The sequence below is a fragment of the Chanodichthys erythropterus genome, chromosome 6 (genome assembly GCF_024489055.1).
Source record: "Chanodichthys erythropterus isolate Z2021 chromosome 6, ASM2448905v1, whole genome shotgun sequence".
Taxonomy (NCBI): Eukaryota; Metazoa; Chordata; class Actinopteri; order Cypriniformes; family Xenocyprididae; genus Chanodichthys; species Chanodichthys erythropterus.
Window position 1 is genome coordinate 17219797 of NC_090226.1, and position 260204 is coordinate 17480000.

Below are 260204 nucleotides of genomic sequence, written 5' to 3' on the forward strand. Positions count from 1 at the left end.
CCTGCTAATATAAAGGGGATTATAATAACTAACTCACTTGAATTTCACCTCTTCAAGGCAACTAATTATTTTTTTTGCTGAATGTAATGATAGAGATTGCCAAATGAGCCCCTCTTAAAATACATTTTGAAATCAAAAATATGCTAAGACTAAATACTATAGAAAAGTCTAATAATTGATTCTAAATTATCTGATATCATATTTGCTAGAAGAATTGCAAAATTCTATTTTTGTTTGAATTGTTACTTTTTTTTATATATATATATATATATATATATATATATGTATATGTTTTTTGTGCTGGATCAGTCTGTTAGTGAAGCAAATCTTTAAAAATCCATTCAAAGTATTATTATTTTCTGCAGACTAGAATTTTGTGGAGTCAAGAGTCTTGACTTTGTTTGGATTAGCATTTTAGCATGCTACCATTTTGCTGCAGTATAGTTTCTGTAGAATAGTTAAATCAGAGCTTGTTGCGCTTGGATACTGTATTCTACAATGCAGTGACTTGGCCTTTTATTTCTAATGCCATGGATGACCTTGGAGCCAAAATCATCTTTTGACTCATTTGATAAGGACACAATGTTAAGACATTTTTACACAAAATTGAGTTTAAAATTATCAGTAAGCAATGACATTTTTAACTGGAGGGCACTTGATGTGGTCATGTCACCACAATATATTACTATTTTTAAAACTGATAGTGGAAAAATGCCACTGTTTAGCTTGCTATAAAAAAAAAAAAATGGTAAACTACATACGGTGTAGATCTGCTGCCGTAATGTAGTGGCCACAAAGGTTTGACATCCCTGAGTTTTCAGCAGGTGACTGCAGTTGAGGGATCTTCCCTCCCAAAGTGCATCGGCCCTGGCTGTGAGAGAGATGCTCTTCCTGACTCTGTCTACTGTGGGAACGACTGCATACTCAGACATGCTGCTGCTGCCATGAAGACCATCACCACGGATGGAAAAGACTCCAAACAGAAAGAGAGGGGCAAGCCCAAAGCGCAGAAAAAGACCACAAATAAATCACCACAGAAGGTATTAATAATAGGCACCTAATAAAATAAATATTGCATGATTATTATTATTAAGGCGTTAATGGTAGGCAATTGTTTAACATGGGTTATGGCTGAATAACTGTTAGATGAAGATACACTTGCATGAATGTTTAGGTGTAATTGCTAAAGTTGTTAATCCAGTAGTTAATTCAGGTGCACAATAAATCAGGAAAACAGGTACTGTATCTGCTCTCTTTTGATAATGCCAGGACATTTAAATCCAGGTTTTAGAAGAAAAAAAAAAATCAGCTTTACCCTGAAGTGTCTAGATGTTGTTTTAAATGTAGTAGTCTCAAACAGATGAAGTTTTTCCTCAGTGTCTTAATTGAGTGATCTTTATTTAGTTATCATATATATATATATATATATATATATATATAGAGAAACAATTGCTAACAAAGCTTTCTGTTCTTGTCTATAGAGGAGTTCTGGACCGGAAAGGAGGTTGTCTAACCAAGCTGAGGAGGAGTCGTCAGAATCTGGGACTGAGGAAGATGATGATGATGAAGACAAGCATGCAGAGGAGCATCCGCCACCTCCGGCCATGTCATCCTGGTCCAGTGACCATAATTACATTGCAGTAACGCCAGAAAAGACTACACCCATATCAGCATCTGTGTTAAACAAAGCGTGTATGTATCTCTCTGAGGGTTTTCCACATTTTATTGACCTGTCTCTACCAATGATGGGGGTGTTGAACTGTCAAGAACAACTGATTGAAATGGTTGCAGCCTAGGGGATTCAAAGATCTAATAATAGCAGCTCTTTTGGTGTAAATTGGACTGGAATTGAAATTACATGCCTTTTAAAGGATATTAGCGCCAGAAAATGTTAGCACAGCTATAATTATGGATTTAAGCTGGACACTCTGTGCTACATCTTAAAAAAATTTGCCAGTGTTTTTATGTAACACTGCAAGATGATAATATTTGGAAAATACCTGTATCAGGTCATTCAGAGATCCAGAACAGGTAAGTTTAAAATAAGATAAAAATGGTAAGTATTTATGATGTAAAAAGCATAAAGACTGTATATTACAGTCTATATATAAGTATTTAGTTGTTTACTCGTGCACTAAATAAGTGATCTAAAAATGTAGATCCTAGGGATCTGAGCCCAAAGTGCCTTGTAGTGCCTTGTCATGATATGCTTTTGTAAAGCTTTCTGACCCACGTCGACAATGTATGTGTATGTGATTTTGAGTTTCTCAATGTGTGGAATACCATTGCCATTTATCTCCAATCTCTGCCGTCATCGGGGCAATAACTTCATCCGAAAAGATGTACTGACCGCACACCTGATCAGGTAGGTTTTGGTGTCTTTTTCTCCTGCCCTCCTCCCCGACTAAGAATAGAACATCTCTGATCACATGGACATTTGACTACAGTTCTGTTACATATTAATGAAAACATGTAACTTTTTAACTAACAGCTTTTAATTTGATATTCATTTGACTGGCATGCACTGCATTTATAAATCTTGAGTGGACAAAGTGGCATTCAAAATAAAGTGAAATTGCGGATAATACTCTGCTGCCCCTGTGCTTCAATTGTGAGAGAAGTCTGTTTATTGGATGACAACATGGGATGGCATGGCCTCTGCCTGCTTTTGGCCTTTGTCAGCCATCGGCTAAATGTCACAGCATGATTTGCAATAAGAAGCCTACAGTCCTTGGAGCCGACCTGAGAGAAGAACTGTGGCGTTTCAGAAAAGTCCAAGAGCCCAGAGAGTAAGCTGAAGTAATGAGGAACCATAATGAAGAACAGCTGAGGACACCATATCACCCCACAGCAGACGACAGAATTCACATGCCTCATAATTGCAGCACACGGAAATGTCAAGCTTTGTTTATACATATACATAGAATGTGGAATTATGCTGATACTCTTGTCTTATTGCGTATTTAAAAATGAACAAATACATATTGAGAAGTTAGTATACTTGTTGAAAGCTGAATGCAGTTGATTTGATGCAGGGATTGAATTTGGTAGGAATGATTGATTACTGGAAAGGGCAAGTTTTCAGTTTACCATATGCAAAAACAAAGAAGGATACCTTAAGCTTAATGTGGGGCATTTGTTTGATACCAGCAAATTATGAAATAGAAAATCAATATCAATATTTTTTGTCTTGGTCCCAGCAGTTTTTTGAAGAATGGGGTTAGTCTTTTGAATGTGACAGTGTACATAAGGTTGCCTTGGATTGTTTTGTCTTCTGCTTTTATTGTTGATCAAGATATGGAGACATGTGTCTGATCAGAATAACACATGAATGGGATTACTTTGCTTTGTGGTACATTGTGTACCTTCAATTGAAAATGAAGGATGCATATCTACAATACAAGTGAGCTGAGGTCCACTATGGTTTAGTTATTGTGTACTGGTTATATACTCAGATCTCTAAATATATTTACATGCTTTTTTCCTGTGTAGCTGGAAAAATATTAATCCTTTGTAAAGTCCTTATGAAATATTACCTGTTTATTACATCAGGATTATATGCTTTATATTCTCAGTGTGCTATCTTGTTGCACATTTAATAGTACTTTCAACATTTTAATTCATATAATTGATTTTTTTCCTTCGATATTTAATTGGGTTAGGGATGTATATAATGGCAAAATATTGAAAGCCAAAACAGCAGTGAATCTAAATTTAGCTCATGTAGTATGAACCCTTCATATTTTGCTTTAAATCTGGCATATTAATAAATGAATAAATAAAATGTTAAATTACTTAACAACTAATAGCTCCTTTGTGCTCCAGTAAGTTGGTACATTATATATGCTACCTATTCACTTACTGATTATGGTTAATATATTGTTTACAGAATATAATTAAATGTATACAAATACATCTTACAGGTATGTGAGCCAGGTAGTCCTTAAACTGGCTTAAAAATGATTGTATAATAATTTCTAAAATAAAGCTAACATGTTCAACATTTGCTTCTTTGTGTCTTTATAACAATTTCTTGAACTGGTAATGGTAGTCTTCATATTCAGTAACTTAAAGTTATTACAGTTTCAAGGCAAGGCACTACAATTGAGCAGTATTATTATCATTATTGACCAAATTAAGAGCTATTTGGAGCAATTTGCCATTTCTGTTTATGAATTCTTTTATTCCTTTTGTTGTCCAGCAGCTCCCCAAAAAGACAAAGAAAAGGAGGGCCACGAAGAAGTCAAACCAGAGAAGGAGACTGCATCCACAGACAAGAAACCCCCTGCTTCAAATGTTGCTCCCAAAGGTGGAAAGAAGTCCCCTGGCTCCAAGGGGACAAAGACAGTTGCTACCACCTCTTCTCTTCCCAAAGGCAAAACAAACGCACCACCTTTGGGCAGTGGCAGAGAGTTAAGAAAACAGCCCGTACCACAGGGCAAAGTGAAGAAGCCTGGACCTCCCCCACCACCAATTCCGGTTTTATCTCCTTCAGGCCCCCCAGGATCTCGCCACCATGCCTCTGGAGCTCTTCGCGTTGGCAAAAGCACCTTTACTATCCCCAAAAAACAGCCACAGACAGGGCAAAAGGAGTCTACAGAGCCTGGTCCCTCTCCCACCACTAGAACCCCACCTTCACCAGTGTCATCCACCCAACACCCATTGCCTAAACCAACCCAGCCCGCTGCACCTGTTGCTCCTCCACAGCCACCACCCAACAACCAGATGAGATCCAACATCAGACGATCATTGACTGATATCCTGTATAAAAGGTGAGAGATGATTCAGAGGTATAACATTTATAACATAAATGTCACATAATATCAAACTTAAAGGAAGAAAATAAATGAGAAATAAATGCACATTAAAATGTAAATTCATTTAGATTAACTAAATATTTTGGTTCTGATTTAAATAATATTAAAGGTACACTATGTAACTTTTATGTGATCTAGTGGTAAATAAACAGAACTGCATGCGTCTTGGGGAAGAACCTTATAGTCAGAGCTACTGAACGTATACGACGGGTCACGCCGGTACTGGGTTACTCCAACAGCAATTGGCATCCTGCTTGGTCTAAAATAGTCAGAATATAAACACTTAGTATAAGCATACTATAGTGATCCATGATAAAACAAAAACATGGTTTGGAAGATGGATGTACTCGCTTATTATATAAGTTTTGTACATTTTTAACCAAAGTTAAAATATTGAATAGCTTTATTTTTATATATATATATTTTTTTTATTTTATTGCCTTTTTAAATGATTTTTAATGTCACTCCAATAATTCGCATATTTAAATTTGTTATTGTGCCACAGAGTCAGTGACAGTGATGATCTCTCCATGTCTGAGAGTGAAGTGGGAAAGTTGTCCGTCAGCATTGAGAAGGAGATGTTTAACCTTTATTTGAACACTGATAACAAGTATAAGAACAAGTACAGATCCCTTATGTTTAACCTGAAGGACCCCAAAAACAAGGTTTGTCACTTTTTTGTAGTTTGCTAGAGACAATCATGATTATTTTTTGTAATGTACATATGCATTTTAGTAGATGCAGCAATGCTGAGTTTTGTATTATTTTACTTATTTGTGTGGCAGGGCCTGTTCTATCGCGTGGTTGGTGGCGAGATCAGTCCTTTCAGGCTGGTGAGACTTAGTCCAGAAGAACTTCTTTCCAAGGAGATGTCAGACTGGAGAAAATCTGAGGTCTCTGAGGTAAACCAAGTTTGTTTGGATGAACTCGGATAAAAATTATGCTATTTTCATACTCTCTGCTTAAACTTGTGTGCTTATTCCAAAAGAGTCTGGATTTAAGTGGAAGATCCCAGCCTAAAAGTGGATCCAGACAGGAGGGTGCTCCCCCAGATGTAGACATGGAGGAAGCTCCTCCTCCTATGTCTGATGGAGATGTATGTATGCCTGCCACTTCCCAATCTCCCCACTTGGCTTCTGCTGCTGTAAGTGCTGGCTTTCTTGCTTTCCTTTTCTGTCTATTCTTTCACACACCTCTCTATATTCCGTTCTCATTTCATTTTCCTAAAGTGACTTGCTGAATGCATAAATTTTTCTCATAACTTCCAACTTTACCTTACTTTGTCCTTTCTATCACATGGCTGCATATACATGTATGAATAAATGTATGAGAATAGCATCCTAAAGTATAATGTTGTTCTTGTATAATAAAGTCCCTTTCATTCTATGTTTGTCCTTGTTTTATGCAGGACTCCCAAGAGGACACGCGGCCTACTTCTGCACAACAACCACCAGTCTCTTCTGGTAAAGGCAGCTCAATGCCAGATATCTTCAGTAGTATGCTGAAAGACACTACAGCAGAGCACAGGGCTCATCTCTTTGACCTGAACTGCAAGATCTGTACAGGTGGGAGTATATCACCACAATAAAAAAGTCACATACCCTCAAGACTTCTTGGAAATTGGCTACTAGTGGTTGTAAATACACCTATGATCTTTCTAACAGCTAATCATTAAATTACATGTTGCAAATTTTTCAGGCCAGAAGTCTGCAGATGATGAACCACCATCTAAAAAAACCAAAATGTCTGCACCTAAAAAGCCAGAGCCATCTTTTAAGTCTAAACCAGAGCCACGACCTTCCAAATCCCCTGCTGATCTCCCTCAAGGTTCCTCTCTTTCTGGTGTTGAAATGCCTTTGCCTGATTCTACGTCGCAGATGGAGGATTCAAGCTGTGTATTTCCTGTGGTTCAGCCCCCAGTCACTGCTGCTGTACCAGCAGTCTCTTCCGTTACAATAACTCGAAGGGATCCTCGTACTGCAGGCCACCGGTCATCTGTGCCTCACATAGTTCCTGATATTCCTGCTATTCCTGCTATGCCAGCAAATATTCCTGTCTCTGTTGAACCTGTGGTTGTAGAAGCAAAAGGTCCTTTGCCCATGCCCCCTCCTGCCCCAGCATCTCTAGCCCGACCTGTGATACCAAAACCAGCTTCTTCACAAGATCTGCGCAATTATGGGTCCAGTACAACCAGGTGCAACATTGAATTGTATTGAATTATATTGAATATATGGCATGTAGTGTAAAATACTTTTCTTTCCACATTGTTATCATTTTAGTAAGGAGTAATATTTGTAAATCTGTATTTTTATTAGTGTGTCAGAGCCCAGTCCTGAGGGTGAAACCGCTTTGTTTTTGTCTGGACAAGAAATGATGTGGAAAGGATTCATAAACATGCACTCTGTTGCCAAGTTTGTCACAAAAGCCTATATGGTTTCAGGATCATTTGAGCATATTAAGGAGGTTTGTTTTCCAAAGACTTTCTTAAAGGTCTTCATATTAATTTGTGGGGTTTAAGTTGAGTTATTGATTGATTTTTATTTTATTTGCAGGACTTGCCTGACACCATTCATATTGGCGGTAGAATATCACCACACACTGTTTGGGATTATGTGGGAAAGTTGAAGACTTCGCTGTCAAAAGTATGAAAATAAAAAACAAATTTCAGATGCATTAGAATCAAATTCAGAACTTGGAAAGTCAACCTAATTTAAATTGTACTTAACTTTATTCATGTGCATTTTACCGATTTTCAGTTTTTTGATGCTGAGTTTGCTTTTTTTCAGGAACTCAGTCTCATTCGTTTCCATCCAGCAACTGAAGAGGAGGAGGTGGCGTATGTGTCTCTGTTTTCTTATTTCAGTAGCCGTAAGCGGTTTGGAGTAGTGGCAAACAGCAACAAGCGCATTAAAGACCTTTACCTCATCCCTTTGAGCTCAAAAGACCCACTTCCTGCAAAGCTTCTGCCATTTGATGGACCAGGTAAGCATGTACAAGGATATTATAAAAACTCTTTAAAGAATCATCTTAGTGTCTTCCCCAGACTTTTAATAAATAGCAGTTTATGTTAATATAAGGTAAGCAGTCTGTCTGTATTCTGTAAATAGAAAGCTTGTTCCACAATTTACAAAATGGAAAACAAATCTTGGCCATATCCAACGTGCTACAATATGTAACTCATACACTGAGTTGTTTGTGTGTTTAATTTTGTGTGTTCTTAATTTTGTCTGCAAGTTGTCATGTATTTTATGACTTTCTAATAAAATATATCATGAATTCAAGTTTGATGTCCTAGATATTTGTGTCTTAGCCTTTTTTCAGGTTCATATTTTATTGTAAGAACAAGTGTTTAATAATCGGGTTGCTCAAAGTGACTAACTATAAATGTAATCTACAACTGCCACCTCACTGAAAATTACACTTCAAAATGAAGGTGTTGCCATTTATGCTGTCTGCTGTTGGACTGGCTGTAATATCATGGCAACCATGGTAAGTTATATTCGGGGCAACATCCTGTCTTGTAAGGAAAACAAGGAAGTCGTCTGACCTGCCCAAGGAGTTATTATTACTTAGTGATGTTCGCCAGCAAGTTTCTTATCCTGAGACAAATTGCAAAAAAATTACATGATTAGAATTGTCATTATTGCCATAAATTTGCCAGAGGAAGAAACTGAGTAGTGTTATTGATAATTCTGTTATATCTATACATGTCATATAATTCATGGTGTGTAAGGAAATATTTATGCTAAATTAACACAGCTTCTAATTTACCATTAGTAAATTTTAATGGTTACTAATTTAATGTATCACAAGGATAATTTGGTTGGCACATTTAAAAAAAAAAAAAAAAAAAAACTAACATAAAAATAAGTTTTGTATAGGTAAGTTTTAACAGTTCATGTTACCAGTTTGTAGTATTTTGTATTATGTGGAACAAGCTCTCTTTATGTGTATTTCTTGCCTAATAAGATCTATGTAAAAATGTGTTATATATGTGTTATGTCCTAAAGATCCTAATCATATATCTATAGAGAACTTAATTGTAATATAATGTTTTTGCATAATTTTTTGCAGGTCTGGAACCAGCTCGTCCCAATCTCCTCCTGGGGTTGTTGATTTGCCAGAAGGACAAGAAGCGTTCTGGAGCCCCTCTAGAGAATGAGGAGAAACGTTCTAAAACTCTAAGAGATGAAGAGACAGGCCTTCCAAAACCATCCACTGTTGGTAAATCTGAAATAAAACAGGACAAAGTTCTTCGATCTAGTCTGGATGCCATAAGCACAACTCCCCCAGGCACCCCTCCACCCCTCAGTGCCGCTGAGACTTCAAGTTCTGTCTCTTCTGTGTTTTCTATACTCTCCTCTGTGAAAGCACCTGGTATCAGCACTAGCACAGGCAGTAATTCTCCATCCTCCAATGTCTCGGCACCATCAACAGCCACTCCACTTCAGACTATCCTGAAAACACTTTTTGGTAAGAAGAAGCAAGATTCTGACGTCTCGTTATCACCTTCAGATCAAAGTGCTGTAGATGTCTCTGTGCCCATGCTAGATCCAATTGTACAGCAGTTTGCAGTTACCAAGGGTAGAGAGGTAGAAGTACAGGACGATAGACCATATGATCCTGAAGAAGAATATGACCCAGCTGTTGGCTATGGTGCAGATACCCATAATACAACAAAAGTATCGGCTGCCATTAAGCAAACAGAGGTCACCACTATGATGGATGATGTTGCTTATGACCCTGAGGATGACTCTCTTTTTAATGACACTGGGGTTGATCCAGGTGCTAAAAAATTAACTGAGCATCAAAAAGTTCTTGAAGACAAACATATTGAGGAACAGAAGCACGAGGAAGCAGTTCATCAGCAAATGCCAGAGACTTTGGTCTCTCAGCCTGTTACAACTCTCTTAGCTAACAGTCAATTGCTGCAGCTTGGTAAAAAGGTTGAAGAGTTGGTGGCGAAGAGTACAGCTGCTCCAGTTATTAACCAGAGAAGAGACCCAAGGCAGAGTAGAGACCCTAGACAGGCATCTGCAAGTAGAAGGCAGACTTCTGATTCCACAGAGACAGAGGATGAATCTCCTGTTACTACAGATAAACCATCTCCACAAGAAGCTACAGTGATAGAGACATCACTAACACAAGCTTGCATGGCCGCAGACACACAAACTGCACAGCTGGACTCTACCGAAGATACATCAGTAGAGGAACCTTCTGCAACTGCAGACATTCCCATATTGCAAGTTACTGCCACCTTGGATTCTGTGCAGCCTGCCATCCTGCACCCAGAAGTATCTAAGTCTGAGGAGAAAGATGAGAGGGAGGAATCAAGCAAGAGTGAAGTGGTGCCTTTTCTTGATATAGAGAGCACAGAAGTTTCTATTCCATTACTAGGGGAAAAGATTGACCCAGAGTTAGTGGAAAGCTACATGGAAAAAGAACCCGAAGAGGAACTCAAAACGAAGGATGATCCCATTGAATCTGAGATTAAAAGTTTTGAGGAGGTTTGGCCTAATTCTGCCAGCATTTTAAAAGCTGATTCATCCATTGGACAGTCCGTTTTAAAAGCTGACCAAGTTTCATCCATTGGGCAGCCTATTGAGACTACTGCAACCACATATTATAACATTTCAACTATCAGTACTTTATCTACATCTGTACACTCAGGGGTGCCACAAGATGTCATCCAAGACAACTCATCTTATATGGATTCTCACAGTTCCCATATACAGCACATACCAACAACAAATCCTGCTAACATTCCACCTCCAATGTCTTTTCCTCCTCATATTGGGCCTCCACCTATTCTTGGTCCACCTCCCATGCAAGGCCCACCACCAATGACTGTTCCACCACCCATGCATCTCCCTCCACCAATGTCAGGACCACCGCCAATGCAGATTCCCCCAATGCAAGGTCCACCTCCTCCCCTTGGGGATAGTGATCATTCTCAGTATCCACCACATGGTTCATATCCACCTTTCCAGAATCAGTGGGGTAGCAGTTCTCAGTTTGATGCTGCTCCAAGAGGTCCACCACCTCCAAATTTTACACCAAGAGGACCACCTCCATTCCAACCAATTGGTCAGAGAGTTCCTCCTCCTCAGATATTTGATAATTCTATTAATTCAATGCCCCCTCAGCATATTGGGCAAAGAGGCCCACATCCAGGGCCTCCTCTACCTGGGCCACCCCCTCCCAGCTTTGATGTACAAAGGTTTAATGGGCCTCCACCCCCTTTTAGCTTCTCTGCACCTAGGGGCCCACCTCCACCATTTGCTGCCCCCCCTCCAAATCACTTTGATAATAGAACTCCACCACCATCCCACTTCCCAGGGCCAAGAGGCCCACCTCCACTTCATAACATTGGGGATCATGGACCTCCATCTAACATGTCAAGAGGACCTGGTGATCAGTTTGAAGATGGTGGAAACTCCTATCATCAGGGAATGGAGAAGCCCCAGATACCCTCACAAAGGCCTTCTTTTAGGGGACCACCACCAAACCACTTTGATGGACGAAGAGGTCCTCCTGGTCCTACAGGTGAAATGTCAGGACAGCGATTTCCACCTCCAAACCAATTCCGTGGTTCACCTCAACACAGGGGATCATTTGACGAACCACGGGGAAATTCATCTCAAGACTTTGAAAGGCACCGGGGACCATCGGTTCAGCAGTTTGGTGGCCCGAGAGGTCCACCACCAGGGCATTATGATAAGGAAGCTGGCCAACCAACACGATTTAACTACAATGATGATAACCCAAGTGATGTTAGAGATGTTAGACCTGTTCGCGGACCTCTGCTTCCAACACCACCTGAAGGTCCAATCCCAATACAGAATCGTGTAGGTGGACACAGCCCAGACACCCACCGTGATGACCACTGGAGACGTCACTCCCCTGAAATGAGGAGGCGAAGCAGTTCCAACAGGGATAGTGCAGAGCCACATAACCGTCCAAGTAGATTTGATGGTGGTTCGCGTGACAGAGATGCACCCTCAAGATTGTCTGAAGAGAGGCAGCGTGACTTGTCCGAGGATAGAAGGAGAGAGCGAGACAGAGACAGAGAAGGTGGTCATGGTGGACGATCATGGGGCTGGAACAGGGAACATGAGCATGACCGAGGCAGAGAAAGGGATCGCGAAAGAGACCGGAGCAGGGAAAGAGAAAGGGAGCGGGGTCGCAGCAGGGAAAGGGAAAGAGAACACAGTAGAGAGAGGGATCGCAGAGATTCTGACCGATACAGAGATGGAGATGGAGACAAGAGGAGAGACAGGGAACGAGACCGAGACCGTGGCAGGGAGAGAGATCAAGACCGAAAAGACCATGACCGTGACAGAGCAAAGAACAGAGACAGAGACCGTGACAGAGATCGAGACAGCAGGGACAGGAGAAGAGAACGCTCAAGGAGTCGTGATCGAGAGCGTGGAAAAGACCGTGACAGAAGAGATCGGGACAGAGAACGGGACAAAGACAGAGGCAAGGAGAAAGACAGAGACAGACGGGACAGAAGCAGGAGCAAAGAAAAGAAAGATGAAAGGAAAGAAAGATCTGACAATTCAAGGGCAAAGTCTACAGAATCTGAAAACCCATCATGAAGGTCACTCATGTTGACTGTTTACTGACACAATTTTTTTTCTTTCTAAATTTGCATGGGTTTGAATGTTGTGTTTGAAAGTCTCTTTTGTACTTTCCTTGCTGAATATTTTATGCTTTTTACTTAAAAGTCCTTGTTGATAACTTCTTCAGATGTACTTCTTATGTGATGATCATTTTGTCAGCACAACATACACTCTCCCTGTACTGCTATTTTAAAGAAAACTATGGAAAACTTCACAGATAAGAAAAAAAGACGTGTAAATATGTATGTTTGTGTATATACAGGTATGTTTTTAACTACTTTTTTTTTTCTAAATAGAGAAGTCATAAGCCATATAGCTTTAAAACTGTTTAAAGGAAAAAATGTCTTCAAAAGGTCTTTATATGGTAAAAGCTTAACCAGCATTTCATGAATGTCTGAAGGCTATTGTTAATGATTGACCTGAAGGCACTCCAGATGTTCATTGCATTTGTTCAATAAATTCTCTGTGATTATAATAAATATTTGTGTGTTTTAAGTTTTTGAGAAGTTTAAATAGTTTTGAACATTTTATACATGTGTGAGATGGTTTATTCTTGTTAACTTTTATAGGTTAAATAGTATGGATTAAATTAACTTGCTCTTTAAATGGTTCTACAATTTGAGTGTCAAGCAGGGCACATTTATATTCTTTGCAAATTTGTTAGAATGTAGTTGATTCAAGACTGTCAGGATTTTCAGAAATTGAAAAGATTAAGTGCATAATGTAAAGATGATGATAGTAATATCAGTACTTCTTGCAAGCCACTGAATTAGACTGCTCCCATTCCTTCAACCATATGGCCTCACTATAATATAATCCTATTTGAATAAATCACTCTTTTTTTTTTTTTTTTTTTTAATAGGAAGATTATTTCAATATATGGTCAATTTATGTATTATATTTAAAATTTATTTGCAGTATTTAACTAGTTTAAATTTACTTGATATCTAAAATTTTGTCATTTACTCGCCTCGTGTCGTAAGACTTTCGTTTCATCAAAACACAAATGAAGACTTTTTTTAATAAATATGGAGAGATTTCTTTCCCTTCATCGACAGTCTGCCGCTTTGACGCTAATGTTAATCTAATATTATTCAGACTACACCTACCTCTATACTTTTTGGTTATTATATTTCTTAATTGTATTACTGTTTCTTCTTATTGTATTTGTATGTGTGTAGGCCTACTTGAAGCTTCAGAAAAATGACTTGTGTGTGAAAGCACATTTGGCACTGATTCAGTCGCGGGTCTTTCATAAGATCAAGTGTTTGCATAATGATGCATTTAAAACTTAATGACAAAACATAGGCCTATATTTATAAAATTTTACAATACTGTTTCAGATTAAATGTGTGGATAAAATTGAATAAATATATTTTCGTCAGGTTAGATACTGATTATTCACTCAAACCCCTCTCAACTCAAAACCTCTCTACATAAACGCATAGACCCGTCGGTCTCGCATATCCGCCATGTTTGTAGTTTTTTTTTTTTTAAAAAACACTTATTCGTGTTTGTAGTTCTAACCGAGTCCTCGTCCAATGCGCAATGGGTTGTGGGCAATAATAGTCGTAAAACGTGCATGGATCTGCGTTTTGGATCATAATGGAAAGTAGACCATCCGTATATCATCCGATCATTCAATTCTACATTCAATCTGGAAAACGAAAAACGGGAAAACGGTCAATTTAGCTCTGTTAGCCTATGCAAGAACGGCTCGTATGTTCTGTTTTGTTTAACAGATGGAAAACGAGATTTCGGCGCGATTATCTCAACATATTTGAATGACAGTAGGCCTATATTTATTGAACAAAAATACATTATTTTATTTATTCAAATCAATATAATTCTGTTGAAATCTTTTTCAGTGACCAAAAAATCCAGTAGCATATATAGGGCCTTGTTTCCAGGGTCATGCAACATATAAAATAACATTTATTTATTTATTTATTTATTGTGTGTTTGTTTGTTTGTTTGTGTGTTTTAACCATTTGTTTATATGTGTGTTTGTTTGAAATTTATTTCATTAGATTGAGATTCACCACCTTGTGTTCATACAATGATAGACCCATCCATGTCATTGCAGTAGCTCATCAGTAGGAGGCGGTAAATGCTCACAGAGGAAAGAGTGGGAAAGAATGAAATCGCTCCAACCATCCCAGTAGGCCTAATGAATTTAAGTTACCATCACCCAACGAATTTAATTTGCAGGTGTAATGTCCTGATGTAGCTATGTTTCCATAATTGTTACTCAATTTGATGAAAAGATATGGATTAATTATCACTTTGAAAAAGATGAATCTGCAATCTCTGATTAAATCTATAGAAGAATTGTAGAATTGCCTTGCAATGTGTGTCTTTTTATAAATGTCAACTTATGTATTTTGATATGTAACTGTATTTCCTTGTAACATGATTTTTTTTTTTTATTATTTTTGGTCCTGGTAGCAGCACAATATGGTTTGTGATATCTATCAATCCTGCCCTTTTTAAGGTCACTCCGAATGATACCCTCAATGTCATTTCAGTGCGGTCCAGGTGTCTTATCATTTATCACAGCCAGACTGTGTAAAGAGCAGCAAGAGGGCTCACAGAATCCAGAATAAAATATTCCTTTTACAGAACCTCTCCATCATTCTGTTGAGGTGAGTTTCTCGTCGTGACCTTTATCTGTGCCTGCGATGTGAATTGTTCTACCCAGCAAAATAAATCAAACAAAATTGAAGTGTGGCATGACAGAAATAGACAGTGACATCCTTTACTTTGTATTACTATTCAGTATCTTAAAGTTATGTGTATAATATATTATGCTGGTTCTTGGGGGACACAACAGAACGCAGGATATTCCCAAACATGATGACTTGATTTAGACTTGCTGCTACACCTGTGTTGAGAATAAAGGTCGATGATATTCGACTGCCCACCTCTACCACCCAAAATAAATAAATAAAATAAAATAAATAAAAAATAGCTTTAACCAGTCTAAACTGGTTTTCAGGTCTTAAAGGTGCCCTAGAATTAAAAATTTTATTTATCTTGGCATAGTTGAATAACAAGAGTTCAGTACATGGAAATGACATACAGTGAGTCTCAAACTCCATTGTTTCCTCCTTCTTATATAAATCTCATTTGTTTAAAAGACCTCCGGAGAACAGGCGAATCTCAACATAACAGCGACTGTTAAGTAACAGTCGGGATCATTAATAGGTATGGCCCCAATATTTGCATATGCCAGCTCATGTTCAAGCATTAGACAAGCCAGTATAAACGTCTGGATTTGTGCACAGCTGAATCATCAGACTAGGTAAGCAAGCAAGGAAAATAGCGAAAAATGGCAGATGGAGCAATAATAACTGACATGATATCATGATATTTTTAGTGATATTTGTAAATTGTCTTTCTAAATGTTTTGTTAGCATGTTGCTAATGTACTGCTAAATGTGGTTAAAGTTACCATCGTTTCTTACTGTATTCACGGAGACGAGCCATCGCTATTTTCATTATTAAACACTTGCAGTCTGTATAATTCATAAACACAACTTCATTCTTTATAAATCTCTCCAACAGTGTGTAATGTTAGCTTTAGCCACGGAGCACCATCAAACTCATTCAGAATCAAATGTAAACATCCAAATAAATACCATACTTACGCGATTAGACATGCTGCATGACAAACACCTTGTAAAGATCCATTTTGAGGGTTATATTAGCTGTGTGAACTTTGTTTATGCACTGTTTAAGGCAAGCGGAGCTCCGTGGGCGGGGAGCGTGAGCAATTAAAGGGGTCGCAGCCTAAATCGGCTCATATTTAATGATGCCCCAAAATAGGCAGTTAAAAAAATTAATACAAAAAATCTAGGGGGTATTTTGAGCTGAAACTTCACAGACACATTCAGGGGACACCTAAGACTTATATTACATCTTTTAAAAAGACATTCTACGGCATCTTTAAAGGTGCTGTAAGCGATTTTCTGAGAAATGTTGGATATTTGAAATCAACCCAGACAAACACACCTCTCCCTTCATTGCTTCGCCCCCAAATTTAGCAAACATTCAACGCAATAGTGGATGTCTCTTTATCACAGCTGAAGCGAAGCAAAATAATGCTTTGCGAAAATTTAGCTAAGATGATGAACAAACAAGGAACATGAAAACATGAAAACAAGGAAAATGAACATACAGTATACAAAAGTATATACAAGAGTTTGTTGTTAGTCAGTGATACTCAAAACAGTCCTGGTTCTGTGAAACAGCAAAACCAATGTTACTCAAATATAGCACAGAAACAACGCAACATCTGTGTGCATTTTCAGGCCTTCCAGCTTAGGTCTTTCCATCTCTGGAAAGCTTTTCTAATATTAGCATGTGTTTTAAAGCTCTTGCCTGATCATAACCAGACTATATAAAAAGACTGTTCACTCCTATTACTTGTGAATGGGATAAACTGCCACGCGCAATATGGCAGAATGCATACCGCCTTCTAAGTATAAAAGAGCCAATCACTGATTGGTAAAGTCATCGCGTCACTGCAGCTGCCTTTAGAAGCTTCGGTTCCCATAGAAACCTGAAACTCGCGCTTAGGACTGCGCATGCGCATTGGCTGGTCTAGCCTGAAAAATAAGCTTTTTAACGCTATTCGAGCATAAGAAAGAACATTTATGAGACAGTTCGTGTCAGATTTTGTTGCTAATATGAAATATGTTATTTAATTGTGAGTTCAGCAAGCAGTTTTTGAGATGTCAGGATTCCCCCAGTGAAATAGAGAGGACAATGCTCAGAGGCATTGTAAATATGGCGGCCCAGTGAACAGACTTTCCTTGAAAGGGACTTTGTCATAACCCTTGCTTTTCCAGTGATATTCCCCTGACCTTTTCTTTTTTGTAAAGTCTCTCAGCCATCTCACTTTCAACAGTCTTTCTTCAAATCTCCCTCTTGCTCGATCTCTCTCCATCACCATCATGAGTGGACACGCCCCCTACTGCTCATTGGCTTCAAATGTGTGGTGCTCGGTTCGATCAACTTTCAACGGTGTACCTCAGAAATCTCTTACTGCACCTTTAACTGGTCTCCCAGGTAAAAACTAGCTTGGTCAGGCTGGGAAACCATAAAACTAGCTTAGTGTAGTTATTTTTTGTTTAGTACTGTCCTGAGTAAGATATTTTACATAAAAGATGTTTGCATTTAGTTCACAAGACAAAATAGCTGAATTTATTAAAATAACCCCATTCATAAGTATGTGAACCATTGATTCTCAATACTGTGTGTGGTTACCTGATGATCTACGACTGTTTTTATGTTTTGTGATGGTTGTTCATGAGTCTCTTGTTTGTCCTGAGCAGTTAAACTGAACTCTGTTCTTCAGAAAAATCCTCCAGCTCCTGCAGATTCATCAGTTTTCAAGCATTTTTGCATATTTGAACCCTTTCCAGCAGTGACTGTATGATTTTGAGATTTATCTTTTCACACTGAGGACAATTGAGGGACTCAAACTCAATTATTAAAAAAGGTTCAAACATTCACTGATGCTCCAGAAGGAAACACGATGCATTAAGAGCCGAGGGGTTCACATACTTTTTCATGCCACTGTACCTTGATTATTTTATTGAGTGCAGAAATGTTGTGATTCACTTCTGTTTGTGTTGTGACGGTTAAATTGTTGTTTTGTGCCCTCCAAGCCCCCAATGAATAGGCACACTGCAGTATCTGCAATACAAATAATAATAATAGCAAGTTTGAAATGATCTGACACCTTTATTACCCATGGACACTGCAGGCATGCTGCTTAGGCCAGAGAGATGGGAAAGAGAGAGAGAGAGGAAGAGGGGCAGAGCACTGAATGATTGATTATTCTCTTATGCCTTTGTGGTTTGATTAAAGCGTCCATGATTTATCTGCACCACTCACAACATCATTACACCATGTACAGTACCTGTGTGTATGTGAGTGTGTGTAATCTAAAGGTATATTGAATCGCATACTAAAAATATCACAAACAAAGGCCTGCCAAGAGTGTTCGCATAAATGGCTGTTCTCTCGATAAATATCCTCTCCTCTACTGACACCTCATATTAAAATGGGAATCATCCCCTGTTGCGCGTACTGCACATATTAGGTTATTTAATACTTGATGGATGTGTTTACTTTAAGCAGATGTTGCCTAGAGTGTAATCATTTAGCACCCATCAGTTGTGCATCTGGTCCACTTGTATAGGCCTTTACTTCAGCTCAGTTTCATAATTTCAGGGAAGATAGGTGTAGTCTGCATGGGACCATGGGCATCAATGGTCCTAACACTGTTATCTAGATTAGGGCTTTTCAAACTGAGGGTCCATGGAAAATTAAATGAAAATTAGATCCATGAAATCCATTTAAATGGTAATAACAGCTGTCAACTGCAACCCTGTATAACAAGGGTATCCAGTCCTGCTCCTGGAGGGCCACCGTCCTGCAAAATTCAGCTCCAACCCTAATTAAACACAGCTAATTAACCAGCTAATCAAGGTCTTACTAGGCCTACTATACTTTTAGACAGGCGTGTTGAGGCAAGTTGGAGCTAAACTCTCTCATTCCATGAAAATACAGCTGGTGCCATCTTGCGCTTTAGTTATTGGCAATATAACTGCCATCCAGTTTCACCCAAGGCTTGTATACTTTGAAAACTGCAGGTATGTGTGTTGGAGCATAGTTGCAACTAAATTCTGGAGGGCTGTATAGCAGACAGTTCACAGACAGTACGATTCGTACATTCAGCTTTGTTAATGCTGTCTCCTACTTTGTCTTTTCCTTATAGCATGGTCATATTTGACTGTAAGCATATTTTGTAATCTTTGTATTGTCTCTCACCCAACACAAATGGTTTTTAAAACATTCTACAATTGTAATTTGTGATAATATCTTAAGAGGTTAAGTTCGTTACAATAATGGTTTATAGATTTCAGTGTATGTAGCCATTGACTATTACTGTCACATAGTGGCTATTGATATTTTTGCTATTTTGCTATACCGTCATGTCAGCAGATGTCATCAAAGTCACCATATTTTTAGGTTTTGGCTGTCTGAACTTATTGGATTTTTTTTTACTGAAGTAAAAGAAATATTAAATATAACATATAGCATATTTTACATAAAAATATGGTACTTTTAGAGGTAAATAAATTAATAAATACCCCAAAAATCGATTGATAGATTTTATCGAAGGTAGTGATATGACATTTATTTATTTTAAAAAATTGGATCACATCTGAGGGCTGCTATACGAAGGATGCTTGAGGTTTAATTAAACTGCTCAGGTAATTATTGAATTTTTTTTATTGAAAACGCTTTAAAATCAATGAGAGCTAAAGAAATTACTAGTAATATGAAGATACATGTTCATGAAGATACATTTTAATTAATATGTCCCCATAATTCATACTTTTTTAAACATTTCTGGCATTGCCTTTATTGCTCATTTGATTGTTAGACTCTACTTTTCCGCAACAGACTGAAGCCGCTTTGTGTAAAATACAGCAATTTTCTGGTGTTCTGATTGGTTGGGGCAGTCTTCAGCCCCTCCTCAAACTTTCCAACACACAGCCCACTTCAAACTGATTTTAATCAGTGCACAACTCATAAAAGAACAACGTTATCTTTGCCTAAAGTCTGATTGGTTGGGCAAGACAGATGTTTGGGTGGGCTCGGCCTACCACTGCCCATGCCTAGATCCAGCCCTGGTTCTTGCCATGAAAAACATCTGAACTAGATTGCAAAATGCCTTTTAAAAGATCACATAATTCCTAGTATCTCATTGCAAAGGTAAAAGATTGATGAAGACATACAGTATGTAATCATCTTACAAAACAATGAACACATTTGTAGAGCTGTTTCGGCAAATCGCCCAAGTAGGCCTATATAAGATGTAAAAAGGACTGTTACTGGCATGCGGGCAAGGTTAAGATTTCTGTGTACTTCCCGGTTGGAGGGGTGGGTTGTGGATGCTGGTTTGCACTTTGTGCTTCCTGTCTCTGATGGGCCAGGCACTTCGGCACTTCCTGCTTAGAGGGGTGGAGGGTGTACTGTGACCTTGCCTCATGTTTTTCCCGCTGGGTTGTCCCATCGAGCCACTCTAAGATGGGGACACTGCAGAACTCTCGCTGGTGGGGCAAGGAATAAGTAATAGAGGAACAGGAGACATTAGGTGAGGCCTATACTCCATACGAGTGATCAACAAAAAATACAGGCAGGCAAAGTCATTTCAGTCAACCTATACCATGATCAGCCACTGACAACAAAAAACTTTTTAATCATTTTAATAAAAATTAACATAAATTGTCATTTTTTGCAGGTATGTTAGTATATAGCTAGAATGAAATTTGAAAGTACACTAAACAAGCTAAATTACTAATGATATATGTCATGTGTGATATGAGTTTTTGATATGGCATAATTATTATTATTATTATTTTTTATATAGAGGCCTCTTTCCATCACAGAGAGAAAATGTAGAAGGACTGCATGATTTACGGGAAAAATTTAATTGTTTTCTTTCTTTTTTTCAGAAACAAATTGCGATTAAAAAAAGCTTTATTTTGCTGTGCTTTTTTGTATGTCTGCACAATTTGACCAATGATTTTGTGATTATATATCAATTTTGACTGTAAAATAATAGTAATAATAATAATAATAATAACTAATATTAAATATATCATAATTATATTTTTTCATTATTTGTTAATATTTATTATTACTAAATAAAAAATATTAAAGTCCCCCTGTAGTCAATAATTTTATCTCTTAAAACTCATCTTTGATCACCAAAATTACATATTTAAACGTTTTTTCCTGTGAAATAAAATTCTTAATCCCTTAAAATATCTTTAATGTAACTCCACACCCTTGCCTCATTTAATATACATGGTTCTATGAATATGCTAATTAGCTCCGCCTTCAAACACTCGCACGAGCTCAGAGATCAACGGTCAACTTACTGAGGAAAACGCTGCACAATATCGCTTTTTACAACGTCGGACACATAACGGTAATTAATATGATTGGCGTTTTGCTTGACTATGTTATCAAACAGCTAATAATGTGTTGCTAATGTTACACAAACCATGTTCACATTCATGAGTCAGACAGCCTTCAATCAGTGTCCTTAGAAATTTGAACAACTCAGAATATCAGTGGAGAAAGGCATATAGTTCATCAAAACATTGCAATATGCATCATACACCCGGCATATTGCTAAATCTACTCGATTTTTCATATTAACAGAAAAAAAAAAAATACCGGGATAACCTTCTTTTGAGAGTGACTCCCTTGTGTCGTCAATTAATGATATGCTAAAGCTCGCCAGCACGTGATAAGGTAGTCTGTGACATCAAAAACACCCGCGATTTCAAACCGCGGGTTTGAGAAGAGTTTTAAAGAGAAGTTTTAAAGAGAAAATACTCAGCAATGGTGTTGACTTATGAATTTGCTGCACATGGTTTGTCTTAAAGCATGTTAAAAACACCAGATAGACATATGAACAACATAAAAAAATTCTCAACATTAAAACTGATTCTCATATAAGAAATACAGGGCTAGGTCTACTATTGTAATATTTCATTGTAAAATTGTAAAAAATATTATAATATCAAGCTTTTATTTTGGTGGAAAACTGCAGGGAGCCCTTAAAGGTGCTACAGAGGATCTTTTCGTCAACTGAGAAACCAAAGACTGTTAGTGAGTTTTTTGAGGGAACGCCTCCCAAAACTCGTGCTCGAGTATTGGAACACGAGTGTTTACCACCGGCATTCGTTGTGTCGTGTTCGTGGATTCATTATGACGGACTCACCGCAGGTAACTCATAATCTGCAGTTGTTACTCCTGTCTCCTGACAAAAACATTGCATGCGGCGCCTGTGGAAAGTTACTGGAGCGTGCACGTCTTTCACAAGGAACGTAATAGCAGTGATTGACAAGCCAGAGGGCCAATCGTTTATGCGGTGATCGTAAACGATTGGTTGATGTTTTTAAGGCCCTACCACGTGCACAGATGATGTATATTAATATCATTCCTTTCAGTGCACCTAATAAATAGTCTTTTATCAGTTAGTAAAGACAGTTTCAAGTAATATTGCAAAAATGTATAAAACAAAACATCCTCTATAACACCTTTAAAGCTTCCCTTTTGTTGACAACAGCCAGGTTATCTATATCATAATTTTGGGTTTATTTCGATTAATCAATGCAGCCCTAAAAAGTAGCAACTTTTTTTATTGTCACTCGTATTGTTTTGAATGGGAGAAAGTGTAACGCGCAATATGGCGGAATAAGTCCCGCCTTCTAAATAAGAGCCAATCGCAGACTGGTAAAGTCATCGCCTCACTTCAGCGGCCGTTAGAATCACCGGTTTCTATAGAAACAGTCAGACGCGCGCCTCCGAAGAGACGTGCATTTAGGTCTGCACATGCGCATTAGCTTGATCCAGCCTGAAAATAGTTTATTTTTGTCATGATTCGAGCGTTTAGAAACTAAATTTATGAGCCGGTTGTAGTTAGATTTCATTGGTGATTTTAAATATGAAATTTAATCATAAGGTTGGCGAACAGTTTTGGAGAATTTTATGTTTCCCCATTCAAAAAGATTGCATGATGTCCAGGATGCCCGAGAGGCGTTTCAAAGATGGCCACCGAGTGAAATGACTTATCTTAAAGGTACTTTGTTCTTATTTTAAACTTAATCTTATTACCTTTTATTTTAAGGCGATGTATAGTGACATATTTACACGTTACTACACATATACATATATAGTAATAACAGTAAGTTATGCATAATTACAAGTAACTAACCCCAAACCCTAACTCTATAAGTACATATAGTTAATTAATATTACTCCTTTTATTGCCACCTTAAAATAAAGTGTATTTTTTTTACTCTGAGCCAGAATGCTACATGAAATACATTAGCTCTCTAAGATCCCAGTGCAATGAAACTTCAAGAGTTCTATAGGCCCTGAAGGAGGGAAATTACCCCCTTCGCTATTTCAGCTCTCATTTATTCCTGCCTCTACTTCCTGTTTCCTGTCTCCCTCAGTCAGCTTCCTCTCCCACCTTACCTATGCAAGCCAAAAGATGTTTGGGATGAGCTGCTGAGGAATCAGAGAGGAAAAAATGAAGTAACATGTCTTCTAAGAGTTAATATTTTCAGTTGTGCCAAAGTATTTATTTTTGGCTTCAAACTTTAATTGTGTTTTCTTAAAGTGACTAAATCAAAGTGTTTTAAATGAACCAAATGAATGCATAAATGAGCACATTGATCACATTTGGACAAATACAGCTCAGTGCCAGGAGTTGTGCTCTAACACAGATAACAAAGGAATGCAGTGTACTTCCACAGATCCAGCACACTGCCTGTTGTGAGGGATCCCACCCACAGGTTCAATCCTCCGGGAGTCTTTAAGCCCAAATTTAATTCTCTCCTCTTCTTTCCCTGTGCGCGATGCACATGCTAGGGTGTGGAGCTCAGGGAAGTAGGGTATATCCTTCCTCCCATATGAGGACATTTGGGGGGTGGTTGGGTTCTGAGCCCTTTCTATTTTTCAGGCCAGTATATTTTATTTAGACACAAGCATTTGGTTAGATTTAATATTGATATATTAAAAGGTTTATAAGAACTTATTACCACTGGCAAACCAATATCATCAAGTTGACACTATAAAACTAATGTACTCTAAATAACAGCTTATTATCCAAATGTCTCATAAACATGCCTTTATGAGGCATCTGTGAATGACTGTTGCTAAGTTACATTTCATTATTTTTATATTTATAGTTTCATTTTTAATTAAATTATAACAGCATAAGAAACGAGGTGTTTCTCGTTGTATTTTTTATCAGTAGCAATGACTCTGTTTAATATTTAATGTGTTATTGCTTACAGTTAATAGAGAAGTAATGGATTGTAAAAATATGTTCTAGTCCACTATAAGCATTTGAACATTAACATAAAGTCGTAAGTATTCTTGTCTCATTTTAAACACTTGAACAGAACAGAAAACAAAACGATCAGTGAAGGGGATGGAGAATAACTAGCTAAACACTGCTAACATAACTTTTTTAGTAGCAGCTACATATTGTTCATTTATTTTCAAAGTATGTTTTCCAGTAACAAGCAACTTTTTTTCAGCAAAACACCCTCACAAATGCTTCTGTCTCTCTCATCATTCTGTTGAATCTTTTTTTTTCTCACATATTTAATGGTAGAAAGTCTGATTCATTCTAGTTATTTGATTTGTTTGGACAGTTCCGGTAAATTAATAGATTAAAAAAAACTGATTTATTGATTCGTATTCTTATACTACCATGCTTTCGACTTGTAAATTAAGGCGTTTTGTTGAATGTAGTATTTAAAAAAAAAAAAGTTTATTATTAATATTATGAATATTTTTTAATATAAATTTACTTGTTTAATACTGTCATCCTAATTTACATCATTCATTAAAAACCATTCCCTTTTTATTGTAAACTATAAATTATATTAACACTTACTCAACATTTGAAAATTTGGGGTCAGTAAGATTTTTTGGAAGTAAATTAATTATTTTATTGAGCAAGGATGCATTAAATTGATCAGAAGTGAAAAAAAAAAAAAAAAAAATTATCCCATACTTTTATCACCCTCAAGCCATATAGGTGTATATGACTATCTTCTTTCAGACGAACACAACTGAAGTTATATTTAAAAATATCTTGGCTCTTCCAAGCTTTATAATTGTAGTGAATGAGGGGTGAGATTTTGAAGCCCAAAAAATGCATCCATCCATCATAAAAATAATCCATAAGGGTTAATAAAGTCCTTCTAAAGCGAAGCGATGGGTTTTTGTAAGAAAAATATCCATATTTAAAACTTTATAATCTAAAATAATCGGCTTACACTGAAGTTAAAGGGTTAGTTCACCCCAAATCTTCTGTCATTTATTACTCACCCTCATGTCGTTCCACACCTGTAAGACCTTTGTTCATCTTCAGGACACAAATTTTGAATCTGATCCACACATAAGCAGCAATGTCATTGCACCTTTTCATGTCCAGAAAGGTAATAAAAACATGGTTAAAATAGTCAACGTGACTTGTGGTTCAACCTTAATGTTATGAAGCGATGAGAATACTTTTTGTGTGCAAAAAAAAAAAAAAAAAATAATGACTTTATTCAACAATTTGAACCATTGTCATACCTAGTGAACTCAGTGCAGGCTTCCTTGTTTACGTCCGAATGCAGGCATGTTAAATAATTACATAAATTTTATTTTTGGGTGAACTAACCCTTTAAGGAACGTCAGTCTAAGTTACCTGCTTTCTATTTCTAGTTAGTAATGTAGCTACTTTTTCAAAACAGCCTGACTGCAGTTTAACCTCTTCAAATTATAATATATTACAAAAGTGTTGGAGTTGTTGCTCATAAACATGCTGGTCTAGATATGCATCTCAGAAACAAGCGTTCTTTTCGAAATGCTGTGCTACGTTCTCTAATATAGGCAGCTTGTGTTTATTCATCTGCTGAGGCGGACTGACACGAGGACAAGCCCATGTGTTTGATTTGCAGTGGTCAGAAGACATACGTTTACGTAGGGAACCTAGCTATGATTAGCACAGTAAGGAGAGATCATCAACCTGGCCCCTAGAGAACTCAGAGCAAATCTAGTGCCAGCGTGCCGGATTTCCTCAGTGGCTCATGACATATTCATTATAGCACAATTGTGAGGACCTTTGATTAAAATCAATCCTGTCCATGGCACACACTTCATTTGGACCATTATTCCCAAGCATAGGTGTTTCTCAACACCAATCAATGAAGTGATGGATGGTAGCTGGTGTACTTAGGGAAAATAAGCAGCTGGGTTAATGCACACGCACACATACACACGCGCGAGAGGGAGAGTTCCCATGACTGAATGATGTCGCCGTGTGTCACTGTCACGCTGAATTGCTGAGAGTGATTGCCGACTCTGACTGGCCTATGCTTATAGCAATAACAGCCCTAAATGCCCAGGAAATTAAATGCTCCACAGAAGTAATGAGGAGAGTAAATCCAAGGGCTCGTCGCTACTGGGTGGGTGGGTTGAGGAAAATGATATTTTATATTACCTCAGGCAAAAGAGAAAGCATTTATGCAGACGTGTATTATTGAGTCAGTTTTATTTTGTGCATTATTTAACAATGTGCACCTGCGTAATGTGCATTTTAAATTCAAACATGGAATTGACTAATAGGTGTCTTCAGAAGTGACTGTGATTTTAGTCAACAGGAAATCAAAATTGACACTATTTACCTTCGTAATGCATGTTCCAGAGGGCTGTTTCATAAAACAAGATTAGAAAACAAGCCAGGCTTATTTTACTTAGTCAGACTTGTTGTCAGTGAATTCTGTTTCATAAAACAAACTTAAATTAGTTCAAACTCAGTTACTCTGGCAACTTATGCTGGGAAACTAGCCTGGTCTGGAGCAGGCTAACTGTCAGGCTAAGCAGAGCTCCTCTAACACTGACCAATAGGAACGCAATGATATTACAGCTGACTCTCTCACATACAATTATTTGACTTTATTAACACACACACACACACACACATATATATATATATATTATATAGGTTTTCCTTTCTTACTGGCTAAATGTTTTGTGCCCAGTATTTAATTAGATTGTTTTAAAATATATGAATGCATTTCTCTCTGGTTTTGTTTGGCAGTAGTACTCTTCATGGTTATTAGAAGAGCAGAAATTAAAATCACAAAATTAAAAATTTAAATTAATATGCACAGACTAAATTTTAATTGGTAAGATGAATCAGTAATTGTCCCAAAGTATATTGATTTACCCCATTACAATAGTCCATTTACAGTTACTATCATAAAAATACACTTACTTGTAGGTTTGAAACTGTACATAAGGCACATTTAATGTCCAACATCAAATATTTTAGCGAAATGTATATTTTAGAATTACTGCGCTTCTATTGCGTCCCGTCTGTTTAGCGCGCATGCGCGCAGCAGCGCTCGTTCAATGTGAAGTTTAGCTTCAAAATGGAAATATTTGCATTTCTTTCTAATATTTACAGATGGAGAATAAACTTGTGAAAAGTAAGTTATGCACTAAGGAAAACACCATGTCTCAAACGCATAAAATAGCACAAAATGTATGCCGTTTCCTATGGTGGATCGATTTGATCCATGATCGACCTCTAGGGCTGCTTAAGAAAAGCGTGCTGGCTTAATTATTTAGACTAGGTGAACCTGGATCGAATTAGCGGGACTGCGTGAACTTCAATTACCTTTTATGAAACCGTTTTAGCCCAAACTCATTTGTTAGGTTAATTCAAGTCAGGTTTTGGAGTTTAATCCTAGCTTTTCTTAGCATCTTTTATGAAACAGCCCTCTGGTCTTATTGTGAATGATTTATCGGTTAATGGTAATTTTTATTTTTTTTTACATCCAGCTCCATTTAGATATTTTTCACCCATTGTATGAAATTCATTCATTTCCTTACTGATGAAATCAAGTCCTTCTTTATTTTATTTTTTGATAAATTAATTCAGTTTCACTCAAAAATCAAAAATGTAACATTACAGAATTAAAATAGGTTAGTAAACTGCAATTTGTTATGAAGGGATACTCAGGCAGGGGATCCAAATGCAGCGTTTTATTAAAGGTAAGCGTGGTCGTACAAGCAGGGTCAAACAGGAGCAAACAGGTACAGTAGAGGGTAGACAAAATCGTAATCCAGGTACAGGCAGAGGTCAGGACTGGCAGATATCACTCACAGGTTGGTATACAAAGCAAGGGTCAGGACAGGCAGCAACGGGTCAATAAACAGGGAACGGGCAGGAACGGTAACAACAAACAGGCAGACGGTAAACACGGGAACGCTCGGAATTGCAACAACAGTTAACAATACTTCGCCGTGAGGTGGTGTGTGTGGAAGTCCTTTATAGTCCTGGTAATGAGCTGCAGCTGGGTATGGTGATTGGTGTGGCGTGAACATGTGACTGACAGGGAGGATTGTGGGAAGTGTAGTCCGGGAACTGACAGGAGCAGACGGTGATCGTGACACAATTAACATTGACTTTTACAGTGTTCCATGATTATATCTTTATTGATATTTTCTAATGAAAACACTCTTGGGTCAGTCACTATATATATATATATATATATATATACAGTGGGTACGGAAAGTATTCAGACCCCCTTCAATTTTTCACTCTTTGTTATATTGCAGCCATTTGCTAAAATCATTTAAGTTATTTTTTTTCCTCATTAATGTACACACAGCACCCCATATTGACAGAAAAACACAGAATTGTTGACATTTTTGCAGATTTATTAAAAAAGAAAAACTGAAATATCACATGGTCCTAAGTATTCAGACCCTTTGCTCAGTATTTAATAGAAGCACCCTTTTGATCTAATACAGCCATGAGTCTTTTTGGGGAAGATGCAACAAGTTTTTCGCACCTGGATTCTGGGATCCTCTGCCATTCCTCCTTGCAGATCCTCTCCAGTTCTGTCAGGTTGGATGGTAAACGTTGGTGGACAGCCATTTTTAGGTCTCTCCAGAGATGCTCAATTGGGTTTAAGTCAGGGCTCTGGCTGGGCCATTCAAGAACAGTCACGGAGTTGTTGCCAAGCCACTCCTTCATTATTTTAGCTGTGTGCTTAGGGTCATTGTCTTTTTGGAAGGTAAACCTTCGGCCCAGTCTGAGGTCCTGAGCACTCTGAGCCACTCTGCCATAAAGCCCCGACTGGTGGAGGGCTGCAGAGATGGTTGACTTTCTACAACTTTCTCCCATCTCCCGACTGCATCTCTGGAGCTCAGCCACAGTGATCTTTGGGTTCTTCTTTACCTCTCTCACCAAGGCTCTTCCCCCCCGATAGCTCAGTTTGGCCGGACGGCCAGCTCTAGGAAGGGTTCTGGTCGTCCCAAACGTCTTCCATTTAAGGATTATGGAGGCCACTGTGCTCTTAGGAACCTTAAGTGCAGCAGAAATTTTTTTGTAACCATGGCCAGATCTGTGCCTTGCCACAATTCTGTCTCTGAGCTCTTCAGGCAGTTCCTTTGATCTCATGATTCTCATTTGCTCTGACATGCATTGTGAGCTGTAAGGTCTTATATAGACAGGTGTGTGGCTTTCCTAATCAAGTCCAATCAGTATAGTCAAACAGCTGGACTCAAATGAAAGTGTAGAACCATCTCAAGGATGATCAGAAGAAATGGACAGCACCTGAGTTAAATAAATGAGTGTCACAGCAAAGGGTCTGAATACTTAGGACCATGTGATAGTTCAGTTCCCTTTCGTGGGAACTATCGACGCTACGTCGGATGACGTGATGGGAACCCTCTGTATTTTGTGTTCGTGAAGCACCTCTGTATCCAACCAATGAAAAGACGTGATGTCAGAGACGGGTGACGTCACGGATCAGGAAGCTATAAAGCACACCTGAACACAAAGCACACCAGCTTCTGTTGTCTTCAGCAAGCGCTCTCTGTATCTTGTGTGTCTTATTTGGTGTTGTTTGTCTTATTACATATAAACAAGTCAAGATCTCTTCGTCTGAGGACAAGAGTATCTCACACCAATCCATATATTTATATATAAAAAAGACACGTATTATGGCGAAAAACAGCAGTGAAGTGGGAGTGAGTATGCCCAGGCAGCTCTCGAGGGAGCCGTCTGTGTGCACTGTAAAAACTCACTCTCAGGACACTGCTCCAGTGTTCCCCGCGGATCGGGTCCCGCTTCTGCTGAGGCAGGGCGGAGGCTCCGTTCGTGGGGTTCACAAATGGATCTGACAGAGGGATTAGAGACGGGCGCGCCTTTTCTCTGCCCTCACCAGCCAGGTTCAGCGCCGTCTCCCAGGTGGAAGCACGCTCTGCGGTTTCTTCCCCCGGGTTGAGGCACCGATACTCACATGTCCAGCTATGAGGAGGTGGATATTGTGATATCGATCTGAGGATCGCCACCTCACAGTCACACACACATATCGTGTTTCAAAATCACACGTTTATAACAAATCAATCGTGAACAGCAGTTTGATTTTCCCCCTGTGCTACACTACAAAGCGAGTTGGGATACACACGATCTATGTGTTGTTTGCTGGGAGTGGAGCGCACACGTCAGCTCACAACTGACAGTGACAGTGTTCATTCATAAAAATGTCCCGAAGAAAAGTATGCACTAGTGGGAGTTTTGTAGCTCCACTCCTGTTGGCTTTATTCTCGAGGGAATAAAAGTCTATTGCAAAGCTTGAATCTCGCGCTTGCCGAGGCAGCGCGTGGATTGAGTTTTCATTAAAGAATATATGGCTCGGATCTTGCGTTGCCGAGGCAGCGCGTAGATTAAGTCTGCAAGAATGAAAATAAGGCTCGGGTCTTGCGTTTGCCAAGGCTGCGCATATATCACGTGTCCATAATTATGCATGTGCGTGTATGTGTATGTATATTAAGAGATCTGAGTAGACGGGAGTTCCCTTTCTCTCTTTCCCTAAAATACCTTGCGAATTATTACGAGCTATAATTCTTTTTTTGTATTCTAAATATATTCAGTCTGTTCAAAAAATATATATTTATATAAGAACTGGCTGCATTTAATTTGAGGATTAAATTAAATATTGAATACATTAAATTCTGAGGAATTTAAAAGTCCGGAGGTAGGACGGATCTGAGGACCGTCATTATCTCTCGGAAGGCTTCAAAGAAGAGGTCCTGACCTTTATAGTGCAGGATCTCTCGAGGGCAGCCCCCTCTGGGGGGATTCGGATATCGGGTCCTCCTCGGTGCCCTCAGGGGACCGTTCTGTCAACCCTGCCACCAAGCGTGAGTCAGGGCACAGCAGTTTCCACCGATCGTCCGAGGAGGGTCGGCCAGCACGTGATTCGTCTGTCTGCCGGTGCGCCGCGTCAGATAGATTTACATAGTCCAATCATAGATTTACGTGTGCTAAATCGATCCGTAAAGAAGCTGAAGTTCAAAATGCTTACACTCAGACAGATCATCCCTCAGATCAGGTCCGAGGACTGGTTTGTAGCGATAGATCTGAAAGACGCATACTTTCATGTATCCATCCATCCTTCACACAGGAAGGTTCTCAGGTTTGCTTTCGGGGGCGAAGCTTACCAATACAGGGTTCTTCCGTTCGGCCTATCCCTCTCACCCCGCACGTTCACGAAGTGCGTGGATGCAGCGCTGGCTCCGCTGAGACTCCAGGGCATCTGCGTGCTGAACTATATCGACGATTGGTTGATATTAGCTCAAACAGAACAATTGGCAGTTCAACATCGAGATGTTGTTCTGTCGCACATGAAGAGGCTTGGGCTGAGGCTCAACGCCAAAAAGAGTGTGCTGGTCCCGAGTCAGGTTGCAAACTACTTAGGTGTAATCTGGGATTCCACCACGATGCAGACGCAGTTGTCCCCTGCTTGTGTGAGTTCCATTCTCGGGGCCGTGAAAGGGGTGAAGTTAGGCCTGTCACTCACTGTATAACAGTTTCAGAGACTGGTGGGTCTGATGGCAGCTGCGTCCAACGTTATTACTTTTGGCCTTCTGCACATGAGACCCCTACAGTGGTGGCTCAGGACCAAGGGGTTTTCCCCGAGGGGAAATCCTTTTTGCATGATCAAAGTCACACGCTGATGCCTTCGTGCTCTGGTCATGTGGAAGAAGCCTTGGTTCCTATCCCAAGGACCCGTGCTGGGGACTTCTGGTCGTCGTGTAATGCTTACGACAGATGCTTCCCTCACGGGCTGGGGGGCGATCATGAGTGGTCGCTCGGCTCAGGGTTTCTGGGAGGACCATCAGTGGCACATACATCGGCTGGAGATGATGGCGGTGTTTCTTGCATTAAAACACTTCCTCCCAGACCTGAGAGATCACCATGTGTTGGTCCGCATGGACAACACTGCGGTGGTCTCATACATCAACCATCAGGGGGGCTTGCGGTCTCGCCTGTTATTCAAGCTGGCCAGTCGCATCCTCCTCTGGTCCCGGGGAAAGCTCCTCTCACTGAGAGCAGCTTACATCCCCGGGCGTTTGAATGTGGGAGCGGACGCCCTGTCGAGGCAGGGGAATGGAAACTCCACACCGAGGTGGTGGAGTTGATATGGAAAACTTTCGGTCGAGCTCAAGTCGATCTATTTGCCACAGTGGAGTCAGCTCAGAGCCCTCTGTGGTACTCACTTCAGCACCCAGCACCTCTAGGGCTGGATGCCATGCTACAGACGTGGCTGAGGCTACGTCTGTATGCGTTCCCCCCAGTCTCAATGCTCCCGGGAGTTCTGGAGAAGGTTCGCCAGGAGAAGGTCGACCTAATATTGGTGGCCCCTTACTCGCCGACCACAATATGGTTTTCGGACATAATGTCTCTCAGGCAGGATCTCCTGTCTCAAGCGGGCGGCATGATTCTCCATCCCCGCCCAGAAATGTGGAAACTGTGGGCCTGGCCCCTGAAGGGGCAAGGCTCATAGGAACTGGTCTCTCAACCGAGGTTGTGGAGACCATCCTTCACTCCAGAGCTCCCTCCACGAGGAAGTTGTACTTATATAAATGGAAATTGTTCTCTGTGTGGTGTGAACAGCATAATTTGGACCCGGTCCATTCTTCTGTCTTTGACGTGCTTCAGTTCCTTCAGCAAAAGTTCTCGTAAGGTTTAACCCCTTCCACGCTGAAAGTATATGTGGCCGCTATTTCGGCTTATTATATCCCTGTAAGGGGCTCCTCGCTGGGTCGAGACCCCCTAGTAGTACGCTTCCTCCGTGGTGCACTCAGGTTGAGACCTGTGGTGTGCACAAAGACCCCGACCTGGGACCTCACTATTGTGCTCCAAGGGCTGGCTGAGGCTCCCTTCGAGCCAATAGAGGAGGTGTCAGACAAGTTCTTGACACTTAAAACTATCTTTCTCTTGGTCGTCTCTTCTTTGAAGAGAATTGGTGATTTACAAGCGCTGTCAGTCGCTCCATCTTGTCTTGAGTTTGCACCTGGTATGGTGAAAGCCTTTCTGCATACCAGGCCGGGCTATGTTTCAAAGGTCCGACAAGGGTCCGAGGCCCCATTGTACTTGAGGCTTTCTACCTGCCTCCTTTCGCAAACTTGGATCAGGAAAGGAAGAATCTGCTTTGCCCTATAAGAGCATTAGATGCGTATGTTCACAGAGCCGCCCTGTGGAGAAAAACAGAACAATTGTTTGTATGTTATGGGTCCCCTAAGAAGGGGGGCCCAGCATCTAAACAGCGGATGAGCAAGTGGGTGGTCGAGGCCATCTCACTTGCATATGAGACGGTGGGACGCCCGTGTCCTTTGATGGTGCGGGCTCACTCCACGAGAGGTATGGCCGCGTCCAGAGCTCTCCTATCTGGTGTCTCTATGGGCGACATTTGTGGTGCGGCTGGATGGTCATCCCAGCACACCTTTATCAGATTTTACAATCTTCACCTTAACATCACTCCGGGGGCCAGGATGCTACAAGATAGCAGCCAGGCACTCGGAGAGACGGCGTAGTTTGGATTGCGTTCCCATCACGTCATCCGACGTAGCGTCGATAGTTCCCACGAAAGGGAACGTCTCGGGTTACGAGTGTAACCCTTGTTCCCTGAGTAAGGGAACGAGACGCTACGTCACGTGGCCGTATCTCCTGCATACCTGGTGCGCTTGCTTCAGACATTTTACAGAAGCTGGCGTGCTTTGTGTTCAGGTGTGCTTTATAGCTTCCTGATCCGTGACGTCACCCATCTCTGACGTCACGTCTTTTCATTGGTTGGATACAGAGGTGCTTCATGAACACAAAATACAGAGGGTTCCCATCACGTCATCCGACGTAGCGTCTCGTTACCTTACTCAGGGAACAAGGGTTACACTCGTAACCCGAGACGTTTTTCTTTTTTAATAAATCTGCAAAAATCTCAACAACTCTGTGTTTTTCTGTCAATATGGGGTGCTGTGTGTACATTCATGAGGAAAAAAATGAACTTATTATTTTAGCAAATGGCTGCAATATAACAAAGAGTGAAGAATTTAAGGGGGTCTGAATACTTTCCGTACCCACTGTATATATATATATATATATATATATATATATATATATATATATATATACACTATAAACTCCTGTGATATTGATCTGGTTAGTTAAGTAGCAGAGGGGGTTGTTAATCAGTTTCAGCTGCTTTGGTGTTAATGAAATTAACAACAGGTACACTAGATGGGCAACAATGAGACAACCCCCAAAACAGGAATTGTTTTACAGGTGGAGGCCACTGACATTTTTTCCCTACTCATCTTTTCTGATTGTTTTTCAGTAGTTTTGCATTTGGCTAGGGTTATTGTCACTACTGGTAGCATGAGCCAATACCTGGACCCTACAGAGGTTGCACAGTCCAACACCTCCAGGATGGCACATCATCACGTGCCATTGCCAGAAGGTTTGCTGTGTCTCCCAGCACATTCTCAAGAGCATGGAGGAGATTCCAGGAGACAGGCAGTTACTCTAGGAGAGCTGGACAGGGCCATAGAAGGTTCTTAACCCATCAGCAGGACCGGTATCTGCTCCTTTTTGCAAGGAGGAACAGGAAGAGCACTGCCAGAGTCCTACAAAATGACCTCCAGCAGGCCACTGGTGTGAAGGTCTCTGACCAAACAATCAGAAACAGACTTCATGAGGTTGGCCTCAGGGCCCAATGTCCTCTAGTGGGCCCTGTGCTCACTGCCTGGCACCGTGGAGCTCGATTGGCACCCTGACTATCGGGAAAAAATCCTTGGACCCATTGTCAGAACCTACACTGGTGCAGTGGGTCCTGGGTTCCTCCTGGTGCACTACAATGCCCAGCTTTATGTGGCGAGAGTATGCAGGCAGTTCAGAATGAAGGAATTGATATCATTGAATGGCCCCCACACTCGCCTGACTTAAATCCAATAGAACACCTCTGGGACATTATGTTTTGGTCCATCCGTTGCCGCCAGGTTGTACCTCAGGCTGTCCAGGAGCTCAGTGATGCCCTGGTCCAGATCTGGGAGAAAATTCCCCAGAACATCATCCGTCGTCTCATTGGGAGCATGCCCCGACATTTGCATTTGTTCGACTCCATTCCGGGATTTTTCAGATCCAATCAATTCTCAAAGAATAAAATAAAGTCCTGACCTATTTTTTTCTTAATAAATGTATTATTCCAGTTTCAATTGGAAATGTCTCAGAAGTAAAATGGGTTTGCAAACTGCAACTACCATTGATTTTAACATTAATTGTGAGAGAAACATCTTCATGTTTCATAATTATAGGTTTATATAGATTATAGGTCATCATGAAATTAAAGTTGATGGGACAACCTGTAATTCACATGAGAGCACAGCAATAGCAAGCCACAATTCAACTGGATGGACAAAATCAAGTCCAACTCTAAATGTTTCTTGTTCGAGAAGCCGTTTTACTTGGATATACATCACAATGGACCAGGGGTGTTAAACTCTGCTCCTGGAAGTCCACTGTCCTGCAGAGTTTTGCTCCAACCCTAATTAAACACACCTGAACCAGCTAATCGAGGTCTTTAGGATTACTAGATACTTCCAGGCAGGTGTTTTGGACCTAATTGAAGCTACAATCTGCAGGACAGTGGCCTTCCAGGAGCAGAGTTTGACCCATGTGCAATAGACCATCCCAACTGTCATTTGAGGAAAATCAATCTTGGCTCAATCACAAATGATCAATGCCAAACCTTTTTCCAAGATGCAAGTTTCATCCTCGTATTTATTTTATTTCTTTTTTTTTAAAACAGGAACAAACATCTCTTCAGGTTGATTGTTAGCAAGGGCTGGCATGATTAAAACACACACAGGCTCTGGAAGAAACGGTGTGAAACATGGTTAATCCTCCCAGTGTTTTGATGCATTTGACAGAAATGCTTTGGAGAGCATCAAGTGTCTTATCACTGAACAGTTTCCTGCCATGAAATGATGCAGCCAAAAAGGAGCCTTCACACTCCATTTGCAGGCATCATAACAGAGGACCACAGTTATCTTTCGTCTGTCTCTCCTATCTGTTCGGTGTCATGACTGATGACGTTCAACACAGATGGAGACAAAGGGCTTTTGGCTTTCTCTGTGAACACCACGACCCACTAAATCATCACAGCCGTGAATGTGAAGGATCATATGAGTCTGGGTTAGTGAGGCTATTGAGTGCAGAGTTGTGAATACTACAGTGGCTGCCGTCAATTTTATGATCACTCTATGAAACTATAAAAACGGCAATGGTCAGTGTTAGTAGCTATTGTAAAAGAATGCTGTAAAGTAGGGGTTATCTCTGTAATATTTGGAAGTATTACTCACTGGATTGTAATCATAGATCACTGTCAGAGGTGTAAATCCATAACTGCTTGCTAGATTGTTTCTCTGTTATGCTTATGTTTGCTCTGACATTTAAACAGATACAGATTATGTTTTTATACTAAAAGTGATACTAAATGTCAAACATATTTACCCTTTATTAAACTGCTGGTGTTGTCTTTTCAAATACAAATGAATAAATTATGAAAACGGAGTTCGAAATTCCAGATTTAGTTTTTGCAACAGAAGAAAATTGGCCATCTAGTTATGAGCAGATGCACATAAAAGCATTCAAAATGCAGCATTTTCAGAAAACTACTCAAAGATTCATATTATATGGATTTTGATGGCTGCAATGGTAATGCAATATTCAGCAAATATAAAAGATACTTTATCCTATATGGGTATCATCATAAGCTGGATGGCCAGATATGGTCATTAATCACTTTAATCATTATATCATTATCCCCACCAGCCAGAAAAATGTTGAGTTTTGTGCGGCCATGTGGTGATGGCTTAAAACATAGTCATAACATTTTAATCTTTTTTTATTTCGAGGTGAAATACAGGTCAGTGTTAAATCAGAGCAAATCCGTCTGTGCCAATTTTGTTTAATCTTTCCTTAAAAAAACACAAATATTTTACTTTTCCTCAAATGTGTGTCACTGTGGAAACATTATTTCAGTCATGCAACCATAATCCTATAATATCCTGTAATTCTCCTCTGTACTTTTCAAAAATGTACCACAAACAACATCCACAGATCTGCTAAACATACAACTTTAAGGTTCTGGTGATAATGCTACATATGTGTAAATCAGTGTCATTGTAGTAGTACATGTCCACTGTCATGCATTTTCATTACTGACTTCTTGTTTGTAATAATAGTTTGAGGGTCTATTTGGTATATCTGTGGCAGTTATAATGGGGAATATATTTAAACATGCTGCTATTAGCTTAGTGTCACATAAACCTCTTAATGTCTTCCAAACTTTGCAGGCCCAGACAGCCCCCATAATATTTGATAAAATATTATAACCCCTAATAAGTGTTACATTTTTAGGCTGGTCTGCCTTAGAGGTCGAACAGCACTCGTCAATGTCCAATCAAATCACTGACTGAGATGGCCAATCAAATCAAAGTAGGTGGGACTTACTGTTCACAGAAGATGAGTGCGAATTCCATCGCAAGTGTTTAAGACGCAAGTTGCAAAACATTTAAAGGATTAGTTCACTCAAAAATGAAAATAATGTAATTTATTACTCACCCTCATGTTGTTCCACACCCGTAAGACCTTCGTTAATCTTCAGAACGCAATCCAATGGCCTGCATAGCCAGCAATGACATTTCCTCTCCTTCCATTAATGTACTAAAACATTTAAATCAGTTGATGTGAGTACAGTGGTTCAATATTAATATTATAAAGTGACGAGAATATTTGTGGTGCGCCAAAAATATAGTGATGGCCGATTTCAAAACACTGCTTCATGAAGTTTTGGAATGTTATGAATCTTTTGTGTCGAATCAGCGGTTTGGAGCGCTAAAGTCACCTGATTCCAGCAGTTTGGCGGTTTGACACGCGATCCGAATCATGATTCGACACAAAAGATTCATCACACTCCGAAGCTTAATGAAGCAGTGTTTTGAAATCGGCCATCACTATATAAGTCGTTATTTTGTGTTTTTGGCACACCAAAAATATTCTCGTTGCTTTATAATGTTAATATTGAACCACTGTACTCACATGAACTGATTTAAATATGTTTTTAGCACATTAATGGATCTTGAGAGAGGAAATGTCATTGTTGTCTATCCAGGCCTCACTGAGCCATCGGATTTCAACAAAAATATATTAATTTGTGTTCTGAAGATGAACGAAGGTCTTACGGGTGTGGAACGAAATGAGGGTGAGTAATTAATGACATTATTTTAATTTTTGGGTGAATTAACCCTTTAATATTTGACAACTGTTTTATGATAGAAAAGATCGGTGACTGACAGTAATATAATGCAAACTTCTCCAAATGTTTCACCGTTTTGAATCAAAAATATGCTATGAATTACATGATTCATGTAATTTATAACTGAATGTGACGAGACAAGAAAGGTTTTGCATTTTTTACATATTATCAAACATATGACTAAGGGAGAGTGCAAAAAATATATTATTTGCAAATAGTAAACAGTCATTATTCAGTAGAAAACCATTCAGTTCATTTCAATAACTGTGAATAGTTCATTAATTACGGAATGATTTTAATTAATCTATAAAGCAGCTCTGGAGAAATCACTGATGTCATCATCCAGCTCAGTTCAGAGCATTCAAGTCAATATTATCCCGCGATTTCCCAGACAACGCTTAAGCTTAGTCCTTAAATAAAATGCATGTTTGAGCTGTCTTAAAGGGTTAGTTTACCCAAAAATGAAATTTCTGTCATTAAGTACTCCACACCCTTAAGACCTTTGTTTGTCTTCGGAACAGAAATTAAGATATTTTTTGATGAAATCCGTGGGCATCTGATTCACATAGGCAGCAACGTCGTGCGGAACACGGAACACGGAAGCTCTTCAACCAAAATAGTATAGCAGTATGACAGGGAACAGACAAATTTGTTGAATAAAGTCATTATTTTTGTTTTGTTTTTGCACACAAAAATTATTCTCATCACTTCATAACATTAAGGTTGAACTACTGTTGTCACATTGACTATTTTAACTATGTCTTTAATACCTTTCTGGACCTTAAAAGGTGCGATGAAGTTGTTATTTCCTCATAAATATTGTAATGTGTTCCAAAGACAAACAAAGGTCTTACGGGTTTGGAACGACATGAGGGTGAGTAATAAATGACACAATTTTCATTTTTGGGTGAACTAACCCTTAAACTGAAAGCAGCTTGCCAGTGTCAGTGTCATTGTTTTGTCTCAAGATGCAAACCAGTAATGTTTTCTTTTTTTTTAAGGCACATTTATAAAAACTACTTAAATGCCCTAATTGGACTAAGGGCTAGTTCTAGTTTAATCTAAGCCCTGTCTGCGAAACCAGGCTCAAGTTTCCCCAACTAAGCAAGCCAAAAGGCGACTGTGGCAAGGAACCCAAACTCCATCGTTGAAATCAAAATATAAAAACTTTGGGAGAAACCAGGCTCATTCGGGGGACCAGTACTCCTCTGGCCAAACAAACGAACATAGTGTGGTTTAATTCCAGGCTGCATCAAAAGTGAGATTGTGGATTGATATCATTCAGAAATATCATCCAGTTGCTTCTGCTTGAAGATCGGGATGCTTTACACCAGCATTTAGTGGGAGGGGAGTTGAAGCTGGCCATAGGGTCTGTGCAGAGGTCTTGTTCTCGTGGCTTTCGCTGAGGTTGTAAAAGATTCACAGTGTGCTTAGAATCAGGATGAAGTTAGTTTACTGCAGATCGATCTGTAGGAGCCATATATTAGTTCCACTCATCATCTTTACGTTTGTTTTCTTGTTAGCTTTCATGAGGATGAATTCTATAGGTCACAGTCATCAATACTTGCTTGCAATGATAAGTTTGATTTTGTTTTTGCTCTTAGTGCTATGATACATTTTATAAAATAAAATTATATATAACATTATTATGTTACTATATTATGCAGTTAAAAATATTTCCATCTGTTTTTTTAAGATTTACACATAAATATATATATATATGGAAAAGTCCTTTAAATTGAACCAAGTGATGTTCAAATGCTGTACATATTAAAGGTGCCCAAGAATGCTTTTTCACAAGATGTAATATAAGTCTAAGGTGTCTCCTGAATGTGTCTGTGAAGTTTCAGCTCAAAATACCCCATAGATTTTTTTAAAATTAATTTTTTTAACTGCCTATTTTGGGGCATCATTAACTATACACTGATTTTGGCAGCGCCGCCCCTTTAAATGGTGTGCTCCCTGCCACACAAGCTCTCGACTATATTACAGTGCATTTACAAAGTTCACACAGCTAATATATAACCCTCAAATGGATCTTTACAAGATGTTCGTCATGCATGCTGTATGCATGCTTTGAATTATGTGAGTAATTATTATGAATTATTAAAGTATTTATTATGATGTTTATGTTTGATTCTGAATGAGTTTGAGAGTTCTCTGTGGCTAACGGCTAATTCTACACTGTTGGAGAGATTTATAAAGAATGAAGTTGTGTTTATGAATTATACAGACTGCAAGTGTTTAAAAATGAAAATAGCGACGGCTCTTGTCTCCGTGAATACAGAAAGAAATGATGGTAACTTTAACCACATTTAACAGTACATTAGCAACATGCTAACGAAACATTTAGAAAGACAATTTACAAATATCACTAAAAATATCATGCTATCATGGATCATGTCAGTTATTATCACTCCATCTGCCATTTTTCACTGTTTCACTCTTGCTGGCTTACCTTGTCTGTGCACAGATCCAGACGTGAATACTGCCTTTCCTTGTCTAATGCCTTGAACATGGGCTGGCATATATGCAAATATTGGGGTCATACATATTAATGATCCCGGCTGTTACGTAACAGTTGGTGTTATGTTGAGATTTGCCTGTTCTTCTGAGGTCTTTTAAACAAATGAGATTTATATAAGAAGGAGGAAGCAATGGGGTTTGAAACTCAATGTATGTCTTTTCCATGTACTGAACTCTTGTTATTTAACTATGCCAAGATAAATTCAATTTCTGATTCTAGGGCACCTTTAAATTAAAGTATGAAATTATTAAAAATTATAAAATTAAGAAAAGTTTATATTATATTATATTATAAACTGTACTGCTCTGATTGTAAGTCTATTCTGCTTAATATTGTACCTCACAGCATCCTAACAAACACTGGCTCATGGATGATTGATGTGAGCAGAGAGGGAAGCTGAGACATACGCTATCATAACCCCACAGTAAAGACATTCTCAGCTCCAGCTCACTGCGGATGCTTCATTCAGCAGGTAATTAAAACCATGGTATCTGTCTGAGACATCTTCACATACTGCGACACAGCTAGAAAGCTATTCATTTCCCCTTTGTGCACTCCACGATGTTATGAGGAGACATTGTTGATACATTAAAAGGGAAAAACAATCCCTTTTCCATATGCACTAATGATTCTGGAGTGCATGTTCTGAAGATCTGTCTTCATTTACACAGTTTTGACCCCAAGCCTAACCCTGAGATCATGAAGCGGCATAATGAAAGATGTGTTTGGGGGCTAATGTACTGCTGTGGTCCTCCTTCTCGCCATTGAAGGGGAGGATGTTGCCAAAAAAAAAAAAACACCTTAGAAATGCAATGCTTTATGTGGCAGCATAAACACAAACTGGACGTGAGTGAGAATGGAGGTTCAATATCAGCTCAATGGACAGCATGCCCTGAGAATGGTTTGTGTGCTTTTATGGGTTCTTCTCCCCTTAAGCATTAGAAGCAAAACATTATGAGACTCATAAAATCATGCTGTTGTTATATATTGTGAGAGCCCCTACAGTGTTTTAACCAGCCTGGACAGGCTCGCAAGCTGTTCTAAGAATTGGAAATAAAACAAGATGAGTTTGTCAAGAAAAGGCTCTTAGAATATGAGCAGTGCATTTAAGTTATGTTATAAGCATTCTCCCCTCTATATGAATGCATTCACTCAGCAGCAGTTCTGTTTGCAGTATCATATATTTGGGTTAGTTTTAGGACTTGTTTTTGCACTTACAATGTTGTATATTTGTACTTTTTAGAGCTTTACTTTCATGTATTTATTGACTATTTAGGGCTCGAGCACCGATGGTGTGAGGACCCTATTGTAATTGCTCGGTCAATTCTTCTTCTCTGAAATGAATCACATTTTTGAGGGCCTAAATATGCTCGAAAACTCATGAAACTTTGCACACACGTCAGAAGTGGTGAAAATTTACGTCTGATATGGGTTTCAGAATTAGGTGTGGCAAAATGGCTCGATAGCACCACCTACAAAATTTCAATTAAGCAGCCTTCACGCTACGTTTCTTGTACAAGTATGAAATTCGATAGACACATGTAACAGCCCAATACCTACAAAAAGTCCTGGGTGCAAAATCTGAAAACCCAACAGGAAGTTATTTTGAATTTTCTCTGCAAGATTTTTGCCATTTCCATACGTTGTACTTTAACAAACTCCTCCTAAGTCCCTTTAAGACAAGTCATCTCACTTTGCGGCCATCTTTGAAACGCCTCTCGGGCATCCTGGGCATCATGCAGCTCCTATCTCTTTGAATGGGGAAACATCAAATTCTCCAAAACTGTTCACCAACCTTACGATTAAATTTCATATTTGAAATCACCAATGAAATCTAACAACAACCAGCTCATAAATTTAGTTTCTAAATGCTTGAATCATGACAAAATAAACTGTATTTTTCAGGCTGGATCAAGCTAATGCGCAGACCTAAATACGTGTCTCTTCGGAGTCTGACTGTTTCTATTGAAACCGGTGATTCTAACGGCTGCTGAAGTGACGCGATGACTTTACCAGTCAGCGATTGGCTCTTATTTAGAAGGCGGGGTTTATTCCGCCATATTGCGCGTTACACTTTCTCCCATTCAAAACAATACAGAGTGACACGTCTTGTGTTATTCTATAGTCTTTGGCTTTAATTAGATCACCATCATATTTGGTCAGTCTAATTTAAAGGCCTTTGCAATGTTAAATTGCGAAGATCTTGAGTTTTCGCTGAAGGGTGTGTCCGTGGAGACCTGACAAATTTTGATGTTTCGCCATGAAACAGGAAGTTGTTGTAACTCCTAACCTGCCTCAAACTTCACATGTGTGATAAGAGTCCCTGGCCTGAAGACATCTACATGCCAATATAGTTATAGTTAGTCATAGCGCCACCTGCTGGCAACAGGAAATGGCATGTTTTGCACTGTAATTCACACCCAGAATATTTCAATATGCCACAAAGTACCAAACATACTAGAAACATGTTAAATCATGCAACACTTGGCTTAGTGCTAAAGTATGTGATCAATGCCACGAAACAGGAAGTTGTTGTAACTGAGGCATACAACGTCCGATCTGCTCCAAACTTCATGTTTGATAATAGTCCTGGCCTGAAGCTGACCATGACAATATTCAGTTATAGTCAAAGCGCCACCTGTTGGCAGCAGGAAGTGTGGCAAATGATTTTGCCATATTTCTTCTGTATTTACTCGCTTACATGCATGTCACCCACTATTCACTGTTTTCCTAAGGCCACCAGGTGGTGGTGGCCCCGGGTGCAAGGGCCCTTTCATTGCTGCTTGCAGCTTTAATTGTATTATTATCATTTTTATTAATATCTTGAATTAGTTTTTATTTTCAGTTTATTTATTTATTGTTATTTATTTATTTATTTTGTAATTTTGTAATGTGCATTTCTCATTTTTATTAGTTTTATTTATTTTAATATTTTGATTTGATTCATTTTTATTTCAGTTTTAGTTCAGTTTTTGTTTGTTTAGTTGTTTTTGTTAGTAAACGCAGTTGTCAGTCCGAACAGTGAATGTGTGCACAGAGCCCATGTGATTTGCCAAAATATGCATGTACTGATATAGGTATAACATTACTGTCTAATAAAATTATTCCATAATTCCCAATCAGGATAAGCTGTATAATCTGTCTAGAAAAGGTCCATAGTACATGCATACACACACACACACACACACACACACACACACACACACACACACACACACACACAAGATTAGTCCGTGTGAGGTTACTCTGAGAGTAAGCTGTGTAAAAGCTGCCACATAAATCAAATCAGACATGTTTTAGGTTGGTAAAAAATGGGGTTCAGGCCATTTCAGTAGCCCCGTATAATGTGTGAAATGAGCCCCAGTGCTGGCTCAGCATTTCCCCTGTGCATTGTGCAAAAATCAGGAGGTAAATAATAGTCTTTCATGTATAAAAACTATTAACACCTGATGTGATTCCAGCTATGAGGGACCTTAGTGGTGATAAGATGGTGGTTATTAATATACAGTCTGTGATTGCTCTCATGAGCATATATTTATGCTTGACTGAATCATATGTGTTATGTATCTTTGGTGTTGTAGCTTCCATTTTTCACAGATTTTAAGTGATCCACAATAAACCATTATTGTGGTACAGAATGTTCAAAGATGTTTCTGTGCATACTCATTAGCATCATCCAAACTTTACAGAGGGATATTTACAGCTCATTATCAAGTTCACAGAGCATCTTTTCACTCTAATGGAACATATTTAGTGGCTGCCATGATGTTAATGTATATGAGTTTATTCACTAAAGAAATAATCAGGCAAGCCTGAAAGTCAAGTGAAATTGATCCATTTTAAAGGGGGGTTATCATAATGATAAATGAATAATGAAAAGGGCTTTTTGGATGCTTGGCTTGTAATAGCTTCAATTCTTCTTGTGAGTGAATTGTTAATTGTTAAGCAAGCATAACTGATATCACACAATCAATTTAATTGTATACTGAAACCACTTAATATCAATATGTGGCATACAGTACACTATACTGTATATAGTATATATGTGTGTAATTGTATGTAATATGCAATTAGTCTTTCTTTCTTTCATCCATCCATCCGTTCATCCGTCCATTGTATCACCCGATGTTAAATAAGCAAAGTAATAGTAATGACCCATGGTGGTTTGGATGTAACATTGCGTCCTGAATGGTTAAAGACAGTGTATGAGAGTGTTGATTTACTCTAATTGTATTACTGCTTTGAGTTTTACAATATCTTTGTCTGTCTTTGCTTCTCTAGGTCAGTTCAAGGTCAGTTCAGGTAAATGCAGCAGGAGTTCAAGGTAGGTGAAAAAGCCTCTTGTCACATAGACCATCCCTCACAGAGACAGTCATGGTCACAATTAAGCTTTATGATGGCACTTCATGAGCCCATGGGCCGTTTGTTTAGACAGTCCTCATCTAATCATCAACACATGATCAAATTTGTGAAAGCTGCCTCTTGCAGAGTTACCCACACTTTTTGATAATGTCTAAATATATTCATAGAGCGCCCATGGGTCTAAATGAATTAGCAGTAGAGGGGTTATAAATGGAGTAATAAACCAAAGAGAGAGAGGAAACTAAAGGGAAAAGGGGACATAGTCACCCGCTCCTGTCGTGAGCCCAGCTGGCACCTCCACACAAACATGCAGTGTTAATGCTTTCGCACACACATTAAAAACAAACATACAAAATTGAAACAGTTATATTGCACAAAACCTCTTTTGAGCATGTATATATGCACACGAACTCCATAAACTGTCATATAAACTCCCACAGCTACCACTGTTCCTGCCAAAAGCTCACAGCACATATATACTTTTATAGGTAGCCAAGGAGGTGGTGGACTAGTTTTTAATCTTACCTTTATTGTGTATGGTCCTCGGTGTGGGATATATTTTGACAAGATGAACAACATAATAAAGCGGAGGTTTCTTTTAATGTTATCTTTATTTCTCAATGTCAGTTTCTCTTTGTAGCGGATTTGTCCTATTGCTGAGAGTCAGCTTTGTAAATGTAACCCCTTCTGTACGAACCAACCACTCTAAGCGGGACTCGAACCCAGTGCGCGGACATGGGAGTCAGGCGCTCAGGCTAAAGATCGTAGTTGCTAGAGATCTTAAGATCAGGTTTACACGCATGGCTCTTACAGGCCTACATCTGTTACACTCACCCCCCTAAACCTCACTCCCATCTGCGTCACGGCACCAATGTAACCCCTCCTGTTCAAACTGCCCACCCTAAGCGGGACTCGAACCCTGGTTTGCTGGCATGGGCGATCAGGGGAGTGATTTTTACACGTACAGCTCTTACCGGCCTACATACGTTACATAAACATATGAACAATTGCACCACAGAGGTGACTTGTTGAGGCTGAAAACTGTCTGTAGTTGACAGAAACTCACTTTTAACCTGTGTTGCCATGGCAGCAGAGCATCAGTGCAACACATCCATCATATGTGACTAAATGCCGCTGATATTGGGATGTACGAAGCTTGTCATAGAATGGAACAGAATGGAATCACACTTCAGCACTTTGGAAGGCAAGTCTTTTGGTTGTTAGTATACCCAAAAATGAAAATTATTTACTTGCTCTTGAAAGGGAACATGTTGGTGTTACACAATGTAAAGGTGCGGTCATTCTGCAATATTTTGCAGACAAAAAAGGTCTATTGTCAATAGTGTAGCGATGTATGAAACAGCTCAAACAGAAGTCACTTTTAAACCATGAAGCTTTTTGTTGGTCAACACGGTGAATTCGCATGACCAACTTGAACCCGATGCAAAGTCTATGTGGGGAAATGTTTCGCATTCATACAAAATTCCAGATTATGTGGATTCCTTTTGAAATTACTGGATTTTTCTTAAGAAAGTTCACCAAACTGTGGTAAATATGACTGCAGCTTATGAAATACTTGATGGCCATTACATCAAAACCTGTACCTGAAGAGGAGATACTCTTATTATAATAGATGTGAAATATTTTAAGAAGGTGTAAAAGTATTATAGAAACAGTAAAAGACTAAAATAGTCTGTGCTGTGCAAGTCCAGAATGTCTATATTATTAATGGTTCTGAAAAAGACACAAACATGAATAGAAATTCAGCAAAACATTTCTGCTGATGTGGTGCAAGTGTGTGAATAAAGGATGATCTGTCATTGCCTGTTCATCCTTGACTGTATGTTCAAGCTGGAAAATAATGTGTGTGTGTGTGTGTGTGTGTGTGTCTGTGTGTTTAATGTGTATAAAACAGGCATGTTTTTAAAGATGACCTCAGCAAAGGTTGTCCCCATCTCACTGAATGGACCTGAGACACTGACTCCTGAGGGAATCCCAACAGAGCACTGGTGAGTGTCACCTTACTTTACCTTCAGTATCTCAGACTTAATCAGGTTCCAATCAATTCACCTCAGAAAGATCAGTTGTGTTTCAATATAGCTGATTGATTATGGCAGAACTGAGTTTTTGCTGAAAGGACTGGACAGTTTTTTGCATTGATTTAACAAAAGGACAGAAAAGGGGCACGTTAGGTGTGAAACTGTCTGGATTGTGGCTTTAATTGCAGCCTATTGTTGTGGATTTATTGATTATTGGCTAATCAATAAATCTGTTGCATGGTTGTTTGGTTGTTTATCGCTAGTCTTTCTAAAAGTGACTTATTGAACTGATTCTGTCCTACCTCGTTTCCAAAATGCAGTGATGATAATGCCTTTCTGTGCTGTACTTGGTAACGCTGTCTGCTCTTGTCTTGCCCCAAAATAATTTTGATTCCAAAGGATTTATTTAAAGGTTTAAAAAAAATAAAAAATAAACCCAGCCTATAACAATAGCCCATCTGTTGCTTAACAATCTGAAAACCAGCTTTACAGTCTATCAAAGCTTGTTTTTTTTTCATAGGAGCTGGGCAAAATATTCTTATCTGTCTAATCTGTAAAAGTCAAAGGCTATGGAAGCAGCCAAACCTTGTTAAAAAGAAGTGAATTTAATGTACTGAATGTGCAATTGTAGTGTACTTCACATCTTAAAAGCATATTAAAAAACTGTACTTGCGGATAATGCAATATTATTAAAATACAAGGTCACTTGACTGTACTAAAAGAGAGTACACTTTGTAATAATTCATTATTAAATTTATTAAATCATAATTAAAAGTTTTACTGTAAAGTACACTTTAAATCATTGTTTTAATAATATTTTTCATGTTAAAGTACACATTTGATGTGTTTTAATAATATTTTTTCATGCTAGAAGTGTACTTTTGATGTGTTTTAATAATATTTTTTCATGCTAGAAGTACACTTTTGATGTGTTGACTAACATACTAAAGCCCTCGTTGTCACAATTATGTTTAGTTAGTGTTACTTTCATGGACTTTTAGTTTATTTATCGGCAGATTCCTGTTTCCTTTGTCTTTGTTTCCCACCACTAATCTGCTTCTATGGACATTGGACACTGATTCAATCACCTCACCTGTTAGTATTTTAGTTCATGATCTCCTGTATAAATGCTCTCTGTTTTCAGTTCCTCATTAGTTATGTTTCCATCCAAAGTCGCATATTTAACTAAAGGAAAATTTGGAATATTACATAAAAAAATATTTGCAAATAAAGCACTTTTCCATCCAATGAGTTGAAGAGAACAAGGAATCAAGGAATTTATTCTGTAAATGTGTTTCGTATCGAATAAAAAATGTATCCAACTCATTTGAGAGCATACTTTTTTGCAACATGTTCTCCAACCAATACGCCTATATAGGTCGTTTGTCACTTCCCTGAAATACAACCCATAGGAGGTTTACTAAAGTTGCACCCCTATCGACAACACTTTCATTTTAATGCATTGTTCCCTTTTATCTGCATCATATTTCGGGTTTTGCGTGGCTCAGTATACAACAATATGCAATCATGAGATCATGCGATCGTGGGTTCGATCCCAGGGAACGCATGTGCTCATAAAGTGTATATGCACTATAAATCACTAAGGGTAGGTTTAGTGTTGGGGTAGGTGTAGTTGTTAATAAAAAAAATAGTTTTGCTAAATGGAAATAGGACAAATGGTGTAAAAAGTCCACACATTGTATTTAAATGAACAGGCATTTTGAATGGTAACGACAGTCATCATTTCATGACGAGAGACGTAACACGCTCATTATTTTTACGTCAGCTAGGGGGCGCATGACCTTAAAGGTGCCGTAGAACGTCTTTTTAAAAGATGTAATATAAGTTTAAGGTGTCTCCTGAATGTGTCTGTGAAGTTTCAGCTCAAAATACCCCATAGATTTTTTTTTTTGGGGCATCATTAAATATGAGCCGATTTAGGCTGCGGCCCCTTTAAATGCTCACGCTCCACGCCCACAGAGCTCGAGCTTGCCTTTAGCAGCATAAACAACGTTTACACTGCTAATATAACCTTCAAAATTGTTCTTTACAAAGTGTTCATTATGCAGCATGTCTAATCGCATAAGTATTTATTTTGAAGTTTACATTGATTCTGAATGAGTTTGAGGCTATGCTCTGTGGCTAAAGCTAACATTACACACTGTTGGAGAGATTTATAAAGAATGAAGTTGTGTTTATGAATTATACATACAAAAATGAAAATAACGACAGTCTTGTCTCCATGAATACAGAAAGAAACGATGGTAACTTTAACCACATTTAACAGTACATTAGCAACATGTTAACTAAACATTTAGAAAGACAATTTACAAATATCACTAAAAATATCATGATATCATGGATCATGTCAGTTATTATTGCTCCATCTGCCATTTTTCGTTATTGTTCTTGCTTGCTTACCTAGTCTAATGATTCAGCTGTGCACATCCAGACGTTTTGCCCTTGTCTAATGCCTTGAACATGGGCTGGCATATGCAAATATTGGGGGCGTACATATAAATGATCCCGACTGTTACGTAACAGTCGGTGTTATGTTGAGTTTGCCTGTTCGTCGGAGGTCTTTTAAACAAATGAGATTTATATAAGAAGGAGGAAACAATGGAGTTTGAGAGTCACTGTATGTCATTTCCATGTACCGAACTCTTGTTATTTAACTATGCCAAGATAAATTCAATTTTTAATTCTAGGGCACCTTTAAAACGTAAGGTTGTATTAAGATGCTCGAAAAATGACCTATAAGGTTGGTTGTTTTTGGAGGACAGTTTGTGTTTTTTATGTGCATCTTCCATCCAGCATTTTTTTTTCTGCGATATCCCAAAATGAGCATAAAAATAGGTGGATGAAACATAGCTAATGTCTGGTGTTGTTTGTGTACTGCACACTGTTTTGTAGAGTTTGCTCATTGTTTGGATTACCTGATTCTGAGTTATTCATTAAACCTTGTGTTATTTTGATCCTTTTTCATATTTCTTCATCATATTTGGACTAAACATTACACATGTAAAGTAGGCTAATTGATTATAATTTTACCTGTAAAGTTAATATATTTTAAAAATACTAAATTGTATCTTTATCATTACAAATGTGTAATTATAAATATATTTAAATACATTACATATAAGTTTTAATAGAAATGACATTAAAGTATTTTAGAGACAATAGAAAAATGAAATTACATATGATGTATTTAAGTCCTATTTAAGTGAAAAGGTTCAGTAAATTGCATTTAATAAAAATTCAAAGCAAAAAAGCATGTACCTGATGCATGTCCAAGCTTTGCAGAATATCTCAAGATGCTTCATCTGCATCGAACTATATAGTTTTGTATGTATTAATACATTTACATCAAGTATTTATTGAGAAACCTGATTTACCAGTGATTGTGCCTCCCTAATTTCACCTTCATTACTTACGACGTTTAGATACATGGGAGCGGCTGACAGCGAAGGCCAAAAGAGGTTAGAAAACACAGATATTTTTAAACTTAGTATCTGCATCCGTTCAGTCTCATTGGGCTGAAAGATGTTAAAACAGTCACAGGAAAAAGTAAATTCAGACCAGGGGACTTTTTTCACAGAGGTATTGTTCCCCTTGGGACCTGCAGAACAAAAGATCAGCAATTTGGTCTTGCTAATCAGCTTGGAAATTATTCTTTTGCACAGACCTGAGATCTGTTTTGTATTGGCTTTAGTAAGGGTTGAGCAAGGGAAGCCAGCTCTTGGATCATTGTGGCCTAATGAGGGTCTCTGTCATGCTGCTCTGTGTGCAGCTGTAAGGCGCATGTGTTTGTGTTTGCATTAGAATACTAAGCAAAACAGAATGTGAGAATGAATGTGACGGAAAAGGGCAGCCAGGCACTCTGCACCATTTTTCAAAAGAAATCAAGCTCTCCGGGGTCCATAAATCTATTGTGCTAAAGGCTATAGGCTAGTGTTTGACTGGCCCATTGTGCTGCGCTTTTAAAGGCCAAGCCACAAGTCTTTTTATGAGGCTTCCTGAGACTTTTATTCATGAACTGTAAATCGATGTTATTACAGTGCAGCTCTGAGGATTGTGTCTTTCTGAGAGGGGTATGGAGGCAAAACAAGAGACTTGTTATTAAGACCTTCCCTCCTGCTTAGCATAACCCACCTGTTAAAAATCTCATTAATCACTCTATCTCTCCCTAAGAAGGTACTTGAATCAATTTTTCCCATCTCAACATTTGAAAATGGCAAAATACCTCCGTGATAATAATGCTGCTTTCACGTGCTATTGGAAACATCTTCCCACTCATGAAGTGTTTTGTTGTCGGAAAGAATAGGAATTCAGGATACCAGGTTTACTCATGCCTATTTTATCTTTTTATTTATTATCTTTTTAAAGCCAAAATGTATAGAAAATATTTAATTTTAAATAAAATGAATCATCCCATTTATTGACAACTACATAAATTCACCAATTCTAGATAGTCAGCTTGCTAACGATTCTGGATACATGCTATTTTCTCAGTGTATAAAACATACAATATACTTCAAATGGTTATTCATACATGTAAATATGCACTACTTTAATGACAACAAGCTGTTGAGTAAAAAGTTAATAAAGAACACGTCACAGCAGCAGTAATCGTTCTCTCCTCCACCATTTTATGGCACACCCAACTCAGAAACTCTTCAAGTTTCCCAGTAGTAAATATGACTTGAGAGGGCATTCATGTCCAATTACTGACTAGGAAACTCGTATTTACGATAATTCCGATAGCATGTGAAGGCAGCACCAGATCTGAAATGAGTACCACTCACTGTCACAGTTACTTGGTCACATCTTGAATTTTTTAAAGTTTAAAGTTTTACATTTATTGTAGTGCAACTGTTTTACAGTACTGGTTTGTAAGAATTTATTCCCTTAAAGGGTTAGTACACTCAAAAATTAAATTTTTGTTATTAATTACTGACCCTGTAAAACGTTCCACTCCTGCAAGACCTTCGTTCATCTTCAGAACACAAATTAAGATTTCGGATCCCTTTTTTTGGGATACTTTTTTGGACCTTGAATGTGGTAATTATGTTGCTTTCTCTTGGGGATCAGAAAGCTCTCAGATTTCATCAAAAATATCTTAATTTGTGTTCCGAAGATGAACGAAAGTCTTATGTGTGTGGAACGACATGAGGGTGAGTAATTAATAACAGAAATGTCATTTTTGGATTAACTAACCCTTTAATGTGGCTTTTTTCTTCATTATTATATCGGTGCAATTGTGCCATCCTGACATTTTTGACTTTATGCTCTGAAAGAAAAATCAATTAATACATCCTTGCAAAAAGACATTGACCCTATTAATGCAAATGAACACAAGGTTAAAAACTGCTGCATAACAGACTGTTACAGTTGCTCTATAATCTTTAACTACACATATGCACTCTTCTATAACCCTGCATGGCCAGCGGTGTTGTATTGATTTGGCTTGAGAGGTCTTGGACTCCACAGGGAGTGCAGTCTTTGTTTGCTATTTTTGATGAAGTGCTGACTCCTGGCTTCACCTGTTTTTCTCCGGCAGTGTGTCATTGGTCGAGGGACTGGGGGAAGGTGAGAGTGTTTGTGTAGCTGTGCTTTTGAGTTGCCTAAGAGTGCTGATGCCATTTTTCTTTCATGTTCTCTTCTGTTGGGAAATATGACTGTCTGACATCTGGAGATCACAGACTGGAGTGGAGCAGTCTGTTTTCTGTTGAATTACAAAGTACCATCATATTAATGAATAATTAAAATTACTGGTACTAAAAAAGTTTTTTTTAAGTAGAATAGCTTACGATAAATGGATGATCAATGAAGTGACAATCCCTTTAATAATGTAATCCATTAATTGACCCTTTTCACATTTCCAGGATTCTCAGAAGCAGAAGTTGTCATAGTTGGGAAAACTTAGTGGGGAATGGGAGACGACAGCAAATATAATTTTTGTAGTTCCATTTGCTCCAATATCAAAAAAAAAAAAAAAAAAAGTGTTTCTATGATTTTCCAAAAAATATAGAGATATTGATTATGTTGGTCAGAAGAAAGATGTCAAATTTGCCGTCACTCCCTCATTGTATTAGTGCTAATTTTTTTTTTTTTTTTTTGTCAAGATAATATAACACAATATATATTGCATTATAAATGTGCATTATATTTTTTTATAATATGAAAATATGAAAAACTTTACTAGATTTGCAATATTGATAATTGAAAACACGTCAACAAACGATGTTGATAACTGAAAACACGTCGGGAAAAAATTATGTAACATTGAATTTGACACAAATCAGTGAGACTTCCTTCTATGAAAACATTTTGCAGTTTTAACTGTCCGAATGTACCTTTTTAGTACAATAATACTCTGCTTTTTTCAGCTAGCCAGAATTTAGAAACATTCAGTGTGTTCTTTTAAAGGCAGGTGTTATGAGAAGGGTGTTGAGAGACTCATATGAGCTCTGGGAAAAGTCATTGACCCTCTTTCCCAATCAGTTTCCTGTTTAGGTCAGTTCTGTGAATACATGTGTGTGTTTATGAGTAAAAAGTTGGTTTCTGACATGTTTTTCCTCTTATCCCAGGCATGTGCCATAATGCAGCCATCCAGGTGGAGGGGCACAGAGCTCTGCGGATCTGCTCGGTCAGAAATATTTGTTCACAGAAGTTTAAAAACATGTTTTTATCCTGTGCATATAGACCACATCTGCAGGGTTATTTATCTCAGAGCTATTCTTTCAGTCACCCCTTCAATTACAATGCCTACAAACACACTCCGCCATGTGCCCGTCCCCACAGACGAAAACACATTCGTCTGATAAAACACAAAAAAGGTCAAATTTAGTGCCATAGTATACTTTCCAGTAAGGGACACAATTAGCACAGCAAAATGCCAGCTGTATGCTATCTTTGGCTGCGGTTTGCCATTAAAAGAACAAAAGAAGAGGCACATTAGCTAGAAATGGACCACTAGCAGACTTCAAAGTATCAGCCTAATGTGAGAAAGCTTGAATAATTTATATTTAAAATTTATTCTGAAATATTAGATTATTTTGAGAACACTGTTTTTGAGAAGGTAGATTTCTGTTAAATGTTGTCATTCAAGCTGTCGGACAGTTTACAGGAATAACAATGTTTCCTGTGAAAGCTCATGTGACGCTGTAGCTGTTGTAAATATTTGTCTTGAGACGGGTCAAGGCCACAAAACAATTATTTTATGGTGTTTACTAATGTCTAGCTCATAATGCAAATTGTTTATAGAAATTTGATATCCATTTCAGAAGCCAAATTGATCTCTAGAGAACAACAAAAGACAGAAATTAATTAATAGTCAGTGATGTTTTTAAATTGAGAAACATGCTGAACATATGGCTTATTCCCTTGTGCTACACTCCTACATCTTAGCACTGCTATCCTATTGTTCGTGGTTTTCTTCTGACCTTCAGTTTGCAGACAGATAGAGAGAAAGAAAGAGAGAAAGAAAGAGAGAAAGAGATACTGTATTGTATGAATACATGAGTCCTGTGGAGTTATATGTAATACGTCCTATGGAGTTTGCCACCTAATGTTTGAGGGCTTTACTTGTGATATAAGCTGTCAACATGGAGCCCCAGGTGGCTGACAGTTTCTCTCCTGAGTTTCAGGACTGTTGTCTGGCCTTGAACATAGAACTGCAGCATCTCAGCTGGGGGTTATCTTGTCTTACAATTCTGTGTTCATTAGGCTTTAACAAAGGCTCTGTCAGAAAAATATCTGATTTGGTGGAGATAGCCTATATGGCAAAGATCTGTCTGAGTGGACATCTTGTTGTAACGGAGAAGCAATGAAAGTAGAATTAACAGAATTAGATTTAGACTATGTTTAGAATTATGATTAGACCAGTTGATTAGACTTTTTAATGTCAATAATTTTAATTCTACAAAATGTAATTTGATGTTATTGTTTCCACATATTTTGAGTCAGGCCCATTTCATTAATTTTAAATGCAACATCCACACAAAATTGCATTTTTGATCATTAAAGGGATAGTTCACCCCACACACACACTCACTATGGGCCCTATTTTAATGATCTAAACGCAAAATGTAAAGCGCACAGCGCAGGTGCAATCAGGCGTGTCCAAATCCACTTTTGCTATTTTAACGACGGAAAAATGGTCCGTGCGCCGGGGCGCCTTTTTTGAAATGGGTTGTCCCTATTCTCTTAATGAGTAATGGGCGTAACGTTCAATAAACCAATCAGAGTGTCATCTCCCATTCCCTTTAAGAGCGAGATGCGCTCGCGCCATGGCGGATTGCTATTTACATGGCGGAATTTGTTGGCGGAAAAGCTGAGCGCTTTTCAAGCGAAGAAACCGATCTGCTCGTGCGCGAAGTTAAAGCGGGCTTGCAAATGCAGGTTTTCAAATAGCTCCGCGCGATGAGTCAGTTAATATATATGTGTGTGTATTGGCACGATTGTTCAATTAATTAGCCAATTTCGTTCATCATTATAAGTAGTAATAGGCTGAATTGAAAATAGGTATCCTAATTCTAATATACGCAATGACTATTCATCATTACATTTTTATATTTATGTAGCCTACACAATAATATTCTTTTACACTGTAATCGTTTTGTTTTTAATATTTGGTATGTTTGTGTGATGCGCATCCCTGTGTGTAATAAGCAAAGTCAACGCGCACTGTGGACGCGCCCAGAGGCGCAGTTTCTACCAACGCGCTCTAACAAAAAAATATTGCGCCATTGACTTTAGACTTTAGACCAGGTTTGAGTTGGTCTATGGCACAGTCTATTTTCAACTCCTTAAAATAGCAATGCGCCTGAACACAGACCAGCACGCCCATGGGCGTACTAACTGGCGCAGATGCATTTACTAATTTAAGGGCGTGGCACCGAACGGGAAAACGTGAACGGCGCCGGACGCAAACTAGCAAACACACTTGCGCTGCGCCTTGCGTCGCATTGCGCCGGGTGTATTATAGGGCCCTAACACACACACTTGCTCACCCTCAAGTTGTTCCAAACATGAGTTTCTTTCTTCTGTTGAACACAAAAGAAGATATTTTAATGTTTGTAACCATACAGTTGACGACACCCATGGACTTCCATAGTATTTTTTTTTCCCTACAATGGAAGTCAATTAGGGCTTTCGCACTGAATAGTTCTAGGAACTCAATTCTAATAAGTAGCCACTAGGATAGTTCCCCGAGAAATAATTTCTCTCCTGGGCCATGTACCTGGTTGCATTCGCACGAGGAATAAGAACTTTGAAGCTGCCGACAGCGGCGTCTTTTAGCACGGCATTTACAAATGCTAAAAACCGGTGAATGGGGGATGCCACGATCGGAGCAGTGTTTGTTGTGTGTCGTGGGTTTTGTGATAACAGAGATGGATGTAAACGCAAAATCTACGTGACTGAAAAAAGTGAGGCTAAGAGAAGAAATCTCCTATGACAATTTTCAGTATTGCCGAGGTGGAAAAAAGAACACAACACTGCAGACAACAGGTAGGCTAAATGCTGTCATTGCTGTTTTCCATGTTCATAAAGTAAATATGTTTACATGGCAGGGTGCCGGTGTTTGACATGCGTTTGACCAGTCAACGTACACTTACGTCACTGATAGTTCCTATAGTGCTGGTTTAGACCCTACTCTGAAATAGGAGCTAATTTAGTTCCCCCAAAAGGAGTTCCTAGAACTAAAATCCTTCTTAGTTCCTGAAGTGTGAACATGGCAAAATCCGAGTACTTCAGCCAGTAGTTCTAGGAAAAGGTTCCTCTGGTGCAAAAGCCCCTAATTGGTGACTTCAACTGCAAACAAATATTTTCTTTTGTGTTCAACAGAAGATTCTCATTCAGGTTTGGAACAACTTGAGGGTGAGCAAGTAATGACAAATGTTTCATTTTTGGGTGAACACCCTTTAAATTGCATGATTATTGTAGGTTAAAAGTGTTTGCCTGAAAAGCTAACAGAAACTGCATTCACAAATTAACATAAATCTGTTCAGTCCAATCAAGTCATACCTTCTTGCAGACCACTGGCTGGCAATGTGAGTTTTTTTTTCTTCGTTCATGTGTTATCTTGCATAAGGCACCAAGTGATCACTGGTGTTGGGCCCTCAAAAAATTGGTGCATCCCCTGGGCGTCCCCTATTTGGATTATTATAAGAACTGCATCATCTAAAAATACTCATTGAATTAGTGGTCTTGTGTGAAGTTAGATTAGAAAAAATAGCCTTGAATGCAGTGATTCCCCATTAGGGTTAACAGCAGCACGCCGATTCATTTGTTGCTAAGGAAGCGCTGCCTGTTGTGCAGGAAAGAGGGATAGCAGTTTCCTGTTATGAAGAGAGGTTTTTAAAGAGCTGCTTTCCTCCAATCAGGCAACAGATGAGCAGAAAGGAAGCCTGGTCAAAAGCATTTAGTGAAACTGTTTTTAGAACCTGTTTTGGGAACATTTGTTTAACCAAATCACAAGAAACAGTCTTTGATAGGCTACCAACAAAATTATTGCATGATTTAAAAGTCTGTTTGTTTGTTTGTTTTTAAGCACAATTAAGTTGGGCAATTAACCTACTGTTAAAAATTCTAACATAGGCACTTTTTTTATGGTATACTAACTAAATAGAATGTCAAGTACAAACGCATTTTGTTTTGATTTGTTCTTTTTCCTGTGCGAGCAAGAAATCCTGTCAAATATCCTCTAAATCGGATACTGAAACATACCATATCGTGACAGTAGCCTAATGGAGCAGTTGTTCGTGAAAGTGCCATACGCCACTGATGGTTATTGGCTTTAGATGTTTTTCTCTGTGGTTTCGGTCATCGATCCTTGTATTCCCGTGAGGGAGACTCGCTGTACCTCCTCAGGAAGCGCGCGGAAAACACCTTCAGTCTCCACGCGCAGATCGGAGAGCACGCGCATCTCTCTCATTCCTCAAGGCAGAAAGCGCGCGGATCTGAAGAGACCTGCCGCAAGAGTCAATAATAAAACTGATAATTTTGGAGGCACGCCGTCGAATAAGTGATGAAGTGTTTATTTTTTACATCTCAGGCTTTATGACAAATGTCCCGGGAGTAAGTTCACGGAACCTCTGGATATATACTGTTGCTTCTGCGGAATATCAAGGAATAATGTGGAAATATTTCAGATGCCACGGTGGATGACATCCGACAATGTACGCAGGTATGAAACGAACTATTTCTTAGTTAACTTTTCAGTAGCCTAGTGTTAAATTATTTGCGAATGTGACTTTTGCGAATATGTAAACTTACGTATATATATATATATATATATATATATATATATATATATATATATATATATATATATATATATATATAGGCCTATATATAGACAACATCGAGATCTGTCCGAAAAATCTCATTTGGTATTTTTGAGTATTTTTGAATGCATGCGTTATAGTGGAAAAAGTTTATGATGACATAGGAAGTAACATTTTTTTCCTATACAGTGACACTGTTTTGAAGGTGTGTTAAATTACTTTACCAGACTTTAAGCACTGCTATAATCCTTGTTGTAAAAATATTGTATATTGAAAATCTTATTTTATAAGATTTATAAGATTTATATATAGTTATTATGAACGATGTAGTGATGCTGTGAGTTATTGTTTCTGACACACATACACTATATATATATATATATATATATATATATAGTTATTATTCTTAATAATCCATTTTATGATTAAGTCACATTATGTTAATTCAGTCTTTCTGAATTATGTTAATTCAGTTTGTCCTGTTCACTCTCAGCTGGTAGGACTAAATTGGCAAATAAAAATGGTTGACACTTTAGAGCCCATTTCTGAGATCATGTAATGATGGCTTTACACAGTGAAGAGTTTGTTTCTCCCTTTATTCCTCCCATTGTGTTTAACCATTTGTTTTAAGTGAATTCTTGTTGCATAATTCATATCCTGTTATTTTGCCAAGGGGACCTTAGTTGGGATGTTGATGTTTCTCTTTTTATTGTTCTTTAACGCACTGAAACGACCTTTTCAGCAAAAAAAAAAAAAAAAATTCAGTCTGGGGGTTGTCGGGGGGTGGGATTTATCATTGGAGAGTGAATCATGGGAAGACTGACGAGAAGGAAGTGTATTTGTGTTGTGCAAAACTGCGCTCTTGTAGAAAAAAAATGGGGAGGGGGTTCATGGAGGAGACAGGGTGCACTGTTAATGTCCTTCCCCTTTGCACTTCCTGTCCGCAGTCCTTCCAGGAGAGTCTGCTGGAATAGTTAATTAGTCATGTCAGGAAACAACATCTTAGCAGGGTGAGCACCAAGTGCACGGTGAGTTTAATAGGACGTGCGTCAAGGCAGGTAGCAAATAACAGGAAAAGACAAGGGGAGTAGGAGTTTTGTTAAGAAAAAGGGTGTGTTTCACCAAAAATGGCCTTCAGGTTAACCCTTTATGAGAAGATGCACTTCAGAGTCAATTGTTGTGATGCTATTAAAATACATTATTTATGTGGCCATTTTACTTTGCTTTATGGTTGTGAAAATGATGTTCAACATGAATGGAGTGAGCATATAATCACTTCATTATGTTTTAAGTTCAGAGGTTGCAGTTCATCAATCAAATGGTCAATGTAAATCAATCAATATGCTGCTTTAAAGGAGCAGCTCAACTGATAATGGCTTGTTGTCAGTCAATTTATAAGTAAGAGTCTTTCATTTATTTCTATTGCAAAGATATCCAATGCAGAAATGAAATAGCCTATAATATTTTTTTTCTCTTTCTGTTTGCAGATTGTTAGAAGCAATTCCAAACTTCTCAACCAAAGACAAAGCCATTTGACTATAACTGTGTTCTCCACCCTGATGTCAAGGCCTTGTCCTTCCACCCGAGGTCCTAAACCTCCTGTGGCACCCAAACCAAGGCTAGCATCTGAACTGAGTCAAAGCATTGTGGGTAATGGGGACATAACATCCTCTGATAGACTGGAGCTGAAGCAGGACAATGAATCAGATGTCACACAGGATGAAACAGATGCATTCGGAGAAAACTGTACTGATGATCACATGGAGAGCGACTTATCTGAGTTTACTGTAAACTATGACACTAACCATGACACAACTTGTTTTAATGAAATAGAGGAAGAATTACAAATGCCAGCAGATGAAACAATGGGGGAGGATGAAAATAAAGATTATACCACTGAAGTACAGCATGCAGCTTCTTCAAATTTGTTGGATGATTCAACAGACGAGGACCACACGAAAAACACTGATGATACCAAGCCAGCTGAAAATAGAGAAGATTCTTATAATGTACTTGAGGACACCTGTGCATGTTCTGAGAATGAGACACCCACTAAAGATCAGCCTGCAGATGAATCTCAAAGTCCGTATGAAGAGATTGAGGAACCACCATCAGACAGTTTTCAACGTGCTGATGATCAACATGAAGAGGACAATAGAGCAGGCGCAAACTGTGTTCATCATGAGGCAGAAGAAGAAGAGACTGGGCTTTCTTCAAAGGCTACAAACTGCAGTCAACCCTCATTATGTGAGGAATACCCTTATGACATTATTGGCACAGTGGATGATAACAGCACTTGGCAGGCTGAACGGGCAACCAAAGACCCATCTGGACGCTTCAGGTTTGCAGAGGAGACAGAAGACGCATTTGAGCCCTACTCTGTCATAGAGGTTGTGCCAAGTGATTTGACATGCACCTCTGATCCAGAAGCAAGATGCACTGATGAAGAATCCAGCAATGAGAAACCAATTGACTCAACAGAGGGAACATCAAACCAAGAGCCTTACTACGTATCATCGGACGACATGGCTGAGTTAGAGAAGGAACAGGCGAAATTAGAAAATGGTGTCTCTCAACCTGCTTCTGAGGGTCAAGAGATGGCAAAAAATGAAGGAGCGGATGACTATGCTGATATCGAAGACCATGATGGGGATGATCAGCAGGTAGAGTGTGTGTCATCTGAAGATTATGTTGAGATAGGAGATGAAGATGAGCCAGTAAACATGGAGAGAAAAACCAAGTGCAAAAGTATAAGAGAACGATCAGTTAAAAGGGAAAAAGCCCTCTTGAGTCAGAGGAACAGCTGCCAACCACGTCTCAGACTTTGCAACATCACCGTTCCTGCTGACTTAGATTTAGGCAGAACTCCAGAACTTACAAACCGTTTGGTTTTCGCCCATACCACAGAAGCGTTTGAAGAGGACATTGAAGAGCTGGACTGCCATATTGTGCCTTTCTTTGAGGACTCGGACACAGAAAGCGATGAACACATTTATGAGGAGGCAGGATTTGACTCGGAGGGTGAGAACTTTATTTCTCTGGACAGGAAGAGCATTGTGACAAGATCTCGCTCGCTCTCTGGGAAAGTACCTGGATATGTTCCTGAGACTGTGCCTGAGGAGACGGGCACTGAGTGCCAATCTCACGACTACTACACTGTGGCCTTGGACCAGAATGGAGTTCCACAACCCAAGCTTTCAGATGAAACAGAGGCCAACCGAATTATTCCCTCATTAAATCCAAGGCGCTTTCTTCTTTCTCCTCGATCGCTTTCTATTGAGGGCAGAGATTTGCCATTCTCAGGGCACTTTGAGGGTGAGAAATCTCCTAGAGGGGAATGCAGATTGCAAAGAAAAGATGACACACTTTCTTTGCCTTGTGTCATTACTTCCTCTGGAAGCTTTTCTCAAAGAAGTCACCAGTCTTCCAGTGGTGTGTCGACACCTACATCTCTAGTCGATATCCCACCACCCTTTGAGTTGGCTTACATAACTAAGAGGCCTGTGACCAAAAGCTCTCCATCACTTCTTATCCAACATGAGTCTCCTGACAACCCCAAAAAGAAGACAACATCTTTTAAGCGTTTCTTGGCTTTAAAATTTAAGAAAAAATCAGAAAGCAAAGCCCGTGGAGATGGCAGTGTCCGCTCCTCCAGGTCATCATCTGAATCTAGCCACCATGGGCCCATTCGGGTGCTTGAGCTTGATCGAAGAAGTACAAGTGACTCCCCGCAGCTTCAGTCCCGTGTGGGAAAGCCCCAACACAACTCAGAAATACCTACCACCTTTCTGCTTTACAAAGAGAGGCATAGAAGGCAAGGTGTACCCAAGAGTTACAGCAACAGGGGTGTAGCCAGAGTGGAGTCCTTTGAGGACCGCTCTCGGCCCCCCTTCATGCCCCTACCCCTCACTAAGCCTCGCTCCATCTCCTTTCCAAGTGCAGATACTTCTGACTATGAAAACATTCCTGCAATGAGCTCAGACTATGAGAATATCCAGATTCCACATGGGCGGCCCACTCGGGCAGTCACTATTACAGATTTCTTCGATGACCACAATCGCACAGCAGCACCTGCCAATGAGAATGATGGCTATGTGGACATGAATAGCTTTGCAGGAATAGAAAACAAGACCACCACTCAAGAGCAAGACACTGAAAGGTATGGTCAGTCATAGAACTACATAATTAAAAATTAATATTTTCCACATTGTTAATTGTGAAAAGGATTAAAGAGATCTGAAATGAACTATATTAAGAAGACTTATTTTGGTTTAAATCATCAGACTGTAGCATAAGATTGTCTAGAGAGTTATATTTTGAATGCTGAAACCCCTTCCTCTGAACACAATGGCAATACCATCACACAAGTCTGGAGGAAGTGCTGGCCAAAACAATGTTAACAGGAAATTAGGCAAGTGTTTGGTCACTCTGATAGCTCAGCTTGCACCTCTCTCTGTCTCAGAACACTTTCTATAATCTTCCTGGCTGAATAAACAAGACTTAAAGTATTAGATATTCTAGACTACAATGAAATATTGGTGAGATAGATGTAGCCTACATACAGTATTAGGGCTGGGTAAAAAAATATTGATTTCTCGATTTTAAACTAATCTCAGTTTTATGAACTGATATCGATTCTTAAATCCCAAAAATCAATCTTTTAGTGTATCCTGATTTCAGATTATGAATGAACAGAACATTGTTTTGTTCAAAGCTTATCACATTAAGCTTTGTGCTATGTAACTTTTGATATGAAACAAAGTGATTAGGAACATCTTAATTAGGAAATTTGTCAATTTCATTACAAAATGCAAACAATAAATACTGTTTTGGTGCTCTTTATTGTGACATGACAGAACGCTGTTGCCTCCTCAGATCAAGCGAAGTGGCAGCGCGAAGCAGGAGTGAACTGATCATCTCTTTCACTACTAGTTACAGCATGTAATAAACATGAATGAACATCAGAAGGTTTGGTAAAAGATATAGTAAAACTTTTCAAAATCTGTACCATGTCGCATGTAATCGTTACATGTAATGTTACATTTACCTCAGAAAAGCCATCCACTGACCATAAACATGTTAAGCTAGTTTAGCTTGAAAAATGAATTTTAGAGAGGAGCATTTTGCTAAATATATGCATCATATTACATCTGTCAAGTTTTTGACAGCCGCCATTTAAATGTTTATATTTCAAAAAAACAAATTGGAGTAGAAACATAATTGTAAAGTTAGAATTTTAACTTTATTATTGTAAAAACTTCCTTGTATGTAATTTAAGTGTTTTTTAACCTTCAATATTACAGTAATGTAGTTCCAAATGATTCCCTGTAGAGTTGACTTCCCTGTAGTTGAGAGATTTGAGCTGTACCTGATATATCCAAAATAATCAATATCGAATCAAATTGAATTGAATCAGTCTAATCAAATCGCAAGCTTGTGAATTGAAATCAAATCGAATCATGAAATTTGTCAATACCCAGCCCTATACAATATACAGGGTTTCTTGGACAGATGAAGTTCCAAAAAATTTGTCAATGTTCATTAGTAATTATGCAATATCACGCTCACCGTTGTGAAATTGGGCTTGCATCCTTGCCAATATTCAGCCCAACAGCATAATTGTTAATGTGATATTGCTGTGTGATTATGCAAAAGTTAATAGTGAACAACTTACATTTTAGACACATTATTGCCCAGTTGTGATTTAACTTTTGCTATGCAAAATCAACTGGCTGGAAATCCATTAACTGTTGTACAAAGTAGTGTATAATGAAACAAACTAACTTGCCAAACACTTACACTGTGGGTGCTATGTTGTGCATGTGGTAGTGGAGCAGCCTGTGGTATTGCGTTCCATTGGTTGAGAAGATGGACTATGCTTGCAGGGTAGCTTAACTGATTTTCTCATTTGCAGGATTTGATGGTACATTTGTTGGAGTGCCCTATCTGTGTGAGAAAGAATACAATGCAATGGTTCATTGATACAAATAGTATTGTAAGAAAGTGGATTAAACGTTAAGGCTATTTTTCTCCTTTATTGCAATGCTCTCACAGCCTGATGCAGCTGAGTGGAGGGGAATAGATGAGAAAACCAGGGGGAGTTTTCTGTTCTGTGGGTGAGCATTTTGGTAGCATGTTGTGTTAGTGTTATTAAAACAAAATTCCCCAAGTGCGTTTCTTTTATTGGGCTTTTGGGAGATTTGAGGTTTTAGAGAGGTTTAAAGACAGATGACTTTCTGACCTTCTTTTGACCGCAGCCCTCTCTGCTCTCCCTTTACTACCCTAGAGTCACCATTAGAAACCTCTGCTTGATTACCTCCAGTGTAGTCAAAGACCCTGACTGTTTCAAGTGGCCTCTGGGTAGATTTTTAATCAGATTTTCAGAGAAACACAAGGGAAATTTCCAGAATTGCTTGTATTGTTGTTAGTTTCTCCATTGTTTATCACTCACATTCATTCTGCAGTTTTTTGAAAAAAGGTATTTTTCATGATTCTATCAGAGAACAGAAAAGATGTGAATATGATTTTGATTTCATAGTGACTTTATCTGACAGTGCAGGTTTCATGCTCTAATGCAAAATAAAACCCATTACTAGAAGTGATAACCTGATATAGAAATATCACAATAAATACAGTAGTTTCTTTTTTCCATGGAAAATTTTAATTTTTTGGTTAAAATTCATGCTTGGTATGAATAGCAATACCATCCTTTACCTAATCTGAGTAATGTCTTTTACTTCTCTCTGTGTTTTCAGCTTTTACCAGTAAATCGTTATTGACTTATTTTTGAGTGCTAGCCTGCTATGGATGGTGTGAATACTCACTACTTTTGGATATTACCCCTGGCCACTGTGTTTATGTGCCACACTTTTGGGCATCTTCCATTATTCAGAAGATGATAAGGGAGCCAGGGACCTTTTTTCAGGTGATATTATTGACTCATTGTGCAATCTAACAGCATTGCATGTTTGCAAATGGGTCTATGTGTCTGCACCATTAGCCGCTTTGTGTCCCAAGAGAATCCTTCGTCACTGCTGATGTTTTGTCTGTTTTTGTTTGTCGTATTTTGAATGCCTGCAAAGAAAAATTGACATTGCCACTTTGGTGGATGGAGACACAGTGACAGGACAGTGATTGATTGCAGATGCATAAAGAAAGCATATTTTTCATGCCCAAGCCAATTGGAGAAACGTTTTGTACTCTTTACTGGTCCCACAAGACAGTGGGTAGCGTGAGAGAATGATTGAGATAAAATGTGAAACTCCTTGTTTATAAATACCAACCATACACTCTACAAAATGCTGGTTTAAAAACAACCCAATTTGGGTTGAAAATGGACAAACGCAGCAAATGGGTTGCTTTAACCTAGCGGTTGGGTTCAATATTTGCCTAACCTGCTGAGAAGTTTTATTTTACTCAACTATTGTTTAAAAATTACTGTAATGATTGCTTAAAATGAACCCAAAGTATGTTGGAAATGAACATTTATTAAATCGCTTGTTAATAAATGTTCACATTTTGATTATTATTGTTGTCTTTAGTAATTATGTGTCTGATTTTTAATTTCCATCCTATTTTGGGTTAATTTTAAGCCAGCCATTTAGTCATTTTTAAACAATAGTTGGGTTAAATAAAATTGCCCAGCACATGGGGCAAACATTTAACCCAAACGCTGGGTTTGTCCATTTTTAACCCAACTTGGGTTGTTTTTAACCCAGAATGTATGTGTATGAATGTGTGTAGTGTATAATATTGACTATTGAACCTCCTATATTATAGAAATATTTGATTATAAAATTACAATAAACATACAGCAAGCAACAAACATAAAAAAGAGGGAAAGAGATATTTAGAAAGACAGGTTGAAACATACATTCAGAGAGTTCAGAGAAAAAGAACACGTCTTTTCATGGACCTTCTAAATCCTTTCTGCATTTTAATGCTCAGAAAAGTTGGGTGTGAGTCTGGCCTGGCCTGGTCCGAACCGGTCTGAGTTGGGCCTGGTGCCTGGGGCTCTCGGGTCATTGCCAGGTTATCCCAAGAGAGGACGCACCCAGCCAATGAGCCTCCACACCGCTGTTTACAGGAAATGCAGGACAAGGGCGAGGGGACAGGGTCAGTGGGATGGGGTGGAGACAGGCAATACCGATCTCCCAGACTCCCCTGCGACCCAAACAACAAGGCGAGGTGTGGCAGTCAGGAAAGCAAGGCTACCACAAAGATATTGTTGTTGTCATCGTTCCCAGCTTTCTCCATGTCTTTTCTAATATTACAGTAAAGGCAGGGTCCAGTGGTTGACTTGAATAATATTTACAATGTAAAAATGAAATGCATATTTGTAAGAAAGCAGATCCTTTGAACTGAATTTAAAAGCATTATTTAACATTAAAGATCAATTTAATGATTCTGAAAAGATGACAAAATAAACAAATTTATGGGCCTTTTTCTATCTGTTCTGAATAGTAACACCACCAAACTAAAACCAAGCAAGAATATACAGCTCTCGGTTCAACCAGCACACAAACTGTTCTTCACTTTCTTCTCATCTGCATTCAAATACGTTTTGTTAAATGAAGTCTGGTAATGAAGTCATTTCAGCGATGCTTGTCTTCTATAATAGCACTATTACACAGATTCAGACAGAGAAACACTGGGGTTTCTAATGTATATTTTATTATCAAGAGTTTAAATCAATTGAATTACATAAAACAAGCCTCAGGGAAGCATCAGGCAGTAGGACATATAGGTGTGTTATAGGAAATCATTGCACTCTCTCTATAATTTTCAGCAGTAAATTTAGCTCATGGGTACCTTAAAGCAAACAGCTTAGAGAAGTACTTGCTCTATAATTGCTTCTCATAAATGGTAATGTTGAAGAGTCAGGAGGATTGTGTAAATCATAACTTTTGGCTGATGGACAGATTATGTACAGTAGGATGGCAAAGATTAATGCACATTTTACACAATTATTTTGTAATATTTGTAAAAAAAAAAAAAAAAGTTATTTATTCAATTATTTTTCACCAAAGTGGCATACAAAAAATGTGTATTGTGTCGTGAAAATCCCCTCAGCACAACGCAAAAGACACAAATCATATACACTGTAAAAATAATCATGATTTTAACTAAAAATGCTACGGTGCAAAACTGTTAATTGGTTAACAGAATGTTTCCGTATCATATACGGTGAATAACTGTAATAGATCTAACCATACGTTTAATGTAATTTTACGGTAAAATGCTGTTAAATGTACAGTTTTTGGAAGTGAAAAAGAACAAGTCATTGTATAATTTACAGTAAAAAACGTAAATTGACATTCCCAGAATTTCTTGCGTGACACTTCACATTTGATGTATTTTTGTTGAAATAACTGTTTCTTCTTAGTTTTTTTCTCAGTTATGTACATTAGGGTTTTATGTTACATCTAATGTTTTTAAAGCAATGTTTATTTCATATTTTTAATTTCATGTGTGTTACCATTATGGTGTTTTGTATCTGTTCTGTGTGAATGATACTGTGGACCTTCTATATATTAGTATTTACCTTCTCAGCTTGTGGAAAAGCTGCTTGTGATGAACTTTGATTCATCATGTGACTCAGCAGCACTGTGTTTGGTGGCTGTCAGTGTATTACAAAGGTACAAAAAACAGATATTAGTTCTTCAATAGATTGGTAAATTAACATTTTACTGTATCAGTTAATGTAATGCGGTATTTTACGGTAAAACCTAAAATGTTGCTACCATATTTTACCATACCAACCACAGCTGCCGTTTTTTTACTGTAAATTTAATGGAATACCAGTCTGAAAACCAGATGCGTTAATAAAGAATATCTCTGTTTTTGAGCTGCATGTGGGCAATTTCAGTTTGAATTTATTTGAAAGGTGTTTCAGATAAAAGAAACAGCTTGCTTTGTCTTATGCTAACTCTTGTGCCGCTTTGACTGAAAATGGAGTCCTCAGCTGGTGAGATCACTGAAAATTGTAGTGACGTCCTGCCAGAAGGCTCCTATATGCTTCATCTGGGGCCTCCAAATGAACTGTCACCTTAGCTCGCCCAATTCAGCTGGCTATGAGCAATGAGCAATTTCCACTTCCACCTCCAGACATTGTGTGTGTGTGTGTGTGTGCTTTTCAGAAGTGTACAGTGTCCTTGAGTAGTATGACACCCAGCTGAGCACCTCTAAACCTTTTATATACTGACAGTATATGCACACATTGACTTTTATTGCTTTTAAATTTTATTCGGTTCAACAATCTATTAAAACCGTTAATGTCAAAATTCAAAGACATTCTTGTCGTCGCCTCTAGATAAGTGATAAGCGCAAATGCACTCAAAATTTCCCTCATGTGTGTCCTCCACAGTATATAAGCAGCTTCATTGTGCATATTTGCATATCTTCAGGGCTGTATCTTCTTTTCTGCTTTAAGTGCTCACCACAGGCTCACCAAGCCAGCCCTTCATGCCCAACCGTAAATGTCCTCACAATCTGGCCCCAGCCATCCGTGTTACTACTGTAAGGAGAAGCAGGGGAGGAAAAAACGAATTATTCTCACCAGGTCTTGTTTAAATGAAGAGGGGGAATTTGTTTCTCCTTGGCAAAGGGTAATTTCTGCTCTGCTGGACACCAAAGTGCCCTCTAATACAAAACATTGTTTTGAGACAGTTTTTTCCGTTGTTTTTGATATGGAGAGATTGGCTGGTTTGTGGTTTGCCACATGCAGTGTTCTGATCGTAACAGTGTAGTTTCTCCTCAGGCTCTGTTAGACAGTGGTGGTAATGGACTTTGTATCATTGAGATTAAATGTAAATTTACACATTTTTAGTCTAGGATGAAGGATGAAAACTAAACTCAGCTATTGGAAGGTTCTGTTCATGTACAATGTGCATTAACTCTAGAGCAGGGTCTCGTATACCATGATAAAAATTGGTGCAAATATCTTTTCAAAACTAAATTTATATTTGAATAACTGTGTGAAAAGCATATACATATTAAATAATCCTATAATGAGTATAGTGCATCAAATGAACTGTCTCTCATGTTTTCATCTATTCTCAGTGCCTACACTGAGCCTTTTCCTGTTTGTCCTGTGTCTGCCACTCTATCCAATGAGGAAGATCATGGACGCACATCTGAAGAAGAGGACGGTTGTGGAGACCACTGCCATGACCGACAGGTCAGCTAACAAATTTATCAATTTGCAAATGCTTGTCAATGCGTACTAGTAGTGGTACATGCGTTCAAAAGTTTGGAATCGGTAAGATTTTTATTTTAAAGGTGCAGTATGTAATATTGACAGCTAGTGGTTAAAATGGATTCTGAGGTCCAAATTCAAAATATTGGATAGAGTTGTTTGCCCCGCCCCCTCCTCCTCAGACTCAGTGCTCACACGGGTTGCCAGATTGAGGACATGCAACAGGAACAAGAGCAACTGGCAATGGAAAGCAACAAGCCTTACACTATATATTTATCTGCATTTTAATATGTGTTTTAATATGCCTCTGGTCATAGAGCTTTTTTAGATGGATGCCTTTTTAGTTCTTGTAGAATCTGCAGTCTCTAACCCAGTTCGTTTTCTGGCTTTCATGGCTGCAATATGGTGTGTCTTCCACCAAATGGCAATCTGGGGTGTCAAATACTGTTGGGTAAATAGACATTGTTTTTCTGAATAACAAGTATTTGAACTTAGCCTGTTTCCTAAATCTCTGCAAACATAGTATGGTGTATATTTATGCTTTAGTACAGTCAAAACAATTACATACTGCACCTTTAAGAAATGAATGCTTTTATTCAGCAAGGATGCATTAAATTGATCAAAAGTGATAGTTAAGACATTTATATTGTTATGAAAATTTTCTGTTTCAAATAAATGCTGTTCAGAGATTCTTGTAAAAATGTATCACAGTTTTAACAAAAATATTAAGCATCCCAACTATTTTCAACATTTACAACAATAAGAAATGTTTCTTGAGCACCAAATCAGCATATTAAAATGATTTCTGATCATGTGACACTGAAGACTGGAGTAATGAGACTTTAAAAAATATATATATTTATCTTGCTGACCCCAATCTTTTGAACTAATCAGGGATTAGGAGTCTACAGAAATTAAATACTTCTGATTTATTTCAGTGCAAGTTTTTACAATATGTATTCTTTTTGAAGCATCAAAGTATCAGTTGCGTAGCTGTCTATGGAGGGACAGAAAACATACAGTTACATTTCTTATTGTTGTAAATGTTGAAAATAGTTGGGTTGCATAATTTTTTTGTTAAAATTGTGATACATTTTTACAAGAATCTCTGAACAGCATTTATTTGAAACAGAAAATTTTCATAACAATATAAATGTCTACTATCACTTTTGATATGTATTCTTTCAAGAATTGATTGTACTTATAGGCAGCTTCTTAATACAGTATTTTAAAATCTTAATACAATGTAAATATACAGTATATAATGTAATAAATATGATATAATAAATTTGGAAGTAAATTCATTATGAATCATTACAAATAATTTGCTTTAAAAAGTACAAAGTAGTCACAGTAAGAAAAACAAAATCCTGTATAGAAAAAAAGATGCATCAATTATGCATCGATAATCGTTTTATCATCACGTCGCAACCCTCTGAATCGTTATTGAATTAAGAAGGCTTTAAGAAGGCTTAAAGAGATATTTCACCTAAAAATGAAAATTCTGGCATTAATTACTCATGTCATTCCAAACCTATAACACTTTTGTTTTCTGTCCCTCCAGAGACAGCTACGCAACTGATACTTTGACGCTTCAAAAAGTTCATAAAGAGATCGTAAAAAAACTAATCCATATGAATTGCGTGGTTTAGTCCAAATTTTCTGAAGAGACTCAATCACTTTATATGATGAACAGATTTAATTTAGGCTTTATTCACATATAAACTTTGATCAGCGATCATAAACAGAAGCTTAAAGGAACACTCCACTCTTTTTGAAAATAGGCTCATTTTCCAACTCCCCTAGAGTTAAACAGTTGAGTTTTACTGTTTTCGAATCCATTCAGCCGATCTCCGGGTCTGGCGGTACCACTTTTAGTATAGCTTAGCATAGTTCATTGAATCTGATGAGACCAATAGCATCTCGCTCAAAAATGACCAAAGAGTTGATATTTTTCTTATTTAAAACTTGACTCTTCTGTAGTTACATAGTGTACTAAGACCGACGGAAATGAAAAATGGCAATTTTCTAGGCCGATATAGCTAGGAACTATACTCTCATTCTGGCATAATAATCAAGGAACTTTGCTGCCGTACAGGTACCATGGGTACAGCAGGCGCAATGATATTACGCAGCGGCACTCACAAATGTCTTCATGGTTGCAAGGCACACTCCCCGTGCAAGCAGGGGGTCACAGGCGCTGTGTAATATCATTGCGCCTGCTACAAAGTTTTAAATAGGAAAAATATTGAAACTCTTTGGTCTTTTTTTTTGCGCGAGATGCTATTGGTCTCATCAGATTCAATGAACTATGCTAAGCTATGCTAAAAGTAGTACCGCCAGACCCAGAGATCGGCTGAATGGATTTGAAAACTGTAAAACTCAACTGTTTAATTCTAGGGGAGTTGGAAAATGAGCCTATTTTCAAAAAAAGTAGTGTGTTCCTTTAACCGAACCTGCTTGACTCGTGAGAACAAACCTCTTGCCGAAGCTCAAACATGCTGTGTAGCACACGGGAACAAACCTCATTGGTTCTCGCACATCAAGCAAACATGCTGAACTTCCGTTTACCACAACTGGTGTGTGAGTTGATGAATGTTTATATGAATAAAAGCCTAAAATCAATCGGTTCATCATATAAACTGATCGTTTCTTTACAGAAAATTTGGACTAAGCCACTTTATTCATATGAATTAGTTTTAACTTTTTGAAGCGTCAAAGTGTCAGTTGCGTACACTGTCAATTGAGGGACAGAAAGCTCTCATATTTAATCAAAAAGATTTTCTTTTGTGTTCCGAAGATGAATAAAAGTCTTATGGGTTTGGAACGACATAAGGGTGAGTGATTAATGACAGAATTAAAATTTTTGGGCGAACTATCCCTTAAAAATCATAATTTGTGTGTCCTTTATATCAAAAACTTTTATAAACCCCTGTTATAGACCTTATGTAGCCCCACCCCTTTTCAGCGATGCGTTCGATGTCTTTTGTCTTCAAGTTTGTATTTCCACAGCGATCTTACTTTTTTATGAACAAACTGCTCATTTTAAAATCTTCTGGGTCTACTGACATTTGTTAAAACATCTGCTTTAAACATTACAATGCTCACGATAACTTACATTAAGGCCGTGTGACCACCGGAGTGTTTTTAGCCAGCTGAAAACGCTAGGCGCTCTGCTGAAAACGCCTATCTGAGAGCGCTTCTGCAGCGTAGCGTTTTTTCCGTTGAGACGCTTTGTTGCTATGATACGGAATATCCACGTCACTGTTACTTATATCTGATTTTGCAGGTAATTTGTTTCAGGCTAAAAATGTTCACACAATGTGGAATTATTTACTATGTATGTTCGGAGACCAGCAATATTAATTTCTCATCCATTTTGTTTCTGTTTGTTGATGTCGCTGTACAGCAAGAATGTGACAGTTGGTCAGAGTTGTATTTGTCCCGCCCCTCCTCCACTCTGATTGTACGGCTGGCTAAAAAGTGACAGTGATGAGTGCAGCGTTTTACTCAAAGTTGAACATTCTTTAACTCGAGGAGACCAGTAAAAAACGCTGAGCTCTCAGCGCTTGAGCGTGAAAAAGACGCTCAGCGCCTCGTTACGTTCCTGCCGTTTAAAAAAACGCTCTGGTGGACACACTGCCTAACTCTACAACAAGTAAAACCACTTCACCAGCTAATTATTCATTGACAGAGATGCCATGGAAATGTACAGAGCTACCACAAAAGCTGAAGTTCAAAGACAATATTATAAAGATGGCGGCGCGCTTGTTTCTCTGCCGCATAAGGTCTATAGCACACAAAATTAATGTCTGACAGTTTAATCTTACAATTTCCGGCCTTGTATACACGTTTACAACAGTACCTCTTATAACCTTCCCTTACCCAAATAATCACAGCTTTGCATGCTAAAGTAGGTAAAAACAAGGACCCTCCCTGTTGAAGTGGAATTCCCTGCGTGTGCAATTTGTGCAATTGTCTGAGATCCAGGTTCATACATCTCCTGGCAGTCAGTTTAACGTTGCAGTGAGAGCCGGACCCCACCCCTTCCCTCTGCCACTGTAATATCAGCCGGGGCCCCGGCCTTGTGATGCCTGCTTCCTTGTTTTCTTCATCTTAAAAAAGAAAAGAATATCTGGGAGTAGCCTATCCCGGCACAACAACAAGCTGGAAAAAATCCAGCTGCACATTACAATTTGTTTTATTATGGATTTTTATGCGTGTAAAACTATTAAAATCTAAACATGGATATGTAGTACGTCAGTATTAGCAGTTATGTTCCAGTCACGCAGTCATGTTCTCCTAAATATGTCCATTCAGTAGTAACACTCGTGTTCAGACAGCTGTGATTAGCTTGCAAATCAATGGTGGATTTGTGCTTGCCATGAACGCAGCCTCTCATCCATAATGCATCTGTGCTTAAAGCGGCACGTCCAGGAAAGCTTTCTCATTTACGTTGTGCTTTAATGAAATAATCAGTCTTCTTTTGACAGGATTGAATGTGAATTTAGAACAGAACGTCCATCCCTTTCTCACTCCATCTTCATATATGTATCTATCAATACATTTATAAATTAATATCATCTATTTATTTCTCTTTACTAAGTGTTGTAACTGAAAGCTGCAAGTGTACTACACTGTGTACTTGAACTCTTTAAACACTGGGTCTCTTCATTTATCTCTCATGGCTTTCTTTCCTGTCACTCTCAGATTGATGGCCGATCCAGAGCCTACTATGTTGCCAAAGACCTGGTGGACTCGGAAAGAGAGTAAGTGTTTGTCTCTGTCTGGATTGAACACATTCCAGATACAGACCAATTGTGTCTCATGAGATGTCCTTTAGGGATCTTCTTTATCCAGGCCCTGTCCACATCTTTATCACTGTCTATTCTTGTTCACTCAACAGCTCCTCTGATACTCAAACTGACAGTCTATTACTGGACTGTCTGACATAAGATATTGCATTTCAGAAGCGCCTCAATGAGTCATTAAGTGTGTAGATTTATTAAATGTGATCCAGTATCTATGCAAGCCTGCTTTTCCCCCTAAGCCCTTCTAATATATTTGTTATGTATCTCAACTGACTGCATAAATCGGCTGTGTAAATGTTGGTTTCACTTGGATGATCAGGGATATATCTGCTTGACAGAATTGGACAGGTGTTTTTGTGCTGTGTCTTTAAGTGTCAAACAATTGCATTACAATAATATTACAATGAAGGTAATGTCAACTCTTTTCAATTATCTACAGACACGTGAAGGCTTTGAAGATTCTTCAAGAGGTATGAAAATCTGTTTTATTTTTCTTTCTTTTTTTCTTTAATATATATTTAAATGTCTAACTCGTTGAACTGCAATGGTCGTAGATGAGATTTTTGCATACGCTATACCAGGGGTAGGAAAGTTCGGTCCTGTAGAGTTTAGCTCCAACCCCCCCAAAAAACACTCACCGTCCTATAGCCTTAGTAATCCTGAAGAGCTTGATTAGCTTTTTAAAGAAATTAATACTTTTATTCAGCAATTTTGCATTAAATTGACCAAAAGTGACAGTAAAAACTTTTATAATGCTACAAAAGATTTTTATTTCAAATAAATACTTTTGAACTTTTTATTCATCCAAGAATGTATCATGGTTTTCACAAGAATATTAACGGGATAGTTCACCCAAAAATGAAAACTTACCACCAGGGCATCCAAGATGTAGGTGACTTTGTTTCTTCTGTAGAACACAAATGATGATTTTTAACTCCAACCATTGCAGTCTGTCAGTCATATAATGCATGGCAATGGTAATAAAATCTATGGGAGTAAAAAAAAACATGCACAGACAAATTCAAATTAAACCCTGTGGCTCGTGACGACACATTGATGTCCTAAGACACGTAACGATTGGTCTGTGTGAGAAACCGAACAGTATTTATATAATTTTTTAGCTCTAAAACACCACTGTTAAACTGCCTTGCGCGCACACATGGCATCCGATGCGTGAGTGTGTACGCACTCTGGCGTAGTTTAAACATGGTGCCTGTAGTACAACAGTTGTTATACAAATATTACATCAAATCTTCATTTTATTTTGTTACTTTTCATAAGGGCAGCTTTACAAATAAAAAGGACACATACAAAGATCTTGTTTGCATAACTCAGTTGGATGTGGAAAAACCATAGGCACAGCTGATGATTTAAGTCATACATGATCCTCTCCTGGGTATGTAAAATCATCAGGGGAAAAATGATTGCTGCAGACCCTCAACAACTTTAGTGCATTGATGGGTGTGTTGATATCCAGCTGAAGAGCAATCAACCATAACTTCGGGTGAGCAGGCTCAGAAGTTGGGAATACGTTGAAAGTCACCACTCCCGAATGAGTTCACGCAAGAGAACGTAATCTTTTAGTTTTAAGTCGGATAAGCGCAAGTAATCCGGATAAGCGCAAGTAAGTACCATTTTGATTAGCCGTCGTACTGACAATGTTTGTGCACTGTGTAAACAATGAGTGACATACACGCGAGAGATCACTTCCGGCACTTCCAGCGTGTACACACCTCACGCACCGGATGCCGTGCACGCGCTCAAGGCAGTTGGGCATGGTGGTGTATTAGAGGTAAAAAATGATATAAACACTGTTCGGTTTCACGCACAAACCAATTGTTTCGTGTCTTAGGACATCAATGTGTCGTCACGAGCCGCAGGGTTTAATTTGGACTTGTCTGTGAATGTTTTTTTTACTCTCATAGATTTTGTTACCATTGCCATGCATTATAAGATAAACATCAAATATTCATTTTTGGGTGAACTATCCCTTTAAACACTAATATTTAAAAAAATTATTTTAAATTGTTACAGTATTTCACAATTTCCTGTTTTTAATGTATTTTTAATCAAATAAATGCTGCTTTGGTGAGAAGAAGAATGTTAAAAAATCTTACTGACCCCGAACTTTTCAACAGTCATGTAAATTAAGTTTGTGCTAACCTAAAAAAATGATGGCTGGTAAATCCTTCCACCCTGACAAATCTCTGTGTTCACAGGGCTTTATAACAGAGTTTTATGTTTATTAATGTATACACATAAACTTATCTATTAGTATTAGGGGTGTAATGGTACACAAACATGACAGTTCGGTATGTACCTTGGTTTTGAAGTCACAGTTTGGTTCAGCAGGGGTTGTTGTTTTGGAACAAATGTATCTCTGTGTTTAAATTAAAATGTTCTTAAGGATAAAAAAATCTGTCTCAGGTAATGCTGTAAACTATACACAGGGAGCCCCTTCTTGCACATTACTATAATATTAAAGGTTACAATTAACAACAGAGTCCAAACTATTAAATTCAGTTACTATTTATTTTTAGATGTAATAATCAACACTCCAAAAAAACAATATATATATATAATTATTTACAAAGTGGCTGTCATAACTTGTTTTCATGACAAATTTATTTAAACATACATTAAATAATCAAGACATTACTAACAGGTTAAGTAAATAAAATGAATATATAAAATAATATAGTGCATATACGACATGTTCCCCTCTAGAGTTCATTTCTCTAGCTAACTTACATGCTGTGAAATGACTTGTCTGAGGTAAATGTAAAGCTACATGTGATATTATTCTCAAGCTGTTTTATTCATATCTTCGAAACACTGGTTGAGAGATTATACGTAAACATATCGGACAATCATCTCTTCTTCTCCTTCTGCACTTTTTATTGGAGGCAAACAGCGTTGCATTACCACTTCTGGATTGGAGTGTGGATCGCCTGTGACTGACTGTATTCGTTGTATGACTGCATGCACTGAACCATGATGTCTGTAGCGTACCTCTTTGGCTTATTTTCTCTGAGGAAGATATGAATAGGGTAAAAGCCACTAAATACATATGCTATGTTACTCAATTCTGGCAATGTATACACATCACAGAGATGTTGAAAACAATCCTATGTTACCAGTCAGAATTTGGGTCATGAATGCAACCTTATTAGCTGATTGTTAAGGCAAGCTCCATTATTACCATTGCTCATACTTAGTACAGACATGAATGATACCTAAAGTCATGCATGTTGTTGAGAAGTGGTATGCATGTACTTTTCTCTTGCTAAGGTATTCGGACCAGAGCACCTTTGTAACTAAGCAATGCATAAGTAACAACCTGAAACATTCTGAAGCCCTGTAGCACCTAGATTTGTTCACATGAGAGATGCAAAGGTCCCATAGAAAGGCTCCTAAATTAGATCTGTGCTTCTGATGTCACATTACCTGATCTTGGCAGCCAGTTGCAAATGCACCTACATGCACATATCACATACATTGAAAGACACACACACACACACACACACACACACACACACACACGGGGTGGGGGGTTAGCAAACCTTTATCAGTGTTGTTTCAGTAACTGAGACTTCCTGCCCTTGACAACCTTGTCTTGAAAAAGTCAGCCTGTGAGTGACGCAATACCTACGCACCAGGCCTTTGTTTTGGGTATCTTCTCATGAGCCTCGTCACTTATAAACATAAAAACATGTCAGTTCTGGTAATAAGCCCCAAATAACTTATCAACATGAGTGAATTTACTGAACTTCCTTTACTATTTTGAGTTATAAAGGGATAGTTCACCTAAAAAGTCTGTCATCACTGTCAACATTACCCTCATTTCATTCCATAATACAGATTTAATTCATACAGACTACAAAAAAAACTGCTGAACCCACAAAAAAAGGTTACGCTTTATTTTAAGATGTTTGTGTTACAGTGTAATTATACATTTAAGTACTGAGTAATAATAATTAACTACATGTACTTGCTCTATGGTTAGGATTAGGATGTGGTTTAGGTTAGTTGCATGTAATTAAGCACAATTTATAGCAATTACTATAGTAACTACATGTTACATGTGTAACGGCACTGTAACGTGTACTGGCACTGTAAAATAAAGTGTTAAGTATTCTGACGAATGTTTAAAATGTTTTTCTACATACAATGCATGTGAATGGAGTCCAAAACAACACCGGAACCTATTGATTTTTATTGTATGGATTAAAAAAAAAAAAAGAATTTTCCTTTTTTTTTTTCTTAGGTTTACATTAAGACATTAGTTGCTTCCTATATCTCAGAGATGTCTAGTAGAAGTTTTACTGTTTGTCTGAATGCATCGGCTCTTTACACTGTACTTAATATTGCTCTGTGATGTACTGTGTCCAATTCATGTTATCATTTGTTTTCATTAGCTCTCCCTTTCTGACAGCCAAAGTGTCTTTCTAACTTGGTTCCCTAGGGCTGTGTGTTTGTGCATGGCTTGCAGAGTCCGTGAGAGTGATGGAATTAGCCAGAAGAAAACCTATTGTTTTAAACATTGTCCTCTATACTGTTACCTCATAACCAGATTTAGCGCTTATGTTTTCATGATTAATACAATATGTATCCCAATTATCAAGTCGAGGCAGGGCTGAAGGAGCAATTTAACACAATCCAGCGGGAACTAAAGTTCTTTATACGGCGTACCTCATGTAAATTACTATACTTCATATTCACCATTTTAATTGCCTCATTTGAATAAAATAAGCCATAGTCAATAGAATCGCCGTCCTATTAACGACTAAAGAATGCTAATCATATACATGCCTGTGTGTCTCATATGCATATGGTGTATTGTATTACAGTAGACTGTAATTATAGTTCCCCTATTCGTACATAATGCCATAGATTTGCATTGAGCAGCATAAGCGGGATGGATTTTGAATGGAGCCAAATTAATAGGCACATCAGCGCAAGTGGTGCAGTAGTATTTCATGTCTATCTTTCGTTTGGGAGAAGTTTAGTTTGATATTGATGTGCTATAAATATTTATACTGCATTTAACAATTAGTGGGTATGTGGAAAAGATAAAGATGTCATTAATCACTCTCCCTGTTCTTGTTCTGAATGCTAATGAGTTTGAGGATCTGAGTCACCTTGATTTTCTGTCCACTATGACATCATTAAATCAGTGTTTGGCTGCTGTCAACAGGGTGTTACTTCCCCACTGTTGCATGGGGATTTGTGCAGATCTCTTAAAGTTACAGGACAGTACTGTTTCATCCTATAGATGAAGAGGCTGAGGAAACGAAGCAAAATTGCACAAACAAAGCGAATGCATTCCATCTGTAAAAGAAAACTGACATATGAGATCTCTATAATATATATTGTTTCTCTTTAAAAGCAGTAAGATCAAATGGAGACTTTTCCTTAAGTGTCCTGCTTCTCAAATTTTTCTCCTGAGAAAAATAGCTGTGGTATCTGTCAGGAGTTATAAAACAATGAAGCACACGAGACAGGAGTAGCGAACTTCATCCATCTTGTTTAAGCATCACTTCCGTTCTCACACACAGGGAGGCAATGTCATTATTCAACAATGTACAATTCTTCTCATGAACACAACAATAGCTTAATAATAAAAAGAAATATTTACAGTGCCCTCCACAATTATTGGCACCCTTAGTAATTATGAGCAAAAGCTCACAGCAGCTGTGAAAATAAATCTGCATTGTTTATCCTTTTGATCTTTCATTAAAAAAATTCACAAAATTATAACCTTTAATTTTAGGAAAATAATTGAAAGTGGGGGGAAACTTACATTATGAAATAAATGTTTTTCTTCAAAACACGTTGGCCACAATTATTGGCACCCTTTTATTCAAAACTTTTTGCAACCTCCTTTTGCCAAGATAACAGCTCTGAGTCTTCACCTATAATGCCTGATAAGTTTGGAGAACACCTGACAAGAGATCAGAGACCATTCCTTCATACAGACTCTCTCCAGATCCTTCAGATTCCCAGTTCCATGTTGGTGCTTCTTCTCTTCAGTTCACTTCACTCATTTTCTTTAGGTTTCATGTCAGGGGACTGGGACGGCCATGGCAGAAGCTTCATTTTGTGCTCAGTGACACATTTTTGTGTTGGATTTGATGTTTGTTTTGGATCATTGTCCTGATGGAAGATCCAACCACAGCCCATTATTGGATTTGTAGCAGAAGCGGTCAGGTTTTGATTTTTTATCTGTTAGTATTTGATAGAATCCATGATACCATGTATCTGAACAAGATGTCCAGGACCTCCAGCAGAAAAATAGGCCCACAACATTAAAGATCCAGCAGTATATTTAACCGTGGGCATGGGGTACTTTGTATCCATGTGTGCACCAAACCCATCTGGTGGGAAGTCGGTCCCGTTTGAAGTCCCGTTTGAAGTTCCAGTCTTGTCTGATAACTGAATATGCTGGAGATTGATTCTGGATGAGAGCAGAGGATTTTTCTTGAAACCCTCCTGAACAACTTGTGGGGATGTAGGTGCTGTTTGATCATTCATTTTAGGCTTTCTGAGACTCAAAACTCAACTAATCTCTGCAATTCTCCAGCTGTGATCCTGACGATTTAGACACACGGCCTCTTCCAGGCAGATTTGTAACATCTTTAGTTGATTGGAACTTCTTAATTATTGCCCTGATAGTGGAAATGGGGATTGTCAATGTTTTAGGTATTTTCTTACAGCCACTTTCTATTTTATGAAGCTCAACAATCTTTTGCTGCACATCAGAACTATATTCTTTGGTTTTACTCATTGTGATGAATGATTACGGGAATTTGGCATTTGTGTTTCTTTATGTTTATATTCCTGTGGAACAGGATGTCATGGCAGGATTTCATGCTCCTAGTCAACTTGTTGTGCTAAAAAAAATGTAAATATGAATGGGAATATACTTCAGAAATATTTTACATATTTAAAATATATGTATACATTTTTTTGTATATTTTCAGAATCCTTGCTGAAAAAAAATTAATTTCTTTAAAATAAAAAATATAACTAACCATAAACTTTTGATCAATAGTGTATAGGCTTTGAAAGATTCATTTGAGTTCATTTTAAAATATTTTCAAAATACATTTAAAAAAATATTCATTAATATTCTGTGGAAAAATTCTTTGTCCCTATTTAAAAACCATTAAAGGATTAGTTCACTTTCAAATGAAAATTACCCCAAGCTTTACTCACCCTCAAGCCACCCTAGGTGTATATGACTTTCTTCTTTCTGATGAACACAATCAGAGTTATATTAATAAATATCCTGACACATCCGAGCTTTATAATGGCAGTAAGCATTACCAAACGAGTATGAGCTGAAGAAAGTGTCTCCGGGGGGTTAATAAAGGCCTTCTGAAGTGATGCATTTGTGTAAAAATAAAAAAATATCTAGCTTCTGCCGTATTCTACTTATGAAGAAAGTGTTAAACTCTCACAGTTCAAAAAGCTTACACTACGTCTTACGCCTTCCCTATTCAACTTACGGAACTGACAGTTCTGTTTTTTTGTAGTTTGAATACGGAAGGTGGTCTGGCAGAAGCTAGATATTTTACTTTATAACTTGTTAAATATGAATATATATTTTTTACACAAATGCATCGCTTAGCTTTAGAAGGCCTTTATTTAATCCCCCTGAGCCAGAATATGGAATATGTTTATGATGGATGGATGTGGGTGGATGCACTTTTGTGAGCTTCATACTAGCTGGTATCATTCACTGCCATTATAAAGCTTGGATGCGTCAGGATATTTATTAATATAACTCTGATTGTGTTCATCAGAAAGAAGAAAGTCATATACATATAGAATGGCTTTTGGGTGAGTAAAGCTTGGGGTAATTTTCATTTGAAAGTGAACTAATCCTTTAAGGAGAGATTTCAACATGAATTCAAACAGTTCAAGACCAAATTATCTGTCCTATGCTGTCAAAATGTATCCAATTCATCTTAGAGCTACATACTCCTACTCTGTCAGTGGTTGTCTCATTTAATTTTTAATTTCTCATTACAAATTTTAGGAGAAACATCTGAGACAAAGTTGAAAGAGTGACATCTAAGTAAAAATATTTTCCTTGTTTGCTTAACCTGTCATTCTTTCTCCCCTTTTTTATTTATATATTTCTCTCTCTCTCGCTCTCTCTATCCCTCACTCTGTTTTGTGTACTCTGAAAGGGAAAGATTCCTCTATCATAACACTACAGGACAGAACATATTGTTCCATTGTTTGATATTGAATAACAGCAAAATACAAAGAATTTCCAAAACCTGTCCCTAATGGGAAGTTATGCTTTTAATTGTAGTGCAGATTTCTAGGCATGTGATTGAGAAATTGCTTCATTTTTTTCTGTTTTTTAGCCTGAAATGAAAAGCATGCAGAAGCATAAACAATTACAACAAGACCTTTGTCTTGGTTTATGCATCTGACTCTAGTCTAGATGAACTGTGGGAAAGCAATAAAAGTATAATGAGTCTTAAGAAGGCAACTGTAAAACAAAGCAATTTCATTGCAATGAACATTTGGGAAGTTGTCTGGGAGTTTCAACTATTGAGATGCTATCGGAGGAAACAAGTTTCATAGTACCTAAGAGGACTGTATAACATCACTGAGTTATTTATGAGAGCGTTGACAAATGCCGACACGGCTGCAATCGATACACATTGATTCATTTGTGAAGCTCAGAAAGGAATTTAAGCGTATCACCTCCCAGCATGACCGCTTACACATCTGTGTGCGCATGCATGACAGATTTTGTTTTATATCATCACTTTCTTCATAACCGACACACATTCCCTCATGGCTTTGCCTGTGAAGATATTTGAGAGAAGATTTTACCCCTTCCTAGTGATTCATAAGGTACATGACATCTGTATGTACAACGGGTCAAGTAAATAAATCCTCTATGGATCGTGAGCCATCAGGCTTGTGGTCCCCGAACAGGCCAGCTTACGACCGCTCAGTTTAACTGTCTGTTACGGCCAAAACAAATATATTCAGCAGAAACTAATAACATGTTCCCCTGACGGGTGGTATTGTGGGCGAAGATTGTGTCAAAGCTGGAGGCTCATGCGCAGGCTGCTTGGAGCTCAATCCAGTAGCTTAAGCCTGGAAGCTCATTCTGAGGGATGAATGTGGTCAGAGTTCAATTCAGAGACAGGAGAGGACAAGTACAGATTATTTGATGTATTTGCACGGAAGCCTAAGGGAGTTGGTATAGTTGTCACGAGCACGCCAGGCTCTACTTCACTCAGGCTGTGTCCTTCGAAGGCTGATTGCATCGCCGCGGTGCAACGAAGGCTGTGTCAATTCAAAGGCTCCTTTAAATGGCATCCTTCGTTTCCCATGAAATGAAGGATACAACAGATGGATGGACTTACCTACCTCAGAATTCATTGTGCACCGGTGACTACAGGATTGTTTGTTTTGAGAGAAATTGCCTATTTACACTTTTACTGGGTACTGGGTTTCAACTTAATCAAATATCTAATGATACAAATATAAAAAAAAACTTTGATTCAGTTCAAATGTTGACATACCTTGCTAAGATGTAATTATATAGTTTATACTCTTTATTATATGCAGAAATGGAATGTGGTGAACATATTTAGGCAGTTTGTGAACCCTGGCTGTTTTTTCAGACAGTTTCATATAAAATTAAAAGTGATGTGACATGTAGCCAAGTATGGTGTAGCCATTTTTGCTGCAGCGCCCGGGGTGCGATTGAGGGTTAGATTGATAGTCTTGCTCAAAGGCACCTCAGTTGTGGGTAATGAGAGTGGAAGAGAGCGCTGTTCATTCACTCCACCCACCTACATTTCCTGCCGGTACTGAGACTTGAACCCGGAACCTTCGGGTTACAAGTCCGACTCTCTAACCATTAGCCAGTCCAAAAAAAGTCCAGTACAAACATTACTGCCACTCATCAACGGCAGCTGTCACAGTTGCTAGGCGACAAGAACAGTCCTCCGTAGGCTAGACTGTCCCATTTAACAAAGTTCAGTCTGACCTTTGTGGCCTTCAAAGGATGCAGCCTCTGAATTAGGACACAGCCATACTCAGCCTTCACAGTCAGCAGAGTACTAACCATGCGCACCTGCCACTCACACACACACACCATCACTAGTTGTCTGGCTTTGTCAAGAGAACACAGACTCTCTTACCTGGGAAAATACTACTGTAAGCTTCTGTGATCTTCTGTAATGCTGTTTCTGTGCTCCAAGTCAATTCAAAGTAATCTCCTAGTCATCCAAGTAATCTCTTCTCGTCTGCTCCGTTGTGGTTGTGTATGCCTTGACAATCTGTAAGACAAATACAGTTATCATCATCTAAAGCTGTGGAACTTTCCCCAGGAACTAGGGACTTTGGGGTGGGACTCTGTGTGTTCGACCACAGGGACCAGGGTCTAAATGAAGTTCTCTGTAAAAAAATTTCCCCTTTAGAAAGTACCTGCTCGCAGAGTAGTACAGTTTAAGTTCAGGAACATTCGGGGATGGGACTTGGGTGCTGAAGTTCACACAGCATTTTGACTGGTTGACTACACGCAGCATTTTATTTCAACCACCATTTTTAAAAGTCGTTTGCGGTGTGTGCAGTAAGAGTTGTTTGCTTTTTGAATCAACAATGGAGTTTAAAAAATATGACCAATGGACCGACGATGAGGTTCAGGCTTTATTAAGCTTATATGCGGAGGACGAAATCCAGCTGGAACTGAAAAGTCACGCACAGTCCTATGTCACCAGACTTAATCTTCACGGTACTTTATACCGCAATGGATTTGTTCAGGGTAATTTCCGGCTAAAGTCTCCATTGTTGCTAATTACCCATCTCTTCAGTTCTTACCTGCATTGGATTGTGTTCCTGCTGATTCTTACAATAAACTTCCCAATTGTTGTTCTTCAATATCTGTCATCATCCTTGTGTGTGAGGCTAATCGTGACAGAAGTTCTCTGCATTTTGTTTGTTTCAGCTTTTTCTTTTTGTCACTGTTATTAATACAGATGGTGATTTTTGGGGCAAAGTGAAATTGATTTAAACATGATCAATTATGCCACTAGTAAAATTTTACTGGCAGCTGAAATCATCAAATGATCCAAAATATTTCATGATTATTAAAACATTATTATTTATTTTTTTTAAATATTTGATATTCCTCACACCAACCCACTTTTCCTACAGGACTTCAGGGTAGCAGTGGAGTCAGCAGTAGGAAATGATGAGGAACCTCTGTTAGAAAATGGGAAGCTGGACGAGATCCTGAGCACTCTTCCTCAGGCCTACCATCTGCACAGTGAGATCCTCAATGAGCTGGAGACCCGCATTAAACAGTGGTGAGAGCACGCATACTCAAGCACATTACACTGATGCACCCTATACTAATGCACATCAACATCCACAAAATGTACACATGCTTATGCACACATTTTATAGCCTGACATTCCATAAAAGTCCATATTTATGTTATATATAACATGTGCATCATTTACAAGGTGTTAATGCATGCACTCCGCATCTAATGTATGCATCTCCCACCTGAGCCACATGCTAATATAGGCAAGCTCAGGAAGCAAGGGAGGCAGTGCCTCCTCAAATAATTGGATGAGAAAATAATCCATATTACAAAAATAAAACAGCGCAAATATTACAAAATGTGACATTAAAACGTTCTTCTAAAGTAACACTGTCTAACAGCGACACCAGCAGGTAAAGTTACAGCGGGAAGCCTCCCCTGAGCCCATTGAGTTTTAACAGACCTCCTATAGGGTGTGGTGGGTTTGATGGGGAGTAAAGGCCCTGATATACTCATGACAAAGTTCTTTTTCATTCTTTGCTTAGGGGTAAATAGAAGTTCGAAATACATGAGCAGCGGTATACTGTTAGCGAACATCCAACACCGCCAACGTTGCTGAGACTGACATTTCAATGAATATGTAAATATGTGCTGCATGCTTTCCTCTCTCAAGAACAAAATAAACACACAACAAAAATGAGAAAACTGAAAGCATTTTTTAAAGAAAGCAAAAATTCTAATTTCATCAGAAGTACATTTTAATTTTTTACTCACGGACATCTGACCTCGACGGACTCAACAGAAGAAATGAACCAGAGAAGAGTTCCACATAAAAGAATGTCCACGCAATCACCACTGACCATTGTGTTTACCAGCCGGAGCAACTTTTTTGGAAAGTTGGCTTTTGCAAGCCGTTTCAAAATGAACTTCGTTTTGGCCTGATTTTGTTCAAAATTACGCCATTACAGTTCATTCTTCAACATAGCTTGAAGTATATTGGGGCCTTAATTGAGAATGAATGGGGGAAAGTCACATGAGAGGAGGCAATTGCGCTATGATTGGTTATGGTTGGATATGATTGGTTCATGTAAATCCCTCCTCGTGCAAATCCTCTTGTTTTCGTGTGCATTTTTGAATCAGTCTGAATGGAAGACTAATTAAAAAGTAAGTAAACAACTTAGTTATGTCACATAGTTATGACTGCTTTACGTCACATCAAAATCAAATTTGAAAGGGCATAAAAACATGATAACTGGGGGATTTTTTATTTTATTTTTATTTTTTTTGAGCACTCAGCTTTGTGAAATTCAAGGTTTCAACCAGTGTTTACCCAGCTTGATGGCTGATGAAAATAAGTTGATTATTAAAAAGAACAGCTGAACATCAGTTCACAAATAAAATAATTGTTTAAATTGTTACTGTCTTTATTATTTTGGAATAAATGTAAAAATGCGTAAAAATATTTATACTTGATTTTTAATAAATAGAAAAATTAATGAAAATAAATAGAAAATTAATGTAACATTAACATATATTAACATTTATATTATGATATGTAAAGTAATGTTTATTTAACCAGGACAATGTGACCACAATACGTGTACATCTTAAGGGACCACAATAAATGTACATCTTAAGGGACTTTTCCTCATTTCAGACACAACTGCATATCACTGGACAAGCTGATGTGTTCTTGCTTACTTTACACACATAGATTTCTTATCTCTTTCATAGCAGTACATGTGATGTTACAATTACATAATCCATTATAATGCCATCATGAATGTCCTTGGATGCCCTCTGAAAAGTTCTTGTTCTTTCATTCATCTTCAGGGAGGACAGCCCGTCAGTGGTTGATGTCATATTAACGCGCCGGGCTGAGTTTTCATCCTTTGCGACCTACATCTCAGACTATGACCGCAGCATGTCACTGCTGGAGGAGAGCTGTAGACAGAGTAAAGCTTTCGAGGATGTGGTTAAACAGTTTGAGGTGAGGTCTGAGATGAAAATGCTGGACATTTGATGATTCTTTAGTCACAGTTCAATTTATCTTTCAGTTAAAAAACCTGTTATGCCAATGTAATATTATGTGTATAAAGTTATATCACTTTTATAAAAATTCCATTACGATTGTGGTATCAATCAAGGTAATAAGTACCTGCTAGCGATGCTTTACTAAAAAAAAAAAAAAAAAAAAAAAATTGGATGTTTTTTCAGTATTTATGGTACTAAATTGTGTTTCAGATTCACTGTCTGATTGATTTTTGAGCACTTGTATGCATATTTTCTCACATTACCTTTTGTTGTGAAATAGTTGACAACCACATAATCTAGTAGCATCAACCTCTGCAGTTTTGGTACCTGCAGAGTATTACGGACACAATCAGTTCACTGTACCAGCGAAATTCATGACAGAGGCTCCGCTGAATCATTTAATTGGAGGATGGTTGGTGGAGTCACTTACCACACATTTCAATGGTGATCGGGATCACCAACGACAAGAAGCCAGCTGGCCTCGCTCATTAATATGCATGAGCATCTGTATTCAGAGAAGCCTCCTTGGGTGGTAGACTCAAAATTGGACCCTCAATGTATAGAGAGATCAGGAAAGGGAGAAAGAAAGACTGATTTAGTCAAATGTCCTTTTAAATGTGTGCATTGTCATCAGCTGCTCTTATTGAAAAGTAAAAATGACTGTAGTTTTTAGATTGAGCTTGTGAAATGAGTTAAGGAGGTCTGTTTTATATTTATTTAGATCAAGGATTGCATATTTAATAATATGTTACAGCCTGCCATGGGTCTGTTTTCCCATGTGGCTTCACAATCAATAGCAGAGGCTTGTGATCCAAATAACCCCAGAGTAATGAAACGAGATTAAGATGTAATTTCTGCTTATAACAGCACATATTATTCTTTTCAACACAATGTAATTCATTTCTTGGTGTAAAATGTGCTCACTCAGTCCTCTGTGAGTCCTGGTCAGTACAGTTGCAGTAACGCTTATAGGCTTTGACTGGGTGATGTATGTACTGAGCATCACTGGTTGCCTCTGGTCACTCCGCACTAATGAAACCAATAGAGCTGACTCTCAGTGGTGAACCACCGCACAAACAAACACACAAGTGAACAACAAGGCAGGCTTTTCATTGCATTTTTCTTAACCTGCCAGCCATTAGTCTAGCCACTGCTGACTTGTTTTATTCACCAATCTGTGCTGTGATGCTCCTCTCGGCTCATTAAATGGGAGGAGATGCGGTTGTTTTATTGATCGGGCCCTGAAGGTGGACAAGTCAGGAGTTTAAACACCTGCTTGACTTTATCAGTAGCCTACCACCATTGTCAGCACTGCATATCAGCTCTTTAGATTATTTAGAATATTCTGTTAAGAATATGTCTGGGTCATATTTCACCCAAAAAGAAAGAAATTAGAAATTAAATTATTCTTTAAAAAAATACTGTCTGATTTAAAGGTGCTAAAGAGGATGTTTTGTTTTATACATTTTTGCAGTATTACTTGAAACTGTCTTTAATAATGGATAAAAGACTATTTATTAGGTGCACTGAAAGGAATAATATTAATATACATCATCTGTGCACGAGGTAGGGCCTTAAAAACATCAGCCAATCGTTTACGCGATCATCGCGTAAACGATTGGCCCTCTGGCTTGTCAATCACTGCCGTGACGTTCCTTGTGAGAGACAAGCGTGGCTGCGCGCTCCAGTAACTTTCCACACTCCACAGGTGCCGCATGCAGTGTTTTTGTCAGGAGACAGGAGTAACAACTGCAGATTATGAGTTACCTGCGGTGAGTCCGACATAATGAATCCAAAAAACACGACACAGCAAATGCCGGTGGTAAACACTCGTGTTCCTATACTCGTGGACCATTTTTGGGAGGCGTTCCTTTGAAGTGAGCTGTGAAGGAGGGGGGGGCTGTTCTTACGCATGCACTCATTTGAAAAACTCAGTAAGTCTTTGGATTCTCAGTCGACGAAAAAATCCTCTCTATCACCTTTAAGGCCCTTTCACACCAACTTAAAGATGCTTAATTGACATTAAAGGGGTCATGACATGAGAAATCAAATTTGCCTTGATCTTTTAAGAGGTCTTTGTCAGCTGTTACACCATAGGCCCCGCCCACCGGCAAGGTGCAATAGGTGATTCTCTAAAAAAACATTTTTTGTTATACTGGTTGAAAGTCTTCTCATGTCTTGAAAGATATCACTATGTTAAATGGTCTAAATGTATTTTTATAAATATATATTGTCTGTGGAAGGCATATAGGTGCATAAAATGTTCATCCAATACTCGGTTCGAATGAAATAATACGATGTCCTACCTGCCTGTCAATGTATGTTTTTACATACCCTTATGCACCCTGTTTGCGTTTCATGCTGTGCAGAGTTTATGTAGACAGACGTCAGTCACGGAGCACCACAAACAAACAGCAGCCAGCTTTTACAGTTCCTACCAAATCAAAATCATGAGCTTATGCTGCGTTCGGGCCATAACTATCATAATTAAGAGATGGCAACTTTTGACGTTCTAACTGAAGCTGTTCATTCAGACTCGGAATTATGCATATCCATGTCACAGTATCAACACTGTAATGAATCTGCAACAGCCAGGTACAAGCTCTTTAAGTTGTTTACGTTCATTATTATTGTAATGTCTTGTGCTTTGAGACATGATGTAGTCTCTTGTGACGCTTTGCCGATAGCAGCTGTGTGTATGTGCGCGCGTTCATGTGTTTTGGAGGAGGCTTGGCTTTGCACTTCAGTTTTCAGGGAGGGTGGGATCATATGCTTTCAATGCTAGCAGGCTATCATTATCATTTTCCAGATCACCTACTGCACCTTTAACGGCTGACATTTGCCTACACTGGACGTGAGGGTCGTGTCACGTCAAAAGCAAATAGAACCCATTATAATCACTGATGGTGTCTACACTGGATGTATACAGTATATAGATGCACTTTCAGTTTCTGACATACTCCACGCACTTGTCTATTGACAACGAAGAGTGAAGGAATGTTCGCTTTGACGCAGTTTAAAGGGATAGTTCACCCAAAAATGAAAATGTGATGCTTACCCCCAGCGCATCCAAGATGTAGGTGACTTTGTTAAATAATGCGAGTGGATGGGAACTTCTACTATAAGAGTAAACAAAACTTGCATAGACAAGTCCAAATTAAACCCTGCGGCTCGTGACAACACATTGATGTCCTAAGACACAAAGCGTTCGGTTTGTGCGAGAAACCGAACAGTATTTCTATCATTTTTTACCTCTAATACACCACTATGTCCAACTGCATTCAGCACTCGTTTAGTAAGGTCTGATCGCGCTCTGACAACGGCAGTGATGTCTCGCGCTTATACTTCAATGAGTGCTAGACATCACTGTCGTTGTCAGAGCGCGATCAGACCTCACTAAACGACTGCTGAACGCAGTTGGACATAGTGGTGTATTAGAGGTAAAAAATTATATAAGTACTGTTCGGTTTCTCACACAAACCGATCGCTTTGTGCCTTAGGACATCAATGTGTCGTCACGAGCCACAGGGTTTCATTTGGACTTGTCTATGCAAGTTTTGTTTACTCTAAATTCCCATCCACTTGCATTATTTGACTGACAGACGGCAATGGTTCGAGTTAAAAATCATAATTTGTGTTCTACTGAAGAAACCAAGTCACCTACATCTTGGATGCACTGGGGGTAAGCAGATAAACATCACATTTTCATTTTTGGGTGAACTATCCCTTTAAACAGCTTGTTTGCATCTTGTACAGACTTTAGAAGGATCCCAGCTTTGAAAGCAAGAGGATGATTTATTTTAATGGAGTCTTGTTTTGTAAATGAGGCACAGTCTAATGGAAAGTTCACAAAGAACATTCTGTAGAAAGATGAAACAGCCAACTGATCTTACAGCAGCTTCATCTCAAACCATACTTTATCTGTAAATGACAGTTTTATATGGATGATGTTTTCATAACACTTGTTGAGACTGTTTCCTATGCGGTGACATTAGCCGATCATAACAGTGTCCATTTACTGACAAGCCTTAAAAGGAGCTGCCCCTTAAAAACAGATCATTTCAGACAGAGGGTCAGAATAAAGATTGAAAATAATAATTTTTCTAGATATGAAGAGTTCCATTGCAAAAACCTCTAAGTCCGTCTGACATGTTTTCTTTTAAATTAGAATTTTTTTATCAGGCTCCTATGTTTAGGTTTATTAATTTCACTTTATGGCAATTAAAAGGTTATTAGTCAGTTATTGAAATGCCTTAGTTTCAAAAATGTTGATGTAGTGGATTTGAAGCGAAAGTATTTGATGAACGTATACTATGTGTGGCGAGCATTCACTCAATATCATCATTTCATTTTTGACGAAGGTTGCGTTTAGCAGCTTTTGCATCTGAACTCTTCATATATATATATATAATATAATAATAATATATAATATATATCTTATTTAATCTTTTCTTTCCTTTGCTGTGTGACCTGGACATGCTATTATATTTATCTTGTACTGTAGAATTTACCACATGGGTTTCACTTATGTGGCATTTTGTAATTGCAGCATTTTTGATAAAAGATAGTGGATGCATTGAGGATAGAGGATGTATTAGGAATTCTCTTCCCTGGATCCGAGCTTGTGTAATTTCATTTTGTGTGTGCGTGTGCGTGCTGGGTTGATGACAGAGATGAAGTATCAACAGCAGCTGATCTGATCACTGCTGTGGTCTGATAGGATTAAACCCTGTTCAGCGACACTGTTTACGAGGGGTTTTCACCACAAACGTGTGTGTGTGTTTCTAAGTATCTGGGCGTGTATGTGCAGAATGTGTAAGAAGGAAGGAGACGAAGGTGGGGTGCTCTGAAAGAGAGCGAGAGAGAGGAGACTGTTTTGCAAGCTTCGTGTTTATATTCAACATTCTATAGCATTTTCATAGCATGTCCTTTTAGCCCTTCAGTTTAAAATAAATGATCTGCCGAAAGTGCGACTTCATTGTATGAGATGATAGATAGATAGATAGATAGATAGATAGATAGATAGATAGATAGATAGATAGATAGAGAGATAGAGAGATAGATAGAGAGATAGATAGAGAGATAGATAGATAGATAGTATTTAAATTATCATAATATCATATCGTATATTATCATATATTATCATAATATTGAGCATAAGAGACTTATTTCAACAACATTAAAAATCCAAACTTTAAACTAGTAGTATATACAGTATTTATTTAGAGTATTTTTGGAAATTGCATTCAAAATCCACTAGGATCAAAATCCATATGTATCCACTTATAGCCACTATGAACGAGCATGGCATTTCTTTGTGCATGTATCATTATTACAGTGTTGCTCTGAGATTGTACAGGTGGAAAGGACAAGATAAAGACAGAACAAGACATTGACACGCATATACACTCATCTGGCATTTGGGCAATGAGGCGGAAAAAAGCTAATTAGCCAAGCAGTCTTCTTAAACAACCCTCAATTAAATCAGCTGTCCACACAGACGCTGCTTCAGCCGGACCAGTGCCTGATTTGTGTAGCCTGTCTGTTCTCTGGCACGAGCCACCGTTCCCTCTCCTGGCTGTGTCCCAACTCGACTGGAGAGCTAACGCTAAATATCTACCCTTACACACACACAAAGACTGTCCGCTTTTTCAACACAAATGTCAATTGGATTGCAGTTTGGTGCAAGTATTCAGTGCAAGGCTGTTCATTAGGTCTACTGCCTTTAACAATGGAGCCATGTTGTGCTTAAACACTGGAATCTGACATGGCTTTATGGTCAAGATGAGATTCACTGCAGTGAAGAAGAGATACATAGAAGAAGTAATTAGATAATTGAAGACAGGTGCATGGTATTTAGGGTTGAAGAGTGAGAGGCTACATTCACACAAAAACATAAAAGTGCCTAATGTAGACTTTCTGCTCAATTCCTTGACTAGACACTAGTCTAAAGGGCCAATGCTTTTTAACAAAACATCAACACATTTCATAATATCTTGTAATATTATGGCATATTTCCTTATTATATGAAATTAGAAGTCTGTGCATTAGCATGAACTTTTTAACTATTATTCTATCAATATATCTGCTTTAGTGCATTAGTATTTTAAACAAATCTATTTTGCACCTTTCTGTGTAATACTTTATATTTTAATGAATATTTTATAAAATATGATTTTTTAAAAATATCTGAATACTTTAATATTAAATATTTTATTTTATATTTTATTTAATCATTTATTCAGTGTAATATTTTATGAAATATTATATTGAATAGATTTTTTGCCATAATTTTGCTTTTTGTTTACCCTTTCGGTGAATAATATTAAAATGTAATTTTTTTGATTATATTTTATTTTTAATAATATTTTTTCACCATTGTTATATTGTGTAAAGCACAATATAAAAAAAAATCAATTCAATTGAATATCTTATAAAATATTATACTGAAATAAAGTGTTGTGCTCTGTTCACCGTTAGTGCTTTGTTTTTATATAGTTATAATATTTCAAGTTATAATAATCTTTTAATGTGATTGCATATTATGATATTATATGAAATTAAAAGTTTGTGCATTATCATTAACTTTTTAAATTGCATTATTAATGCATATATTTAAAACATCAATATATCTGGCATCAGTATGCATTTTTATCAAATCTATTTTGCACCTTTCTGTTACAGTGGAATTTACTGAATATTTTAAATATTAAATATCTTATAAAATGTTATTTTTATTTAATATCTTATTATTTTAACATTAAGGGCCCTATTTTAACGATCTAAACGCAAAGTGTAAAGCGCACGGCGCAGGTGCACTCAGGGCGTGTCCAAATCCACTTTTGCTATTTTAACGACAGAAAAACGGTCCGTGCGCCAGGGCGCATTTTTTAAATGGGTTGTCCCTATTTGCTTAATGAGTAATGGGCGTAACGTTCAATAAACCAATCAGAGTGTCATCTCCCATTCCCTTTAAGAGCGAGATGCGCTCGCGCCATGGCGGATTGCTATTTACATGCCGGAATTTGTTGGCGGAAAAGCTGAACGCTTTTCAAGCGAAGAAACTGATCTGCTCGTGCGCGAAGTTAAAGCGCGCGAGCAGATCATCTACGGGACAAGCAGGATATAACATTATATATATTATATAATTATATATTATATAACATATAACATTATAAAATACACTGACTTATTAAACACACCGATTCAACTGAGGAGTTCAACGAGTTCAAGTGGCCAGTCAATCTTTCAGTCGTCTGCGTTGGATGCAGGCTTTCAAATAGCTCCGCGCGATCAGTCAGTTAATATGTGTGTGTATTGGCAAGATTGTTCAATTAATTAGCCAGTTTCGTTCATCATTATAAGTAGTAATAGGCTGAATTGAAAATAGGTATCCTAATTCTAATACACACAATGACTATTCATCATTACATTTTTATATTTATGTAGCCTACACAATAATATTCTTTTACACTGTAATTCTTTTGTTTTTAATATTTGGCATGTTTGTGTGATGCGTATCCCTGTGTGTAATAAGCAAAGTCAACGCGCACTGTGGACGCGCCCAGAGGCGCAGTTTCTACCAACGCGCTCTAACAAAAAAATATTGCGCCATTGACTTTAGACTTTAGACCAGGTTTGAGTTGGTCTATGGCGCAGTCTATTTTCAGCTCCTTAAAATAGCAATGCGCCGGCAATGCGTCTGAACACACCTCTTTTTTAGACCAGCACGCCCATGGGCGCACTAACTTGCGCAAATGCATTTACTAATTTAAGGACGTGGCGCTGAACGGGAAAACGCAAACGGCGCCGGACGCAAACTAGCAAACATACTTGCGCTGCGCCTTGCGTCGCATTGTGCCGGTTGTATTATAGGGCCCTTAATGTTTTATTCCTTTAAATTCAATTAAATATTTTTATGAAATATTAAACTGAATTGAAATTTTGCCATAATTTCAAGTTAGATTAGCGTAAAAATTGAAGTCAGTATGTCTAGTATTTGAATTTGTCACATTCTGTGTGATTTTTGATATTCACAATATGATCCGAACAACAGATCTGTCACATGTAATAGAAAAACTGCAGTGTGAATGTGGAAAAAAGTGAAGAGAAATGAGAATGTAATGGACAGAACTGGTGAATTATGATGATGATGAAGGTTACAATAAGGGTAGGGACACAGGGAAGCTGAGAGAGCTGGTGTGAAAGAGATAATGAAAGCCAGAGGGTGTCTTTCAGGGGTGTTGTGGGAATGATGTTGTGGCAGGTGTGCAAACTGGACACTGGCTGTCTGTTCCTTTATCTTGAAGCCACAACTCCCTCTGTTCACACTCCTCACACAAGGTCACTGACTGCATTTTTGTTCCCCTTCTCTCGTTGAAAATCTCAAGCTTTGTCTTATGTCAATGGACATCCAGAAGTCTAAAGTTGTTTGCCCTTATCTGCCCTCTACTGACCTCTCACGTCCCCTCAGGCTCCTCAGAGCTCGCATGAACAATGACGTGTCAAAGTCAATTAGGCCTTGATTGATTTCTTCTCACCACGTGTTTGACTGATTCACTTGTTCACATTTTCTCCCAGTGAATGATATAATTGGGTTGGAATTGGATGGAATGAGGCGTACTCAGGTTTTTGTGTAAGGGAAGGTCAATGAATAACCTTGAAATGGGCTTTTCTAAGTGGTGCCATTGTGATCTATAATACTGTATCTTGTAGGTGAAGAGGGAGCACAGGTGGCTTGTAACTCTCGATTGTGTATGATTGTGCAGGTTTGTGCTTGTGGTTTGGGTGTTGAACAATGTTGTGTTTATAGATCTTTTTGTGTCTGTTTATTTAACAAAGCATGTGCAGATACTGTGAAATTAGCATAATTACTGTAATCATGAGATTGTGGCTTCGTTAAACTCATGAATTTCACACAAATTTAGATTTCTCTTACTTCACACATCATGTAAAAACAACTAAAAAGTAACTTGAACAGTTAAAAGAGGGTGTATTATAAAAATGATCATTTTGCAATTCCTGTATTCCATGAAAGCAGCATTAGTGTATGATTGCTAATGATAATTCTTGTGTGCATTTCCATGTCTTCCTTCTGTGTGCCTACAGTTATAATGTTTACATGCATCGTATATTGTGTTTCATGTGTCCGTGTGTTTGTTTGTGTCTTCTAGACGCAGAATGCAGAAGGAGTTCATGTTCCTCTGAAACACCAGCTGCTGCGGGTCATTGTGCGTGTGCTCCAGTACCGCATGCTGCTCACAGGTGAACACTGCGCGATTCAAATATTTAATCCAGATGATATTTTTTGCACAGTTAATACGTTAACACATTCAGTCCCTTTTTTTTAGGAAAGAAAACTAAATAATATGTGCAGTTCAGTACTATTGTTAACTAAAAATGGTTGTTTTTTTTTTAAATAAAAAAAGCTGAAATAAAATACAAATATTAGATTAAATATTTACAGAGCCTTGCACATGATGTGGATAAAAACATATATTAGGAATTAGGAAATGGGAGAATTAGGAATCTGTTCTCTCATTTTAGTAAACTGTGGCCATGTTGAACTAATTTGTTCCCTTGTTTTGATTTCAACTAAAAGAAGGGAATGAATTATTACAACTTGGCCGTGATATACATATTTTTTTCATTTGTGGGGCTTTTATTAGAAAATTAGAAAAAAAAAAAAAAAACCTGAAATGGAAAAAAAATAAGGGTGTGTTCATACTTGTTGTTCAGTTCTCTTTGTTCGTTTTCTCCAGACCTAAAAAGAAAATTATACATTTAGTCCTGGTTCGCTTAGAATCCACAAAATTATTTTTAACACCGAACCTAAAGATACAAAAAAACCCACACATTTTGCAACATAACTTACTGAAACATCCAAATCACTGCTGTGTGCTGGGCTTAAAGCACTGGTTGTATGATTTTTACCAGCTGAGAACTCACGAAGAGCTTAGAAAATGTGAAAGAGTCAATACAGAACCATGAATTCCTCCATTGCACACAAACTGCAAGGAGATGCGTTTCTGACACCTGTACCAAGCTGTGATGGGCAGCGTAGCTCCTCTGATGAGAAGAACAAGGTTTGCTTGATTTAGTCCTTTTTAGGGTCACATCTTATGACATCACATCCTGTTTTTGGTTCGTTTAGATGTCTTTTGTCTATTGCAGCCAAACTGCACCAGAGTTCATTTACAAATGGACAGAGACCCACCTCTTCAGGGGTCTCGGTCCGCTCCTTTAGTGCACACCAGGGTTCGGAGCGTTCACACTTATTCAAATGAACCGCTTGAACAGAGCAATCACACCAGAGTTTGTTTTACTCGAACCAAACCTGCCAAGTGTGAATGTACCCAAAGACAAAGTATTAAAATGACTCAAACTAAAATTGAAATAAAAATAATTTAAAGCCAAATGAAAATATTTAAAAAATAATAATAATAATAATAATACAAATAAATGAATAAAAAAATGAATAAAACTGAAAGGGATAGTTCAGCTAAAAATGAAAATTCTGTCATCATTTACTCTCCCTTGAGTTTTTCCAAACCTGTATGAATTTTTTTCTTAGTTGAACACAAAAGAAGATTTTGAAGAAAGTCGGTAATCAAACAGTTGATCGGCCCCATTGACTTCCATAGTATTTTTTTCCATACTATTTTAATTTTTGGTGAACTATTCTTTTAAAGTTAATGTAACGAAACGGGACTCAGGCAGGGATCCATTTGCAAGCTTTATTAAAAGTGAGCGTGGTCGTACAGGCAGGGTAAAACGGGAACAAACAGGAACAGCAAGGGACAGGCAGAATTGTGGTCAGGATACAGGCAATGGTCAGGACAGGCAGATATCACTCACAGGTCAGGGTACAATAAACAGTCCAAAGGCAGGCAGCAGAGAATTGTAAACAGTAAACAGACAGGATCGGAGACAGGCAGACACTATAGAACGCTCAGAATTGCAACATAGGTTAACAAGACTTCGCAGTGAGGTGGTGTGTGAGTGAGTCTTAAATAGTCCATATAATAAGCTACAGCTGTATGTGGCAAATGATGATTGGTGTGGATTGTGCATGTGACTGGCAGGGAGGATTATGGGAAGTGTAGTCCAGGAACTGACAGGAATCGTGACACTTGAATTAAAGTGAAAAGTGAAAATATAAATTAAAATAGTATAGTATAGTATATATAATAGTATAGAAATTATGCTAAAATAACACAGATGTGTTCTGTATATGTGGATGACGGGAAATATATGCATATATTTATGTGCAGTATACTGTACATAAAGATACTGGACAGAGGTCCGTTTTTGCAACATAGCAGAGTATATTTATCAAACTGCATCAAAACACAGGAAATACAGTAATTAAATAATAAAACTACTTTCTCAGCAGTTTGTGGACATAATCTTATGTGTAAAATTGATGTTTTTGCCGACTTGCAGTCCTAGTGTTCGCATTTTGATTGACAGAATTTCACTCTTGAGTGCTATATGTCACTTTATGAGCTTTGATGATTAAATTTCACCATACAAAAGCTGCAAATTACAAGTTTTGAATTTGAGTTCATTATAAATAATAGCTTATCCCATAATTCAGGTTCCTAATAAACAAGACTACTTTGTGTATGTGAATTTATGCGTGTGTGTAATACTTGGGGGTCTGATAAGTTATTGGTAATCACACAGAATAGAATTAAACAGTTGTAATGTTACAGTGAATAAATGTGTTAAAAAGAAAAACAACTTTGTTGTGAGGGAGTGTGAGGCAGGCTGTTATCATTTCAACCTTGAGGGTGTGTATGTGGGATGCTCTACATAACAAAACATAAGACATTTGAGTGTGTATAAGGGATGAGCCTGTGAAAACTAATTTTGTCTTGTTTTTCCTTAATTTGTTTTCTTTCTTATTCTTTTCAGACTACTTAAACAATCTCTCCCCGGATTCAAAAGAGTATGAAGACACACAAGGTATTGTTGTCTATGTCTCTCTGTCACACAATGATGAATACTGACCACATTTGATCTGTAATAACATTAATTGTGCTTGTGACTGCAACTTTTTATCAACAGCTGCACTGGTAATCGTGTCAGAGGTTGCAGACCAGGTTAATGACAATTTAAAACATGGGGTGAGTTGTCTGTTTGTGAGAGAGTGTGTTGCATTGTTAATACATGATGAAAAGGAGCAAGGAGATATGATGTCATCAAAGTGTCCCAGGTGTCCAGAAACAAAGAGAGCAGTGTGAAATCAGTAGTACACAGAGGCATCCCCAAACACACACACACACACACACACACACACACACACACACACACACACACACACACACACACACACACACACACACACACACACACACACACACACACACACACACACACATAGTCTCAGACAGACACAGAAACCTTCTGTCTCTATACCTTTATTCATTTCTGAACAGCTCTTTCTTATTCTCATCCACATATGAGAAATAAACACTTTCATTTTCTAGTTCTATTTTTGTTTCTCACTATTTTATGTCTTTCTCCCTCAAAATCGCAGGAGAATCTGCTTCGTTTGGTCCATATTGACTATAGCGTGAGAGGAAAAAGAGACCTTCTCCAACCAGGAAGGGTAAATTCTGCTCCATACACTGTATTTATGGTTTCATGTTTATAGTTTACTACTGATTTTACTGGTTGTAAAACCTGAAAGATCAGTAACAGTTATTAGACATCAAAGGTTCAAATGAATAACACCCTTACCCATAACTCACCTGGCCTCTGGCACCTGTGTGTTTTGCAGGTTTTTGTCAAGGAGGGCACACTGATGAAGGTCTCTCGTAAAAGCAGGCAGCCCAGACACCTCTTCCTGGTATCTTATCATGCATCTGTACTTCAATTGTATTGAATGTGTACATATAGTGTACTTCAAATCTTAAAAGTATATTTAAAAAAAAAAAACTCCCAAATAATATAATATTAATAAAATAAAAGGTCACTTAAAGGGTTAGTTCACCAAAAAAATGTATATTCTGTCATTAATTACTCACACTGCAAAAAATGCTGTTCTTACTTAGAGTTTTTGCCTTGTTTCTAGTCAAAATATCTTAAAGTTCTTAAGTCAAGAAGCATTTTCTTGACAAGTAAAAATTATTGTCTTGTTTTTTAGGAAAAATAAGTAAAAATTAAGTGAGTTTTTCCTTAAAACAAGCAAAATAATCTTATTTCAAACCAAAAATAAGATATATAATCTTGTTTTCAGTTTGGATTAAGATTATTTTGCTTGTTTTAAGGAAAAAACAAGAAAATAATTTTTACTTGTCAAGAAAATGCTTATTGATCTACAAATTTTTAGATATTTGGACTGGAAACAAGACAAAAATTCTAAGTAAGAACAGCATTTTTTGCAGTGCACCCTCATGTTGTTCCAAACCCATAAGACTTTCGTTCATCTTTGGAACACAAATGAAGATCTTTTTCACATGTAAACATTCATCAACTCATACATCACTTGTGGTAAACGGTTGAGCTTCTGTTTATGTTCACTGATCAATGTTTATATGTGAATAAAAGCCTAAATTAAATCTGTTCATCATAAAAAGCATTTGAGTCTCTTCAGAAAATTTGGACTAAACCACTCATTTCATATGGATTAGTTTTACTCTCTTAATCTCTTTAAGAACTTTTTTGTATCAAAGTTTCAATTGTGTAGCTGTTTATGGAGGGACAGAAAGCTCTCAGATTTAATCAAAAAGATCTTCATTTGTGTTCCGAATATGAACGAAAGTCTTACGGGTTTGAAACGACATGAGGGTGAGTGATTAATGAGGGGTGAACTAACCCTTTACAGTCAGTCAAAAAGTACATTAAAGTTTTAACTTATTGCATTTAAATATAACACATTTTCATTTACTGAAATTGCAGTTAACATGTAATTGAGTATCTGAGAACCACATCATTTACACTTAAGTATATTTTAATGTATATTATTCCTTTTAAAAGTATGCTAAAGTGTACTTCTTTTTCACAAGGGTGTTGTTTACATGCCTTAAGGCCCGTTCACACCAAGGGCGATGACTATAAAGATAACGATAAAGAAAAATCATTCTCAGTATTAAAGAATAGCAGAGTTCACACCACAACCATAACAATAACGGCACAGAGAAACAATATCGTTGGAATCACTTTCAGAATGATTTTATCCAGCCGATGAACGATAAAAACATTGACAACCAATCAGAATCAAGCCTGCTGTAATGAGCTTGAGCATTTAAAGTGACAGACAAACATGAATAAACAGTACAATATCGTCGCTTGTGTGGACACTAATATAGTTATCTTTATAGTTTTCTTGGTGTGAACGGGCCTTCAGAACTGGTGGCTTCATGGCCATTTGGAGCTCACATGACTGTGTTTTGTAAATATATGTTCTCAACAATATTGATCAGACCAATTTGCAGAGCAGGACCATTAACAGCTTCTCTTTCAGTTAGACTTGTATTGCTTCTTGTGTTCGGAAATGTGTTTGATGGCAAATAGGTGTTGCATTTTCATAATTAGATATAGCTGGATTTAGCATAGTCTTCTACAGTCAGCTTATGCTTTAATGCCAATACTGCAGAACAACTGTCTGAAGGGAATCTTGCTTGGCAAGTTAGTTAAAGTTTGTTAAACTGTCAACATGTTTACAGCTAGCTGCCTTACACATTCAGTTTACTGACATTTGAAGGTACCTTTATCGCCCCCTTGAGGACTGAGTAGTTATAGACAGGTATTATGTGTATTGCTGATATTTGGTCATTCCAAACATGCCAGCCAGTTTCCTAGAGAGTAAGCGAGATGGTATATATGTGCCTTAAGTGTTCACCAGACGCTGGAGGCCACATTAGCTGTAGCACAAGGCTACCCCCACCCGTCTCTGTACCGCTGTTGTTTTCGAGGGTCGTACTTCCTCTCAGGATGTCTGTTGTAGGTCAGTGGATGCCAGCTTCCTGTGCAGGGACTGTACCGACAGCACACTGAAGACTAGGCCCAGAGAACAACAGATCAACATCACTGAGCTGAAAACAACACTAAAAACATTAGACTGAGCAGTCAGTTCATTTGTTTATCCTGCGTCGAGTCCCTGAAGTACCACTTCCACACTTGGGTGCTTTTCTGGATGTCTAGATGAGATTTTAAGAAGAGTGCTTTACAGATTTGACATCTAGGTATTGTTGAGATTTGCTCAGATGATTTAAATTTTTATCAACTTGGACTAAAATATTGGGATCAGTATTTTTTATTTTTTTTCAGTATAAATCTTTAATTCGGCCAAGATGCATTACATTAAATTAAAAAAGCGACATTTATAATGTTACAAAGGATTTCTATTTCAAATAAAGGTCCCACTTTATATTAAGTGGCCTTAACTACAATGTACTTATTGGGTTCATATTGAATTGCAAAACACTTTTGCTGCTATTGAGGTGGTATACGGGTAAGGTTAGGGAAAGCTTTGGTGGTATGGGTAGGTTTAAGGGTGGGGGTAAGGTGTAAGGGATGGGTCAACAGTGTCATTATAAATGTAATTACAGAAATGAATTACAGATGTAATTACATGCAGGTGTTTTTCAAAATATAAGTACAATGTAAAAACATGTATGTACACATTAAGTGCATTGTATCAAATTATTAATTTATGTGTAAGTACATAGTAGTTAAGGCCACTTAATATAAAGTGGGACCCAAATAAATGCTGTTCTTGGCACATTTTCTCTCAGGTTAAGTTTTTAGATGGATCAGGCAGTTTGTAGCCTACGTATTTGAATCTCACATTTCACATACATCACTACAGTTTAATCCATGTAGTATGTTGTACTTCATTATAAAGTTACGTTTTTTGGACTGTGTATGTATACGTACAGGAAGCTTTTTCTGAAGTCTCTAGATATTGGGGGGCTTTCTTCATGGTCTTCTTTTATCTCTCCTGCTGCCGTTGTCTCCTTGCGCTCTCTTGCCCTCCCTGAATCGATCAAGCTCTGACTGATGTTTTTTTATGAGAGCTTGTGACTGATGTCATAGAGTCCGGCACTGACTGGGTGTAATATGATGTCAGAGGGTCCCCTGGTCATGGTGATTCCTTGAGATCTGGATTTAATTTATGGAGTAATAAGTGAAAAAAATCTGCTCAAAAATCCTGCCAACATACCATTTCTCACACGCTGACGCTCGAGGGCCATTTCCTCTGTTAAAACCACCCATCACTGCCTGTACTAATCTGCCACTTCTTCCCTACAACAGTCAGATTAAAAAAATTCAATGTCTTTGAAAAACTACCGCTGGTTCAGAGATACATTGTGAACATAGCGACAGGATTCTTACCGTCATGGAAAATATGTCAGGAAATTTTAATTTTGTGATTTACTACACATCATTTTTGGTCATTGAAATAATGCTGAAATAAAATAAAATATAAATATTACATGAAAAATTAACACTTAAATGAAGATTATAAATGTTTCTTAACTAACTGAAATAAAATAAGTTTAAGTTTAAGTACTATAATTAATAAAACTAATTTTTTTTTTAATAAATATTTAAAAACAAAAATCTATAATAGTGTATAAATAATAATAAATAAATATGGATTTACAGGCCAGGAAAAGTTATTTAAAATTATTATTATTATTATTATTATTATTTGTAATTTGTGTAATATACTAATTTCAAGGAATTTTACCTGACAAAAAAAAAGAAAAGAAAATCTGTCCCAGCAACCCCTATAAAATGATCAAAAGTCCTTATCCAATAATCATAAACAACTGGAAAAGTCAAACTGTATAGGAACCCTACTGTGACGTTTTCATCTGGAATAAACTTTTGTGTGTGAGAAATATAAAATATTAGTTAAAATTAGTATTGTATTATTTAAATGCTATTATTGTCTTTATTAATTATTTAATTTTAATTTTATTTACTTTTGTTTTTATATATTTTCAATTTTCATATGAATTTTAGTTTTAGTTTATTTGTTTAATTCATTTTTAAAAAAAATTTTGCTTAGTAAAATAAGACCTGTAGCTGTAGTTTGCCTTTTTTGACAAACAATTTTGTCAGATAAATACCTTAACCAAGTTTATAGTGTTTTGTTTAGTTTTTTTTACCTCATATTTAAAATATTTTACAAATATTTTCCTCATTTTGACTGTTTAATCAAACTTGTAAGGTCATAAAAAAACAAATATACCCTCTGGACATCACTTTTGGCCACTACTGTATATATAATTTTGGCTTTATTTCAATTAACAAAAACAATAATTGAGCGTTCCCTGTAGCCCTTAAATACTATACGGCGCCATTGATGTCACTGATTTTTGGTCACATAGAACCTGCATCAAATGATGTCGATGTACCAGATGATTTTGCAGTCTATATGTCTTTTGTAGCCTAATTTAGAGCAGAAAGGAAGACTTTTGGTCCTCATTTATGTTCATTATATGTAAAAGTGACAGAATATTTTTTGAAAATGTACCCTTTTGTGTGCCATAGAAAAAATACTCAATCACACTTTAGATTATGGTCCAATTCTCACAAAAAACTAACTACTATCTAGACTTTTGTCTCAATATACTTCTAATTACTGCTCATTAATATTTAGTAAGGTAGTTGTTAAGTTTAGGTATTGGGTAGGATTAAGGGTATGTATGGTCATGCAGAATAAAGCATTAATATGTGCTTTATAAGTACTAATAAACAGCTAATATGCATGCTAACACGCAGCTAGTTGATAGTGAGAATTGGACCCTAAACTAAAGTGAAAAATTATTAAATTTAAAATGAGTAAAATTGTGGTGAAGTTTTATCAGAACCTTGGCTATTGTAATCATATCAGATCACTATGGAGGTTTTATGTAGGCCTCTTAAGTTGTTTGTTGGTCCAGTCTCAAGGGACAAGCACACTAGTTTACATGAGAATCGGTAGTATTTTTGTTGCGGACAGTATTGTTGTGTCCATTACATTCTCAGCTGTTTCAGGGTTGTTGTGGCTGTTAGTGTTGATGTTTTTGTTGTCTCTGGCCTGCTGGCCTGCTGCCTCCACCCAAAAAGCCTTTCTCAGAAGTGTCCGGACTGAATTCCTGGACCCTGCCTGTGAACTGCGGATGTTTGGGGCACGCACATTGCAGGTCTGATGATGTCACCACTTTTGTTTGGAGCTATATATGTCAAGCACACACAATGGTTTGAAGTGTAGGGCTTGTCTGTTTGTGGGCGTGAGCTTGTATTCCTAACACAACTACTTCATTGTCAGGACTGAAGTACAGAAAAATATCCCATAAACTGTTTTTATCAAGCACAACCTATTGTATTGAACATGTGAATTGCTTTCTTGAGTACTAAACTGAATGTGCTACACTTGTGGAAGAATGTGCATTGCGAAGGCAGGAATGAAAACGATTGTGTGAAAACTATTTTAAGCAGCGGTTCTCAACCAGGGGTCCGGAACCACTAGGAGGCCTCAGCAAACATTTCCAACAGAGCCGTAACAGTAATTATACAAATAAGTACTGAGTAATAATAATTAACAACATGAACTTTCTATTGGGTTAGCGTTAATTTACTCTTATTACTATAGTAAGTACATGTGTAACAAAGACTCTATAAAATAAAGTGTTACCGATATTTTAATCTATGGGCACTCCTAATTTCTGTCAATTAAAACGTGTGTTTGGACTGCATTGAAGTCAAGTAGGTTGAGAACCACTGATTTAAAGCTTTTACTGCCTCCTTGTGGTGGAAATAAACACAACAGAAGGCAAGCATCACTATTACTATTGCCCATATGAAAGATTAGGGGTTTAAATAATTTAAATATATTAGTATTATTGCCTATAGTAGTAATAATTATGCTAGTATTTATAATTATTAAATTGAACAATTGAAATCTCTAATCTTAAAGTTATCATGTTAGTTAAATAATAAAGCTCTCCACGTCACACTCATTTTATTTAAAATCAGCATGAAACAGGAGAGTCTTTTTGACAGTCTTTCCTTTTGTATTGTGATGCATATCCGAGTAAAACTATTTTGATTTCAATTGTGTATAATAACTGTATAGGGGTGTGTGTGTTCTTGTATACATGGTTTATGAGGACACAAATGTGTATAATGACATGGGTATTACAACGTAAACATGGTTTGGGGGCAAATTTGTACCCTAAAGTTAGCTAAATTAAAGCCTCTTTTTGAGGGGGTCCTCATTTAAAGGGAAAAAAAAAATGTTTGTTTGTTTTGTTATTTGTTTTAATTTTTTGTAAAAATGCTGAACATTTTCTGTTAGGGTGTTGGTTAGGGTTAGGTTATAATATTTATAATTAGCTGTATATAAAATGTATGGAATGTCCCTATTTAAGTAAGCGAATGTGTGTGTTGCAGATGAATGACGTGATGCTATACACCTACCCTCAGCAGGATGGCAAATACAGGCTGAAGAACACACTGACTTTAAGTGGAATGAAGGTAAGACAGTAGCACGTCTCAGCAGATCAGATTTGTTTTTTGGTTAACCAATACTCCATTAGATTAGGTGTTATTATGTGTTAAAAGAACTGAGGAGTATTTTAAATGTTATATGTGTTTTCATGTGTCTGTAGGTCAGTAAACCTATCATAGAAAATGTGCTCAACACGCTCAGGATAGAGGTCAGCGATGTTACCATCACCCTCTCAGCAAGGTAATGAGCATTTCCATAATTGTTTGCATGTGTCTGTACCGTATGTACTGACAAACACTGTCATACAGTCACTTCAAGCATGGCTTTTTTTTTTCTCTGATAGTTCTTTAGGAGAGAGAGAAGACTGGTTCCACACGTTGAGCCGGGCTATAGCGGATCATGCTGCAGGCCTCAATACCTTCAGCTGCTCTAGTGAGGTGTGAGGAAATGATCTTACACTGCCTCCATACAAAAACATCTACAGTATGGTCTAGTTATCAAACCAGCAACAGAAGGAACATCATCACAAAGTTTTTTTGTTCATTGCATTAGTATTCAGTATTAAAGAGGCCACATTATGCCCTTTCACAAAGTCTTGATTTTGCTTTGGGGTCTACTAGAATAGGTTTTCATGCTTGAATGTCAAAAAAACATGTTACTTTTCACATATTTTACTTTGTTGCAGCACCTCTCTTTCTAGTCATTCATTATGTTTTGTTCCTTTCTCTATGAAGCCCCTACTTTGATAAGCGCAATTTGGGCTGGACCAGTGTGTTGTAATTGGTCAAATGCTTCAAGCATGTTTTGGAAATGTCATGCCCCTAACTTCATTAGACCCAGGGCAGACAAAAACAGCATTTCCTGGGCCTAGTCCACACATACATGGATATTTTTATAAACATTTTTCATTGCTTTTCATCCTTTGCTTTAAAAAAAAAATCACATCCACATGAAAACGCAAAAACATGCTATGAAGCGCTGTCAAGAGCATGCCAAACCAACAGGTCGCGATATAACCCTAACCGTAGGGCCATGTTGGTCCATCAGAAGCCTGGAAAAAAGGTCATTACCTGTTCCAGTTCCGACTTCACAAGCCAAAAGTTGCATCTCAATTTGCGTACTTATGCACTATTCTATGATGTTTTTAAGTATAAATAGTGTGAGTAGTGCGTTCACACTGAAAATTCCAAAAAGAAAAAGTACACTTTAAATACCCGGATGATGCACTAAATTAATGGAAAAAACGAAGTGTGGAATGTTGGACACTTCTTGCACTTAACTGTCACAGCTTTAATTACGTAGCGGAGGGGAAGGGGGATCGGACTCTGTTAAATGACAAAATAACCTTATACGATTCTGCGTGAATTGTATAAGGTTATTTTGTCATTTAACAGAGTCCGATCTCCCTTCCCCTCCGCTACGTAATTAAAGGATGAGTGGATGAGTACATACATACACAAATACATAGTGTGTAAGTGCATATAGTGTATAGTGTGTCATTTGGGACGCAACTAAAAGTTTTCAAAAAAGTTTGGTTTCAATGACCAGATACAGCGTTTGCATGTTGACAAGCGGCCAAACCGCATAGGAAAAGCTGCGGTTTTGAAAATACCCGTGTTCGTGTGGACAGGGCCTTGGACATGGCGACAACACACTACTAACACAACTCAAACAGGCCTCGCCCCCATTTTTTTTTTTTGTATGCTTTAGGCAGGATTTATTTAAATGAGGGATATATTGTGATGTATACATCCCCAGAAGAAAAGTCAAGACTACAATCAAGGCGTTTCAGGGAGTTCAGAATCTGCTTACTGATAAAGAGAAAAACTTGCTTTTCTTTTTGATGCTCAAACAGAAGCATTTCACACTAAAGAAAGTTGAAAGGTGCCGTAGAATGTCTTTTTAAAAGATGTAATATAAGTCTAAGGCGTCCCCTGAATGTGTCTGTGAAGTTTCAGCTCAAAATACCCCATAGATGTTTTTTTATAAATTTTTTTAACTGCCTATTTTGGGGCGTCATTATATATGCACAGATTCAGGCTGCGGCCCCTTTAAATGCTCACGCTACCCGCCCACGGTGCTCACGCTTGCCTTAAACAGCATAAACAAAGTTCACACAGCTAATATAACCTTCAAAATTGTTCTTTACAAAGTGTTCGTCATGCAGCATGTCTAATCGCGTAAGTATGGTATTTATTTGGATGTTTACATTTGATTCTGAATGAGTTTGAGGCTATGCTCCGTGGCTAAAGCTAACATTACACACTGATGGAGAGATTTATAACGAATGAAGTTGTGTTTATGAATTATACAGACTGCATGTGGTTAAAAAATGAAAATAACAACAGTCTTGTCTCCGTGAATACAGTAAGGAACGATGGTAACTTTAACCACATTTAACAGTACATTAGCAACATGCTAACGAAACATTTAGAAAGACAAATATCACTAAAAATATCATGATATCATGGATCATGTCAGTTATTATTGCTCCATCTGCCATTTTTCACTATTGTCCTTGCTTGCTTACATAGTCTGATATTTCAGCTGTGTACAGATCCAGACGTTAATACTGGCTGCCCTCGTCTAATGCCTTGAACATGAGCTGGCATATGCAAATATTGGGGGCGTACATATTAATGATCCCGACTGTTACGTAACAGTCGGTGTTCTGTTGAGATTCGCCTGTTCTTCGGAGGTCTTTTAAACAAATGAGATTTATATAAGAAGGAGGAAACAATGGAGTTTGAGACTCACTGTATGTCATTTCCATGTACTGAACTCTTGTTATTTAACTATGCAGAGATAAATTCAATTTTTAATTCTAGGGCACCTTGAAAAGTAAAAAAGAAGCATAATAGGTCCTCTTTACGGAACCTAAGTAATGAAATGTGTTAAAATACTGTATCACATTCGGTATCTCTGTCCATGTTTCCAGGCGAGAGAGAAGTTATGGATGTCTCTGGGAGAGGCTGCTCCTGTTCTAGTTCCTGTGTCACATGTGATGATGTGCATGAACTGCACGTCAGACTTCAGCCTAACACTGCGACGGCATCACTGCAACGCATGTGGAAAGGTACAACATCTTTAGTGTGTTTGTAGGGAGATGTCTGATGTTCTTAAATTCAAGACATATATTCTTTTACTTATATTAATATGTTAGTGTACAATGAAACAGTCAGAGGTGGCCCTAAAAAGTATTTGGATTCAAATTAAGATTTGAAAATGTATAAATATGATTGCATTAGTTAATAATAAAACATCAAACAACATACCAGTGTCCTCATGGTCAGTTAACAGAAGTGTCAGCTCCCTCTTACGGAAGAGGATTAGGGCCAAGCAATAATAAAAAAATAAAACCATCTCGAGATTAAAGTTGTTAAATTACGAGAAAAAACTCGTTAAATTTAAAAAAAAATGTTGAGAATAAAGTCATTAAATTACGAGAAAAAGGTCGTTAAATTACGAGAACAAATTCGTTAAATTATGAGAAAAATTTCGTTAAATTTCGAGAAAAAAGTCAAGATAAAATGTTCACAATAAACTCATTAAATTATGAGTCATTAAATTGTGACTTTTTTCTCGTAATTTAATGACTTTATTCTCATAATTTAATGACTTTATTCTCAACATTTTATCTTGACTTTTTTCTTGAAATTTAAAGAGTTTTTTCTTGTAATTTAACAACTTTGTTCTCTTAATTTAACAACTTTATTCTCGTAATTTAATGACTTTATTCTCAACATTTTATCTCGACTTTTTTCTCAAAATTTAATGAGATTTTTCTCGTAATTTAACAACTTTAATCTCAACATTTTATCTCGACTTTTTTCTCGTCATTTAATTAATTTATTCTCAACATTTTATCTCAACTTTTTTCTCGAAATTTTATGATTTTTTTCTCGAAATTTAACAACTTTAATCTCGAGATGGTTTTATTTTTTTATTATTGCTTGGCCCTAATCCTCTTCCGTACCCTCTTGTGTCAGGAAAGGGTTTTTTTATTATTATTTAGTTGATTCACTGTAATATAATGACTTTATAGTTCAATATCTTAAGTGAATTTCGAGGAAATATTGTGCAAAGTAAATTTTAGTTTAAATTTTTTATTATTAAATTGTTTTATATGATACACAAACTACCGTTGAAAAGTTTGGGGTCAGTACGATTTTTTTTATGTTTTTTTTTTGCTCAGTAAAACTAATATTGTGAAATATTTTTTCAATTTAAATAAGATTCTGTGCTCAAGAAACATTTGTTAAAATGATGAATGTTATTTTTAATATTTATAAAAAAAAAATTCAATATTCTTCAATGAATTCAAAAGAACATGTTTGAAATAGAAATTATTTGTAACATTATAAATGTCTTACCTGTCATATTTAATCAATTTAATGCATACTCGCAGAACAAATGTATTAATTTCTTTACAAAAATCTTACTGTCCCCAATCTAGTGTACTACCAACAGTAGTACATACTAAATATCAGCATTAAATTGTCACTCTACTTTCTAGATATTAACATTAGTATCTCTCTTCTTTATTCGTCTGATTTTTAGGTTGTGTGTCGTTCCTGCTCGCGGAACAGGTATCCTCTAAAGTACCTGAAGGACCGGATGGCTAAAGTCTGTGATCACTGCTACGCTGAGCTCAGGAAGAGGGGTAAGAGGAAAAGACTGCAAAATTATGCAGTATGTAATGCAATTAAGGGTTAGAAATTATACAGAAATATTTCATCTAAACTGTTCACTTTGAATGGATGTTGACCCTTAAATACTCAGTATCATGATTAAAATGAATTTTTAGATTATTTTCCAAAATAACATTCATTCTCAATATTCATCATTATTCATCTGCAGCTGATCGTTTAAACAAAATATGCTATTTCCATTTTATTCAAATTAATCTTGATTTCTGTCTAGTTAATGTCAGTGTATGATGTGTATGTACTAGGTGGCAGTATTCCTGGATCGTGTGGGAGCGCTAGTCCCCGCACAAACAGGGCCAGCAGGCCTCTCTCTGCTGTGTTCCAGAGCCTACAGCCGCCCAGCCTGTGGAGGAACAGAAAGAGCAGCTCACCTCTCACACAGGTACAAACTCTCTCCTGCTCCCTCACTTTCATCTGAATCATTTTATGGTACTTTTCTGTCTAAAACATGATTACACAGTGTGTCTAAAAAAGACTCCATGTGTGCAGGTATCTGTGGGTGCAGAGGGGTCCACTATCAGTGGCAGTCTGCAAAGACGCAAAAAGAGCAAAAGGAAATGGAAGAGGCTGTGGTTCCTGCTCAAAGACAAGGTGCTCTACACCTTTAAAGCACGAGAGGTGAGGGGACCCAGAGTCTCCCACACCAGCACAGACACTAAATAACATGCACACAAACACTCATACAGTATGCATACATGCACACATCACAATCTAGATTGTTTTACATCATCATTTTTATTTTCATCTGGCCTTTAGTGACCACGTTTCCACCGCAGGAACTTTCCCCAGGAACTTGGACTTTGGGGTGGTACTCGGTGTGTTTTGACCGCAGGGTCGATGGTCTAAATTAAGTTCCGGGTAAAAAAATCCTCCTCAGAAAGTCCCTGTTCACAGGATAGTACTTTTTCAAAGTACTTTCAGGGGTGGGACTTGCCGAACATGCTGATTGGTTGAGTTCACACAGAATTGTATTTCAACCACCATTTTTTAAAAGTCTGTTGCAGTGTGTGCAGTAAGAGTTGTTTGCTATTCGAATCAACAATGGAGTTTAAAGAACACGACCGATGGATCGACGATGAGGTTTTATCAGGCTTTATTAAGATTATATGCGGAGGATAAAATCGATAAAATTTGCCTAATCTTCACGGTACTTTAGACTAAGATGGAAACACAAACAGCAAATTGTTCTGGGTAACATGGCTTTAGTGTGCAAATTACATTTTTTTGGGTTGGATCGATATCAAATACAAGATCGGCCTCTGGAATGTTGCATCACGACTAAAGCCGAGGACACACTTAACAATTGTAAAGCCGATTATGAATGTAAATTGATGACTGATTATGCTCAAACGCATCCAGTCAGAGCCAGTTGCGTTCAGTCTGCGATTAGAGTCGGTGTTTAAATCCTGTGTGTAACTATTAAATCTGCTTCAGTCGCAGGAAACAATTGCTGTATGTTGAGCACAGTCTTAGAATATTTTAGCTAGTCGTTAAATGCGTGTGTGGCTTAAATCAAGACCTTGATTTCAACCACTTCGGGTGACTGATAAAATACTACTAGGGCTATCAATGTAAATAATTTGTTTAAATAGTAATGAATTTATTTTCTTACACTACCATTCAAGAGTTTGTGGTCTGCAAGATTTTTAAAGTTTTTGAAAAGTCTCTTATGCTCACAGAGGCTCCATATTATTGTTCATAAATACAGTAAAAACAGTAATTCTTGTGTTAAAATAACTGCTTTCTGTTTTAATATATTTAAGTTGGCTTGAAGAAGCCAGCATACTGTTATGCTATTTTCTTCTGAGACTAAAATTATCAACTCTAACTCCTCCTAGAGCTTTAACTCCACAAACTCCAAACTCGGGTCAGACCTTCAGACTGTTCTGAAGTTAGTGTGCTATATCTTTTCTAACTGATCCGACTTAGTTTTCCTAAAAATGTCTGTTAAAGCTCGGAAAAATCCCATTGACTTTCATTGACGGAATGTTCAAATGAGCCAAGACTATTCAAACTCCAACTGTCAAAATTCAAATTTAAACTACGGAAGCCCATTAGACTCAAAAACTCAATTAGACTCAAGTCTCATTCTATTTACTATTTCTAATCCAATAAAACTCACTCAAACTCTATCTATCTATCTATCTATCTATCTATCTATCTATCTATCTATCTATCTATCTATCTATCAAACTAAATCTTTCTATCTAGCTATAATATATCTATCTCACAGCAACCACCCAGAACAACCTAGCAACCACCCAGAACACCATGGCAACCACCTAGCAACCACACAAATCACCCTGGCAACATCCTAGAAACCAGTCCGAGTACTTTAGCATCCGCGTAGCAACACCCTAGCAACTACCCAGAATACCTTAGCAACTGCATAGCAACACCCTAGCAACCACCCTGAGGACCCTAGCAACCACATAGCAACTCCCTAGCAACCACCCTGAATACCTTAGCAACCGCATAGCAACACCTTAGTAACCACCCCAAGTACCTTAGCAACCACATAGCAAAACCCTAGCAACCATCTATCTATCTATCTATCTAAACTACAAAACTAAAAGTGAAAACTTTTAAAACTGCTTCAAACTTTCTGGAACGGCTTTTTCAAGCCAACTTAAAGTTTGTCTTGACAAACCTTTTTCATCTAGTTTGAAGTGTAATTTATCCTAAGATGGCAAAGCTGAATTTTCAGCATCATTACTCCAGTCTTCAGTGTCACATGATCCTTCATATATCCTTCTAATATGCTGATTTGATGCTCAAGAAACATTTCTTAGTATAAACAATGTTTATTTTTTATTTTATATATTTTAGTTATTAAATATTAAATTAAAAAAAATCTTACTGACCTGTAACTAAACTGTGCTAAATAAAAGCGCATTTTCGTCTGGGTCAGGTACTGAAATATGCTAAATGATGATACTTTTTTAGTACCATGTAGCACATTTGAACGGTCTTTCTCTTCTCTATCTGCAGGATAAAGTGGCATCTGAAAGTCTTCCTCTGCAGGGCTTTACTGTGAAGCTGTCTGATCAATCAGAGGGGGAAGACACAGACAATGTTTTCCAGCTCTACCATAAAAAAACACTGTATTACAGCTTCAGAGCAGATGACCAGCATACTGCGCGCAGGTATGACACACAAGAGTCATGAAAACACTCTCCACTACCAAAACATATGATCCACACGCTTAGAGAAATGCATTGTTTATTCACAAATAAAATCAGCAGAAATATGGTAAAGAAATGAAACTGTTTTTTTGCAGGTGGGTAAACGCTATGGAAGAGGCCACAGTGTTATAGTATCCGGCCATCTGCCCAGATGACAAAAGGACTCTGGGCAGGGTTCCCCAGACAGCTAAACCCATTATGGGCTTAAACCTATGACATCAGAGTCACACCTGTGCCTGAGAAACCAGCGGAATCACACCACAAATACCTTCGTGTTTTTCTTTATCTTCTTTTTGGCTGCTGAATTTAAGGACGGTCACACAAGGCATGTCATGCTCAGTGTTTGTTGTCCTGTGCCTCACTTTCTTCACAGACTAATTCAAAAAAAGTGCCAAATGTAAACAGTGCAGTTCAGTGAATGATTGTTCTGAAACTACTCACGTGTGTCGAATAAAGGAGAATGTTCATTTTTAGAAACTGTAACTACCTTTCTATATGCAGATATAATTAAGTGCTGTCATTTTATACATTGTAAAATTAAAAATAAATTAAGTACAAGGCATTTGTTATAGTTTGGATGAGTATGTCTGTATGTATGATTAAGCCAATAGGCTTATTATAGACAATAGGCTATATTGTTAATTTCATTAAACAGTTAAATGTTTAGCATGGCATATCATGTTTTATATACAAATAACATCATGTGATAATGTGATATATATATATATATATCCAGCTGTACATTTTACAATTGAGTAATATTTAATTTGCAGCTATATATTGCTATCATCTGCTGTGATTATTTTTTCTCCTCACATTTGTTAGTTATTTTACACTGGTCCCCATGTTGACTCTGCACCCTTACAAACATTATTACCATGGAAACCATTGTTTTCACTAGGAAGAATAACAGTTATTGTTACTATAGTGAAGCTGTGCTAACTGGAGCCACCACTGACATCGTTAAACATAACACAATAATAACATATTGGAAATTACAGTTTTAATATGATCCTATATGCGTTTTTTTTATTATTATTATTATTAAAAACAGCTTAACTATGGTTACTATGGTAATTTCCACAGCGCATGCATACGAAGGCCAAGTTCGGTAAAACCTCGATGTAAATCAGTATGGAAATGTTGTGAACCTCTGTGTCGGTTGATCCTTTCATTAAAGATAACGAAGTGTCATAAGCTTTATGTACAGTATCGACCTTAAGCAGGCCATCGTCTAAAGCCGCATTATTCCCAGAAGATGTTTAAAAATGTCTGTTTTTTTGTTTTGTTTTTTAATCATGAACGTCATATATAAACGCTCAAACCTGCATTTCCAAATGTGTTGAGGTGAGTTTTGATGTATATATTCACTGGAAAGAGACAGTTTTTTACGTTATTTGTCTTTGAATGTTACATTTAAAAAAAAAAAAAAAAACGCCAGCATTCATTCTCAGTCATTTGCTTCTCTCTATATTATTCCCCAAGAGCACACCCTATTCGTACAGACGATCATCCCCTTTCCTTAATGCATTATAAAAAATTAAATAAACACCCGACATAAAGGAGAATAAAGAGTAAAATACATTAATTATGCAATAAACATGTTATAAAGTATTAATTTGAAAGACTTTTCAGCTGTTCATATACAGTCTCTAGGGGGCGACACATACTTAAGCAAAGAACAACCAGACACGCTTTTTGTCTGTGATGCTATGGTACGGTGTTGCCTTCAGGCAACATTGTCTATTTTAGTTTGTTTTTAATAAAATAAGGCACCAATTGATTGATCAAACGGACAGAATAAATCAAATACTAATCAATAAAAGTGCAAAAAAGACCATAACATGACCATCAGGGGTCCATTCTGTGTCCTTTTTCAGCACATGTGCACGTCACATGACTCCATATTTTCTCCATTGAAAAGTGCTTTTTTCACTTTTTCGTTTGTATCCATTTATTCACCCACAAAAAATATGAGTTACGTTCACTGGCAAGTAAAGAAGTATTTTAAAGAATTTTACATTATATATCATCAAATGTTTTAGAGAAAATAACAAAAAACTGTGTGTTGCCTCAAGGCAACATTGTACCATAATGGAATTGCATAAGGCCATGCAGGCATAATAGGTTTGAATGCAAATGTATCATATTTGTAAGGAAAAGAGTTCGAATTATCTAAATATATTTGCATTTTCACATGATTTCGTAATGCACTTATAAGAATAGTGATTCACATACTATTTCTGCATATATTATGATCTGCACATTTTCTATAGAACTTCATAAAGGTATAAAACACAGATAGCACGGGCAGTTGATGAGGATGAGGGGTCATACTGTGAGGAGGAAGATAAAATCATAGTGACAATCTGTCAGGGAGAGAGTGAGGGTGAAAGAGAAGATGGAGATGAGGATAATATGGATATGATAACTTGATATAATAGCATAAAAATTTGATAGTTTGGTAATATTTGTTTTCCACTATGGTACAGTGTTGCCTGAGGGTTGTATATAAAATGGATATAAAACAGTTGGATATAAAATGTTACTTTATATTAAATATAAAACTTTTAATACATTAAAAACTAGATAAATTTGTTTGTTTAAGTGTCTAATTAAAGAAATGTTTCTTTTTTCTACATGAAAATGCCAAATGTTAAAATTTTTCCATTGTGGTACAATGTTGCCTCAAGGCAACAAACTTATAAAAAATAAATAAATTAAAAATTTATGAAAATGTTTATTGATATTGTTAAAGTGTCCAATTTTAAGCAGGAAAAACAACACAAATATTTTTTTCCTCATTGATATCATATTGCATACCATAAAGGGTTCATATTTGCTACTAAATATGAAACAGTAGTAAGATTTCAATACCATTAGTTTCTCCCCATTATCCTACTGTAATTGGGATCTTGGATTAATAATTAAAGAGCATTTATTACCACAATTTTTTATTATTACTATTATTGTAAATGGGCCTTCAAACCTAGCAACAAACTAACACGATTTAACTATAATGACATAGGGTGTTTATTCCAGTCAAATGTGTATCTCTTTCATCATTACCTCAATAATCTTCTTGAGTGTGAGCTCTATTATCAAACTACAGCCTAGTAATGCGATATAACTAGGTTAAGATAATTAGCTTTATCAAAGTGGTCGATGGCACTTCGGCCAACAGCCAAATAAGAGAGGTTGATTAGCATCAGAATGCCTAAATAATTTATATGATAGCAAAAAGAAGCAGCACAAAACATTTCGCCCTATTTCTTTTCATCCTCTGAAATATTAATGACGCAGAGGTCCACTGTGCTATTGTAGGCCCCTCTGTTATTTTGACACTGATCTGGGATCAGTTTTCTAAACTTGAATAAAAAGCCCATTCACTGTAAGAGAAAAAGCACAGTGCTGATATCAGATCAGCAAACATTTCATTAATAGTCTCTAGTCTGTTGTCAAGACTAGTAGACTTCATTAGACTGAGCTTTACTAGGTCACCCAGGACAAAAGGATATAAAAGAAGATAGAAAGCAAAGGACAGGAACGAAGACTGAAAAAGAGGATCCAGGGAATATCACAATAGCTTGGCAATGAAGGTGGCGAATATGGCAAGAAAGAGAAAAAGGATGTTAAAGAAGGAAAGTGAGATAGAAATGGGACTGTTCTAGTTGCCACACTCCCTTGAGTTCCTCTGACCCACTAATGAAAGAGTAATTGATAAATTCTAAGCATTTAATTGCGTGAAATGTCATTTTTATTAGATTGGGGACTGTGTTTTTGTTAGCATGAAGTACATGTACAGGTTGATAAAAAAAGAACTCATAACCAAAATCAGACAGAGACATTCAACATGGAGAACAAGGTGCCTTTATGACACAACTTCCTCTCTTCAAGTGTCTGTACTATGACCGTCAAACCAGTAGCCTACATACAATGACTGCCTATCCCTCATTAATATGTTAGTGAACAATTGTAACACCATAAAAGGATAAATAGCCTACCCTTCGATCTTTAGAGACCCGAAGACCCCCCTTTTTATTGTTTGTGAAGTAAGTTTCAAACCAAATGTGGTAGGCTACCTACAGTAATGCACAGTATGTGGTTTTGGATGCAGTGAGGGTTTTTCAGAATCTGAAGAACCTCAGTCATTTGTTCTTGCACATCAAGCAGATCCGTTTACCGTATTTGAGCGCTCTATATGTATGATCGCTGATCATTGTGTGAATCCAAAGCCTAAATTAAATCTGTTCATCATATAAAGTGATCGTGTCTCTTAAGAAGACTTGAATTAAACCGATAAAATATATTTATTACAAACTCTGTGAACGTTTTGAACTGTCAAGGTTGTGGGTAAACAGACTTTCAAAAGGTGTGTGTTTCAAAGATGAAAGTAAGTTTTATGGGTTTGGAATGACATGAGTGGGTAATTGATAATTTTTTTTTTTTTTTTGGGCGCAATTACTAACGAAACAATAGGTCATTTTCGAAAAAAAAAAGTAAATGTATATGCTTTACATAAACAAATGATCGCCTTCCAATCAAAAGTGCCAAAATTGCACTTTCATATTCTTCGAAAAGCTTACGCTGTATGTCCTATGCCTTCCCTATTCTACTTACGGAATGACCGCAGCGGAAGTTTCCATTTTTTCTGTAAGTAGAATTGGGAAGGCGTATACAGCTTAAGCTTTTTGAAGAATGCGAAAGTGCGGTTTTGGCGGAACCACATGGAAGGCGATCATTTGTTTATATAAAGCATATACATTTACATTTTATTTTTGAAAATGACTGATCGTTTATCGTAGATAAGACCCTTAATCCTCGTCTGGGATCGTTTAAAGCCCTTTGAAGCTGCACTGAAACTGTAATTTTGACCTTCAACCGTTTGGAGGCCATCGAAGTCCACTATAAGGAGAATAATCCTGGAATGTTTTCATTAAAAACCTTAATTTCTTTTCGACTGAAGAAAGAAGGACATGGACATCTCGACATGGGGGTGAGTAAATTATCAAGAAAATTTTATTTGAAAGTGAACTATTTCACTCACACACACACATTGATACTATATAGGGATACTCAAGTTCAGAGGCCAAGAGGGCAGCATTTTAACCAAATTAAACGCGAAGGGCCACAAATTATAACTTGGATTGTAAGACTTTTATTTAAGCCTACTTAAGACAATATTTGTAGTTAAGAATACATTAAGAATAAAAGGTTTGTTTTTCATGCTGCTCGGCAACTTACACACTGCAAAGTTTGAGGAATGTCAACTGCAAAAATAAGGTTACTTTGTTTTTTTTTACTCGAGCCTTTGATGGCGTTCACGAACACAAGTGGGCCTACTCGACACATGCGCACTAGAGAGATTCATCCTTGTCGTCTTTTTCGCTCAAATAGTTACAATAAAATGTCTTTGTACTTGTTTAAAATTAGAGTTGCTGGTATCTTTTAATCCCCTCAAACGAGAGCTCTTCACGGTCGGCTATTGTGTTTTTGTTACTCTTGTTCTGTCTTCTCCGTTTCTTTTCAGACTGAAACAACAGCCCGTTTCAGTGCTGACACCTTGTGGACAAACTAAATTAGTGCAAAAATTTAATGCTGATGGGCCGCCTGTTGAGTAGCTACCCCTGGTAAAACATAATTTCTTAACGGTCGCGAAGTTCATTCCTCGTCAAACGTAGATTCCCCTCAAACAGTATGGGATTTTGGATCACTGAATCATTCACTCAAATGATTCGTTCAAAACACCGATTCATTCAGTAACGTCACTGTGTTGCTCGGAGGCACGCAACGTTTTTCCCGCATTGACTTCATCTGGAGCTATTTTCGCCGTCGAAGCAAAAATACACAAAATAATTGTATCTAAAATGTAAGTTGCTCAGTAATTGTTTATTGAATCATTGTTTTATAGGAATTAGCATGTTTGTTGCTAGTATAAGGTTTTTTATATAGCCTATGTATATTTTATATTTTAAAGAGAATTCTGTATATCATTCAGGACCCTGAGGGAACAAATTTAACATTAACTGAAATATGACAAAGTGGTGCTTTTAGTTCCACTATGGTAATTCTGAGTGGATCTAGTCCTACATTACTCGAGAACAGTGAACCTCAAACTGAAACAAAAGTTGACCACTCACAGGTGTTCATTTGTTACTCAAGACCTACAACGGGCTTGAAAAACATAAGATCCATTAGGTGTGGGAAGCATGACCTCATGCTCAGTAATACCCAGCTTGTTTTCATGAATGAGCTTCACTTCCATTACTGGCAACAACTTACAGAACTTCAGAGTTTGGAGTCCTTTGCTCCTTTGTGCATTTGCCTGTTCAAAATACAAGCATTTGAATAGTAAATGAGCATCTTTTGTTTACAAACAGTCAGAGGTAGTCTTCTGTTAGCACTGCTCTCCCCAACCAAGATAATGTATTCCAGGATATAGGCACCTTTGCTATTTATTTCCTGATTTTCCATCACCCTCGCCCATTACCAGAAGAATATGTGCTATTTATCTCCAGTGGGAGGGTTCCAGAGCACTATCGCTGAATCCAAGAGGTCACCACCATTATCAAGCTTTCTTTTGGAGAACACAGCCTGGACATTAACATTCCTGTCTACTCTTTATGCAGAGAACAACATACAACAGGGTACAAAATGTACTATGTAGCTAACAGTTATTGAAATGCAGTGGTTGGAATGTCTCAGAATGACTTGTCCATTGGAAAGGACATTCTGGCATGGAATCCCACTGATAATTTTTCTTTGTTTTAGTTATGTTTGTGTTGCGTATAATCAACATGCTCCGTGTCTTTTCCTTCGATGCTAATTTTATGTAACAGAAAAGATATCGGAAGAGGCAGAAACTAAGAGACACGGAGTGAAAGTAGATTGCAGTCGATTAGCAGACAAATGTTATTTTTTGGGGGGGGGATTTCCTCTTTCCTCCCCACTCGGTTCCTGTCATTACTCACAGACTACTGTTTGCCCTGGCACTGTGGGGAAACTGGCACTGACTCCACCCTCGGTCAGTCGTTCCACTGCCCAGTGATCAGCCTCACCTCACTAACACAGTGAGAGCTTATTTAGTTTAAAGGATTAGTTCACTTTCAAATGAAAATTAGCTCAAGCTTTATTCACACTCAAGCCATTTGTGTAAAAAAAACAAAAAAAACATATTTAACAAGTTATGAAGTAAAATATCTAGCTTCCGCCAGACTGTCTATGTAGGCCTCTATTGTCGCTGTAGCTTGCATGCGTTCCGTTCTGTTCTGTTTATGCAGTTTTTCTTTGACTACCTTATGAATTGACACCCCTAGGGCATGGTTGCCACCTTGTGGATAAACTAATTACTGCAAGAAAATTAAATGTACAAGTATGCGCGGTTACAAAAATCCGGCAGTACATGTACAGTACACACGTACTCTTCTGATGACAAAATTTGCATCACGCACTGTACGCTGACCCTTGCGTACACATAAAAAGTGAAGTACTTTGGGCTTAAATGCAAATGACAACATGGTCAGGTTGCTTGATGTCCTTATGCTTAAACTTTGATGCAAACAATGCAAAATAACATATAATCAAGGCTACATTAAATCAGTGTTATTTTATAGTTTTATAAAATCATTTTACTGATATTTTTAATTTTGCTTTTAGTTTTATGTTTTTACTTTTCATGTTCATTTTAGTTCGCTTTTTAGTCATTTCATTGTGTGATTTTGTCATTTTATTCATTTTTTAAAAAAAATATTGCTATTTAGGTTTATTTCAGTTTTAGTTTAGTCAATAATTTTAGTTTATTGCCAGTTAAGGAAACATTTCTAATTTTTGCTTAGTTTAAGTTTTTCAACTAATATTTATATTTTATTTTATTTAAGCTTTATTTCAATTAACAGAAATGTTTTTTTATAGTTTTAGCTTTAGTTTTAGTTAACGATAATAACCCTGCATTAAAAGATATTTCTTAATAAAATATATTTTAAATGAATAAATTTGCAATTTTGTTTTTAAGGACATTCTTATTTACATTTATAACAATAAACAATTTTGATATTTTGTTGGGTCAATAAAATCTTTGGTCCTGAAGTAAAACTAGTTTAGAACCATTTCTGAGTGTAACGCTAGATTGTGTTAAGATGTGAACAAATGAATATGAAGATATATTTTCAATGAGTAAACAACTTTGCTAGACCTAGCAATGATTCCTAGAAAAAGAACTATCATCCTCAAACATTTAAAATTCATGACTTCACTTAAAACATAGAGGCTCTAAAACAAAAGAAAGAAGAGGAAAGTAACAGTAAAAGAGAAGTGAGGCAAGACTGATAAATTATATTAGAAAGGGTGCGATAAGACAGAAAGGAAGAGTAGAGAAAAAAATAAGGAGGAAAGAGAAACAATAAAGGAGAAGAAGGGAATAACTGGCAAGACACAGTTCTATAAAACAGAAGAGAAGTGAAACCATCTATCATAAACCCACGCATTGAGTCTTCACTGTTCTTCAGAACTTTCTATAATAACGGTATCTGTTAGATTGCAGTTTATGTGGTAAATTTGTTGCACACAAATGTCATATTAGGGTATATGGTTAGTTGGAAATGATACTAAAAATAGAAGCACTGAAACTCAGAGCTTTATACACCACTGACAGACCAAGATTGAAGGGGTGGGGCAGTCTGTGAGTCAGCATCATGTGACTGCTGCTTCTTTGTGTATGTGTGTGTGTGTGTTTTGTCTATATTCCTTGTGTAGGAGTGAGGGCGGGATTGAATGGAGTTCCCAAAGCTGCGGTTTCCATCAGGAATCTCCTACCTTCAGGAAACGAAAGCACCTGGTTAACCACCAACAATGGTAACTCATAAACCAGTCCAAGGGCAGTTAAATGAGAAACATACATGTACAAACATTTTCTTCCAACAGAAAATGATGACCTTGATTGTGCATATCAATCTTTAACTATGTGACATCATAGATAATCTAAAACTGTCAAAGACATTATGACAACTCAAAGCCTGAGATATTACACAACAGATACTTTACTTGTGAATTTACTCTTTTGAACAGTGATCTGTTACTTTGAACAAAAAGTAGATAGATAGATAGATAGATAGATAGATAGATAGATAGATTGATTGATTCACGGATTTCAAGATATAGACATAGATAGAACATAGAACAGATACAGACAGATTGATATTTATAGATAGATAGATAGATTGATTGATTGATTGATTCACGAATTTCAAGATATAGACATAGATAGAACATAGAACAGATACAGACAGATTGATATTTATAGATAGATAGATAGATAGATTGATTGATTGATTAACAGATACAGACAGATAGATAGATAGATAGATAGATAGATAGATAGATAGATTGATTGATTGATTAACAGATACAGACAGATAGATAGATAGATAGATAGATAGATAGATAGATAGATAGATAGATAGATAGATAGATAGATAGATAGATAGATAGATAGATAGATTTATAGCTTTTCATTCAGACCCACCCACCCCATCCCTCTCTCTCCCTCCCTCTCTCTCTCTCTCTCTCTCTCTCTCTCTCTCTCTCTCTCTCTCTCTCTCTCCCTCTCTCTCTCTCTCTCTCTACCTGCTCGACGTCACTCCTCCAGTATTGTCAGCCCCAGACAGGCACAGTGAGCGGGTAAATACTTCCTCAAACACGCCGCACTGTTCATTCTGTTCTCAACTTACACAGCAGCAGTGAGAATAAGAGACGAATTATTGAACTTCTCGGACACTGAAGTTGGTAAGTTTTGTACTTACAACTTTTCACTTTCTGCGCGTTTTGTAGGCGTTTGTAAATCCACCGCGTAGAAATGACAGACATGTATAACATGAAACGTCCACGTTGTCCACCAACAACCAATAGATTTCGTCGCATTTTGGATGTTTGTCTTTCGGTCGCCGCGAGCATCAAACGACACATTTCCAACAAATCCATCTCTGATTTAATGGAAACAATTGTAGACACTTGGTAACGAGAGATTAGCGACGCTTTTTTTGGACAGGAAGTCCTTTAAATGTTTGATATCGTGTGTTCTTAAACATTCAAGTTCAGGAGAGGAAAGGAAACTTGATAATTTGTTTTTTTTTATTCGACTTCACTTAACTTGGATACGCGGAAGCAGCAGCAGCTGTACTTTTCGACAGTGTTTCATAGAATGCGCTGCCATGAAGTTATGTAAACACATAAACAGTAGAAAGACCAGACTGACAACTCTTTCCCGATCATACTCCTCCGTATAGCCTACAACATTTATCGTGTACATTAAGTGTACATTTAGTCCCGAAACCGCAAGTGTTGGCCTACTGTACGGTCTTGTTTTTCAAGTTCTTTGAGATGGAGAGATACTAAATAACTAGTCTTGACTACAGCGTCTTGTTCGCATGACACCATATGAAAAGTGGTAACGTTAGATAAAATAAATTGAGCAGGATTCACTTTCAGAAGCGTCTTAATCGTGGTTTCCATAGTTAGTTAGTTCTTCAGAGGCGTTTTTGACAAAATATTCTGTCTTTCCACCTGCACCAGTTTTTTTTAACATAGTCAATCCCATGGTTATAGCTTTTAAGTCAACTGTGCCATTTTTGTTCCTAAATCATCTTTATCTATTTTTCGAAAGCTATCTGCCACCACAAAATGAGCAGTGTAGACTGTTATCTCTGTGACAATATTTACCAAACCATTCAGTATGACAACTGTTCCTGCACAATCTCTCCATCCACCCTTTAAAAACAAACAGAACATGGGGAATGTCTCTAGGCCTCAATGTTTAAGACATGTGGTGGGGACAAATGCTTTATTATAAGATTTTCATTCTCTTGCTCTGTTTGTTTTTATTATGTACCAAAGAACTTGCATATTTGCATGGCATATACCCAGTATCTAGGCCGTATTTGCAAGCTGTTGAGTACTACTGTACTTTTCGTGATGGTTTTTAAACCTGCAGAATATTTAGATAATTTGCAAATGGCATATATTGTTTTTATTTTATTTTATTTGATTATTTCATGCTTAAAATTAGGCATGCACCAAAATACCAACAACTGATTTTTTTTTTTTTTTTTTTGCACTGCAAAAAATGCTGTTCTTACTTAGTTTTTGTCTTGTTTCCAGTCCAAATATCTAAAAATTCTTAAATCAAGAAGCATTTTCTTGACAAGTAAAAATTATTTTCTTGTTTTTAGGAAAAATAAGTAAAAATAATCTGCCAGTGGGGTAAGAAAAAAACCAAATATCAAACCAAAAATAAGATATATAATCTTGTTTTCAGTTTGGATTAAGATTATTTTGCTTACCTCACTGGCAGATTATTTTGCTTGTTTTAAGGAAAAACTCACTTAATTTTTACTTATTTTTCCTAAAAAACAAGAAAATAATTTTTACTTGTCAAGAAAATGCTTCTTGATCTAAGAATTTTTAGATATTTGGACTGGAAACAAGACAAATTCTAAGTGGAACAGCATTTTTTTTGCATTACGGCCATAACCAATATGATATTAAAACATTAATTATAATGCAAGCTAATTAATTTTGACGTGTTGTTCACATAACATAATAGTTGCCAAGAAATGGCGCAAATTGGTGCATTAATTTAGAATTCGACTGATGTGCACTATTTCAAACGTAGCACTTTTTGTTTAGTGCTGTTTTGAGTGTTTTGTTTTCAACTCAAGTTGTATAGGCTATACTATAGGGCTGAGACAATACGTCAAATCTTGATTCGCTATACGACTAATCTGGAGCGATTCTTCTATTTTCCGATGTATCGCGATTCTTGAATCGATTCTGAGCTTAGTTTTTAACAGCAGATGGCATTACTATAAACACTCGTACACTGCCTGCTTCCAGTTCCTTTACACACACCACTTAACCCTAAAATAATCATTCTAACCTCCAGTTTCACAGACAAGGCTTAAGCTATTACTAGACTTAAAAAATGCATTTTTGAGCTGTTGTAACTGAAAGCAACTTGCACTGACATATCTTAAAATATGTCAGTGTCATTTTGTCTCAAGATGCACACCAGTAATGTTTTTCTAGTGAAAGTTTATAAAAGCTACTTAAATGCCTTAAAGGGTTAGTTCACACAAAAATGAAAATTCTGTCATTTATTACTTACCCGCATGTCGTTTCACACCCGTAAGACCTTTGTTGATCTTCGCAATACAAATTAAGATATTTTAGTTGAAATCCGATGGCTCCGTGAGGCCTCCATAGGGAGCAATGTCACTTCCTCTCTCAAGATCCATTAATGTACTAAAAACATATTTAAATCAGCTCATGTGAGTACAGTGGCTCAATATTAACATTATAAAGCGACGAGAATACTTTTGGTGCGGCAAAAAAACAAAATAACAACTTATTTATTGATGGCCGATTTCAAAACAATGCTTCAGAAAGCATCGGAGCATAATGAATCAGTGTGTCGAGAATCGATGTATCGTCCCAGCCCTAATATACTAGTCTTCTCATTAATCTGATATTAATACAAAGTTCTGTCATGAAACTCTAGATGGCACAGGCTCATAAGTCCGTAACCCAATCTGCTTGCAATTACATCCTCAATAGTGCACAGCTGATTAGTTCACGTTGCATTGGTACTGTAGCCATTGAGCTCGCTGTTCAACATTCAAATTCTCGCCTATTGTTTGCTGTAGCTGTTTGCAGCGCACTTTCAGAAACCTTCCACCTTCCCCAGCTCCACCTGTATAGATCTGTACTCTGTCACTGATATATTGTGCATCCACAACCACAGACTTAATCATTTTTAATCTTTCATTTTAAAGCACACCCGCAAAAGCCACCGTATTGCGCCATTTTTTTGCTAACCAGGGATTCCAGTAGTTTGTTTCTTGTGCTTTTCTTGTTTAAGGGTTGCTTATGTGTCATAAGTCTCTACTGTACATCCACAACCTGTACAGTGAACCAAATCAACACATTGTGCTCAGCCAGAAGGCATATGTTAGTAAAGGTCTTAATCAACAACATGCACCTCCTCTGAATTATTTATCCGGCAAACTGCAGGAGAGAAGAAAGTAGTGATGATGGTGCGCCGTCACCCCATCTGCCAACATCTATGTTGTCTTTGTAAAACGCACGGCTCTTTTACAAGCAAACACCATTAGTAGTGTTCAAATGTATCATCGGCTTTGTTTTGACTTGTTTTTCCATCATAGTGCCTCTGGCAAGCACAAATAAAACACACAGTTGTTTTTTAAAAGCCTCAAAAGTGCAACACCCAAAAGTGGTGTTTGCATTCTGTACATTTTGCATGTCATTACTCATTTGGTCTTGTTGTGTCACTTTTGAATGCACAGCGACAAAAGGTCTGTTTCGTACTTTTATGGTAGCGAGAGCACAGGCCGTTCTCTGTTGGTCTTGGATTAATGAAGCTTTTGTGAAGTGTGCGCAAGGCAGAAATGGACACCACTCTTATTGCACAGACAGACAGAGGCAAGCTCAGCTTCACCTTTAGGTCGACATACCAACATACACACACATATAGATGTGTGTGTGCCCAAAATTCTTGTCCAAAACACTGCATTGAGCTGTTTAGCAGGTTTGAGCCATAATATCACACACACACACATTTGATAGCAAGCTCACAGTCACACAGTAAGCCCTGTTTCAGAGAGGAATTGGCTTTTCCACACTAACCTTGCCCAACTATTGTGTGCATTTGTGTGTGTGTGTGTTATAGGCGAAAGCGAGAGAAAGACAGAGTCATAGGGTCTCTTGTTTCTTAGCCTAAGGGAAGAGAGGGGTGAGAAATCAATGCTACACTAAAACGAATGTCACATGGCACTCTGCACTCATCTGACCTTGAAGTCACTGATCTCTCGCTCTCCATGTTTCCCTCCCGCACTCTGTAACTCTCTCTCTGCACACAAACGCTTCCTTGATGCATGTTATTTTAACCCAATAACCTTGTGACATGCATGTAAAAAAAAATAGTTTGGCTTGGTGTTATGTAACACTCACAATGACATTTTTGTTCTTGCATCCACCGATTGGTAACTGATTAAACTCACCTGCAGACATTTACATGTAATTCTAGATCTTGCCCGCAAAAAAGGGGAATGCACATTTGTATTTGTTAACAAGACCAGATTATTAAGTTTTAACATGACAAATGTGTTCTTGTTCATGTTTGTGTCCCAAATTTTGACTTTAAATTAAATATGAAATGAAATTGAACACTATTTGGCTCCATTCAAGATTTACTTTTCATCATCTAATAACGATCAAATGGATAAGATAAAGTGATTTCTTTTTACTTGCTGAATCTTGTTTAACTTGAAAATACACTACCGTTCAAAAGTTTAGGATCAAAAAGATTATTTTTATTCAGCAAGGACACATTAAATTAAGCAAAAGTGACAGAAAATACATTTAAATTATGATTTGTTTCACATAAATTGTTTTCCTTTAAACTGTCTAATCAAATAAAATAATATATTTTATCCCTTTATTTATATATATATATATATATATATATATATATATATATATATATATATATATATATATATATATATATATATATATATATGAACTATTTACAACATTGATAAACAGATGAACATATTAGATTTTTGATTATTATGATTTTATTATGATTTGTAAATGATCATGTGACAGTGAAGACTGGAGTAAAAGCTACTGAAAATTACTTTTTAAAATATACAGAAATAGAAAACATTATTGTGGTTTTACTGTATTTTTGATACACAAAACGTTTAAACGGTAGTGTCTTTAACATTAAAATAGGTATTATGTCAACATGAAATCAAATTAGGACAATTTACTAATGCAAGTTCCTGGTCTTAAAGGGTTAGTTCACCCAAAAATTAAAATTCTGTCATTAATTACTCACCCCCATGTCGTTCCACACCCGTAAGACCTTTGGAACACACATTAAGATGTTTTTGATGAAATCCGAGAGTTTTTTTATCTCCCATTTTTGCGCACAAAAAGTATTCTCGTTGTTTCATAACATTAAGGTTGAACCACTGTAGTCATGTTGACTATTTTAGCAATGTTTATATCTCTGGACCTTGAATGTGGTCATTTTGTTGCTTTCTTTGGGAGTAATTAATGAATGGACCCTTTAAAAGAAAAAGAGACATATTAATTATAACAAAATATATCTTAATAACCTTGTTATTAACTAAATGTAATAACCTGGTTCTCAAACTCTTTTCTTTTTGGCGGACATCACCAAGCCATTTTATTTTTCAGTATTTTTCTTCCCTCGCCTGTCATACAAGGGCCAATTTTTTTGTTCCAAATAATTTTTTGTATTTCCAGTTTCACATTAATGTGCCATTTTCCGGAAGGAAATGGATTGCTAACGTTTATTATTTATTAACTTCAAACAGAGGATTTTGCATTTCTGAACTGTATTATGAGGGAGAATTTGGGAGCCTGGCAGATTATTTTTGCTGTACATTAGCAAAGTACAAACAGCAGCATGATGCCTTGAACTCTGACTATGAAATCAGCTGTTTGCATGTAATTCCATGTATACATTTATATTCACAAATGTGATTATAGAAATATGCAACCGCACCATCTGGACTAACCTGTTTCCTGATGTTCTATGAATGATGACTGTCCTCTTTATGAACTTACAGGTTCTCTTCACCACTTTCACATTCTTTCTAAACTTGAACTTGCAGTGCATTCCCTTTACATTTATTCCACATCAGACTCATTTTCTGTCTAACCTGTTTGAATTGTTCTGTACAGTCTACCCTTTTTCATGCTCATTGCGCAGACAAATACAATACCAGTGCAGTGAAAAGCATTTTATAATTTTACAACAGTGTTGTTTATATGGTAAAGCAGCTGTGTTATCTATCATGAATGCATATATAGATGTTAGTCAAAATAGCTCACTTTTTTCAGGTTTTTACACACAGTAAGAAAACTATTTAAGTCAAAGTGTTTTTTAAAGTCATTCTTATCACCTGAAGTTATTGTATCTTCTCTGATGATGCAAGATGTAAGATATATCTTACTTCAATGCTACTTTAATGCTGCAGATTTAAGTTTCACTTTCAGACTATGTGTGTTGTAGGTGAAATGTTTTTTTCAGATAAATACATTACAATATGGAAGAAAAGCAACGTTAAGTATCTATTCATAAGTTTCAACCTGTTTTCCATTTGATCTAGTGAGATCATCTGAAATATATATGTATGTTTCCAGCCTTGGAGACTGTAGAAGGTTAAAAAAAAAGGTGAGCAGAGCAGCTGTCTGAGGCAGGATAGAGAACAGAGCGAGTCTCTTATACAGGGCCGGCACTACACACTGTAATTCTCACCAATTACTTCTACGCAAACACCTGCACAGAGAGAGAGAGATCCCCAGAACAGATGCAGCGTGTGTGAGCTGAGACTAATATCTTACAGAAAGAAAAAACTAATATGTCCAATAGATAAAACTTGGGAAATGTCAAACACAATAGAGGGAGAAGATTTAGAGAATTAATGTTTTCAATCTAAATGGAGTTTTAAGCGAATGTGTCTGATGGATAAAACTAGTGAAAAGTGACAAGCAATAAAGGGAGAAGATGTAGATGATTCATGTTTTCAATCTACATGGAGTTTTAAGCAAATGTGAAATCCGTGAAAGTGCTTCCAGCATCCCAAATGAAAGCCAAATATGTTTACTTTTATCTCACTCTATAAACACGTTAAGTTGTAAAAGTCTATAATGTGCGTGTGAGAGAGAATTAAAAATATGTGGTGGGCGTAGTGGGCAGAATAATACAAGAGCGAAAGGTTTAATGTGTAACTTAAATGTTTAATGCATTAACATTTCCTGAACACGCCAGTGTTGCTGTGTCTGGCTGCTCAAACAGACAAAACAATCCTGCATCTTTCGTTTGTTTTGCTGTAAACATGTTGGCTTACATGAGTCCAGGTTTGTTACAAGTGGCCAAAAATTACTTTTTACATATTTTACGTATTACACTATAGTATAATGTACTATAGTATTGAAACATTTTTGGGGGAAATCAGCTAATCTTACTTATATAGACCTTGTTATTTTTGAACATTAAAGGATTAGTTCACTTCAGAATTAAAATTTCATGATAATTTACTCACCCCCTTGTCATCCAAGATGTTCATGTCTTTCTTTCTTCAGTCAAAAATAAATTAAGGTTTTTGAGGAAAACATTGCAGGATTTTTCGCCATATAGTGGACTTCAGTGGTTACCAACAGATTTGAAGGTCCAAGGGCTCTCCCAGCCAAGGAATAAGGGTCTTGTCTAGCGAAATGATTTGTCATATTCTAAAAAAAATAAAAGCCATAAAAATGCTCATCTTGCACTAGCTCTGCGATGTGCCACGCATTATGTAATCACATTGGAAAGGTCACACGTGACGTAGGCGGAAATACAGAGCAAGTGTCTAAGTGAACGTGCAAAGACTAAGTCAAACGCCCTTTACAAAAAAAAGTAAAACAGCGATGACGGATGAGTTTTTCACCCTTCGGCAGTACTTCGGCCTACGTCACGCGTGATCTTTCCAACATGATTACGTAATATGTGGTGCATCACAGAGCAGTGCATTTGTGGTTAAAATATATATATTTGTATTTTTTTTAGAAAATGACCGATCGTTTCGCTAGACAAGACCCTTATTCGTCAGCATCGTGTAGAGCCCTTTGAAGCCCTTTGCACTGAAACTGCAATTTGGACCTTCAACCCGCTGAACCCTGTTGAAGTCCACTATATGGAGAAAAATCCTGGAATGTCTTAATTTTTTTTTTGAATGAAGAAAGAAAGACATAAACATCTTGGATGACATGGGGAGTAAATTATCATGAAATTTTAATTCTGAAGTGAACTAGTCCTTTAAACTGGGATAGAAGAAAGTATTTAACATGGAAAAAATAGCTATGTTTACATCCAAATTTGCAAATGTAACTTAAGTGGCCTTAACTTAAGTGTAACTTAAGTTATATTAAGTGGCCTTAACTACTATTTACTTACATCAAAAAATAAGTACAATGTACTTATTGGGTTCATATTGAATTGCAAAACACTTTTGCTGCTTTTGAGGTGGGATACGGGTAAGGTTAGGGAAAGCTTTGGTGGTATGGGTAGGTTTAAGGGTAGGGGTAAGGTGTAAGGGAACAACAGTGTAATTATAAATGTAATCACAGAAATTAATTACAGATGTAATTACATGCAGGTGTTTTTAAATACAATGTAAAAACATGTATGTACACAATAAGTGCATTGTATTAAACGATTCATTTAAATGTAAATACATAGTAGTTAAGGCCACTTAATATAAAGTGGGACCGCACCATTTCCATCTCATGTTCTAGACTATAGAGAACAAATTTGTCATTCCCTGGAAAATTCTCCCAAAATATCTGTAATAAAAATGGATGAATTTTTTTTCCTACATCATAAATGACTTGCATCTCAGAGCGCGCAGACGAAAGGCAATAAACGTTGTCATGTTATCTTTCGGATGCCAGATATTTGGGAATGCAATCATGTGAGATGCTTCTGGGAGGGAATTAAACCAAATTATTTTGATGACAGACAGGCATTTGGCTCAAAACAACATTTGAGATGCTCTGCGATGCGATTGGTTTGCTAGTTAGTCCAGTTACACAATCACATCCACTTTTGAGGCAAAATTTTTGTGTCTTCTTAAAGATGAAGTGTTGCCTATTAAAGAGGATCTGTCTGTTCCTCATCCTTCTACCTTCATTGCATGCATTTGTTCAATCTGAAAATAATACTTAACTCAATTTGTTTACCATAGAAGCTGGTTGTTTCACCAGTTTTAGCATAAGAGTTAAAAGTAGAGCTATGCACACATTACGACACATCTACTTAGGCATACCAGAGGGAAGTGTGTTAATTAAGCAGCAACCGGTCTGTGTGTGAGGGAGGTGACCTCTCTTGACAGATTAATAGACCGCTGAGGGAACCAGGCTACTGAAAACACACAAACACTGTCTGTTGAGACTGGCACACTTATTCATTTCATATTAATATTGATGACGTAAAACCTTATCATAATGACGTGTTTTCTGTACACTCAAATCATGATTTGTAGACAAGTTGGAGCGGTGAATAGACTACATTAGTAAGGCTGTCAATCAAGTATATGAATGGTGTACAATTCTGGATTTTTAGCAAGCGTATTAAACTTCCAGTATGCCACTCAATGCTTTCTTTCTTCCATCCCCCCTTTCTACTTTTTCCTCATTTTCTCTCCATCCCCTCCCTTGCTGCATGGGCTCATTTTTTCCACTCTCTCCAGGGAAACATTTTTTTTCTGTAGTCATATGCCTTTGAGTGTAAGAGGTTTATGTTTGACTGAGTAAGTGCTTTATTAGCTGATATTAATGCATTTTTTGTCATAGTGTGCGTGTGGTCCCAGATTATTTTTTGATCTTTCACACCCTCTCTATTATAGCTGTACATGTTTGAGTATATAACACATCATCTCCATGCAGAATAGAGGTGATAAAAACAAATATTGCCAGATTTTTCCCCTCTATACATGAGAGTTTGTGTGGGAGCTTTTACAGCTGGTTCCAATTAACTCAATTTACCATTTTATGATGATATAATTCATGTATTATATAATTTGTGGAGCAAGGCTCTGTCACAACCTTCAGCAATGATCTAAATCTACTCTGTATCATTATTTAATACTGTGTGTGACACAGATTAGTCCAATAACATCCATTTTTAGGACAATTTTAGGGCATGCAATTTCTAAGCTTTGGGACACCAAGTGTTTCAGAGCATTATATCGTAATATAACACATCCATAAAAAGGTCTTCACAATGAAACATTCCTTATTTTGGGTTGGGACATGAATATTTTATGTTTTGAAACTTACAGAGAAACATACATTCATTACCTCTGTCATTTTATGGTGTTGCATACACAGACTAAAGTTTCTGGTTGCCCTCCCTGTAGATGTAAACAAGTCACTCATGTGAATGGTTTCAACACTTACAAGTGGTTTCAACGCCTAAAAGTGTGTCAGATCAGCAAATCGACCATCAAGCAACATCTCGATTAGTCTCTCAGTACCATTATGGGTGGTTTTACAAATAGTCCCACTTCACTTGCTCTACATTTATTCTTAGTGATTATGAGACAAAGCTATCCAGACAGAGAAAGCTGCTCTATCAGTGTTTTAGCTGTAGTGTGTTTTTTTTAGTTCACCCAAAAATTAAAATTCTGTCATTAATTTAGCTACTTACCCTCATGTCGTTCCACACCCGTAAGACTTTCGTTCATCTTTGAATCACAAATTAAGTTATTTTTCATAAAATCCAATGGCTCAGTGATCCAGCAAGATAATTAACACTTTTAATGCCCAGAAAGCTACTAAAGACATTTAAAACAGTTCATGTGACTACAGTGGTTCAACCTTAATGTTACGAAGCGAGAATACTTTTTGTGCGCCAAAAAAACTAAATAAGGACTTTATTCAACAATATCTAGCGATGGGCAATTTCAAAACACTGCTTCATGAAGCTTCAAAGCTTTACGAATCTTTTGTATCGAATAAGTGGTTCGGAGCATGTATCAAACTGCCAAAGTCACGTGATTTCAATAAAAGAGGCTTTGTTACATCATAAGTGTTTCGAAATTCACCACTGGGGGCATGACTTTGGCAGTTTGATACACGCTCCGAACCACTGATTTGAAATAAAAGATTGGTAGATTGGTGAAGCAGTGTTTTGAAATCACCCATCACTAGATATTGTTGAATAAAGTCGTTATTTTGTTTTTTTTGCCGCACAAAAAGTATTCTCATCGCTTCATAACATTAACGTTGAACCACTGTAGTCACATGAACTGTTTTAAATACATCTTTAGTAGCTTTCTGGGCATTGAAAGTGTTAATTTTCTTGCTGGCAAAAGCAACTTTTGATTCAACCAATGGCATGAGTTAAGGGTGGAGCTATCTTTTTGTCTGACCAATAACAGATGAGTGGAATGTTCAGGAAACCTGTTTGATAACAAACATAATTTTTGCAAGTCAATTTTGATTGTTAATGTGTGACAGATTACTATATACAAACTGCACTTCTGCAATTTCTGTTTTATATTCACTTTATTTTCCATTGAGTGCAGTGTTTATTTAAGCCCTTAATCCCTGTGATTAATTTGTGAAACCAAGTAAAGGCCAATTGTGTCCCAGAATCCTGGCAAAGCTCTCTGAACCATTGTGTGTGCAGTAATACCAGCAGGAATCTGGTCCTACCTGAGTGGCCGGAATTGGAAAATGATGTAATTTGCTGGCTATGAAAAATAACAAATTATTTAGGTTCTGCTCTACCATTGTGCTTATTATGAAAACAAAACTGGCTGGTCAGCCGCAATGAGTGTGATGCAAGCAGAAGCATCGGAACAGAGTAGGTTTCACACAGTTTCGCAATAGGAAGTTGAAGCAATAATGCTGAAACTTTAGTGAATTTTGAAGGATTTACTAACAGTTCTTTTCAACTGCTTACACACATTTTCAAATCTTTGCCTCTTGTTAAATAATAATAATAATAATAATAATAAAAAAAACTTCACACACAAATCCAAGAATTGCACACACAAAATGCCTCACATCTCTTGCAAAATGAAGCACTGCATTCAAAATATCACAAACACATCTCAAAAGCAAACATTTGTCTTATGTTGCAAACACCTTTGCCATAATATTCTATTTTTGGATATATCATATACACAGTTATTCAAAACCTAAAGCTCTTCTTTCATGAGCTCCTATGATGTTGAAAAATTCACAGTAAACACGAAAGCAAGATTGAAACCAAGTTGTGTTTGAAAAAAGAAATCAAGATACTTCCTATTAGATTTTTGTGTTACATAGAGAAGTGTGTGTTGTGCAAAAAGTGTTTTATGAAATTGAAAATTGAGTCAAAGGCTGAGAATTAGTGTATGGTTTTGCAGATTTGGTGTGTGGTTCTGGTGTTTGTAAGGATTTTGTGTGTAAGCAGTTGAAAAAAACTGTAAAGCTGACAAGGAAAATATATTTACTACTGCATGGCTGCATTAAAATGATTAAAGATATTTAAAATGTTACAAAGGATTATGCCAAATAAATGCTGTGCCTTTGAATTTTCTATTCATCAAAGAATCCTGAAAACATATATCATGGTTTACACAAAAAATATTAAGCAGTAGACCTGTTTTCAACATCGATAATAAGACATTTTTTGTTGTTGTTGTTTTTAGCAGCATATTAGAAGGATAATGTGACATTAAAGACTGGAGTAATGCATTTTTTATGCTAAAAAAATCAGCTTTGTCATCACTAATAAATTACATTTTAAAATATATTAAAATGGAAAAAAGCCATTTTAAATTGTAATAATATTTCAGAATATTACTGTTTTTACTGTATTTTAAATGCAGCCTTGGTGAGCATAAGACACTACTTTCAAAAACATTAATTTAGATCTTCTTGACTCCTAATCTTTGAACGATAGTATACTGTACGTTAAAATAGTTTTTTGCCTGCACAACACTTTTTGTAGTTTATGTAAAATCCTAAAAAATCCAAACCTCCGAGACCTATTAAAGTGCTTTTATTTTTCATTTTTCTAATTTAGAATTTATTAAAAATTATATTCTTAGCATAACAATTTAAGAATTAGAAATGTGCATATTTCATCATTTCTCCACTGTATATCGGGAAGGATGAACTGAACACTCGGTATAGCTCATTTCCTGTTTCTTCTCACACATATCTACATCACGCATGTCACATTTTGCACATCTTCTAAGAAATACTGCGTTATATCATTGCCTATATCAGTGTTTGTTGCCAAAGCAAGTGATGCTTCTACTGTTTTTGAGGGGGGAAAAAACAAACAATTTCTTTGGGTGAGAAATGTCTGCCGACCTCCAGCAATCTCTGATCTTTATTGATTTTCTTTCTTTTGTATGTAGGCACAGTGATCTCTCACCATGGCTCCGTTCCTGCGGATTGCCTTCAATGAATTTAACCTGGGAGACCTTCCTCCTATGACAGAGGAACCGTTCTGTGCCATTAAAATGAAGGAATCGCTCAGCACAGGTCAGTAAAGCTTTTAAACAGAGCATAATGCTTTCTGTCAAGTAAAATTCACATTATGGGATTGTCTTCTCAGCTTCTCAAGATATACAGTATACAGTGCTGCCTTACAATTTGGCTAAAATGTGGAATCTTAAAAGGCATCATGATTTCATTAGCATTTCTTCCTCTCTTTGTCCACCCAGAGCGAGGGAAGACGCTGGTCCAGAGGAAGCCCACCATGTACCCTGCATGGAAATCCCCATTTGACGCACACATCTATGAAGGCAGAGTCATACAGGTGGTCCTGATGAAGACAGCAGAGGAGTCTCTGTCGGAGGCCACGGTCGGGGTCTCTGTCATTGCCGAGCGCTGCAAAAAAGGCAATGGCCGTGCAGAGTTCTGGGTGGACTTGCAGCCCTCTGGGAAGGTGATGATGTCTGTCCAGTTCTTCGTCGAGGATACAGACCTAGGTGGGTACATGTAAGGGTATACAATGTTCAAAATTTTTTAAAAGATGTCTATTAAAGGGTTAGTTCACCCAAAAATGAAAATTCTTTCATTACTCAACCTGATGTCGTTCCACATCCGTAAGACCTTTGTTCAACTTCAGAACACAAATTAAGATCTTTTTGATGAAATCTGAGAGGTTTCTGTCCCTTCATAGAGATCTAACTCAGCACTCCAAGGTCCAGAAAGGTAGGAAAAACATCACTAAAGAACTCTCAACTTTTACGCAAAAAAAAAACATAATTTACCATTTATTTACAAAATAATATTATCCAAAGTGAGTTCATGGAACAGTGTCAGCTCTCATGTGAACATAAAACGCATACATCGTGAACACATGCTCACGTGAAACGCATGCTCATTTGAACACTCGCACATGTGCGTTGAGTTGATGTGCGAGTCTGTAAATAAAACGCATGCATTGTGATGCTCTTGTGGACATTCCCACATGTGCTTTGAGTTGAGGCGCGAGTCTGTAAATAAAACACATGTTGTGATGCTCTCGTGAACACTCACGCACGTGCATTGAGTTCACACCTGATTCTGAACACAACACACATGTGCGGTGAAGCTCTCGTGAATGCGCATTGCAGATCAATATTTTTGTAAGTAACGTGGTAAATTATGTTTTTTTTTTTCCACTAACAAAACACTCGCATCGCTTCATAAAATTGAGATTAAACCACTGGAGTCACATGGAGTACTTCATTAATGTTTTTCCTACCTTTCTGGACCTTGGAGTGGTAGTTGCGTTGGATCTCTATGGAGGGACAGAAACCTCTTAGACTTCATCAAAAAGATCTTAATTTGTGTTTCGAAGATGAACGAAGGTCTTACGGATGTGTAATAAATGACATAATTTTCTTTTTTTAGGTGAACTAACCCTTTAAGGCCCATTCACATCAAGAATGCTAACTATAAAGATAACTATATTAGTGTCCAAACCAGTGAACAATATCGTTCTGTTTATTCTAAGCACATGTTTGTCCGTCACTTTAAATGCTCAAGCTCGTTACAGCAGGGTGGATTCTGATTGGCTGTCAATGTTTTTATCGTTCATCGGCTGGATAAAATCGTTCTGAAAGTGATTCCAACGATATTGTTTCTCTGTGCCATTATCGTTATGGTTGTGGTCTGCTATTCTTTAATACTGAGAATGATTTTTTAAAACTGTATCTTTATTGTTATCTTTTTCGTTGTCGTCCTTGGTGTGAATGGGCCTTAATGCTCACAAAGGTTGCATGTATTTGAACAGTAATACAGTAAAAACAGCAATCTTGTAGAATAGTATTACAATTTTAAAATGTATGTTTTCAGTGTCACGATCCTTCAGAAATCATTCTGATTTGCTGATTTGAAGCAATTCTTATTATCGATGCTGTTAAAACCGTGATATTTCATTTGTAACATCATAAATGTCTTTATTTTCACTTTTGATCAATTTAATGCATCCTGATTCTATAAATGTATTAATTTCTTTCACTTTACTAACTTTCTTTTCACTTTTGAACCAAAGAAAATCTCTTTCAAACCTTTTTTTTATTTATCTACTTTAATTTAAGATGACTTGCATAAACCAAATAAACTTTTTCTGAATCAAGTTCTGCCCTGATTGGCAAAAACTAATATTTTAAAAACCTAAATTTGAAACCCATAGAAGCCTTGTGACTATTTCTATAAGTAGCGACTCCTCCTTTTGTTTCCCTTTGTTCCACTTTGGCTTTCCCCTCTTTCTTTAAATTCAGTCTTTTTTTCCATTATCTCACCACCCTCAGATACCAGCTCAGTCCTGTCAGCTGCTATTTGTCTTGTCTATGCTTACTCATGCTGTCTTACTCATGTTTTCATGCTGGTATTTTGTTTTCAGTCCTCTTTCTTTCATCAAATTATTTATTTATTTTTACCATTATAGCATATTTGATTATTATATCTAAAAATATACAACTGGTTGTTACTGCACTGTAAAAACATAGATTGTCACAGTGATATTTTGGAAAGGCTTGTCTTTTTACTCCAACAGTAATTGTCAAACACTCTGGCACTTTGCCAGAGGGCAAAACCATCAACCTCAACCAAGTTTTTTTTATAACTCTCAGCAGAAAATGAGTTGATAGTGATCTATAAAAATGCTGAAGGCATCATAAACGCAATTATCATTATGCACCACATATTTAGTATCTGAAACCCAGGGAAGTTAATGTTTAGGCGGTTGCACTTTATTTTACAATATGTGCATTTAGGTGTACTTACAATGTACTTAGCTAAGAAAGTACTGGGTAATATAAGGTAACTACATGGGTTAAGGTGAGGTTTAGGGGTAGGTTCAGGTTTGGTACCTAATTATTACCCAGTTATTGCAATTACTATAATATGTTCACAGTATGTACATGGTGAACAGGACTGTAAAATAAAGTGCTACCGTTTAGGCATAAGTTATTAATAAATATCCTATTTAAGGGACATTTATTCCAAAATTTTGCCCGTGAACGCGAAAGATGTTATTTAGCAGGGTTCAATTTATAATTTCTATTCTATTTTACCTTTTAATTTTATTCCCTTTTTCCCTTTTTTTTTTTTTTTTTAAGAAAAATCTAATTAATTTTGAACATAACACTGAATAGATTGACACTTTTCATTTTCTGGTAAAATATCATGTAGCAATGTAATGTCATTTTAGTTTGCAAGTAAAGCTCATTTTAATTCAGTTAAGAAAAATAAATTGTCTATTTCAAAAGCCCCTGTTTTGACCTGCTTCACAGATTCAAAGTCCTCAATGACTGCGAAAGAGGAAGATGGCATCCTCACAATAAACAGAAGGAGAGGAGCCATCAAACAGGCCAAGGTTCACTTCATCAAGAACCACGAGTTCACAGCCACCTTCTTCAAACAGCCCACCTTCTGCTCAGTCTGCAGGGAGTTTGTGTGGTTAGTAAATAAATAAATGGATTAAAGAAAAATGCTAATACTTTTATTGCGCAGTAATCATCCCACACCTAACAGCTTGTACACACACTAACAGTAAAATATAATATTTAATAACTAGTGTTAACTAGAGAATACTTTTGCCACCATTCATCCTAGTGTGTTTTAGGTGGATGCCAGGGTTTCCTTTTTTCCACATTGCTATTTCAAGGCATTTATAAGTAGTTTCTTTCTAATTTAAAAGAGACCAATTCTTATAATATTAAATATGATATTCTGGTCCCTACTTAGCCATTGCTACACTAGTTCTGATTGTACTGCACTTGATTGCTAAAATATCAGAGAAAACAGTTCTCATTTGGGTGTACTGTAATCTCCATTTTACATATAAGGATTTATTAGTAATATTTTACTAGGGCACAGCGGTATTTCACCTGGTCCCATGTGTTAGCTACAGCAGTGTCTGTTAATGGATAGTGGTCGTGATCTAGGCTGCGAAAGCAAAGTTTGCAGGTTCAATACCAAATTGGAATGACCCAGAAACTAGAGAATTACTGAGATTACAATGCAGCTCTGATGTGCCCTTAAGCAAGGTACTTCTCAGTCAAAGTGACGCATAGTCCTCTAATTGCCGTACTATAACAGGTTAGTCCAGAGAGATGGGATCCAGCGAGATTAGTCATTTTGACTGAAAAAAAAGCTTCATAAATTGCCAGTAACTGCATGACTAACATTAGACAATTAAAAAATATTATTTCATCACTATTTTAAATCTGAAATTATTCAAAATTGTATCTCATATAGGCATAAGAAAGTAATATCTGTAATAATCAGAAGCGCCTGGCAGCAATAATCTTTGCGTGAGTGTTTGTAAGTCATAGTATTGGATAGCATCTGTGTTTGTGTGCGCAAGCGCGCTCGGACTTTCCTCTGATATTTCAGCCGCCTCAGCAGAGTCTCTTGGGCTGTCTCCTTCCTGTGCAGCATGAGACAGATTGCTGTGCTTTAGTGCTTTGTTCACACTGTGTATATAATTTACTGTATATGTGTTGGAGAGAGTCAGTGCTCCAAAGTCTCCCTAATAAAAGTTTCAAATTTATACCATTTGTGTACTAACAGTCTATTATCACCTGCTGTGTAGAAATATCATTAATCCAACACTTTTTCTTTCTTTTTTTTTTTTTTTTTTTTTTTTTTTGCATTCTAGGGGTCTCAACAAGCAGGGCTACAAATGTAGGCGTAAGTATTTTCACAGCTTTCGTGATCTGTTATAGACACTCCCATCTGTTTCTTAGTAAGAACACACATACTTTACTATACGTGTTAGAAGATTTGTTCTTTGAACAACAAAATCAGTCATATGTTACATTTTGACCTGTTTTTTTACATAAATCAGGATCCTCCTATGTGGAATTACCATAATGGGCTCTTTTGAAATCTGTTTTTAATAAGATATTTTGTACCATTAAATTAATCAGAAGGCAATTTGCTCACAATACACCTCGCTCTTTTCCAGAATGCAATGCGGCCATTCACAAGAAGTGCATTGATAAGATCATTGGGAGATGCACAGGAACAGCAACCAACAGTCGAGATACAGTGGTAAGCTTTAGAGTCCTGAATCTCTAACATCGAATCACACTTGATCAGGGCTCTTCAACAAGGGGTCCGGGACCATGAGAGGGTCCGAAGCAGTTCTGTAGGGGGTTGGTCTGTCAGTTGTTAATTGATCTAAAACCAATTTAAAAAAAAAAAAAATATATATATATATATATATATATATATATATATATATATATATATATAAAAAAGCAGTATTTAGCAAAACAAAACTTACTGTTGATGCAATATTAGTTTAATTCAGCAACACAGGAATGAATGACATTTTTAAATTTTTTTATTTTTAAATTGTAATAATATTTCACAATATTACTGTTTTTACTGTATTTTTGATCAAATAAATGCAGCCTTGATGAGCTGGATTTAAAAAATGTCTTTTAAAAAATGTATTTTTAAAAAATCATAATAATTCCATGATTGTTATTCCTTTTGTAAATACATATTATATATGATTATGTTATGGCTTTGCATTGTAATATCATATCATAAAGTATGTACAGTACAGTCCAAAAGTTTGGAACCACTATAATTTTTTATGTTTTTAAAAGAAGTTTCGTCTGTTCACCAAGGCTACATTTATTTAATTAAAAATACAGTAAAAAACAGTAATATTGTGAAATATTATTACAATTTAAAATAACTGTTTTCTATTTAAATATATTTGATAAAAGTAATTTATTCCTGTGATGGCAAAGCTGAATTTTCAGCATCATTACTCCAGTCTTCAGTGTCACATGATCCTTCAGAAATCATTCTAATATGATTTGCTGCTCAAGAAACATTTATGATTATTTTCAATGTTGAAAATAGTTGTGTACTTTTTTTTCAGGATTCCTTGATGAATAGAAAGTTCAAAAGAACAGCATTTATCTGAAATACAAAGCTTCTGTAGCATTATACACTACCGTTCAAAAGTTTGGGGTCAGTAAGAATTTTTATTTTTATTTTTTTGAAAAGAAATTAAAGAAATTAATACTTTTATTCAGCAAGGATGCATTAAATCAATCAAAAGTGGCAGTAAAGACATTTATAATGTTACAAAAGATTAGATTTCAGATAAACACTGTTCTTTCTATTCATTCTTTTGAACTTTCTATTCATCAAATAATCCTGAAAAAAAATATTGTACACAAATATTTTGTACAATTGTACACATTAAATGTTTCTTGAGCAGCAGATCAGCATATAAGAATGATTTCTGAAGGATCATGTGACACTGAAGACTGAAGTAATGATGCTGAAAATTCAGCTTTGCCATCACAGAAATAAATTACTTTGTGAAATATATTTAAATAGTACACAGTTATTTTAAATTGTAATAATATTTCACAATATTACTGTTTTTTACTGTATTTTTAATTAAATAAATGTAGCCTTGGTGAGCAGATGAAACTTCTTTTAAAAACATTAAAAATCTTAGTGGTTCCAAACTTTTGGACTGTACTGTATCTGCCTGATGCCTGCTTAACTGTTTTGGGCGTAATGGTCAAATTTTAACAAGGACTTGGAAAAAAAAAAAAATCACTTGCAGTTCCAAAGGGCTAGTCCTTCTGTTTCCAATACCAATAATGAACAGAGCCGGGGATCAGAGTCTATCAGTAATCAATAGAAACTCATGACATTATAAAAGCAGAGCAGCCATGCTGTAAATACATCTGTGTCATTTTGCCGCCTTATAACCAAATGATCACACTTAACATCTCGGCAAAGTTTTTAGCAATACTTTGGTCCGGAGTCTCTGATTACAGTAGTCCCAGTGGGCAGTTCTGGGGTCCATGAGGCTATCAGAACCATCATGAGGCGTTTTAGATGTTGCATCTGTGCCCACTAACATTTCGATTCAGTCTGATGCTGATGGTTTCTGTATTTGCTGCAGTTTCAGAAAGAGCGCTTTAAGATTGACATGCCGCATCGCTTCAAGACCCATAACTACATGAGTCCGACCTTCTGCGACCACTGTGGGAGTCTGCTGTGGGGAATGGTCAAACAAGGCCTCAAGTGTGAAGGTAAGGAAGAAGTTGTTTTATTGATGGTTGTCTCTTATTTGTTTTCACCTTTGTTTCACAATGTATTTGTCTCTTTCTCTGTTTTTAATATCTATCGTAACTAACTCTCTCTGTTCAGAATGTAGTATGAACGTACATCATAAATGCCAGACCAAGGTTGCCAACCTCTGTGGAATCAACCAGAAGCTCCTGGCTGAGGCTTTGACTCAAGTTAGCCTGGTAAGTGATTCAACCAGTTGCCCTGCAATTACATTTGCATTTTATGAACCTAAAAGATAATTTTTGGGATTGTGATGTATTTTCATGTGTGGAATTATGTTTGACATGTTCTCTGTATTATTAGTATGTAACAAATTCCCAGAAATAAAGCAGACAAAATCTGACATGCTTACTATTTTCATTTACTGTGTTTAGAAATCTTCCACAAAGCGTCCAGATCCCACTCTGTCGGAAATTGGAATCTATCAAGCCATAGAGAAAAACATGCCAGTGGACCCTAGTGGTGAGTTTCCGTTACTGCATATTCCTTGCTGCATTATTTCTCCCTTTAGCTATATATATTATATATTAGATTAGCTTTGGTTTTAATTAAATAGACATTGGCTGAAAAACATATTCAGACAATTATATCACATTTAAAAATTTTTATACATTTATTTTAATTAGGAAATATCTAACTGTGACATCTGCAAATAAAGTTTTTCTAATTTCTAATGTCTTTTCTGTGCCAATTTTGCAATGACTTTCATCAAGCTGGTGTCATTGTGATTTTTAGTGGATATATGATGTCACATTTTCTCAAATTAATTTTCTGTGGCAGCAGAATCTTAATAAAAACATGAAAAACCAATGAAAAGGATATTGTTTCATTGTTAAAGTATCATTGAGATACTTTTATAGTTTTTATTCATAATTTGAATTAGTTTTATCTTTATATTTTCTTTTTGTTTTAATTGTAGTTGGTAAGTTGTAGTAATCTTGTTGTGTTTTTGTATTTTTTTGTAAAAAAAAAAAAGAAATTACTTTGAACTTGGCATCTTTCTGAAATTAAAAAAAAACTTTAATTTTTAATGTTTATTTTATTTGAAAAAAAATGTTTTTTATTTTTTTATTTCACTTGTGGTTATTAATGTGTGGACATTGGTATATTTGTGTCTATAAGTGTTAGCAGAGGCCTCTCAGTATGGCAAACTATGGGATGATTCGACCCCTGCCCCTCCCAGCAGCACCATCCCATCCCGCGTCTCCATGAGCAACTTTGTGTTCCATAAGGTCCTGGGCAAAGGCAGCTTTGGAAAGGTAAGAAACCCACAGGGTACAGATTTCTACACTGATTTATTATGAAGTCCAGTCTTTAAACCGTTCCCATGTCCTGTTAGGTGTTGCTGGCCGAGCTCAAAGGAAAGGGAGAATATTTTGCTGTAAAGGCCCTGAAGAAAGATGTTGTGCTTATGGACGATGACGTGGAGTGCACAATGGTGGAAAAAAGAGTGTTGGCATTAGCCTGGGAAAACCCTTTTCTTACACACCTCTTCTGCACCTTTCAGTCGAAGGTGAGTGTTCTTCCACGTAATAAATTTACACGTACAATACCATTTTCACAATAAGAAATGTTTCTTGAGCAGTAAATCAGCATATTATAATAATTTCTGAAGGATCATGTGACACTGAAGACTGGAGTAATGATGCTTTGCCATCACAGGAGTAAATTACATTTTAAAATATAATAAAATAGAAAACGGATATTTAAAATTGTATTAATATTTCACAGTATTACTGTTTTTACTGTATTTCCATCAAATAAATACAGCCTTGGTGAGCATAAGAGAATCGTACCAACCCTAAACTTTTCAATGGCAGTTTATACAAGGACGTACAAAGACACACACTAATATGCTCTAAATATTGTTGCAATGATTATGTCTAGGTGTTTTTTTTTAATTTGTTTAATTATTATTATTATTTTGGAAGTGCTAAGATACTGAGGAATATGGAACGTGGTCCTACAAAGTGAAAACTTTTTCTGTCAAATGACGTAAATGTTACACAAAGCAATTAGAGCATTGCTTTGTTATCATTACCATCATGTATGCTGAAGAACTAGTTCGCCCCATTACACTTGCTATGTTTCCATGACTTATCATGTCAGCCGTGGCATGTATGAGGGACAATGGGTTTGACGTTGAACATTATGAGAATGGCAAGGAATTTTGTAAACGCATGAATGATGTAAGTAATTTGAGAGTTTATACCATATGATGAATAATGTTATATAGCTTTGAGCAGACACATATCTGTGTCTTTGCAATATGGGAATGTATGGAGGGGAATTACACAAAAGACTACTATGTGAAATGTTTTACTATGTTTTTTCTTTCTGTCAGGCTCATCTAACCATGATAATTTGCTTGAGAATTATGTGTTGTGGTCAATAGACCCCCTAATCGCCTACGTCACTGTGACGTCACCGCTCTAGCTGGAGGCAAAACATAAATAAGATCTCATAGCAGGCGCACTAAAAGTTTGAGGTTTTGACTTTTAAAATGTTGTCCTGTTGTGTTTTTGGCTGCCAGAGTAGAAGGAACAGGACTTTTGGTTCAAAACTAAAATTTTACCAGATCCCGGCAGACATTCCTTCACAGAAATCAAAAAGATAATTGTGGTTGAATGCAATACGGCGTACAGACTGGATGGAGACGATCATAAATAATACTCGTGTTTGCACTGCACACTTCATATCAGGTAAAATAATCGATGCTATGTAATGGTGTGTTGGTTTTATCTAGTACAAATCAGCAAGTTTCTGTTTTATAGGTGAAAAGTCGCCAACTTCCAGCGCACTAGCTAGCTTAAATGTTAAACAAACATACAGCGATAGATGTGTGTGCCATCCTTTGAATGGTCTCTTAAAATAATCCACATTGCTAGCCATAATCATAGTTAGCCCAGCGTTAGGTTACATTAGACAATAAGCCTTGACAAAATTCCCCGAACCACCCGAAAGTAATTCATATGTTGTCTAGGAAATATCCAAAACTTTAGTTAATTTACAAAAATAGCTGTCACGGTCCCGCAGAGTCAGTGACTGTACATATTCGGACAGTTCTGAACCTTCTTCTGCATCTATGTTTAATAAATACCTCCTAAAACATGCTAACTTACGCTTGTCAACATTGAGTCCAGCGTCTCTTTTTGCCTCCAGCTAAGCCCCGCCCACCAGGAAACGTTGCAATGTTTACAAATTTTTAAGGGGTCTATATATTGTCACAAATCACTAACTCTCAGTAATGATGCTGATCTGTGTGTTTATCAATAGGAGCACTTATTCTTCGTGATGGAGTATCTGAATGGAGGAGACCTGATGTTCCACATTCAGGATAAGGGGCGTTTTGATTTGTACAGAGCCACGTAAGTGACATGCCTTGTGATATAAGATCTCTAAACAGGTTTTTTTTTTTTTTTTTAACAGCAAGTGTTTTGGTTAAATCTGTTTCCTGTCATAGGTTCTATTCTGCTGAAATCATCTGTGGACTACAGTACCTCCACTCTAAAGGCATTATATACAGGTGAGATGAATGTTCCTGTGGTCTGATGACTGTGGATTCTCTCAAAGAGATGCTCCCAAAATTGATAAATTGGTATTGTATATTTACACTCATTGAAGAAACTCTTATGATTATGATTATCTACCATCATGATAGATAGATAAATAGATAGATAGATAGATAGTTTCCATCTATCTATCTATCTATCTATCTATCTATCTATCTATCTATCTATCTATCTATCTATCTATCTATCTATCTATCTATCTATCTATCTATCTATCTATCTATCTATCTATCTATCTATCTATCTATCTATCTATCTATCATTCAAAAGTTTTAAAGAAATTAATACTTTTATTCAGCAGTGATGCATTAAATTAATCAAAAGTGACAGTAAAAACATTTATAATCTTACAAAAGATTTCTTTTTCAAATAAATGTTTTTCTTTTGACCTTTATTTTCACCATAGAATCACGCAAAAATGTATTATGGTTTCCACAAAAATATTATTCAGCACAACTGTGAAAACAGCAGTAGAATGATTTCTGAAGGATCATGTGACACTGACGTCTGGAGTACTGAAAATTCAGCTTTGCTATAACAGGAATAAATTATATTTTAATATATTGCCCCCTTGGAATTATAAGGTTCTATCTGACATTTTAGTCAAAATTGAGTTATTCACATATTCTTTTTCTGTGAAAACTTTAATGTTTTATGTACATTTTGGGACTTTTTATTTAGAAACAAAAAGGTAATATTTTAAAGTAATATTGTAAAATATTACAATATTACAATATTACTGTTTTTACTGTCTACAAAGTCTCAAAAATATCTCAAAACTGCTCAGAATGCAGATAGAACCTTATAATTTCAAGGGGATGATATATTATGATTGAAAATAATTGTTTTACATTGTAATAATATTTTACAATATTACTGTTTTTACTGTTCTTTTGATCAATTAAATGCAGCCTTGGTGAGCAGAAGAGATTTCTTTCAAAAACATTAAAGGTGCTAAAGAGGATCTTTTTGTCGACTGAGAAACCAAAGACTGTTAGTGAGTTTTTGAAATGAGCGCATGCGTAAGAACAACCCCCCTCCTTCACAGCTCATTTCGAGGGAACACCTCCCAAAACTCGTAAACACTCATATTGGAACACAAGTGTTTACCACCGGCATTCGCTGTGTCGTGTTAGTGGATTCATTATGTCAGACTCACCGCAGGTAACTCATAATCTGCAGTTGTTACTCCTGTCTCCTGACAAAAACATTGCATGCGGTGCCTGTGGAGTGTGGAAAGTTACTGGAGAGCGCAGCCACACTCGTCTCTCACAAGGAACGTAATGGCAGTGATTGACAAGCCAGACCCTACTTCGTGCACAGATGATGTATATTAATATTATTCCTTTCAGTGCACCTAATAAAACGTCTTTTATCAGTTAGTAAAGACAGTTTCAAGTAACATTGCAAAAATGTATAAAACAAAACATCCTCTGTAGCACCTGTAAACAATCTTACCGACCACAAACCTTTGAGCCATATAACTCTCATATGGACAATGGTCTTTTTTTTCTACCTAATTAGAGATTTAAAGTTGGACAATGTGATGCTGGACAAGGATGGACATATTAAGATTGCAGACTTTGGGATGTGCAAAGAGAACATGCTTGGAGAAAACAGAGCTACCACATTCTGTGGCACACCAGATTATATTGCTCCTGAGATCCTGCTGGGACAGAAATACAGTTTCTCTGTGGACTGGTGGTCATTCGGCGTGCTTCTCTACGAGATGCTGATTGGCCAGTCGCCGTTCCAGGGCGATGATGAGGACGAGCTGTTCGAGTCGATCCGCATGGATGTACCTCACTACCCACGATGGATTACCAAGGAGGCCAAAGACCTGCTGGAGAAAGTGAGTCTGACCCACTGATTTATCTTAATGAACGCTGTCAGTATTGATGCTTTATGGAATCATTTACTTGCTTGTACTGGCCTGCCACCCTTGCAGGAAGTTTATGTTCTGAAAAATTGAAATCTGTGCCTTTTACATTTTCACAGTTATTTGAGAGGGATCCCACCCGGCGGCTTGGTGTTGTGGGAAATATCCGCGGACATGCTTTCTTCAAGACAATCAACTGGCCTGCACTGGAGAGACGAGAGGTGTCTCCGCCATTCAAGCCAAAAGTGGTAAGAGTCTCATTTTTGATTTGAACAAAAGCTTGTGAAACTATTTACCCCACAAATGTGACATAACTCTGACAGATCAGCCAGGTTATAGATTATTCATTTATTATTCAGTGTTGTTACCGATAACTAAAACGAAAACTATCAAACATTATTCTCTTTCATATATATATATATATATGTATATGTATATGTATGTATATGTACAGTAAAACAAAAATTATTCAGACGTTTTTGATATTTTTGTTATATTTTTACTAGTGGGTGCAGGACCCTATAGTTCATTTATGTGAGTGAGGATAGCAAAATAAATTAAACTGTGACATAAAATTCTTCATATAGTGGACAACCAGTAAAATTTATAAAACTTTGGAACCAAAAATTATTCAGACACTTTGACCTGACCATGTTTTGCATTAATGTTATCTGACATAATTAAGATCATTTTTTTTCTGACAGTTTAAATCTGAGATCTTGTCATATTTTATTACCATTTTTTTAAACCATAGTGAATATAACTGTATTAATGAATGAAAGGTGTCTGAATAAATTATGTATATATAAATACACACACATGTATATATTTAAGAAATATAAACATGTATGTATAAATATATAAATATATTTATATTTTTATATATTTAAATTATATATAAATGTTAATATTCGTATAGAAATATAAGATATTTTTCTTAAATATATACATGTATGTGTGTATATTTATATATACATAATAATTATACACAAAACAAACACATATATTACGTAAACACAGACTCTTATTTTGTACACTATAACCATGGTTATCGTTGATCAGCCCCAATATATATATATATATATATATATATATATATATATATATATATATATATATATATATATATATATATATAGTACTGGCCAAAAGGGATGTCTGGAAGGGAATATATTTTTGATTCAAACCATCAAAATATGAGGAAAATATATTTTTTAATCTTTTTTAAATATGAGGGAAGAACAAAACACTAAACTTAGTTAAGGTATTTATCTGACAAAATTATTTGTCAAAAAAATGCAACATAATGCATAAAAAACATAAAGCTCACAGGAAAAAGCATACATTGGCTTCTGCATAATAAGTTATTAATATTTAATTGGTTCTCTTCTGTTTTTGCATGTTTTTTTATAATTTCTTTGTATGGCAGCTTGGCCAAAAGTTATGTTGGCACAATTTGACGTTTTATTGCGATATCACAATAAAACAATTGACTGTAAGCACATCTACGCAATATGCTTACAAAATCTTTAACAAAATTTGAATAAAGGGTAAAGATGTCAATTTTCTTTGGCCGGACTTCACTTTTGGCCACTACTACGACTAAAATAATATAAGTTTGCTGTAAATTGAAGTACTAAAATTACTAAAACTAAAGCTAAATAGAAATATTTAAAAAATGACAAAAGCACACAACAAAATTGCTCAAACTTGAACAACAACAACAACAACAACAAAAAACCCTAAAAATAAAGGCAAATGCAAAATATGAATAAATACTTTAATAGTCTTTAACACTTACTGCTATGAGGGCATTACTCATTTTATGACTGAATCTGATTCATTGCTTGTAATGCAATATAAATATAAATAATGCAAAGTGATTGTGTTTGTTTAACAGCTTATTGCATATGGTGTAGGAATGTACTGAACAAATCAAATAGTAAAATATGTGTCATATGAATGTTTATCTAGTTTAGCAGTTAATGACAAACTAATAACCTTTGCCTCATGATGACATTACAATAACAGGAAATCTCTTTTAAAGGGGTCATATCATGTCATGAGGAATCAGATTTTCCTTAATCTGTTGAGATAAGAGTTGGATTTACAATTGAAAAAAAAATACTGTAACTTTAAGGGGGAAAAACATTCCCAGTCCAAATGGAAAATGTATTCAGCAACTTTAACAAGTCACTGATGTCATACTGCAGATTGCCACACTTACAGCACACGTCAATAATGCCTTGACAGAAACTTGACTCGCCCACTCATGGCACTATTATTCCTACTATTCCTATCTCCAGTATACTAATATTCCTAAACTGCAAAAGAACTAATGATAAAAGTAAAATGTGGGGAAATCTGACAAACCATGATTTATTTTTTTTGGGCTGTTCTTGGTCTTATTTGTTTGTTCTGCTATTGCAATGTGGGTAAAAGCAACAGAAATTGTGATCTTGTGATCTAGTCACCAACAGAAAGTATTGAATGTGACTTCAGGATTATTTTCTTACATCTCTCTTCCTCTACTTGCAGAAATCCCCCAACGACTGTAGCAACTTTGACCGGGAATTCCTCAGCGAAAAGCCCCGTCTCTCTCAAAGCGACAAGAACCTGATTGACTCTATGGACCAGACTGCCTTCAATGGCTTCTCTTTCATTAACCCCAAAATGGACACCATTCTGGAGAAATGAGACATTTTGGCCAGGATCCTCAAAACCTGCCCCACTCAAATCATAAATGGCATACAGGAGCCAGGAGCTCAACCAGTGTTACACTTGGTATACTTTCTGGATGGTGCAAATAGATAATGCCGTATTTATGTTGTCTTTTAATTAAATGATCAAAACTTTTAATCAAAAGAGCTTTAATGATGTTATTGTAATATCCCTAACATAGATATACATATACATACTATCAGACGCACACATATTCACAGACAGAAAAAACTAACTTGACAAAAAGGGACTCTGAGAGAAAGGGACTGTATAGTATGCTGGGACTTTGCAATTTGATTGAATAGTGGCCTTCTTAACACTCGTGTTCGCCCTCATTGTTAAACTCTCATATTAAGGTTTATTTGTGGGATGATTTGTATCTTTTCTTTATTGTTGATCTGAAACAAGTTTTTCAGTGTAAGATGTAATTTTACGATGCTGATTTTCCTAGTGTGAGCTGACATAAGCTCTGCTGAACGTACACAAAATAGTGTTTTTTCACTATGGATCTATAAATAATGGAAGTCTTGTGTAAGTGAACCTAAAACCTCTGCACTAAGAAAACTTTAGAAATCTTCTTGCTAGACATCTTGTTCATGCATAGGTTTACTTTTATGGTACTGTAATAGGTAGTATATATTGGTACAGAATATCGATGGGTGGAGGATATACATCTCCTGAGCAAGTGGGAGTATAAATATATGTACTGTTATTTAATTATGGTATTTTAATGAGGTATGATAAATGTAAATAACAATATATGTATATTGTTCTGAACTGTTGTTACTGTCGGTAATATGCTCTCTTTTTTTTTTTTTTTTTTTACTGAATTTACTCATCAGCACTCAACACCATTAAAGGTTTCTTCAACTTTAATTTTGACTTTTTTGTCGTGTTGCGTTTGTGACAACTTCTTCAACATAGTAATAATAGTTTCTGCCAAAATCCCATGTTACCGAATAGCCACTCAAAATGAATAAAGTTTTAAGGAGATTACAATTTAATTTATGTTCAAACACGTATTGTTTTGATCATTTTTTTTTTTCTAAGGAAGTGACAAGGAGGAGTTTGTTTAGTGTACTTTTCGCTGAGCCATCATCAGAGACCGTCACAGACTAATTCGAAAAGATTGAAATTACTGCCATCTAGCGGATATAGCTTTAAACTGCATGTTAAGCCTCTTTACACCTAAAGATCCAGAAGCATTTCAGCAAATTCGGATCCATCGTTTATGTGCGTAACTAAAATGTACATTTGATGCTAAAGTGTCTAAAAAAAAAAAAAGCTGTTGATGTATTTTACACAGAAGTGGCAACTATAAATGAAAGTGCAGCCTGTCTTGATTTCATGTGAACATTTTTACATGGCGGGTGTAAACAGTCACATGATCAGAGCTGTTTAATTTCAGTTTGTCCCTCTGAAAGATGTCTGGGTCAAAGCTTCGTGGAAGGAAGCACGTGAACATGTTAGTACACAGATGTGACTCGATATTCAATGCTTATAATATTTTAAAGAGGTACTTTTAATATTACAATTTATCTTTCTTTTACAAATCATGTACTTGTAAACATGTCCGTTGTCACATGTGACCAGTGGGGAATGTATAACTGATTGATTGACATTATATTTTTTCAAATATTCATTTATTTTTTTATTATCTTTTAATGTTTTTGCCACAATTTCTTGATAGAAATATTAAATTATTGTACTTTTTCTTTCTTTTCACCTTTCTGGTCCACACTATATAGTTCAAAGCTAAAATTGTGAACATAAAGCTCATACTTCATTTCTACAACTTTAACCATTTTTAGAAAAAGCCTAGTTTGTTTCCTTTTGGCTGTTTTAGGATGAAAATGCATGTTCTTACTTAGCTGGGTAAAATATAAAGGTCTTAGAAAATAGTTGACAAAAAAATTACATTATATAACAAAGATTACATAAGTGTGTAAACCAAACATTCCAGGAGGGTTTTTATTATTACTATTTATTATTTTTTAAAGTAAATTAGTAAAATCCTTTCAGTTTGTTTATTTTTTCAGAGAGAAAATCCCTGTCTTATAAGATAAATAATTTATCAGTACTTTATAAGGATGAATGTCAGGTAATCAAAACTCATTCTTTTTTAAAAACATATAACAAAATATGATGATTGTTTTCTATGTTTGTTTTGAAATGTTGACAGGCAGATTTTGTTCAAAACAAAGTTTGTGAATGAAACATTTACCTTCAAAATGCCATATAGGGATTAATCATATATAACATGTTAAATCACGGTTAAATCCACACAGAAGGATCCAGAAAGATTATTTACACAGGGGAACGGGCTGCTCAGCGTGGCGCAGTTGTGCGATAGATTAAGCTCTGTTTAATGGTACATTCGAGCCAATAGGACAAACACTTTCTGTACTGAACAAAACGGCAGTGAGGCTGGGCGGAAAATGTTTTATACCACAACATAGACTTCATTCCTTCCCACTAACTTAAATAAATCGTTAACCTCCGCGCGGTGAAGACCTGAACAGGTTATGACAGTTGTATTGAATATTGCGTCTTATTGTTCAGTCTAGGAACAGTCAAATAAAAGCTGTAATAAGCGATAAAAGTGCTTTTCAACGTTATTGCAGTGTTTCGGTGAGGCATTGTAAAAAAAATGTGTTGATAAATGAGGCAAGTTCGCGTATTTTATCGCTGAAAGCCAACAAATATCAATCCCCGTGCTCGTGGATGAGAGGCTCGCGCGAGAGGCGGCGCATGCGCACTCACACTTTGTGCCATATTGGAATGAGGTCGTGAACGACTAGGCGGAAAAAGACACGGCATCTAAAACCGACTTGAAAAACTCCTCACTGGTAAGAAACGAAATGCATTCCCAAATATTTATGTATTCTACCCTTTGCCCTAATCAACCTTGGCTTTAACGAGCGATTTTGCGTTGCCTGCATCTTTTTTCCCGTCTCCAAAAAAAGGTGACTTGTGCTCGCTCGTATGAGTGCCTGGCTCTATTGCTCAAGCTATGACGTTTCAGTAACTTGACTTGGTTACAGGCGTTTTTAGCATGTGCACGAAATCAGCCGCACTCACATCAACATTAAAAAGCCTCGCGAATCAGTGCAGAGAAAATGTTTCATGTCTAATAATGTTGAATTGCACGATTTGTCTCTCGGAATGAAAGTTGCCCGATCGGCGTGAATGTATTAAATGCTATTATCCAGTTATATGTAGCTAGCCGAACACACTGCGCTTGACCAGCCAACTATCAGCATCTCTTATTGGGCGGTTTCTATGAATTACACTCACTAAATCCAGTCGTGTTATATATCAGCTATCGGTTATGTTTATCGTTACCTTCTAAATGGCGTTTATTTGAGCTTCGGTTGCACATAACACTGATGCATTATTTTTTTATTGTAAATAATTGTTGTTTTATGCTGTTTTAGTAACATGTATGTTTAAATGATAAAGATGAATTGTAGCTTCCTCAAACACTTTTTTTAGAAATTGATGACAGTGTCATTCTCTGGCCGTGTTACATAATAGAAGTTGTGTTGTAAGTCACCATCAGAACTCAAGCTCTTCATTTAGCCTTAAATATAACACATATATGTTTTACTATTATACTATAATTCTTAATTTTATTAAAAGAAATGTTAATTTATCCAATATAAAAAGCTTAAAAATATTCTAATTAATGTCCTCTCATTTTGCAAAACTGTACATGAATAATTCGCTATGGACACTTTGAATAGTTAGAGGACCTGACTGTGGCTGGTGCACGTGACGGCGGTCACTGCGTCATTTTCATCTTCTTCTTTCGTCTTTATTGCTTGTGTTTGTGAGTATTTACGGGATTTGATCAATGGAGGGAAGTTGTCTTTAGCTCGAAGTGATGGAGCGACAGACTTTGGCAGGAATGTGCTGAGGGTTCATAGACACACCAGAAATAGATTTCCGCTGTCCTGGGGTCTCCTCATTCCCTCATGTGCAATGTTGTAACACCATTATCACTATATATATATATATATATATATATATATATATATATATATATATATATATATATATATATATTATATATATGTGTATGTGTGTGTGTGTGTTTAAATCAAACGTTTTTCATATGTTTGTCACTTTGAATTAAATGTATATAATGCAAAGACGAAGGAATGGTTATGGGATAGTAATGATTTTGAATAGGTAATTTTAATTACCACAAAAAAAAAAAAATCCAATCCAAAATGAGCAGGATTGGTTGTAACAAGGGCACTCTATGTATTTGACATTATTCTACACTTTAGGGACTCATTGTACATTTCGAAACTACTTTATTTTGTTATAGACAAATATGGGAAAATTATATCAAAACTTGAGACGTCTAGCACAGAAGCACAGAGTTACAGATGTTGAAACAAAGTGTTAATCTCCTCAGTCTCACCTATATCATTTCAGTATCTTTCCCTTCAGATTCTGCCCTTACAAAATCACCATGGTAACTGTAGTTTCTGCCAAAATACCATAGTTACTACAATATCTGTCGTGCTCTATTACTCTTACTTCTATAAAACCAAAAATATAATGTACTTCAAATAGTATTAAATGCTTTGAGAATCTTTGTTTTATTTAACTTTATTATTTTTGTTTTGTTTTGATGACAGACTTATACTAAGCTCCAACTGTAACTTGAGTTATGTAATCAGATTACTTTTATCAAGTAACTAGATAAGTAATGCATTACTTTTAAGTTTACATCAAAATCTCTGAGTTATGTTTTCATTTAAGTAGCACAAGTTATTTTCTTTCCCTATTATTGACTGACAGCTCTCCTGTCCCCATGTTGAGAGAAACCGAGAGTAAGTGCAGAGGCAATGTGAGTAAATGTGATGTTATTGTAGTTCTAGACTAAATGTGAGCATTTACTCATCTCACTTACACAAAATCAGATTCATTATTCCTCAAAATGAATAAAAACAGTGAAATGCAATCTCAGAATATTGCAATAATTAAATATATAAAATTAAACAAATATACTTTATGTATTTAATCTCACTTTATTAACCAATGCCTTTGCTGCTGACATTTGATGATCCAATTCAACCATACTTTCAAGCAAAAATGAATGTTCATTTCACTTTTGTTGTGAAAGGGCCTTTACATTTGCCAAATATAGAACTTTTTTGTTGTTATTAAAAAACAAACAAAGCAAGCCCAACCCAGGTGAGAATAAGTAACGCAAAAGTCATGTAACGCATTGTTTCCCATAAAAGTAACTAAGTAATGCAATTAGTTACTGTTTTTAAGGTTTTTAAATCACTTTTAGACGTAACTTTCCCGAACTCTGCTAATATTCCGCTCAAATAGTGTTTTTTTATTTGAGAGGAAACTGTCGTTACCATGGTCTTTTTTTTTTTGTAAGGGTAATTTCTTCACAATATGCTTTAAAGTTCAGTTGATCATTATACTGAGGGACAGCGACATGGCTTTTTAAACTCTTTTCAATCCCTATTGGAGAGCACCGTGACCCCCAGCATATTGTGTCCGTGGCCCGCGCTGTGCTCCGGGGCTCTGGGATGGTGCTGGAGTGGAGGGGGGTGGACTGAAAGAGTTGATCCCAGCAGAGCAGGAGGGTCGTGGCCCGCCAACGGCTGTCAGGGGGAATGTCTGACTCTCTTTAATAGAGATGTCAACCTTCACAAAGACAGCTTGACAGCTCTGGATGAATAGACAGAGTTAATGCAACTTTGTAAGCCGTTTTCTTTCTTTTTGGATTTTTCAGACTGCATGTTGAGTTTGAAACGACTTTCAAAGTTGTTTTTGGCTTTTTAGTTGAGTTTCTAGCTGAATATCTTTATTTGGTCTCAATATATATAGGTATGTTGCTTGCATTATTAGAGACTTTAGCAAAACTATCCAATCTTTTTCATTTCACAATGCTATATTGGGAATTGTGATGCATTTTTGCTTCTCAAAGTTGATGCGGGGAGTCTGAGCGACAGAAGTGGCTTTTATCTGTGCAGCTACGCACTAAGGATTCCTCCTCCCACCTACTTAAATTGACTAGGCTGTGTGAAATGTGGCTTGTGCAAGTCTCCTCATGTTTCTGTCATGTCATTCGCACACAGTTTCTCTCACACACGCAAATATTTTTATAGAAACGTGTTTATATTCATTGTAATTCTATTATCATAATTTATCTCTCTTTGTTTCAATGTTTGTTTTTCTCTCATTTTTCTTCTCCTCCTTATTATTCATGTAGAAGCAGTGTGATTGTCCTCCGGGGGCTTCAGACATGAGCCTTGAGGCGCTGGAGTCTGGTAAGCTATTTATGTTATTTGTGCTCTGTTGCTAAATAAATTGCAGAAAAAGAATACGACAGTCCATCCTCTGAACCTGAAAAATACAATATTGAGAGCTTATGGCTATATCGCACGTATTTAGATTGCTTTGGCTCAGTGTTTGTCCTTGGCGCAAAGTGGTGGATGCAAAGGTCACTTGATAATTTGTGCGAGTTCCTGCCTATGATTACTATATATATATATATATATATATATATATATATATATATATATATATATACCGTGTATATATATATATATATATATATATATATATATATATAGATAGATAGATATAGAGATATATATATATATATATATATATATATATATATATATATATATAGATAGATATAGATAGATATATATATATATATATATATATATATATATATATATATATATATATAGATATAGATATAGATATAGATATAGATATAGATATAGATATATATAGATATATATATATATATATATATAGAAGCATTCACTTTCACGCTCTGTTGATATGGTTTGATGTGAGGTGATGAGGCTGTGTGGAGAGAGCTGAGCAGACTTTGCAGTGTATGGGCAATTGGTCATTCAATGTTTCAGATGCAGACTCTGGTCAGGATGTGTCAGAGTTTAACTGGGATGACTACCTGGAGGAAACCGGGGCACTTTCTGTTCCTCATCATGCGTTCAAACACGTGAGTAAATGGGGCCAGCTTGTGTTTGTTCTACACCACTATTCTGAATTTTACAATATTTGTTAATCAAATTTGAAAGTGATAAAATACTGCTTAAAAAAACATGTTTTTCCATTACGCTTATGTAGCGAGCTGGAGTAGTCTGATTCATTATACACTTTTATGCATTTACATACAACTTACATTGCATTCAAGGTAAATAGTTCATGCATTCCCTGGGAATCAAACCCATGTCCTTGGTGTTGCTGCGTGAGCTAGCGTAATGATTCATGAACTAATGACTCCTTTGAGCTTTTTTTTTTTTTTTTTTAAGAACCAGGTTTGAATCCACCACTGAATAATCTTTGAATCCGCTTAATTAACTTATTGAGACATTGCTTTCCGGTCATGTCCGATGGCAAAAACAGAAATGTGGTCTGCACTGAAGCCAGCAAACAAGAAAACTGTCATTCACCTTTTAAATTTTACTCAGCTTTACAACATTGGTCAAATCCTGAAGTCAACCCTCAGATTAACTCGCTATGCATTAGTGATGTATTCCTACTCTCATGGGAACTGTAAGACCAATAAGTGACCATTTACATCTTAAATAATTTATTTACTGGGTCAGGAATCAACCAGGGTATGGAGCAACAATATTACTGATAATACCACCAAAATTATGGTGGGTGAACGTGATTTTATCAAGTACAACATGTTGAAATGAAAATTATACCGATATTTAAAGTCAGTCTGATGGCAAACAAGCCTCTAGTCCATTCCTTTGATTTTAAATCTTTTATACCACTGATATATTTAATCATATTCTGTATGCTATAATACTATAATACATTAGTGCCCCTGCAGAGGTCACTGAATGACCTATACCTGTCAGATTACTTCTGTCGCAGAGGCAAAAGTTGTTGGCATTGATATTATACAGCCATTTGTTCACATAATGTATTTCAGTTGAAATATTTGACATAAATGGGTGGCATCAATGTGTTAATATGGATAAGGACAAAAAGCCCTCATTAAGGGGAAATGCCCTTGAAAGTTAATTTCTCTGACTGAATGTATGCTTCATGATTTAAAGGTGAAGTATGTCGTTTTTCTGATGCTAGACATGCAAAGACAAGTAAAATGTATGCATTGGTAGGTTCGTCTGTGCATCTCGACCAACCCATTGACCAACCCGTAGTTGATCTGAATGCTGGCCAATGGCAGACGAGGGGATTGTTTGTCAAACCTGTTTCAAAACCGTTGTGTTGTTACTGTTAACTAAAACTAAAACTATAAAAAAAATCAGTAATTGAAATAAAGCTGAAATTATATAATAATATTAGATGAAAAAACTTAAACGTAAATGTGAAATTTTGCCTTGGCAGCTAACTGAAATAAGTTGGACTTGAATTTTACAAAAACTAAAATATTATAAAAATAAATTAACGCTAAATAGAAGCATTAAAAAAACTAATAAAAATGTCAAAAGAACAACAAAATGACTAAAACTTAAATGAAAACTGAAAATATAAAAGTAAAAGCTAATTCAAACTATTAATAAATAATATAGTGGTTTATATATAATATTAAAATAACACTGTACTAGTATTACTAAAACAAAAAATAAATTAAAGGTGCCCTAGATTCAAAAATTGAATTTTGATATCATGATATTTTTAGTGATATTTGTAAATTGTCTTTCTAAATGTTTCGTTAGCATCTTGCTAAGGTACTGTTAAATGTGGTTAAAGTTACCATCGTTTCTTACTGTATTCACAGAGACAAGAGCCGTCGCTATTTTCATTTTTATATACTTGCAGTCTGTGTAATTCATAAACACAACTTCATTCTTTATAAATCTCTCCAACAGTGTAGCATTAGCCGTTAGCCACGGAGCATAGCCTCAAATCAAATTCAGAATCAAATGTAAATTTAGACATGCTGCATGACGAACACTTTGTAAAGATCCATTTTGAGGGTTATATTAGCTGTTTGAACTTTTTTTATGTTGTTTAAGGCAAGCGCGAGCTCTGTGGGTGGGGAGCGTGAGCATTTAAAGGGGTCGCAGCCTAAATCGGCTCATATTTAATGATGCCCCAAAATAGGCAGTTTAAAAAAAAAAAAAATAAAAAAATAATCTATGGGGTATTTTGAGCTGAAACTTCAGACACATTTAGACTTATATTACATCTTTTTAAAAAAAAAGTTCTAGGGCACCTTTAAAGCTAAATAGAAACATTTAAAAAAAACTAATAAAAATGACAAAAGAACATAAAATGACAAAAATTAAAATAAAAACTGAAAATAAAAAAATAAAGGCTATTAATAAAAAGACTCTTAATAAATACTATAATAGTGTACTGTGTCTTTTGCAGGTGGACCAGGGCCTGGAGACAGGTCTCACTCCTGGTATGAAGCTGGAAGTGTGTGTCCGTACGGAATCAGAAACCGCGTACTGGGTGGCCACAATAATCACCACCTGCGGACAGCTGCTGTTGCTTCGATATGAGGGTTACCAGGATGACCGACGTGCCGACTTTTGGTGCGACATCATGACCGCCGACCTGCACCCGATCGGATGGAGCAAGCAGCAGGGTCGACCAATGAAACCTCCTGAGGGTGAGAATGGCGACTGAGCAATTTCACTATGCTTTCTAATTTATGATGATTAGGCCTTAATTGTTTCGTTTAGTCACTCACCTACTCAGGAGAACATTGTGGTTTTATAGGTAAAGATGATTTGAATTTGGGCTCTGCAGAGGTTATTCTCTCATTTCTGAAAAGCTTTGTATGCATCATCCACATTTGCATATTTCTTTATGTACTTCAAGTGCTGTGTTGCTTGCAGCATAGTGCTAATTCCTGTAGGTGGTTGTTCACAGTCGATTTGTGGGCATATTCAGGAAATGGGGGAGGGGTGTTTGTGTTGGGGCTTTCATTTAGCTTACAGCCTGCTGATGGGCACAGCCTTTACTCCTCTGAAATTATTAAAGGACCCATTTTAATACTTAAAGCTTCTTTTATTAATAAAATCCTGGAAAAGAGTGCAGTGTGTACAGGCGTGGAGGAGTACAGATGGTTGCTGGCATTTTGCTTCTGGCTGTCTGTGCCTTATTGACAGCTGCACTTATGGCCCAAAATAACACGTCAATGGTGAAGCCATCATAAGTGCAAAATGACACAAATCTGTCAGCAGGATAGTCGGTTAGAAGATCTGCAACTGTATTTTCCTTAAATGTGGCCCTGAATTTGTGCTCAGGTGTCCGTGAGAAGCACCAGGACTGGGAAGCGTTGCTGGAGAAAGCTCTGGCTGAATCCTGCAGTGTACCTGCTAGTCTGCTGGAAGGGGTAAGAGATACGCCTTAAATGTACGAAAAAATGTATAGAAAGTTAGTCATTATTGCAAAATAAACTGATAAATTATTATATTAAAATATAAAAATGAATATACTGTATATTATATATAAATACAATAATATGATATTAAAATGAATACTTCTCCGAGTCAACTAATGCCATTTTTAGGTCTTTTAAAGTTGCTCTGGTATGAATAAAGAGGGACCTCAGAGTGATGTGAGAGACATGAATGGACAGTGGTTAAGTTGCTTAAGTGCTTAATACTGCAATTGACCAATCAGAATCAAGTATTTAAACTCTGGACAGATATTGTATTCACACTACCATTAATACGTTTGGGGTCTGTAAGATTTTATTTAAAAAAAAAATGTAAACGTTTATTCAGCAAGAACACATTAAATTGATCAAAGGTAAAGACATTATTTCAAATAAATGCTGTGCTTTCTATTCATCAAAGAATCCTGAAAATATTGCATCACAGTTTCCACAAATATATTAAGCAGCACAACTGTTTTCAACATTGATGATAATAATAAATGTTTCTTGAGCACCATATCAACATGTCACAATGATTTCTGAAGGATCATGTGACACTGAAGACTGGAGTAATGATGCTGAAAATTAAGCTTTGTCATCACAGGAATAAATTATATATAAAATATAATAAAATAGAAAACAGTTATTTTAAATTGTAACATTTAAAAATATTACTGTTTTAATTGTATTTTTGATCACATAAAAGCTTTAAAAATTTTACAACTTCCTGACCCCAAATTTTTTAAAGTGTGCGTTGCTTGTCTTTCAAAGTTTATTTAATATCCAATTTAAAAACAACAGAGGTTGACCCAAGGTGCTGTACAGTTCATAACACAAAAAAATAAGATGAAGAAAAACATGAGAATGAATAATAATTGCAATTAATTGCAAAAGGCATGAGTTTTTGAACTCAATGTAACCTCAAACAGTAATAAAAACTAAGGAATAAGAAATTGTCTTTGACACACTGTTTAAGAAGTGTCCATTAAACTGATGGTGGTTGATCCTCACTTTTTTCCCCTCCCCGTGCGTGTGTTTGTAGGCCCAGCGTGGCTGTAATCCTATAGATCTGTTAAGTCCAGGTCTAAACGTTGAGCTAGTGGACCGTCAAGATGCTGGGGTGGTCTGGTCTGCAGTGATTGAGGAGAATGTAGGGGGCCGCTTGCGGCTTCGGTATGCCGGCACAGATGGGCTTCCTGACACCCAATCCATCACATGGGTCTTCTACCTGGACCCTCTGCTTCATCTACCGGGCTGGGCACAGGAGCACAGCTGCACTCTCAGACCACCTGCAGGTGAGGGTTTCATAATTTCTAAAAATCTTTCTGGCCATAAAATTAAAAGCCCTTTGTAAATGAACTTAATAAATTTCAAACCTTTGTAGTTGCATTCTGTATACTATAGTATATACAGTTTTTAAAATGGGATGCAATACAAAGTGTGTGATTTTGTTAATAGCATGGCCATTTTACAAGTTTATGTGCTCGGCACTATACTACATCCAAGCACTAGCTAGCTTTTGAAAAATGTAAGTGGTCAGTGCAGCTAAAACCATGGAAACAGAAGCAGAAGCCGATAATAAATGTATATCTTGAGGATTGTCGTTGCTGCATGTTCTGTAGCTAGATGATTCCAAACAGAGTAGTGAGTGAACAGACCAACAGGACTCGCAGTTGAATCTTCCTGACCTATTAATATGCAAATCAATTAGATTGCTCCATGCTGAGGCTGAGATCACGCACAGAAAGGTAGGTTGCTCAAGTTGTCCTTGTACACACTAGAGTACTTTTACCCTGGGAGACCCACATATTACAGTTTAGCTAATCAATAGTAGGGATTGGTGGATGGAGGAAGGGTTTACGGGGGCTTAGATCAGAGTCCACTAACTTTATAAAGATAAACGTATGATGAAGTCAGCAGATCTGATTGTGTGTTTGTGTATTTTTTCTTTGTAGCTCTGCTCCCCCTGCACACTGAAGCTGAATGGGAGGAGGTGAAGAAGACAGTCTTCTCTCAGGTTCAGGACTCCAGCATCAGCGAGGAGTTTTACAGGGTCAGTAAATACTGATTAACTACCACATGTTTGCTAAAACTTGACTCTGACCCTCAGTTTGCTTGTTTGATCCCTGTTGGTGTGATCCATAAACTGGAGAGTTAATGGAGATCCACTGTGACCTTTGTGACCTTAAGCTAAGTACTTCACAGCAGCTTGCACCAGGTTGATTGTCCTTGTGTCCCCTGCTCGGACACAGAAATCTGGCTGCAAGGAACATTGTGCACGCACATCAATGGACTGTACTGATGACACGAACCATTGTGCACTAGACAGAACCAGGAAATATACACGAAGTATACCACTTTTTACCAGAAGTTCAAAAAAAAATTTTCAAGAAGCTGTGTGAAATAAAAATGTCTTTTACTCGTTTAAAGTAGAGTTGTGTGTATCTCTTAACCCCTTCATTCAAGTGCTCATCAACATGAGTGGCCTCACATTATTTGTTGTTGTTGTTGCTCTGTCCACTCATGTGGCACATGTGCGAGTTGAACATGAAGAGTGTGCCCAATTAGAAAAACGGCTGCATGCGCACAGTACGCAATGACTATGCTGATGATGAAATTAATGAAGTATTTAATATGGAATACTTATTATGTAACCTTTTCATAAGCAAGCAAGACTCGTACGACATACAACATTTGCCAAAATGTGCAGTATAGCTTTAACAATACACTGCGTGCAATGCCCTACCTTTCATTTCAAATGAATCATTAATAATACAACCCAATTTTCAGCTCTTAACTCATTATTTAAAAAATCATGTCCTATAATATGCATTTTTCACAAAATTAGATTAGAATACAGAAGAAGACAGTAACTGGAAGCTACTTGCTGAATTAAGCATGCAACATAATAAAGTCATGTGACAGCAATATAGCGTACTACTTCTTGAAATGTTTGTTGTTGTACATATTCAATTTCACATACTATTTTTTTTTTTAAAAAACGAAATAGTTTAAAGTTGCTCTAAGTTTTCTGGCATTTCTAAATGATTTGAAATTTTTAAAATCAAGAAACTGAAAATGAGGAGAACCTTAAAACTCTAAATTACTGGAAAATATATATTGATCAGTTTAATTTAAACTGATCAAACTAATCCAGTTTAGTTTAGTTCACCCAAAAATGAAAATTCTGTCATTAATTACTCACCCTCATGCCGTTCCACACCCGTAAGACCTTCGTTAATCTTCGGAACACAAATTAAGATATTTTTGATGAAATCCGATGGCTCAGTGAGGCCTGCATACGGAGCAATGACATTTCCTCTCTCAAGATCCATAAAGGTACTAAAAACATATTTAAATCAGTTCATGTGAGTACAGTGGTTCAATATTAATATTATAAAGAGACGACAATATTTTTTATGGATCTTGAGAGAGGAAATGTCTTTGCTCCCTATGCAGGCCTCACAGAGCCATCGGATTTCATCAAAAATATCTTAATTTGTGTTCCGAAGATTAATGAAGGTCTTACGGGTGTGGAACGGCATGAGGGTAAGTAATAAATGACAGAGTTTTCATTTTTGGGTTTCTGTTTTTTTTTCTTTTTTTTTCTCAATGTTTGGATTTACTTGTTGTGTTTAACAATTATGATTGTTTAATGAATGCTAAAACAAATCTAAATGGTGTTGCCAGTATAACGTATGTACAGTGCAGTATGTTAGTATGCTAATATGTCATTAGAAACTGCCAATATATCAAGGTATGTTTGATAAGTGTTGTCAAAAGCACCGACTTCGATACCAAGTTGGTACTGAAATTTTAAAAATGAGCTGCTTTGACCACTGTTGAGTGGATTCGTAAACACCTCTGATTGGCCATTGTGTTCACGTGCTCATTAGATATGTTTGTGATTGGCTACAATAATCAACACTTCAGAAACATGTTGTAAATAGTCATCAATGACGCTCTTCACTGAACGCTTACGCGGATACATGGGAACGTTTGAAAGCAGCCGTCTATCATTGGACCTGCTTACGAACACTCCTACACTTTCGTGTGCTTTCAAACGCTCCCATGCCTTGATCATTGTAGCCAATCACAAACATCTGATGAGCGCGTGAACACAATGGCCAATCAGAGGTGTTTACGAATCCGCTCAAAGCTTTACTTTTTTAAAATTTCAGTATCAAAGTCGGTACTTTTGACAACACTATGTTTAATACAATAATAATATGGATGAAAGGAATTCAGAAATTGCTAAAATGCTTTTTCTACTATATTGTTTCTACTTTATTTTCTAAATTATTCATATTGATAAAATATACGCTTGTTTCTGTATTCAGGACAGATCAGCCATCACTCCGCACTGCTTTACTGATGGGATGAAGCTGGAAGCTGTGGACCCATTAACTCCTTTCACCATCAGTCCTGCCACTGTGGCGAAGGTACTGTAATAGACTCCAAAGGAGCTCCCCTATCCTCTCATTTCCTCCAAAATGTGGTCAACACACTAAACTGCTGTAGTTTGGGCCTGTTACCCTAATGCTTTGCTGAATAGAATTGCTAATAAATAAAACTTTGTAACAGACTAATTTAGTGTTGATTTGATTCAGATATAACAAAACTGCTTTACCAGAAATGAATACTTTTTTTTTTTTTTTTTTTTTAGTTAGTATTCTTTCAAACACAACTTTTGTCTCTTATTTATCAATTTTTTTTTTAACTTCCTTAAAGGATTACAGTAGTTCAGTTTAAAACTCCCCAAGCTTTACTCACCCTCAAGCCATCCTAGGTGTATATATGACTTTCTATTTTATACACATGAAGGTCAGATATTATTTTTAGATATGTAATTTTTACACTGAAGGGCAGGTGTTTTCCATTAACATGGGTGTATTCCAGATAACTTTAATGAACAGGAACAGGAAAACCAGTCGTACCCTTATTCTTAGCTCCATTCATGTATATATGCTGTGATGATTTACCTGTTTGTTTATGTGTGTGAGACAGGTATTTAATGATAAGTTCTTTCTGGTGCGGATGGACGATATGAGAGATGAGGCACAGAAAGAGGGAGGTGGACGCTCTTTCCTGTGTCACAGAGACAGTCCAGGAATCTTTCCCACGCAGTGGAGTCTAAAGAACGGAGTCAAGCTCAGCCCTCCTCCAGGTCTGGAGATACAACCTCCCTTTAATCGTCATATACAGTAAAGAAAGTAAAATAACACAAATGACTGACAATATATTAATAAGAGGGACTTAATGGGAAGGTGGCCCATCCTTTCCTTTTAAAACTACTTAATTTCTTAGAATGCAGTCCTATAAGTACTAAACTGTCTGTAGAGAACATTGCATAATTGTTCTTGAGCAGAAAAGCTTTGCATAAACGTTTATTGAGATCTGGCGATTGGACATGCCACCAAGCATTTAACTTATCCTGCTGCCCATGAAACATTTGTGTCCTGGAAATATGGACACGAGCAGTGTTTTTACTCTAGGATGCTCCATGTCGTGAAAAACAGCCTCATTCCTTGGCAGTTATACTGCCCAGCAGAGCAGTCATTAGATCTAATGGCTGGTGTGGGATGGCTGGCCATGGTGTTATGGATCCCTCCTCATTTTAACAGCTGGAAACACACTTGAGGCTTTTGAACTTTGCCAAACATAAACCCATCTGGATGAGAAATCCATAAATGTGATTCATCATTTTGTTTTGATGCAGGTTTTTTTTTTCTTGACATCAAGTTGTGTGGATATATCTATGGTTTTGTTCTTGGAGACACTATTTGACCTCTTTGGACCTATGTTGCTTTGAGCACTGCCATATCAAAGTGTTTCTTGTTAGATCTCTCAACATATTGATTAGTTCATCCTTTGAATTGCCATTGGGGTTCTCTTTGTGATTTACTTCAGAGTGTTGTTTCTTCTAGTGTTTTGGTTACTTTATAATCTATATGTATATTAGGGAGACAGTCATGCAGTTGACAGTTTCTCAGGTGCACTTGTTGACCTTTGTGTGTGTTTATGTGTGTAGGGTTCCAAGGTCAGGACTTTGACTGGGCGGACTATCTAAAGCAGTGTGAGGCTGAGGCAGCCCCTCAGCAATGCTTTCCTCCAGTGAGTTTCTCTTTCTGCTTTTTTTAAAGATGGGTCAACAGCATGATGGTAATTTTTTTTATATTGATGTAAACATGTTAGTTTTACATTTTTGAATTAAAACTCATTTTGATCATTTTTGGGTATAAAATCTAAACTGTAAACCCACATTCTAAAAAATAGCTGTAAAAAAAAAAAAAAAAAAAAAAATTTACAGAGTAAAATACCGTATTTCCATTGAATATAGCCTACCATAAAACAATGCATTATGGGTAATATTTGTTGTTTCCGTATAGGCTTCTTTCTCAAACTATGAAAAATGTAGTTTTTTTATGGCTATTTTTTTTAAGTGAATTAAAGGATGACATTTTTGAAAATAAAACTTTTAATAGTTGGACATAATTGAATAAGTCTAATATATCTGATAAAATATCAGATTTTGATTGACAATAATTTTTAAGAATATTTATGTATAATTTATATTTGTAAAGAAAAAATCTAAAATATTTATAAATATAATAAAGACATGTAAATATTGTGTTAAATAAAGTTAAAATAAGTGTTTTTGATTTTTTTTTTCAGCATTTTTTTTATCAAAAATACATATATATTATTACAATTTAAGATAACTGTTTTCCATTTTAATACATAATTTATTGCTGTGATGCAAAGCTGAATTTTCAGCATCATTACTTCAGTGTCACATAATCCTTCAAAAATCATAATCATATACTGATTTGGTGCTCAATAAATTTCTAATTACTATCAATGTTGGAAAGTTGTGGTGATTAATATTTTGTGGAAACGGTGATAATTTTTTTCAGGATTATAACATTATAGATGTGTTTGCTGTCAATTTTGCTCAATTTAATGCACCCTCGCAGAATACAAGTATTCATTTCTTTAAAATTATTTGAATTTTTTGTCCAATCTCAGTTATTGATAGCATTTTGTTGCTGATGTGACTTTCTGACATTGAATTACTTTTCAATTTCCTTGTAGGACCCATCTGACCAGTGCATTAAGGAGTCCATGATGCTGGAGGCCGTCAACCCGCTCTGCCCTGAAAACATTCACGTATCAACTGTTACCAAGGTCAAAGGTCAACACATGTGGATTCGTTTGGAAGGTGTGACGTCAACATTCTTCTCTATGCAGTATGGTAGCTCTGAAAGACCAAAAAATAATTAGGCAATGTCTCCTTGAACTGACTTCAGAGTAAACTAACAAACCCGAATCCTTGATTAAAAATAGCAAGACCAGTAACGGACTAATTTAAGACTAGGCTTAACCCTTTATAGACATCACAGAAGGTCAGTAGGCATGAGGATTAGTCTCATTTATCTTTCCCTCCCGCTCCTTTCTCAGGTCTGAAGCAAGCCATCCCAGAGATCATAGTTCACACCGACTCCATGGATATTTTCCCAGTGAGCTGGTGTGAAACAAATGGCTATCCTCTTCAGCACCCTTGCAAGCCCAAAGGTTAATGTTACAGCACAAACGCTCGATTTCAGAGAACGTTCAAGTACTGTGTACACATAAATTGAAATTTATATTTGAAATGGCTTGATAAGATATTCAAATTCATGTTTATTTGCAGTGGAGAAACAGAAAAAGGTTGCGGTTGTTCAGCCAGAGAAACAGTAAGTAAGACACAAAAGTGTTGAAATTGAGTTCAGGTAGTTTTGATTATGAAAAAAACACTCATTTATCTCTTGCATCACAGCCGGGTACCATCCAAAGACTCCTCACCTGATACTACCAAACAACTGATTAACAGCAGTCAGGCTGAGATTGGTGAGTGCCAGATATACATCTGAACACTTGCACACATGCATGGTCTTCCTTGTCAGATGTTTACAGTCATAAAAGCTCAATGCTCTCTAACATGATACTATTTTAATCTTGTGTGTGTGTGCCACCAGCAGGCCAGGCGAATGGGAAGTACTGCTGCCCTAAGATCTATTTTAACCATCGCTGCTTCTCGGGGCCCTACCTCAATAAGGGCCGTATTGCAGAGCTGCCCCAGTGTGTGGGACCTGGAAACTGTGTCCTGGTACTGAAGGAGGTTAGCCATAACAGACTGCTTGTTTGCAACAGTATTTAAATGTGTTCGTCTTTGTGGCAACAAAATGAGAGCTATCCAAATTAGTAAATGTTATTAATAGTATTTTAAGTCTTAAAACTTCCTATCCTGCTAAAACTCGAATGGAAAACTAGAAGAAAGTCTGTAATGGTGATTTGTCTAAAACACCCTTAAAGGGATAGTTCACCCAAAAATGAAAATTCTGTCATCATTTAATCACTGTCAAGTTGTTCCAAACATGTATGAATTAATTTTTTCTGCTGAACACAAAAGAAGATATTTTGAAGAATGTTGTTAATCAAACATTGTCTTCCATAGTATTTTTTCCATACTATGGAAATCAATAGGATCCATCAACTGTTTGATTACCAACATTCTTAAAAATATCATCTTTTGTGTTCAGCAGAAGAAAGAAATGCATAGCCCTAATTTATTTGCATGTAAAATTTGTATTAAAAGTATATATGAAATACAATTATAATAAAAATTCTCCTGTTAGTAATTTATTTCATTAGATGAACTATAGGCCATAGCAACTTATAGTGCATTAATAGAGAATGTGCCATCACAGGTATGCTTTTATCTCCATTTTGTAATAGTTCTGAACACCGCTCAGTATCTAGAGTCAGACCTATTCCATTTTGTTAAGACTTATGAATACCTTAGCTGTGTGTGTTCAATACTGACCTCTTGACCTGTGGCCTGTGCAGGTGTTGACACTGCTGATAAATTCTGCCTACAAGCCCAGCCGAGTGCTGAGAGAGCTGCAGCTAGACCAGGAGGGCCGCTGGCAGGGTCATGGAGAGACACTAAAAGCCAAGTGAGTAGATCGTGCCTTAAGGCCCGGGTATACTTCATTTTCCGCTTTCTGCTCCGTCTCGCGCACAGTGTTCGCACAGCTTTCAAAGTATACTCAACCGCAGATAAGCACGGATGGATGCTTTCAGTACATATGCCATACAGACGTCAGAGGGCAGAACTGAGTCATATCATTTAAAGGAAGAGCAACGGATACGCTGTGGTGACAAATCAGGTCCTTGTCGAAATTGGGACTTTTAATAGGCACTCTCTTTAGCACCCGATTACAATTCCTACAAAATCATGTTTGAACTACGTTATAATGACCATTAATGTCTGTATTAGTTAGCTTATGTACTAGCATAGCATACAGATACCCAATTAGCCTGATAGCTTAGTTTATACATGCATTTGCACTTGCCCTACATGTATTCACAATCATCTTTAATGTAATTACTTGTTAAATTAAGTGTTAAATGTCCAAATATTTCAGTTATAAAAAAAGTAATGATGTTTATTTATTCGCTTAATAGGCTATTATTAATAAATTAATTGAAGAAATTAGTTTTATTATGCAATATATAGTAACCTTTACATATTTTAAATGTATATCGTTCAAATGTACTCAGTATAATCATTAACTGATAGTTGATAGAGACCCGATCTCGAGGAAGGACCCAATTTGTCATGACGCCGCTATTGCGTGCTAAAATTAGGACAGGGGTGTCCAATCCTGCTCCTGGAGGGCCTGCAGATTTTAGCTCCAACTCTATTAAACTCACCTGAGCTATACTAGAAACTTCCAGGTTGTTGTGTTGAGGAAACTCTGCAGGACAGTGGCCCTCCAGGAGTAGATGTGGACACCCCTGGTTTAGAAGAAGAACCAAAACAAAAACAATGCAAAACCTATTATGAATCACTTTTTTTGAACTCTTCGACTACTACACAGTACAACACAACTGTGCATAATTTCACCTAGTAGACTCTTGTGTCTCAATATTCACCTTGCACATGCGCTATTGTACACGCACTATCCATGTGGTCACAAAAAATGGACAATGTGTGGATGTCTGCGGACCCTCCAGATGGCAAACATTACGTCCCACGGACAGTGTGCAAGACTGTCGCAGAACACGGACGGCCGAAGTATACTTTGGACTTTAATGTTTCTTTTCTGAAAAAATGAAGAAAAAAAAACTTCCAGAGGTATCTGGTTGTGGCGAGCAGGGCGGGCGAGAGCCGTGAGGAAACGCCCTGCTCGCCACACTGGTCAAAGAAGTTGTTGAGACAAATTATGGAAGTTAGGCTTATACTTTTAATATAATAATTTATAGTTACATAAATAACATAAATAGTTTGCTCTTGGTTTCCTGACCAGTCACTGTGCTTCACAGGTACAAAGGGAAGAGCTACAGAGCGACAGTAGAGATCGTTCGCACAGCAGACCAGGTGGCCGATTTCTGTCGGAAAACCTGCATTAAGCTGGAATGTTGTCCCAACCTGTTCGGCCCACGAATGGTTCTGGAGCGCTGCTCAGAAAACTGCTCTGTGCTCACCAAAACCAAATACAGTGAGCATCACTTAAGCCATTTTCTCTACCGTGTCTAAATCAGTAGTTTATTCTGGTATTATTGGCTTGCTGGATAGTACAGCACATTTATTACAGTTAAAATATATAGTTATAGTATATAGTTAAAATTGTTGGTAAAATTTACTATTGCATATGGGCATATTTTGTGAAAACACTCCCAGGTCACATTTCAATCCCCACCCCCCAATAAAAACAAAAAAGTAAAAAGAAATTACATTTGACAAAGACAATGAAACATCATGACAACATTTATTACCATAATGTGCATTTTGTACTTTTGTAATTCCTATTATTTTCAATGATTCTCTTTAGATTTGTCTTTATTTTTGCTGTATTACAGTAAAATGATTATTGTGATACAATATTTTTTATTTATTTTACAGTATCACAGTAGTGAATACACCCCTCACATTTTTGTAAATATTTTATTATATCTTTTCATGTGACAATGCTGAAGAAATGAAATTTGGTGTTAACGCTCTCACTCTCTGCATGGCTGTTGCGCCGGGAGGAAGCGTCTTCTAAAGATGATGCATTAGAAAGCCCGCAAACAGTTTGCTGAAGACAAGCAGACTAAGGACATGGATTACTGGAGCCATGTCCTGTGGTCTGATGAGACCAAGATAAACTTATTTGGCTCAGATGGTGTCAAGCGTGTGTCGCGGCAACCAGGTGAGGAATACAAAGACAAGTGTGTCTTGCCTACAGTCAAGCATGGTGGTGGGAGTGTCATGGTCTGGGGCTGCATGAGTGCTGCCGGCACTGGGGAGCTACAGTTCATTGAGGGAACCATGAAGGAGCAGAGCATGGTCCCCTTCCTTCGGAGACTGGGCCACAGGACAGTATTTCAACATGATAACGACCCCAAACACACCTCCTAGACGACCACTGCCTTGCTAAAGAAGCTGAGGGTAAGGTGATGGACTGGCCAAGCATATCTCCAGACCTAAACCCATTGAGCATCTGTGGGGCATCCTCAAATGGAAGGTGGAGGAGCGCAAGGTCTCTAACATCCACCAGCTCCGTGTTGTCGTCATGGAGGAATGGAAGAGGACTCCAGTGGCAACCTGTGAAGCTCTGGTGAACTCCATGCCCAAGAGGGTCAAGGCAGTGCTGGAAACTAATGGTGGCCACACAAAATATTGACACTTTGGGCCCAATTTGGACATTTTCACTTAGGGGTGTACTCACTTTTGTGACCAGCGGTTTAGACATTAATGGCTGTGTGTTGAGTTATTTTGAGGGGATAACAAATTTACACTGTTATACAAGCTATATACAAGTTATACCAAAGACTATAGAATAACACAAGACATGTCACTCATATTGTTTTGAATGGGAGAAAGTGTAACGCGCAAAATGGCGGGCCAAAAAAAAAAAAAAAAGAGCCAATCGCCGACTGGTAAAGTCATCGTGTCACTTCAGCGGCCGTTAGAAGCACCGGTTTCTATAGAAACAATCAGACGCGCACCTCCGAAATGAGGCATAGGAGACGCGCATTTACGTCTGCGCATGCGCATTAGCTTGATCCAGCCTGAAAAATACCGGGGTTTTTTGTCATGATTCGAGCATTTGGAAAACAAATTATGAGACAGTTGTTGTTTGATTTGATTGATGATTTCAAATATGAAATTTAATCGTAAGGTTGTTGAACAGTTTTGGAGAATTTGATGTTTCCCCATTCAAAGAGATAGGAGCTGCATGATGCCCAGGATGCCCGAGAGGTGTTTCAAAGATGGGCGCCGAGTGAAATGACTTGTCTTAAAGGGACTTTGGTTATACTCACTAATTTACATTGTAGCAAAGTGTCATTTCTTCAGTGTTTTCACATAAAAAGATATAAAATATTTACAAAAATGTGTGGGCTGTACTCACTGTGAGATACTGTAAATCATTATAAATTAAAGCATATATTATCATATAAATGATCTATAAACACTTTACAATTTAAATAATACATAATTTCTATTGTCAATACATATAATATTATTCACAATAATATATCATTTTTGTTTTTCTTAATTTTAATGAAAAAAAAAACTTTTAAATGTCCTGAAAATATGATCATTGTATTTATATAAAATATAATTTATTTATTTCTCTTGATTTTGGGTTGAAATATGACCTGAGATATACATACATACATACATAATATATATATATATATATATGTAATGTAATATATGTTTTGTGAAATTCACCCATATGAATCATTTAAATTACATGATAGTATAGATTACTTGCTGTTTAAGTTGTGAATCTAACAATACCTGTTTTATAGCATATTACTATGGGAAGAAGAAGAGCAGGCGTGTGGGTCGACCTCCCGGCGGACACTCCAACTTAGAGGGCGGTGTTAAGAGACGTGGCAGGAGGAGGAAGAGAAGGAAGCAGCTTTTCGTCCACAAAAAGAGACGTTCTTCTGCTTCAGTTGACAACACACCGGCAGGTTCCCCTCAGGTAACAAGCTAAACTGTGCAGAGGTCTGAAACCACTGGTGAAAATACTTCTATTTTGCTTTTTTTATTTAATACAAATGTGTCCATTTCTAAACATTATCACCATAAAAATTTAAGTGAAAAGATAAATACATTTTTCTTAGAATTGTTTAGATGCCCAGCATCAGAGATTTGATTAGTGACCAGTCCAGAATCTTAACCATTTCTACCATACATCATAATGTTTTACTTTTAGTTCTCTTTGTGTTTAACCCAGATGTTCAATGTAGTCTCATACTTTTGGACCGCACTAAAAATGAATCAAACGAATCATATGTTCTGAATAACTGCTCAACAAGAACCATCTTCCTCCATCTGTTCTAATGTGGTCATTAAAATGTGTGAAACATTTGGTCAGAGTAAATATCATTGCCATTAAGGTTCAACACATGAGCAGAATTCAGTTCTATCATCACAGCATCAAAGTGAGCATCTCGGTTGTTCATATTAAATATATGTCGATTAAATCAGGAGGAGCATCAAACTTTGTGGAGTATTTCTACAGTGTGTACTAATGTTACTGTCTGGCCTCACAGGGCAGTGGTGATGAGGAGGATCTGGATGAGGATGACTCTCTGAGTGAAGATACAGGCTCTGAGCTGCAAGACGAGCTGATGGATGACTCCGAATACTCAGAGAAGAAGTCGCAGCCCCCCACTCCCTCCCCCTCCCCTCCAGAAACCCCCCGTCCCACACGCAGACGGCGCAAAGCTCGCTCCCCTTCCTGCTCGGATGATGAGAACCGACCTCCTTCACCCAAGGTACAACTATGGCAATATATAACTATTGGATAATTTTTTTTATCAGCTAGTGTTGTCAAAAGTAGCAAGTCGGTACTGAAATTTATACAATCTGACCATACCAGCATTTTCTCCTAGCATTTTGAGTGCTGTTGAGCAGATTCTTAAACATCTCTGATTGGCCTTTGTGTTCATGTGCTCAACATATAATGATCAACGCTTCAAAACATGTTGTAAGCCTTTGAAAGCAGGCATCTATCAGCGGATCACTAATATATCCTCTTATAGATGGATTCGTTGATGTGCAGTACTTTATAGATTTGAATAATTGGAAATATCATGGGCCCCTTCTAATATCGTCTTTGACAATGAGGAGCTTCAGAGTTAGAAACTGCTGGTTTACAGTATACAAAATCGATATTTTTAACGTTAAGGAAAACAACTGTCTTTATAACTGTCGTATTATGTACTGTATTTGTTTTGTTTTGTATATGATAACTCTATGCAGTACTGACTGATTTCCTGTGTCTCTTCTGAAGAGTCCACGTACAGAAGTTCCTCCGAAGCTGTGTTTGGACAGCAGTCCACTGGAATGGAGTGTCACGGATGTTGTGCGTTTCATCAGGACCACTGATTGTGCTCCGCTGGCACGCATCTTCATGGATCAAGTAATTGAACACACATTAACATCTAGTCACAAGTGGTCAGATAAGTTAAATCGCTGTTTATACCTAGTAGTACTCTCTAACTCTCTAAAAAAGTTTCATGAAGACTTGTGCCTGTATTTGTTTGGGCTTTTATTTTCTCTTAAAGCGGTTTGAGTTGACACCAAAAATTAAACTCCTTGTCTTAGTGTAATGGTTGATTGACAGGAGAGAAGACTGCACTTCATTGATGTCCGGAAAGCACCAGGATTAGGGTTGACACTTTGTAAAATGTCCCCACACATGTCCGTCAAAAGTCATTTTAAATATCATAGCCATAAATTAAATGGTTAGTTCACCCAAAAATGATATTTTTATCATTAATTACTCACCCTTATGTCGTTCCACACCCATAAGACCTTTGTTCATCATGAAATCCGAGAGGTTTCTGACCCCCCCCCATAGACTGCAACGTCATTACCACTTTCAAGGCCCAGAAAGGTAGTTAAGCATTATTAAAATAGTCCATGTGACTACAGTTGCTCAACCTTAAATGAAAATTCTGTCATTAATTACTCACTCGTTCCACACCCGTAAGACCTTTGTTCATCTTCGGAACACAAATTAAGATATTTTTGATAAAATCCGATGGCTAAGTGAGGCCTTTATTGTCCGCAAGATAATTAACACTTTCAAATGCCCAGAAATGTACTAAAACATATTTAAAACAGTTCATATGACTACAATGGTTCAACCTTAATGTTATGAAGCGACGAGAATACTTTTTGTGTGGCAAAAACAAAATAACGACTTTATTCAACAATATCTTGTGATGGGCGAATTCACAACACTGCTTCATGAAGCTTTACGAATCTTTTGTTTTAAATCAGTGGTTCGGAGCATGTATCAAACTGCCAAAGTCATGTGATTTCAGTAAACAAGGCTTCGTTACGTCATAAGTGTTTCAAAAGATTTCAAAATTTTATTGGTTCATGTGATTTTGGCAGATGAACGAAGGTCTTACGGGTGTGGAAAGACACGAGGGTGATTAATTAATGACAGAATTTTCATTTTGGAGTGAACTAACCCTTTAATGTTATGAAGCGACGAGAATACTTTTTGTTCGCAAAAACAAAACACAGTGCAGCGCTTGAAATAGTGGCCATGATTTACGTAAACCTAAAACAAGAGAATGCATTAGTGCAATGTGGCTACAAATTATTTATTTGTAATCAGGTTTTCTTTTTGTTTTTTACGTCTTCTGCGGAGGTTTGAATAATTGAATCGCAAAACGCTTTGGTCCCCATGTAAACCTGAACAGATGTTTTTACTAGGTGTAAATATATTGCATAGATTAAACTCGCATGCTTATTTAGGATTCTACATCTGTATATTATTAAATTTCTTTTTCATTTACCTTCCAGGAAATTGACGGTCAGGCGCTGCTTCTGTTGAATCTTCCCACTGTACAGGAGTGTATGGACCTGAAGCTCGGCCCTGCCATCAAGCTGTGCCATCACATCGAGCGGGTCAAGCTGGCATTTTACCAACAGTTTGCCAGCTGAGGGTGACCGTCTGTAGAAAAGAGTAGGGCATTTGACATTTTAGGTGACTTTCCTAATGTTTGTGATCTTCCTTTTGCTCTATGGATCATAGAACCTTTAAAATCACTTGGCGCTTTAGACGCCTCCTGTTCCATTAGTTCTTCAGCAGGCGCAGGCGAGATTAACTACTGGAGGGGCGTTTTTCAACAGGGTCAATCTGGTACTTTTACAGCTGGGCTCTCCATCTCAAATCAAGCCTGGACTAGTGTTTAGTTTGTGATCATTTTCTCTTTTTTAAAGATTAGTACAACCTGGGTTCAGCCAGTGTTAAACCTGGGTTGGATGAACTGTGTCTGCAACAATAAGCAAAGCTCTTCACCTGTTTCTGAAACCTTTATTAACTGTAGAGCGGATGACAATGCAATTACCTTAAGCACAAAAAAATAAAATTGCCCATGTACTGTAAGTGTATGCAAACTTGTACATACAGGAGCGTGAATGTAAATACTGTAAATAACCAGATGTTAATTTTAGTGGGACTGCTTTAATGTTCCCATTTCGGTTTGGTTTTCTATAACAGCTTGGGAATTACACTGTAACACAACAGTGCAAAAGATGAGGCATGATATGCCTGATGCTGCCATTTTGGTTTCTGTAAATACTAATAAGCATTTGCTCATCCTAACGATGCATTATTAAATAAAAGTGCAGAGTAATAAAAAGTAATGAGGTGTTGGTTAAGACATAAGCACAAATACTTCAGGTTACGTCTCTGACTGTGATAGGGAAAATATAAATTGTGGCAAATCCAGGGTCTGTCAACAACACCAAATTGAAAAGAGTCTTGGACTCTTACAAACATGTCTGCTTGTAAAAGTAATGCTTTTAATATCAAGTAGAATGCAGCATCTGTTTAAATGCATATACTGCATTCAGTCATTTCAGGGGCCTCTATGTTGTAATGGTCTAAATAACTGGTTTGGTCTTGCATTGCAAAGCTATTCCCCGACACATCCAGATAGAATCATTTGATTTGTTATCTACGGATTGTATTTGAATTGATAATGAGATATGCAACGGTCTCCCATATCCTTGATTTAACAGTCCATTTTCCTTGAACCTTCTTTAAGCATTTGTGCTGGAATGAGAACGATGAATTCGGAACCTCGTCTTGCCACATTCCGCTTTGTTCATTTCTCCTGTTTTTCACCCGTTTAATGAAAGGTTGTTGAATTAATAATTTACTTTTGATTATATGTTGGTGGAAAATGTTATTTAAAAGTAAATAAAATGAACAGAATCTTGTCTTTGGTTTCTTTTTCAGGGGGCAAATTTAAAGAAAGTTGAAGGGGTGTTTAAAAAAAATAAATGTATTTTTCATAGTTAGAATATTCCTTATAGATCATTAACATTTAGGTGCATGTCTAATTACAATTGTACGGTCTCTTGTGTGTACACTACTGTTCAAAGGTTTTGTTCAAAAGTTTTTTTTTTCAAATAATTATTTTATGCTCATTTCAAGGCAGTATTTATTTGATTGAAAATAAACAGTAATATTGTAAAAATATTAAAATTTAAAGTTTAACGGTTTTCTATTTATTACTGTGATGCAAAGCTGAATTTTCAGCATCATTACTCCAGTCTTCGGTCACATGATTCTAATATGCTGATTTGATTATCAAGAAACATTTCTTATTATTGTTGAAAACAGTTGTGCTACTAAATGTTTTTTTTTTGTGTGTGTAAACTGATACATATTTGAAGATGAATAGAAAGTTTAAAAAAACAAATTTGAAATTTCTATTTGAAATAGTAAAGACGTTTGTTACAAAATATTTCTAACAGTTTTGAACAATTTAATGCACCCTTGCTAAATCAAAGTGTCAATTTTGTATTTATACATTATAAAAGAGAGAAGTGCTATTTTCTTGAAAATAAAAATATGCACTCATTAATTGTAACAGATAGATAGATAGATAGATAGATAGATAGATAGATAGATAGATAGATAGATAGATAGATAGATAGATAGATAGATAGATAGATAGATAGATAGATAGCAACTGTTACATTTTGATTACAGCTTACAATTACAATTGTGACCAATGGCTTGAAAAATTGTGTGATCCCTTACTAGAGAATAAAATTGGATTAAACAGGTTAAATAGATTAATTTCACTATACAAATACGTTCATGTTGACGTTCAGTGAGTGAACTCTTAAGATTTATGTTAGAATTGCATGAATTGCACCTGCTGCTGCAAGGGATCTTCTAAAACTACATATCCCATCATGCTCTAGTACGACGTGACACCGTGATGACGGAGTAGATCGTCGCGTAAATGAGTGGAAACGGCACCTGAATACAGTGGGAAAGGAAGTGTCGCTCCTTTACTGATAACACCGTTTTACCAAATACGTATGTGAGTAGTTTGGAAGGCGACCTTCTTCATTCTGAGCGGATTCACAATCAACTCTTCTCCTGGAAGCAGCGGTGGCAGGATTTTCCTCAGCTGGTTTGCTAGCAAGACCGCCTGACCGGGCTCTCGCTATAAAAAAAAACACAACTACCCAGTCAGCCGTTTAATATTTTGCACTTCTAAACGAGTTATAACGGCAAGTGAAGTTTTAAACGCCTTATTTCTTGACCTAATTTAACCGTAACCGTTTGACTGCTTTAATTCAACCGTAAAGCCACATTATTGTAATCTGGCAGCTAACTGCACGCGCTCTAAATAATCTAACCGATAAATGTCTCCATGACAACGTGTGTGTTGTAGCATTGAGCATCAGTGTTACACATCTGAGTATGTAGCATGTTTGCTCCGTGCTGAAGAGGATGTTTATACATCACAACCTGCTGACAGATATTAGGTAGCTCACAGCTGGATGGCGACGCATCGAGGTCCAGTATGAAACACGATACATCTGCGCTTCAGTAACCGCGACTGGAGGCTCATAAGAGAGCCTTCATTATGTGCGATAGCTGTGTCATCGTCCTGTCGATCACCTCCACTATCCGAGACTGAGATTTAGTGGCTCTTTTAAACACTCGTGATCCAGTAGGTGTTGCGCAATGGCGGGTGTTGGGGGCAGTTTGCTTTCGCGGGGTCAGCTGCCGTCTGCATCCTCCAACTCCTCACCCACTGATCCTAATGCCCGGGGCTGCTCCAGCGGGGACTTCATGGACACCTTCGGCATCTTCCTGCAGGGCCTGCTGGCAGTGGTGGCCTTTAGCACCCTTATGTGTAAGTATAGGGCATCTGTCTTCATGTAATGAGAATTCTGTTTTCTGAATGTATGTTATAGACAGTGTTGGGTGTAAAGCATTACTAAGCATTAATGCATTACTTACTGCTATTTAATTACTTTTCCCTTGAAAAGGTAAAATAAGGGATTACTCTTAAATTTTCTGTAATTTAATTAGTTACTTTTGATGTAATTGCATTAATACAATTCTAGTGAATTAAACTTTACGTCTAATGTTAAAATGTTTTAATGAAACCTCCCTTTAAATACATTCTTCAGTTAAAGAATAATTTATGCAATTTTATATTATCTAATAATTTGTAAAGAGCTTATAAAATGTGTAAAGGAGTCCCTCCGTCACACATACAAATGATCTGCTGTGTGGAGATATGGTTCTGACACCTGTACCGAACTGTGATGGGCAACAGACAATGAAAGAAAAAAACTATATGTGTGAACATTCTGTCCTTTTTAAGGGTCTCTTCTTTCTGTTTTTGGTTCGTTTACATGTCTTTGGTCCATGTTGCGTTCATAGATCATTCAAACCACACCAGAGTTTGTTTAGAAGCGGACCAAGACCCATCTTTTCAGCGGTCTCGATCTGCTTGTTTGGTGCACACCAGGGTTTGGATGGCAGCGTTCACACATGCTCAAATGAACCGTACTAACCGAGCAACCGCACCAGGGTTCGTTTTAATCGAACCAAACATGACAAGTGTGAACACACTCTTAGGGCGGGTTCACACTTGTAGTTCGTTTTGTTTGGTTCATTTGGTCCGGACCAAAAAAGAACAAAAAAAAACCCATTAAGTCCTGGTCCGATTAGCGTTCAGATTGGCAATTTTATCACTGAACCAAAACATGCCGAACCTAAAGGCATAGGGATACATCACAACCTGATTGGTCGGATTTTATGACGTATTGCTTATTTTGAGATGGGACTTGCCAAACAATGCTGTGTGCTGAGGTAAATGCGGTGTTGTGTGTGCGTGGCCTGCATGTGATGGTATTTTGGCCAGCTGGGAACTCATGAAGAGCTTATAAAATGTGTAAAGGAGTCAAAACACCGGCGGGAATCCATCCGTCACACACACAAACGATCTGCTACGTAGAGATGCACGTGGTGATGGGCAAACTCACGACTATGATGAGAAAAATATTTTTTCTTTTGCTATTGGGGCAAATGGGAATGCAAAAATTATATTTGTTGTTGTTTGTTCACCACCACCATAGAAGTTAACCTAACTTCTGCTTCTGAGAAACCCTGGGAATGTGAAAAGGGTGCATCAACAAGCGATTCATAGTCCTTGACTCGTCCTACTTTTTCTGATAATCCATTACAATTGGATGTAAGAAAAGATCTGTTTTTACTTCCATTGTAATCATGACTTTAAAGGGACTTCCAACAGATCAGATTGACTCATTGAAGACTTGAAGGTTTGGTTCCAGAGGCAGGCAGGTCACGGCATGCAATGCTGACACTGACTGAGACTGTGTGTGAGCACATTTACAGGGTTCATAACAAACCCCATATTGTATTTTCTTTTGCTTCTGATTGGCCACACCATCTCAGATGTGTTCTTAAAATGTGTAGGCCATTCACAGACCCTTTTGGACTCTCACTGACATGAAAGAACCTGCATCAGAAAGACTAAAGGGCTGCCTGTACCAAGAACAGTAACGGTAACCATAAAGTTTTAAAAATCACTCTAAATTGAGTCAACTTCAACAAAAACAATAACAACACAGAGAAAAGATATCATTGACTTTTCCAAGCACTGAGCAATTAAAAACATTGGGACTTGTTGACTAATAATTGCATGGATTTTGTTTATCTTGATTTGATTATTTCTACGTACAGGAAAAATTCTCATGAAAAATGTCCACCTAATTCACAACATTTGTACGCACATAATGGTAACAAATTTGGTGTATTCTAAATTATTGACCACATGGCCAAGGTTAATCATGTCCATATAAGGGCTTATCTGCATAACGCTTCCTTTACAGCAGCAAACATAGAATTACTGGATTATATCTGTGAAATTTCATTAAATGTGAAGTTTTTAAAACTGAGTTATAGTTATCGTTCTTGTGATGAAAGGACCTTAAAGGCTTAGTTCATGCAAATATGAAAATTCTGTCATTTATTACTCACCCTCACGTCGCTCCAACCCTGTAAGACCTTAGTTCATCTTTGGAACACTAATTAAGATATTTTTGATGAAATCCGAGAGCTGTTTGGCCTCCGATAGACTGCAACACAATGACCACTTTCAAGGCCCAGAAAGGTAGTAAACACATCATTAAAATAGTCCATGTGACTGCAGCGATTCAACCTTAATGTTATGAAGCTACGACAACATTTCTGGGCCTTGAAAGTGGTGTGGCCTTGTGTTGTAGTCTATCAGAGGCCAGACAGCTCTCGGATTTCTTGCAGTTTTGGAGCAACACGAGGGTGAGTAATGACAGACTTTTTGATTTTGAAAAATGAAAATTTGATGTTTATCTGCTTACCCCCAAAGCATCCAAGATGTAGGTGACTTTGTTTCTTCAGTAGAACACAAATTATGATTTTTAACTCCAACCGTTGCCGTCTGTCAGTCGGATAATACATGTCAAGACAAATCCAAATTAAACCCTGCGGCTCATGACGACACATTGATGTCGTAAGACACGAAACGATCGGTTTGTGCGAGAAACCAAACAGTATTTATATCATTTTTTACCTCTAAAACACCACTATGTCCAACTGCCTTGCACATCCAGTTAGTGAGTTCAGAAAACGCGATCTGATAACAGAAGTGATGTCTCGCGATTTGCTTCAATGAGTGCGAGACATCACTTCCGTTGTCCCTGGTGCTAAGCAGATAAACATCAAGTTTTCTTTTTTGGGTGAACTATCCCTTTAATAACTCAATAGGCTAGATAAAAACATAAAAATTACTACAGCAGTCCAATAGAACAGGGTAAATTAGATATGTATGAGATGTGTGAAATTTTAAGTTGAATGCCATCTACTCTCAGTGGTTATGCAAACTTTATTGTAAAGAGTTGGAGATGGTGTTCAGGAGACACGCAGTTAATAGCTGTACACAAACAAACAGCCATTGTGTGAAACAGGCTGTCCTTTATTTGTGTGAACCATCGGGTCACGTTTGGCAGCTAGGGTGCTGCACTAGCGGTTTCCACTGCTCAAAAAAGCAGCAATTCTCACTTCTTTAAAAGCAACACTTGCAAGCAACTGCAGTCATTTTTATCTTTATTAATGTCTGATGCCACTTTTTTTGTTGACAGGATAGTATATTTAAAAGTTTAAAATTCAGTTCATACACCTCTTCAATGAGCTTGATTTTAATTTCCTAATTTCTTTAATTAAAGTGTATTTGCCATAATCTTATATTTCTCAGAAGAAAATCTCTTAAAGAATATTTCAATTCATTTGCAGTTTTTTTTTTTTTTTTACAGGTTTGTTTTTGCATTTGAGTGTAGGAAGCTCTTTAAACCCATGGTGAAGCAGTTCCTCATTCATCTCTTCCCCTTTCGAAATGTTAATGTTATGCACCATTTATTGACCTGTGTTTTTGTTGCACTATATCAGAGAGATCCAACAAAGTGTTTTTAGTATCAGCACTACTCTGATGTGGCAGATGTTATTGATGACCACATTTTTCCTGCTACCAATATGAAAGCTTCGGTTTCCTCTCTACAGTGAAACGCTTCAGGGAGCCCAAGCACGAACGGAGACCCTGGAGAATCTGGTAAACCGCCATTTTGTGTCATTAGCAAGCACTAGATTCTTAAACACATGCACAGTCAATGCTGCACTCCACTGACCTGAGATTCATCTAGCGGCCCTCTGTAGCCCTTAACGGTGAGTTCTAACCAGGTCTCCTTCCTCTCACCGCCCCCTCCTCCCCTTCACCTCTCTCAGGTTTCTGGACACCTCTAAACAGGCCATAGGGATGCTGTTCATTCACTTTGCCAATGTCTACCTGTCTGACCTCACAGAGGAGGACCCATGTTCACTGTGAGTCTGTGTGCGCGTCGTTGTAAATGTTCCCCCCACACATCGTTGTACTTCCCACAGTGTTTTGTGTCTTTGATTTTTACATATTTATAATCGGCTGTGGTCAGTAACCAACTCTCTGTGTTGTTTCCATAGATATCTAATCAACTTCCTGTTAGATGCGACACTGGGCATGCTGGTGATCTATGGTGGCGTGAAGGCCGTTAGCGCTGTGGTTGAATGGAGACAGTGGGATTCGCTGCGTTTTGGAGAATATGGTATGAGCCTTAACCTCAGTTGTTTGGAGTATATTAAAAGTCCAGTGGGAACCGTGATTTTATTATGGACTTGACACTTCCACTGAGTTTGTTAATGTGAATGTGGCCTCATATACAGAGAACGGGCCTCAGACTCATGGATGGGAAATTGACTCAGTCCTTTTATTCCTAAGCATTGTCTGATTTGAGTTCACTGAATGAAACTCAGTTGGAATTACGATAGAAATCTTGTTCTTTACAGACTATGATAACCAAATAATCAGTCTAATCAATGACTTGGACAGCGTTTTTTGTAAAGGCGCTATAATCTCATGAACTTGAACTTATTTAGATGAGCTTTAGAGGAAATCAAGTGACTATTGAAGACTAAAATGCGCATTTGTTTGTAGAAAATATGTATAAATTACTTTTTTCAAACAACCAACTTCAACACCATTATCTTTTTTGACCAACAACTGAACTGCACATACAAGGTTATTGGATCTCATAGGAAGCGAGATGCATTTATGATGATTTATGAAGAAATTTGCATTTTAAAGCGGCGATTCTCAACTTCTTTCATTCCAAGGCCCCCCATTGCCCACAACAATATTCAAAGGCCCTGTGACTTTCTAGTCTTTGTGATTTACTTGTTTGTACTGGATTAAAGGATAAGTTCACTCAATTCAAATTTCCTGATAACTTACTCACCCCCGTGTCATCCAAGATGTTCGTCAGTCTAAAAGAAATTAAGGTTTTTGAGGAAAACATTCCAGGATTTTTCTCCATATAGTGGACTTCCAACGGTTACCAACGGGTTGAGGGTCCAAATTGCAGTTTCAGTGAAGTTTCAAAGGGCTCTACACGATCCCAGCCAAGGAATAAGGGTCTTTTTAAGGGTCTTAAAAAATGTTTAAAAAAAATTACTTAATCCTTTTAACCACAAATGATCATCTTGCACTAGCTCTGCAATGCACCACACATTATGTAGTCACATTGGAAAGGTCATGCGTGATGTAGGCGGAAGTACTAAGCAAGTGTCTACAAATCGAATGTACAAAGACTAAGTCAAACAGCCTTTACCCAAAAAAAAAAAGGTAAAACAATGATTACCGACAATTTTAAAGTTAAAGGAGAAAATTAGATGGAGTTTTTCGCTTGACCGTTCCAACGTGGTTACGCAATGCGTGGCGCATCGCGGAGCAAGACCAGTTTTTTTGGTTAAAGTATATAATTTTTTTTTTTTTTTTTTTTTTTTTTTTTTGAAAATGTCATCATTTTGTTAGATAAGACCCTTATTCCTCAGCTGGGATCGTATAGAGCCATTTGAAGCTGCAATTTGGACCTTGAACCCATTGGTAGCCTTTAAAGTCCACTATATGGAGAAAAATCCTGGAATGTTTTCCTCAAAAACCTTCATTTCTTTTAGACTGAAGAAAGAAAGACAAACATCTTGGATGACATGGGGGTGAGTAAATTGTCAGGAAATTTTAATTCTGAAGTGAACATTCTTCAAAGATAAGGATTTTTGGTCCCACTTTATATTAAGTGGCCTTAACTACTATGTACTTATTGTGTTCATATTAAATTGCAAAACACTTTTGCTGCTTTTGAGGTGGGATAAGGGTAAGGTTAGGGAAAGCTTTGGTGGTATGGGTAGGGTTAAGGTTAGGGGTAAGGTGTAAGGTGTAAGGGATGGGTCAACAGTGTAATTATAAATGTAATTACATGCAGGTGTTTTTAAAATATAGTACAAAGTACAATGTAAAAACATGCATGTACACTAAATGATTAATTTAAATGTAAGTACAAAGTAGTTAAGGCCACTTAATATAAAATGGGACTGGATTTTTTTACTCACAATTTCTACACAATATAATTTTAATTTTCAACAATCAAAATATTGCCTTAACTAGAAAATGTATATTCACTATTAAAATGCCCCGATTTCATTAATTTACATGACTTTTCAATGTCTAGAAATCACTCACAAAATTAGGCTTCCTCATATATCTAGCTTTTTCAGGACAGTGAGAATCCAGGTTCTTTAAAGAAAAACTAAGTTGTTGAGGGGTTGAATTGGTTGCAGTCCGTAGCTTTTTTTTGTATTCAAAATTTACAAAACTTTATATAGTGAGTGAGTACAAGAAAACAAATAAGAAATTTTATTTTAAAACATTGTAAGTCATCTCAAGGCCCTCTTGAAAGTTTGCTGGGGCCCCTTGATTGAGAACCACTGTTTTAAAGTGTTGTATTATTTGTAATGTTTGTATGTAGGTGAGCCGGTTCAGTGCAGCGCCTGGGCAGGTCAGTGCGCTCTCTACATCCTCATCATGATGTTTGAGAAGGTCATGATCATGCTGGTCCTCCTCATCCCACAATGGAAGAAGGTCAGTCAGGTGTCCAAATTCTAATGGTTTGTGGTTCATCTTCAGAACTTACTGACATATCTGAAGAAAATGTATTATCATATATCATTATAGCACTGATTTAATAACTTGGTTAAATTAATATTCCACCCAAAAATATCTGAATCATTGTAAACAACTTGCGGTCTTTTTAATTTATCCTGATTGTAATGTATTTGTTTTGGTATTTGTGTGTGTTGGACAGCTGGCTACACTCAACCCCATAACCAACCCTCATCTGGAGTTAGCTATCGTCATGCTAATTGTCCCGTTTTTCGTGAATGTAAGTGACAATCGCCCTTCATGTTTCACCACTGTTTCAAAGTTTTGGGTGAGTAAGATGTTAGAAAGAAGTCTCTTATGCTCACCACAGCTGCATTTACTTGTCAAAAACATAGTAATTGTGAAATATTACAACTTAAAATAACCGTTTTTAAATTGATATATTTTAAAATATTTTTTAATCCTCTGTCAAAGCTGAATTTTCAGCATCATTACTCTAGTCTTTAGTGTCACATGATCTTTCAGAAATTCTAATATGCTGATTTGGTGCTCAAAGATATTTATCAGTGGAAACAGTTGTGATTCTTTAATGAATAGAAGTTCACAAGAACAGCATTTATTTGAAATAGAAATCTTTTGTAACATTATAAATGTCTTTACTGTCACTTTGATAAATTTAATGCATATTGCTGAAAGTATTTTGGTAATGTCATCCTTGCATTGGTAATTTTGATGATATTGTGCATTTTTATTGTAGTGTTTTGTATATATTTTTGCTATGTATTTGTACCATATCAATTTTTTTCCTCACTGATTGTTTCTTGTCTAGAGAAGTATTGGCAGCTTTTTCCAAGTCTAATAATTCATCAAAAGTATGATGGGTAGATCTGTCTTTAAACACATCTGTTTTGTGTGTATCCAGGCTCTGATGTTCTGGGTGGTGGATAACTTCCTGATGAAGAAGGGCAGAACAAAAGCCAAGCTGGAGGAGAGGGAAGCAGGAGATGACCCTCGCGGCAACAGCAAAGTTCGCTACAGACGGGCAATGTCACACGATGACTCTGAATCAGAAGTAAGTTACTCTTGCTGAACCAGTTTGAAGGGATAGACATAAGGAAGAAAAAAATACTACCAGCTGTTAATTGAATAAAACTTTTATTAAATTAACCACATAATTTGTGACATTAGCACCAGCAACGTGATCTGGTCTAAATGATTCAATCACTTTGACCCAGGTCACACTCAGTTTTGTAACTGTTGCATTTCTATTGGAACTTAGATGATTTATATGTTTTAACCACAAAGTAATACATATTTGCTCAAAATAAATTACAACTGATGACAAATTAGAACGTTTAAATGGAATGTATAAAACTTTCAAAACAATTAAAGTCTGGACAAAGGAGACCTGATACTGCTTCTCAAATATCTTTGAATGACAGCATTCATATTTTGGGTTTCCCCTGACCCACAGTGCCAAATTTAAAATCATTCCTCTACTCATGTCCTAGATGGTGCATCCCTTTTTCACCAAGTACATTTGCATGACCATTACATGCGTAGGACTGTTCCTCACTTTTTCCCCAACACTTCAAACCTGAAGCATATGTAACCATGGGAAGTCAGTAATTTTACAATCTAATGAAGCAGTTGTACCTTCAAGAATGGGCTACACAGACCACAAAACATCCAGTAATGAACTCTGGGAACACTTGATTTTCCAAGGAAGACAGAGTGTTTTCTTTGGAGGATTAACAGAATTCAGTATGTGGTTTCCTGATATTTTCTTGCTACTAAATTTTTTCAACACCTGTCAGCAGTGATAGATTTGACAGAAGGCAAGTCATTTGAGCAGGAGACAGTGAGAACAGCAGCCACTTTAGTGTAGCATTTCCATCCACACACACCATGTAGGTGTCAAATATTATAGTCAAGTGATTATAGTCCATCTTTCTCACTTGTAAAGGGATGAGCAGCTCAGTCAGAATGCAATTGAGAATGTTACCTATTTTACATATTCATGATTGCAAGGAGAATTCCACTTTTTAGGATGAAATGTGATCACCTGCTTGTTTTTAAAGATGATTAGCTGAACTGTCTTTGTTTAGCGCTCTTCCTCTTCTGCTGGTCAGATCCTCTTCTCCGCAGATGATGAAATGGAGGATTCAGATGGTGACGACGATATACGAAGAATCACAGGGCTCAAGCCTGTTAAGAAAAAGAAGCACCGTCTTGGTATTCCCGTTTGAATTCAAATCAGTTTGGACTTGATGCCTCCCTCGTTCCCATGACCCCAACTCATTTACCAGAGCACAGATCAGCATGTGAGGGGCATGATGACTAAGTCTATGAATTGTGGGGTAACGGACCCAGGCTCCAGTGTAAACACACGAGAGGACCCTCTTGACATTACCAGAAAGATTTTTGCTATCCTATGCCACAGATGATTGAGGGATCAATCATCTGACCAGCCTATTGGGAGATGATCGGACCATAATTTCAGTCTGTTATTTTGCACATTCATAATTCTGCTTAAACATCATATGGTTCTGCAGTGGATATACAACCCAGCTACATCTTATTGCATCTGTCTAGCATTTGAACTGATTAAAAAAAAAAAAAAGTCTAAACCTGTACAAATAACATGCTGACATAAGTACCTTTAACCATATGCATGTGATCGATTACACTTGGACAAACTGTTCAAGGTCACTCATATTTGGTTCCTAAACGTGTTAAGCGTGGCTGCAGCAGAGAGTTTTGTGCACATCAGCTGTGAGGAAATTGTGCTGATAAATGTTGCAGAAAACCATTCGTCAGCAGTGTTATGAGCCGGTATTATAATACAGTTGGTACGGTCTTGCAATGTCTGTTTTGAACAGTTAGGCAGCAGCAGCCAAATTGACAAGGTACGAAATTCCACGGGTGGCTGTTTCATCACACTAATCTGATGGCTTGTCTTGCCATTTGGTTTTTGAAATCTGCCTCAATTTAGTGTGTTTTTTCTGCCATTAATGTTTTCCCTGTATTTGTTTTTTTGTGGCCTATTAAAGGGACAGTTCACCCAAAAATTAAATTAATTTACTCTCACTCATGTCATTCCAAACCTGTATCCTGTATGACACTTTGTTCTGTAGAACGCAAATTATATTTTGAATGTTGCAGTCCAAAAACATCATTGGACCCCATTGTATACACACAAAAAAGATTTTCTTTTTCCAAAATGTCTTTTTTCACAGAAGAGTGAAAGTCAGAGGTTTGGAAGAACATGAGGGTGACTAATCTATGACGATTTTCATATTTGTGTGAACTATCCTTTTAAATTTTCATTTGCTACTTATTGCAGGGAAGATGCTATGTTACAGGATGTAACCTCTTACACAGTTTGGTGTTGCATTGTGGTCTCTGTGTGTGGTATTACCTTCATTGGTTTTTGTCTTTAAGCATCACCCCTTCACCTCAATTTAATATTTACCATTAAAACGCTAAGCCAGTGGGTCTTTCTTCCAAATACATCATCCACTCTTGCACTTTTCTGCTCTATGGGACATTTGATTTTTATTCCAACACTAAAGCACAGATATTTGGAGAATGCATTGCATCATGCATTCTCTGCAGAAATTTGAAACAGACTGCATCTGTCAGATTATTTGTAATCTTAAATGTGAAGGGGAAGATGCCTGTAGGTTTAGAGTTGGAGTAAATGAAATTGGGAGTACAGGACCAATTGTCTAACTGACATTTAATGGACCAAGTTTGTGGGAGTACTATGTTTGCACACAGTTTGGGTTTGTGTTTTACAGGGATGAATTGAAAGCAGGTTTCTGGTCAGGCCTGCTGGATGAACATGATTACTGATAAGGATTTTGTCCAGGTGGAAATGTAACTGCCTTTCCCTCTCCGGGTTTGAATCTGACCATTATTAGAGCGTGATCTTGGTTACGTTTGCAAGAGAATGAAACAAATTGGACGTGGAGAGGGGTTTTAAGTACTAAACAATATTAGATTATTTAGAGTTACTGACAAATCATGAACTGATGTATGCTTTTTCAATAAACAAGTGTAAAATCAGCTATTTGTGTGTGTTTATTTCATGATTTGCAACTTTTCTTCCACAGCTTGTTTGACATGCATTTATCACTTGAAAAATAATGGTTCCTGACCAGGAAACTGAATCCTAACCACTGGTACACAAGGGAGTTGTCTAAAATCTAAAACATTAAAGGCCCTTTAAAACCAAAAATAAGTAATAAAAATTCTAATTGTATTAGAATGGCAAAGTCCACAATACAACCAAAATAACAACAACAATTATACAATCGCTCTGGGAAAGAGTCTTCTAGCTGATGAACTACAAAAACATTGACAGCCAATGCTCTTCATAAGTTATTGTATATTAGTGTGGATGCTAAAATGGTTATAGTTATTCTTGGTGTGAATAGACCTTTAATATTATTCTGGATTTAACTTACTTTATATCTTCCTCCTGAATGATATCAGGCACATGGGTATCATCTGTTGGTTCCTCTGAGCTGTATGATGTCCCCTCTGAGGAATCCTCCATTCGTGGCCTTTTAATTGGCGTTAATGTGAATGAAGATTCGGATTTGACTGGAAAGTCCTCATCGGAGCAGGACACACTAGCACAGTTACTCACAAGAGGTTTGACTTGAATTGCTGATGTTAAACCACACAAAAGAGAAAATCAATTTGGTGAAGCTCAATGCAAAAATTAATTCACAAGTGAACTTCTAGTTGAAAATGTTACCTTTACTCCTCCGTTTTGGCTTTTTTTGGGTGAGTACTGCTTGGACCGCCACACTCTTCAGAACCGGAGCATTACATTGGCAGCCCACCTCTCGTGTCACTGGCTGTTGGAGAGATGCAGCAGTATAGCTATAAGGCAATGCAAACATTCTTTCTAAAGCTCTTTTGTTAGCAAGCAACATAATGGTGATCCATGGACATTTTAAGGTTTAGACATTTTCAAATGTTACCTGTACAACCTACATTGTTTGAATAAGTCACCATTGCACTTTTGTATATTATTGTGGTACATAATTTCAGATTTACTGACTTTCTTTCTTAAAATATTTTGAGAAAGACATGTTCCAGTGTTTTTGCTCCATATAATGGAAGTCAATGGTAACCAAAGCTGTTTGGTTATCATCATTCTTAAAAACACCTTCTTTCGTGTTCAGCAGAAGAAAGAAAGTCATACAGCTTTGTAAAATCATGAAGGTGAGTATGTAAACAATGAAAGAAATTCCATGTTGGGTGAACTGTCGCTTTAAAGACATAACGAGCGTGATTGGTCGTTCTATATGTCAGTCAGACTGCCACTTCCGGTCTAAGTGGGCGGTTTTTCGACAGAATAAACGGCGATGTTGACCAAGCATAACTACTTACCTTGACACTCGGCGTGGGACCAACGGTGTATATCGTCGGGATAGCCGTATCTATCAAGTTCAGAAAGTCAGCGAAGCCCATTTGGTACTGCTGTAAATTTGTGAAGCATGCTGGGGCGAAATGGCTCGCACACAAACGCGAGCTATCCGATATTCCTCCTTCCTCAAAATGCAAAAATTCAAGCCAGCGGGCACGCAGCCACTGTACTTTGGGGAAAGGGAACAAGGTATTGTGCGGATAACAGCCCAAAACGCACCTTTTCACCATATCTGTCGCTGGTTCTGCTCACTCACTCAGTGCTTGGAAATCCGACGCTTGTGACCGTGACGCGAACAGGTTCTTTTCGACTTCGTTTGAAAGAATCGATTCGAAAGATCCGGTTCAAAAGACTGTTACGTCACTCAGCAGAGCAGACAAGAAAGGCGGAGAGCTTGATGGTTGTATTTTGATCTTAATGTAATGCCTCAAACTTCTGAAGACAATACTTACTCGTGCGGGAGGGGAAGCGCCTACAGTGTACAGAGAGGGAACGGCCGTGTCTGCTAATGTAAGGTAGCATGTTATCCCCGCAGTAACCATCCCCAAATTGGTGAAGGATTCATCAGTGAAATGCCTGTCACAAAGCCGCGAGCTGGTACAAATAGCCCCCTCTTCGAAATGTATAAACTCCAGCCACTTCCTTCGTAACCAGTTTGTGGTTGGGAAACAAAATAATGTCCGTGCGTTAGAACAGCCAAATACACACCGACGAACCATGATTAGTGAAGAGAAGCGAGATCATTTATTGGGAGGGACACTGTCGTTCTAGAGAGCATCCGATTGGACAAAAACATGTGTAGTGCTGGATGACTCATCAATATTTTGCCTCGTTTTTCCTGGAAGAGGAAAAGACTAATTTTTAAACCTGTTACTTCCCAGAGGGGTGATTTAGATGTAGAACAAAGAGTTGATCATATAAACACAGATAAAGTTGATCATACAAACACACATCAACTAAATTTTTTTCCCCCCAGACAGGGTCTATATAGTCTGGTTAGTAACTGACTACATGTTATCTGGATTACGTAAATAGATTCCAAAAAATTAAGTACTTGTAATTAGATAATATTAATTTTAAAATACTTGTAATCAGACTACAGTTACTTTATTGATTACATGTTATTACAATGGCATTAAATTATTCATTGATTCTCCTTGCTACTACTTTTTTTACCTTTCTAAAAAATAAATAAAAAAAAAAAAAAACACACACAGACCAGCCAACCACTTTAAGAAGTGTTTTCTCAACACTGCATATCTAAGCTTCTAACAAACACATTAATTATTATTTGAATTATCACTCGGTGAGTTATTTAACCAAATATTCCTGTCTCTGGAAGGCTCGTCTTTCAAACACATTAAAATGTACAAATTCACATAATTTCATATTTACATGCAATGCAGGGATTCCCCTACTTTTGTCAGCAGAACCTCTTTAACCTCATAGATTTACTTGAAGCTCCCCCTGAGATTTTTAAGCAGTCAATAATAAAAGTAGATAATTTATTTTAATTTTACATTGTTATAATTTAATTACTTAATAGCTTTCCATTTAATTCACGAACCCCAGTCTTGAAAACATTGATGTGATATTTAATGCACTTCATGTTGTTGATTAAACATGAAATATATTTTCTTTCTCTTTGTATTTTTGTAATATCTTATTCAAATCAATATGATAAACGAGTTAGGTCAAAAGTAAACAAAAAGTAGTCAGATTATATTACCTTAAATGTGTAATGTAATGGATTACACTACTACTACTAACTACAATTTTTGTCATTTAATTTGGAATCAGTAACAGACTACAATTTGTACATTTTCCCAGCACTTGAAGCTTCACTGAAAGGTATCAGCAACAAAGGTTTCAAAATGGGCAACTTGCTCGTTGCCACTGTTCTCTCGTGGCTAGTGCATGGTCTTCACACAGAAGAGCGCTTCAATCTTTTGCTCAACGCTGCCGCAGAGACTATTCATTCCAGTGAAATCAAAATGCACACAAATGTGTCCCTGCGCTTGATATACAATCACTGATAAACATCTTTGGTTTCAATGAGAAAAGATAGATAAATACTAGGGCGGATTACAGCCCTAACTGACACGCTTGACAAAAATTCTTCCACCAGACCATTAGGACACACGAACACACGATCACATGCGGCTCTATGTATTTATTAACGGACTGTAAAAACTCTCAGGACAAAAAATTGTAATGTTTTTTTTTTTGTGCATTTGTCATTGTACATTTCTGAAATAGCCTTGCATTAGAAAATTTATATATACACAGTACAGTCCAAAAGTTTGGAACACTAAGATTTTTAATGTTTTTAAAAGAAGTTTCGTCTGCTCACCAAGGCTACATTTATTTAATTAAAAATACAGTAAAAAACAGTAATATTGTGAAATATTATTACAATTTAAAATAACTGTGTACTATTTAAATATATTTGACACAGTAATTTATTCCTGTGATGCAAAGCTGAATTTTCAGCATCGTTACTCCAGTCTTCAGTGTGAATGATCCTTCAGAAATCATTCTAATATGATGATTTGCTGCTCAAGAAACATTTATGATTATTTTCAATGTTGAAAACAGTTGTGTACTTTTTTTTTTTCCCAGGATTCCTTGATGAATAGAAAGTTCAAAAGAACAGCATTTATCTGAAATACAAAGCTTCTGTAGCATTATACACTACCGTTCAAAAGTTTGGGGTCAGTAAGTATTTTTATTTTTATTTTTTTTGAAAAATGAATACTTTTATTCAGCAAGGATGCATTAAATCAATCAAAAGTGGCAGTAAAGACATTTATAATGTTACAAAAGATTAGATTTCAGATAAACACTGTTCTTTTGAACTTTCTATTCATCAAATAATCCTGAAAAAAAAATACTGTACACAAATATTTTGTACAATTGTACACATTAAATGTTTCTTGAGCAGCAGATCAGCATATTAGAATGATTTCTGACAGTACACCATTTTGATATTATTAGCATTAAAATTTGATTGGCTGTTGGAGGCCACGTTTTCTTAAGTATCTGAGTCATATTAGAGGATCTGTTAGGATTGTCCACCAAAGAAGATGCATAACAATTTTCAACTTCACAGATCATACCATAGAGTACCTCAGAGATGATGTGTTTTTGTATGCAAAACCCGGAAGAGAGTTAGCATTTTAGGACTACCGGTTCCATCGCCATTTTAGGACACCCCGTTCCAAAGTCTATGGGTTTTTTGAATGAGTTTTTGCTAAATCGCCTGAAATAAGGTCTGTGGTTCACAAAGCCTCTAAATATTTTCACGTTTTGATCTGTGACATAAGACACACCAGTTATAACCCACTTGTGATTTTTTTTAAACCTTTATTGTGTCTTAAAAATGGCGGTTGCTAACAAGTTGCTAAAATGGACTACTTCCTTTGGTGGACTTTAGACGTCATCATGATAAACAGGACATTTGGACGGCATTTCTCATAAAAAAAAAGTGGATAAGTATTCATACACCGCACAGATCATAATCAGCGAGCATGGTTTTAAATAAAGTTTGAGGAAGCTTGGTGGTGGTGACGTTGATCCACGACCATGGTGTGCTGTAGTCTGTTTATAGCCTACTGTTAGCCTTTTATATCTGACGACTTTATTTAGGCTTCAATGTATAAATGTTGTGTTAACTTTATCTTTTAAAGATTATCTTAATAGACAAATGTAAAAGTGTCATAACCCTTTGTTAAACACAGAGATTATTATTTGTGATTTTCCAAAAGTCTATGGGAAAAATGCATATAGGCTTTCGATCGAGGGAATCCATGCACTGCTAACTTCCAGGTTGGCCTACAAAAACATCACCCCTGGCCTGAGGTACTCTATTAAGGAGTTATAATTATTTTTTAGTTGTAGCGCCCCCTACTGGAGGAATTGTATGAAACTGGGTGTGCATCCTCAGAATCTCCTGTTGTTTATATAAATACAGCTTTGCCATCACAGGAAGAGATTCCATTTTAAAATATATACAAATAGAGAACAGTTATTGTAAGTGTAATAATGTCGAAATGTTACTGTTTTTACAGTATTTTTGATCAAATAAATGCAGCACGTGAGCATAAGAGGCATTTAAAAAAAATCTTTCTGACCCCAAACATTTAAAAAGTAGTGTACAATCACAATGACTGAAGAGAAAACAGTTTCTGAATATCTATTTTTATTTCGCACACATGACGATGGACCTGACTCATTCACAAACACTGACTCACCACCCCAGAAAAGTGTGTAGTAGTGATTTGGTTATATAATCTCTGTGTGTTAACATCATGCACTTTTGTCACTACCAATTTATTTATTTACTCAATTAAGCATTACAGTTATGAATTATATTGGTTAATGTTCTAAAACTATCTAGTTTAGATTGATGTATATAGGGTTGACAGTATCAGCTGTCAAAAATTACCTTATTCTTACATTTACATCGGCAATGCCTTGATTTTAACTTGTAGCAACAAAATATATTTAAACATGATACATCAATGAAGCAGGAATAGGAGAATGTTTTGTCTGTAATGTGTTCAGCTGTTCATAGTAGTCATACTCAGAAAGAGGCTTTCTGACCCTGACTGCTGAGCTAATAATATATAATGATAAGAGAGAGGGGGGAGGGGGCATGCTGAGCTGGTAACAAGGGTATAAAAGAGACAGGACGAAAAGACAAAGTACACAACTTGTCCAGAAACCAGACCGCAACCATACAGAATGTCTCAGGTGAGATGTCTTTACTCATTAGAAATAAAAGTATATGATTCTGTAACTAAATGCTAACTACAGCAGACGTTTTTCTTTTTAAAAATGATATTTCTATCAGCCAGAGGTCAAGAAGAAGAAGCGGCCAGTTGTAAAAGAGGAGGATCTGAAAGGAGCCCGCAGTAAACTGGGGCTGAAAGGAGAGGTCAAGAGCAAGACATATGAGGTCATGGTCGAGTGTGGTGAGTTTTCCGTCATATCCGAGTTTTGACTGTAAATAATAAACAAACTAGCTGTTAAAGTTGATTAGATTAGGGATAGTCTTTGAAAATTACATATAGAAATCTGACAACTTTCAAATTGAGTCAGTAGAACTTTGACCATTTTTACCATTATTTTGATTACTGTACAAAAATTGTGCTGGGATATTGTACTATTGCATTGTATAACACAATGATAATAATAATAAACAATTATTGCATACTATACAGTAGTATTGTTAGCATTGTTTTTGTTGTATTAATCTTTTGAGTTCGCTTTTATTTTTATATTTTTAGTTTGTTAATTTTTGTAATTTCTTTGTGTTTGTCATTTTAATACTTTTTTTTTTTTTTTTGCTATTTGGGTTTAATTAGTTTTTTTTTTTTTTTTCAGTTTTAGTCTTTATTTCCAGCTAATATTTCAACCTATAATTTTATTTTAGCTTTATTTTAAATATACAGAAATGTTACAGAAATGCAGTCAATAATTTTATACCTTAAAACTCATCTTTAATAACCAAAACTAAATATTTAAATGTTTTTTCCGCTGTGAAAATTTCTTCACGCCTTAAAATAGCCTGAATTTAGCATACATGTATTTATGAATATGCAATTTTTTCCAGCTCAGACTACCTGATCTCTAGCAAACGCTACACAATGGCAAATATTGGTTTAATTCACCCATATATGTTTAAACCAAAACTGATTCATAAGATTCCACTGTTAAACACGAAAAATCAGCTGAAATAATGCTGGCTTCAGCAAGAGGAAACACCATGGATTAACAACCTCGTAGCTCACCGACTGTTGTGATTTGTTTTGCACTTCTCGGCCACCGTACTCTCTACAACGCCGGACACATGTGATTAGCCTTTGGCTTTTTCAAACAGCTAATAATGTGTTGCTAATGTTACATTGTTCCCGTTCGCCATCTCAGCTGCCTTCTAACAATCACCATCATTAGAAACACTTTGAACATCACAGAAAGTCGGTGGAGAAAGGAATATAGTTGATCATAATAGTAATATACATCATACACACTACGTTGCAAAAGCGTGGATAAACGCGTCTTTTGAATACACGACACTTCTACATCATCTATGATAACACTGGCTGAATTATTTGGCATTTGACACGGTAAACTGATATAACACAAGAAAAAGAGGCTTACCGGTGCATCTTCTGCACGGTGGTTGGCGCTGGCTGTGTCCCCAGAGTAAATTGATGGAATCGCGTTGGGCTTTAATATAAGTTTACTAGCAAAACCCAACTTAGTCATAATAAAATTTTCAAAACAGTTCTCTGGGAAATGCCTGCTGCAAACATAGGTCCTCGATGGAAGTTTAGCAGGGACATTACAATTATTCCCAATGAACTGCACCCATTTAGATCGGAGTTTCTGATCATTTGGTAATATATGAAGGCTCACCATTTGTCCTTTCTGAGCTTTGCATCCGACAACAGAACACGTGTCAGCCATCAACATGAAAGTAGTGAAAAATATCAACAGAAAAAAATATACCGGGAAAACCTGGCTTCTCTCGAGACCCCCTGTTTCACAGTTAATGGCCCCGCCCCACACGTTGACGTGCGGGCTATAAAACTTCATTTTCTCCACAGTTAGTCTTTAATACTTTTAGTTAACGACAATAACAATGGTTTTAGTTAACGAGTCTGTTTGTGTGTGTTGTAGAGCGCATGGGGAAGGTGGCGCCGTCTGTGTTCAGTGGAGTTCGGTCTGGAGGAGAGACGGTGCTCGAGAAACCCAAACCTCCATCAGGAAGCGTGTTTGGCAAATGATGAATGGACAAATGCTCCGATAGCGCTAGAGGACGGTTTTGGCATCCGCGTCATGAATTAACCAACTGTAACGTGGATACTGATGTTGCATATTTACAAGTAGCCTATTAGTGTATGTTTTTATACTGTTTGATATTGCTATATGTTTCTCTCAAATTGTCCTTGAAAAATGTATGTGCTAGTTTCTAGTGTCATGTTTTCTATACAAAACATTTCCTAAATGCATCAGTGAGTCGCCGAGTATCATTTCTCTTTCGTCCCGTTTATGACCAAGTCTGTCATTTCAAATCACGTGAGCAAATATTACATCACATTGTGGTTTAGTACACACAAAAAAGTGCTGCCTGTGCAAATATGGGGAAGGAGGGTGAAGTACAAATGAAAACTGATGCTCATTAAAGGATGTAACTACACGAATAAGATTTCCTTGTCATTTTGAAGGTAAAATTATATATGGGTGGTTGTTCATTATATCCCGACAGTTTTAGATCATACTCTAATCTGAGTGTCATCAGGGAAGAAACTCCCACAGCTGCTAAACAGCCAGGGATATTTACATCAGCTGGTGAAGAAACAGAAGCCTGCTTGTACATCAGTTTACCTGACATTTCACTGTAACCTGGATAAATAAAAACCTTCACAGTAGGGTGTAATCTGTGTAAATAATTTGTAAAAGTTTTACATAACTTTTAAAGGTTTTTCATTTACTCACATTGATGGCATCCCTGATGTATATTAATTTCTTTCTATACCTTACACACACCTATTGTTTATTGATATTGATTCATCCAGAAGGGTAGTATAAATTACTGTCTCGATTGTTGTGTGTGCTTTTTCAAACGTCAGCCGAGAAGCACGCATTCACTTGCATTATATGGACTCACAGAGATGGATTACTTTCCTAAAGTTCTATCCATATAGTTTTTCTCAATTGCTTTGGCTTGATTCTTGAATGAAAACTCACTTTATTTATTTTTTAAAGTTCAGATCTCTGAACGATTAGTTTGAGCAGTTACATATGAGCAAAATGAAGATGTGAATGTGTATTGAAGGGGTGGATTCTGGAATCCACTGCCGCTTCAATATATATTTTAAGTTATTAATCAACATTTATATTTCTGTTAAATTATTTGAATGACTTCTTCAATGTATGTTAAAGGATCTATTTTCCTCTGTACCTCTCACTGAGAGAAAAGAACATGTTATCAGTATGTTTTGGAAAGGTTTCCTGCTCAGAGCAGAGCTCAGATCAACTTCAGCCTTGAAGAAGCTGTGAATCATGTGTATCTCTGTATGTGTAGGTGCAGGTAAGTGTTCTGTGCAGGTCCTTTGTACTGGTGGACAACTGGCACTCCGCTTGAGACCAGCAGATGCCATGTTATGACCCCAAAAGGACATCCAGTACCTAAATCCAGGGTCCCCTCGTCATCACTGTGATGAAGGGACATATGTTTCTTACTATCTGTCCACGTGTGGAAAATTTCTAATCTTGTCTATTTTTCTTAGCCAATCAGAATCATCCAACCTGAAGTAATGACGTAGTTGACTCTGTTAGAGTATAATTATTGAGAAAATGTGATTGTTCGCAGAGCGGCCTACGAACTCCTTGGGAGACTTGAAGCTGGCTTCTGCTGATGAAACTGCAAACTATTCTTCATTAAATTTTTCTTCAATTTATTAATTATTTTAAACTTTGACTCCGGGTCTTAATTAACGTATCTGGTTTCAAGGGTCTTAAACTGTTTATCCCCAACAGTATGGTGTAAGGGGAAGACATCAGAGTGTGTGAATATGAACAAGCAACTGCATTTTCAGTTTATATCTAACATTTCTACAAAAATAAATGTACTGTATAAATACAAATGTTCACTTTATTTTTGTGTACTATGCACTAAAAATGCTGGGTTAAAAACAACCCAAGTTGGGTTGAAAATGGACAAAACCAGAGACTGGGTTGTTTTAAATGTTTGCCCAACATGCTGGGTAGTTTTATTTAACTCGTCTATTGTTTAAAATTACTATATGTCTGGCTTAAAATTAACCTAAAATAGGTTGGAAATTAAAAGTAGAGACAACAATAATAATCAAAATGTGCACATTTATTAATAAGTAATTTAGTACATTTTTATTGTTTAATTATTATTAATTAAACGTATTAATGATCATTTATTAAACATATGAATAAATCTTCATTTCCAATTCTAACATACTTTGGGTTCATTTTAAATCAAGCAATACAGTCATTTTTAAACAACAGTTAAGTTAAAAAAAACTACCCAGCAGGTTGGACAAACATTTAACCCAGCCACTGGGTTAAAACAACCCAATCGCAGGGTTTGTCCATTTTCAACCCAGCTTGGGTTGTTTTTAATCCACCATTTTTTAGTGTAGTATTGACTTTTCCCAGTAAATGTTTACCTACTGCTGAAATCTGTATCTAAAAAGCTCAATGATACATAAGAGCATTCAGCAAAACACAAAACTGTCAACAAAAAATAGATATATATAGTGAACATTTTAGCCAGTGTGGCTTACACAATGACCAAAACACTTATTATAGTGGCATTGGCCAATTTGCTGACAAAATAACTAGGTTTTTGGAGAGTTACTAGATTTTGCAGACATGCATTAGAGTTCTGATGTTCCAGCAAAAATGTTGTGACAATTGCACTTATAGGTTAGAGAAGATTTAGACCAAAGTGTCAAAGTGATTGAGAAAGGGTGCAATATCAGAAGGCCTGCAAACTTTGATACACATTCACTGAATGTTGTACAACTAAAAAAATCTTAGGTAACATTTAGGTTTATAAATGAGCAAAGATAATATAAAAAAAAAAAAAATAGCTGAACTGTCCAAGTGTGCCAAAGCAGACAACTGCAAATTCAGGTTTGACTAAGGAAGAATGAAACTTATTATTGTAACAAAAGAGGAAATACTACAATATATGCATCTACAATATACTTTTTCTAGTCCACAAATGCCTTGATACAAGTAAAAGAATTATAATAAAAAAATCATACCATACAATTATGATAGATCCTGTTCAACATGTGCCTGTGTTGTGGTTCAACTTGGTACTGTGTCGACAGATGCAGCAGCAGATTCGTCGAATGTGATTTTCCACACTCGACGAATAAACAAAACTGTTTTTCGCATTATTTGTAATTGTTAGTATCATTATTGGACTGTGTATTTCACAGTTTAAGTGAGAGTTTTGACGTGTTCATGTTGCGCCTCGCAAGCCACGTCCACATTATTTTGAGACATTTGTTTCAATTGAGTTTCATTACAGCGCTGGTTTATAGGCATAGGCAGAGTTTCTATGTATATTTATGGTTTATTTAGGTAAGGTGAGCAGCAGTATCACTGTGGTTATACACTTATAAAGTGACATGTAATTGATTGTTTAATTATGCTGCTATTCACAAAAATTGAGGGAAAATTAGGTTGCTGTACTTCAAGCCTTCGCATCTTCAGTGGTTATAACTACAGCCTGTTCCTAAATTCATATTGAAAACAAAGTCATTACACTCTTTAGGAGCATTTAAAGAGAAAACTGCAAGTTATTCACATTACATTCAATGTTTTATGAGATCATGCCTTCCCTGGGAATCAAACTCCTGACCTTGCTAGTGTCATACTTTACTATTTGAGCTACATAAAATCGACATTAAATAAAGTAGTGTTTATTTAGGGGCAGTCCTGAGGGCTGTTTCATAAAAGATGCTAAGAAAAGCGAGGATTAAACTCCAAAACCTGACTTGAATTAACCTAACAAATGAGTTTGGTCTAAAACGGTTTCATAAAAGGTAATTGAAGTTCATACAGTCCCGCTAATTCCATCCAGGTTCACCTAGTCAAGATAATTTCGTGTGTACGTTTTTTTTTTTTTAAAAAGCCCTAGAGGTCGATCATGGATCAAATCGATCCACCACAGGAAACGGCATACATTTTGTGCTATTTTATGCGTTTGAGACATGGTGTTTTCCTCAGTGCATAACTTACTTTTCACAAGTTTATTCTCCATCTGTAAATGTTTGAAAGTAATGAAAATATTTCTATTTTGCTGCTAAACTTCACATTGAACGAGCGCTGCTGCACACATGCGCGCTAAACAGACGGGACGCAATAGAAGCAATAATTCTAAAATATAGCCTACATTTCGCTAAAATATTTGATGTTGGACATTAAATGTGCCTTGTGTACAAGTTTAAACCTACAAGTAAGTGTATGTTTTTATGATAGTAACTGTAAATGGACTATTGTAATGCGGTAAATCAATATACTTTGGGACAATTACTGAGTTTAGATTCATCTTACCAATTAAAATTTAGTCTGTAACCATAAAGAGTACTACAGCCAAACAAAACCTGAGAGAAATGTAAAAAAAAATAATAATTAAATATTGGGCACAAAACATTTAGCCAGTTGGAATTCAGGTTGATTGGGACACTTTTTCCCAGTCATTTCAATAGAAAAAGTGTCCCAATCAACCTGAATTCCTTATATATATATATATATATATATATATATATATATATATATATATATATATATATATATATATATATATATATATATATATAGACCAGAGTATAGATTAAATATGTGCCTTATGCATGGTAGGCTATGACTTTATTGTGCTTTGACTACAGTGGGTAGTTCCAGTGTGGACAACATCCATACATGTCATTTCTGCAGGCTGCATATTACTCTGTCACTCTTTTCATAGCTTTTGCTGGCTCTGAAACACTCACTTGGTATTTCTCCTGCTCTTTGTCTAGCAAAAAAATCACTCATCACTTAATGAAAGCTTACAAATGAAGGCCTGATTGTTTCAGGTGCCTTGTCACAGTTTTATTGATTTTAAATTTCTGTGTTACTTTTACTATATTTTCACACTTAAAACAATGATTTGGTAATCCTCTTGTACTCTTCTGACAGTTCTCTCCCAAGTGGTTCCATTGTTGTCAGTATTAAGTCTGAGAATGATTCAGTGGGCTATATAACACTTTTAATTGTCAAGAAATTACTTTTCTTTAAATGTTTTGTTTCTCATCATACTTACCTTTTAATTAAAAAAAGCCTTAAACTTACACCAATATTTTTTTTTATTTAGCACTATTTATTTAGTAAATGTGTGTATTATATATTATATATATATATATATATATATATATACATAAGGTCAAATAATTGTATGTGAGAGAGTCAGCTGTAATATTGCGTTCCTATTGGTCAGTGTTAGAGAAGCTCAGCTTAGCCTGACAGTTAGCCTGCTCCAGACCAGGCTAGTTTCCCAGCATAAGTTGCCAGAGTAACTGAGTTTGAACTAATTTAAGTTTGTTTTATGAAACAGAATTCGCTGACAACAAGTCTGACTAAGTAAAATAAGCTTGGCTTGTTTTCTAATCTTGTTTTATGAAACAGCCCTCTGGCCTAACGCGAGTCAGACTGGTAACCGAAGGTTGTGAGTTCGATTCTAAATACCGGCAGGAAATGACTGAGGTGCCCTTGAGCAAGGCACCTAACCCCCAGTTGCTCCCTGGGCACCACAGCAAAAATGGCCACTGCTCCGGGTGTGTGTGTCCACTAACTTGGATGGATTACATGCAAATTCCGAGCATGGGTTTCCATACCTGGCTTTCACATGTCATTTCACTTTATTTTATTCATCAGCTTAATAGCATTGGTAAAGACTTTATTAACAAGCCAGCCCAGCTGCAATACAGGATGTAGTCAATATAATGTCTACTATTCTAACAGGTTACAGTCATAACCACATCAGATCAATCATAAATCCAGGATAGGCCAGGGGTTTTCAGACCTGTCCTGAAGAACCCACTGCACTGCATATTTTGTATGTCTCCTTCATATAACACACCTGATTCAACTCATTGTCTCATTAGTAGAGACTGCAAGAGCTGAAGACACTACACACTGATTCTTGAGAAGTGGGACAAAACAGGATGCAATATTGAAAAAAATAAACCTTATACTCATGCAAATTAAACTACATTTATGTATCTTACACCAGACCAGACCGCCTTATATATTCAACTTAGGACGAAGCATTTGAACTACGAGTGTTTTTACACTTTCTTGCTAAGTTGAATACGGAAGGCGGTCTGGCGGAAGCTAGATTTTTTACTTCATAATGTGTTGAATATGGATTTTTTTTTTAAAATAAAAATGCATCGCTTAACGTCAGAAGGACTTTAAAGCTTAGGAGCATCAGGGTAATAATTAATTTAAGCCTTATGGTCCCTCAACACTAACTCTGTTAGAAGTGAGGACTATCAATTCACAAAAGCAATATATGCTGTCAGGTCACATATTTAGTATTTCTACAATATTAGAAAAACTAAATACTATTTTATATTTGATATAATTAAAAATGACTTGAAAACCACAAAAATATGAAGACTTCATGTTGAATGTCAACACCGTCAGACAGAAAATCTGGTGTTGACACTGACGGTGTTGACATATTAGACATGTCTTTCACAAAACAAATGGAGTTCATGTAGTAGCCATTTTGTTTTCTCTGTTGATGCTAGAAGCTAATAGAACTTGCTTCAGGAGGAAAAAATGATTACAAATTTCAAATAATTTCCTCAGAAATTGGAAGAGGGTGTTGACATATCATGGTTGTGACACAGGAAATATTAACATTAGGATTTAAAATATTCTAAAACCATAAAACTTACTAAAGCCTGTCTGACATTGATGTACTCTGCAGAGGTGGAATGTGGCAAGGGGGTCCTTCAGAGTGACAGCTGCCCCAATATTTCCTGATTTTATTACATTTTAATAAATGTCTGATGGCGTTGACAAAAAGTGGGGACACAAATTTGAAATCTCATGCATGTGTCAGTGACCTTGCTCTGACATAAGATATTATTAAGTGTTGCTTTTGATAAAACAAGCTTTTTTTATCATTAAAAAACATGTTTATCCATTTCATTACATATGAATAATTTAACCATTCACCAAGTGTCATACATTTGATATAATAGAATGATCATCCCTCATAACATTTAAAACAAATTATTTTTAAACCTAATAGCAGTTACAATTGCTGGACATGTTTTGTCCCATCTCTCAAGAATCAGTGTACAGACACATATATCTGCCTGTGATACACTAGCGATGCTAAAAAAATACAATTTTGCTCTGAATATGCTCCGACAGGTTTAATCATCATGTTAAGGGGAGCGCGTGGTTTGTGGGCGTGACAAGAGAGCATGCCATAGTAAACTTTCTTTAAATGGCGTCAAATAGTTAGGAAAGCGAAATGAAAGCGGTCCAATATTCAAACAAAATGTTCATAAATAATGAGAAATAACAGCTTTTAACCTGTACTTCCTAGAATATCTCATGCGACGAATCTGTCGATGTGGAAAGTCAGATAAAGTTATCTGCTTGCACGCGCATGTCCCTAGTTGATCCATAACAATTAACCGCATCGTGTTATTACATTGTTTGGTGCAGATTTTGTACTTAGAAAAAAAACGTACAAAACACATGCATTTTTATACAACAACACGATAAGCATTGGACAATGACTTAGTAACTGGTTAATTTAAACTGTCTGCTCCTAAAACTGAAAGATTAGTGTTGGGGATAAAATCTCTGCAAAACCAACATACACAAAAATAAAGAATATTTCAACAAACACTTACCAAAGTTGTGGATACGATGACGATAGGTTTAACAGGAATTGGTACAGCATCTTTGTTTAAAACAAGGCGATGTGCAAAACCGGATTCTACCGATCCCAAATTCACAAAGCTCTCCGGTGTAAAATGTTTGTTGCAAACATATTTCTTATGTGTGTTGGTAGGCCACAGCAAACCTGCCGCCTGCACCCAAAATTGAGCTCTTGCGTCGCGGGGAAAAGCAAACAATACTTTTGTGTTGTTGCACCCAAGAAACGCACACTTACGAACCATGTCGCTGAACGACAACAGTGAGGGTTAAACAGACAAGAGAAGTGAGACTTTCTAATGTATAATACGGCGCAGTGCTTGGATTGAACGAGTTCTTTCTCGTGAATAATGTGGAAAAACGCGCAGAAACTGATGACGTAACAGCGTACTCTACAACCACGACAGCCAATCACCACTCCGAACTGACGCATGTACCTCACATTTCGTGACGTTTCTTCAACTTTGCTTTTCAAACCGGAAGAACGAAATTCTTCTTCTTCTAGCTTTGTGGCTGATTGCAACCATGTCACATGCATACCACCACATACTGTACCGGAGTAAGCAGCATGGATTATGGGAAGAACGAAATGGCTCCAGAGAACGCAAAAATAACCAGTTTCTACTTGTTTATAACATTCTGTTTTATGAGCCATTACTGTTTTCAGCTATGTGCAACCTCTATCTATTGACATCTCAAATGTTTTAGGGTTTCATGATGCTTTAAGAATAAGCTACTCTGTGGTGGTAAAGTCAGATTTTAAAATAATAATAATTAGGAGTATTATGTCTAAATCCCAAGATAAATTTTTTTTTTTTTTTTTTAAAAAGAAGTCACTGCTTACTACACATTAACAGAAATGTTAATATGAACAAGTATAACAAAAACCATGCATACTTACAGGAACTGGATGTCTGCACCTTTCTGTCTGGTGAGAAAATACATATTCACTACACATTTCAGCTCCAATTAAATAGCTTACTAATACAAAAACCTGTGATTTTACACATTAAACCAAAAGAGGTTGATTATGGAATATGCATGATAAAACTATAATCTCTGTGATCCGCTAAGTGAAAGCACAACATTTTTGCTTTATAGAAGCACTAATATTCACGAGACATTGTATTTTTAAAACGGCGTGTTTATTAATTTCATTTTAAAAAATAAAAAAAAAAAAAACTAAAAAGGACTATTTCATCATCACTATAAGAAACAGTACGGAAGCACTGAGAGTCTTTGAGCATTTCTAGCTCTTCAAGTATGTTCGTTCTGTTCATATACCAGGGGACTGTGCCTCGAGGAGGGCATGGGGCCGGAGATGAAGAGGAGCCGACTCGGCTGACCCCATTCGGTCAAACTCCAGATGCCTCCTCTCCAACAGAATCCATCTTTTCCTTCATTCAGCAACAACTGCAGTGAAGTCCAAACAGCAGCAAACGGTTTTGAGTGGGAAGAGTGAAGCAATGAGCACAGGAAATGAACGGAGTTAGAGATGCACATAAGAGAAAGAGCGAGATGACAGTAGCGGAGACTCAGAGAAATGAAAAATACAGCTTAAAGTTAGGAGGGAAGAGAGCAGTTACTATGGTATTAAAAACGAGGAGAGAGATCTCCATCCAGTGCATGTTAAAACCACTCCAGTCAAGTCAATGCAATGCAACACTCAGGAAATTGCATAAATGTATATCCTAACAATTAGAACAATGAACAACACGACTTGCATCATTTCCAACAACAAATAATAGGAAACTCAGCAATACAACTTATGTAGACGGAAAAAGAGCATCAAAATGTAAACAAATTCACTCCTTCGTTGGAAAAAAAACGAGAAAAAGAGGTTGTAGGATTTGTCCGTCCACCACTCTTGTGCTGCGTCCCTCCATCCCTCCGTACTAAGTGCAACTGAGGCAGTGTTAGTCCATCTTTGAATCAAAATCTTTGAATTCCCACCCTCCAGTCCCTTCATGAAATGACAACAACAGCAGCAGCACCCCTGCAGGTCATCTGGGGTGCAGCAGAAATCGGTCTAGGTACTGTGACATGGCTTCCCAATTCCGCCACAGGAAAGCCAAGATAATGACAAGGAGCAATGTGGAAAGTGTACGGCTACGTGTTTTCATCAGTGGTACTACACAGTTTGCGACCGTCGAGACGAACACTAGGAGTACCGCCATGACGGCCAGCAGCACGTTGATGAGTTTGCCGAGTAAAGTGCGTGCTGTGGCGTTTTCCAACCCTTCCAACTGAACCACTTGTTGTTGCTGCTGCTGAAGCTCCATCTTAGAGATGCGCGTCTGACAGGCCTCCAGCGCCTCCTACAGGAAGTGAGCGAGAAAGGTGTTATGAGCAAAGCTGCCTTTTTACCATCTCTGACAAACACACCGGAAGTCATTCATTTCCAAAGGAGAGTAGTACGGAGGCTGCATGGAGTTCGGATAATATGCCTATGCAGAATTTTTGGATCTGATGCGCTTTCTTTGGATTGAAATATTTGAACTTTTGCACCTAAACCATATGTGACTGCCTGACTAGATGTGATGTATTCTAATCAAATCTATCAAAGTCCCCCTGTAATCAACTTTATCCCTTAAAACTCATCGTTGATCACTGAAATGACATATTTAAATGTTTTTTTTTCCTGTGAAAAATGTTCTTCATGCCTTGAAATAGCTTTAATGTAACTCTACACCCTTGCTTCATTCAGTATATGCGTAAATATGAATATGCTAATTAGCCCCGCCTCCACTCACTCGCACGACATGAGCTTAGAGATCCAGTCGGTCAACTTACTGAGGTAAACGCAACATAACATAATGCTACCGCTTTTTACAACGTCAGACACATAACTCAAATTAATGTATGATTAGCCTTTTGCTTGACTGTTATCACAGCTAATAATGTGTTGCTGATGTTACATGACTCCCCTGCTTCAGACCGGTCATAGTTAATGATATGCTAAAGCCCACCAGCACGTTGACGTGATTGGTTACAAGGTAGTTTGTGACGTCACAAACACCAGCGATTAAAAACCGCATTTTTGAAAATGTCTTTAGATCACTGCATTTTTATAGACAAAATGCTCAGCAATAGTGTTGACTTATGAATGATTTGTCTTAAAGCATATTAAAAACATCACATAGACATATAAACAACATTAAAAACTTGATTTTCAACACAGGGGGACATTAACATGAGATGAGAATTACCTAGATTTTTTAAAATACTAAAGTGTCTTTAAAACTATTTCTGTAAAATTGGTGGTTATTAATCATACCTGAAACAAATATTTTATAATTAAATTATTATTTACATTGGTTAGCCCTAGAAAACCTTCTGTTTCTTTTAGATGTATTGGCAGTCATTTGTTTTGTGTGAATATATTTATACATTCATTATTAAATTATTTTACCATGGTGAATAAGCTGCTTCATGACCAACTTAAATTTCTGTGCAACTGCCATTTAGGGATGACATATGAAAATCATACACAAATGCTGGAGATAGCTGAAAGCTAGCTTAAGAGAGATAATATGCAGCTGATACACAACTTCCATTCCAGTTAATGCAAGACTTGAATGATAGTAATGGGTAACAGAGCAGAACATGTACATTTTAGCTGCATAATATCACTAAAAATAAACCCTCAAATAGGACTCAGTGAGTTACATATGGCTTTCATTATGAAAACTGAATTAGAAGACTAAACGTTGTCCATCAGATCGATACAAAATAGCTTAACAATAACAGCTAATGTTCTTTCCCATCAGAAATCCCAGCATTAGGATTCTCCTGTTTCACTTAAAAGTTTATATGCCAGAACTAAGGGTCTGTTTACACCCGGTCACTTAATGCGTTTTCTCTGATTCGATAGCTATCCGATCATGAAAGACCAGGTGTAAATGCCTTCTGAAACACTTTCAAGACACTTTCAACACTTCTTTTCAGAAGGTGGTTTGTGACGCATTTCAAAGAAACTGGACAAGTGTAAATGCATGTGGTTGTTGAAACCACATAGGTAAATTTTACTCCTCCCAAAACGGTAAAAAAATAAATGTAAAAAATAAATAAATGAGCGTGTTATAGGCTATATAACGTGTTAAAGCTAAATATGACAGCGATGCTGCAACACGCGTCGCCGCAGATGAGTACGTCTTCAGCAAGCCGACGTGCAAACTTCTGCAAATGAAACTGAAAGAAAGTCGCAGATGGTCAACACACAATCATCTTCATTAAAAGTAATGAGACTAAATGATCTTACCAGTGCTGATGCCGCTCTCTCTCTCCTATTGCGGTCTTTGATCTTGAAATTAGCTGATGATAAATAAAATGCAGCTCATATCTGTTGCTTTAGTTATTGTTGAATCCGTTAAATTTGCATATAGCGCAGGAATTGAAGATCGTATTTATATTTGTTTTGCGGAGACATTTTTGTGGCCAAATGGAACCCTTTTAACAAATCAGATAGCTATCCGATCAGTAAAAATGCATGAAGTGACCAGGTGTAAACAGGCCCTAAGACTGGTAAAAATGGTTTTAAAAAAAATCTCGGATCAGTCTTTTAAAATATCTTTGATTGAATCACAATTTTTATATTCAATGAAAATTTTTTCCTCGTTAGTTAAGGCATTACACCGCTCTAGATTCCATAACCCCTCTCACTGATGGCAAATTGTGTCCTAATTGGAAACTTTTTCCAGGCAGCTCCCTGTACTCCCACTTTTGCTTCTGTCTGTCTGCCCATGAGCATCTTTACCTGCTTGAAGCCAAAAGTGCAGGAAGGATGGAAGTTATGTCAATACAACTGTACAGTACAAGTTCAGTGAAATTAATAATAATAAAATTATTATAAATGCCATTTTAAAGCTAACATGTTATTAATGCATATAAATATTTTTACAATTGCACTGTACAATTGTATTTTTATAATATAGTAATGTTTATTCAGGACATTTCCATATTCGAAACAGGTCTGCTCACATTGCAAATGTATTCCCAAAATATTAGCAAATAAATAGAAATAAATTACCCGAACTCCAAGCAATATTTACAACATTTGATCTATTTCACATAAATCTCTATATGTGTACCATCCAATGTTTCAAGTGCATGTTGGATGGTGCTGTTATTATTAAGTAAAACTATTTACTATTTAAATCATGTTCATTAATTGAAGCTGAAATAAAATAAAATTGAAGTGAAAAAAAAAACACCTTCTTAATAAATGAAAAAGGGAAATGTTGCCTTGGCTATGTTTAAGTTGAAGTACTAATATTACAAGAAAAAAAGCCTAAAACTGAAAAGAAAAACAAAAAAAAAAACAATAAAACATTATTATATAATATTATAAAATTATATTAATTATAAAAAAAATATATATATTATTAATATTATAAAATTATTTTATAATATTATAAAATAAAATATTTTTCCACATGGTAAATGTCTGATTCATTCAGGAATGAATGAATAAATGGCTCTTTTTATGAATAAGCCATTGAATCATTGGTTCACCCAATTGATTTGAAACGTAACACTGCTATGTGTTGCTCGGAGATGCAAAACAGTTCTGTTGTGGCTTTAAAGGTAATACTTGTTACTCTTGTGATATTGCTAAACTATATCATAAAATGTGACAAAAAAAAAAAAAAAACTCATACTGGACATTTTTGCCAGGCTCCATCATGCAGTGAATTGTTGCCCTGCTTCATGTCACCAATCAACTATGAAATGTAGGATGATCTACATAGGACTGGGGTAGGAAAGGTGCATTAAATCATTTTTTTGCGCGTTATTTTTCCATAACTAATTAATTGAATGAAAGTGTTAAATCAACAGCCCATATATTACCATTCAAAAGTTTGGGGTCGGTCAGATTTTTTATGTTTTTTAAAAGAAGTCCCTTCTGCTCACCAAGGCTGCATTTAATTAATTAATTTAAAATACAGTAAAAACCAGTAATATTGTTACATTTGAAATTATTGTAAAATGTAATTTATTCTTGTGTTGGCAAAGCTGAATTTTCAGCATCATTACTCCAGTCTTCAGTGTCACATGATCCTTCAGAAATCATTCTAATATGCTGACCTGCTGCTCGAGAAACATTTACTGTGTACAATTGTACAAAATATTTGTATACAATATTTTTTTCAGGATTCTTTGATGAATAGAAAGTTCAAAAGAACAGTGTTTATTTGAAATATAATCTTTTGTAACATTACAAATTACTTTACTGTCACTTTTGATCAATTTAATGCATCTTTGCTGAATAAAAGTATTCATTTCTTTAATTTCTTTAAAAAAAAAAAAAAAATTCTTACCGACCCCAAACTTTTGAACGGTAGTGTAAAATGTTACAAAAGCTTTCTATTTCAGATAAATGCTGTTCTTTTGAACTTTCTATTCATCAAAGAACCCTGAAAAAAAAAAAAAAAATACACAAATTTTTTCAACTTTGATAAAAATAAGAAATGTTTAAAATTAAAATTAATAAAATTACTTTGTAAAATATATTCAAATAGAAAAACAGTTATTTTAAATTGTAGTAATATTTCACAATATTGCTGTTTTTACTCTATTTTTAATTAAATAAATGCACCCTTGGTGAGCATAAGAAAACATAAAATAATCTTACTGATCCCAAACTTTTGAAAGGTAGTGTATATACATATAAAATCACCAAAACTGAAATTAAAATGAAAAAGCATACCAAAAAAAAACAATTATATAAGTATTTAGTATTGTGTTGGACATGAATACCTGTATGTCTCTGGCTCTCTCATAAGACTGGTAAGCGATTTTCTCCTCCATGCTGGCCAGCTCTTGTTTCAAGTTGAGAATCTCATTTTGATGCAGTTCTGTTAAATCATTCAACTGCTCCTCTAAACGCTCACACCTAACACATACACATACAAAACAAGATAAAACAGCATAGAAAATGCAAGAAAGGGGCCTAAAAGGCAACTACAACATAATCATCCTTTCCAACACTTTCTAAACAGGCATACTGTTTTGACTGTGAAACTTTCATTATCTATACAAACCTGTGAAAACTACATAGACCACTTATTAGTGCCAGATCAGTTCCTATAGTAACATGTACCTGAATCTCTCCTCTTGCAGAGCCTGCATGATATCTGTGTAGTCTCTGTGATAGTGAGTCTTCAGGTCTTCAAAGGATTCTTCTAGTCTATTCTGGTTGTCCTTCAGTTCCTGGATCTCGTGCAGCAGAGCATCGAAGCCAGAGCTCTGGCCGTGCTCCAGTGTATTACCCTTTGAGCTCGGAGGCCCTCCGGGAGCCCCTGTGGTGCTATTTGCTCCTGCTGACCCTGACGTAGCGCTGGAGCAGTCATCCTCACTGCCATATTTTGGGCTGGACTGCATCTGCCCAGGTCCTGGGGTCCTAGTGCCTGCCATCCCCGTACTTGTTACAGGCTCATCACCTTGTTGTTCATCCAGAGAGTCTTTTAGGGCAGAGATGTTGTCTGCACTTCCAAATTTGTTGCGGATAAGAGAGGCAAACTCACGAGGTTTGGACACGACTGCTCCTGCGGCAGAGTGAGTGGCCTGAGAGATACTGGAGAGGCCACCGGTTACCTGAGAGAGAAAACCACAATTTAGTCAAATACATTTATCAGTGTCATTTGAAATTACATTTTACCCGAGTTGTGAGTTTCCTATCTGGATAAGGTTTGTCTCAAAGTGAGAGACTTGAAAATCATGGTCACTGGAAGTGGCAAAAAAGGCTAAAAGATTTTTTATTTTATGATTGTAAACTGGTCAGATGTGCCTGGAAAGCAAAAAAAAAAAAATCACTAACAGGAAAACAGTGGTATCAAAGCTCTAGTCCAAAAGCTAGTGAGCCGCCTACCCAGACAGCATTTTAAAGCCTCACAGGCATGCTTCCAAAACAGTCTGTTCCGAACGAAAGGCAACATTGAATCCTTCTCAGAATGCAATCCCAGTATCTATTCTCTGGTATCTGCATTTACATTTCACAACTTTTTGAAGTATTACAATCATTCAGTTATCGCAAGTATTGGCCATATGCATATTGGGATTTGAACATTTGTACAATTTCAATATATCTTCAGGGCTCCAGACCTGCAACTTGCAACCTGGTGCGATTAAATTTAGTTAGAGTGAGACCTCTAACAAAACTAAAAACTGCCAGAGCTGCCATTTCTGTTGCATATGAGGAACATCAAACTGCAAACGAAATGATAGCAGAACAAAAACGTACTACTCATTTGTGCTGCACAGCATGGACCGTTTATCAGCTCGTTTATCAGCTTTTTGCAAGTAAACTGGCTGATTCCGATACCGATTTCCGATTTCAGAATTATTATTCTTATCAAGCAACAAACAAGAAAGAATGAAAGTATACATAAACAAGATGTTTATTTGGTATTTAACAGGCTAAACTGTAACAGTTAAACATTAACTGTAACCATCTTAAATTAACAGCAGTAACTGCGCAGTAAGTAGCCTACATTCAATATACATAGGTAGGCATTTAGCTTTTGTTTTTAAATTGGCTTGAAATCTTAAATGAAAACTGTAACCATGTCATTTTAAAAAGGCAACAACTGCATAGTTCCACAATCCAAACAACACAATCAAAACACATTCAACACTCCAAACAAAGATTTTACTTAATCCGCATTCAGCATTTGTTTTCGTTTTTAAACTTGGTGTAAAGAAAAAAGGTCTTTACCAGTGAAACTAAATAAAACCAAGGCTGTTTGCAGTTTACCTGCAGCATCAAACGGCATCTGCCTCTCTCTTCCCCCCACTTCTCACACATAGCTCCTTTCTTCTCGTTTCCACAGTAGTCATGGTTACCCCTGCAACAGAGCGCGCTTGCCGGAGCTGTCAGGGCATCGCGCTCAGAACACCTCGCGCAGGTCGTTTCGCGAATAATTACAAATGTAGTCTGTGCACGCGGGCACACTTCCGGGAAAATCAGACGAAAAAAATACCAAAATCCGATTTATGGACGGTCAACCGGTGCATCCCTAGTACTCATGGGCCGATATCTGATCACGCGACACCGTTACTACACAGCGCTGGGAGATCTAGTGAGGAAGCAATTGAAACCATTCAAATTCAACGCAGAATTCTCTTGTTATAAACCGTATCAGTTCAAACTGCACTGACGTAGAAACCAGGAGAAGCATTGTGCCATGAATTAACAAGTTATAGAAGGCTTTTCAGTCCACAAATCACCAACATTCACCATAGATTTAATGTGGTAACGCAAACTGTAACCATGGTATTGTGGCAGAAATAGTCAAATGCGTTTATATTATTCATTTCAGGGTTTGTAAATCCTTTTGAGAGAGAAATTCATGCACTTTTCAAGAACTTTCAAGTGCTTCACACAACTTTTTCCCAGCACTTCAAAGCTCCAAGTGAATAATTGCACTGCAGGTCGATTTAAGGCATGTCCCTAAATTTTCTGCTAGTGCTTCTAATATTTTCAGTAAGGGGCTACTTCAGTAAGTGCTCCTATTAAAAAGTTAGTCTGGAGCCCCGATGTTGCAGCCCTAGCATGTGTAGTCGCTATCTATGTAAAGCGTTTCAAAATTAGTCACTTATGAGGTTCTATTTATGTTAAAAGGTGCCATCAAACGTTTTTTTTTACAAGGTGTCCCCTGAATGTGTCTGTGAAGTTTCAGCTCAAAATACCCCATAGATTTTTTTATTAATTTTTTTAACTGCCTATTTTGGGGCATCATTAAATATGAGCCGATTCATGCTGCGGCCCCTTTAAATCTGGCGCTCCCCCACCCACGGAGCTCGCACTTGCCTTGAACAGCATAAACAAAGTTCACACAGCTAATATAACCATCAAAATGGATCTTTACAAAGTGTTCGTCATGCATGCTGCATGCATACATCGGATTATGTGAGTATTGTATTTATTTGGATGTTTACATTTGATTCTGTATAAGTTTGAGGCTATGCTCCGTTAACGGCTAATGCTACACTGTTGGAGAGATTTATAAAGAATGAAGTTGTGTTTATGAATTATACAGACTGCATGTGTTTAATAATGAAAATAGCGACGGCTCTTGTCTCCGTGAATACAGTAATAAACGATGGTAACTTTAACCACATTTAACAGTACATTAGCAACATGTTAAGGAAACATTTAGAAAGACAGTTTACAAATATCACTAAAAATATCATGTTATCATGGATCATGTCAGTTATTATTGCTCCATCTGCCATTTTTCGCTATTGTCCTTGCTTGCTTACCTAGTCTGTTGATTCAGCTGTGCACATCCAGATGTTAATACTGGCTGCCCTTGACTAATGCTTTGAACATGGGCTGGCATATGCAAATATTGGGGCCTACACCCCGACTGTTACGTAACAGTCGGTGTTATGTTGAGAGTCGCCTGTTTTTCTGAGGTTTTTTTAAACAAATGAGATTTCTGAACTCTTGTTATTTCAACTATGCCAAGATAAATTCAATTTTTTATTCTAGGGCACCTTGAATACACTAAACTTTTCAAATCTAAAACACTGGACATTATACACTTGCCAACTTTGTAAATGTTTACAGAGGAAAACTGGGCATCATACAATAAATGACCGAGAATCACATACAACCAGACTTTCAAGTAATTTGAACACAAACTCACACAGAAACATGGAGGCGCAAGTCATCTGCATATGACAAAAGAAATTAACAATGGCCCTGTTTGCACCTGGCATTAAGATGCATTTTGATCGATCAGATCAAGTGGACGAGGCTAAATACAGGTGTAAAACATCATGCACGATGCAATTTTCTACAAAATCTGTCAACTTTGATTGTCCAGACTACAAATCAAGGCTACAATCTGGTAAAAGTAGTGTAGTATATGTCTTTAGAAGGTAACTGCATATGTAGGCTGTAGGCAGCTAGACAGCTCACTAGGTTTGAGAAGAGAGCTATTGACTAAACATGATCTTTCTTTTGATTCCATAATTTAAAATGGTTATGTTAAACCAACGTTTCATTAACTTTCAATCACCAAAAAGATCCAAACCTGGCTTGCTGACAGAGTACAAGACTGGTCTACACTGCTTGTGTCATACGAAAAACTTAAAAAGTCCTGTTTGATCCCCTAAAATAAATGAAAACATTTCAGATCAGCACACATCTACTCCAACAACTTCTAAACAGATCCTTCAATGTTCCAAACTGTAAAGAAATGGGGCAGTCTTTACCTTGGCACCCACATCCTTCAGACCCTGGTGCATGTCTCGAAGGACATCTTTGGGCTGCCGTGGTATTCCATTGTGCTCCACCTCTCTGAGCTTGCGGTGGTAATGCTCCAGCTTCCTCTGCAGCTGCTGGATGGTCTGCGCAGACTTCTGGTTCTTCTTCTCGAACACTTGCTTGATGCGAGCACTCTGCTGTTTGTCTGCATTGTTGGCCAGCTTCAGGTACTCAGCTACATTGTCGTCTCTTGCCGTTTGTTCGATTTTGATCTGCTCTGTGAGTTTGAGAATCTTTTGCTGTAGCTGAGCAATGGCCTGCTTGGTGCGCTGAGGGTCCGGGGTGCCATCAACTGAATCCACACCGTACTGACCACCGTCTGAACTGGTTGACAGAGCATTGGGAGACATGGCGGGGCCCGAAACCTCCAAACGATCCTGCTGCAATAGGAAAAGTGAGATTTAGTGCTGTGCAGATAAAATCATGTATTTAAAGTCTTTTTCTCATGTTACTGCATTGATAATTTAAATATGTATCAATATTTTTAATTTATAGATTTACATCTCTTCTAGGAATGCACAATATATTAGTGTCATATCAGTAATTGATATTTTTACGATTTGTCATTAAATCAGTATCGGTCATTTTTATTTTTGCATGCTCATTTCCCCTATTTTTCTCCCACTATTTATTTAGATTAACTTTGAGTGTTAGATGATGGCAAAAGTAATATTTTAAAGGACTATTAATTTAATAACACTGTTATGTAACCTTTAACAAATCTAAAAAAGAAATAATTATACTTTAGTACTTTATTTTTAATTCAGACAAAATTGAATTTTAATATCAGGCCAAACATTTAACATCTGTGCATCCCTAATAATTTACAACAATTCAGCCGCACATAAGTAACGAAAGGTTTCATTTCATGACCCAGCTCTAGAGAGATTAGTGACAAAAACTATTAACGTGAGAATACATTTCGCACTCCATTTTTTTCCACAAGAATAAAAAGAATAGAAATAAGTTACCATTATTGACGGTTCACTTTCAGTCCAGTCCATCTTGAAAGACGTGGCACATTTGGACTATGTGAAAGGCTACATCGTCTCAGGTGACGTTGACGTTTTAGACCTCTGTACTATGACATAGCCCTCAAAGTTCTGAGATAATGCTTGGCATTCACTGATAAAGAATGGCACACTGCACCACATCATCAATAGAGGAAAATGAAAAAGGGAACCAAAGCAGGGATTTTTTTTTTTACATTCTTTTGGTACTTTTAATATGATTAACATTACAAGTCAAGTAAGCTATGGTCTTTTTAATCTTTAGTTCAACCTTGCAATGAAATGAACTCTGTCCCTTCACCCATTGACAGCTGAGTCCAAACCAGATTATCAGTGATATGGCCTTCGTAGATAAAGAGCTACAGATGATCTAAGCATCCATCAGAGTCATTCTAAACTGGCTAAGAGCCCCACCAGCGTTGTTTGATCATGAAAAAAACAAATTTATATTCCCAATAAGGTCAGTTGTTTACTGCCAATGATAAGTTCCCCTATTGCAACTTGACAAGACACACAGCCCAGGTAGATTTCTCAGCTATGTGGACATGCATACACAGGAAAACTAGGTGATCTGATCACGTGGCCAACAGCCCATTCGATAAGACCCAGACGATGCCTGTTAAGAGACATTACAGCTGACCTATGATGCCCTTTTCACACCTAACTGGTCAAGAGAGGATTTTCTCCCCCTTTCTCTGGGAATCATTGTTCTGTTTGATTAACAAAGCCGTTAAAGCCTCTTACCTCTCTGAGACAAAATGCGTTGGCCTCAAGTTTCACTGACAACAAACTAAGCTGTAAAACCTAAACTGTAAATCGCATATGGGGGATAGCAGATGGAAAAATTGCACTATTTTTTAATTTAAAAACAAAAACCAGAACACCATCCCTAGGAAATTCACTAATCTACTGAGCTAGCCAGACTAAAATAGTCATCTGAAATAAATGACAGAGCTTATGTTTGGACACTCCCCTGATAGAGGAACATTCAGGATAGCGCCACTAAGTTCTCCAACAACAGGTGAGTTGAATCACTTTGGCAGTCACCCAGACCCTGTAGTGTATCTGGTGAAAATGCTTAGCTGTTAAAAAAGGCATGCTTAAAAGCATAGTACTATGAACTGAATGCAAGCATAAATTACCCTCAAGAGACTTAATACATTAGTCTGGGTGAACATTTCTCCTGGTAAATGAATCCTAATGGTTATTTTGAGTGAGCAGCAGCAAAATGCATCCAGTAATGGAGAAATGCTGAGCAGAAGAGTAACTGGTTTTGCAACTATCCGAACTGCGGTTCTAAATAAAGTTGCTGCACCTGTCATGCAAGAGCAAACTTAACCTTGAGTCTATCCTTGAGGACACAAGAAAGCAAACAGTTACCCTGATCCCACATCCTGGTTGAAAAAGGCACAAATACATTGATTTTGACATTATACTCAATGGTGCCTGCAGAAGTGCCCTGAATTGAAGTACATCCAAAGACTTTGCTAAATATAGCAAGGCTTAGAGAACATAGTGACCTGCTACACAAGCTTCCTGACCTGTGAATGCTGTCAACCCGTCCATCCATCCTGGAGGTTTCTTTCAGACACATGTAGCAGTCAACAGATTGCCATCTACACTGATTACTGTTAAATTCAAATCTGACTTCCCAGCACTTTCAAACAACCTTCTATCACCTCCTATTGAACATTGATCATGTGTGCTTTGGGAAAAGGCATGCTGGGATACTTTGTAAAACTCAACATCAAGGATTTTTTTACTGTGTGCCTTTTTTTTTTTAAACTGATTGTTCCAGTAGTTCAGTGCTGTTAATGGTTTTGCAATTTACTTGAGGTTATCATCTTTTGGGAAACAGCCGAGATTTCTATCTGCCCTGCAAACATTTTGACTGGCCCAAACACAAAAATGTTTATATTTTATTTTAAATTTACATTTATAAATTCTTTTGATGTATGATTTTCATACTTATTTAATATTTATTTTAAATATTTATTTTTAATATTATTATCCATCTTTCACAAATTTTATTTTTAAGTTTATTTTAATTTTAGAATTTTAATATTATTTCTGTATATTTTTAAGTTTAAGAAGATTTTCAATAATAGCTGTAAATGAAACCGTTATTATAATTGTACAAGAAACTTCAAAAATACTTTTGATGGAAATTCTACTCAATTCCACTGTTTGCAAATTTTAACCCACTCTTAATGAAAACCTTGTCAATGTTAATCAGTAATGTCATTGTACTTAGCTGCCAAGTGTTAAAGGGACCTAATATGCAAAATTCATTTTTACATTGTTTTTGAATATATTTATGTTTCCAAAGTGTGTGTGCACAACCACATTATTATGGTAAAAATCCATCCACTCTGTTCTTTTCTCCATAATCAGAAATACACTGCTCAAAAAATTAAAAGGAACACTTTTTAATCAGAGAATAGCATCAAGTCAGTTAAACTCCTGTGATATTGATCTGGTTAGTTAAGTAGCAGAGGGGGTTGTTAATTAGTTTCAGCTGCTTTGGGGTTAATGAAATTAACAACAGGTACACTAGATGGGCAACAATGAGACAACCCCCAAAACAGGAATGGTTTTACAGGTGGAAGCCACTGACCTTTTTTCCCTACTCATCTTTTCTGACTGTTTTTCACTAGTTTTGCAATTGGCTAGGGTCAGTGTCACTACTGGTAGCATGAGGCGATACCTGGACCCTACAGAGGTTGCACAGGCAGTCCAACTCTTCCAGGATGCCACATCAATACGTGCCATTGCCAGAAGGTTTGCTGTGTCTCCCAGCACAGTCTCAAGAGCATGGAGGAGATTCCAGGAGACAGGCAGTTACTCTAGGAGAGATGGACAGGGACATAGAAGGTTCTTAACCCATCAGCAGGACCGGTATCTGCTCCTTTGTGCACAGAGCAACAGGATGAGCACTGCCAGAGCCCTACAAAATGACCTCCAGCAGGCCACTGGTGTGAATGTCTCTGACCAAACAATCAGAAACAGACCTCATGAGGGTGGCCTGAGGGCCCGACGTCCTCTGGTGGACCCTGTGCTCACTGCCCGGCACCATGGAGCTCGATTGGCATTTGCCATTGAACACCAGAATTGCCAGGTCTGCCACTGGCACCCTGTGCTTTTCACAGATGAGAGCAGATTCACCCTGAGAACATGTGACAGATGTGAAAGTAGGGCTGCACGATTAATCGCATGCGATTGTCATGCGTGTCTCATCAGTAAAGCCGGTTCTGTGATTAGCGGTAAGTGTCCATCACCTGCTTTCAAATGGAGCGGCACTTAATATACAGAGCCGTAGTTCGCGGACAAGCTACGCAATATCGCATTCATAATCGCAGATGAATCGCCTTCGATTATGAACGCGATATTGCGTAGCTTGTCCGCGAACTACGGCTCTGTATATTAAGTGCCGCTCCATTTGAAAGCAGGTGATGGACATTTACCGCTAATCACAGAACCGGCTTTACTGAGGAGACACGCATGACAATCTCATGCGATTAATCGTGCAGCCCTATGTGAAAGGGTCTGGAGAAGCCGTGGAGTACATTATGCTGCCTGTAACATCGTTCAGCATGACCGGTTTGGTGGTGGGTCAGTGATGGTCTGGGGAGGTATATCCATGGAGGGATGCACAGACATCTACAGGCTAGACAATGGCACTCTGACTGCCATTAGGTATCAGGATGAAATCCTTGGACCCACTGACAGACTCTACACTGGTACAGTGGGTCCTGGGTTCCTTCTGGTGCATGACAATGCCTGGCCTCATGTGGCGAGAGTATGCAGGCAGTTCCTGGAGGATGAAGGAATTGATACCATTGAATGGCCCCCACCCTCGCCTTACCTAAATCCAATAGAACACCTCTGGGACATTATGTTTCGGTCCATCCAACGCCATCAGGTTGCACCTCAGATTGTCCAGGAGCTCAGTGATGCCCTGGTCCAGATCTGGGAGGAAATACCCCAGGACACCATCCGTCGTCTCATTATGAGCATGCTCAGACATTGTCAGGCATGCATACAAGCACGTGGGGGCCATACAAACTACTGAGTACCATTTTGAGTTGCTGCAATGAAATTTCAGCAAAATGGTCTAGCCTGCTGCATCATTTTTTTCACTTTGATTTTCAGGGTGTCTTTGAATTCAGTCCTCTGTAGGTTGATAATTTTCATTTCCATCAAACGATGTGGCATCCTTTTGTTCCTAACACATTACTCAGTCCATATCAGTATAGATATCCTGCATGATATTTTTCCCCATTGAGATCTGATGTGTTTTCAAAGTGTTCCTTTAATTTTTTTGACCAGTGTAGTATCTACGTTTACATGGAGACCTTCTGTTTCAATTGAAATTATTTAATTCCAATTAATGAATCCGAATGTAGTGTTTACATGATCACAAAATAAAGTGATCGGGTTGATGTGCGCATTTATATTTCAGAAGCTTCAGATCGGAATTGATTTTTTGACATGCACACACTGCACGAATATACAGTTTCCCGCTGTTCGCGCATACTAACCATTCTCCTGATTGCCTCTATTTTTTGTTTTACAGGGCAGACTTAATATTTATATATTTCCTAATTTAGGGAATGACGAGCATATGAACCATTGTGTCGTGCTGCTTATATTTATCAAGCAGTAAAAACACCCCTTCCCATGCCCAAAACAAGGCGTCTTTGGATGAGAGTCTGAAACAAAGACTGATGGAATTTTGTCCTGCTCCACTTCAGATGATAAGTGGAAGAAGAACTTTAGAATAACACAACAGTCATTTATGACACTTCATTCAACAACAACAGTCATTACCCCATTTCTAAGTCATTGCACATGCTCTGTACTTTCCAGTTTCTGTTTTCAATCCGATCAAGTGTTTACATGTCCTATCGATCGGATTAGAAAAGGTTTAAACCCTTATAATCCGAGTTTAATTATAATTTGGAAAAATAATTCCGATTGATGTGGTTACATGACTTTTTTATTCCGACTGTGCTACTAGTCTGATTACGATCAGATTTTTAGGGTCCATGTAAACGCAGCTCGTCTCAAAATGAGCTGTTCAGAAATGCACTCCATTGTGATGTCACAGTGACTCAGGCCCCGCCCAAAACTGGCATCAGAATCTCCACCCATTTACAGCATGGTATAATAAATGATATGTGGGGTAGTTTGAGCTGAAACTTAGACACATTCTGGGGACACCTAAGACTTAAATTTCATCTTGTAAAAAAAGGACATAATAGGTCCCCTTTAAGAAGTTGACAAGCATAAATCTATACCAAATATCACAGAAAAACGAATGTTGAAGTTTAAATGGTATAAATATGTAAAATACAGCAACAGAATATAATAATAATAATAATAATGATTAAAAACAGATTACTGACTAAAATTAATCGTAATGGAAGTTAAAATATGTTAATCCATGTTAAAACCTAATCTAGGTCTTTTTTTTATAGTGTCCAGTGTCACTAAATATTTGTCTAAAACATTTTTGTCAATGAAACCTTGGGAGATGATGGCTACCAACGATGACCACAGTGTCATCACGGAAGAAAACGCTTTGAGTGTGGCGTTCAGGTGGCACTTACCCGATCAGACTCCTCAGTGGAGTGGTACCCCGAGGTCAGCAGCATGTCCACTAAAGCTGGGCTGCTGGGTGTGTCAGTGGTGGAGGAGGAGCGCGGCCGTCCTGCCTGCAGCAAGGTCTCTTGGGTACTGCGCCTGTGGATCTGGGGGCTGCCTTTCTGGGGGGGCTCCCCTCCCCCCCCTGCCTTGCTACGGCGGCTCTGCAGACTGGTCCCTCTCTTCATCATGGGGGGGCCTCGAATCTGCTGCAGCACGCGGCTCAGAGCTGCAGGGGGGGCGGAAGCGTGGGGGTCAGAGTTAGGGACGGCAGGCGCTTCCCCCAACTCTGGCCCCGCTTCTGGAGGCTCAGGGATGGGGCCTATGGAGGAAGAGGCATAGTCGTGTGGCGAGACGGATGAGCGTCTGCGCTGAGGTTGGAAGAACTGCTTCAGACCATGGCCCAGCGCACCCATGTTCTCCAAGGCATTGTGGGTTATTTTGGACAGGCCATGATCAGGCTCGGACGCCCTCCTGTTCACCTCCCGCTCTGCTCGACCCCCAGAGTCTGGCTCCTCCGCCCCAGGCTGCTCGCTACCACCCTGGTCCATCAGGAGGCGCCAGTCTCACTCAGAGGGTCAGCACAGGGGTGGGGTCAAGCTAAGCCCCGCCTCCACCAGCCCTCTGATAGGCTGTTTCAAAAGCCAGGAAGCAGAGGGTGGCAGCAGTCAGGTGGACTCTGAGAGCATACATGCATCTGTGGTTTGGCGCAAAGTCATGCTTGTCTACCACAAAAGGAAAATAAAATTGGATAAAAAAGGATTATGTCATGCAGCTCTGAGCGATGGAACAAGCAACAACTACATGAGCTCAAATCACAAAAGCAGCGCATTGGTTGGCTCAAAGACAAAAAGATGCAGCTGATGTTTTTTCAACTAAAGTCTGTTGCAGATAGATTGCATTTCCATTCATGATCATGTCTCGCCAATATATTAATGAGAGTGATGGCAGAGGTCATGGATTAAATAAGCCACGCCTTGATGCTTCTGAGTCAACCAACTAAAACTACATTAGCAATATCACTATTGACAGACTACTAGCAGTCTATAGCCATGGGTTTTGCCAAGCAAATGAGGTATGAGAGAGCTACAAAGAAAACATGAGGGTGCTAATTTCTGAAATGCTCTAAGGGTCTCTGGCTCAACATTAGACCATTTCCAGAGCAACACATTTACAGTATTTTACACTATTTCAGACCCTTTAGTGGAAATCATTGCAGAAATTCCTTAATAAATCATTATCAAAACCTCTGTGGATAAGGTCAGAAGCATTGATGCAAAGTAGGGCAGCACGATTTGAGGAAGAAAAATATCCAATTCTGATTTTTCTGAAATTTACTGAAATTTTAAAATTGTGACACTTTGAGCTCTATTGAGTGGATTCGTAAACACCTCTGATTGGCCATTGTGTGCATGGCTTATCGGATATGTCTGTGATTGGCTACAATGATCAATGTACGGTTTGAATTTGAAACTGGTCTGCAACAGACGCCTGCTTTCAAATACTCCCATGTTTATCTGTGTGCGCTCTGTGAACAGCAGTGTTGGGTGTAACATTACAGTAATTAAATTACTTATCCGCTGAAAAAGTAAAGTAAGGGATTACTGTTCATTTTTAGGTAATTTAATTACAGTTACATATAATGTACTTGCGTTACATACTGTTAATTAGTTCAACAGTTCTGTTTAAATCAATATTGAATTTAAAATCTAAATTTGTCATCTAAGGGTAAAAGTGAACACTGCCTCTTTAAAATAGTTAGCTATAGTGCAGTTGAGCGTGAGTTCGCAAATTCGAACCAGTTGGCTATGTAGTCGCTGTCTGATGATGTCGGCTGAAGCGAGTAGCTGTTTTGCAGAATGGAAATATTCCAGGTGACTTCATTTTTTTGACACAGGTAAGCAAGAACATTACGGTAAAATGTAATCTATGTCCTAGGGAGAAAACTGCGCACTCTTCAGTCAGTGCGCTCTTAACCAAAGCGCACACACATAGCCGCCTCTTGCAAGTGTCAGATTTTTGCGGTTTATTACACATAAACGTTCAAATACACACACAGTTATATCAAAATGCCCATCTTGGCGTATATTCGCGTTGGTTATGTGAATGTGAACAGCATGTGTAACAGCATATTGTCTCCGTCCATTAGGTCTTAGTGACAGCAGCCTTTAAAACATGCTACTGTCTACTAATGGCTGTCTGTATTATAAATGATAATCAAACAACAAAAGAAAAACTTTAATAAGGATTAATCTATATTTAATGTATACAGTTTTGACTTATGCAGACTATTTATATTTGATTATTCAATTTCTATGGTATTTTTACTCAAGTAAAACTACTACTAGACCTATCTGAAAAAAATATATAGCATTGTTTTATTTGTATCTTTATATATTTTTACCATGGTATCGACTTTGGTTTCGAGTATTGTGCAATTTTGGTGGTATCAGTACTGACTACTAGATTTTGGTATCGTGACAGCCCTATTTGTTACTATAATACTTACATTTTTTTAGTATGTTTTAATAAAGCTAAAATGTTTTAAAAAGCTATAAAAGGCTAAACTATTCCACGTTTGACTCGATTATTAAAAGAGGCCTATTGTCTATCCATCAAGGTTTATCGGGATTTTAAGAAGTAATTAGTTGAATAACTTATTGAGTAATTTAATTACTTTTCAGACAGAGTAATTAGAAAAGTATTTTAAATACAACTGATGATGTAATTAGTAATAAACTCACCCAAAACTGGTGAAGAGCATCACTGATGACTATTTATAATGTTTTTGAAGCATTCATCATTGAAGCCAATCACAGACATATCCGATGAGCAGTGAACACAGTGGCCAATCAGAGGTGTTTACGAATCTGCTCAACAGCGCTCAAAGCGTCACATTTTTTAAATTTCAGAACAGACTTGGTGCCGAAGTCTGTATTTTTGACAACTAAGAAAATGTATTTTATTTTACATTACAACTGTAAATTACAATACTAGTATTGTCTTAATTTCTTCATTTTTAAAACGTTAACCATCAAACCTTCATTTTGATGGAAAACCACAGGGAGCCCTTGAAACTTCTCTTTTGTTGACAAGCTCTTCTCATTACAAGTATGAGAAGATGCCACATCTTGTGTCCCAAGACATTTCTGGGAAGCTGCAAACACCAGAGGATAATAAACTGCTAGTGCGTAAGAAAGCAGTGCAGTGCTTCACTCTTAAACATGCAGCGCATACATTTATTTAATTCAAATTTGAGATTTGATAATCGCACTAAGCCATATAACAAGGTTTGGTTGTATTTCGATTAATCGTGCTGCCCTAACACAAAGCTAAGGTGAGTAGAGGTGATGAGTGATGGGTTTGGCATTGTTAAACAGAAGTAAACTTAGGCAAGGTGACAAACCCTCAGTGGAGCCGACCGAGGCAATACTATAACCCCAGATGGCCTCTGAACCAATCATTTATCCATCAAGTGCAACCAATCTAAAACTCTGTCCAGCTTATGTTTTGGACATGCTTGAAATAGTTTAGATTGACAAAACAATCTCTTCAGGACAATATTGATGTTAAAAGAAAAATATTATATAGAGTAACCGAGGTTTATAGACAAACAAACAGTCTCTTACCATTAGTCCAGCCTGACCGCCAATGGCTCACAGTTTGGGGTTGGCTGCGAAAAAAAAAGGTTGTGAGATGAGACTCAACCCATTATAACACACAGATTATAAAATGATATTCATTCACTTCAATGGTAAAGATACATACAATGAAAAAAGGGTGTGCTCATGTCTGAATTATGATGCATCATTTTGGCAGCTGTAGTGGAGTAATTTCTGGGAACATTTACATTCTTTTTCCATTACATCATTAGATGACATGGTACATTACCTGCGTAAATAACTTTTTTTTAAATCAAATTAGCCATAATAATTTTGTTAACCGACAATTTTGCAAAAAACAAAAAACAAAAAAAAACAGAGCCAGAGCTTCAGGTGTGTTGAATCGAGATGTGTTGAGTCTGACGGTGGAGCTCAGGCTTAAGATGGGCCTCAGATGGAGAGAATAACAGCCAGCTGTAATCCTCTTTATTCAGCTTACTTCAACACTCATGAACCTTCTTACTGCATTACCACAGAGCTTCATAATAATTTCTACACTTCATAGAGCACAATAGTGACCAACCTTTTCCATCAGCCGTGGTTTCATTTCGAACCCATTTTTTCAGCAATCTTGACACTAGTAGAATTTTTAAAGAAGTCTTTGTTAAAATGAAGCAAAATTAAAGTCATTAACATCTTTAAAGAAAAAATGTATCTTTGTTATTTTGATTTTCAAATACAAGACTGTGTACTTAACAGGTTTAATGAGGAAAAGAACTACTATCCCATGAAGCATTGCGAATGACAAGTGAATGAAAAATGGAGACATAAAACATTTTTATTTAAAGTTCTACCTGTTCAATTATTTAAAGTTATACATGTACATGTTAATGTAAAGTAAAATATGCATATCAAGGCTCCAAACTAACATTTGAGAGCAGTAGCACCAGTGCCACTAAGTTCGACGGATGGTGGCACCAGCACCTGATTTGGTAGCGCTGGGGGATTTTTAATCATAATGTTAATTTAATCATAAAATTACTGTTGTTTTGCATTAATAAGTGCAGTTACTAATAATATTACATGTTTGTTTATTGGAAATTTGACAAAGCACTGAGCTTGAATTGAGATGCAGATATAATTAACTTTTATTAACAACAGTAATGAGCAAAAACCACATTTTTATAGGGAAAATTTAAATATTCTACTCTTTTTAAATGTACCATTGTTCTTTTATAATAATATCATACTGAACTAAACAACAGCTTCAGTGATTATAAAAGGAGAGCTCTTTACATGTTTTCTGTGTAATTCAGTCACAATTGTTTGTTTTTCATGTGACACCCTAACTTTTTTCCATGTATTAGGGAGTGGAAATTGCCAAGTCAATAAGTGGTCCTCTGCCAACATCTACTGGTTATAGTGGTAAATTCATGTATCTGTTTTTTTTTTTTTTTTTTTTTTAAATAAAAGTGTTTAAACTTTTAGTTTTACAAATCATCACATTAAAATAACACTAAAAGTGGGTAATAATTAGATCTTTGAAGTGCTGGAAAAAGTGTGAAGTGCTTGAAGTTCACTCTTAAAAAGGTTATACGAACCCTAAGCATTCAACTATTTCTGCCACAATATCATGGTTACAGTTAGTATTGCTACATTACATCCATGGTGAATGTTGGTGATTTGTGAATTGAAAAGCACTTTCTCCTGGTCTGCGATAAATTTAAATGCTTCCCATTGGATTTCACTGCAATATTGCTAATTCTGTGGGGAATTCAAACATTTTCTCACTGGATCTCGCAGCAATGTGAAGTAACAGTGTCACATGTTCTGAGCTTGCGCTGCGTTGTCTATTATTGCTTCGAACTGATAAACGGTCAATGCATTGCACTTCAAACGAGTAGTGCAGTTTCGTTTCACTTTCATTTCATTTGCCATTTGATTTATCACATATGCAACAAAAAAGGCAGCTCTTACTAGTCAGGCAACACAGTGGTGGCACCAGTGAGACCTCTAACAAAATTGTCACATCGGCAAGAAAAAAGGTCGTAAAACGCAACCATTTGGTCACAGTCTGGAGCCCTGCATATGTATATTTGAAAGAGAAAAAAAAAAAAGGTAAAAAGATTAAATTATATTCTTAAAAACAGATTATCAGAAAATGAATGGGAAAATAAATGGGATTTCATATCCAAAATCCTACTGTTTACAGCACTTCATGAATGTCAAGCTCACCATATATTATATACAGAAATATTGGATTCTTCTTACCCTTTACAAACAGGCGACACTGACAAAAATCATCTTGAGAGAATAAATCCCAACGACACCAAGATCAACCATCCACGGTCAAACAGAAAACTAGAAACATGTCAATGTCGGCCCAGACTTAGCTAAACCCCTACACATAGTTAAGCAGCCCACACCTATCTTTAGCAGGAAACAAACCCACACCTAGTTTAGCAGTAAACAAACCCTGACCTTAATTAGTTCAGAAACACAGTATCCTCCAGATGTGGGAGTGGCATGACAGCAAAGTGATACACAGTGCTGTGAATGAACAGTTGTGTCTGTGAAGCTTTACCCAGAGTGGAGTGTTGATGTGTCCGTGTCCTACATGCATAATTAAACGGACGAATGACAGAGTGACGCACATGCCTGGCACAGCTATTCTATAACACAATCATATTCAACACAACAGCAGTTTAACAGGCCCTGCACACACCCAAGAACACCCTGGGGTGCTGTCACACCAGTTCTATCAACCCAAAAAAAGATGGTACCTTCAGCAACTTGTATGAGCAACATTCTTGTCACCAACCTCTCCTAGTATTTTTGAGTTTATATTTAACACTCCTCCATCTCATCATTGTAGAAAAGGTAACAACAAGCTAGCAGTTGCATATTACAATGTGTGAAAGCTTTTAAACATTCTAGAGTTGACAAGTATTCCAGTAAAGTTCCAGATTTTTTTTCCATCATGTTCACAGAGAATATTTTTTTTACATTCATGCATTTGACAGATGTTTATATCCAAAGCAACTTGCATGCTATAAATTTGACTTTCCCTGGAATGTAATCCTTGACCTTGCTGTTGCTCGTGCCATGCTCTACCAGGCAGCAGAGTTAAAGGAAAACTTAGGAATCAGTTTGATTTATGAATCATTGGATTTGATTTAAAATCAAATTTTGTGAATTCATTTTGATTGCATAAGCGACTGGATAGATTAATTTTTTAAAAATTCAATTATAGGTTTCTTAAAATACATCCCTTATAATGTATAAAAGTAGGGCTGAAAATGGACCAGTTAAAAAAACTACTTCAGTCTGTTTTTTGTACCAAAAGGAAAAAGCACTGCATCTATCCCATAAAGATACTGCAATACAAATAATGTGTACATTAATAATGACTAGACATGGAAAGTTACTTTGAATTCTAGTACCAATTACTTACTAAAATATGTAACCATTAGTAACCTAATCCAAATGTCAATTTCACTTTGATACGTTTAGCTACTTGTATCTACAAAATACAGAGGTATCATCTTGAACCTCGGCCTGATCGCTGCTGGCATGCGAGGTGAGTGCACTAACAATGATGCTAAACGCCTCATTCTCAAACGGTCGTCGGTGCGCAGTGGTTTACCTGCACAACTCTCACTATCTGGCAACTGTTACACATGCAATACAAGAGTGGAGGATGTCTGTGTATCACAACTGACGCACAACAAAATGCTTCACAAAAAATAAAGTGCAGTTGATGAACAAATGACAAGGAAGCACAAAAAAAAAAAAGAAAAATGAACATACAGTACACAAGAGTAAATACAAACAAGAGATTGTTGTTAGTCGCCAACAGCACAGCAGCCCCAGACAATCATGACACTCAAACCCAGTGCTAGCGGGTTCAAAGCAGCCTCCACTTCTATTTTAAGACCTTTCCACTTAGCGTTTTCTAGCGCTGGAAAGCTTTTATAATATTAACGCAGGTCCTAAAGCACTTGCCCAGTAATAAAACTTCATTCCAGTGATATTCTTTTGAGCTCTTTTGCATTGTCTCTCATTTCTCTTTCTGCATTTTTTTTTTTTCTCTTTCTTGCTCATTCTGTCTCCACGGCCGTCATACACCCCCTAATGCTGATTGGTTAGATGTTTGTTGTTGGTGTCGGCCCGACTAACTTCCAAACAGTGTAGTTGAAAAAAATGGATACCCCACCTTTAAGATGACACAGCACCTTAATTAACACACAAAACATAACAGGCTGCTCACGAAAAAATGTGCAAGAAGCAATGCAATGAGCAAAGGCATTTGTATGCATGTGTATGGCTGTAGCAGCAGTGCATTAGATGGCATAAATTTAAAGACATATTTTCAGAATTCCTTTTTGAATGAACTATCCCACTCATCTTGTTGACCATCATGTACTAATGCATGAAGAATTCAGCAAGCAGCCTTTGCCTAAGAGATATTCAGCAGAACAGCATCTTTATTTGTGTGATACTGCGTAGATTCTGTATACTATATTATTATTAATATTCCTGAGTTCTGACATATAAGCCTGTCACTAGAAATAGCTAAACTGGCTATAACATTATCACAGGGCTACTGAAAATCTGAAGTACTGGTCCTGCTGAATAAACATCCTTATTATTTCATCCTCCTGTGACATAATTTATCAAAATAATTTTTAAATATTGCTCCAATTACACGTTAACAAATAGCAATTCATTTTAATTCTACCATTTAAAGAGTTAGTTCACCCAAAAATGAAAATTCTGATAAATATTTCCTTACCCTCTTGTCATTCCAACCCTGTAAGACTTTCGTTCTCATCTTCGGATCATAAATGAAGATCTTTTTGATGAAATCTGAAAGCCTTTTAGACGCGATATGTGAACGGCCCCTCACAGCACGTTTGAGCTTCCGCAAGAGGTTTGTTCTCACGTGTGAAGCAGGCTGGGGTTGAGCTGCTGTTTATGTTCATTAATCATTATTTATGTGAATAAAAACCTAAAATTAAATCTGTTCATCATATAAAAGCGATCAAATCTCTTAAGAAAATTTGGACTAAACCACTCAATTCATATGGATTAGTTTTATGATCTCTTTATGAACTTTTGGAAGCATCAAAGTGGTAGTCATGTAGAGGGACAGAAAGCTCTCAGATTTCATCAAAAAGATCTTCATTTGTGTCTTATGGGTTTGGAACAACGAGTAATTAATGACAGAACTTTCATTTTGGGGTGAACTAACCCTTTAAATAGATCATAGAGGCTTTATTATTTAAATGTCACATTTCAAGATGCATGCATTATATCTACACGATTTGTAATTTGTTTATCTTGAAAGAAATGTAATCATTACACCCCTACACCTCCGAAAGCACTATTTTCTGTGGCTGAAATGGGTCAGCTTATTCTCTCCATCACCACCCCCCCCCACCCCACCCCAGTACCATTCTCATAGCTTCCCAAGGTCACATCACTCTGTCTGTATGAGTGTGTGCCTTTGAGCAATAATACAATCCACTACAGTCAAGACACTCAGGACACTCAGCACACCCAACAACAGTGGCATTATAAATCTCTATGCAGCTATCTGTCGGCATATAACTTAATTTGCAAAATATTTGTTGCGAGTTGTTCCTGTATAAAATCAAACATGATGAATGACAAACAACTCTCCATACCTTCAGTTCCAGTCATCCTGCTCGTCTTCTCAACACAGAAATCTGATACTGTGGATAAATCTAAGAGGAAATCCAGAACAATGACAGTCCCTCAGTGTCACTGTCCTCTTGACACTTCAGTCAACTTGCCCCTCATAAATGTAGGATTATCACATGCTGAAAAGAGTAAAAAGGCATTTAGTTTAGTAAAGTAATACTGACTTGCCCAGAAACAGTACATTAATATCATGTAAATTAATACTAACGTGTTAAAAATTTCAACAAGTCGATCGAATTTGATTAAATTTATACTTCTCTAGTGGACCATTTTACACTCATGCATTTGAAAACAAGCAAAAGCAAGTCTACTCAAGACATTAAACATGATTGTTGACTACTCTTTTACACCCAACCGGATGGGTTGGTTTAGGCTTCTTGCGGTCTATCCGATGGTCAAACAGGCCCACACACTCATAAAACAAAACCAAGGTCTGATCAAAAAGACATTCTCAAAACCTGCAACGGAAACACAAGACTACCTAACGTTAAGTAAATGAAGCTAACTCTATCGTCGTGCCATTACAAACTCGAGCTGTCACTGTCAGATTTCAGCATGACATGTAACACAGAGGGTTAAAACATGAATACAAACCCATTTCACTTAGTGAGACAAACGGATGTGGCTGAGGACTGAATTAATCCGATCATTTTCCTGAAATGTCCGTTGATGCAGTTGCTAGCTGAGTTAGCTGCCCGGCTAGCTGGTAAATGGACAGTTTACGCCCAACCCAGGCTAATACTATTAGATGGTCGATATAACGCGCCGCTGCACACGATCACCAGCAGAGACTGATAATAAAAAAACGGAAACACTGCGCTCAAACCATTCGAGCGGAAGGAAGAACGACCAGCCCTTAAAACTAGTTACATTATAGACTGTATGTAAACGCCTGTCAAAGTCATAAACACATAACGTACAGCCGACAGCATCAGCATCGGATCACGCGAATGAGCTTGTTAAGTTGTGGCACCACCTTATATCAGCAGCAGACAGACATACATACAAGAGGTTTACATGATGCGAGTGGGTGGATTCCTGTTTGTTTGCGATTACATTATTTACAAATTATCTACATTTTACCAACAAGCACTCCTTACCTGAAAGAACCACTAACGTTACCTTTATAATAATAGTTATTTGCAATATAACAATTAAATCTTAAGTTTTACCATATCGGTTTAATAGAACTATAAATAATCGATTAGGTGGAAGATTTATAATCTCTTTAAGATTTATAATGTCAACTCTTTGGTAATGCTTCTACTTTCTATAACGATTATGATGATGAAGATATTCTGACTATTTTTTGACTGTAATATTAAGATTTTATGGTTTTGCGTTTGTTAACACCTTTATTTTGTTAGCTAAACGTATTCATTTATCGCCAAGATGCATATTTTTCTGTTCAGACTAGTGATACATTTCCAAATCCCCTATTAACGTTAACAGTTATTTTTGTTTGAATGTTATGCTACAATGCAATACTCTGTACTTTTCTCTATACATTTTACTAGTATTTATGTTACTTAATAAAGCAATGAGATGTATTGGCGAAAATGTAGGTTTTGGTGGTGTCTGACCTGCTGCACCTGATCTCGCGGCGTGCTCTAGGCGAGCAGCGCGCGGCTAGGCTGCTAACGTCATCAGCAACACAGGCTAAAACCGACTAGCTCGCTAACAGCTCAACCCACAAACTGACCGACAGTGCCCAGCCCCACAAACCGAACTACAACATATCGGCGGCGGCTTCGAGTTAACGTTGTAAATGTATGGAAGGCAAAAGCATGCGGGTTTTGCTGTTACAACTTACATGAGCGCTGAGAGAGAATTGTGCTGATGTCCGTTAATTTCTCCAGATGGAACACTCCCACGATGACGTCAGAAGCGCGCTCACAACGCGTGAGGGAAGCAGCAGTCACACTGCGCGTGGCACGATATGACGGAGTGACCACATCAGAGGCTCAAAAGCGCAACTTGGACTGTGGTTATTAAAATGAAGAAGTCAGTTTCACTTAAAGGAATAGTTCACCCGAAATCATAAGATCATCTTTTATTCGTCCTCATGTTGCACGAAACCTATGAGACTTCCATACAAATGAAAGCAAAAGGTAATACACTAATTAAAGGGTTAGTTAGCCCCAAAATGAAAATAATGTCATTTATTACTCACCCTCATGTTGTTCCACACTCGTAAGACCTTCGTTAATCTTCGGAAAATAAATTGTATTTTTGTCGAAATCCAATGGCTCAGTGAGGCCTCCATAGCCAGCAATGGCATTTCCTCTCATTAATGTACTAAAAACATTTAAATCAGTTCATGTGAGTACAGTGGTTCAATATTAATATTATAAAGCGACAAGAATATTTTTGGTGTGTCAAAAAAAAACAACGACTTATATAGGCTACACTGCGTTCCAAATTATTATGCAAGTGACATATCAGTAAGATTTCAGTACACTAAAAATTTAGATTTTAGTTTTTCTAAGAAAATGTTTGCTTATTGATCCATGTCTTTTTAGATAACTGGTATCAATCTCAGACAAAATAATTTGCCAGGTCTACTTAGGTCAATGGAAACCCTACTTGGAGGTTGTTCCACATTATTAAGCAAGTCACAGTTCTCATGCAATATGGAGAGGAACAAAGATCTTTCTGAAGATGAAAAGCATGAAATGGTGCAATGTTGTGCAAAAGGCATGAAAACAACTAATATTGTGTGAAAACTGAATGGAGATTATCGAATTATCATAAGATTTGTGAGTGATTTAGAGCACAGCAGAACTCGGTCAGATAAAGGCTTATTAATGAAAGTTCATGTCAAAAAACATAATTGCATTAAAAGGGCAGCTATAAAAAAGCCAGTGTTGAGCAGCAAACAGGTATTTGAAGTTGCTGGTGCCTCTGGAGTCTCAAGAAGCTCTCCATGCAGGCTTTTAGAGATGCATTTTAGCCATCACTAACCAAACCTCACAAAGAGAAACATTTACAGTGGGTTTAGAAATACATGAAGACTCATTTTTAAATAGTTTTATTTACTGACTAATGCCGTACTACAATGGATGGTCTAAATGGATGGATTTCTGGATGGTTGGTGAATGGCCACCACGTTCCAACAAGACGTCAGCAAGGAGCTGGCGGGTGATGATTTGTGCTGGATTATTTGAAAGTGAGATGGAAGGTATTTAAATGACTTTTGTAAGATATGTGAAGTTCATAACTGGCCATTTTCAGCTATGGTATAAAAAGGAGGATAGTGCCTTCTGAAATGCAATGCACTGTGCATCTACTGTTCTCTAAATCACATGATAATTTGATAATCTCCATTCAGTTTTCACACAATATTAGTTGTTTTCATGCCTTTTGCACAACATTGCACCATTTCATGCTTTTCATCTTCAGAAAGATCTTTCTTCCTCTCCATATTGCATGAGAACTGTGACTTGCTTAATGTGGAACAACCTCCAAGTAGGGTTTCCATTGACCTAAGTAGACCTGGCAAATTATTTTGTCTGAGATTGATACCAGTTATCTAAAAAAACATGGATAAATAAACATCTTAGAAAAACTAAAATCTGAATGTTTATTGTACTGAAATCTTACTGATGTCACTTGCATAATAATTTGGAACACAGTGTAGTGATGGCCCCATCAATTGTTTGGTTACCTACAATCATAAAAATAGGCCCTTCTTCTGTATTAAACACAAAGAATCTCATACACATTCAGGGGAATAAATGACAGAAATTATTTTTGGATGAACCATCCCTTTAAAATGTAAATTGTAACACTTTAGGAACATTGTTCTAGAAATATTTAGAGCAGTATACATTCCATACAATTCATTATTTTATCCATTGAAGTTTATGAGAGAAAAAAAAAAAAAAAAACTTGAAATTGGGAGTAAAAAAAGAAACTGAAATTGTCCCTTTATCTGAAAACTGGTGTTTAAATACCAAGCAAAAAATTATGAAAATGACTTTCCTTTAGTCTTAAGCTTGTGTCGGTTCTAATTAGCTCAGTTGAAACAAACTACTAGTGTCTCATGAAGCTTTATTAGTTTTAAATGAACCTGGAAAAAGGAAAAGAAAAGGCATTCAATTTTCTTTTGGCATCTAAACCACTTTGAAGTAACTCCACATTTAATCATCTCATGCGTCTCATCACAGCGTGACTGCGATACCTGTACAGGACAGCTGTACCAGGACGAACAAAAGACTTGAAGGGTTGACGTCCATAGAACATTGGGTACATCGGAGGATAACCTGCAAACTGCTCAAACTGAGCAGCGGTGGTTGTGGAACATATAGGGAGGAAACATCGGGTACCTGGGCCGTTGTGCTGCAGAACCACTAGAATGCAAGCAAGGATCAAACATTGACATGGGATACATGTGAGGGAACACATGTTGGTTAGGGTCTTGAAGAGGAGGAGGAGTTGTAGGAGGTACAGGGTAACCAGGAGAATGTGGATGATACCACCAGGGTTTTCCAAACGGGGAAGGGTAAAATATTTGTTGACTGTCCAATGGGTCCTGGACAGGAGCAATGGTTGTTGGGGCCGGCATTGGAGTCACGGGACAAGAAAGAGTCACTTCCTGGTCACCGTACATCAGAGGGAGCTGCATTTCACCATCCTGAGGAAGACATGAAACGTCAGCTACCATACATGTAAAAATAAGACAAGTGCACTATTTTTACCTTCACTTCCAAACAGCTTCCTAATGGTGCCGTGATAACCAGTGAACCATCAACAGTCTCCAGTGAGAATGAGCATTTGGGAGGTGTTGAAAGCAAAGGCTGCCATGATCCATCAACTACAAGGAGGAAGATCAAAAAGCTCAAACACCTCTCAACTTAGATTAAATGCAAATAATTAAGGGACTTACCTTTAACTTTAACATCATCTACTCCAACACCAAGTGAGATAGTCATGTAAGAGGGAAAGCAGGACACTGTAGGGATGAGATTACTTGCAGGGCAAGACATTTGCACCGGAGCCCCCATTACAAGCAGTGGCAGAACATAACTTCCGTCCTGTTAGGAGATATAGGAAGAGAAAGAACTCCAAATCATTCAAGGCTCACTCTTTACATGGTCAGAGCAGAGCTACAGTGCACTTATCTTTAAGATGCACACTAACCTGTAGTCTGACATGACAGCCCTGGTATGGAGCAACAAGAGAAACATCTCTGCGTGCCCGCTTCAGCGAGAAACCACAGCTGGCTGGCATCTCAGACAGAGGCACTATTGACTGATCTCCTGGTGGAGGGGAGTCAATTCATGAATTAAATAAAAATAATTATAATCCCACATACTCACAAGCCCAAAACATCTTACCTTGATCAACCAGAAAGTGTGGAGTTCTTATTGCCCCTGGAATGCGCAAGGTCATTGAATCACTTCCACAGTGCACAGAAGGACCCAAACGATGCAGCTTAGCTTCAGCAAGGTGGAACCGCTCTTAATATAGAATAAAAAGCACATTAAGAAATAAAAACCCCAAACATGTTAAGTTATATCCCTCTATTAAAAAGATCCATTTTTAAAAAAAAATTCTAATTAACTTCTTTCGACCGATATTCATCAAACTGTTCTGCTGATCTGAGTTCAGATGTTCCCTTTTCTTTGTCAGATACTGTACCTTCACCACCTATTAAAAGTTTGCCAAAACGGATTGTGTTTTCAGAGGCTGCTCCATAAACAGCACCAGTTTCAGAAAAAGCCCCAGGACCAGCCCTTAAAGATGAAATCAGTGTCATCACAACCATTGTGAAAAGCAAGATGTCCTTTGGCCAAAGCATGGTGTGTTTTTTTATGATACCCAAACAAATACCAAAAATTTTACTTATTGAAAAATCTTTGACTATAAAGGTTGATAAGTGTATTGAGACAAACTGTGTTATTTTTACTCACTTTTGAATCACTCGCTGATGCTGGTTGGCCAATCAAATCTATTCCTCAATCAGTTTGTTGTTTTCACCTGTGCCTCATTAAGCTGAGAGTTAACACAAGAGCTGTTTCTCAATATATGTACTTGTCTGTACTTGTGTTCTTGTGGACTTCTTGTGTGAAACGTCGTCAGTCGCTGTCCAAGTACTGTTCCAATTCATAGTTTGCATCTAGCCAAGTACAGTTAAAATCCCCGGATGTATTCTTGATCCACCCCTTTTGTATCGAGAGGTGCCTTGGGTGCTTCTCAATTCTTATTTGTGCATCCTCGTTTCCTTTCCTTGCTTCCTTTCCTCGTGTCTAAGCTCCACCCCTTCAGGATGCGAGGGAAGAACACAAGGAAAAGAAGCGAGGACGGAGGAATTGAATCAAGTGAAATAATATATCCTCGCTCTCTTTAGCGTCTTCAGCTGCGCTTGTGGGATCTACCCATATGTTGTTAAAGTTTTGTTATTTAAAAAATATATAATATATATTAATAAAGCAAGATGCCCATTGAAATATGTGAGATGTAAAGTGTATTTAAACTGCATACATTTAAATTATTGTAACATATGCAGGGGGAGGAGAATTTATGCATGCGTCATGGTTCTCAACGAGAAAGACTTCAGCAAAGGATGCACCGGTGTATCCCCGCTCATGACTCCTCAGAAAGCTTCCTCACTCCTCGTTCCTCGTCCTCGCCTCCTCGCGGTGCAATTAGAGAATTGAGATGTCCTTCAAGATGGCTGAGCTCAATCAGTTTCCAGGTCATATCATAGGATGGAGGACGGAGGAGCGAGGAGACGAGGAGGGATATTGAGAAGCACCCTGGCTGCGTCCGAAAACCTAGGTAGCTGTCTTGCTGTCTTGCTGCCTCGCTATCTTATAAGAGAATGACTTGTACGGCAGCGTTTGTGCATGAAGGCACCTCACGAAACTGATTTCGGACAGACTTCTGAGGCAGCGTAACAGTTTAATGATCTACAGCAATATAGCGCAAGCTTTGGTGAGAACTAAACAAATATTTAATTATTACAGTAGCAATTTCTCGATAGAAATTACATCAAAATTGAAATATGTTGGTCAAAATCGTACATTTATACACAAACTGAGCAGCAAACACAACTTTCAGACGCCATCTTTATTTTTCTAGCTCAACTGTCACAGAATGGAAGCACAGGATTGTGGGATATCAAAGGCAGCTGAGGATACATCTATGCTTCCTTCAAAAATCGATCTGAGGAAGGTATCTCATGAGAGAGGAAGTGAAGCTAACATTGGATTCGGACGTGCCTTGATGCCTTAATACCTTGAAATGTGTCCTCAGAAGGCAGCATTTTCCAGTTTTCGGACGCATGTGCAGATAGACAGCCAGGTATCCCAGAATGCATCTTGCACTAACCAGCAAGCGTAATTTAAACATATTAATGTTATTATGTCATTATTATGTCACGCCTTTCTGAAAATTTAATCTGACGTTGTCGGAGTTGTTAGATCCAGGCGATCACCGCACGCTCAGCGCTAATGCACGCAGCCGAGAGCAGCCTTACCTCGGCAAGTCCTTCTGGCATTTGCCGCTGACTCCGTTTTGGTTGAGAGCAAAGTGACGTTTCATAACTTTATATATTTAGGCTATTTAACTTTTGTATCCTACTAAAGCGATGATTTTGTACGCTTGACTGAATTGTTTGCTTTATTTCTTATTGTATATTCTTATACCTTTTATAATTATCATTAAAACTGACATTTAAAAAGAGACAGGGTTGTGTTTTATGTTATAGCCTATTTCATTTAATTACAGTGAAGATAATCAGAGTATGCAAAAATAGTAGAGGCAGGGTTGTTTAATATTTTGTTTTGTTATAGCCTATGCAGACATTGCAGATAATCACAAGTTGCCTGACGCTAATGTTTTTGTTTGTTTTTTAAATAAAACGAAAAGAGTCAGAGTCGTGTTTTATAACAAATTTGGTTTTATTGTTGGCTAAAATATACATAAAGAGATAACCGGAGAGGCCAGAGCAAGCAACGTTATCAAGTACACTGCTGTTCCATTTGCAGAATCACCGGACTTGTGTTCTCCCGTCCACGAGAGTTTGTTTTCCTGAGTCGAACTTGCCAAGTCCTAACTACCAAGGACGCAAGTCCGAACTTTGCAAACTTGGTTTTGAGAAACACCTAAGGGCTGAATTTGGAATAGCATAGGCTACAAGCCAGAGATTGTATATAATGGGGAGATAATTGGGTCTGTATCTCTTACCATTGGAGAAATCGTAACGGCTAACTTAATCACGTGTGGCACCTCTCAAACTATCATGTAATGTCAGTGACGTCAGTCGCAACATTCCCTAGTCTGCCTTCTCTCAAAAAATAAGAGCTTTATCAAGCTAAAATCTACATATAGTTTCCAACTAAAGTATTGTTTAGTGTAAAACATTCTGAAGACTAGCAAACAGGCTGTCCATTAATTAAATGATTAGCTATTTCCCCACAAAAGCATTAATCAGCATAGTGAAGCCTCTCATCCATTGACTTCCATTCAAAAAGCAGGCTGCGTCCGAAAACTGGAAAATGCTGCCTTCTGAGGACACATTTTAAGGTAGGAAGGCATCAAGGCACGTCCGAATTCAACGTTAGCTTCGCTTCCTGTTTCCTGAGATACCTTCATCTGATCGATTTTTCAAGGCAGCATAGATGTATCCTTAGCTGCCTTTGATATACCACAATCCTGTGCTTTCCATTCTGTGACAGTTGAGCTAGAAAAATAAAGATGGCGTCGGAAAGTTGCGTTTGATGGCCAGTTTTTGAGTAAATGTACATTTATGACTACTGTAGTAATTAAACATTTGTTTAGTTCTCACCAAAGCTTGCGCTATATTGCTGTAGATCATCAAATTCTTATACTGCCTCAGAAGTCTGTCCGAAATCCGTTTCATGAGGTGCCTTCATGCACAAACGCTGCCTTACAAGTCATTGTTTTATAAGGCAGCAAGTCAGCTACCTAGGTTTTCGGACACAGCCACAGCCTCTGGTCTCCTTCCCTGCGTACCGCGGGGGGCGTTAGCTTTAGCCGTTATATACTAGTCCAGTCAAGCAATGTCAAAATACACAACATTAGCCTTCAGTTACTCAGACAAGGCTTAAAGGGTTAGTTCACCCAGAAATTAAAATTCTGTCATTAATCACTCACCCTCGAAACCTGTAAGAATTCTGTTCATCTTCAGAGACAAATGAAGATCTTTTTCATGAAATCTTCTCAGCTTTCTGTCCCTACATAGACAGCTACGCAACTGACACTTTGACAAGTCAAGTAACCCTTATTTATTTAGTGCTTTTTACAATGCACATTGTGTCAAAGCAGCTTTACAGTGATGATATGTAAATAATTTTTGCTGCACAGCAGCTCTTAAAGAAAATGTTGTCATTGTTCAACTTAAGTAAATTCAGTATTGATTCATTCCATTGTAAAAGTAAATAGTTATTAATGTAGTTTGAATACAATGGTGTCAATGCAGGCAGAACAAAAACATTGTCAAATATCAAGTGTCCCCAACTAAGCAAGCCAAAAGCAACAGCGGCAAGGAAACCAAACTCCAATAGGTGACATCAGATGACAAACAGGTGATAAAAATTGAGAAAAATTGAGAATTTCTTCTCTGGCGAACAGCAAACAGTGCATGACTATGATTCAGGCAGCTTTACAGATCATAAGCCTGATTGGGATTGCAACAGTCAAAATATTTAATCCAGTTCCATGTAGTTGAAGATCGTATTCATCACGCCGGTATGGGACGGTTTGTTGGGAATCAGTGCCACTGGCTGTCTCGGGGAGGCCTTCATAGGGGATGATCTAGTTGACACAATCTCTGCTGACACCTCAGGGCTGCGTTGTCGTTGTGTCTAGGCACAGGTCTTCAATTTCACATGGATACAGCCCGAATCCGACTGACTACGGTAAACCTCGGGATAAACAGAGAGACTAATATTAGTTTAGATGCCATTCTTCTTCTGATGTAAAGAGTACACTGGGTATTATAGGAAGTGTTCCCGGTTCTGGCTGACCTAATTTATGAAGCCTAGCAATCCTTTAACAGATTTGAAAACAAATTGATGTTATGTGTATGACAGGTTAAAGAGATGTGTTTTTTTTATTTATTTTTTTTATTAACTTTTTAACAACATGTATTACACACACACCAGGAACAAAAATACAAAATGCAGTAGACACATATTGATGTCTTCGCATCGTTACAACTTAGCATATCTCAATTTGTACAGGACTCACATCCACAAGACTAATGAATTAAAACACACACACAAAAAAAAAAAATTTTTAAATAAATTAAAAAAAAAAAAAAAAAAAAAAAAAACGCATACAAACTATTATGGCCTAATACAAATACATCCTATAATCTCACATATCTTCAATTGTCTCCTTAAACATGTCACTATCCTCCTTCTCTATGAAGGATCTAAAGGGATTCCAAACATCTTCAAAAGTCTTACCCTTTCCTTTAATAATACATGTTATTTTCTCCATTGACATATTCAGTACCAATGCAATGAGGCGTTTAGCTTGCAAGATACACATAGAAATAAAGATACATTCCTTTGACTTAAGCTTAGGATACAAATGCATTAGAAAAATCCTTGGTCCAAAAGGAAGACTCACATTTATTATTTTACCAATCATATTATGCACTTCTTTCCAGAATTTTGATATTTCTTCACATTCCCATATACAATGGAAATAGGTGCCTTTACAAACCTTACACTTGGGACATGTATCTGGTATGTTTTCATTAAATTTGTTTGATAATACCGGAGTTATGTATACTCGCATAAGCCAATTATATTGTAACAACTTTAATCTTGTATTGATTGTTTGTACTTGAGCATCTTGACAAATCTCACTCCATTCATCTGGTGTGATCTCCTCGTTAAGATCCTTACTCCATGCTCCTAAACAAGAGCTAGAAGTCTCCGGGGAGCCCTCTACCAACATATTATAATAATTCGAGAGCGACTTCGGCCCAATGCATGCAGCATGTTGCTAAGTTGATGTGAACGAAATCAAAATACATTGGACATGCAGAGGAATACTTGTTTATCTTGAATTAAAGTTGGATTCACCTCGTGCTGCGAGTTGGCTAGCACCGGACTTCTACTGAACGTTTCGCACGTTAATGCCCATCTTTTTTTCTTTTTTTTTTTTTATCGTGATGGCACCGAAGAAAAATCCAGCCGCGGAGGAGACGGAGGACATAAGAAAGACACTTGATTTTCTTTCCCAGGATATAGGAGCTATAAAGACTAAACAGGATAAATTTCTTAAACTGGTGGAGGAAGTCACACAGTTACGAATTCAGATCGAGGAAAGGGACAGGAAAATAGTGGAGTTGGAGAGGAAAGTGGAGGATTTGGACTTGGAGCAATACTCCAGGATCAATGATGTGATTGTGACCGGACTTAAGATAAAACCCCGCTCATATGCTCATGCGGTGACTACTGGCAGTGAGGATGAGCCCGGAGACCTGGAGGTGAGCTCCGCGGAGCAACAGGTGGTGGCCTTTCTTGCGACCAGGGACATACATCTGGATGTGGATTCAATCGAGGCTTGTCACCCTCTCCTCAAGAAGAAGGACAATAACACACCGGCTGTGATTCTGAGGTTTGTCAATCGGAAAAATAAGATCGCACTGATGAAACAGGGAAAAAAAGCTGAAAGGTACACTCTAAGAAGAAAAGGTTCAAAAATGAACCTTTTGAGGTTCCTGGCGATTGCAACTGTGGGGGAACCTTAAAGGTTAAATTTTTAACCATTTTAAAAAGGTTATTATTGGAACCTTCACTTAAAGGTGCATTAAAGCCCCATTAAGGTTCCATTTTGAACCTTTTCCTTTTAGATAGCAATAACATATATTAATAATAATTATTAAAATATAATATAAATTATACATTAACTATATGTCTTATATATAACTTGTATAACTATATCTTAATCCCATTTCAAAACACTGAATACAGAACACAATGATTGTCTATAAAATGTTTAATACATAAATATAAAATGTGAGCACAGGCACCAATGGACAGAGAAAAAAGGAATATTGTTTTTTATAATTCAAATAAATAAATAAATAAACAATCAAATAAATAAATTAATTCATTCATTAATCTATACATTTCCATCAACTTTTAACAGAATGTAGCTGAATATCTATCATTTTTATATTATTAAATTTTTCATTTATATATAATTTTTAAGATAATGTTTAAACAGGACATTAAACAGGACATTTTTATTTTTCAAATAATGTTAGAGTGTTTCTCGGCTTTGAAGCATATTCAAGGTTGAAGATGAAGTACATTGTCATTAGAATAACATGGTCATATGACCTGGTCATATCGTCTACTTCACAGACCTTCTCCCCTTGCATCATTATTTCTAAAACAGACTGCATCCAAGTGTAACCCGTGCGGCTCGCTTATGCCCAGCGTGATGTGCGGCCAGCGACACCGGGTATTAAAACTTGGTCTGCGTTGTTACGTTGTGTGGATGCAGAAACAGACACGGGACAGCAAGCAGTCGATTCACTGGATCTTTTTACTGAGTAAAAGAGAAAAATAAGCAGCCTCAGACTGAGTGGCCCTTATAACACTCTCTTCCATCGAATCACATTTCAAAAGGGCGGAAGAAAACATGAACATAAGGAAAATAATATAGAAAACATACCTGTTTAACAGAGACAAATAAGCAGCCTCAGATCGAGTGGCCCTTATAACACTCTATAAAACAAATATGGTGCGCCTCCATTACCATGTGCTGGTCTCACATAAAGACAGAAATATATCTCAAAGAATGTAAAATATCAAAAATAATCCCAATGATAGATAAAACAGTACTTTACATATACATATTGGGTTGAAATAAAGATATAAAAGATATAATTAACATTAGGATTAAATAAAATTAACAGGATGACAAAAGAAACCTACCTCTTCCATCGAATCACATTTCAAAAGGGAAGAGGAGGAGACAGGACAGGAAATTAGGTCATACTGTGACCTCGCATCACTTAAAGGAGAAGCGCACCTTTAGATCAGGTATCATAAAACGTATATGAACAATTTTGTGTGAATTATAACAATATTTACTAGTATACTTTGTATACCTGTTACACAAGGCACCATTTACAGTATATACAGCACAGGGTTGGGTGTACGTGGTTCCTAAACAAGAAGAGAATAATGTTATATTCAGTATAACATGTATGTATTCAATATAAACGTATTAAATGATACATAATTTCCATTATTATTTGCTTTTAAGTCACAATTTGAAACACAATTTTACTCACAACTGAGGGGACATTAAGGGCTGGATATAATGATAATATTTTCTTTGTGGAGTGATGTTTCATATAGTCTGTCCTCTCACTCTTTGTCCGTGTCATTTAGTCCTCTAAAAGGATTTGGTGATCTCCAAGCATTTGGTTTTCATTTTATCCAAGTGGATCCCAATGCTGTAATCATCTTCTCCTGAATAAATCTACCCACAAAAATATGTCTGCTATTCTTAAAAAACTTAAGTTGATTCTGTCTGGGACACTTACCCCAACTGCCCTTGACCTCTTTTGATACACATCTTGGTCAGACAGATTGTCCATCTAAAAAAACAAAAGAAATATATTATTAAGCAAGTGTGTAATTTTAGAGAATGGTGGAGAGTAAAAACAGTTCTCTATATTTCCAGGTCTCCAACAAGCGAACAATTCAACAAGGTGTGCTCAGCCATTGTTACAAAATACCAGTGCCCGGTTGCATAAAGCACCTTAAGTGTAATTTTCCCATAAGATCGCCCTTATGTTTCCCTTTAAACTTAACGGTTATTTTCTGCAACACCCTTAAGTGTTACTTAAGGGTTTCTTTAGGCGAAACATCATAAACCCTAAGAATATCCCTTAAGTAATCCTTTTAAAAACGATGTGTTGCATAAAGCCCCTTAACTGTCATTTCCCTAAGTATAACATAAGGTTTGGAAAACTTCACCTTTTTCCCCAAGTGTTACAAGGAGTGAGCAGGTTCAATCCAAGTATTCTAACAAGACACGATCGACTGCTTTATATGATGAACAAATTGTAATTTAGGTGTTTATTCACATAAACATTGATGGAATTACATACGTATTTATATCTCTTATGGTCAACGGATGCGGAAATGTGTGCATCACGTGCAAGAACAAATCTCATTGGTTCTGTGTTTGTATGCGCACATTCAAGCTTCCAAAACAGCCTTATTCAGTCTTTCAATGAATGGACATAAATGATGAGAGAATATTAAAAATATCTTTATTTGTTATCCAAAGATGAATGAATGTCTTATGGGTTTGCAATGACATGAGTGTGAGTGAATGACGGCAGAAATCCCAATTTTAGTATTAACAAATAACGTGTCCATGGCAACAGCAGAATTTTATAATGGCAAAACCTGGATTGCTGTCGTGAAACACTTAACGGTTTCTTTTACCTAAGAAAACAGGTATTATACAACACCCTTAAGTCATTCCCTTAGTTAAGGAGAAATCACACCTTACAGTATTAGTTCACTTTCCATTTAAATTTTCCTGATAATTTATTTCCATGTCATCCAAGATGTTCATGTATTTCTTTCTTCAGTTGAAAAGACATGAAGGTTTTGATGAAAACATTCCAGGATTATTCTCCTTATAGTGGACTTCACTGGACCCCAAATGGTTGAAGGTCAAAATTACAGTTTCAGTGCAGCTTCAAAGAGCTTTAAATGATACCAGATGAGGAATAAGGGTCTTATCTAGCGAAACGATCGGTCATTTTCTAATTTGTTTTTAAAATGTATATGCTTTTATATAAACAAATGATCTCCTCTTCAAGTGGTTCTGCCATTTCCGTATTCTTCAAACAGCATACCCTATACGTCCTTCGCCTTCCCTATTCAACTTATGGAACGAATGCAGCACCAGTTCCGTTTTTTCCGTAAGTAGAATAGGAAGGCGTAGGGACATACAGCATGCTTTTTGAAGAATACGGAAGGGCGGTTGTGCCGCAACCACATGAAGGAGATCAATTGATTATAAAAAAGCATATACATTTGATTTTTTTTAGAAAATGACCAATCTTTTTGCTAGATAAGACCCTTATTCCTCATCTGGTATCATTTAAAGCTCTTTGAAGCTGCACTGAAACTAATTAATTTTGACCCACAACCGTTTGGGGTCCACCTAAGTCCACTATAAGGAGAAAAATCCTGGAATGTTTTCATCAAAAACCTTAATTTCTTTTCGACTGAAAGAAAGACATGAACATCTTGGATGACATGGGGTGAGTAAATTATCAGGAAAATTTTATTTGAAAGTGGACTAATTTAAGATATTTTGTTGAAATCCGATGGCTCAGTGAGGCCTGCATAGCCAGCAATGACACTTCCTCTCTCAAGATCCATTAATGTACTAAAAACATATTTAAATCAGTTCATGTGAGTACAGTGGTTCAATATTAATATTATAAAGCCACGAGAATATTTTTGGTGTGCCAGAAAAACAAAATAAGGACTTAAATAGTGATGATGAGTGTGTCGAATCAGCAGTTCGGAGCGCCAAAGTCACATGATTTCAGCAGTTTGGTGGTTTGACGCGCAATCCGAATCATGATTCGACACGCTGATTCATAACGCTCTGAAGCTTAAAGGGGGTATAATGCTATATTCTGACTTATTTACACTGTTAAAGGGTTGGATTCTCATGCTAAACATGGCCAAAGTTTCAAAACACGAGTTGGACGAATGACGGAGTACTGTATTTCTGTGCCAAAAATACTACACCAGCTTCCTGCAGCAGTGTTTTGAATTTGGCCATCACTAAATAAGTTGTTATTTAGTTTTTTTTGGCACACCAAAAATATTCTCGTCACTTTATAATATTAATATTGAACCACTGTACTCACATGAACTGATTTAAATGTGTTTTTAGTACATTAATGGATCTTGAGAGAAATGTCATTGCTGGCTATGAAGCCATCGGATTTCAACTAAAATATCTTAATTTGCATTTCGAAGATTAATGAAGGTGTTACAGGTGTAGAACGGCATGAGGGTCAGTAATAAATGAACTAACCCTTTAAGGTGCTTTATGCAACCGGGCACAGTTCTTAAGAGACAAGACTGGAAGAGTGTATGTAAGAACATGTCAAAGAGCCCTTCAGTTTATATATATTAGCTATGTAAGTGAAAAGGTGTTATTTCATTTGGCATACTTACATCTACAATACTTGCCATATTTTTAGTGTCACAAGTCCTTGGACCCTTGGTAAAATAACCCATTTCCTTACTTTGCTAAACCTGCTACGAATTTAATTTAGTCTTTCAATACCAGCCAAATGTGATCTTTCTTGAATTAGTTTTTAAGCATCTCATGCCATGTGTCACTTACCTGGTTCCTTACCTGTTCGTCTCATAATTGAGATCCCTCACCTTCATCATCCTTTGTCTTCAGTCCAGACCAATCCGCTCACCATCATCTACAAATACAAAGAGACTGTTATCATCCAGCTGATTTCATTCAACCTGTCATCATTCAATCTACTAACCTGTTTATTCACCTCCCCATCTCTGCCACCTGCAATAATAAACCTTTTGTGAACTGTATTACGTTGTCTCCTTCTGTCCGTGACACCATGACTCCTTTAAAAATAATATTATTTAAAATACTATAAAAGGCTGGGCTATGTTATAATGCAGGGCTCTTTGACACGTTCTTAAATACACTCTTCCAGTCTTGTCACTTAAGACTGGTTTTTGGTAACCAGGGCTAAACTAACCTTGTTGTATTGTTTGCTTGCTTTACCTGAAATTAAAGAGAGGCAATTTTACCCTCCATCTTTCTTTAAAATTATGCACTTACCTGTACTTCACTGTGGGAATTAACATATATATGTGCACATCTGATCAAACAGATTATTTTTTAACTCCATTTGCTTTGTGATAAAAAAGAAGTAATAAATACATTTTATAAAGAAAAAAATCTCCACTCTCCTTAAGTTTTTTTGTATTGCTAGTGGGGTAGCTGATAAATTTCTGGTCACCCTGTTTGAGCAATACGTTGTGTTGAGATTGATCCATGTGAAATACCAAATCAAGTCCTACAGAAACAAAACTGCAGAGAGGTGCATGTTATAATGGTACTACTAACAGCTCAGTAATTTGTAATGATAGCAATATAGTTTAGCTAAAAGTATGTGGAAACCTAACCATCACACCTATACAAGTTGATGGGCATCCCATTCCAAAACGGGAATGCAATATAAGTTTAAAGCAATGTAAGTTGTTTTGGATAACAGTGTCAACTAAATACATACATGTGAGAAAATGCTAGTCACTGAATTCTTCAGTACAACCTATTAAGTAATTAAAAAATGTTAATAATAATTAATAGAGGTGTCCACATACTTTTTTAAAACTTTAAGAGTAGATGTAATAAACTTACACATGAATGGTGTTTGTGGTCTTGGTAGGCATCTCAGTCTTTAGGTTTTCTTCTAATCTTATGAATTTAACTTGATCCTTCAATTTAGGGAATATTTTAGGTATCATAGTTTTCAGTTAGGTTCATTCAAGTGTCTGCATCAATTCCATTGTCTGTTAAAACAACAGGATTCAATAGTAGAATGTCATATCTGCTTAACTGTGAAAATGTCTGTTTTGCTGCAATAGGAAGTTAAACAGAGTGTGCATTTTTGTGAGATAAACCTTGAAATGTAGGGATGATCACCTGGAAACTGTTGCCATCAACCAGTCAGCCACATGGATTTTCCAGTGAATCAGCTCTGAGCTCATTCTTGCCTCTATATGCAGAGAAATATTGCAATTTAGAAAACAATGCGTTATAAAATATGAATAAAAATAAACTTTTCATTTTTACTAAATTCTCTCTCTCTCTCTCTGTGTGTGTGCGCAAACACACGCGCACACACAGTAAGGATAAAAAACGGCAAAATATCTTGAAATAGTACATGTGGAAAAGGTGTAGTAAGTGGTACACCCGGAATTATTTCTCCAGGCCGTTAAATTGACAATATTGTGGCCGCATTAACACGACGTGTCTGCTTAGGCCCGTCGTCATTTATTCATTATCACACACCTTAAAGTTATTATGACATTAAATAGGTGTTTCATAGCTTTTCAAAAAGTTAATAGTTTATTTGAGACGTTATGTTGTCTTACCTCAGATTTTTGTGTCGTTCCGCTCAGTCCCACTCGGTCCCTGCTGCTGCCGCTTCAAAATTTGTAACGGTTTTTTCCACGTGACCACTGACATCATTGCGCGAGAGAGACTTGTGGAGATTCAGTGCATTGCGTTGCGTACCAAAGCCCAGATACAGAAAACATTTAAAGCATTTTCAAGGATTTGCTTATTCATGCTTAAAAACGAAACAATATTAATAATCTCGTTTACTTTGAGTGAAAATAATGTACTTTTGAATTGCTAGTTATTTGTCAGTATTCTTATTTTGTAAAAACATTTAGGCACAAGCAATCTCAGCACATAAATGATTAACAACAGCTGTAGTAAAAGCAATAGTAGTAGTAGTAGTAGTAGTAATGATGATAATAATAATAAACTAAATAAAGAAAAAAATAATCTTCCTGATGAAACCTTACACAATACAATTATGAAATGTTTTCTAAAACATGAGCTAATAACAAAGTAGATAAAGTTGGAACAGAAGGAGAGATGAAACATAAAATAAATTGCCTGTGCATCACACTTTACTCATGATTTTTGCTCTAAAACTGCATAGTGTCCTTTTCAATTGGGGAATATTTATACGGTTGTCTAAGCGGAAGATATTGAACACAGTCTATTTTTAGGGCTAAGAATTTCACGTCACCTCTCCATTTAACATTGAACAGCTTCTTGTCCATTTATGAATGTAAAACTGAATTTTTATTCTTGGTCTTCTTAGTTTATGCTTTAAAAATGGACAAAAAACATGGTGTCTTTCAATGTTATGATGCAATTTATAGAAATGTGCGGGGAGGTCCGGGGTACAGATGAAACACTGTATCGACTGTACACTCCAATCATATTAGAAAAGGTTCATAAACGAACCTTAACTACACACAGGTTCTAATATGAACCCTGTTACCACAACAAAGGTTCTAAAAAGAACTTCCAAATAACCATTTTACCTGTAAGTTCAACTTTGAACCTTTTTGATAGTTAGAAGTTCATATTTGCACTGTAAAGTTCTTTATTGAACTCCAAAGGTTCGACCTCTTCTAAGAGTGTACCAATGTATACTTGAACGATCACTTAACCAAGAGAAATGCAGATATTGCTAAAAAAGCTAGATACTTAAGGAAACAAAACAAAATTCAGAATACTTGGGTTATGAACTGTAAAATACACATCAGACTGAAGGGTTCTCCTGAAGAGGCTAAAGTGTTGGTAGTTAAAGACATAGAGGACTTGAAAAAATATGAATAAAGATAATATTTGTTTAATGAGGGGGAAAAAAGTGCTTCTGTGTATACTCATACAATGACATCCAATTATAATTCGTCTACTACAAATGATAAAGATATAGGGTTACAACAAAGGATTCTGGATTATAAGCACTTGGAACTGAAATCGATAGAATACACTGAACATAAAACACTAGACTTGGAAGATCAATTAGACCCTGAAAATTAGTTTCTATCGTCTAACAATATTAATTGCAACTACTATCTTGAAGATGATTACAATAACACTGTTAAGTCTGAAGGTAAATTTTCAATTATTCACTTCAATAGTAGAAGCATGTATGCAAACTTTAATGCTATCAAAGAGTATTTACAACATTTTGTACAGCCATTTAGTATTATTGCGCGCTTTCTGAGACATGGTTTAATGATGACAATGGTGTTGATTTTGAGTTAAAGGATTATAATCTAAATTATGTAAACAGAACAAACAAATCAGGAGGAGGAGTTGCATTATACGTTCATAAAAAAATTAAATTTAAAGTAATTGAAAATATGACATTAGTAATAAATGATATACTTGAATGTGTATCAATAGAAATTATCAATGAGAAAAAGAAAAATTTTATAGTAAGTTGTATATATAGAACACCAGGCTCAAGTTTGGAAATATTTGCAAATTGGATGGAGAAAACATTCTCTGTAATAAGTAATAAGAAAATTTTCATTTGTGGGGACTACAATATTGATTTGATTAATCCGAATAAACATACATCAACTGATGAATTTATTAATAGAATGTACAGTATGAGTTTATACCCAACTATTACAAGACCGAGTAGAATTACATCGCATAGCGCTACCCTTATTGACAATATCTTCACAAACAATATGGAGTCTATAAATGTTAGTGGCTTAATGATTTGTGACATAACTGACCATCTTCCCGTCTTCACACTGTATGATGAGAAATTTGACTATAAGAAATCATTCCAAAAAACAATGTATAAACGACTTAGAACTGAGGAAGCAATTAACTCACTTTATCATGACTTAACAGAGCAAGACTGGAATAATGTATATATAGAAGAAAATGTAGATTGTGCTATATAATTAATTAATTTCTTAGGAATTTTCAGTTCAGCATATAATAAAAACTGTCCAATTCATCACATTAGTATAAAGAACTTAACTACAAAATCCCCATGGTTAACAAAGAGTTTACAAAATGCTTGTAAAAAGAAAAATACTTTATATAGACAATTCATTAGATTAAGGACTGAAGAATCTGAACATAGGTATAAAATGTATAAAAATAAACTGACTGATATAATAAGAACCAGTAAGAAATTATATTATACCAACCTATTGAATAAAAATAAGAACGACACTAAAAGGGTATGGGGTATATTAAATAATATAATTAAAAGGGACTCAATAAAGCAGTCATATCCAGACTATTTTATTGATAAAAACAGTGATAATTATAATATGAATGAAATTGTTGATAGTATGAATAAGTTTTTTGTGAATGTTGGGCCGGATTTGGCAGAAAAGATCCCTATTAAAGATAATGAATTGGATCACATTCAGATTGAGATAAATTCAAAGACAATATTTTTGTCTAGTGTAAATGAAGCTGAATTAGTGGATATAGTTAATAAATGTAAAAATAAGTCATCTACAGATTGTTTTGATATAGATATGACATTAATTAAAAAAATCATATATAGTATATCCAAACCTTTAACTTACATATGTAATTTATCATTTCAAACAGGATCATTTTCCAATAATATGAAAATTGCGAAAGTAATCCCTCTACATAAAAAAGGAGACAAACACATCTTTACAAACTATAGACCTGTCTCTCTGCTTCCTCAGTTTTCTAAAATTCTGGAGAATCTTTTTAATAGTAGATTATAAGTTTATAGATAAATATAGTATAATTAATGAAAGTCAGTATGGGTTTAGGTCAGCAAGGTCAACATCAATGGCCATAATCGATGCAGTGGAGGAAATTACAAATAGCTTAGATAAAAAAAAGTATGCAGCTGGAATATTCATTGACTTAAAAAAAGCCTTTGATACTATTAATCATTCAATATTATTAAAAAAACTGGAAAGATATGGCATTAGGGGAGTGGCTTTGAACTGGATCCAAAGCTATTTAACCGAGAGACATCAGTATGTGCAGATGGGTGAGTTCAAATCCGGATTATTGGACATTGTTTGTGGGGTTCCACAAGGTTCTATTTTGGGACGAAAGTTGTTCAATTTATATATAAATGACATATTTAATGTATCTAAATTATTGAAACTAATTCTATTTGCAGATGATACTAATATATTTTATTCTAGTGATAATTATGATAATTTAATATATCATATAAATAATGAATTAATGAAACTAAAATCATGGATGGACATTAATAAATTATCCCTGAATTTAGATAAAACTAAAGTAATGTTTTTCGGAAATTATAATGGAAATTTAAACCTAGGAATAAATATAGATGGTATTGTCATAGATGCAGTCTCCGAAATTAAATTCTTAGGAGTAACTATTGATAGTAAACTAAGTTGGAAACCACATATCAGACACATGCAAAGCAAAGTTTCAAAAAGTGTCTCAATTATTAATAAAACTAAATATTTTTTACAATACAATGCATTGTATACAGTGAGGAAAATAAGTATTTGAACACCCTGCTATTTTGCAAGTTCTCCCACTTAGAAATCATGGAGGGGTCTGAAATTGTCATTGTAGGTGCATGTCCACTGTGAGAGACATAATCTAAAAAAAAAAATCCAGAAATCACAATGTATGATTTTTTAACTATTTATTTGTATGATACAGCTGCAAATAAGTATTTGAACACCTGTCTATCAGCTAGAATTCTGACCCTCAAAGACCTGTTAGTCTGCCTTTAAAATGTCCACCTCCACTCCATTTATTATCCTAAATTAGATGCACCTGTTTGAGGTCGTTAGCTGCATAAAGACACCTGCCCACCCCATACAATCAGTAAGAATCCAACTACTAACATGGCCAAGACCAAAGAGCTGTCTAAAGACACTAGAGACAAAATTGTACACCTCCACAAGGCTGGAAAGGGCTACGAGGAAATTGCCAAGCAGCTTGGTGAAAAAAGGTCCACTGTTGGAGCAATCATTAGAAAATGGAAGAAGCTAAACATGACTGTCAATCTCCCTCGGACT

At 36.9% G+C, this 260204-nt stretch overlaps 9 protein-coding genes and 1 long non-coding RNA gene across 31 annotated transcripts in view; 6 read left to right on the forward strand and 4 right to left on the reverse strand.

The window, feature by feature from the left end:
• Positions 1–12894, forward strand: part of dido1 (death inducer-obliterator 1) — a 21518-nt gene extending 8624 nt beyond the window's left edge. For 4 of the 7 annotated variants that reach the window (XM_067388287.1, XM_067388292.1, XM_067388291.1 and 1 more), the window contains 12 exons: positions 822–1040; positions 1482–1692; positions 4202–4772; positions 5323–5482; positions 5603–5719; positions 5806–5961; positions 6226–6382; positions 6516–7011; positions 7133–7280; positions 7370–7459; positions 7604–7799; positions 8892–12894. In XM_067388287.1, the coding sequence (XP_067244388.1) occupies positions 822–1040; positions 1482–1692; positions 4202–4772; positions 5323–5482; positions 5603–5719; positions 5806–5961; positions 6226–6382; positions 6516–7011; positions 7133–7280; positions 7370–7459; positions 7604–7799; positions 8892–12418 (6048 nt within the window). In that variant the 3' untranslated portion in view covers positions 12419–12894. The remainder of the gene's footprint in view (positions 1–821; positions 1041–1481; positions 1693–4201; positions 4773–5322; positions 5483–5602; positions 5720–5805; positions 5962–6225; positions 6383–6515; positions 7012–7132; positions 7281–7369; positions 7460–7603; positions 7800–8891) is intronic. The other 3 variants (XM_067388289.1, XM_067388290.1, XM_067388288.1) reach the window with 3 other exon arrangements.
• A 45164-nt stretch (positions 12895–58058) lies between these two features.
• Positions 58059–117024, forward strand: fgd5a (FYVE, RhoGEF and PH domain containing 5a). Of its 6 annotated transcripts, none has more exons than XM_067388297.1 (22): positions 58059–58843; positions 60236–60341; positions 60431–63102; positions 70005–70122; positions 74851–74909; positions 75391–75421; positions 86151–86302; positions 88096–88252; positions 97470–97560; positions 100216–100266; positions 100369–100427; positions 100841–100912; positions 101084–101152; positions 107695–107778; positions 107913–107992; positions 108096–108189; positions 110691–110828; positions 112313–112415; positions 112707–112843; positions 112951–113079; positions 115453–115607; positions 115742–117024. In XM_067388297.1, the coding sequence occupies exons 3-22, from the start codon at positions 60503–60505 to the stop codon at positions 115776–115778; spliced, it is 4416 nt and encodes a 1471-aa protein (XP_067244398.1). In that variant the 5' UTR covers positions 58059–58843; positions 60236–60341; positions 60431–60502; the 3' UTR covers positions 115779–117024. The 6 variants fall into 6 exon arrangements, with proteins under 6 accessions (XP_067244398.1, XP_067244399.1, XP_067244396.1 ...); XM_067388298.1 differs by having other exon boundaries at positions 60241–60341; XM_067388295.1 differs by lacking the exon at positions 60236–60341.
• An 8252-nt stretch (positions 117025–125276) lies between these two features.
• prkcdb (protein kinase C, delta b) lies at positions 125277–154859 on the forward strand. Its single transcript, XM_067388300.1, has 16 exons — positions 125277–125426; positions 138653–138779; positions 138962–139228; positions 142025–142190; positions 143395–143426; positions 143704–143789; positions 145684–145813; positions 145932–146032; positions 146228–146315; positions 146976–147112; positions 147193–147366; positions 149130–149221; positions 149317–149379; positions 150950–151277; positions 151424–151552; positions 153843–154859. The coding sequence occupies exons 2-16, from the start codon at positions 138671–138673 to the stop codon at positions 153999–154001; spliced, it is 2061 nt and encodes a 686-aa protein (XP_067244401.1). The 5' UTR covers positions 125277–125426; positions 138653–138670; the 3' UTR covers positions 154002–154859.
• Positions 154860–156506: 1647 nt separating this feature from the next.
• On the forward strand, positions 156507–181816 carry sfmbt1 (Scm like with four mbt domains 1). 2 transcript variants are annotated; one of them, XM_067388302.1, is made up of 21 exons: positions 156507–156874; positions 160276–160333; positions 160949–161043; positions 163401–163644; positions 164285–164373; positions 165461–165713; positions 166374–166471; positions 168759–168860; positions 169426–169585; positions 170450–170532; positions 171514–171640; positions 171880–171993; positions 172112–172154; positions 172238–172308; positions 172437–172579; positions 173308–173417; positions 174790–174965; positions 177268–177446; positions 178021–178245; positions 178764–178892; positions 180293–181816. In XM_067388302.1, the coding sequence occupies exons 2-21, from the start codon at positions 160309–160311 to the stop codon at positions 180431–180433; spliced, it is 2607 nt and encodes an 868-aa protein (XP_067244403.1). In that variant the 5' UTR covers positions 156507–156874; positions 160276–160308; the 3' UTR covers positions 180434–181816. The 2 variants fall into 2 exon arrangements, with proteins under 2 accessions (XP_067244403.1, XP_067244404.1); XM_067388303.1 differs by having other exon boundaries at positions 172440–172579.
• Positions 181817–182744: 928 nt separating this feature from the next.
• On the forward strand, positions 182745–194458 carry stimate (STIM activating enhance). 2 transcript variants are annotated; one of them, XM_067388304.1, is made up of 8 exons: positions 182745–183660; positions 187374–187422; positions 187596–187691; positions 187827–187948; positions 190205–190317; positions 190541–190618; positions 191261–191410; positions 192447–194458. In XM_067388304.1, exons 1-8 carry the CDS (start codon positions 183489–183491, stop codon positions 192585–192587), a joined length of 921 nt encoding a protein of 306 aa, XP_067244405.1. In that variant the 5' UTR covers positions 182745–183488; the 3' UTR covers positions 192588–194458. The 2 variants fall into 2 exon arrangements, with proteins under 2 accessions (XP_067244405.1, XP_067244406.1); XM_067388305.1 differs by having other exon boundaries at positions 192471–194458.
• Positions 191424–210708, reverse strand: LOC137021609 (uncharacterized). Of its 4 annotated transcripts, none has more exons than XM_067388307.1 (4): positions 210265–210708; positions 195107–195209; positions 194811–195015; positions 191424–192546 (listed from the first exon to the last, which is right to left on the reverse strand). In XM_067388307.1, exons 1-4 carry the CDS (start codon positions 210532–210534, stop codon positions 192504–192506), a joined length of 621 nt encoding a protein of 206 aa, XP_067244408.1. In that variant the 5' UTR covers positions 210535–210708; the 3' UTR covers positions 191424–192503. The 4 variants fall into 4 exon arrangements, with proteins under 4 accessions (XP_067244408.1, XP_067244410.1, XP_067244407.1 ...); XM_067388309.1 differs by lacking the exon at positions 210265–210708 and adding an exon at positions 196237–196842; XM_067388306.1 differs by lacking the exon at positions 210265–210708 and adding an exon at positions 201950–202465 and having other exon boundaries at positions 191426–192546.
• On the forward strand, positions 200401–202803 carry mustn1b (musculoskeletal, embryonic nuclear protein 1b). The gene is made up of 3 exons (XM_067388311.1): positions 200401–200539; positions 200640–200760; positions 202472–202803. The coding sequence occupies exons 1-3, from the start codon at positions 200531–200533 to the stop codon at positions 202576–202578; spliced, it is 237 nt and encodes a 78-aa protein (XP_067244412.1). The 5' UTR covers positions 200401–200530; the 3' UTR covers positions 202579–202803.
• Positions 210709–211361: 653 nt separating the features above from the next.
• Positions 211362–239452, reverse strand: tmcc1b (transmembrane and coiled-coil domain family 1b). Of its 5 annotated transcripts, none has more exons than XM_067388314.1 (9): positions 239363–239452; positions 237513–237668; positions 232406–232459; positions 231850–231893; positions 228187–228945; positions 221513–221944; positions 217392–217885; positions 217049–217184; positions 211362–212607 (listed from the first exon to the last, which is right to left on the reverse strand). In XM_067388314.1, exons 5-9 carry the CDS (start codon positions 228769–228771, stop codon positions 212293–212295), a joined length of 1962 nt encoding a protein of 653 aa, XP_067244415.1. In that variant the 5' UTR covers positions 228772–228945; positions 231850–231893; positions 232406–232459; positions 237513–237668; positions 239363–239452; the 3' UTR covers positions 211362–212292. The 5 variants fall into 5 exon arrangements, with proteins under 5 accessions (XP_067244415.1, XP_067244413.1, XP_067244414.1 ...); XM_067388316.1 differs by lacking the exon at positions 232406–232459 and adding an exon at positions 214551–214603 and having other exon boundaries at positions 212300–212607; XM_067388312.1 differs by lacking the exon at positions 232406–232459.
• A 2351-nt stretch (positions 239453–241803) lies between these two features.
• Positions 241804–243352, reverse strand: LOC137021124 (uncharacterized). Its single transcript, XM_067387343.1, has 6 exons — positions 243116–243352; positions 242889–243009; positions 242692–242810; positions 242495–242585; positions 242250–242332; positions 241804–242185 (listed from the first exon to the last, which is right to left on the reverse strand). Exons 1-6 carry the CDS (start codon positions 243350–243352, stop codon positions 241826–241828), a joined length of 1011 nt encoding a protein of 336 aa, XP_067243444.1. The 3' UTR covers positions 241804–241825.
• Positions 243353–249490: 6138 nt separating this feature from the next.
• On the reverse strand, positions 249491–255774 carry LOC137021125 (uncharacterized). 2 transcript variants are annotated; one of them, XR_010895279.1, is made up of 8 exons: positions 255738–255774; positions 255286–255358; positions 255001–255152; positions 251099–251152; positions 250658–250715; positions 250482–250560; positions 250219–250271; positions 249491–250092 (listed from the first exon to the last, which is right to left on the reverse strand). It is a non-coding gene; the product is annotated as an uncharacterized lncRNA (long non-coding RNA). The 2 variants fall into 2 exon arrangements; XR_010895280.1 differs by having other exon boundaries at positions 255264–255358; positions 255738–255770.
• Between the last annotated feature and the right edge of the window lie 4430 nt (positions 255775–260204).

What these genes read in the sequence shown, in the direction of transcription:
- prkcdb (XM_067388300.1), top strand. Translation starts at nt 138,671, where the DNA reads ATGGCTCCGTTCCTGCGGATTGCCTTCAATGAATTTAACCTGGGAGAC. An exon ending in TCTGCACCTTTCAGTCGAAG is followed by an intron (nt 147,367 to 149,129) that starts GTGAGTGTTCTT and finishes GTTTATCAATAG; the next exon opens with GAGCACTTATTCTTCGTGAT. An exon ending in TTTGATTTGTACAGAGCCAC is followed by an intron (nt 149,222 to 149,316) that starts GTAAGTGACATG and finishes TTCCTGTCATAG; the next exon opens with GTTCTATTCTGCTGAAATCA.
- LOC137021124 (XM_067387343.1), bottom strand. Translation starts at nt 243,352, where the DNA reads ATGCTTTGGCCAAAGGACATCTTGCTTTTCACAATGGTTGTGATGACA. An exon ending in CATCCCTACAGTGTCCTGCT is followed by an intron (nt 242,333 to 242,494) that starts TTCCCTCTTACA and finishes TGCTTTCAACAC; the next exon opens with CTCCCAAATGCTCATTCTCA. An exon ending in GAAGCTGTTTGGAAGTGAAG is followed by an intron (nt 242,186 to 242,249) that starts GTAAAAATAGTG and finishes TGTCTTCCTCAG; the next exon opens with GATGGTGAAATGCAGCTCCC.
- tmcc1b (XM_067388312.1), bottom strand. Translation starts at nt 228,771, where the DNA reads ATGGACCAGGGTGGTAGCGAGCAGCCTGGGGCGGAGGAGCCAGACTCT. An exon ending in CCACTGAGGAGTCTGATCGG is followed by an intron (nt 221,945 to 228,186) that starts GTAAGTGCCACC and finishes TTCCTATTGCAG; the next exon opens with CAGGATCGTTTGGAGGTTTC. An exon ending in TGAAGGATGTGGGTGCCAAG is followed by an intron (nt 217,886 to 221,512) that starts GTAAAGACTGCC and finishes TTTCTCTCTCAG; the next exon opens with GTAACCGGTGGCCTCTCCAG.
- LOC137021609 (XM_067388306.1), bottom strand. Translation starts at nt 202,387, where the DNA reads ATGAAGTTTTATAGCCCGCACGTCAACGTGTGGGGCGGGGCCATTAAC. An exon ending in ACCGTGCAGAAGATGCACCG is followed by an intron (nt 195,210 to 201,949) that starts GTAAGCCTCTTT and finishes TCTCTCCAACAG; the next exon opens with CCAGTGACACGAGAGGTGGG. An exon ending in GCCAAAACGGAGGAGTAAAG is followed by an intron (nt 195,016 to 195,106) that starts GTAACATTTTCA and finishes GTTTAACATCAG; the next exon opens with CAATTCAAGTCAAACCTCTT.
- fgd5a (XM_067388293.1), top strand. Translation starts at nt 58,809, where the DNA reads ATGCCACGGTGGATGACATCCGACAAT. An exon ending in AGCCCAGACACCTCTTCCTG is followed by an intron (nt 101,153 to 107,694) that starts GTATCTTATCAT and finishes TGTGTGTTGCAG; the next exon opens with ATGAATGACGTGATGCTATA. An exon ending in TGACTTTAAGTGGAATGAAG is followed by an intron (nt 107,779 to 107,912) that starts GTAAGACAGTAG and finishes ATGTGTCTGTAG; the next exon opens with GTCAGTAAACCTATCATAGA.
- stimate (XM_067388304.1), top strand. Translation starts at nt 183,489, where the DNA reads ATGGCGGGTGTTGGGGGCAGTTTGCTTTCGCGGGGTCAGCTGCCGTCT. An exon ending in GCTGCGTTTTGGAGAATATG is followed by an intron (nt 187,949 to 190,204) that starts GTATGAGCCTTA and finishes GTTTGTATGTAG; the next exon opens with GTGAGCCGGTTCAGTGCAGC. An exon ending in TTGTCCCGTTTTTCGTGAAT is followed by an intron (nt 190,619 to 191,260) that starts GTAAGTGACAAT and finishes GTGTGTATCCAG; the next exon opens with GCTCTGATGTTCTGGGTGGT.
- sfmbt1 (XM_067388302.1), top strand. Translation starts at nt 160,309, where the DNA reads ATGAGCCTTGAGGCGCTGGAGTCTG. An exon ending in TCAGCGAGGAGTTTTACAGG is followed by an intron (nt 166,472 to 168,758) that starts GTCAGTAAATAC and finishes TTCTGTATTCAG; the next exon opens with GACAGATCAGCCATCACTCC. An exon ending in CATGTGGATTCGTTTGGAAG is followed by an intron (nt 171,641 to 171,879) that starts GTGTGACGTCAA and finishes CTCCTTTCTCAG; the next exon opens with GTCTGAAGCAAGCCATCCCA.
- mustn1b (XM_067388311.1), top strand. An exon ending in TGAGGTCATGGTCGAGTGTG is followed by an intron (nt 200,761 to 202,471) that starts GTGAGTTTTCCG and finishes TGTGTGTTGTAG; the next exon opens with AGCGCATGGGGAAGGTGGCG.